The following is a 232,399-nucleotide window of genomic DNA, read 5'->3' as shown; positions in this document are numbered from 1 at the left end:
GTGGAAAAAATGCCAGAGACCTGGAAATAAAAAAAAAAAATAGCCTTGCAGCACGTCCTGCAAAAAGACAGACCTAAGCCGAAGAGGAGCTGAATGAATGGAGCTCGCTCAAACAGAAACTGCAAGTAGCCATTATTTGAGAGTATTGCTTCATGCAAAAGAAAAGGAGGATTTTCTCCACTGTCCTGCCAGGTAACTCCTCTCCAAGAGTTGCCAGGCAACCCTTGTTTTTATTGCCCTTAAATGTGGGTGAAAAATTACTAAGCAAAGCAATTCTGCCTCTGGTGTATCCAGCTCAACTCCGCTTGAGGTAAACAGCTAAAAAATTTGCCTCGTTTGACTGTGGTTAAGAGTGAGCTGAAATCTGGGCTTTGCTGCAGGAGTCAGACAAAAGCGGGCTGGAGGAACTAGCTGCGAGGATGCAGAACGTGGTTAAAAGCTGTGGGGAGCAGGGCAGTAAGAGCTGGAAAGATCACAGAATGGTTTGGGTTGGAAGGGAGCTTAAAGCCCACCCAGTGCCACCCCCTGCCCTGGGCAGGGACACCTCCCACCAGCCCAGGCTGCTCCAAGCCCCGTCCAACCTGGCCTTGAACCCCTCCAGGGATGGGGCAGCCACAGCTCTGGACAACCTGGGCCAGGGGCTCATCGCCCTCACAGCAAAGAATTTCTTCCTCAGATCTCATCTAAATCTCCCCTCTTCCAGTTTTAAACCATTCCTCCTCATCCCATGGCTCCCCTCCCTGCTCCAGAGTCCCTCCCCAGCTTTCCTGGAGCCCCTTTAGGGACTGGAAGGGGCTCCAAGGTCTCCCCGGAGCCTTCTCCTCTCCAGGCTGAACCCCCCCAGCTCTCTCAGCCTGTCCTCACAGCAGAGGGGCTCCAGCCCTTTGATCATCTCCGTGGCCCCCTCTGGCCCCGCTCCAACAGCTCTGTGTCCTTCTGCTGTTGGGGCCCCAGAGCCCTCACTTGTCAATCCATCCAACAATCATGTTTGATTTCTAGCACAGTGTAAAGTCCCTCGTGGGTGTCTCCAATATCTCAGGTCAGCAAAGCTGTGCCGTGATCAGGTCCATCTTGATGACATCCATCCTGATGCCATCCCTCCAGTGCTCCTGTGCCACCTGCGGCGTCCCCACCACCACTGCTCCCAGCACGGCCGCTGCGGCTTCACTCACGTGCCCAAAATTCCAGCTCTGCCCGGCAGCGGCAGCGCTCGTGTGTGCCGACAGCAAGGGCTGAATCAAACACCAGCAGGAAGAGGTGGCCTGAGCCGTCTTATGCCTGACAGGGATTTTTTGAAAATCCTCCAAAACCAACAAAATGCCGTTGGTAAGGCACAAAGGGAATTGCTCTGAAATTAACAGAGGGGAAGGAAGGTAACTGCTTACAGCACCTGGAGAAGAAGAGAGTGTTAGTGAGAAGGAGAGAGATTTCTAGGACGCAGCTTTATTTGGAAGAAAGGAGAAAAACACAGGTATCGGGATACAGGGCACCCTTGCCGCTGGCTCGGTGCCACATCTGATCTTTGCGCAAAGACGAGCTTTTCCCACTGGCTTTAGAGAGCCGTGGAACCTAATTCTGTGGGTCCACTTTAAATGCAGGGTGATGGATCCACGCGTTCGTTTTCACACGCGGCAGAGCAATAATCTGACATTTATTTGATTGGTTTGATGCCCTGGAACCCCGTGATTGATTTCCGTGGACGTGTGTGAGCACTAGCGGCTTCTGCGTGGCTGAATATCTGTTTGTTCCAGACCTCCATGCATGAAACCGGCCTCCTATCTGCAAGGCAGAGCTAAGCTCCAGTGAGCACCCACCACCCATCGCTGTCAGGGCAATCACCCCCCCGGGCAATGCTCCTTCCAAAACCACTGAAGCTGGAGAGGCTGGAGGGGTTGGAGGCCCTTCCCGAGGGTGCTGTTGTGGAGTAGCACTCATGGCCGATCCCTTCCTGAGTTCCTTTTGGTCTTTAGAGCACTTTTCCTTAGGAAAACAACACCATGGAGCTGTAAAGGATGCGATGTGGAAATGCTGAGAAGGATATTCACACTACCTGAGAACTTAGACACCAAAGCTGGGGAGTTCCCTCTCTCTCCTGCGCAGCAGCCGGGCAAAGGCAGGTATTCAAATTTCAATTAGACTTCTCCAAAGCCTGCGGTGGACGAGTCTGTCTCGCTCAGAACTGCAGAGGAATCGGCAGCGTGGACATGCTCCTGCTCCCTCGGCCGAGCTGAAGCCAACGTGACTTCAAAATGAATGTAGCTAACCCAGCCCCAAAGGACAGAGAATGATATTTACGTGGGGATAAGGCCGGGAGAGCCTAGTGAAAGGCAACGGCATTTTCAACGTCTCCTTAGCAATCCTCCGAGACCGGATACAAAGCATATTCAAAGCAGGAGAAATCTCTCCATGGTTTGCCTTACCTGTGGCTGCAGTGCGCTCTTTGGCATTACGAGACCGGCGATCGACCGCTGGCTTCCCTTGGTGAGCGTGAAGCGTGGCATCCCCGTGTCCACGCTCTCCCCTTCAACGTCCTTTTCTTTCAGGTGGCCTGAGGAAGGTGTTGCACAACGCAGCTTCTCCCGTTCCCGGCAGGGAAAGGGACAACATCCACCCAGTGTGAGTCCTTCCCCGGGGAATACGTGAAACCAGCCGTTCGTTGGCTGAGCGGTGGGTTTGGGCCACGTGATGGGAAAAGCGGCAGCTTAAACAAGAGCCGTCCATACCGACCCGCTCCGTCTCCTCTTCGTCACAAGGAAAGAAGATATTTATGGGCGCTCACCACAGCCCCGGTGTCCTGGTCTGAACGACACAGGATTCATTTCTCTTTTGGTGATTTTGCTTCACAGTAAGGTCTCATCTAACTCTAGGGAAAATTGCACTTTTAGAAGACTCCAGTGTCTGAACTGGGGAAAATATTTACTTTATAGCCACCTCTGGTGTGTGGGTTTCAAGGTCTCGGTGTTTTCGAGCTCACCAGGTGCGGGGACGAGGAGGGACGAGACCCGGGCACTGGACCCAAGCTGCCAACAGGGTTATTTCAGACCATGAACGTCACATTCCATAGAAATTAGAAAGTTTGCTGAGGAGTTCTCTCTCTTTATATGATGGCTGTGACCCTGAGAACTCCTTGCCCCGGTGCCGGAGCCCTGAGCCCTTCCCTTCCTCCCGCAGTGTCCCACATGGGCTGTCCCTGCGGGGAGTGCACGGCTTCTGCTGGGGGAATGGGCTGGGTGTGATCCCCGTGTATTTTATACTGGTATCGGGATCAATACTGGTTCTTTAGTGTTACTAATGTTAATTATTTAGTATTGCTGTGGCTTCTTCAAGCCATAACACCCACTAATACACAGCAACCCTGAGAAGCCGCAGCAAATTGGTTTGAGCCCAGTATGGAGACAACGGTCCTGGTCCCCAGCTGCTGTATAGGGGTCCCCCTGTCCCGGAGTGAATGGGGCTGGGATGATCTTCACAGGAAGGCCTGGCTGCTTGTCTGTAACTGCAGATGGGCAAGAAACTATCTGAAAAGCAAGGTGGCCGCTTCCCTTTCCGTGTGCGTCATCCGCCAGGTGGGGTGCCAGAACTGGTTGTTGTCCCCTGCCCTATGGCTCGCTGGCCTCAAGGCAAATCCTTTCACCTCTGCTCCCCAGCCAGGAAGCGGAGCCGGCTCCGCTTGTCACTTATGGATTTTCAGACCTATCAGGGAAAGAGGCAATTTACAATGGATGTTGCCCTTCTGGTTTGTTTGCCAAGTGCTGTGTGTGTTTACGATGCCATAAAAAGGCAATGGAACACACAATTAAACGCAACATGCTTTCTATTTAAAACTCCTGCAACAGGCAAACACTTTGTACCTGCTAAACCTTGGACTCAGTTTCCTGCTTCATATTAAAAATCTGCTGAAGTGTTTGGCTCAGCGAGAGCCCAGGACTTGGTACCTGCTGGAGGACGAGAGCAAGTTCTGCGTGTAGAGACGGGGTACGCCAGCGATAACCATCAGAGTCATGACTTTCTACACGAAGGTAACAACAAAAGCACTGGCCAAGAAGCCACGTCACTGGTCAGCTTTGCTCGCAATCGATTCTTTTTGTGGCCTGAGGCATGAGAAATGACTTCAAGTATCTTGTCATCACAGACTCATAGAATGTGTTGGGTTGGAAGGGACCTCTAAAGGCCATCTCGTCCCACCCCCCTGCAGTGAGCAGGGACATCTGTAACTAGATCAGGTTGCTCAGAGCCTCATCCAGCCTGGCCTTGAACGTCTCCAGGGATGGGGCCTCCCCCACCTCTCTGGGCAACCTGGGCCAGTGTCTCACCACCCTCAGTGTAAAGAACTTCTTCCTGATGTCTCATCTAAACCTGCCCTGCTCTAGTTTAAACCATTGCCCCTCGTCCTATGGCTCCGTGCCCTTGCAAACAGCCCCTCCCCAGCTTTCTTGTAGGCCCCCTTCAGGGACTGGAAGGGGCTCCAAGGTCTCCCCGGAGCCTTCCCTTCTCCAGGCTGAACCCCCCCAGCTCTCTCAGCCTGTCCTCACAGCAGAGGGGCTCCAGCCCTTGGATCATCTCTGTGGCCTCCTCTGGCCCCGCTCCAACAGGTCCATGTGCTCCTTGTGCTGAGGGCTCCAGAGCTGGACACAGTACTCCAATCTTCATCGCATCCTGGAAGTGTGACATGTGAATCTCAGCCCTTCTTTTGAGCTACGCAGCAGTAATAGACATTTTCAAATATTCAAATCCTGTACATTATTTGGAGCTACTGCAGTTGTTTAGAAATAAAGAGACCATGTTTAGAAATAAACCAACACAAGGGAATTGGGAAACACTCATCAGCTGTTCTGGGCTTCTCCACAGAATTTGAACAAATTACCAAATCTCTTCGTGGTTTAGTTTCCCAAGTCCAAGGGGAGAGGTGATTCTTGACCTATATCAGGATGAAAATAATGTTTTAAAAGCTTACTGATCTTTTAAAAAAAGGCAATAAAGAGCAATATTGCTAACAGATGTAATCAAAGCCTTCGTACCCATGTATATCAACTTCTGTGCATGACTGTGCAGATCAATAACAGCCTGGGAGAGCATGAATGAGCACGGCGGGTAAGAGGTGTGAGGAAGGCGAGAAAACCCGTAGTGAATTCCAGGAACAGGTCACCCACAACGCAGAATGAGTAGTAAAATAATGCTCGTAACAGCTGAAAGAGGCCGCCTGACCTGTGCTGCCGGCGCTGACATGGGGGGGGCCAGAAACGTGGATTCAGTTCCTGCCTCTGCTTCATTGCCCCGTTAGAGGACTTACATCTTTTCTCTGTTTTTCTACCCACTCCGAGATGTCGGGGGTAGCAATTTCACCCTTGTGCAGTTATGTCGGTCTGAACGGATGAGGATGACGGAGCCGGCAGGCGATGCCCGGCAGAGCTGCAGCCATAATGATGAGGAAGGGTCTGGTTTTCCCCTGAGGAAGTTTGAGAAATGGGGCATTTGGGTAACTGTACAGGAGCGAGTGAGGTTCTCATCTTTGTGAGAGAGGGAAGAACAGGTTCCTCTTCCCCTGCTGCAAACGGACTCATCTTCCCCTGCTGCAAAACCAATTGTTGGCTGAGCGTGGGGGGGGGACGGACGATGGAGGGAAAACTCGGGGAAACATCCCCCGCTGCTGAGGGCTGGCTGGGCGGCTCTCGGCACCCTCCCAGAGCCCAAAGCTCAGAGCCCAGAGCCAGACTCGCCCAAAGCCCGGACCACCCGCCTCCTCCGGGGGCTGCAGCCGCCCGTCCCCCCCCGCCCCGGGACCCGCCGTGGGGTGGCAGGAGCCGAAGCCCCGGGGGCTGCGGGAGGCGAAGGGCGGCCGGGAGGGAGCGGGGGAGGCTCCGGGCCGGGCCGGGCCGGGCGGGGCGGCGGGGGCGGGATCGGGGCGGCGGTGCCGGCTCCGCGCTGCGCAGGTTAAGAACGGCGGCGGGAGCAGAGAGAACCGAGCCGTGCCGAGCCGAGCCGAGCCGAGCCAGCATGGCCCAGCCGCGCTGCCGCTCCGTGCTCATCACCGGCTGCAGCCGGGGCATCGGGCTGGGGCTGGTGCGGGGGCTCGCAGCCGCCAACCCCTCCCCGGATTTCGTCTTTGCGACCTGCCGATACCCCGAGAAGGCGCAGGTAAACCGGGGAGGGGGAGCCGGGGCTCCCCGGGAGGGGATGCTGCCAGCCCGGCGGACCGCCGCGCCTCCCCCCGGCTCTGCCTGTGCTGGACCCCCCGGCGCCGGTTGGGCTGCGCTGCCGGAGCTCTCCCGGTGGAGCCTGGCTGGTGGTGCAGCCCCGAGGGCACGTCCCGGCAGTGCTGGCCCCGGGGCGGGGGGGTGGGCTAGCGGGGAGGGGAAGGGGAAGGCGGTTCTGGAAGCGCGGAACGGGTCGAGCATCCCTGCCGAGCGGGCGCCGGTGTCCGGCAGCGGGTGCCCGGGGCGGGAGCTGGGACTCGGCTCCGGGCCGGGGTCGGGTAGAGCCGGTGGTGTGGAAGTCTCCGGGGCTGGAGGCGGAATGAGAGCGGGACATGGCCATTGGGGTACTCCTGTGCGTTCCCAGAGGAGAAGAGCAGGGAGGCTGGACGGCTGCAGCATCTCAAGCTCTCCTGCCAGCCGCCTCCTCCAGCCCCCGAGTTTCTCACTGGATTTGCAGATGGAGATAAGTATCTCCTGGCTTTCTCCAGTTTTGCACAGACCCGGAGCCCTGCAGCAATATTCCATCCCCCAGAAACCTTCCCAGTGAAACCCCTTACAGCTTTCCTTGTCTCTTCTACGCGGTGTGTCTGTGTCCCCAGAAGGAGCTGTGTGTCTGTCTCTTCCCTTTCTCCGGTGGACTTGCAACAAGTGAGAAGGCCCAAATGAATGACGAATTACACGCTTCTCTTAGTGCCCTTCTTGGCTGGGCAGAGACCCTTTCAGCCAGCATTCCTGCTGCTGCAGCATAGCAGTAACGTGTTTGGACTCCTTCCCCATCCCTAGACTGTTATAAATGACTGTCAGACAAATTGAGGGCACTCCCTGACCATTTGGGAGGCAAATTGATAATGAGGGCTATCAGCCTGCTCACTTTGTGGCCACTGGTGTCTTCTGTTGCATCTCTCATCTGATCTTGACCCTCCTCAGTAAGGCAGATGCTGCAAGGGCAACGCAGCAACTCACACAGGTATCACCTTCTTCCTTTCCTAGGAAAACCCTGGTGTTCCAGAGCTGCGAGAATCTGAGTTCTCTGCTCTGTGACTGTCTCAAACCTCTGTGCATTGCTGCAGGCGTTCGGTAGGAGAATTGATACCAAAAGCTCTGCTTCTGCCTCTCCCCTATTTCAAGCACGGCACAAGGCTGCCTTAGCGAAAGGTAAATTCCCTGGCACATGCAGAGGTAAAATAGAGCTTATATGTCTCTTATACGTCTGTTACCTTACGGTGGATACTGCTTAGCTACACAAAAACTTTAAAAGATGGTGCTGGGGCTCCCCTTCAAGGACGGTGGTGGCTGGTCAGGGAACACCTTCGCTCGCACCACTCACTTCTCCAGTAGCGCTGTGCTGCCGTACGGGTGCTTACGGAACTGAAGGAAAAGGTCTTAATTTTGTGACAATCTCTCCAGCACAAAGACACATTTAGGATATTTCTGAACCGAATGGCTGAGAAATGGTCCGGCAGGACTGGAATCTGGTGCACAGCCTGCCTTTCAGAGCCACTGGTTCCTGCAGCTTCCTCCCCCACAGCCCCCCTTCTGCACGACATGAGCTCCCGAACAGGTATTCGCTGCCACTCTGTTCGCTTTTAACTCCTGTTACAAGGCCTGGCGTTTGTCCCAGACGTATTTCCTATTAGGGATTGCACAACAGTGTGGTGCTGTCGTGGTACGGGAAACCAGCAGAGACACATGACCTGTTGTTAGATAGAAATCTCTCTGCTTAGTTGTTTGTTCTGAAGCTGCTTTCGCCGGAGCTGAGGGAGGGTCTCTTTCTCACCAACCGGCCCTTGTGCTCAGCAGTGATTTCTCATTATGATGCTCTTAGATGATTTACTTTACATGGAGAAGCGAAATGGTTCCTTCAGTAAGAAGAACTTCCTAGGAAACATTACACGGGCATATCTTAACACAACTTGTGAGGTTTTTTGCACTGCCAATACTTCAAATTCTGGAGTGAAAAGGCTGGTAAACCTGCACAGGAAGATGAAATTGCCCTCAAATAGTGCAGTGTGCCTGGGGAGAGTCTGGGTCGCTCCTCGCTTGCCGCGGTAGGTGTCTGGACAGACTGCTGGCAGTGGTGTCTCATGTAGGCAGGAAGCTGGCCAAGAGCCGCATTCCAGTAACCCCGAGTGGTGATTCTGCAGGCCACATGGGGGGCATCCTGAGCCCTTTTTTTTTTTGCGGGGGGGGGGGGGGGGGGGGGGCAATATTTGTCCTTGGTGGATGAGGGTGGGTTTTTGTTCTTTGTAAGGACCTCTAGGCCATGTGCTGTGCTTTGGCAGAACATCAGTAGAAACCTCTGCGGCCAGCTGAAAGCATATTTCTAACAGATGGGTCTGAAAACCCCACAAGGAAGGGGAATCTTTGCTAAAGGTACTGTAGTAGTCTCACCAGTATCGTCTGTCCCATCTGCAAGGCAGAAAGTTGGCACAAAACCGTCTGACCTTCTGAGGTGTGTTTCCACCATGCCGCTGGTCCTTCTAGCTGGCGGAGGGCAAGCACAGACCTGCTTGAGCCTCTGGCAATGAGTCTGGGCACCACCGACAACCGACTGTCTCAAAGCCTGGATCCAACTTGGCAAGGTGGCTCGAGTGCGGTATGGTAAGGAAAGGCAAAGGTTTGGTGATTTTCTTTTCTTCTTTTTTCGTTTTTTTTTTTTTTTTTTTTCTTTCCCAGAGAGAAAACTTTGCCTTCACTGACTTGCCAGTCACATCTTGAAACCCCAGAGTTTGGGTTCCTGCACTGCAGACTTGTCCTAGTGCACGCGAAATGGGCTTTGCCCGTCTGAGACCCGTTTGTTGGCCGTGCGGACTGGGCTGTGAAGTTGAGCAACTTGCTCTTTCTCGGGCACACCTGAGCTCTCAGTGCTTGCTTTTTTTCTCATGACAGCGATTCTAGATGTCTAATTTTGTTTCTTCTCACTTTGCTTTGTGGTAAGCGACCATTTGAAAAAATCTCACTTAATATGAGTGTGCTGCACCCTCCCCCACCCCCTCCTGCCCCCGATTCCTCTCCTGGATTAGAGGATGAATTCGGAGAATGGCAACTTTGGACGCCTCTCTCAAATTCTGCTCTCATCTGGTTTGGTAGAGTAGCATTTTCCTGCTGTAGAATGCAGGGAGGGGGGATAAAAGGATGGCAAGAGGTTAAATGAGAAGCCTTTTAAAAATCATCTTGAGTTTTTCGAAAAAAAAGTGATTAAATAAGCTTAGCTACTGGCAAATCCGGCACCCATCTTGGGGACAATAGTCAGCAGCAACCCCCAGGCAGCAGACAGTTATCCAGAGCCTCTCTCGGCAGAGCGTATGCTGTTACACAGGCGACCGCGTGCTTTGGAGTCCTCCAAACAGTGGACAGCCAGCCCCTAAGGACCTGATTTTTAGAAAGAGATGCTGGAGAAGAGTCTGACTCTGCTTTCCTCTGCTTTACTACAGAAAGCAGCACGTCTCCTGTAACTTGCAAACCCTGGGATAATGCTGAACAGCTGCAAGCTTTTGCATGTGAGTCTGTGCTGGCAGAAGTTGTGATAACTTGAGTTCTTGTGCTGAAGAGCTCCTAGGTGGCCTCCACAGAACATTTGCCTAACAAATGGGCTTTAGATCACACGATAACATGCAGCAGGCCCGCAGGCGCATCTAGATAACCGCTGCCCCTCCTTGAAAAGTACCATACTAGACTCCCTCAGCCACACTTTGATTCTGATCTGCCTTTGCTTGGGCCGCTCCAGCACTGAGAGTGGAAGCAGCTACAAATCTCTTGCAAAATAATCCTGACATCCCGTCTTTGCACTCCAGATGGACAAAACCACAGTACAGTTATTATTAGGCAGCCTGCATGGGCTCTTAAGCCCGTCTCATAAACCTCCCCCCCCTCTTTCCTGCTTTTCTTTTTTGCTCTTTCTTCCCCCATCCCACTTCCCCATAAAAAGGAAAAAATGCTGACCCAAGGTCCAAGACAACCCCTAATGATGGCGTAGTCCCCCCTCTGGCCTGCTGAAGTGTGGAAGGAGGAGGTGGCTCTCTGGAGAAGCGAGGTAGCTGAAGGGATGCGGATGGACATGGTATAAATCTGTTCACGGTGCTTCCTGTCCCCAGCTTGGCTCTGCTGAGAGCCAAATGTGGGACCCCGGGACAGGAGCATCTCTTGTTCCCCCTGCTCGCCCCGTAAGCCCAAGCGTGTTCCCAGGTGAACAAGAAAACGTTCAGTTCCTCGCCGCTCACGAGTCCTCTGCTGGGCCTTGGAAAGCTTCCAGGGCTTAATGTGCTGTTTCCCTTCCTCTGAAGTAGGAGATAGCATTTCTAACAGTGCTGTGTCTGTTCCCTCCTCAGACACAGAGCTCTGGCTGAAGTGCTCCTGCACACTGTCTCTGTCAGCCTGGGGTTCTGTTTTCTCTTTGCTACATATTTTAGCCATGTGCTCCGCTATTGGGACGAGCAGCTGGGCAATCTCTGGAGCGGTGCTCTAGCCAGACATATGTGCTATATCAGGCAAGGGGGGCATTCTTGAAGTCTTTCTAATTTTGGGTTATTGCAGTGTTTGTTGTTGTTGTGTGGGGTTTGTTTTTTGGTTTTGGTTGTTTTTTTTTTTTTTTCTGGAAGCATTTTGCACTTCCTACAGCATTAAGGTCTGGCTCTTCTTGACTCAGCGAGGACTGTGGCTTTGGGGCAGTCCCTGCAGCAGCTTGGCACAAGCCATTACACAGTCGAACAGCAAGTTGGCTGCACGCTGTCACAGTGAATAGCCTGTCTCGGACAGACACGGGCAAATATGATACATCTTTGACTTCGTCCCAAGCACAAGCGGGACAATGTGAAAGGATACCCGAGTACGCTTTGCCTGACAAAGCCGCCTCCAGGCTGTTAGTTTGGCTTGATTGCTTCCAACTGGCCCCGTGTGGCCAGGTTCTTTCCAAGAGTTGTAACTGAAATGAATAATGCTTTCATAAAGGAGGCGAAGTAAATCTTGCTAAATGACAAGGACAACATAACATTCCCGGTTGAAATCTAGCAATAAATATCCTGTGTACTGATGAGTCTGTATCTGCAGCCTTGAGTGCCAGAGGATCTTGTTTAAATTGGAGTAGACTGACTCTTTGTTAATCGTAATTAAAATCAGCAAGCAGGAAACAACAGATGCTAATCGGAGCTTAAGTTTTCTTGGAATCCCTAAGAGTTGATTCCCAGGGGTAACGATTCAGGTGCAGAGCACTTCTGGTGCTACTATGCTAAACACAGCATTAGGGGTTGTGTTGTGGTTTTCTGTCGTTTTTGTTTGTCTTGTTTGTTTTTAAGTTGGCTATCACAGTGCAATGACTTAGCCTGGGATCTGTTGGCTGTACCGACCTTTCTTTAAATGAAACGGCGCAAACTGACATTAAAACACAAGCTGCAGCTCCAACAGCAGTGCCAACGCGCTCACTTATTCTTGTGTCCGCGCTGCCTTATGGGCTGCGCCGTCTCTCTTAGACCCTGCTCGAGACCCTGCCTTCCCAGGGACGTACCCTGTTTGTCCTGGGTGCAGTGCCTCTGCACTACCATGTTGGCATAAAAAAAAGTGAGCACAAGCCTGCTGCAAAAAAACCTTGCAGGTTTGGTTTTTCCATTTGGCTTTTTGGGGGAATTTTTTTTGTTTTGGTGGGGGTTTTTTTGTTTTGTCTGTAATGGGGGGAGAGCAAGGCGCTTGACAGACGACCACAATGAGTTTCAGGAAAGCTTATTCCTTCGGAGGGGAGAACATAACTAGTATACGCATGTATTGCGGTGATATTTTCAGAGTTCTCTGGACACAGGAGGCTTTTGATCTCTCTGATCAAAACGACCTGGGGTGGGGGAAGAGGAGAAGCAGCACACGTGGCTGGTGGCTCGAAATGGCCGCACCTGATTGCGCTGCCACCAACTTGTCTCAATACTCCCCTCCGCATGTTCCTTCTAGTCACAGTAAGGAAAAGAATAGGCTTTTCTCCAATTTTTAGGTTTCCTAACTGGATTTTTCAGCTTATGTTTATATCAGGTGGTGTAACATTCTTGAAGACCAAAGCTGTCTAAGTTAGCTTTATGCCTGGAAGCTGCTTCTGAGAAACTTAAACCACTGAAGTGGGAGTCACTTGTTAACCAAGTAATTAACTAAATGGAAAAACCATTGAATTTTAAACGTGATTTGCATGCAGCAATTGTAATTCCATGCTGTTTATGTTCTGGAGAACGCTTAACGCTACAGTGTTTGGAGTTCTTAATTGAACATATTGCTTACTCACTTCAGAAGCCTCTCAGTTGCTCTCACTATACAAAACATCCCTGGCCTTTCAGCAAAAGTTAGTAGCTTGTCTCTGTCAGAGAGTAAAGCAATCTGACTGTAAATAAATGAACAAACATCAAGAAGCCAGAGCACTTCTGGAGTTTATTATCAAGTAAACGATACTGTCAAACTGAGTCCTGTGGACAGTCCAAAGTCACATAATTATTGCAGGCCTTGACATGGCAGAACTATTTCATGCTCGACTATCAATAAACAAGATAGTGTGTTCTGGGCCTTTAATCTGTTGAAAACTGTCCCATCAAGCCCTATCCAAGGGAAGGAATGTCTTCTGGTTTTGTGCTTTTGACTCGTTCCCCTTCCTTCCCCCTCCCCTTAATAGCTTTAACTGCAGTTGTAGATTGTCCTCAGTGGGAAAACAAATTTTCTAAACAAGGCTGCAGAGAATCCTGCAGGGTATGAACTGAGATAAAAGATGTAACGCGTTATAGCTTGACAGAGGACATGGAGTCCCCAAGTGTCTCCAAGTGGCAAAAAAGTACTCTTTCAAAATCGGCCCTCCTGACCCTTATTCCCAAAGGGCTCCTAAAGAAAGGGATTTGCTTGAGCTGGAATGTTTGGCCAGGTTTGCTCAGTCTCCGAAACGTAGCTGGGAGTATGTAATCCATCTGGTACATTTGGCCATACTTCCCGCTTGGCTACATGGCACAGAAACCTAAGTATTCCAGCTGGGCCTATAAATCCAATTTGGACATGCTTTGTCCAGCAGCAACACCAGTATAGTACTAATTTTCTCCAAGAACACTATTCATTCCTCTACTGAGAGGTAGTAGACAGATGACTGAATTATAGCTATCTAGCAGAGAGAGAATTGTTCTCGTGGACAGTTGCTGTGTATGTAACTGATCTCGTGTGTGCTTTATCCTCAGTTACAAGAACTGAAGCTGATGAGAGTGCTGGGGAAAACAGAATTTCCACGGGAAATTCGCTAGGAAACTTTTTCTGCAAACAGTAATTCCAAATGGCTTTTCTTAAGCATTCCTGTTGCCCCGAGCTGATGTCTAGCACTAGCTGAGCTTCAGGAGAATAGCGTTTTTCTTACAGAAGTGGGGAATTGCTGGCTTGGAATGCAGTCTGAGCACCAGGTCTGCTGTGGAACCAGCAACAGTACCCACTTGATCGAAGACCTTTGGTTACACTGCAAACACACCCTTGAGTTGTACACTGAGAACTAACTCTGTAATCTAACGTGCTGGTATCTTGACTAAGCAGGTGAAGAGTCCAGTTTCTTGGAGTAATCGATCTTGCTCTCAGGAAAGCTGAGGAAAGCAAAGTAGTATCACTGCCTCAAACTGTTTAATGTGATAGCCATATATATATGTAAAAAAGATAACCCAAATAATTTCTTCTTCCTAGGAACTCCAGCAGCTTAGCAAGCAATACAGCAATATCAAGCTCCTCCAACTGGGTGAGTAAAGGGCTTATACAGAAGTATGTTTCTTAAGAAACTCCTCTCCTGGGTGATCAGTAGCTGTACATGACCTCCAGCAGCTGAAAACGATCACCCTCGTCTTAAGATAACAGTGGGACAACATAATCTATGTAAAGCCTTCTGGGCATTGTTATCTCTGTGTGCTACCTAAATGTCCCCATTCAGCCTAATGCCGCAGCTTTGGTTTATCGTGCAGTTGTACAGTGACAAATGAAATTTGAACCCCACATTTCACTGTTCACTGTAGCTATTCTTGGCTCCTCTGTGCAGATGTGGTCTGTGAAAACAGCATCAAGAAAGTAGTCAAGGAAGTGGAAGAAATTGTGGGAGACAAAGGTCTGAACTGCCTCATCAACAATGCTGGCATCAATGTGCTTGCTTCCTTGGAAGAAGTCACAGCAGAGACAATGCTCACCATTTATGAAACCAATACAGTTGCCCAGCTGATGGTCACCAAGGTAAGAACTGGGAGGACTGTGGTTCATCTATGGTACTATAAGAGGCTTCTCCACTAGTGAGCTGGACGCGTAACCAAAGCACTTGTCACCTTGGAACTGCACAGATGCAGGTCTGATATCAAACTGCATGCCTAGAGAGCAGCAAGAGATCCATTTTATCAAGGATCTTTCTCTTTATTTCAATCCATCTGGTATGAGGTCACTTGAGTGGACAGGTTGGATTAGGAGGTGGGCAGAAGAGACTGAAGGTCCTTGCTATTTACAGCTGGCTGTTATAGAAAGGTTTCCTATGGTCAGCTTGTCTGGGGAGCCATCACCATTCTGTGCTCGACTGCAATTCTTCATAGAGCAGAACCTGAGAGTCCAGCTTGCCTTGAATGTTCCAAGAGCAAGCTGACAAATTAAAACAAACTCTTGTTTTCACAGGCGTTTCTACCCCTTCTGAGGAAGGCAGCCCAGCTGAGCACAGGAATGGGCTGCCATAGAGCTGCTATTATCAATATGTCTTCTCTTGCTGCCTCCATGCAACTCGTCCAGGCAAATGAGATGTTCCTCAAGGTCTACCCCTACAGGATAGCAAAGGTTTGTAGGTTTCCCTGGGCTGTGCTCAGTGGGTTAGGGCAGGCCTGTTAGTTAAAGACCACTCTGAGCTTAAGACAATGATCTGAGGTGTGCGACGCTTCCTTGGATAGGATGACCAAGGAACTGTTCTTGCTCTTCATGTGGGTGGAAATGGGACCTGTGAAAACCGTACATCTGGAGCATGCACACTGACTTCTTAAGAACAGGCTCACAAGTGCGCCCTCACTACTCCGATATAGATCCATTTCAGAGGGACTTGGCTTTCGGGGAAGAACCGATGCCGTCAATTGTGTGCCCTATTAGCTGTGTTCCTCTCCAGGCCGAGCAAGATAGCAGGCATGAAACTCAACAAAAGGCGCGCTGACCTGTACATGGTAATGCTAGTTAGTGAGAGGTGGAGTTTTTCGTTTTGTCACATCCAGAGACTGAGTTTGTACGAATAGTCAGGATTAGGCATACAGTTTCTCCTACACCACCTACTCATAAGCTGTTAATATGCTTGTTTTCCCTGTTCAGAAGTAAAAAACCTGAATGTTTGTGTAGTGATTATGGCAGAAAAACAGAGTCCTTATGTCAATATTATTTTCCCCACAGCTCCTTAAGAGTTTCAAATCCTATTTTATCTTCCAGCATAACTTAGTTTCATCTTTGGGCACTAGGCTTATGGTGATAGAGCTTTCACAACGCTTCTCTTAACAGATATCTCTGAGAATGAAGCCCCCACTAAGTCTGGATAAGCTACTGTGATACTCTCACTGCCCTTTCATTTGTCAGATGGCAGCGTGGTGGAAGGAAGGTCCAATTAGCTTGGCTTATGGTCTTGCTCAAGGTTTGTAAAACTAGCACACTGATAGGTGGTTTCCACTCTTGTAGACTGCACTGAACATGATCACCAGGTGTCTTGCTGCAGACTTGAAATCAGATGGAATTCTCTGCATTTCTTTGCACCCAGGCTGGCTTCAGACAGACATGGGTGGAAACATGGTAAGAGACATATCTCTGAAAACATGAAAGTATGACTCCCCTGTTGTCCCAACTGTTAAAGGAGAAGCCTCTGCCTGACCATTCACACCCCATTCAAGGAGTTGGACCAGGGCCCTCTCACAATGGGCGACCCCCAGGAGCTGATGGGTGCCCCTTTCAGCTCCTCTCACACACGCTTACTCTCAGGTGTGCTCCCTCCTCCTTCAGGCTTGACCCGGGGTTTCCCACAGCAAGATTTTATAAAAGTAGATAATTTAATTGAAAGGTCCAGCAGTAGGGTCAGCCCGGGCTGGGTGCCTCCAGAGAGGGACACTAAACAAAGAAATCCCTGGGCAATTATACCCTTGTGATCTGTACGCCTGCCCCCCACGTGCCTTTCACGCATCTTTTATTCCAATGGTGATTTTTGGTGTGGGGTCTCCTAACGCCTTCTTGGATTCTCTCCCTGTGTCCAGGCTGGCTGTTGGCTGCTCTTATCTTGTTGATTTGCAGTCTCTGCTGAGAGTTGTTGCCTCCTTATCTTCTGGTTTATGCTTCTTGTGCACCTGCGCTCGCTGGCAGAACATGGGGAACTGAAAAGTCCCAGTCTTAGGAAAAACACTACCAAAACATCAGTGTGCTATCGACATTTTCCTCGTACTAAAAGACTAAACACAGCACTGTATCAGCTGCTAGGAAAATTATTAAGAAAATTAACTCTATTGTGGCCTAAAGGCTTCAGCAAATCTACCTACTCATGCCAAGTAAAGCTAGGCAAGCAGCATAAATCACACCATATTATAACCCTAAGTAATTTATTCTAATTGAAAAACGTACTTATTTAAGCTAAACAACTAATATCTCTCAACACCAGCCCTTGAGAAAGAACCCACTGTACAGTATACACTTCCATGTGCTGCAGAGGCACACTATGAAACGTGAAAATGCATCCCACTTGATTCTAGTAACTCCTTAAATGCATTTCATTCTCCTCTGTAGGATATTCCCCGTAATAATCTAAACTTGATTTGCTCTAGGCTCCCATGCAGGTGCAAGAGGCTATCCCAGGAATTCTCTCCGTTCTGGACCGTCTTGGTGAAAAAGAAAATGGTTCCTTCCTGGACTGGCAAGGGGAAACTCTGCCGTGGTAGAAGTGCAGAATATACTACAGAAACAGCATGCCACTTGCTATTTAACTTGTGCCACTAATGTCTGTGTCTCTAGGGTTTTCTTATACGCTAGTTGAAATAGCCAGTCTGATATGCAGCCTCTCTCTAGGTGTATTTGGAAGGTGGGGTGGCTGACTCTTTTACTAGGTATTGTTACTGCTCTGTTATAATGCTTCCTGCAAATACTACTGTGCTCTTAGTGATGGGGATCTCCTAGAACCATCTAAAAATAGATTAAAACCTGCAAGTTAAATCCAGGGGCTGGTTCCTCTTCGCTTCCAAAACCAAAGTGGGTCTCTCCCTCTCCGCAGAAGTAAATGATGTGACTTCAGAGTAAGGCTAGTGTAGGCTGTCAGCTTCCAGTGCGTTCAGTCTGCTGGAGACGTGTCTCTGGAAAAGGTTCTTCAGCTTCCTTCAGTCCTAACTGAGCCAAGGCTGAAATTGCCCAGCTCTAAATTATGTGAATTTGGTCCTTCTGTAGGTTCCTCAGCAAGCTCTGAGTGTCCCCAGGTTGACAACACACACCAGGCATTTGCTTTGTTCCCAGTGGATGACTAACATCCTAATATGGGGGCGGGTATGTTGTTTTGTAGGTACACTTCTAAAGTGTCTTCAATAAAGTCTTGTTTAAACAAATAGTCTGTTTACTAAACTACTTCAGTTAATTTCTCTGTATGTAGATTTCTCTTTGTAGGTTTCTCTTCCCTGACCGGAGGACTGTACTTCTACCTTGCAGGAAGAAACTCTAACCATCGCTGTCTCCTTGGGACTGGATGGGTTTAACATGGTGGGGTGTACCTAAAACTGAGGCAGACCCTTGTTCTGGTCTGAAATACTAAAAGCAGCTGGTGAAAAGATCTCTGTGTTCTGGCTGAGGTAGGGATAAAAGCAAGAAGTTCTTTGAAGTCTGGGTTTGGCTTCAACATCCCTCCCTTATGCCAGCTGATTAGGCACTTTCATGCTGTGCCAAGGCGGTGGGTTCCTGTACCAACTAAGGAAAGACAAACAACAGGCAGGTAAGTGGGAGAGACAGGCGTGGCGGTTCCTGGGCAGCAGCCGCTGTGGGACCTGCCCTTGGATGCAGCTGAGGGGGTGTAAGGCAGAGGTGTCCAGCTGCCTCCCGCCATCCCCACGCTGACAGGGATATAAAGTCTCTCCAACTGCTTGCCACGCCACGGTTCTGCCATCAGACCTGTTTTTAGTCATAGAATCATAGAATAGTTTGGGTTGGAAGGGACCTTAAAGACCACCCAGTGCCACCCCCTGCCCTGGGCAGAGACACCTCCCACCAGCCCAGGTTGCTCCAAGCCCCGGCCAACCTGGCCTTGAACCCCTCCAGGGATGGGGCAGCCACAGCTTCTCTGGGAAACCTGTTCCAGGGGCTCACCACCCTCACAGCAAAGAATTTCTTCCTCATATCCAATCTAAATCTCCCCTCCTTCAGTTTGAAACCGTTACCCCTTGTCCTATCATTACACTCCCTGATCCAGAGTCCCTCCCCATCCTTCCTGTAGGCCCCCTTTAGGAAGGGGCTCTAAGGTCTCCCTGGAGCCTTCTCCTCTCCAGGCTGAACCCCCCCAGCTCTCTCAGCCTGTCCTCACAGCAGAGATGCGCCAGCCCTCCCAGCATCTTTGTGGCCTCCTCTGGACCCATTCCAACAGGTCCATGTCCTTCCTGTGCTGAGGACTCCAGAGCTGGACGCAGTACTCCAGGTGGGGGTCTCAGCAGAGTAGAGGGGCAGAATCGCCTCCCTTGACCTGCTGGCCACGCTTCTTTTGATGCAGCCCAGGATGTGGTTGGCTTTTTGGGCTGCAAGTGCGCGTCGCCGGCTCATGTTGAGCTTCTTGTCCACCAGCACCCCCGAGTCCTTCTCCTCAGGGCTCCTATCAAGCCATTCTCTGCCCAATCTGTATTTGTGCCTGGGATTGCCATGAACCAGTTGCAGGACCTTGCACTTGGTCTGGTTGATCTTCATGGGTTTTGCATGGTCCCACCTCTCAAGCCTGTCCAGGTCCCTCTGGATGGCATCCCTTCCCTCCAGCATGTTGACCGTGCCGCACAGCTTGGTGTCGTCGGCAAACTTGCTGAGGGTGCACTCAATGACACTGTCCATGTCGCCGACAAAGATGTTAAACAGCATCGGTCCCAGTACTGACCCCTGAGGAACGCCACTTGTCACTGTTTTTAGTCACCACTGTTTTTAGTGACGTGGTGCTGTGGCTGAGCAGGGGAACAAGAAGCAGTGCTTTCCTGTCAGCTGAAAGCCGTTGACTCTCCATCTCAAAGCGCGACTGCAGTATCAGCGCACACCTGATAGGAAAGGGGCAGGCTCAGTTTGAACGAGTTCAACGATTTCGTTTGACTTGAATGTCAGGTGCTGGGTGGGGAAGGAGTGGACGTACCTTCTGCAGCCTGCTGTGAGCAGAGCTGATGGAAACAGTGCCTGCTCCGTGGTTCAGAGGGGTGGGAGTGGGAGAGAAGAGATGGGTGCCGGGAAGAGGATGGCCTGTTTGCAAAAGCTTTCCAAGTGCTTCCACGGGGTCACAGAATCATAGAGTGGTTTGGGTTGGAAGGGACCTTAAAGCCCACCCAGTGCCACCCCCTGCCCCGGGCAGGGACACCTCCCACCAGCCCAGGCTGCTCCAAGCCCCGTCCAACCTGGCCTTGAACCCCTCCAGGGATGGGGCAGCCACAGCTTCTCTGGGCAACCTGGGCCAGGGGCTCACCACCCTCAGCCTCCCTCGGGCGCAGGCTGCCACCGCCGACGCCCCCCCCACGCCGCGCTGCCCGCCAGAGCCCGAACGGCCGCCGAGGGACGGGCCCCCCCCGCCTCAGCCCGCTCGCGCCTCACGGCGGCAGCGCCGGCGGGCCCCACTAGGGGGCGCTGCCCCGCCCGGCGGCCGCCGGAAGTTGCGTAGCGGTGGCGGGCGGGGATGGTGAGTGATGGCGGTGGTGGGCTGAGGGGACGGGTTGGGGCTGAGGGTCTGGTGTCCCCGAGCGGGCTGTGCCTCGGGAGCGGGGCGGCGGCGGGGCTTGCTGGCCCGGGTGCGGAGAGGGAGGCTGCCCGCTGAGCGCGGGGCTGCGGGCCGGGCCGCCCCGCCTCAGGAGCGGCGCTTAGTTAGGCCGCGCGGCCGTGCCTCAGGGCCTGAGGGCAGCGGGCGCCTTTTTAGTGGTTCCTGCTGTGGGAGCAACGTCTTCGCACTGAGCTGGGCAGAGTTGTGCGGGGGGACGCGGGCTGAATTTACCTTATTTTTAAACCTGGGGCAGCCGAAGCTTTATTAATCACCCCCCGGCTGAGCTACAGCAGTGTCTGTGGGCCAGGCCCCTGCAGCAAAGTCCAACAGTGAGTCGGTGAAACGGGGAGGGGCTTAGAGTGTTTCAGCCCGTCGTTTGGGGCCTTTGGGTTAAACTTAAGAGTATTTTTTTTAAACAGCGTGTTTGCCTCATTGAATACATGTTCTTATTTTAACAGTCATTACTGGCTCTGACAGCGAACAACGTGAAACAATATGTTAATATCACAGGTGACTTCCCAGTTACTGAAGGCTTCACGAATTGCAGGTAAACAGATATTGTGTGACCTAGTTTTCTGTTGCGTTTTTGTTTTTTTTTTTTCCCTGGGGTAATTAGGCTGCCAGAAACTTCTTTGCCAACAAGCAGTGCAAGAGTGGTGAGCCTGTTGTTGATTCAGTGTTTGTTATTATGTCTCTGCTCTATTCTGTCAGTGTTGTGTAGCTCAGGTTTGACCTCTTTTAAGCTTAGGAGATTCCTTAGCAGCAGAAAGAATTAATACAGCAAACAGTTCCCTGCCATTTCAAATTGTACTTAAACAGTTGACACAGTAAAATATTGTATAATGTAATTTTAGCAGATGGTATTATGACAACATAATTAAATTCAAACTAAAAAAATACTTCCTTGCTTTTGTGACAGGAATATAATTTTTGTAAGCAGCTTCCTTTATTAGGTTATTCTGGCCACAGTTGTCTGGCGGTTTGAGAACCGGTCAGAGCTTTTAGTAAGATGCTGTTTCTGCCTCTTAAGTGAAATTCTTTTCTTCTCAAAGGCCGCCTTTTGCCAAGGTCAGTGTCTTCGTTTCTTTGCTGTCACTCTACATCTGCGCACTATAGCACACAGCCATCGAACAAGAGTGGAGCCCAGCCTCACCAGTGGTATGCTCTGGACCCTGAACTGGAAGAGATGCTGATCCCCAGAAAGCTTTCCATCAGCCCCTTAGAAAGCTGGCTGACAGTTAGGTACTCCCTTCCTAAAGCAGAAGTCCTTAATGCTCAGGAAGAAGTGGGCTATGAACCTCTCCAGCAATATGACTGTCCCCCGTCTGATGAGGGAGCTGATGTGGAGGAAGGAGAAGGAGTGCTTAACAACAAGTTTCAGTGTAAGAACGTTTTGAAGATTCGCAGAAGGAAAATGAATCGTCACAAGTTCAAAAAGCTGCTAAAGCGAAGAAAGTTTGTACGGAGGAGGATAAAAGAAGGCCGCAAGAAGAAACGTCAGGTAAGCTCAGAGTAGAGAGAACTTGTTGACATAAATGTGCCCGCTGCTCAAACTGGCCTCTGTTCAGGTATCGGGATGATTAGATGGAGTTGATTTGGGGAAAAATGTCAGCAGCTCAGAGAGCCTTAGTGAATTCAGTATTTACTGCTACAGCAGTTTTTCTGTTTTGTGTTTGACTTGTACATCTTCAGAAGCGGTAAGTTAGAATGTTTCTATGGTTGTAGACATAGTTACTTGGCGTAATTTTTCTTGTGTGGTGGTAACTTATATGTGGTTAAAGGAGAAGAATTTTACTGTTTGTGTGAAAGATTAATTCACGTGTCTGCGTTGTATCAGGGAGACTGGTTTAATCTTAATGTTTTTCCTTTAATTTTAATTTCTTTCATGTCTTGGCAACATCCTCAAGTGTTTCCTATTGTCTTTTTCTATGTAGAAGCCTTTTACTTCCTCTAATAGAAGAGGTGTGAGGGGAGACATGGGCCTTCATTCAAACTGTAGATGTTCTCATTCAGCACTGCCTTTCAGTAGTCTGTTAGGTTTGCTCTGATATAGTTTAGTTCGTTCTCTGGTATTTTCACCTTGCCTAGGTGCAAATTGGGGTTAATTGCAATTCCGTTTCTTCAGATTTGTAGGAAGCAGTGTTGAACACTTTATGATGTGGAAATCTTCTTAATTTTCTTATAGTTTTGTTTTCAGTCTTCTCGATTTTCCTCACACAGGACTTTTAAAATACTGCTACCAAGATCCTTGTGCATTTTAATATATTTTCTGCAGTAAGGCGAACTATTTTGACGCTTAGAACAAACTGTCTACTTAAAAGCATTTGTTTCCTTTGTGTGTGTTTTACCTAGATTCTCCTTGGGACACATGGGCAGTGGCTGAATACTTGAGTGTTGCTTCTGAGCTGTGTTACCATTTTTTCTTTTTGTTTTTCTATTGTAGGTGAAATTTGAGAAAGATTTGGAGCGCATCTGGAAAAGAGCTGGTTTGAAAAATCCTCCTGCAGGATGGCAAACGCCCAAGATATTTCTGAAAAGTTCAAAGCGATAAAAATACTCGTAATGAGTTTTAATGTGTAATTGTAATTAAAAGATATTTAAGTATGTGGATTACTTTTAACCTTTTTCTGAGCGTGATGAAATTAGGAGGAGGAGACTAAATCTTGGTGAGCAGTTTTCCAAGGGCAAACCTGACAGAAATATGCTTTTCCTCCTCAAAAGAATGCTGTGAGCCCTTGTATAGTGACTTGGTGCTATTGTGTACAGTCCTGTGCTGCTGCTGCCCCCAACCACGTGTCTGAGCAAAGGTGTCTTAGACTGCAGCTGAATTTCTGAAGTTGCCATTTAAGGTTAGACTGAACAATGTACTATAAGAACAGCTGGTTGTGGGAGATGGGATAAGCGAAAGTATAACTGTGTAAGATACAAGCATTTTGAAAAATTATTTTTGAAATTGTGTTCTTCTGCAGCCTTACTAGAAGGGCTGGTGTTGACTTAAGAATTACAGTGAAATAGGAATTGGATCAGAATTCCATAGAATATATCTAAAAAAGCTTTAATTTTCACTTATCTGAAGCCTCAGCGTGCCTGTGCCTTAGATGGGCATTGCATGAGCATCCTTAAAAGACATGCTTATTTTTTCTGTTCTGTTTTGTGCCAATAAAAAATTGTTCTTTTTTTCTACAATTGACCCCTGTCATACAGAACATACAGATACTGGTATCAGTGAAAATTCAGAGCTGATTATTGATTAACTACAAAAACTGTTTTGTGTCTGAGACGACCATATTGTAATCAGCTGATTTTACATGACTGAAGAGAGTCATGAAAGCTGTGAAAAGTATAGACGTTTATTGTAAACCCTGACAGAAGACTTTATATCTGCGTTCTGCTTTTGATTTTTCTGTTTGAGGCAGTTCACTTCTGTGTGATTTAGTTCTTCCCTGTCTATATTCCAGCAGATAAATGGGGTGGACTGACCTCTGAAAGAAAGGAAGGAAAAAATGAGCTCCATTAGGCTCGTCATTCTGCAGCATATGAGGAAGCTACCCTGAAAATGCATTCCCTTTTATTTGCTAGGAGCAGGATACTTGACTAAACTGAAAGGGAAGAAAAAAAAATGATCTGTGGAACTCATTGCTACAAGGTACAGTTGAATCTCGCTGCAGGAAGGACAGGTGACTTCTCGCACACAGTGAACATGTCTGAGGCTCTGTGTATGGCTATCTGCCCTTCTTGTCACTAGATGGCAGTAAATTGAAAGCCTCTGAAACTCCTTAGCCATTAATGTAGAAGCTAGCTGGAACTTTATGTTGGTATTTTAAAGAAAGGGTACACCCACATTTAAAAAATGATTAATCTTGCTAGAGAACTGTTGGCATTCTGGGACCTGTATTGAAGTCCTGTAGAAATGTGTGGTTAGCACATTTTTATAGTTCTTTTTTTCCAAACCATATGTTAACAGTAGGTAACTTTAATCAAAAAAATTAAAAAGATGTTCCGTCCTTTTTGTGCTTTAAATAGGCTGCAGTTGCTTTTAACCAAGACCAGTAGGACGCTTTGATTCAGCCTATTGTCAGGATTTCAGTGAAGATGAGGATGTCTAGCCGTGAGCCTTAGAAACTCACCAAACAAGAGAAGATGGAGTGTAGATTCTGGCTTACAGGTTTGTTAAATATGTAGAGTACATCTAGGCTTTCTAAAATATCAATACGCACTCCCTGCACAAAGATGCATAGATGAAAGGCTGGGGCCTGAAAGGATTAGCACCTTTGAAGTCAGGTCCGTGTCTTTTTTTTTTCTCTCCAGTCACACTTGTTTCAAGAGCCTTTATGCTGGCATTGTTGTCCATCAGTCCTGTGGCTTCTCTTACTGGCTCTTAGTCCAAGCTTGCTATTTTTCTGTCTAGGGAAAAATGGTAATCAGTTTGCAGGTTTCCAGGAGATAGTTGGCTGCTGAAGAGTTGGGATGCTTTTGGAATTACACGGAGCAAAAGACTTTTTAAAAGACAGCAGTAGCATGCCCTGCGTATTTATCAGTGCTGGACCTCTGAGTCCAGTTTTGACGTTTATTCTTTCTTAATTTTCTTTTTATCTGTTTTAATCCTATAACTTGCATCTTTGTTCTCTGTTGTAGTCTCCAAATCTACAAACTGCCCAAGGGTATACGTTTTTCTCCACTAAGGTTTAAGTTGGTCTTATCTCTCTCTACTTTGACTTAAAACCTGTCTTGCTCTTGGGGAGCATCACGATGGGGCTGTAGATCACAAACTTGTCCATTGTACTTAAGCCTGATGGGATCGTGCAGGCAAAGAACTTTGTATGCCATTTTCCTGCCTCAGCACTACCATCACCTTGCTTTCTAACTTGTTTTTACATTGGGATAGTAACTAGAAAAGACAATTATTGAAATAGTGGGAATTGCAAAGCATAAAAGTTCAGTACCTTGTGATGTTCCAGAACAAGTGAACTCTTGTAGTATGGCAATGATCCCTAATATAGGATACTTGTGTGCAAGTCTCCACGGAGTAAAGTAGCTTATTAAATGGTATGCTCTCCGAGCAGTAGTCCAGTCCTCCAAATCATGGTCTGCCAAGAGTAGTCATTACTTTTACATCTATTAGACGTAATTACACAGCTATGTATAGAAGTCTGGAACTACTGTGTAATTTACAAAAGTGTCTGTAAACCATCCATGGCAGTTACTGCCAGTCTTAGTCATATAAATGCTATATTTCTAGTTACTGAAGAACCTCAAAGCATGTATCAGGATTTGTATTTTCTTTGTGGTAGATACTGCAAAGACCGTCCGTCTTATGTGGCACTAATCAGATACTATATACCAGGGCTGCATCAACTTGCTTTAACTCTCTTGACCACAGGATGCAATTTTAAACTCTCACTTTGCTAAACAGGGAGAATCATATAGACAGAAGCTGCACCTATTTTTCTGTAGGGGGAGCACGAGTACATAATAGACTGTTCACAAAGCTTTATTATGAGTCGCTGTTCCTCTTCAAAATATGTGCGTACCAAGGTACTTGCACACTTAGTAAATGTATATGAGCATATGTAGCAGTGGTAACAAAAAACCAAAACAGGGCTGCAAACAGGAAAGGTTTGATTTTTCTAATTCTCAAAATATCTAAGAGTTGACGATTTCTTCATCATCTCCTTATTATTCTGCTGCTCTGAGAGAAAATTGTTGAAAGTCAGCAGGAGGTTGCTAGAGGAATTTGTGCTCTGTGTTACAGAGACTGGAGATATCCAGTGGGGATGGCGATTTTGTTAGAGATTTTTAGAAATAGCTGAAGCAGGAGATCTGTGATACTGATGGGGAGCAGAAAGTTCATTTCAATTGCCTTTTTATAAAGATAGCAGCCATACTGAGATGCCAGTCCTGTTTCAGTGCAAATGAGGAACCCAAGAAAGTTGGTCCCTTTAACAAGGATTGGACCCCAAATGAGTGGAAAGTAGAAGCATTTAAAGTGTGTGTTAATTGCATCAGCTTAGCAATTTGGCTTAACCTCTTCATGCACAAACAGCAGTTAACCATAGCATAGATGGTCTGGAGTCTGCGGAAGGGAATTTAGCTCTATAAGGCAGCTGGTTGCTCCAGTTCCCCACGGGAACAGGCTTCTTGGTAACTGTCTGCTGTGGTTTTGGCTCACTTCAGATTAATTCTATTCAACTTTTGAGTGTGTCATAGGGAAAGGGAAAGTCCGGCAGTCAATACAAGATGCTTCTTTCCTTTGGAAATCTTGTGCTTACCTACAAAGCATGTCAGATAGTCTGCTAGCTGTTAAAGCAGCCCTGAGGTCATGCAGACAATGAGTCTGAGCTCATGGATGCCTTCTCCATGCTGTCCTTGGCACAGACAGAAGGACAGTGTGCTGGCTCTCCAGGAAGGAGTCATGTGGAGAGGAAATGGAGTGGAATGTAATGATGGCTTCTCCAGTTCCTGCTCATGAGACCAGACCTGAAGCTGATTCAAACCAGGAGCTGCATAGGTTGTTTGGAGACATGCAAAAGGTTCAGGCATCCTTAAATCCTAAAGCCTGGGGAGCCTGGAAAAAAATTATGTTGGTATTACCCAGACAGTCAGATTTTGTTAGGCTGAGAGGAAACGGGTTCAAGTTATGTCAGGGGAGGTTTAGATTGGATATTAGGAAACATTTTTTCACTGAAAGGGTTATTAAACATTGGAATAGGCTGCCCAGGGAGGTGGTGGATTCACCATCCCTGGAGGTGTTTAAAAAAAGGGTAGATGGGGCACTTAGGGACATGGTTTAGAAGTGGCTTTTGTCAGGGTAGGTTAAAGGTTGGACTTGATGATCTTAAAGGTCCCTTCCAACCTCAGCAATTCTATGATTCTGTGATGGACTTGTCACCTTGAAAGGGTCCAGACTGAAGGAGTTTGTTCACAGTGTTTTCAACTATGATTTCCTGGGAGCAGGCACGTGTGGTTGAAGTGCTGAGGACAGCTGTGGGATGCTCAGTAAACCTGGCTGCACACAACTGCAGCAGCAAATATAAAGAGAGATATTCTTCATGTTACTGTTGTATCGGCTCCTGATAGTAGTGTGCCTAAGAACCTGGTTTTTTTGGAGTGTTTTTTTTTTTTGTGGTGGTGGTTTGGGGTTTTTTTTGTTGGGTTTTGGGTTTTTTTACATCAGAAAGAGAGGTCAGGGATGATGCCTTCTCCTTTGCTGCAGGAGGATTTCTCTGCATACTGTAACTCTGTCACCCAAGTTCTTTTTATGTCTGTATTGTGGGAAGTGTTCTTTCTTTCATCAGTAAGCTCAAGACCAGCCTTAGAAGGAGTACATGTTAGCCTAAGTCAGGGAATGTTTATGAGCATCTGGTGTACACAACACACCTTTCAGGGGGTTCATAGGACCTTGCTCTTTCTGCTACCTGACTATCATTGCCCAGTAATTCCTGAGCAGAAGCAATGTGTACCTTTACTCTGGTGAGGTAATACCCATATTAAATGGGACACTTTCGTATTAAAAACTGTCGAAATGTTACCTAGGATAAATTGGTGTATGTACATTGGCTTCAGTAGCTGTGACTTGGTCCTACTCAAAATACGAAGCCAGCTCTACTTCAGTGGGTGTGACCCCTAGTCCATGTATTCCAAAGTTAATAAACCATGCTTGTTTACACTAGCTGAAAATCTAGCTGAAGTGATCTTACTGATCTTGCAAACAGCACCTGTGGATAACTAAAATTACATCTTTTCTTTTCACCATTCATGCTGTTCTGCTGTTGCCAATTCTGTTCTGACTGTGAAAACATCCTGGTTTGGGCTCGCTTGGGCTGAGCCTGGTCAGTTACTCTCCAAAAATAACAGCACTCTGTACTTAACCTGGAGCGTTGCATTTTTGCAGAACTGAAATGGTTTTGAAAAGTGGGGTTTGCTTTTCCTACTGATTTTTAAATTTAAAAAGCAAAAAATCAGTACTGTAGCTCTTGTACATCTGAGCTGGCTTTAAGCAAACAGAGTGTGCTGGCTTTCCTGTGGAATTATCCATTCTTGCTTGCCTTTCCCTATAAGACAGAGGAGCAAAACTGAAGCAAGGACTTCTGTGAGTCAGAGAATTTAAGATGACCATCTGATATGTTGCTCTTGTATCAATTCACTGAAATAAGACTGAATTTTTTTTAGTCTTGCTCACTGCATGGACATTGATGCATCTTCCTTCTGTTATGCTAGTTACAAAACTTGTAACACCTGTAAAACTATGAGACTTGTCCCCTACTCTCAAATGTAGCTGAAGTTGGCTATTGCATTTCAAAATAATGGGAAGGAGGAGGAGGTTGAGTGGACAGTGGGATCCTATAACTGCATTTGCCTTGTTTCCTTACGAAATGTGGCTAAAATTTTGTTTAAAATAGAAAAATAGCATGAAATATTGGTCAAAAATGAGTTTTTTCACTTGTTCAATAAACAAGACTTGGTGCTGATCAGGCAGGTCATGTGCTGAGGGAATGTCATTGCCTTTGATATGTCTAGGTCTGGAGAAAACACACCTAGAGCCTCTCAGCAGTTGCAAGCACTTCAGGGTCCAACAACCACTTGCAAAGTGATTGCTGTTGAGGCAAGGATGTGGAATCCCAAGCAAGAAGTCATCACATCAGGTAAAAAAAAAAACCTAATAGCTTGGAATTTGTCAGGTTTATTTTGAGGAAATTAACAATTCATGGCAGGATGCTTCTGGGTGAGCTTTATCACCAGCCAGTGAGGAACTGGTTAAACTTGAAGAATAATCAGTCATAGAAGAACATGCCAAAGAAAGAAAACAGTAGAAGAAAGAGTTACAGTCAGCAATGTGACTATGTGTAAACAGCACCATGTTACTCACCAGCTCCATTCCCTGGGTGCTTTTGAGTCAGAGCCGTTTCCTCTACTGACAAAGGGTTTTTGCTGCCGTCAGCACTGAGGTGGCTAGTTCGTTATGGAACAGCCAGCTGGAGTCCGTTCAGCAGCAGAATCAGCAGGTACCTCCTGAAGGCAGAATCTGTGACTGGTCACTGAGGCTTAGCAGGCCCTGATGTGGCTTCCCTGACCATTGATATTGTTTCAGTTTACTGTCCAGAAGATGCTGCTGCATATGATCTTGCTTTTCCTAGGTCTGACTGGGCATCTGCTAGACAACTATCAGTGCCTAATTTTACTGTCTGTGTGATGTGGGAGAATGGCCTGTATTATTACTGGCATCCTGCCATCTGTGAGAACTTCTGCTGTAGGCCCATCGGAAGGTAGGCCAGAGATAAATGTGTCCTACTTTCTGATAACATCATCCATCCCTTGGGGAAGGGAAGAGGCTTGTAGCCCTCGGAAAGACAGGAAAGGCTTTCTCTCACAAGTTATTTATGCAAAAACCTGGGACTGTGAAAAGAAAGCGAGCGGAAAATAACAATCTTGGTATCTGTGCCTTGGGTACAGCACCTCCTTGAGTGATGGAATGGGGCTGGGGAGCGGAAAGGAGAGCAAATCAAAATACACATATGTAGCTTTCAGTGTAGGGACAGCTGCTTCTGGAGTAGGGCTGTTAGCTTAAAGTAACTTGAACATTTCCGCATTGTACTGATGGAGGAATACGCATTACCGCATTTGGTGTCATGGGCCTGCTCCCTACTTCAGAGGGAGAACTCTGAATGAGGTTTACTGGTTTTTTGGGTTGTAGGGGCTTTGTTTGTTGTTTTGTTTGGATTTGTTGTTTTTTTTTCTCCCCCGCTTCTTGAGATGGTTTCTGTTACCCAAGTGTATACAGGCTGTTGAGGGGGATGACAGGTTCCATGGCTCTGCAGAGCTCTACAAACTTGTGCTGTTCTGCACCGCTGTGAGGAGCTGGACTGGGAGGAAGCAGTACAAGGCATGGATACCATGAACTGAGCACTGGTACAAATCAGCTCCAGGCAAAGCTTTCTGCCCAGTGCCTGCCTGGGAATTAACTCAACATTCGTACCCAGGTTTCAGGTATGTGCTTGGAGAGAGGAATGAGATCTGCTCTGCTGAGCCAAGGGGGAAGTTGTCCTCTTCCATTCTAAAGGGCTATTGCAAAAAGCCTAAAACCAGCAAGGAGGAAGCCGGTTTGCTGTGTATTCTAGCCTGGAGTAGGTCAAAATCAGCTCAGACATCCTAATAAATTTGGCTGGATCCTACTGAGTGATCATTTCTTTCCCTTAATGCAGCTCATTGTCAGTGTGTCGCAGGGTCCTGTGCGCTGCACTGAAGGGGTGTGGTGTGTTTGATGTGAGAAGCTTTTTCCCTTTTGCCTTTGGCGTTCAAGAGACCTCTAGCAACAGTCTTAAAAAAAGCAAGCACAGTTTTCCCCTGCAAGTATCAGCCCTGTCATGAATAAAAAGGGAGCTCATGCAACGATGGAAGTTGTGACTTCTCCTACAGGGTAGAATTAAGTGCTTGTTGTGCTGGTTTCACAGTATCAGGTTAGGTTAGAAGGGGTGTGTGGAGCAGGGAATCCACGTTTATGTATATTCTTTCTTTCCTAAACCATTATATAGTGGATTTTTTTTTATGAAGCACCTGCCATGTTCTGCTCCAGAAGGGCACCTGATTTCTAGAGTCGAAGCAAGCAGCACAGCTAAAGTTACGGTTGCCCGAGTCCTCTTGGATTGATCTGGAGCAAATACACAATTCGCACAGACTACCCTTAAAAGTTGGCCAGGCTTCATGTTTGTGTACCTAAATTTAGCAGCAGGACTATATTTCAGTATGGAAAGCAACCTCCTTTCAGCCTAAGTACTTTTATTTTAAATTAAATGTCCTGCAAAACTGAGGTAAATAATAAAACTCTCTGGGAGGCAACCTTTGAGCACCCTTTTCAGAGCCAACCTATTAATTTTTCCACTCTTTCCCAGTCATTTCTGATCTCAAAATAAGATGATGTGCTTGGAATCCCACTGCTTAATTATTTTAGGCGGGTGCAACAGATGGGCTGCAATTAGTGTGAGGAATGGAGTTTCCTTTTAAAAGCTCATAGTACCAGAGCACTGTTCCCATGCACAGAGAGACCGAAAGATGTGGTTTGAGGCACAATGCTGATGGTCAGAAAGGGGACACAAAATGGCATCTCTCAGCTAAATGTGTCTGTTCCCTGGGTACTCTCAGAACTTTTTGGTTCTTCACAAAAATAAACAGTGCTGTGTGCTTGCGGCTTAAGCTTTTCCCATGTTCGAGAAACCTGACCTGCTGCTGCCTGTGTGTGAGGTTGCTGCAAAACTGCTGTGGAAGAGGCTCTCTGCTTAATGCTCTCCATTAGGACTGAATCAGTGTTATTACTGGGTCGTCTCTGCTTTTTATTTTGTTCTGGTATGGAAACTTGTCAGGTTACTTGTGAGAAAGACAAACAAATAGGGAATTAGGCAGTAACAATTATGGCGTCAAAGCCCGTTTAACTATATGTGAATCTTCCTTGTCCTCCTTCAGAGTGCTTTTAGGTTCAGACATGGATGGGCCGCAAAGATGATCCAAGGACTGGAGCTCCTCTGCTGTGAGGACAGGCTGAGAGAGTTGGGGTTGTTCAGCCTGGAGAAGAGAAGGCTCCAGGGAGATCTTCCAGCCCCTTCCAGTCCCTAAAGGGGCTGCAGGAAAGCTGGGGAAGGACTCTGGATCAGGGAGGGGAGCCATAGGACAAGGGGTAACGGTTTCAAACTGAAGGAGGGTAGATTTAGATTGGATATTAGGAAGAAGTTCTTTGCTGTGATGGTGGTGAGCCCCTGGCCCAGGTTGCCCAGAGAAGCTGTGGCTGCCCCATCCCTGGAGGGGTTCAAGGCCAGGTTGGACGGGGCTTGGAGCAACCTGGGCTGGTGGGAGGTGTGCCTGCCCAGGGCAGGGCGGTTGGAACCAGATGGTCCCTTCCAGCCCAAACCATTCTATGATTCTATGTTCTTCTTGTCTCTGTTAAAGGAGAGCAGAAGCACAGGGCTTCTTGGTGGTCTGTCTTGCAATCAGGGTCTGAAAGTGCTGTAACTTCTGTAACGCTGCCAGCTTGGTGTTGATGAGTTTTCCCACCATAAAGTTTTGGCAGTGCAGCCAGAGACCCTGCTAATATGCCATTCTGCCTGCAGTGAGAATGGAAGGAGTGAGATTCTGGTGGTGCTGTATCCCTGGTGTGGTCAGCCTGCTTAGGCATGCTCAGGGGGCATGTGAGCGAGTAGGAGTACTGGGGAGTTATGCAGGATTTCTGGACACTGTTCTTCAGTGGCCCTTGGTCCAGTTACTTCTCCCCTCTCTTCCTCAGAACCTGTCTTCCTTGTGTAGGATTAACAACGTCCATGTAACTACCTTGAGATCTGGAATGAAAAAGTGTGCAAAGTGCAGGCCCTTTCTTTAGAGGATTGATGCTGAACTGAAAGATGGGACGCAGGTCTGCCTGTCGGGTGTCTTTTTCCTGGAATTTAGAAAGTGGATGAGTAACATCCAGGGGGAATGTCACAGTTCGGAGCTGCTGCCTTCTCTCACATTTGTTAAGACAAACACACTGGCTGAGTAGACGCTCAAAGTGGTGATTTGATCCCTCAATCATTTCCTCCTGAATCTCGGTGCTGTTTACCATCTGCCAAGTTGGACCAGTACTAGGTCTCTGTCCCCTAGAGGGGACCCCAGTGGTTTCAGTGTGGATTTGAAAAAGCGAAGAACCACAGCTCCCATGAGAGTGAGTCAGTCCCATATCATAGGTTGGATACCCTTCTGTCTCACACACTTGATATTCAGAAATTAATTTGGGGGGATCATTTGTCTGCATAGATCTAGAAGTTTTGGGGGCACTCAGTTGCAAGTGGCAGCAAGTCAGGAGCCCTGAAAAAAATCCCCCTGCTTCCTAGCAACACACGGTTGCTGGCTGCTACTGTGAATCTTAGAGGAAGATTAACAGATGCGTATACATGAATAGAGCCAACCCCTGAAGTTATGATTGATAGTAACTCCAGTTCAGATTTGCCTATTTTTCCATCCCCTCAGGAACTTCATAGTTCATGTAGTGATTTTGAGCTCGTACCTGTTTTTTTTTCTTTTTTTCTTTAATTCTAAATTAATTTATTTTTTTTAATTTACTAGATCTTGGAATAGACTAGGAGATAAGTACTTGATATTTCATACAAAATAAAATTAAAAAAATAGAATTTCACTGTGGTCTCCTGAAGAGCAGCAGCAGGTAGTAATAGCTCTTGTTTGCCTTAGGGAATCAGAACGTTGGAAAAATCTGAGAGGCAAGAGGGATACAACAGGCCATTGTGAAGTTAAAAACCTGGGTTTTCCTTCTGAAAGACAGGAAAGAGATTTTGTCTTACTCTGCCCTTCAGTCTGCTTCCTTGTCAGTCTTAGGTGTGTAGTGAGTCTTCCCGCGGTGCCAAGGCTTCCTGGGCTCCCTGCGAGGACGGAGCAGCGTAGTCCAGGCAGTAAGGTTCTCCTAGGCTGACACACAGCTGATCTGGGCTGTATTCCGAATTCTGCCACTGCTCTGCTGTGTGAATTTGCGTGAGTCATTTCCTTTTGTGTTCCATGTCTCCCTCCTGCTCCTGTCTGTTTAGACTGCAGACTGTTCCTAGGAGAAGCCGCCTGTGCTGTATATAAAGCCTGCCTGTGTGGAGCAAGTAAACACAAGTGTGAGGCCACCAATAAAAAGACCCTTCGAAACATGAATGAGTGAGCAGGAAAAAAACCCGTATAATGTGTTTTTAGGTTATCTATTTTAAAGGACATTTTAATGTCTTTTAAACATTCATGTTTAAAAATGAAGAAACAATCATGGCAAACTACTTAATTTTAAGTCCTTTTTTTTCTTCAAGTAAAACGAAATTATTTTTATAGAGAACTGGTTTTCCGGATTTCCCTTTTTACATGCTTTTTTCTATGCCAAAGAGATTAAACTTAAGAGAAAACTGTAATTTACACCTGCTTTGCGGATGTCAGTGAGGTGTTTTTTTGTGTCTCTATTTCCATTCCTGATTTGCTTGCTGCTTGTTTGTGGGTTTTTTCCCATTTCTAATTTATTTGGTCAGGTTTTTTTAGGGTGAGGACTTTGATTCTGCACCTACCGTCTCTATCACAAAGGGATCCTGATAATGGTTGGCGCCTGTGGATATCATGAAATAAAATAATAATTCTGATATTTGATGTCTGAGAAAATGCTGGCTACGCATGTGGAATTCTGTTTCTGTGGCTAGCCCAGATATAAGATCACAGTCCATTATTACTGTCATCTAATGGAACTACTCCTTTAGCTTTGATAGGGGACTGTAGATTTAAACCCTGATTAAGACTTGTAAACTAAAATTGAGTTCAAAAGAAAGCAATAGAGGAGACAGAGGCTTGTACTCAAGTGTTCCCTTTATCAAGTACCCTCGACAAAGTCTTTGCCTGCTGAGATTGAGGAGGTTGTGCTTAAATTAAACACCGACTAAAAAACCCAAACCACCACCTCAGTGAGAACATTTATTGATCTGTTGGGATTTAACCACCTAAAACTTAGCCTAACTGCATCTGATTCACGTGATTGTTTGGAACAATGTGGAATTTGATGCTGACTCAAAATAACTGTTTTTACTATCAAAAATTATTTATTATTTACAGGGTTTTGACAGTGATTTTCACAGGTTATGAATGGCACGATACATTGTATGAATAGGCAAATCTATTTCAGAAAAACTATCTGGTGAAGCAGAGCTATGTGGGATCTACAGAAAAGACAAGGTGAAGAGAAGTAGACTCTGCATTCTCTTTTCTTTTAATGAAAAGGGTAAACAAATTTCACCATTATCTAAAGCTGTCAGTGGTAGAATTAATGATCTGATGGGTATTTGTGGAACACAAGATTTTATGAGGAAACTGACATAGGTCCATGGTAGTTAGTATAAGCTTGCTGATTTACACCTTCTAAGTATCTGCTTCTGATGATTTTTTGGGCACATAAATCTATTTGGCCTTTCTCCCCACACTGAACCCAGCTTTTAGGATTTCATGTTGTGGAAAAATTGCCAAAACACATTTTTTATCTTGGAAAAATAATCTTCAGGCTTCAGTCTGGAAAAAAAAAAATAATATCCGTGTTAGTTTCCTGGGCAATTTCTCTGTTTTTGTAACTGGTTTCTATTAATGGTTTTGAGATGAATCCCAGGAATCTGAAGTTGACTGCTTTCCAACAAAAGAGGGTGTTTAAATTTAGTGCCATCCAAAGATGCTAGATGACAGGAACCACTGAGCTGTAGAGATGCCTTACGGCAAAAGATGCAGACAGAACTCTCTGACCAGTTACGAGGACAGCAGTGCTGGAAGATCATATAAACACACACATGCGCACGTTAATTGATTCAGTAAGAGAGCAGTCTGCTTGGATGCTACGGTTTAACTCCTCATTTGTGCATATCTAAGTCTCTGCTAGGCAAGCTGCAAAGCTCAGTGCATTAAACAGAAGATCAGAAACCTCTTAAGATTCCATCTAACTAAATATTTTGCATACCTGGACATTCACATTAATTAATTTATGCTCCAATGCCTTTGGCACATAGGGACGTAGAGTTTTCCAGCTGGAGATCCAAGACAGGAAGAAGCTGAGGAATTGCATGCAAAGAACAGCCCCCAAATAACACTTGCTGTTCCTGGGCAACCCTCTCACTTTTCTTCAGGAGTGCTTGGGCATAGCATAGCTTAGACTATTGCAGAGGCTAACACTATGGGGTGGGTTTGTGGACTTCACCCTTCTCTTTGCTGGAAATGGCTTGTCGCAGGGGTGGTATTATCTGTTGCCATGATATTGTTTTATAGTACCTAGTATAAAGGGTGTCAGAGATCTGCCATTCTCATGCACTAGGCATGTGTATTTGCCTCAGCTGCTGTTTTGGTGACTGCATCACAGCCTGGTGATCAGAGTGAACTCCAATGAAACATAACAAAGCAGAAAAACATCTGTCCAGACCCTCAACTTGCCATTCTGATTATGCACTTCAGAGAAGGCAAATCAGGGGCTTTAGCATTTATGGCTAGGGAACAAACATTGTAATGTTGGGTCTGTAAGAGGTACGCGGCTTGTTACATCACTGGAATAATGACAGGCTTCACTTGACAGCCCTGTTATTGTGGTTGGGTTTCAGTTTTGTCCTTTTAGTTCACAGCTCTTGGTGCAAGTTGGATTATTTCAGGCTTGCTTATGGGATTCATTGCAGCTGAGAGATTTATTTTAATGAGTAAAGCTTTGCAACCAAATGAAGCCCTCCAGGAAACACATACCCTCTGGTAATTCACATGGTTCTGTGTTACACTGCTCTTTTCCGTCAGCAGGCAGCTCTGAAGGCTCCCCCTACCCACACCAGGCCTTTCTTAGAAAGGGGGAGTGAATATGGGTGTGTATTTATCCCTCTGAGTATTACAGGTTGATCACACTACTGGCATGATGAGGGTTATTTGAGCAATTTCCAGTAGAAGATAAATGGTGTCAGTGTATGTTAACCCTGAACTGCAGTACCCCTGCCTTTCTCGCTTTTGCTGTTTACACACAAAGCTCTATTTCTGCTTATGGTTTTGGTTTTGCAGGATCCTTGCTATCTTTGTCATGGTACCTGTCAATTAGCACTCTTTATTCCCAAGCTGTAGCATTCCCTACTACTTTTCAGTTCTAGGAATTATCCTTGCTCTGCTCATGGGTAGATATTTCCTCCTTTCCTTTGATCGTGGATCCTGTATTTAAAGAACATCTAAAGAAGTTGTTGTAATAAGCATAGCATGTTGACAAATCCTGTATATAAGGCCTTGTACTGTAATTTGTATCTTTGTGTCAACAGAGCATTAATCCTGTCATTCCTTTTTAATACATTGCATATATTTATAGCTGTGAAAATGGGGCAGAAGTGGCCATTTCCACTCCTCCTTCCCAGGGATAATGGTTCTCAAAATTGTGATAAAAGAATGGAGAGTACCTCTTGGCGTCAGACCTTCTTCCTGATCTGCTACTTGCTCAGATTCTCCAGGCTGGTGGTCTTCAATTCAGATTTATTGGGAGGTCTTTCAGTGCAGCCATGGAAAACAAAAATGTTAAAATGGAAGAGATGGTGCAGAGGAAACTTCCCTGGCTTGCCCATTATTGTTTCCGTCCACCTGAGTCACCAGCATTTGAAATATCTATTTCATATTCCCATATATTTCATATCTGAAATAGGGGTGACTCTGGAAACGTGGCAGCCTTTGTTCTCCCTGCTTGTCTTGCCTGTGATGAGGATGGCAGGTGCAGAGCTCCAGGAAGCAAACCCACTTGTGTTGGTGCTGGAAAGTTCCTTTGGGTGGATGAAATTGTTTTCTTTGGACAGGATTTGTGGTCAGGGTAGGCAGCTGTATATGCCGCAGTGGGCAGCCAAGGGACGCTGCTTGTTTTGAGAATCAATACCCAAAATACCTGTGGGGGTGAGGAAGGAGAAAGGCTAGGGAGCATTGCTCAGGCCAGCCTCCGTGGACAATCTAGTTAAAAATTCAGCTCCTCACCGGGCAAAGTGTTGACACAGCTGCCCTTGCAGCATCTCTTTGGACTAGCAAAGCTTTAGGATAGATGGGGCTGATAAGAGACTGTGCAGAATTAAAGAGTGAGAAGGCAAACATCTGTGATATAGCCTCCTGTGTCCCTTTTCTCCTCTCATTGTGAGCCCCAGAGAAGCTGTTGCTCTTTCCTTCCAGTGGGTGCTTTTCTTTAGGAGACTTCAGTGGGTTCAGCCTGAACTTGGCTTCTTTCAGTCAGGAAATAGCCAATTCATGAGAGCAGCAACCACAGCAATCTGCATCCATCCCAGAAGTCATGCAAGAAACAGCCAATAACCTCTGCAGTGCCAAAGCTAGGAGGCAGAAAGGTAGAAAAGCAACCTGGAATTGCAGCTTGGAAGGTTCTGCCTCTGGTTGAGAAACCAAAGGGAGGAAAGGGTGCTGTATTTGCTGTCTGCGCAATGGGAACGGCTTCTTGCCTCCCAGCCAAACGTTTTCCAGACTCTGCTCTGATGGTGCAGCTGAACAAAAGGCTGTCAGATTTGAGCCTTTCGTCTGGCTCCCTGGCCTGATGGGAGACAACAGGAAAGGCTCCTTCTTCCACTAGCCTTCTGTCTCAGCAACAGCCTGGAACCTCAGCTGCTGTAGATCAGCATTGTCTTTGTTGTTGATGTCTGAGAATCAGCAGGTTCTCAGTTTAGGGATGTGTCTTAGTAGGAGCCTTTGCTGCACGCAGGTGGTTATGGAATTGGGCTACTGCAAGTATCTGAGGCTTGCAAAGACAAGCCTATGTTTTTGCATTAGGGTTACGGTTGGACTGGACATGTGAACATACAGGCTATTGGCGTCGCTCAGCTGCTCAGTGTGGGAACTCGGACTGTGAGTGACTGTGTATCTAATTACCCACAAACTTCCTCACTTAATATAAATGACAGAGTTGAAGTTTGCAGTGAAATTTTGTGGGGTTCTTACCTGAAGATTATTGTAGAACTTTTCACTAGAAACAAACCAGCAGTTATCTGGATCTGTTTTGGACAGGGTGAAGACCTGCTGGAGTTAACAGTAGGCTTTTTTCATGGTCAAATTATTTAATAATAATAGCTCTGGTTTCCTGGAATTTCTTTGGAAGTGTCTGGTTCTGTCTGCTGCTGGAGATGGGATCCTGGACTAGCTGAAGTTCTGATCTGATTTAGTCTGCATGTTTCCAAAGTTTCCCTTGTTGCAGAGTATAATTATTTAGATGTTTGTTTAGGTTTTTGTTATAATGCCCTCTTTCCTGAAACACAGCACCCTCTGGGTAGAGGAAATCTGTCTTCCAGTATACTAGATGATACAGAAAAAAGTCAGAAGGAAAAATTCAAGTGGGGCAATTAAGTTTATCTCATGGAATGCCATGGGAAGGCTTGTATTTTTAAGCTCCTATGAGAGTCCCACATATATTTAGCTCTGTTCTACAGATGGACATTTAAGAATGATAAGTTTCAGTTGCCTTTCCTCAATATTTTCTACTTGATGATTAATTTGGTTGTATTGTTAAATCCAGTAAACACTGTTAAACATAAACAACAATAATCTAATAACAGAATACAAGCAAACAGAAAGCTTTACCATGTTTTATTTTTTAACACATACTAGCAGCAGCGACACTATTTCCTGACTTCATACTCATCTAATTTTTCTGCAAGTCTTGTATTAAGAGACTCTTGGCTAATTCAGTCACCTACACGGATTAGGCTGTTAGCCCTACACAAGGCCAGATTCAGATGGAGCCATATTCCAAGTCTAAAGCAACATTTACGCCTTTCATACCCATATCCGAAGGTGCTTTATGGAACAGGTTGTTGAATACTCTGACTCAGTGTCTTTTACCATCTTGTCTTGCTTGAAAGTAAAATAAATTTTTCCACTGGAAATGAATGACTTTTTTCAGAGCTCAGACTTGGACTGATGGGGAAGAAAAATGTCTTAACACCTACAGAGTCAGCAGAGGAGACAAACTTAAACCAGTTTAGGAGCTTTTCTAAATGGTTCAGCCAGCAGCCGATCAAGCTGTTCCCACTCCTTGTGAAGGTGCCTGCCCTCTTCAGGTTAGGCTGGTAGAATTTCAACAGTTTAAACAGTGGCACGAGGGCATGATTTCATTCCACCCTTGGTTAGTCCTGCCATTTTAAGGAGTCTGTCCCCTCTGCACGTCTGGCAGCATCTAAAGAAGTAATCCCCTAAACTGAAAAAATGATGACTGTCTCTGGTCTGCAGATGCAAACTAAGGCGATCTGAACTTTAACTGGTCTGTGAGTGTATGCACATAAAGGGTGTACGTAGGTTTTCTTTTGTGAGGCGGTGTTTGGAGTTTAAGAATTTACTGCTTCTTTCTCTGCTGTTTGTCATCGATTGTCTTCAGCGACTGACTGCATTAATCATTGTGGGACACAGTGAAGTGGGTTGTATAAACACAGTTAAATACATCAGTACTGGCTTTAGGAACTGGTTGATGTAATTTAACATGCTGTCAGGGCTGGTATTGTGAGTACACACAGGAGAAGAGCAGCAGTGTATCAGGTCTTTGGTGGTTAAGGTGACTGCAACGTGTATGCTGTTCGTCTCAGTGCCAGTCAAGCAACGACTGTAGCATAGTTCAGTTCTTGTAGGAAGGGCTGAAAGAAGTTCTAGATCTGACCCAGCTTTCTGTGTTCTGCCTTCTGTGATGGGGAAACCCGTTCCCCGTGTTGTGGTATTGTGGGGCTTTTAGACGTGTTGCACTCTAGGCTCTCTTGCCTGCACTGCCCTAAGCTCCCACGAATTCAGTCTTTGTCATTATTATCCTTTTGCTAAGATAGCTGCTGTTAAGTCCTTGCTTACAAATCACAGGACAGAGTAAATATTGTTTTCTAGGTTGTCTTCTGAGACTTGAGCATGAAGTAAAACCATATGAGGAGACAAAGATCAAAAAACCACTGAAGGCAACAGAATAAATCCAGTCTCAAGCAGACAGCTGGACGAGTGTCAAACAAAGGAAGGAACAGCTGGATCAAGTAAAGCACAAGGAAAATTAGTTCCATCCCTAGGGGGAGGGAGAAAAATTGTTTCACGAGCCCAGAGCTGTGTGGAACCAAGTTTACCCGATAAAACTTTTACATCAAAGTCAGGGGCAGATCAGAAGGTCCCAGAGGGAGGGGAAAGAGAAGAGTGGGTGTTTGTAGTAGCCGTGCAGAAAGCGTTAGGGAAAGAAAGGAGGTGGAGTGTGAATGTAGGGGGAGAGCAGAGTGGGGAGGTGGGGAATTAGAAGTTGTAGGTGGAGTAAATCTGCAGAATATGAGCTGCTGTCCACAGCTTTCTGGATGTAAATTGATGAGGTCATAGTGTTTTCCAGTTACAAAAAAAAAAAAAACCCACACCAAACCAAAGTTTAAAAAAAAAGTCTTCAACTTGTTTTTCAAGAGAGACGAAAACACGGAGAAGCTGAAGAAATGGAGCAACTAGCAAAACTCCTTCTGTGGCAGATTTTGCTTCAGCAAAGTAAGCTCCTAGCTGATCGGCATGATGTTACTTGTTTTTATTTCAGCTGCAGAGGACGGGGCTGGAGGTTAGCTAGAACATTTTGAACTGTTATCTTTGTAAGATTTTGTTCCGATTCCTAAGTTAGCTGTGTTTTCATCTGTGAGGGGAGGGTGTCATGGATTTCTCATGCTTTTTGGAGAGGAAAGGAGAGAGAATGGAGAAATGTTTTGAGGTTGTTTGAGCAGTATTCCATTCAGCATGTTTGTGCAATCTGTTTTGTCTTATCAGTTGCCTTGATCAGCAAATTCAAAACCAGTAAGTTTGAATTGAGTACAGTAAAGCTTATAGAGTTAGATTTACATGATCCAAGGTTATTTTATATTTTTGAAGAGGCAGAAACAGCTGGTACGTGTGTATGCATGTGTTCAGGATGGAGGAAAAAATTAAAGTGGTGGTGAGGTGTTTTTTTCTGTAAGCATAAAGACAGAGACATAGGAATTCACTTTTGAGTAAGGTGCAAAAAGGAATGAGGACAAGTCTGATGAGCTTACAATAACAGAATGGCTTGTACCTTTTCCTTAATCACAGTTTTCTGTAAGAGCTGAAAGCAGATTCAGGGTCCTGGGAACCTGAGCCCACGCTAAACTTAGAAAGCCCAGTAAGGCTTGGATGGCAGGGGAAGATGTGAAGATTAATTGCAAAACCCCAGCAAATCCACACTTGCAACACTTTGGGCTCTGAGAAAGGCACCTGTGAGCAAAGGACCAATTACAGTTCTAAGACCAGTATGGAGAGACTTCATTTAGGGTGCTGACGATAGGAAGTGAGGAGCACAAGCTTTTTGGGGACTGGTGACCCCCCTGCTCTTCACAGCCCTGTTAATGAAAGACTGTGGCTGGTCACCTCAGCCTCTCAAAACTCCTCAGTACGTAGATGGAGTGAGCTGAAGAGTTCTTAGTTTGGTCCCTAATTAATCTAGTTTCCATGTCACCACATCATTCCCAGTTTTGCAATACCTCAAGGCGAGGTTTAGGAATCAGCAACGTATGGGAACAGTCATAGGGACAGAAGGGTTAAAGTGGCTCAGAAAACTAGTCTGTGGGGGTGGCTTAAGCCTGGAGAAGCCACATATTGTATTTCAGAAGCACCAACCAGTCCAGCTACTCCCCAGTGTGGTTTAACATGTTGGCAGAGCTTGGGGAGCACCCAGGGCAGGAATAGCAGGTTGGGTTGCTATGGAGCAGTCAGGGGAACTGTGTAGAGGCAACAGTGTCCCACCTAAGGATGGATGATCTCTGACAGACTTTTTTCAGGTTTATTTTGGAGAGATAACTGTCTGTATGCCAGGCAGTCCTGATGTTTGAGTCCTGCTACGCCCGCACAAGTCAGGTTATAGCCCGATGAGTGAAGATGGGAAGGGGAGAAGGGAGGAAATCTGTGCTGTTCTGTATTTGCAGAGATGATCCCTTCTGGAGAGGAACCACACCCTCAAGTGTTAATGTCTTGCAGGGAGGAACGGCGCTGTGTTTGGAATGGCTCTACAAACTATTCTGTGGGCCCGCAGCCAATGTGAAGTACACAAAGCAGAGAAGGGTTTATAAAGCTGTGCTAATATCCAAACTGTCTGTGAGAAAGTCAGGGCAAATCTGTGAGGGATCCTGGTTGTGCAGTGGCCAAGATGGCGATTGGTTTTCTTGTACAGACAGAAGGCTTTTTCCTTTCTGCCGAAGCAGCACATTCTTGCTTTTTGCCAATTCACGGGCATGTTCCTACCTGCAGTGAGGTGTTGGAATTTTTGGAAGTAGATGGGTGGTTAAGGGCTCTCCAGTCCTGATGTCCTTTTTGAGAGCAAAAGACTGCTGTTGAGAAAGTCGTCCCAGGAAGCCTTTAAAAATAAACAAACATAGAGACTTAGATAAAAGCCCAGTTCAAAGCCTGGCTTGACTGTCAGTTGGCTTTTTAAGGGAAAGCTTTTTTTACTGAAAAGCTTAGTCTTGCAGTCCCAGGCCAGTAGGGGCGGGTGGTGAATGGAAGACGTCTAGGTGGAACTGTATTGCTCACTAGCTCCCTCCTTTGCCTCTTTGAGATGGGTCCAGATGTTATTCCTGGTCAGTGGATTTAAAAAAATGGCTACCAGAAGAAAGCTGAGCACATTTTGTGTAGCTGTCACCTTGACGTTTCTGCATCATAAAGCATTATGGCCTCTTAGACGCTGGGTCAGCTCCCTGAAGAGCCACTGCCATTCTCTAAAAGTATTTGGAAGCAGCTTCATAGCACAGGCTGCTGTTTTTGCAATAATTGGGTAATGGCTCTACAGAGACCATTAAATCCACTGCACAGACAATGGGATTTATGGGAGAAATAAGGAATCTGACACATACAGTTTTTTGTGAAGATCATGTCCTTTCTCTAGGGCTAGACCATCCCTCAGTGCTCCTAATGTAAAGGTGACGTCGCTACATTTTTCTAAAGAAAAAAGAGGCTGAGACAGACCAGGAGATGCTGGAGAAAGCGTGCAAAGGAATAATGAGCTGAGCTTACTCAGGCAAGCAAAGCGTCAACCTCACAGACTGTTGTTTCAACCCATGTGCCTGGTGGGTTATGACACTCATTTCTCCAGTGACTTCTTAGTTTGTTTTCGTTCCTGCCCACCACTACAGTCTGGACTTCAGTGATGCTTATTGCATTGTAAGGCGCTCTTCCAGGCAGCTTATCCTTGCTCTGCTGACATCAAGGGCCAGGCTCTTCCTGAGCTCAGCAGGAGCACTGCAGGTAGAGCTAGTGTCATGTCCTGTGGAGCATATATGCTGCTTGGCTACTACTTATGGTGTTTGCAGTTCCCTTTTCTGCTCTGGTAGTCTTTCATCCTCTAGCGTGAGACAGGAACTTAGTGGTTTCTTGAACACATGTATCTACCTGTGAAGCAGACCCTCTGCCAGCAGCTATCTCCAGGAGGAGACAAGTGGTGGTATTGTTCAGGCAAGACTCAAGGGACAGTTTTCTGTTTGAACTGCTCCAAGGACACTGCCTAGAGAGCTTCTGTAAGATGTCTTCCAGAGTCTGAGGCTTTTACTTCCAGTTTGCCTGCAATTTTTGTGGCTTAATTCTTTACTTGAAAAGTGGATGGGATTCAAGAAGTAAGAGCTGGCTCTGCCTTTTACAAGGGATTAGGAAATGGTTTTGCAGGCTGCTTTCCTCTTCCTATATTGTGGGACCAGCAGACTACCTCTAGGATCCTGCTGAGAGGCATGCTGACTCTGCACAGAACATGTTGGGGGACAGCATATAGATGTCTTTGTGTTGGTTTTTTTTGTGGTACATCACATAGAGAGAGGCAAAAGTGATTATCCATCACATGAAATTTGAAATTTTAAAATGAAAGCCACAGTGAGTTCTGTGTTGACAACTATTGAGGTATTTGGTTGTTTTGAAGCTCCAGGTCCTGGAGTCCTGTGATCACAAAAGTGTGACCTTTCACTTGGTGCATAAATACTCCTTGATTTTTACACTTGCAGATTGTGAAGTGTGACTCACCAAAATAACTGCTTCCAGTTTACCCCAATCCTGTAGTTCATAAGCTGTCAACTCTGCTGGGTTATGGATATATCTCTGCCTTTGTTCCGTAGCTGCCGTGTTACACAAACAATAACTTTAAAAAGCATGGCTGGGGGATATGTCTTGTTTGCTGTGCTTGTCTCACATAGCAGAGCTAGGTCTTAGAGCAGAGGGAAGAGACTGAAAAGAGAAAAAGGCTCATTCCTTCTTTAACTGCTGCTCTATGTCCAGGTTATTGAAGGTCAGTTGTTTTAAATTCCATTTTCTCCAGGCATACAAGAGATCAGAGACATTCCAGATTCCTTAGATTTCTAAGTGATCTCATTTACAGGCATCTCAAGTAAGTTTGAATCTTATCCATGACCTGATGTATGTGTGCAGATTTCCAGCATTGCTGGAGAATCAGAACAATCAGTTCTTCCTTCTTTGTCTTGTGCAGTTCCCACGTCTCCTGTAAAGACTTGTGCTTTCTTTCTCTTCTAGAACTTTGCTTGTTGGCTGCTATGCTGCTCTCTTTTTGATATTTCCACCTACCATGTTGTCTGAGACTATGAATGATGCCCTGCCTGGCGTCGGACCCAAAGCTTCTGTCCAGAATCTGTGTGTGTACACAGACCACCAGTGAAAATCCCTTTCTCTTCGACGTCTTGTCTCTGTGCTGAACTCCAACACACTATTCAACTGTGTCTTCACCTTGTATGGGTTTTGTTCTAGTGTATAATGTCATTGTAACCCTGAGCTGTTCAGCTTTGTGTGGCAACGCTCAGCAGGTCAAAATAGTAGTGTGGTAAAAAGCAGGCAAGGCATCAACAGACTCTTCCCTTGTCCCAGCAGGAAGCAACATCTGCTCACTGAGGGGCAGACCTAGAAAGACCCTGCAGTGTAGCTGCCAAGTAAGCGAGAGTGCTCCTGCCCTGCTTCTTAGGGAGCTGCTACCAGAAGCTTTAACAGTGGAGGGAAACAGAAGCTGTCAAAAGCTGCAAGGCATAAGGTTTTCTTACCTAAAAGCTGTTACATTACAGACAACTTCACTGCTTGCTTGTTTTACAGAGAGCTGCGTTTGGAAGCGTGCTGGAGAAATGCCTGTAGCTGGCTGACAGGGCTGCAGCAGCCAAGGCCCCTGTGGGTGGGAGAGAGGGACCTGGGTGGTCCTTACCATGCCAGTAGGGCCAGCTAAAAAGATAGAAAACTTGGGGTTAGTGCTGTTGTTGGTTTAGGGCTGCGACAGGCTGTTGAGCGGAGCATATTGGAAGGCTTAGATGGATACTTCTGTAATTTGCTAGATTTACGATGCTTGCATTTAGGTTCAATGTTTTTTACATTAACTTGCAAGAGGAAAGGAGAAAAGTGAATGCATTCCTCTTTCTGAGCCAGGAGAGGATGTTTCTGTAGCACCAAATCAATTTGCTGTTAATGAGCAGTAATGCAAGACTCTGGAAGTGCTGGCTGTGCAGACAGCCGGCCCATAGACAGCACTCCCCAGCACGCAAGCAGCCGTTCATGTTGTGATACTGCAGTGTTCCCTCGCCACAGAGCAAACTACAGCGGTTCAGACACGTGGGCGTTGCTTTGTCACACTGATACGAATGGATGCTGGTTGTCCTGTCATGAGTGAGACTGATCTCTCCTGGAGAAGGATGATTTGGTGATGTAAAAGGGCTTTGTATCATTCTTCTGTTGTCCTAAGATAAATCAAAGTCCTGGCTTCCAGAAGCAGAGGCTGGCAGGTTATTGTATTTTACCATCAAGCATTTGGCATTAGGAGAGACCATCACGTGATGGAATTATAATGTCTTGTGTATGTCTCTTTCTTATATCCAGAGCAGTACAAACTTTGTGCAAGATTTTTTTATTTTTTTTTTGGGATGCTGAGATTATAGATGTAGAAAAAATAACTTATATTTGGAGTGTCTTTGAACCGGCAGTTCAACAGATGGTGCTGCTCGTTTTTGTTTTCTGGTATCATTGCCCAGTGTTTTGTGATAGGAAGAGGAAAAGAAACAGAGTTTATTCTGAGCCCATGCACTGGGGGTGTGGTTAAAATAGCCCTAGTCTGGAGTTAATTTATTCTCTTTTGAAATGCATAAATTCCAGGGCTGAAAAAAAAAAAAATACAGCCTTTGTCTGGAGGACATTGTGCCTATGACATTAGCAGGACAAAACATCTAATGATCTTTCTGGAAGCCACTTGGGCTTGACTGGTTAGAGAGATGAATGATGTCATTGTGTTGGGAATCTGAATCGTCCTCTCAAAGCATGATGCCAGGAGACCTCCTAGACCCCTCCTACACAAAAAACAGGAGGGACTGGACCAGAGAAATACAGGAACAAAGGCACTAGTTCATTTCTTGCAAAGTTCTTTGGGCATAGATCTGAGTCACACGAGTTGGAGAGAGTTGTGGTTGCATCCAGAACATTGCAGTGTTAACTGTGCAGCCCAGGAATGCAAGCGGGAGAGACTGGGATCATGGTCTCAAAGCGGGGATGTGTTTGCCCAGCAGAGTGCTGACAACAGTGTGTGTCAGGAGTGTGAAGTGAAACAGCCAAATCACATCACTCCTCATTTGTCAGGTAGACTCAGCATCCTGCAGAGTTACAGAATTCCCTCAAGGCATTAATCCCACCATCAATTTTATCAGAGTGTGATTTGGAGTCTTAGTGATGAAAGTTATCTTTTGGCTCTCAATCTAGTGCATCAGCAGTGCGGGTCCGCTTCCCTCTGCTTGGGCAGCTCTGACCCCCAGCAAATGAGCCAAGGTCAGCTGTGTCCCCAAGTCTGCTCAGGCCTTTTCCTTCACAGAGAACGTTGACTGAGATGTGGGTGTCTGCTGGGAGAGGAGATGGAAATGAAACGGTCGCATTCTTTTCACAATGGTCGAACAGAAGGTCCCTTCCAACTTAAACTATTCTATGAACTGTTCTTGCCCTACTGTTTCTGCTGGTGCCTTGTTATGCAGGACCGATGTCAGATCCTAAGATATTATGGGTCCCTCCCTTCCCCATGCTTGCTCCTGCCTCCTTGGGTTCTTGTTTTTATCTTACACAACATTTTTAAATAGTCTCCTCTTGAGCAGAAGAGGCCTTTCAGACAGTTTTTGTGCGTGACGCATTGACAGATACCTTTGGTGTAACGTTTGAATAGCTCGGTGGAAAAAACCTCTGTGGCTGGTATGCACTGAAGACATGGGCTGTACGAAATTCAGTTGCAGGCTAAGCATATCCCACATGGCTCTTAAGCTTAAGTTTGTTGGTTAGGCACTGTCTTTTGCTGTAAGTGTACAACGTCTGCTGCAGCATGGACCAACCAAGGTCTGAGCCTCCGGGCTTAGCCACAATACACATGTTAAATAAGTATATTAACAGAGAAGGGAGGAATAGATGGAATAATAAGAGAGGAGGTGGCTGCTGACTATGAGTGTATTTGTAGTTTTTTCTTCCTTTAGTTGTCAGTAACATTTTTTTTTTTCTGCTTTGACAGGTTCTGTTTGTTTATATTCAGGTAAGTGACAACTTTGTAATCTACCTGTTTTTGTGATCGTGAGTAGAAATGAGACATACCCTGATTCCATGCAATGGGGGTTTTATCGCTAACTTCTGTAGGCATGAACCATGCATCCCGTGAACTAGTGTCTTTAAACTTTGGTTAAACTGGGGGCTAGGATTAGGAAGGGTTGGTAGGATGGGTCAAATCTACAATCCTGATAACAGACATCATAGACATTGCTTTACTGAATGAAATAAGTGTTTTTATGTGTCTTTCTGTTGTATTTCTCCGTGAGAGAGTTCTACGTTGGTCTTCAAAGTTACTTTCTTTTTGGGTGGAAGGTGTGCAGAGATTCTAGGAAAGGTCTAAGTCCCACTCTAATGTCTTCTTCACATGCTGTTAATCTGGTAACTCTGATTTTTGTTCTTCGCTCCTGGCTCTCAGTACCAGCTGATGCCTCAAACCCGGACAGCGTTGTAGTGTCGGTGTTAAATATCAGCGCTACCTTGGGGTCACAGGCTGTCCTCCCCTGCAAGAGTTACCGCATGGTGTGGACCCAGGATCGTCTGAACGACCGCCAGCGTGTAGTCCACTGGGATGTGTACAGCAAGTACTATGGAGATAACAAGATGGAGAGGCTGTGTGACATGTATTCAGCTGGAGATCAGCGTGTATACAGCTCCTACAACAAAGGGAGGATATTCATGCCCAAGAATGCATTTACAGATGGCAACTTCTCCTTGGTGATCAAAGGTACTAAACAGCATCTTATCTCCCTGTGCTATCTGCAGAATGGAGGATTCGTGACTAAATTAACTTTGTGGTTTTCAGTGAAAATGGCTATTTTACAGAGCATTTTCTATAAATACATAGAGGAATATCAGTCTAATGAGGTTCTCTGAAGCACTGGCAACAGTGTTTTATTTCCCTTTGAAACAGTCCCATTTTAAAAGAGAATTGGTAACAACTCATTGCCCGAAAGTCAGTTGGGCTTCTTGTGGACCTTTGATTATATTTCAGTTCCTGAACTATAAACCTAAGATTGTCATTCTTCATATGCCTGCTTTTAGCTAAACTTAAATCGGCTTTCTCTTTCCATCTATTAATACAAATACGTTCCACACAAAAGAAAACTGAATAAATTATTATATTAGGTGAGATGATTCTTCTCTGTTTAGCCCACCCTGGTGACAAGGATGGGTTAGAACTAAGTTATAGAAAGGCCCTCTTGCATCCATACAAGCATTTGGGAAATGGTATAAATGACAAAAGTAATCATTGTCTCAGCATAAAACATTCAACTTCTCTTCTTTTCCCTGTTGTACTAGATGTTGCAGAGAGTGATGAAGGCACGTATTCTTGTAATCTTCACCATCACTACTGCCACTTATACGAAACTGTGAAAATCCAACTAGATATCACCAAGAAAGGTAGGTGTGGCAGAGAGCTTGGTGTTCCTTTCTGCAAGGGACGTGGTCTGGCAACTGGAGTCCGGTGGCCACCAGGACTCCGTTGAATTCACGGTGGGGCTTGTACACTGATTGACGGTAGGCCTTGCATGCTGTTCTGCTGGTCTCAGAGAAGAGCAGTGTGGATGCAGGGTTTTGCCCATGTTTTCTCAGTTGCAGGTTCAGGGCATGGATGCCACAAGAGGTTTGGAAAGTATCAGGAGACAGTGGTGCTCACTATGCTATTTACTATCAGATTCCCTGAGTTTCAGAAATTTTATTCGCTGTGTGTATTTGTGAACCTCTCTGCTTTCTCGGCATGTGAGAAACAATGCATGGAGACCGTTAAGTTAAACGTTTACTCTAGGCAGCCCAATTATCTAACTGTCCTGTTACTGCTCCAGCAGTAACAACCCTAGTAACGATCCATCATCAGTCAGGTTAGCCACAAAATCTGCCTTGTACATTGACTGGTGAGCTTACCCTGAGAAGCCTGTAGTTAAAAAGCCTCCTCAAGTTACCACACCACAACTCCAGCTCTAAAAGCGAGCTTCTAAGGGCTGTTGGCAACTGCAGTGTGTGCCACCCACGCCACACGTGCATCACTACTGTGTCATTTAAATTGACCTTTGTATAATGCACAAGTGAAACTACTGGGGCTGATGCAATAGTAGAGAAGTGCATCTCTTCTGCTGCCTGTTCTCACGGCTTCTATGCAATAAAAACACCCAGGCAGGCCTGCGAGCTCCAGGCTGCTCATCTGTGTTTTGCTTTTTCTGTTATTCCTTTTCAAGAAAAAAAATACAAAACGGCGCTTCTTGAACTCCTCCAGTAATTAAGGCATTTGTGGGTAGAAAAGCATTTCCTGCTTGGGGAATTGGGATACAGTATACTGAAGATGAAATCTGTTGTTCTCATTCCATTCTTAGTCTGTAGAGAGAATATACTTCCTGCTTTCTGAGGCAAGAGATTAACTCTCCGTTATAAGGAAAAGAAAGTGGTCTTGCTTAACGCACTGACCTAGGGTGGGTAGAGATGCATTTCTTTACGAACTGCTAAAGTAAGTGTGAACAAGGCACACTACCCCTGTGGCACTTCAAGATCTTTATAGGGAATGTGTTACAGGATTGCAGGGTCTGAGAGCAATCTTAGGTGCGCTTTCATGTCCTTAAGCATAGCACTAGTATGTAAAGATGCATGTTCCAAGGTTGCACAACTTGTATTGTCTCCTCCACAGCCGAGGATGCAAACGAGTACTGGGATGGGGAAAAGCCTGTGATTGTTGCCCTAGAAGGCAGCACAGTGATGCTCCCCTGTGTGAACCATAACCACATCTGGACCGAACGGCACAGTGAAGAGGAGCAACAAGTGGTCCACTGGGACAGGCAGCCCCCAGGGGTTCCTCATGATCGGGCTGACCGCCTCATTGATCTGTACGCCTCTGGAGAGCGCCGTTCTTATGGACCTCTCTTCATTCGTCAGAAGATGAACATCACTAACACAGCCTTTGCCCTGGGTGACTTTTCCCTGCGGATTTCAGAGCTGGAAAGTGCAGATGAGGGCACTTACTCCTGCCACCTGCACCATCACTACTGTGGCCTGCATGAACGCAGGATCTACCAAGTCTTTGTGACAGAGCCAGTGAGAGAGAAGAAGGTGGTTAACCTTACAACTCATAACATTGCCCCAGCTGTAGGTAAGTAGCCTCTGGAAATGGCTTTCCTGATTAAGGAAGACATAAATATCTACAGTTGCACCTTTGAGCTCTAAAGAGCTCAGTAGGCCACGGGACAGGAATATAACATGTTATTCCCCATCATCACCTCAGGAGGCTTTTGCTCCAAATGCCAAAATGTCCTTGCCTTCTCTGTCCCCTGCAGTGGTCTGCAGGGATCACTTAGTGCCAGCAGGAGGGAGCACGGCCAACAGAACCCTGTGCCCTGCAGAAGTACCATAGACACCACTGAAGTGACGGTGCCACTTAGAGCAACACTGAGGTTTCCTCTATGAATGTTTCTCACATTTGAGCCAGGGGCTATTCTTGCACATGAAGGTCGGAAAAGTAGATGGGGTTTTGCCTCCCGTGCTGCTAGAATATGACTCTAGTGTACAGGCTTGGTTGTTTGAGCTATTTCCATTATATCGGTATACCTGGAGCTGCACGCTTAGCAATACTGGTGAGCATTCTGTTGAGCTGCTTTAACACTGTGCTGCACCAAAAATGGTGTGTCCCACCCATCGGGGTTAATTACCCTGCTTGCCGTGCTGTAGTGACATCATGTCCAGCTTCTGTTTTCTTTGCCCCAGGGAAAATTCTGCAGCCCATTCTGCTCTGCAACGCTGACATGCCCTAAGGCAAACAAGCTGTTTTTCTAATAGGCTTCCTCTCCTGATTGCTTTTATGGAACTAGAGAAGGTATGGGGTGGGGATTGATTCTGCTTTGCTGTTACAACATGCCACTAATCTCACCAGTGTAGATCATAAGCGTCACTCTCCCCTTTGTGCAGGGGTTTAGGCTGTGTAAGGTGCCAGACTGTGCAGAATCAAGCACCAGGAATTTTCCTCCACCCTTCAGCTTTTCCTTTTTTTTTTTTTTTTTTAAACCAATTTTCAAATTTTCCACTGCAGTGAGCTATCATCTGACAGCCTGTCCAAACTCAAAACCATCATACTTAGTTCAGGCAGAAAAACAAAGTTAAAATCCAAAGTTTAATTTTTTTTTAAGTCTTTTGGGTATAGTTCCTTATTAACATTTTAAAATATTCATTGTGGTTTAATATTTATTGGCTGCTTAATACAGAATTTTGACCTGCTTCATGCATTTTTAAATAGGTCTATTCTTCTTTAGCAATTGGCTTTTTCAAGTCACAGGAACCTAAACCTCCCCCCTGGGACTGAGGTTGGTGTCCAGAAAACCCAGGCAGTACTACAGAGAGGTGGCTGTTGGGGCTGAGCTGACTCGGAGGCCAGGACATACAAACATCAGTCTCCCTCCCATTGCCTTTTGCTGCCCTTGAGCCTTATCCAGATCGCATTGTGCAGATGGAAACTAGATCTTGTTTTCAGAGGTGCCCACCCAGGAATTTATTCCTCTCGCTCCTGCACGTTGTCCAAGTTGTTGCTGAATAGTTACTTACCTGCTCAGAAGTTAGACAGAACGTACAAGTAATTTAACCTGCTGGGGATGTCTTAGTTTGGCAGGAGTGCCCTCAGTGCCAGAGGAACTTGCCTTCCTGAGAAAAGCCATTTCCACTCTCAAAAAGAACAGCCTTAGAAGAGCTTTGTGCCCTTCGGGCAGTGAACACTCAGATGGTCTGAGAGCACCACGCACAAAAATGTGCTGAATCGATGGGAATGTGAAAGCAGCTGAGGCATCCGGAGTGCCTGTTTCAAACCCACTGCTGCTGAGGAGCCTGCTGGGACATGCCCTGTTTGTGTACAACAGGAAAGGCTGAGATACTGCCCCATCCCATGAAAAAACGTATAGAACTCTTCTGGGGATACAACATAAAGCCAAAATGAAACATCAGGAGATAACAAAAGCAAAGCAATGAGGTTTTTTCAGCAAGCAGCTATAGTTTCTGGCGTAGCTCCAAGGCCCGGAGCCATTTCCAGACAGGAAACTTCATCCTGTTTTGAATATAAGCACAAGCTCAATTCTGCTCTCAGTCTCAGCAGTGTAAATGTGGTGTATGTCTACTAACTCTGTGCATTTTGACTCTGCATTTGCTTTGGAGCATGTGATTGAAGAATGGAATCTGTTGTGTCTCATGCTTATTGCTAAACTATTCTCAGTGCTTTGCCAGCCTTGAAAAGAAAATGGGCCACGTACCCAGCATTTCTGAGCTCTCTTGGAAGAGCGCTCGCTGTTTTTCCCAGCAGAAGAATCTGACCCTTGACACTTTGGTAAAGCAATGTACGGGCACCTCTGTTCTAACTTTTTTTGCCCCCACCATTAAAACTTGTTTTTCAGTAGTTAAACCAGATCATGTGAGTAAATTAGAGGCAGATGGACATGCCATGTTGAGACATACTGAAAGATCAGCTCCTGGTTGCAGAATAAACCTTCAGCACCTCAGCTTAAATTCTGATGTGACACTAGGATGAGGAGGAGAGTCTGTATGACTTTGGTGATACTATTCTAGGTGCTGCCATTCATCTGCTGAGTGTGATTGAATCGACCATTACTCTGTGCCTCAGTTTTCCCAATTATAAAATGGAATATAGTCCACTGCTTTCCTGGTGATGCGCTTTGAAGTTCTCCAGTGATGCTTTATCAAAACACTAGTACGACAAGTATTTTTAGTATTGCTTGATTGAGTTAGCCAAGGAGACCCAAAGTTACTGAGTCTAACTCTGCTCCTATGCTATCTTGCAGTATTTGTGGGAAAGCAAAAAGCCAGGAATAGAATGCATTTATGTTTGCTGAATCCTGGCTCCACAGCGGCTCCAGTGACTACCATCTCATTATGGCAGCTGCTGAAGAAGCCCTTCATGACCTAGAGATTTGTTGAAGTAGAACTGTCACATAGACTGTTTGCAGCTTTGCAAGTTGGTTTTTTGGTTTGGTATTTTTTAACTTAGCAGCGGTGAAAAATACATGCTAGTTTTCAGCACTACAGCTAGCAAGCACACGGCATCTAGCAATGCCAGTAAAAAGCGGAGTGTTGCTGGAGTGGAGTGCTGGGCTACCAGAGCAGAGCGTATGCTAAAACGTCCCAATTTTCTAGGCCTGTTGTTAGCATTAGCAAATGATCATCTCCGCTTTCAAAGTGTTTATTTCAATCCACTGTCGTCTTATTTGATTTTATTGTTGGTGGGTTGGTGTTTTTAAATGCTGGAAACAAGCTACCTGACAAACTGGAACCGGTCGCTATGCCAGCAGTTCCAAAAATGTCAACATTTCTCTCATTAGAACACATCTGTTTGATGGTACTGTGGCTTTTGGGATGTTTTTCCCCCATATTTCCCCTTATTCTTCCTGAATAATTTACAGGGTTAAACTCCCAAGAGACTGGTTGGCCCAAAGACCATACTGGTTCTTGTCCGGTGCTTGATGAATGTTTCCTTCTGGGGGTAGAAAGTGTCACTTTTAGCTCTGTTTTGAAGAGAAAAGCCTCCCCCGGCACTGTGTGTCTCACGGGTTTGCTCTCTGTGCCTGGGCTGGATTTGTCCGTTCCTCTGACTATTGCAAGCACAGAAGTCGCTTCCTCTTTATATGTGTAAAACATTGACCTATTTATTTGAGATCGACAAAAATGTTCCACGTAAGAGTTTTGAGTTACCCTTCGCTGTGCTGTGGAACCGAAATGCTGCTGCACCCACAAATGGAATGGAATCTTGGCTTTTCTTTGTGGGTTTTTATTTTATTTATTTTATTGATTTTTTTTTTTTAACTTTATTTAAAAGGAAACTCATTCTTTGGCATTGAAAATTCCTCCCACTCTGTAAATTATAACCCTTGGCAGGGAGGGGCTGCTTCATACTTTCGCTGTCTGGAGCCGAAGCACCGTGGTGTGTGTGTTGTAGGGGACCCAGAGGAGGGTTGTGTTACCCTGCAGCAGGACTCGGGGCTGTCTAGTGTGGCTTCTGGCCGTGCTCCCCCTCTGCAGGCGCACACTGATAGCCAGGCAGCAGCGAGGGAGCGTGTGACAGTCACTGTTAATACTTCACGCACCTAGGAAGTGTAACGGTCTTGTGAAGAGCACATTTTCCATCTGACAGAGGTGCAGTATGTTGTAAATTCGCAGCCATTTGCCCTTTGCTTCATGCAGTTCAGAAGAGTTTCCCACTGAACGTGAGTTTTGGGTCCACATATAGGCCCATGTGTGACCATGCTTTGCTTTGGATGCCAATTACAGTTATCAGCCTGTTTCCTTTTTCTTTTCCATCAGATCCAAATGTTGTCAGGGGCCACAACGTAATAAATGTCATCATCCCTGAGAGCCGGGTGCACTTCTTCCAGCAGCTGGGCTACGTCCTGGCAACTCTGCTGCTCTTCATTGTCTTCCTCATCATCATTGTCCTCGTCACCCGCAAGCGCCGGCAGAGAGGTAAGTGCTAGAAAAGACCAGCTCTGTAGTGCCTGTCATGGTATTCCGTGACAGGAGAGCCGATTCTGCAAATAATTACTGCAAAGCACGATGCTGAAGGCAGTGATCCTCTCCTGGAAAACCAGCAACCTACGCAGTGGGGAGTCTTTGCAGGTGCTGATGCCAAGAGAGAGTCATTAGTGTGGTGTAAATATTTCCAGGCCTTGATTTCCTGAGTTGCTTTGTTGTAAAGGAGAAGAAAATTAGAACTGCTAGACACTTGCTTTTTACAAGTGGAATTTGTTTAGAGCAAAAGGCCCACGTGCATCCCTTAGACACTAAGATGTCGAAGTCCTTGCTGGACTCCCTGACTCTCTGTGTGTAATTAGATAAATAGGCACTGAGATCTTTTGGTGGATGCCACACAAAAAGCAAATACCAGGGAATGTCTGTCTTCTGCTGCGTTCTTTGCAGTATCACATTCATGCTTATTTACGTGTCAGGGGATTGGCACCAGCCACAAAATGGCTATCTCCACTTAACTCCACTTAAGTGGGGTTACTTTGCAGTTACAGAGGGAACGGACTCCTGCCCTGGCCTTTGAATGGAAAAGAGGAGCCTGAAATCCTCACTGCTTGCAGGGTGGGGTGAGACAGTAGTGTGGTTGGATACCTGGCGTGTGGGAGGCTGGTGGAAACCAGCATCTGTAGCATGCGATGGATGCAGGCCTAAGCAGTGAGCTGGGCATGGGCAAGGGCAGCACCGGCACACAAGAGATGACAGGTGTGGTTAATATTTTTGTAATAAATGGGACGTGGAAAGAAATGAAATATGGCAATTGCTGTAGTTTCTCCTGGCTGGTCATCCGTAGATCTGGGAAAACCACTGGAAGGCTGGTGGGTAAAGGAAAGGGAAGCTCCCTGTGGCAGTGGAACACACTGGAGGGGTTGTGAAAGTGATCGTTGTAAGCATTGCAATCAGGAGCACTGTAAATAAGTACTAGGTGTTATTGTTATCACTGTTGTCTGGGAGGGAGTGGTTGGACTGGGTACAACTGCTCATTCTGTTTCTTCTCCCTCTTTAGGTTATGAATACAACGTGAAAAAATATGGAGAGTGAGTATAATTACACAGGGTCTACTATCTGTGATTAGAATACATAACAATGAACTTAGGAGCCCCAGCCCTCAGCTGTCACTAAGTGCCTAAAGCAGCCGAGGATGTGGTTAGTACAAGTACAGCCACATAAAGCGTAGGCTGCTTGGTAGAGGTGATTCCTTGCTTTCCACCAATTCTTTTGCAGCTTTACACTCTAGTCATTATTAGTGTAATGTTCCCAGGAATATACACTTGAATAATGATTGGATATCAGGGAGCAACTTCCATGCTGCCAAAGTACGGAAGGAGAGAATGGTTTGTAGGGCTAATTTGCCAGTTGCATTTCCTCTCGTACTTTGGGAACCGATTCACAGATCATCTTTCTGGGAGATGTCATTAGGAGTTAGTGGTAAAGGGGTAGCGCACAGATCTACTGTAAACTCTACTGTGAGACTGGGGCCAAGATTGTGGAGCTGGGTTCCTTTGTGTTTTATTATATGTTATGAAAGTGGGAGAGATGGGGAAGTTCCAGTACAGATTGGCTCCCCATTGTCCTAAGCTCTGGACAAACACATGGTGGGGGAAAAAAGAGCCAGCTGGGCAGGGATCTCAAGGGGTTAATAGAAAAAATAGTAAAAGGGAGAGAGGAGAACTGGATTCACTAGTAAGCAGTATGACCTTCTGACATCTGTTTGGTAAGTTAGGGGCAAAGACAGGAAAAGTACCCGTGGACGATGGCTGCCAATGCTGTTGTCTGTCTGTCACGCTTTCTCCAGGGAAGCCTGGTAGAAACCGGAAAGGATTCTGTAAAAATCACCAGTACTTAATGGAGAATGAAATCTTCTATGGATTTTTTTCAACTTTTTTTCAGATATACAGCAAATAAACAAGATAAATTGTCTGAAGTAGTATTAGAAAAGCTATTGTGAAAAAGTGTGAAAGGAGCCAGTTACTAAAGGATATGACAATAACATTTTTCACTGTTATTCCTTTTTCAGGAAGGATGTGAATCTTAAAGAATTTACAGTCGACACAACAGATCTGACTCAATACAAAAGCGAAGACATCAGACTGGGTATGCATCAGCTTCAAACCAGCTTGAAACTTTTTTTTCTCTGTGCACCCCCAGTAAAGGTACAGCCTTTAGAAGAAGAAGCTGACAAACTTTAGGTCCCAAGCTACAGAATTGCTGTAAAGGCCCCAGTAAAGAAGAGGCAGATACAGAATCTGAAGTAAAGAACAAAAGAGTTGCAGAGGGTGGGTTACAAACCAGGACAGCAGCGAGTACAAATTCTTCTCTGTGTGTCTTAGGGGAGCTCCCCTGTGAGCAAATGCTTTGAATATCTGCAATAGTCACCTTCAGGTGAGCTTCGCATAGACGATCCAGAGCTTTTTGTTACATGCTGGAAGAATCTGTGGTGCCTATGAGGAGCAGGAAACTGAAATATGCATAACTGATTAGTGCCAGGGGCAAAAATTAAGTCATAGCAGCTTTCCTTTTCCTGCTGATTGGCTGAGTTACTCCGAGAGATCTGGAGATGCCAGGCCTAGAGTGCTTCAAGGAAGGACTGATCACATGTCTGCCTTGCCTGTAAAGTTTTGTTTTCTTTTAATGTTCTAATGGCTGTCTGAATTATATTCCTCCCTTACACAGATTACAAAAACAACATCCTGAAGGAGAAGGCCGAGCAAGCCAGAAGCTTCCCAGCAAAGCACATTGATTTAGACAAAGGTAATAATGAACTGGTTCACCCTAATTGGTGGCTGCAGGAACCTTCTGATGGGTTGAAGGAGGGAGGAGGGAAGAACGCAGTTTAGCAGTGAGCTGACCAAGCCACAGCCGAATGAGGAATGATAAACATCATGAGAAATGACAGCAGGAATGAGAAGCTAGTTCCCTTCCTAGCCTTTCATCAGGGAGCCACAAGATGCAAGTAGTGATTAGGCTTTTAAAAACTTTTGGCGTGGTACAAATAGAATATTTTTTTATTGGAAAAAGAATGCCTTGCAGGGCTGGAATAGTGCATTCTGTACTGTAACCTCAGAGGGAGATGTATCTCAAAAATGTCCTGGCATGAGTTTTGAGAAGAAAACACTGTGCAGAAGAGAATGGTTTGAGTTGAATTAATTTATGTGTAATGGGCAGTCACTTACTTCATCCAACAAAAGCAAACAACTCTCCCTCCCTAAGGGCTGAATCTCCTTTTGCTTATCCAGTATTAATCCGAGTATTATGCCTCAGTTTTTAGAGTCACACTTATGTCAGGCAGTGCTTGTAAGAAGTTGTTAGGTTCCAGGACTCCTCCCCTATGAATTTAGAATATAATAAATGTCACTGAAATGATATCAAGAAGGGAATGGTCTGGAGAGTCCATGAGTTGCCTTAGACCTGCTGTTCTTGACGGAGTTCTCATGATACTTTTGCCTACATTCTGCAGAGAGGGTCTGTGCAATAATTTATACGCAGTATATCTCACTGCGGGCTTTATGAAGAGGATATTGGGGACGTGGTTGACTGCAAATGGTCACTTGTCACTGTATAACTAAGTCCATGTTACAGTGTGCTGCTTTGGATGGTTTGAAATCTCTCTTCAGGTACTGACCTCCATTTCAATTTGCTTTCAGATTTCAGGAAGGAATATTGTAAATGAAGACGTTCCCAAGCTGCTGGCTGGACCAGAAGCTTCAATCAAAGATAGATAAATGGAAGAGAGATGCCTTTTCTTAATACCATGTCCCTCCAGTTACCATAGGTTTTTTTCACGTAGACTTTCTCCCCACTAAGCACAAGGGTATTTGCAAGTGCTTCTTGAAAGAGTTAGACCATCTGTCTTGTGTTCACTTATGGTGGGTTTGGGTCGCCTTTTCTTCTTCTGTTCTCCCAGTCCTCCATTCCCCTTTTCTTTCTTGGTATTATTGTTGGTTTTATGCATCAATGATTTTTATGAGCTGAATCAGCAGGCCTTTTGCTTTGATGTTACTGCTTTAAATAAACCAACCTGCATCACTAATCTTGAGCCATCATTATATCAGGCATTGTTCCATGTAGTGTATTCATCAGAAAAAATAATAGCAAAGCCTGATTGTGATCTCCAATAGGCTGGCGTAAATCAGGAGGAGCAGTACTGTCACATAGCACTTTACATATTCCAGGGGAAGTACAAAGAGTACACCCCTTCACAAATGACGATGGAAATACCTCATTTTATGAATGGGGAAATGTCAATATCCTCATTTTACAGGGAAAAGGGAGGCACACAAGTGACCAAGGGTAGGGTTGGGATCAGCTCCAAAGAGCTCTGGAAGCCTGACTCTGTATTTCTCGCTCTGAGCTTGTTTCTTGATTTGTTTTTGTTTCAGTGCAGACCAAATCAAATTTGGCATGAGCAGACACTTACAGATGAAGTTGATGGAGTTACAGTGCTGTAATACCAGTCTCAGTTAGATCAGAACCAGAAATATTATGGAAAGGGCTAAACTCCTTTGTGGAATCTGGAATGTGATTTTCCTGCAGTCCTTGGGTGGAACCAGGCCACACAGAGCTTGTGTGCACATCAAAACAAAGGTATGATTACAGCACAGGTAGAGAGATTGTTAAAAGGAATAGCTTCTCATGAGCAGACCGTGAGGAACAAGAGTGAGAACACACTCCACGGAAGAGCCTGTCAGGAATTTTCATGGGCCAGGATATCAGAGGGGGAACTGAGGAGCGAGATGAGTCCATTCTTGTGGATTTTGGCATAGCTTGGGGGAGCAGATACCTGCGATAGTGGGGCTGTAGGGAGTTCTACCTATCAACAGTGTGTCAGATGGGGATGTCCAAAAATTGAAAGCCAGTAATTCAGTGTTGTAATCCAAGAAAGTTAAAGCATCAGGAAGGCCGGAGAATATTAACAGTTCTACATAGCTCCTCTGACTACCTGGGATATCCTGTGGCACCATTACCAAACCAGGCACACCTGCGGTCCTTGGAGGACAGAAGAAAAAGTCTTGCCTGCTGTTGTGAGCATGATGACAGTGGCTTGTGTTCTTGTTGTGTAAGAGTGAAGGTGGCCAAGGATTGCCAGCCTGCTCTTTGGTGATCTGAGGAGAACGGCAGGGGGAGGGATTGCGGATGGGCTTGGTGACTGAATGGAACTGGGATAGGGGCTCCAGGATGTTGCGGATGGTGGAAATGTGAAGAGGAGCTTGTGTGAAACTACTGTGAGGGAGGATGTGAGGGTGATGGTGTGGTTTCAGTCTTGAAGTAGTGCTTTGCTTGTGACTGGATTTCTTGCTGGGGATGGAGAATTCTGAGGTCTTTGCAAGTGATGAAGTAGCTGTGGTCCAAGGAAAGCATCTCAGTCTACCAGCTAAACAATTGGGAATGTGACCTGCTGCCTAGTATGGTATGTGTCTTGGCTGTTGTTTTAGCCACCCTTGCCACTTATCTGGGATCGTGTTAGTGCCACCTAATAGGGCACAAGTTTGGTCAAACCAGAAAGAGCTGTTGTCATGGCTGGGTGAAGCTCCCCACTGCAGGAGCATGTGTACTGTAAGGGCCCAGTGCTGTTCTGAGAGCTATCCAACGCTATGGGCCTCCCTAGTGTAGGAATCAATGTCAAGTCCCATTCCTGCCCCGTTCTTTCCACCCCTACCCACCTACCAACAATGTGGTGGGTAAGGCCTCCTATGTACCAGAAGGAACTGTCTCCTCAGAAGGTAGGACGTCAGTACTTTGATGTACACCTCTTACAGGAGTGGAAAGTGGACCATGTCAATTTTTATAGGTATTGATACTTCTCTCTGTTAATGAGGACTATGTTAAATGTATTGGGCACCCTTATTTTTAATGCCTTCAAATATTAAAAATATTAATAATAGAATATAACAGTAGAGGTGGAGACGAGCCTTCTTAAGCTACAGCTGGGCACCTCCTTATCTTTTAGTTTGCTTAGCCTTCCCACTGCTCTCTGGACAGTTTTTGTGACTTGCGATTAACTTGCCTTTATCTTCACTTAAGATTCACCCCTACGAAAGTGCTGGGACTGGGCAGACCCGTGACTAGTGGAGAGAAGGGTCTGGGCTTGGGCCCAGGTCCCTCTTTGCCTGCCCTTCCCCCAGAGCAGACGGCCATTCTTAGGCTGCCTTTGGCTGGACCTGATTGAAACACAAGCCGCATTCCTGCAGGTGCATAATGCTGCGCTGGTTATTCCATCAGGGTGGCACAGTCTCAAGTAATTGTCATTAATGTCTTTCTCCCTCCCTTTCATGTCTGTGAGTCAAAGGTTGGAGATCTTTACTTGCCAGTTCAAATTGCTTAGCACAGCTCATATAGACACCAGCTCAAAGTGGGGTTACTCATAAACTCCAGAGGCATTTAAATATTTTATTTGACTTCTAGGCTGCAAAATAGCTTAAGGGGAAAAAATTTAATATGTTCTCTGAAACAAGCACTAGGAAGAGCTTTATGAGTTCCTCATCCTTGCTTTGATCAGCGGTTTAAATTTGGTAGTGGTCAGACATGCCAGTATAACCCTAGACTGATCAAGATGGGAGTCCAAGTTGAGATTATGGCCCTTTTTTCTTCAGGAGAGGCATGTGCTGTGTGATTGCACTGATGATCAGAACAGTGGTTTTCAAAAGCAGCCTGCCACATCCAGTGTGTAATTTAGTGTGTTAAAATTCTGGCTGAGAGAGATCCAGGCAAGACTGTGGGATAACCAGCTGTGTTTTCAAACCCTTGAAAAAAAGAGAGAGAGAATAATCGAACATTAAACTGAAGAGTTTTGTTTGTTTGTGTGTTTCTTAATATAGAGGAATTATCAAAGGTTACTTGCCCTTAAATACTGCTGAGAAGCTCTTTAGGTCCTTTTCACATGGACTTTGTATTCTGTCAGTCTTTGGCATTGGCATGAAGTCAACGTAGCTGATCTTGCACGTGAAAATCAGAAAACTCAACTTGGAATTAACCACTAGGCCAGGGGCAGGACCACTGCTTTCTGTTCCCACCCTGCCGTCAACTCAGCGCAACTCTAGGCAGGTTGGTTTTCACTCTCTCTCCCTCCTCTCAGCCTTTCTTTCCCTAATATGGGACAGTAACTTGCCTGTTGTGGAGAAACAGTTTTTTACTGTGTGTAGCACTTTGGTAAACATGCTTTGCCTGAGTTATTTGAAGTAGTGCTCTCGCTGTACTGATGGAACGCTGCATCTGATAGACTTCTTTACCTGTCACTTTGCAGGCTCTTGACAGGCTTTGCCTCAGTCTCCTTGGTTTCCCGAGACATACATTTTATGTTCAGTTACTTAACATAATAATAACCCCTAATATTTTTATAGCAATTATTTCTCAGTGAGTATTCTAGCTCAATGAGGGCAGAGAAATGAAGGTCTTTTTTAGGGTAATGTATGGAATGTAAGCCCTTGTTGTTGTGGAACAAGGAATAGGTGTATGGCAGTGACCTTAAAAGGGGTTAAAACTGAGACTAGAACTAGAGCCCCCTCTTTTCAGCTCTGCGCACACTCTGCTTCCTCTCCAGACTTGTTCCATAAAGCTTGGGTTTCTTTTCTTTGTTGTAACAGAATTAATTTCCATTATTATTGTTACTTAACTTTTACCATTTATCATTGTTGTGTAACTCTCCTAGCATTTAAGAAATAAAGGAGAATATAATGGAGTTTCAAGTTAAGGTTGATTTTATTTCTTGCTCTTTGGAGATGCTATCTAAGCTGTTAGCCAGCATTAGCTAATTCTTCCCAATGGCTGTGCAGTGTGTTTCATCTCAAAGCATCCTAAAGTGCTTGACAAAGTGCAGATTGGATGCAATAAGTTATTCCAGTGATTTCAATATGGTTTCCACATGGGACATCATCACTTGACTTGGTCATGGGGCCCACAGGCAAATTTTAGCTCTCCAAAAGGGTTGTATAATGAACAGAACTGTGGCTGTAGATGGGAGTTGAAACCATCTATCAGAGATGAAGGCTGGCAGCTCCTTCATATTTCATAATTCTGCAGGTCCAGAAGGGAAGATAACGTATCCTGCTGGAATAGTTAACTGCACCGTTTTATACTTTGCTCCCAGCCCAAATTCCTCTTTTCCTTGCAGAACTAACACCTTGCAAAGTTCCTGCTGCACATTCTGCTCTTGGAGGGCTTCCATTCACTGAGTAGTATCACAGCTGGCGTGGCAGAGTTCTTCCAGGGACACTGATGGAAACAGCTTGTATTGCTGCTTGGATGGACACTGCAGGGGGCAGGTGCAACAATTTGAAGGATCAAAGCAAAATATGAAACTAAAAAGTGGCAAAGAAGTGCATTTAGCAAACTAAGATTATTGACCAGCTCATCTAGTTCTGGTGAAAGTATTATCTTCTCTCTTACCTGGTTGGAAATTGTACTACAGCCAGTCTTCTGACATTTCATAGCACCTCTTCCCTGGGGTGAGTCATCCTGTGATGGCTGCTTGTGCCTTCTCAGATAACCAGAGGTAGAAAAGCCAAACCCAAACAGGTTAGAAGGGATGGGAGATGAAGACAGTGAGAAATGGATGGGGAGTAGTTCCTTCTCATTGGGCTCTGCCGTTGCTGAGAATGAATGGTGAATTCTTGAGCAGGTGAAGCCAGGGGCCATGTACAATAAAGATCTCATCCGAAGTACCTTTCTGGTACTGTTGTGGGACTTTCCTGGTCAGTCGCTGCTATAACCTGTAAGTGAGATTCTTCATGGTGAGAAGCCAAATAAGAACTGCTGAAAAAGAGATACTTTGGACAAAGTGAGATCATCCTGAAGCTGATGCCAGTCCCACTGGGAACATCTGACTCAACAGCATTTTTCTAAGATTTAAACTTACTTTTTCTTTTTTTTTCCCCCTTAAGTGCCACAGGCAAACTAGAGCATTATACCATAAAAAAAAAAAAAAGCAGCCTTCAAATTATACTCTTGGTGCTGGGAGGCAGAGATGCCACCATTCTGCTGGACTGAGGTGACACATGTTGGATTGGATTTCTGTATTTGTTCTTTGTTGGGGGAATATGGAGCTTGAGTGGAGTTTTTTTGAGGGCAATTGAGCTGCAATTATGCAATTATCTTGAAGAGTGAGGTCTTACTGCATAGCCTTACCTAGGGCTGGGAGTCGTTAATGCTTTAAGCCCGTTTCTTTCTGCTGGTGCCCTGGGTCTCTGCTGACAGAGCTGGTTATTTGTTGCTGGGGCATCTTGCTGCTTTTCTCTGTCTCTATAGGCAATGGGTCTGATTTTCCAGGAAAGCAGCTGGGGACAAGGAAAAGCTAATTTAGCAACCACAGAGCCTGCTTTACAGACCACTGAAATTAAATATTTTCATTGTCTTCAACTTGTCTGAAATGAAGTCCAGATTATCCCCATTTCCCTTCTGCCTCCCAGTCTGGGGAGAGTCTTGCCCGTGGAGAGGGAGTTGCTAGTCACTGACAGAACAAATTTCTGAGGGGAAGAAGAAACACTGGGGACCTGAGAGAAGTAGGATAAAGATCCGAATAGATGTTCCAAAGCAAAAAACTCCTCCTAGAGGTCAAGTTTTTAAACGTGTATGTGGCCCTCTGCAGATCAGCTGCTCTGAAGACAATTGCTGCAGGGAAATTTTTCAAGCGTGTCTCTCCCCTTTTTAAAAAGTGCTGCAGATGCTAAGAGGAGGTAGGAGAATCAGAAAATGGCTGAGAAAGAAAATAGATGATTGACTCATGATGAGTAGGAGCTGGGACTGACCCATTAAAGTCACTGATGAGGTGTGCATCACATAAAAGTGTTTGAAAATGCTTGAGACTGCCGAAAGTGTATGTGTGCAATAGTGACTGGTTCTCCATGATTGGCACCAAGACCAATCCAGAGAAAGTGTGGGAGTGCTGAGTTTTCATAGCCAGAGTACTGGTGTTCTAACCCACAGCGGTTTGTGTATGTGATTCAGCAACAAGGGAGGTCTTGCCTGGAAAGCATCACTTCTTCCCTTCGCAGACAGAGCTTTTTGCCCAGACACCAGTGTCTCACGAAAATTTCCCTCTGAAGACCCATCTACAGCAAACACGATAGAGAAAAAGGTACTTCCATCAAAACCAGCTTGATGTCACCCAGTGATTTGAAGTGCTCAACCTGTTGCCTTTTGCAATAACGTTTCACATCTTTTCAGGCTCATCTCCACTGTTTTGATTGTTGTGTTAAAGTCCAGTTGAGTTCCAAGACAGCAGTTAGCAGCATTTCTGCAGCAGGGGTAGGGAGGTTGGTGCCATTCTGTATGAGTATCTGATTTGCACTTGAGGTTTGCTGGGAGTCTTTGAAAGGACAGGAACATAGTTTGTCCCATGTGGTAATTCTTCCAGCACTACAGGATCACACTGTAACAGAACTGAGATGCATCAGGCTTTTGGTAGCAATAACTGAACAGTTATCAATAGACTCAAGTTAGATGAAAAAGACACTGAAATTGGAGGAGACACTCTTCATTCCGATGAATCCCAGAAGTTGTGTGCATCTGCTAACAACGTCGGTTAATGTTTTCCATTACATTTTTCTGATTTCTTTTTAGCAGTCCCTGTGGAGCACCCAGACGAATGTCATCCTCTAGTCTTTTCTTTTCCCCTCCCAGACGAAATATACAGCGCCTCGTTCCTACAGACCTGTAGGGCAATATCCCTCCAGTACACACATTCCTCAGTTTAAGAGGGGTTTTGGAAATGTCACTGAAAATCCCCTCTGTTATTTGTATTTGAATCCAGTGGCAATGGAAGGCCTGGGGAGATTTGCCCAGGAGGCTGGGGAGCAGATTGCTGGACTGCAGGTCTTTTGCCTCCCTCTAGTGTTTGATGTCTTTATTTTCTTGTAAACTGTCAGGACTGAGTGCTGCCATGACCTGACTGTGCCCAAGGTCCGCTGCACTGCACAGAGAGGAAGAATAAAAGGAAAAACAACTTGCAGCTCTTTTAGACCAGATCATGAGCAGTGTAACATGATTTGGGTTGCATCCTGCTGACATGTACCAGCTTGGGAGCCAGCCTACAGTGTCTTAATTTTAAGCACATCCAAACTGTGTGGTTGCAGTGATAATCTTTCTGCTTCTCTTTCTCTTTTGGGATCATTTCCATGCTTAGTTCTTATTCTGCATTGATGCTAATCTTGCCTGGGTGAATCAGTAGAATGAGATGGAGATGAAGAGTAGCTGCATAACTTGCCTTTTTGAATGTGCTGAAAGTCTGCACATAGTGCTCAGTGTGGGGAAACTTAGGATCTCGGAAGAGGAAGAATCGGTTGGCTGACAATTCCTGTGTGGTTCATTTAGACACCAGCTTCTGATACATCCCTTCAATGATAAAAGTCCAAAACCCATTTGTCCTTTTGTTTTTAAACAGTGATGATTTTGGAGAAAATGCTTGAGCAAAGGAACGTAAAGATTAGTCCTACTGATGCGACTCAACACTTCGGCAACACCGATTTGGTGTTTCTAGGTCACTACCATGATTCCACTCTGGAAGGTATCTATCTTCCCTGGCTAATAAGTGTCATCGCTTTAGTTTCTAATACCTCCGTGCTACTGGCCTCCTTGTAGGTACCATCAGTCCTGCAAGAGGCACAGATAGCTGGCAGGAAATGGTGGGAAGCTTGCAGTGATGCTGAGCACCTTGATCCTCCTGTGTTGCCAGAACAAATGAAAACAGAAGTCTTCGTTTCCCAGGGTTGTCTATCCAAGTGAAAGTACTCATAGTCAAACCTAGTTTCATTGACATGAGTGGCAAAACTGCCAGTGGCTGACTCTTGAGAAGAGATAATCCTCCAAGTGAAAGATGATTTTGTTCTTTTACAAATAAATTCTTGCAGGTGGATAAAAAATACCCATGGAATCTCAGAGCGGGTCCCGAGTCACAGCTTTGGTGAGTGTCAGAGTGCTCAGAGCTTTGGTTTTCTTTTTGTCATATCTCTTTAAACAAATACTTATTTGCTAAGCACCCAGGGTGTGATGAGCTTTTGGAATTCACTGAGACAAGCAACAACCATCACTATAATTCAAAGGATGGCTTTTTAAAAGGGCTTGCTTATTCTCTGTGTGGTAATGAAGTGCACCGCTATATAAATGAAGAAAAGGGTGAGCGGCTTTTATGCCTCGGGACACTCTCTGCTCCCTGCAGGGGTCAGCAAGACTATTTGCTCTGTCACGGAGAGCACAGCACTAATAGCAAGAGATTTTATGCCTTATATTTATTTTCCACTGAAGCGTTAAGGCCTGAACTCTGCGAGAAGCAAGATATTAGCCCTGATGGACCAGTGGTTTGCTAAGGTGGTGTATTCTGCATTCCTGTGTACGCTCTTTAATTGGATTAGCTTGTGGTTTGACTGTAACATGAAAGTGGGTTATCTCCTCTCTTCTGTGCTTTATGGGGACACAGAAAGCTTTTTGTGAGTCATAGATCCAGCCTTATCATGTCTCTTCCAAGGTAGTCATCTGACAATTATACAACTCATTGTATTTTCAGTTGTCAAAAGTGAAAGCAAAGCTAATAGAGCAAGAACAGAGCTCTTTGCAGGTTTAGTCTTTGTGTGGATACCACCTGGGTCTCTGAGGAATTCAGGAGGTCATTAAGTACGAACTGAAGAGACCAAAGGGTTGGATGTTAATATTTTGCCTGAGTTTCATGCTGGAAAAACTACATAAAGCTCAGTATCTCAGAAAATATAGCTTGTACTCGAGTTATCTTACAGTCCTGCCCGAGGAAGCCTTCCCCGTTGCTGCTCAGAGATCCTCGTGTGTGGTAGAATTGATGGATTCATGGCATACTTTCCATACCAAGAGTACTCTCAGGTGCTTGCTGAACCATAGCACGTGTTTGCGCACACATGCGGGACAGGAAGTTGAATGCACAGTTTTGCAGAAATCTTTAGTGCTTTATGCCTTACTCTATCGGAATTCTAAAATTGCAAGCGTGAGAAATGACTAACCATCTTGGAAAGTACTCTTCGAAGAGTACTAAGTTGGTCATTCTTGACTTAAGACAGCACCAAATCACTGGTTACGTGATGAAGAATAAGGCCATAGCTTTACTTTGCTGTTTATTTGACCTTGTTTGATGATCATCCAGGCATTCAAGTTTAGCAGTGATGGGTGGTATGAATGTCAGCAGGTGAGCAGATCGCTGGAGGTGGAGAACCCCCATGAATGTGATGTTTGTAATTGCTTCACTGTACCAGAAATGACAGCAGGTAGCTGATGGTGGTTTGGTTTCTCAATATTGTTAAATCTTGTTGAGTTGTGGATTAACCATGCCATTGCTAGAGAGGTACCCAGATCTGGCTCTGCGTAGTAGGATTTGGCTCTGGAAGTGGTATGTGGTAGTGTGCTGGTGGGATCTGGGAACTGGTAATGATTAAACTTTCAGAAAATGGAAAATAATAAACAGCAATAATGTTAACAGACCTTTTGGCAGCCTCTAACGCACTTGGCTCCTCTGTTTTCACGCCGGGAGAAAAATCATTCCAGTGCCACAGGTAATTCAGTCACTGAGCTGTAATTTACCCCTTCACAGAAAGCAGCTAAATATTCTGAGAAGTGAATGTCCTCTTTATTGGGAAGCAGAAAAGAGAGAATATCATTAGCTTGGGATTTTCTCGAAGAAGTATTTATTAATGAACAAAAGATTCCTTGAGACCCAAGCACACTGTTCTGAAATCTTCATTTTCTGGCTGTCATGTTTGGGGATTTCTAGAAAGAAAGGTGAACTCTTCCCAAATACATCACCTGCAAAACATGGCCCTCTAAAGATTTTTCTCTGGACTGCATGCTCCCAAACGTACCTCTCTCACCTGGCAGCATTGATCAGTGACTCTTGCTGTTCTGTGAAATCCGAGAGATGACAGGTCTAAAGCTTGCTCCGTGCCAGGCACCTCGGTGGGCTCTGTGCCCACTGAAGCAGCTATTCAAAGCAATTTCTTCTGAGCCACAAATGTGTCTCTGCTCTCTTATTAGCATAAGCTGCAGAGAAGCCACCTGCACTGTGGAAAATTTCATGATCTGCAGAGAATCCATGAGCTCATTGCTTAAACAGAACCCATCTCACAAAGGGCACCGGTCTGCTGGGGGAGGGGAGTCCGAATTCTTGAGATACCTGAAATACGGTGGTCTGTCTGCCATTATAATGCTGTAACGTTAGCCCTCTCTGTCTTTCATAATGCTCTGAGTAACGTTAGCCCTGCCTGTCTCTCCTGTAAATACATTAGAGACAATATATCTTGCATCTTGTAAAGACTGATGAGTTAGAATATAAAGCATTACTATATGTGTAGTAACGTACCTCCCTTTTCCTCCTGTCACGTGAATCTGGATACTGCCCACCTTTTTACAATGCCTGGGGGTCTGTACCTGGAAAGTGTTTACTAATTCCTAGAGGGGGAAAATAAGGAAAGAGCTGCCAGGGAACTGATAGTGTTTATATAACCCTTTGGGAATGTTCACTGGTGTGGTTTTGGCTGGGATGGGGTTGACTTTGGTGCTGGCAGCTGGTGCTGTGTTTGGGGTGGGAACAGTGGGACAGCGCGCTGCTGGCTGTGGTGGTTGCTGAGCTCTCAAGGGCTGTTCTGCTCCTCACACCGCCCCCCCAGCGATGGGCTGGGGGGCACAGGGAGCTCAGAGGGGACACGGCCGGGACAGCTGACCCCGACTGGGCAAAGGGATATTCCATGCCGTGGGACGTCATGCTCAGTGTATAGAGCTGGGGGAGAAGAAGGACCCTTCCTTCTGGAGGACGGTGGGAGTGATGGCATTTGTCTTCCCAAGTCACCGTTATGTGCAGTGGAGCCCTGCTTCCCTGGGGATGGCTGACCACCCGCCTGCCCATGGGGAGCAGGGAATGAATTCCTTGGTTTGCTTTGCTTGTGTGTGCAGCTTTTGCTCTACCTATTAAACTGTTGTTATGGTTTGAGGAACTCACAACAATTTATTGTCATTTTGACAATCATTCTGTCACCTGATGACTCCTCCCCACCCAGGAAAGGGAATCAGGAAAAAAACCCCCGAGGGCTGAAATATAAACAGATTTAATAGAGTAAGGCTAGATAATTAACATTAATAACACTAAATAACCAGTATTGATCCCGATACCTGAGGGTTAAAATTTAAACAGCTGGCAACCAGGACCACGAAGCCGCTTGGTCACTCTCCCCAGCCTGAGAATGGGGGAGAGAATTGGAAGAGCAAAAGTGAGGAAAGACTCATGGCTTGACATAAAGACAGTTGTCCTGGTTTGAGCAACACAGGATTAATTTCTCTTTCAGTAATTTTACTTTTTGGTAAGGTCTGTCTTCTGAGAACTCCTTGCCCCGGTGCCGGAGCCCTGAGCCCTTCCCTTCCTCCCGAAGCCGCAGCGCTCGCAGTGTCCCACATGGGCTGTCCCTGCTGGGAGCGCACGGCTTCTGCTGGGGGAATGGCCTGGGTGTGATCCCTGTGTATTTTATATTGGTATCGGGATCAATGTTGGTTGTTAGTGTTATTAATGTAATTGTTTTGTATTATTCTATTAAATCTGTTTACATTTTAACCCTCGGGCTTTCCTTGTCTTTTCCCCCATTCCCCTTCCTGGGTGGGGACGGGTCCTCGGGTGACAGGATAATTGTCTAAACGACAGTAAATTGTTGTGGGTTCTTCAAACCGTAACAATGTGAGAGGTGAATTTTATGGCAAGGGTGCGTGTGTGTGTGCTCAGCCCTTTGCGCTGTCTCTAGTCGGTCCCTGGGAAGGATGGTCGCTGTGGCGGGATGGTCCCTGGGGAAGGAGGATGGGAGACCAGCCCCGCTCCCCGCCGGCCGTGGTGCCGCCGTGCCGCCAGGGGGCGCCCTGCGGGATGGCGGCAGCCCGAGGGGGGCGGGGGGGAGTTGCCCCGGCGGCCCCGCGCCCCCGCCGGCAGCCCCCCCCCCGCGCTGCCCGACGGCCCCGGGGGGCTGAGCCCCGCGGCGGCTCCGCTGCCGAGCGCGGCGGGGGCGGGAGGTGGGGGGGGAGCGGCGGCGGGCCGGAGGATGCAGGCGGGGCGGGCGGCGGCGGCGGGCTGCCGTTCCCGGGTCGGGCAGCTAGAGAGCAGTGCAGGGAGCGAAATCCCGGCCGAGGAGCCCCTGCGCGGCGGCGGCCGGGCGCTGGGAGCTCCCTTCCTGTCGGGGGCGGCTCTGGGCCGGAGGCCGTGAGAGGAGCCGAGCGGCGGCGGAGGCCCGGGCCGGCTCCCTCCCTGCTGCTCCCCGCTGCCCCTCTCCCATGGCGGAGACTAAAATCATCTACCACATAGATGAGGAGGAGACCCCCTATCTGGTGAAGCTGCCCGTCCCGCCGGAAAAAGTCACTCTGGCCGATTTCAAAAATGTCCTCAGCAACCGGCCCGTCCACAGCTACAAGTTCTTCTTCAAGTCCATGGACCAGGATTTCGGGTGAGCGGCTCTGGGCCGGCGGGGGCCGCCCGTGCCGGGGCGAGGGGGGCGGTGTGTGGGGGGCGGCCGGGTCCCTGCCCCTCCTCTCCTCCCCGCGCCCCTTCCCGCTGACAGCCGAGGGGAGGGCTTTCAGCGGCCCCGAGCGGCAGACACCTGCTCGGCTGGCGGCGGGCTCCGCCGCAGCCCCCGGCCTGTCGCCGGGCCGGGCCGAGCCGCTGGGGCTTCGCCGCCCGGGTGCGGCCCTGCCCGCCGCGCACTGCGGCGCCCGCCCGGCGCTAGGCCCCGCCGGCAGCCGGGGGAAGCCGCCAGTGCCGCTAACATGGCGGCCCGGCCCGCCCCGGCGGCTGACAGCCCCGGCCGGACCCCGCCGGCGGGGCGAGGAGGCCTCTCGGGCCGCGTTTCAGTCAGTCCCCAGCCGGGCGGGCCCGGCGCCCTCGGCTGAGGCCGTGAGGGGGTGGCCGGCAGCCTGTCAGCCCGTCGGGGCCAGGCCCTGGGGGTCGTGGCAGGAGCGCTGCGCCGGGGAGGGGGATTTCTGAGGAGCCGAGGAGAGTTGGGGCTGCGGCGGTGCGGAAAGGTGAAGCTTTGTGGAAATGCAGAAACGCCGGTGGGGAAAATGGGGGTGGCTCTTCTGGGTCTGCCTTCGCGCGGCGGCGGGTGTCAAGGGGTGGGTGGTCGAAGGCCACTTCTTGGCCAAAAAGGCCACTTCTTGTCAGGGCCTCGCCACTGCTAATGCCTCCAGCTTGCTCGGGGAAGCCGAGGGCCGTGCTGCCGAACCACCTTTGTGATGGTGTTGGTCAGATTTCTGGCTGGAGCAAGGAGATATTTGACATCGTTCTCGTCTCCGCACACAAATGCGGGTTGCATGCCACCGGGCTTATTTACAGCCGTAATAAAATAAACCAATACAAACCCATTTGACAGTTTGCCAGACAGCAACTTTCGAAATATATTAAGCCTTTTGTAGCAAATCGCTTCTCTTTGTACTCACATCTGTCGCTGGCAAGACAATTTTACATATTTAAATGCCTTGCCAGTGAAGAGAGAGCAGGTTTCTGGAAACAAATGTGGACCTGACTCTAAAATAACGCCATGGTTGAGGTGCGAATTTTATGTTTGGTGAGATATATTATCCCAAGCGTCCTTTTACGTATTGTGTAGCCTCTTTTTTATCCATGAGACCTGAAGCCTTTAATGTTAATTGTGTTTTTATCCATGGTTTTAACATGGATATTGTTTGTTGACACATATTTCTTATGCGGCAAGTTGTTAGTATTGGCATGTTACTGTAGGAGTGTTCATGCATTGACTTCTTGTTTTTCTGGATTGTGAAAACATTTTTTCGGGAAACAACTATACAAACTGTTTGTTTTCAAAATAAGGTCTTTGAAATTGTCTGTTCATAAATTTTTCTCCTTCACCCTCAAGTGATGGGGACACGTGCCCTGCAGTTGTCGTATAAATTCAAGCTCTAAGTTTTTGTGGTGCAACCTCAATAAAGGATGGTGAGTTTTTTGAGCCAGTTTATACATTTATTTCCACTGCTATAGAAATTCAGTACTAGAAAACGTAAACTCTGCTGAGGCATGTTGAAGGTACTGGGACGATCTCTAACACATTTGGGCTGTTCTTGGTCTTTGACCAGGTAACAGTAACGTAAAGCCTACAGTGGATTCTCTTGTTAGTCTCGAAACTGGGGTGAAAACGGTCTGTTCTTGCATTGGAGATGGAAATGATGGTTGGAAGTGGTTGGAAATGGAGATGGTGGAAGATGAAAGGCTGCAAAGTGGATGATGAGGATTAGGACCTGTAAATTCTGTCTCTCTTATTTAAACACTAATCTCAAATATAACTATTGAATGCATTAGCGTCGCAATCCATTGTCTTGAGACAGCTAGAAGTATCGATGACTCTTGCAAACCAATAAGCTGTTGATCAGATTTTTGTTTGCTTTTGTTTTGTTTGATAACCAACATTTTTTCCTCTCTGAATCCTAAATGCCTGTGAAAAATAAGGAATTAGAAGAAAACCCATGAATCTTGGCTGTCTTAGCAAGTGTTAATAGTAAATATGGGATTTTTTTTCCTCATCTTCAAACTGATCTTTTTTAATTGTTGTTGCAAATAGGTAATTATAGATGCAGTTGCCACTAGCCATAAGAAAATCATGTATCTAATTTCTACCTTATGTGCCTGGGAATGTCGTCCGAAGAAATTCTTTTCTGTGTGTTCTGTAAGTGGTAATTAGGCTTAAACTACAGTAACATTTTGGTTTTAAGCATAGCATTCTACAGCTCCAGTCTTCTGCTCCTCCCGTTGCTGCTCGGTGGCCGTGCGGGGCTGTGCTTTGGCACGGTGACTGCCGCTTGGCAGGGCAGTTTGCGAATCCCAACGCGGACCGAAAAGTACTTCTTGTGTTAGGAAAGCAAATGTTTTCCCGGAGAAGCGGAGCCTCCTTGAGAAGCCAGTGATTGGGAACTGACTTCGCAATACCCTGCACATGTTGTTGTAATTAAGGCACAGCCTTTCCTGGATCCTGAAATAATATATTAAATAATTGTGTTCAGAAACAGTGGATGTGTTGAATTGTTTCCAACCGGGAAAGATAGAGTTGTTAAGGATTGGACTGGAACTCCATTGGGGATGTGGAGCCGTATCAAGCTGTGTTATAAAATTAAGTAGTTATGTGTTTTGTGTACCTGTGCTGAGGTACCAGCCTGCTTTCAGCTTTGCTTCTCGGAAGGTACAGGAGAAGACAGGTGTAGGAGTGGGGTTCTTCCTTCTGAACTTTGGTGGCAGTTTAATTTGCTATTCTGCCTTGCAGTCTTAATGTTACACTGTCAGTTAAGATGTGGAAAATAGGTACAATGTGGAACCTTCATCTTGATTTTCCTGGCAGTGTTACTTTGATGTAAAAGTACTTTTTCCTGTGCCATTTGGTTCTCAAGGCTGACTTCTGCGCTAATTCTTGATGGGTTGGACCTGTCCTTATTCCGAAAGCCCAGGCTTTCCTACCGACTCTATCTGTAGGTATGACGTTTTTAAGATGCAGGATGTCTAACTGTGTTCTGACTTTAAGACTCAACCCTTGGAAGTGCTTTGCAGCTTCTCTTTTTATTCTAGTCAGTGGGAAATTAAGCAGCGACATCACAGGATCAGACTCGTTAATGTGATAGTCCACCGGCAATGAGATTTAGAAAAGGTGATATTTGTGATATGTGTTTTATGGACAAGGAGCTCTGGCATCAGCTTGCTGAGTTGCTTACAGTGACTGATTCATTCCTCTCAGGGGAATAGCTCAGAGGTCACTTCTGATCACCAAAATTGTTGATTCTAAGGTTACAGCCACACACATCCTTACAGTAATGTATAATGCAGTTTTGTTGATTCTTTGATGATTGAAGAATGACGAATAATGAATATATCTAAAAATAAAGCTATAGTTTGTGATGCTTGGACTCTGTGTGCCAGATCCTATAAGAGGAATTCCTATCTGTCTGCTCTTAAATATTTGGTATTTCCAGAGCTTTTCTTGTAAAACACTATCACTAACTTCCAAAAATACAAAGTTATAAATGTGTATAATCCAGACTTTCGCATAAGTTACGTGTTTTAATTTTTCTATAGAAAAATCTACTTTGTGACTCCATGCTACTGTTTAATCTCTGGTCAATATAGGATACTCTGCTGTGACATGATTATAGCAGGAGAGATTCAGAGGAAGGACTGTACCGTCTTAAATATGTAGCCTGTACAAAAGCTGGTGCTGATAAATACACTCCTGCACTGTTCTGGCTTCTTTTGCTCTGCTCCATCAACGTGTGGCTGGGGCAGGAGCTGCTGAAAGTGTCTGTCAGTACTGCAGGGCAAGCCAGTCCTAGGCTCTGCAGCCTTCATCTGTCGAACGCCAGAGTACATCTCTTCTGCCATCCTTCTGGGTGAGGTTCAAGTCCTCATTCTTTCCATTGTGTGAACTAATACTCTTTTGATTATACTTCTTTAGGGAGTACTTTGAGGAGTGGCTTTTTAGGCATTCCTTTGGTATCAGCAAAAGAACTTCCTTTTAAACTGTACTTTTAGGTGCAGCTGTTTCTCGCACAGAAATTTATTTTCTTGATACTTGGCGTGTTGAAAAGTAGCAAGCAATTGTGATTTAAAGCAGTAGGAATCCAGTTTGGGATTATGAGCTGAATGGGGTGATTTTTGATAAAAGAGGAACATGAGAAGCACTGTTTTCTGTCTTTTCTCATGGAGGCAATGTACCATCTCTGTTTTCACTCTTGCCCTAAGAGGAGTCCTAACTGAGAAGCAAGAGTCCTAATTGACAAATGTCTGGCTACAGAGATGCAGAATAATTTCATAATTGGGAAAGCTTTTAGAGACAAGATATTAAAAAAAACACCCTCAAAATATTTGTCATGAGGACAAATGAAAGTAGGAGTTGCCTATTTATCAGTGAGGCTTAGGCACTTGATGCTTAAAGTGTCATTTGGACACTAGACATATATAATTTAAAAAAGAGAGCTGATTGGCATGTTATATTTGCAGAATTCTGTGCTCATTGAATGTTTCATAACTATGAAAGCTGTTGTAAAAACCCAGCAAGCAAAGGAACATTGAACAAAACCGTGGCTGCCTTATTTGTACCGGTTCTCTGGCACTCAGGTGCCACAGAGTTCTAGGCCCTGAGCTAGCCAAGCTCGAGAGAAGGTTTTTGGGCTGAGTTCTGTGCTTGGAAAACTGTTTCTGTGCTTATTCAGGCACAAGGCAGCGTACTGGATGAAAGCCCCTTGCAGATACGATTCTGCCTTTCAGGTGGACTCTGCTGTGCTGTGTAGTAGTAAGAGCATAGTTTTGGGTTGAATTTTTTTTTTTTTTGTAGTTATCGCAACAAAGATTTTAATGAGGTATTTTTGCAGGTGTTTTTAAGGAGATCCTCTCAAGACTAAAGAGCAACATGAAAGGATGCCTACCTCCATACTTGTTTGAAAACTGAACAAGCAGGTGACAGAGGCTGATATAGGTCAGTTACAGGTAGGAGTCTGTCTTTTTTGAAACAGAATAAAATGAAGGCAAGCGATTCATATTTGCATTAGAAAATACAGAGCTGGCAGAATAACGTGCAGAGGGGGCATGTGCTGAATTAACTGATCTCTGCAGCTCTGTGACAAGGATTGATACCCACAGAATGACTCTGTGTGGATCAGAACAAGGCAAGGGGATGTTGAAGTGACTACTATGATGAAAGCTCTGGCACATAGTTTAGCTGTATAAATGGAAATTTTCAGAAATACTACACAGACTGCAAGACCTAAATGCAGGCTGGATGTGAGGGTCTGGAGGGCAGTCAGAATTCAAGACAATGTCCGTGTTACTGACCTGAACGATGGGCAGGTAGATGAGCAGATAAGAAGAGGTGTGCCGTATAACTTTTGGCCTTGAAATAGAAGCAAGATTATCTTTATAAGCAGCCACGTAGAATCTCCCTCTGTATGTTGTTTTCTGACGCGCATCTCTGTCTCCTCCCTGTTTAGTCTCTTTTACCTTCAGTGTTGTTGAGAGAACAGGGTGTTTTTAGGAAGGGTGAATGAGTAAGGAAGTAGTTTCATGAGAGCAGAACTAATGAAAGGAGGTTTCCTGGAGATTTGTGCCCTTTTGAGTGTTAACCCTCTGTATTTTCTCCATTATCTCAGGCTGTTTCATCAGTTAGTAAATATTCAGAGATCTGAGATACAGTTAGACAGAGAAAAAGACTGCAGTTTACTTGGACAGAAGGTTAAAAAGGGTTGGGGCTTCCACTGGTGGTGCAGTCACATAATTTACCATATAGACCTTTGCAAATGCTTATGGCGTGGTTGCTGAAAATATCTTTTGGATAGCAAGCATGTTTGAACAGATGGAGAAACAAATTGGTTTCTTTTAAAGATTTTTTTATTTTTTTTTTAATCCCGTACCTTTTTTGGCAAAGGTTTGCCTGTCTGTAGGCTAGAAAGGAACAATTGCATAATAATCAAAGTTGTCTTCATGTCATACTGGGACAGCTGTTCCCTGGGATGTGAACAGGCACGGCTGACCCACAATATGAATGCAAGGCATGGTACCGCCCATGGCTAAGATTCATGACCCTCCTCTGCTGCTGCTGCCTGCTTTGCTTTGGGAGGCTATAGCAGGGAATGTGGCAGCACTGGAGCTCTGTTTGGGACTGATCCAAAGCCTGGTGAAGTCACCGAGAGTCTTTCTGTGAAATGCACTGAATTTTGAGCCATTTTCTAGCTTAACTATTCTGTCATGTGAACAATACTTGTTCGAATGTGTAACTTGTAGTGAGTGCAGTGGGAGGATAAAGCTTTTTAATAAAGGCTTTCCTCAAAAAACCCACAGATGGTTAAGTTGAGAAGATGCTTGGATTTTTATTAGTTCTTTGAGACGGCTAATAAAACTGGGTATGGTGACTCTGACTTTAGAGCTTAGCAGGTTGGTCATGGTTCTTTCCAGCTTTCATTGCACCCAGTATGGTCTGTTGCACACTTAAACACTGTACATGTTGCGGAAGGCTTGGTCTGCTGTTGGTGGAGGAACTCAGATGTGAAGGTCAAGTTTCAGCTTGATTCAATCAAATAAATCTGAAATCATGTTCTGAAAATAGGGATTACTGAGGCAGGTCCTTAGAGCTGAGTATCTGGATCAACAGCAACCACATAGAGGCCTTCAGGGGAAGGGGAATTCTCACGACAGGAAGGGAGATTTTGTTAATACCTGCAGAAAGTTGGAGTACTGTTCCCTAGTGGAAGAAAATGGATATTTGCATAGTTAAAGCACTGAACTGAGACTTTGGAAACAGAAAAAAAATGTATTCAGCCACAGATTTGGGCTTGGACTCAGCAAAGTACTTGGACACACTGAAGTGTAGTGCTGAATTGAGGCCTGTGTTAGCTCCTTGCCTAATGAGAATAGCCTTTATTTATTTAGCTTTTCCCCATTTTCTCTGCTGAAATTTATAAACTTGCTGCAGACCGTGCCTCTTACTGCTTATGTTTATACAGCATCTAGCACTGTGGTGCTTTTCTGTTTGCTGACATCAGAAAGCACTATTGTAGTACAAATAATAAAGATATGTATAAGAACACCAGCCTAACAGACCTCAAAGCTCGTACTCTGTAACCACACTAGGTTAGCTTACACATGTTTTGCCAAGCTGATTCTGATAGCTGTCTACAGTACAAGTCACTGCTTATTTTAACGTCCCAACTGTAATGTAATCTAAATATTTAAAACAACCACTTTTTTCTGCTGGAACTTGAGGACTGCTCTGCTCTGAGGGTGGAGTATGTTATATTTATTAAAAGCTAATGCTATGAAAACATGCTAAAGGGATACATCAGGTTTGGTCTGCTTCCTGTGGCTAGTGATCTGCAGTGGGACAAGTTAGAAAAACAAGTTTACTACTGTTCGTTTAATGAACATCTCCACATAGTGCATGCACAGTTTTGTTTTTCTTTTTTTCCAGTGCTCAGGTAGACTTGTTTTGGCTTAAGAATACACACACAGACTGTACAGCTGTTGGGTACATTAACAATCTCGGCAGGATTCAAGTTCAGCAACTTATCTATGGGCTTGCTGTATCTCTAATTAAAATTTGCCTGTGAAGCAGGTTGAATGAAATGGGATTTATATAATAATAATTTTTGAAAGATTATCGCTATTCTTGCCTGTCACAGAAGAGTCAACAGGCAACCAGGAGGACATCCAGATGTGCCAGGAGGAGATCCACATTCAGTGCTTTGAAACCAACCATAAATAGCAATGGAATAGATTAAAATTTTGAATTAAGGAATTAATTTACATGCAGTACTAAAGCCTGTAAAGATTTCTATGGTATATTTGAGATTAGTAGAGCAGGCTCCCTTCCCTTGGATTCTGCTTGCTTACCTTCAAGCACGAGTCTGGCATTTTCCAAAATAGCCTTGTTCATGCTTGCATTTCAGATTCCACTTGAACTGCAGCCTGATAGGTGTTAACCACGACTCAGTGCAACCTGGTCAATTATCGTGCTGATTAGGACTTTCAGAGAGTCATTCAGGAGCACCAACCATTTATTTCAACTGTTGTGCTACAGCGTTAGGTGGAAAGGTCGACAAGGTGGTGTTTAGAAAACACAGCGATTTTTCTCTATATGGCATCACTGCTAGAATTTTCTCCCTGTTCTTCTGGTCTTTATCTTCTTTAGGATTCATGACGTTTCAATTTGGATGTCTTGATAGTTAAAGTTACTTCCTTTCTCTCTTTTTTCCACAACAGTTGGGGTTCCCGTATATTTGGCTGATTAGATATGTTGTTGTTCTGCTTGACATGATCAACAGTAGATTTTCTGCCTTCATGTCTATGTGAAATTCCTTTAAATGGTGTGTTTTTTCCTTCTCTTTGGTTCTGACTAATTCTCTCTCTCTTTACTGTCATTCTTTTCTTGTAAATAGACATGGAGAAAAGGTATCCATCAATGTCTTTATGCAGCTGATATTTGTCTTGAGAATATACTAGACTTCAAGTAACTTGCAGTATATTGTAGTCTCCCCATTGCAATCTTAAGCGCCTTGTGATCGGTAGGGATCTGATTTGCCGTTAGAATTTCTGTGCAAGGGCCCAGTTTGTTACTGATTTTGTTGATTGAATAGCTAGCCCACTGTCTTGATTGCTTCTGGTGCCATTTTAACATCTCCAGGGTAAATGTGTAGTATGATTACTTGCAATTACAGCAGAGATGAGTTTACAGCCTCCTTGAAATAGGGCAGGTTGAAGTTTCTATTCCACCTTCTTTTGTGGAGGTGGAATAATAATTAATAATAATAATAAAAATAATAATAATAATTTAGGGATATCAGCTGGTGTTCGTGAAGAGGCAAGCCTTTTTTATTTTAAATTTACTTACAACTTCTACAACACAGAGGTGGATTTTTATTTTTTTTTTTTTCTGGCAAGCTAAAAAGGAGCAGCATTATCCTTGAAACTTTCAGCAGTGTTGGAGTCCAGTCCCATATAAAGTTGGTTGAGATCAAGTATCTTAAAGCCATTAAACCCTGATCCTCCTTTCTTAGCACGTATGTCCCTCTCAGCACGTGCCTCATGTTATGGGAGGGAAAATTCAATAGGATCAGCTGATCGTTCCAATTAATGATGCTGACTCAATACAACTCTTTAGATATGCATTATTGCAGTTTATTCTGTGTAGCTTTTTGGTTCCTTAAAATGCTGAGATTTCTGGATTTTATTTGGAAAGAAACCAAGAGAGAAGAAGCAAAGTGACAAGTATTAAACTTACAGAGTAAAGGCAATATCTAGAAGAGTTTTATTCCTGTTTTCAGTCTGTGTGGGAAGGGAGGATGGCTCAGTATTTTTGCGTGACTTGACCATCTGTTTTGCGAGTTCTGGAGGTAAAGTCAGCCTTTGTCCTTCCTGTGTCCACCAGGTGATCCTGAGGTGAGCAAGTAAGTTCTGAGTGTTTCTTTTGCTTTGATATCTGCACTGAGTGGAGCAGCGCTGAACACTACGTGCTGAAAAGCCCGAAGAGAACTCGAGAAAGCTCAAAAAAGGGGCAGTGTCCTTTCAGTGACTGGCTGCTACAGATAGACTTAATTTATCCTTTGTTCCTTGAAATCTCGCTTTGCTCTTGTGCTGACAGGACTCAGGCTGTTGTATAAGGAGCAAGCTGTGCTGTTGCTGATCCTTTGTTGGAATGTTTTGGATCGCTTGGCTGTGCTGGATAATGGAGATGAGGTGAATGGCCTCCGATAAAAATGGACATGGCACTGAATTGAGACAGATTGATATTACTTGGTCCTATAGTTATTTTTTGAAAAAGCTTGCTCCTGCCTCACGGTTACTCTCTATTTACTCCGTTGTTTGCATTCTTTTTGCATAAGGATTTCCCTGTAGTTTACTAAAGCTGAAGTCTGTAAACTACTTGATTGTACTGAGCAGAAATCTATTCTGATGCAGTTTAATGGCTAATTACTTACGATATCCAGGACTGCACCTTTTCTTTGTCTATGTTATTTATAAAGAAAACAGGTGCCTCATCTTTTGCTGAATGTTTACTTTATGTGCTCTAATTGTATTATTATATGGTGGTAATTAAGTCCTGCAAGGGACGCTTGTGCAATCTGCAAATAAATCCTCTTCTCTGGTAGTCTTGAGTAAATGTCACAGTGGCCTTCAGTAGCCAGTTATTTTGAAATCTCTCTACATGTAACCAATGAGAAAAACACGTGTAAATTCAGTTTAAGCGTAGCTACTTGTTAAGAAATTTGCAAGATGCAGTATATGCAACCCTGGTTCCAAAGGACGAACTGTTTTCAGACAAGATACACTGAGTAGGTGGATTGGGAAAGTTAAAAGGGGGAGTGAAGCATTCCTGACAATCTCTAATACCATTTTTACTGTTTGTTTAATCTCTGCTTGCTTTTATTCACTTGGTTGGGGTGCTGAATCTGGACAGATGATTAAACTCATCTGTTTTTCGTGTCTCAGCAAAATGTGTTGTTTTTTTCATAGTCATTTAGGGTAGGTCTAACCCTGCTTCCGATGAAATTACAGGAAAACCATTTCTGAAAATCTCACTGTTAGTGTTCAGAAATGCAGTCTTGCCTTGTTTATTCAAGAGTTCCAAGACAGGGCTTTTTGCCTTATTTTTCTACTGTTCAAAGATTTAGCAGTGAATGCAGGTTAAATTGGTCTGCATTGTTAGTTTAGCTGACAAAGCTAGTATTGCAGTTGGAAGCCTAATAGTAATTGAATCAAAATGTCTGTTTAAGAGCATGTTGCTGACAATAAAATGTAAGAAAGCTGTAAAAATGTCCTTTCTCAATAGAACACCACTTTGTCTGTCTTGGTCTTCAGTTCTCTAAGCATATACCTGCGTTGTCCAAAATAGTCTTGTGGAGACTGGCTTGAAGTGGTACCAGGTAAATACTCTTTGGAATTGTTGTGGTGTGGTCCTTTCCCTGATCCAGTGGACCATGTGAAAAAGCCGAACTGAAATAGAATCAGCCCTCTATTAGCGTGATTATAAGTGTAAGCCTTTACTTCTTCATGCTACAATGCCACAATACAGAGACTTACCTTAGGTTACCTTCAGATGTGCTGAAATCTTCTACGTGTATTAGATGTTGTCCCTCAATAGCCGGTTAAAGTATTTTGGAAGATACTTTCTCATCATGATTTTAATTGGCCTAAAAACCAATGTGTTAAAAAAGGCAAATTCATAAGAGGTATTCTCAAGGAAGCAGGATCCGTTGATAGTAACATCTGATTTATTTTTTTCACCCTCTGAGTTGATGGCAGCTCCCACTGTGTTCTGACCCTCTTTTACTTGGAGAGTATACAAAAAAGAAAATTCCTCTCCTTACACACCCTCCAAAAATTGGCAGATAGATGATCCTCTTCTGGAGGAAAAAATGAGGAGGTCGTGTGTGCTCTCCAGAAAACCTGCAAATCTAAGCGCTGCATCCAGCTATCTCCTGAGAAGATCCCTTTAGATATTAAATTTTGCTTCTTTTCCCAAATGTGATAATAACCTCGAGGCAAAAGATACCATTAGGACTGAAACTTGCATCCCTTTGTGGGTGGGTAACAGTCTTTTCTAGCAGAAATGCAGTGTCTTCTGAAAATGCATAAGCCATTTTTTAGTTACCCTGGTTCCTACAGGAAGAAAAGGCTATCTGTAACCATCTTTATTTTTGCAGGATGTTTTGGTCTGACTGCTTTGTCCTTTACTTGTGTGTTTGTGTGAGAACATAATATAGTGAAAATACACTCCTGTGCCAGCTGAAAAATACAGAATTTCCAGCCTCTTCCATCTCTACCTTATAAGCAGAGATCGTGGAGGTGAACTGGTTTCTTATCTTGGGGCTTTCTTTCAAGGGTATCTGGTACTTCAGGAAGCTGTTCGTTTTGCTGCTACTGCTTCATCTGTTGTTTGTCTTTTGGCCATAACAGAAATACTTGTGTGTTTTGGAGCCAGGTGGTCTTCATGGAGCTCTGAGTAAATGTCTCTGTGGCCAAATTAGGGGATGGGAGCGGGGGCTGTTTTTAAGGCCCTGTTGCAGTGGTATCCAAGCACCAGTTCCTACAGTGCATGGAAACTGGTGACACACAGAGCTTTTAAACCCTTATTTAGTCGAATGCTTGTTTAACTTAAATCTCAGAAGCAGATCCATTCATATGTAGTAATGTGCTTACACAGGTGTTCCTTACTGTTTGTCTTGTTCATAGTTCCCAATAGGGGCTTGACCCAAACTCCTTAATAATACCTAGGAATAGTTATTAGTTAATTCTGATGGGCTTTGGGACAGACTCTTCTGACTAACATATTTGTCCGGACTTTGTTGGGTACCAAAAGCTTCTTTGATGGAATTGCTTCCGTAGATTCTCTCTTGTGGGATTGCAAGTACTCCTGAAAACAGTTTGAGATGCTCCAAGCTCTACCACCCTAGAGTTTGGGTTTAAATACATACAGTATATGAATGACTCTACATTTGGAAGCTTGTCTTTGCAAGAAGAAAATGCCTGGTGGGAGAGGATGGAATGCTGAGAATGTATGTGTTTTAGGGAAGAATGGTTGCTCATGGCTAGTTCAACGCTGCTGGCTCTTTGGAGCTGAGTGTTAGAATCAATAAAGGTCAGCGAGCGGGGTCCTGAAAACGCTGCTTCAGAAGTATAGTCTTTCTGTTGTGCTGACTTCAGGGAAAAATACGTCTGTGCTTGAGCCAGCTTTGTCCTGTCAGCTCCACTAATGGGGATGGGTGAGTTTTTCCGGAGTGGGCATTGCTGTTGAGATAGTGAGCAGCGGGGATATGGTATGAGCACAAAGTTCTCTGGATCTTCTGTTGGCTTCAGCTCTCTTTTAGCATCAGAGCTAAGAGAAGATTTTAAGTGTGTGTCATATGTGCAGGAAAAGCTTTGATGCTTTTCTTTTTCCGTCTGATTATTGCTTGCCTTTTAGCAAAGAACCTGCCACTAGACTGTTCTGCCACTAGAATGCCATTTTCTAAAGTAATTAAGCACCAACTCAAGGTTTAATGAGCATGTTGGGGAAGGGAGAGGATGTCACTGGTGATTTTGCTGGTGCTGTTTTGGGGTCCCAGTTCTCAGGGAAGACTATTGGAGGCTACAGTTTCTGATGTAGCGTTTAATTGGTTGAGACAAGCTGCTGAGCAAATACAGAGGAATTTACAGTGCTTGAGGAAGGAATGATCTAAATAGTTGCTCAGTGATTCTGTTGTGGCTTATTTCCATGTGAAGTGTAAGTAACTGAGGGAATAACAATCATTTTTGGTTATTTCAGTGGCCTTGGTAAGCTAAAGTATGAAAATCATTTGGGAGGGTATTCAAAACATACAAAACGTGATATTCTCCATTCAATTACTGGAATGAGTGAAACACTTGAGGGTAATAAGAGAACCCCTTCACCTTATGCTGTTGACTTGCTATGAATCATTTGGTTATTGGATTTACTTTTACCTGTTTCATCATTTCTGAAGAAGAAAACATCTCCTTTTTGAAAAGTACTCTTTTTTTAGCAAGCAGGTGAAGTTTAGTGGCAGAGATTGTAGGTTGTTTGGTTGGACTTGATGATCTTAAGGGTCCTTTCCAACCATGAAGATCTGTGATTCTGTAAGGATCGACATTCTTGGCTTTGTTTGGCAAATAATATAATTGGCGAAGACCAAGATGCCTAATCAGTGTGAGAATTTCTGATTTGGATGAGTGTTATGCAGGCAGAGGGTGACTGTGATGCTGAAGGTGAATCAGCTAATTACTAATTGGAATGTGACTGATGGCTGACCTGATAGGGCTGGGATATGAGAGGTAGATAGTGAGGCTGCTCAAGTCTTACAAGGACGGCATCTTCACAACAACTTGCAGTCTCAGTTGGAATGACTGAGGTATGGAGTCCATCTACTGCTCTGGAAAGCTGCTAGGTTTGCACTATTCTGTTTTTTAAAGTTATCTCTGATTTTGGAAGGAGAAATGTCCTATTGAGGTTGTTCAGCAATTTGTGAGGAGCAGCCCTAAAAGGGAGCCTCCAGATTGGGATTTACTTATTTATTTTTAACCTGCCTTTGGAAGACGCTTAGTAAGTAAGTGTGCAAATACTATTTGTTAGCTGCTGTCTTGCTGTGGGGAACTGGGACAAGAGCTTGTGTTTTAACAACTGTTGGACTGTTAAAACCAAGCATTCATCACATAAACTTTAAGAGGAACAAATAGATTTGAAAATTGTCTCAAAATTAGAGTTTTGTTAGTTAAATCCTATCTGAAACCTGTGATATTTAAATGACTTGTCTCTGCCTTCCGTCTGGAACGTGAAGGGAATGACTGTGTGGGTTGAGGCACTGGTTTGGGATTTGAGGTCTGAGTTCAGTTTTCCCTCTTCCAGCTACTCTGTACTTGACCTTGAGTAAGTGATCTAGACCCTGATATTACAACCAGTTAAACTTGTGCCTGCCTTAATTTATGGATGTGAGTTGTGCCTTTGGAGGAGACTGTAAACATGTTAAAATGACATGCCTAGGAAACTTGTAAATAAGGGCTTTTATTTTGGGGATTCAATTCTGATTTGTGAAAACTCCTAAATCAGAGTAAAGCTCTAGCTTGCTACAGACTAGTGTAAATGCAGTTTGCACTTACAGATTATGGTGTAAACGCTTGGTATCTTATCAGATTTCTCTCTCCTTTTGTTTTGCTGAGTCGCAGAGAGGCTCCTTCTCCCCTCCCTGCCCGTTGCTTTTTGGCTGTCATTTTAGTAGAAGTTCTTTGCAGCCAGGTTCAGTCACTGTTCTGTTTGTACCCACGTAGTATTTTCTATTGAATTTACTATTGTGGTTGAATTCTTAAAATTATGTAAAAAAATAAAAATTATTTGCCAATGCAGAAAGAATGGAACTACTAAAAGAGTGGGTTTGCAAGGCTTTCTGGGGCTGCGTTTTAAATATGATTTTTTCCGGTTGTAATTTATGACATATTTTAGTTCTAGACACAAACTGAAAAAAGGTACAGTAAATGGAACAAAACTAACTGAGCCCAGAGACTTGCCTGGTAGAGAGATGAGGAGTGAGTAAGGATGCATGACAGACGTTTTCTGTATTTGAAAAGGAATATGCAAAAAAGTGTCTTGACACTAATTACATTTCGCTCTTTCTGAGGAAGAAAGTGCGCAGTGGTAGCAAGTCATGGCAAGATATGAGTGCTGCAGCAAACATGAATATTTAGGAATCTCTGGACCAACCGTGTTGTTTCTAACTAGAGGTGCCAGTTAAACTGTTGGATTTCTGATGTCATGGGGAAACATCCGGGAATATTTAGTCATTCAAGATTGTTGAGCAAGTGCAATGCTTGCAGACGTGCTTGACAAGTTCCTTATTTCAGTCTATGCAAAAATCCTCACTGGCGTCAGTGGTACTAGAAACTAATCCTGAAATGGTACAGAATGTGCCTTTCAAAGAGTTTTGAGTATTTGAAATAAAGGTAAACTAAGTAATGGCCGTGGAGCCTGGGTGAACGTGCAGCTGGGGCGTTGCTAAGAGCTCTTTGGTGTTTTCCTTGTTCGGGAATGGCTCTTGCACAGTGTGTCCTGATCAACTTTGAGTGAAGATAACAACAGTTTTCAATGCAGAGTGAATTTGTTTATTGTAATCAGTGCTGTTTCAGGTCTCCAGCGTGTAAGAATTCCCTACAGGGTAAATGGAAATCCGGTTCCTCGTGTGATATTAGCTAGATGCATCTGAAGTAGAGCGATCAAATAGTTAATGTCAAAAAGCCTGCCTCTTCTGTCTTTCGAATTGTCCCAGCAGGGGTTGCATTTCATGGTTGACATTAGCCATGCTGTTCCAGCTCCTGCTTCTTTCACATCCTGCTTTTCATCCCCCCTCCTTACTTATGTTTTTTTAATGCATCTCTTATTCAATGTGGTTAATAAGCAAATTTGTCATCTGCTTATTTTTGTCTTTGCTAGCACTCCCCCCACCCTCCCGTTCAGACCAAATTAACAGTAAGCCAGTGAATTGAAGATAATGCTACTGTGAATTATCCTTTGCTGCAGGGCAGCTCTGCATTTGTAGTGCCAAGCTGACTTTAGTTTGTGTGACTAAAACCAGGCAGTCCAAAAAGAACTGGGATTTTCATTCCTGACAGGAGGGGCTCATGGGTGTTGGAGGGTGGTGATGAACTTTAGGAGGCTTGTCCTTGACAGGTTCTTTTCGTGGGGACATCTTTGGCTGGTCTGTCTTGACCTTGTCCTGTGGGTTGCTGCATGAATTGCACTTGCTCTGTATATTTGTAAAAAGGCGTCAGAGACAAATACAGAGTGGTTACTTATGGTTTGAGGGATCCTTTGTGAAGATGGACGTCATGTTTTGCGAGGCAGAATGTAAGCTCCCAGTAAGAAAACAGTCCTTACTCTGAAGAACTTGCATTGCACCTAAGCAAAAAGAAACAAGCCTAAGGACAGGCAGCATTGGAGGGTTTTTTTTTGAGTGAGAGGATCATGGCACAGTAAAAAATGGGCCTAAAGTAAAACTTTTTGGTAAGAGAGAGGTTTGTTGCCCACCTTTGCGCATTCTGTATGCATGCAAATGATTTGTCCTTGGAAGGGGGGAAAAAAGGGAGTGAATATTCCTGTTATCCTAGTGGTATAACATGAGCTTTCTTTGGAAGAACCACTTCTGAGGTGGCCAGAGCATGTTCCATGAGCACTTACACATGTAGCACTCCTTCCAGCGAGGTTTTTTGTATTTGGATGATGCAATGTAAACCCTTCTGGATGGACAGTACCTGCGCTCTGGGTCCATGAAGTTCTGTGGAGGTCCATTCCTTCTGCAGAGGCCTTGACAGTGCCTGTATCTCATACTCACAAAGAGAAAGGGAGAGAGAAAGGTCGGTGTCTCTCTCTGTAATTATCGTGGTGACCCAGCTGTGATAGGTGTAAGCATGTAAAAAAAGTGGTTGGAGTAAACACTACTTTTTTCATCCAGTGGGTAAAGAAGTTGCATTGTGTTGATTTTTCCATTGATAACTATTGAGCACTAGTAAAGTTTTTCATCTGAGTGATGGCAGTCTAGAGAATCAAGACCAAAGTACAGACTAACGTGTTTAGGAGCAAGAGTGGGATTACTATATTGTACTAATTCTGGATAATATCCCAGTCATCTCTCTGGAACATTAAATGTTTTGCAGTCTGGCTAAGTATTGATGTACTAAACTGGAATACATCTCCTCACACACACAAAATAACAAAACGTCAGAAAGGGGAGAAATCCATTAAGGTGTAACAGATGTATTCTTTTTAAGGAAGCATCTTGCTTTTTTCTTTACATGAAATCAAAATGAAAGTAATAGAAAATGAGTGAGTAGAAATTATAATCACTGCCTGTGCCCAAGGTCTGGGACCGTGGCCTGGGATATACTGGATAAAAGAACAAATTCATGACATAATTATCTAGCCAAGCCTGGCAAGCTGACTAAAGGTTGCTTCCAGTGATTGCTTCTGAATGCAATTGGTTTTGACAACCTTGAGTCTGTCACTGTCATTCCAATAAAATGCGTTGCTTCAAATTAAGCAAAATAAGACCTTTCTTCTTTTTCATAGTCCTAGAAACTCTTGGGTCTTATTGTTCCTTTCTCCTTTTATCCTGAGGGCTTCTAGGAGCAATAGCAGTGGTGATTTGTCTCTGGATTCCAAGCTGACAAGAAGCTTTACAATTTGTCAGTTAGTAATTGGGGCACTGTGAACTCTCAGCAGCAGATTGAATATCATAATTAGAGCTCTATATGTTTGATTTCTTTGGAGTAATGTCGTACAGATCAGGAAGTGGCTTTATAACTCTGTACACAAATGGGACAATCTTGTCAACATTCATGACCTTAGGGAACCAGTAAGGTTGAGTGATGGTGGCTTTCGGGTGGGCTTCTAGGTTGGAAAATAATGCTGTGGATGTTGGATTGTGTGAGTGGTTGGTTCAGCTTCCAGTGCCTGGGAATTTAGTAGTAGAGAGACCATCACCATCCTTTGCCCCGTTGTTGGTAGCCTCAACAGACAGGCAAAGGTGGAGTCTGTCTCTGAAAGCACGTCTACTTGGTTTCTCCGGGGATTGAAGGATTGAAGCGTACTCTCTATACTTGCTTGTTGGATGAGTGGAAGGTTTCATTCTCCAGGATTAAGAGTCTGTTTAAACTTTGAGTTGGTAGTTTAGTTGATTCTCTTTTCTCCTTCTCCTTCCTCAAAAGTCTCCTCTCATTCACTCCTCTCTGCTGTTTTGTCCTCATAGAGCACCGCGTGTCACGTTGTCCTCAGCAGAGTCCATGCACCCGAGAAAGGATGTGCGAGGCAGACATGTGTCCAGTGCTGCACGTGTTGAATAAATGTGTTTCTGATTTTCAGTACTTAATTCTAAGAGTTTGCCTAAAATATTTTCCTTCTTAACAATTTCATATTATTCTTTAAGCCTGAGGCATTTAGGTATAAGTTATAGACACTTGTGAGATCAACTGCGCTGCTGGCATGTAATTGAAACCTTTACTCTATTAAAGGCACAGTACTAGCTGTTACCAACTGCTCATGGAAATCTAGCTCTTAAAAACTGCATTAGCTCTTAAAAACTTATTTTAAGTAGTCATAGAGCTACCTTGACTTTCCCTTGCCGAGCCTGCTGATTTCTCACATTCATATATTCTTGTTCCTTAAAATATTTTCTTTTTACTTACGGCAGCCAGGTAAAATAAATAAAAACAATAGGGACATGCACATCTGTCAGCTCATGAAATCTTAAAACATTTTTTTCTCTAAGGATAGTAAGTATAGATATTTAAATGCAAAACAAAAACAGCTCTTGAAAATGTATTACTCCTTTTGCTAATATGATTCATTCTCCTGAGCGTTAAGCGGTAAGTGAGATGTCAGATAGCATTCCAAAACGTGTTCTGTGGAGGCAGTGTACAAAAGCTGAACTTTTATTAAACCTGTGTTATCAAAAGAAGCTGTGTCTCTCGGGGTGGAGGCACAGTGCTACTGGAGAACAGTGTTTGCCAGGGCAAAGTAAAGTAACTATCGGGTTTGAGAATCTGACAGTACCTCCTTTTGTTGCTGTGTTTTCTTATGGACAGATTTCCTTTTGAAAACAGTGACTCAGGACATGGTCAGAAGGCAATAACTGTGTTAAAAAGTTATAACAGAGATACTGCCAAGGTGTCTTAAACTCTTAGACCTCTTTAAGATTCTGTGAAAGAGGTAGTTGCTTAACGTGTATTTCTGATTTCCCCACCGGACAGATTGAGTTTTAAAAGGATTTTTGGTGGCTTATTGGATACTGGGTTTAAAAGCAACAGCTAGACCTTTGCCTGTGGATAGGGTTCTTGGCATGTCTTTGGGCAAATTTGAACAACTAGTCTATGTTTCAGTGTTTAATTCCCACCTGCCCCCCCTTCTCATCCATGCTGTCTCCTTTTAATAGCTTCTTTTTCTCTCTTTAGACTCCAGGGATCACTAATTAAGAAATCAGCCTCTGGTTGGTTGGATAACCATTGGCAAGTGCCGCGGTTACAGTGCTGCTGGTCTTCCCCAGTCTCTGACTGCAAATGAGTAAAGATAGGAACACAGCTGTAATAGAAGAATGGACAGATTACAAAACCACTGGGATTGGGTCTCTTCTTATCTGTCTTCGCCAAACAGCAGGATATATGTCTCAATGAAATCAGAATTAGGAAACGACAAAGTGGAGTTTTACTCTTGAGAGATGCTATCAGTATCCTTCTGCAAAAAAAAAAAAAAAAAAGAATTTGGAAAGCTCAAGAAGCTATTCAGGATTTATGGTGTGGGTTGGTTGAGCTGGAGCTGTTCAGCTGCTCTTTACTGTGTTTACAGCAAAAGCAGCAACAAAATCAAACTTTACAGTTTACCTGTTCCGCTGTTATCGTCTGTTAATGTTGAGTCAATTGAAAAAGTCTGACCTGTGAAAAACTGCTTTGACTTCTGGATTGTAGTTCAGTTGAAATATATGATTTTGGTTCTCACTATGATGTGAATTCGGGCTCTTCTCATTAGTTTGAACTTGACATGGCAAACTGCTTTTGCTTCTCTAATAGGATTTGGAAGAAATCTTTTGCAGTGTCCCAAGCCAAGTATTGGGCAGCCTGATAGAAATACAGAGCCTGGCTGCATCTGTCTTTTCACTGAAGGTTGTTCCTGGTGCTCTGCCCGTTCTTTAGGCAGAGGGCAGAAATCCCAGCTCTGCAAGTGGGGCCAGTCCATGCCGTTTTGTAATTGGAGGCCCAATGGCTTATGAAGTTCCCGGGACAGGAAAATATTGAGTTTGATGAAAGATGGATGATGCAACTCTTAACGACTATAGTAATAGGGAGAACTTATAATTTCTTACCAATTTCAAACTCATCCTTCTTGGGGTGATGAATGTGTCCATCAAACATTCCCTAGCGATGCTGCATGTCGTTTCACAGGGCATGCAGCTAGTCAAAACGTATTCTAGACACCACTGGGGCATGGTGATGAAGCTGTGCTCTGCATCCAGAAGATGGGGCTTTCTGGTATTTATAAACCTAGTTCCCTAGGGAGTTTGGTTATACTGGCACATGCCCTATATTAGTAAAGTAGAAAGGTTGCCACTTATGTTGTTTGTGGCTCCATCTCTGGGAAATGTTTTCCACTGTCAAGATGGAGAAACCTTCTGCAAGGTTCAGGATGTTTCCTTTAAAAGACAGGGCTACCCAGAGTGGTAGTTGTCCATCTAACACCTGTGGGAGATTCAGATTTCCCTGTACTGCGTTCCACAGCCAGAGTAGATAATAACTCTGAGCTTTGTTAGATCCCTCAAGAGCTGCGTTGCCAGAGGAGTACCACAGCTTGCTGAACAGAACCAGAGGGACGTATGGATGCATATCTTCCACTCGGGACAAATGGATCGCTGAATCCAGAAGGAACCAACAGACTGTCAAAGCACACTTTGCAAATACTGTAGCAATCTTCTGGCTGGGGCTTGTAAAATCCAGACAATAAAGGCAAGAGGGGTGACTTGTCGCAAATTGAAAATGTGAATTTCCTCTGAATGGACATTGCTTGCAATTTTGTTTTCATGTTCAGTTCCTGGTGAAATGCCATGCACGTAAGAGTGACAGGCCCTTCAGAAGGCTGGCTGTGGCTAAGGTGATTACCTGGCACTTGGAAGACCTGAGTTCGGTTGTCAACCCTGCCACACAGTTTTCTGCCTCATCTTACCATCTGCTGGAAAAGATGCGATAAGTCTTTAATCTTGTGTTTTAGATGATGATTTTCCCTGGAGAAGGCTTATCTCGTTTTGTACAGTGCCGGGATAATGAGAGTTTGTTTTCCATTTCAGAGGGCTTTAAATGCTGCTTAAATAAATAAATAAATGTAATTGGGCCCTGTGTTCCCCCCCACCTCTTCCACACTAATACACTGGTAAATTAAGGCAGCGATTCTGTTGGATTCTGTACTTAGACCTACAAGTACTCATTTAGAAGTCAAATATCTCTGGGCTTGGGCAGGTTTGGAATGAAGGTTTGCATTTTGCTTGCTCTGCCTTTGCATATGGAAAAGGTTCAGTTCTCTCTGTGATGCATAAAACCTGAACACCTTTTGTCTGAACTGTTTCTCTCAGCAGCCTCTTGGGTTGCTGAAATGACTCTTAAAAGAGCAGGAGGTGGGGAACCAAAGAGGCAGAGCTGGGCAGGTAAAAACCATGTACCTCCTGTGAACAGGGGCCCCTCCCGGAACACTCTTTGTGCTTCACCAGCTGCTAGGTTATAGTTCCATAGCTGAGGAATTTGGAGGAGCATCATTTCTTGGTGCATGCATGTCTGTTCTTGGCAGGCCTGCTCCCTGTCTTTTGAAGGGTACCTTAGCTGAACGGCTCAGTGTTTTAGGCCTGTCTGATTTTTATTTTCCTTAAATGGATGGCCTTAAGAGCTGTTGGCAAATGCTTCTTGCTGTATTCATGAGGAGCAGGGAATTGGTGATCTGATGGGAAAGCCTGTGATGCGCCTGGCGAAATGGTGAAGTACAGCATTGTGAACTCTTTTCATGGCAGCTTTTTTTTTTTTTTGGTGGAAAATCTGTGTTCTTCAGTACTGCTGTACATTCTTGTAAGGATGCACTGAACAAGAATAGCTTGAAGAAATATTTCTTTATAAAGAACTCCAAAATCTGTATCAAGTACCAAAGAGAGTCCCTGAGCACCGCAGCTTTCTTCTTGCTTATAGATTTTCAGGAGTGTAGTAGGAAATGCAACAACCATCTCTCTCCCTTACCAGTGTCTTCCAGTTCTAAACTGAAGGGGCTACTCATGACATGCGGGAGGTTGGGTTATTGATGTTGATATGGACATGGTCTTTTACTGGAAGACTTCAGTTTTCTCAAAGCAACGCCTCTCTTAATTTGCTTTTACAAGGATATTCAATACATCAGTCCATGCAATTTGTGCTATCACTTTTTGTTATTTTTCTAAATGAAACAGTAGATATTTCTGTTGAATGCATTATAGTGTAGCTTGGAACAGCAGACTCGTGTCTAAACGTGAACTGGGGCTGGGGTTTGTGCTCACTATCAAGAACTTGCTTCACTTCTACACTGGAACACCTTTCTGATGGTGAAACCAACAATTTTTTACTTACCATGGTGAAAATATTTAAAGAGTGATCACCATCCCATATGGGCATGCATCCAAAGACTACCTGTTTCTTAATTTATATCTGACTTCTTGGGATTTTGTGACAAGCTGGAGATTTCTCTTTCAATGCCTAAACAAACTTGTAGGTCCAGTTATACTTTGAAGTTGAAGTGTGGGTGGAATTTATTCCTAGGTCTGGATGTAAAGAGGTCTGAACGCAGTTTTTCACTATGTTAGAAGTTTGTCTTGCAGTGTTGCTATCCCAGGGAGGTGTTAGAGGGCTGTATCTGGGCTTCCCCAACACCAGTACCATGTTGTTCCTCGTGGGAGACTAAACTTCGAAGAGGTGTAGACAAGGACAGCTCTATCTTGTGACCTGGATTCCAAAATACTTTGTCTACAGAGACTGTCCAGACCGTGTGTTGAACAGCTGAAACAGCCATGAAATGGATTCACATTGTACCCCTCCTGGGCTGCCTTTAAGACTCGATGAAGATTCTGGGAATCGTGTGTTAAATTGATGTCTCTATGATGCAGTACACTTCTTAAGCTTGTACAAAGAACTGACTAGTGAAGGTTTCCGGTGGCTTCCTGCAAAAGAAAAGGATACAGGATCTTTTGGGGTTTTCTGTGCAATTCTGTGGGAGAGCTGACATTTTGCATGTGCTTTGAAGATAAACAGAGATGGTAGTCTCCACCTTTGTGCCTCTGTTTTATACAGGTCTGGAGGCAACAGGCGCTATTGCATTCATTACAACAATTCTAACTTGTCGTGGGCTGTGAGATATACTTCTGGAAGCTGGAGCAGTGTAGACCAAAAAGACCTTATTAAAATAAACTAAATAATTTTCACCACATCAGTGACCAGAATTATGCCATTTAATTAAAATATGTCTAGACAAATAACCTAGGGGGAGAGAGATAAGTGTTAGAGGTTTCTGCATAGGGACCATGCTAAATAAATTTGTGAATAGCTGCTTTTCTCTGCCAAGTGTCTGGAGTCTTGGAGTACTGTAGCTGCTGATGGATAATGTGGTTGTTTCTCGTGTTGGCATTCTTCTCTTTGTTAGCAGTTATTTTCACCTGTCTGTAAATAATATTTCTGTGAGGTATTGATTAACAGCTGTGGCTATGTTTTTTTTGACCTAGCTTTATTATTATAATGAGGTACTTCTAAGAGAGCACAAAAGGAACATTTCACAGAGGAATAAGAATTGATTCTTATCTGGACGGCTCTCATGTAAGTTTAGCATTTCTCGTTTTGTGTTGTTTGGCAGCTGACACCGTATCTGTCCTGGTTGTGTGACACCTTTGTTGAAAATGAATTGAATAGTTGTAATAAGAGGTCTGGATTGCTACCATATCCAATGGTTACTTAGAATGGTAGAAATAAACTCACTTTACTTCAAGTTGACTAGGAAAAATGCTCTATTTTCTAAGGCCGCATGTTGAACTTGTTTCTTTCTTGTTTTTTATAGGTATGAGCCATGGGCTGTCTGCGTGCCATTTTGGATGCATGATAGCAAAGAGTGTATCTGTCTTAGTTTGAATCCTGTTAGTGTGGGAAGCCCTTGAAATAATTTGTGGCAGCACGGGCTTAAGTGTGGTCTGTCAGCCAGAGGAAGAACCGGAGTCCCTAGTGTAATCCATGGACTGTAATGAAGTTTGTGTAACTACATCACTGCTCTTGTCATTGCTTGAGCCAGCTGTGTTAAAACTAACTGGGATTTAGTACCTTGAAATGCTTCTTTGTCCGTGTCGATATCCAGCAGTTGAATTTCAGGCTTAGGCTGAGGCGTCCATGCTTCTGGCTGGAGGTCCAAGAATAGTGGCTGCGAAGTGATGCTTTTTGCATGTTGATGAATTAAAGTTATGTTATTCCAAAACATCCTTAGGGATGATGTGAGATCTTGGGCGTTCACGGAACTCTTAATGCTTGCCAAGTGACTTTGAAAGGACTGGATGCATAGCTAAAAGGACGTACTATTTGAGTCAGTTTGTGCTGAGGGAGGCTATATTACCAAAATCAGTGTTCCCTTTGCACAAAAATACAGATTTTCTTGGTGGTGTATGGTAGGTAGAGTGGCCAATCAATGCGGCTGGGGGCTGTTGACGATCAGCTAAAAGCATCATGAACCTTGCCTTTCAGAACTGGCTTGGAGAATGGCGCTTGGACTGCATGTTAGAAACCGCAACGTCTCAATGAATCGGTATGTGGCTCTCAGCGTGCGAGGTCATGACCTGACTTCAGCCTGCAGAGGCTTAGGTTTTCAACAGGCTGTGCCTCTGCCTTGACTTTGTGTGAATGTCATCCCGAAGTGCTATTTTGAGTGTCCTGCTCTGGAGTTTTGAAGATAATTGCACCCTGGGGAAAGCAAAATCAGAGCCAGCTGTTTCAAATGGGCATTCCACAACCAACTTGCTGCTGGCAGTAGCCTCTCTTTTACAGTGTTTTTCCTAGGTTGTTTTCAAGAACTATTTAATTTTATGGGGGCTTGTTAATATTTATTGTTTTGTAACTAACACATTGAACTGCGACTTGGAAATCTGGGTTCAGGTCATAATTATGCTGACCTGTCCCTTTGTATTGTGACTTCTTTGTCTTTACGGGAGAGGTGCTGATATGTGTCTGTCCCTTGGGACAGCTCCAAGAATGGATTCATTAACACCTGTGAGTTTGTAATGTAGTCACATAAATAATTTACGGAACAGTGTGGGGGTTAGGGGGAAAAGGGAAATAATAGAAAAGAGAGAAGACTGTTAGTGCGGTGAAAATGCTTTGCTTGTTATGGACAGTTTGGCCAGTTCTATTCCAAACCCTTTCTGAGGGAGTAGATGGTACTGATAAAAAAAAAAAAAAAAAAAGGTAAGGTCTTAGGAATCTAAAAGTCAACCATTTGCTTGGCTTCTCTGTGTGCATAATTAAGAGTAACCTTTTTTCTACTGGGTTTCATGGTTTAACACTAGCCAGCAATTAAGCACCACGCAGCCGCTCGCTCACTGCTCCTCCCCCCCGCATAGGGATGGGGAGGAGAATGGAAAAAAAGAAAAAAGTAAAACATTTTTTGAGATAAAGACAGTTTAATAGGGCAGCAAGGGAAGATAATAATAATAATAATAGAATATACAAAACAAATGATGCTTCTTGTGTGCCTCCTCGCAGAGCATGGGAAGCTGAAAAGTCCTTGACCTTAGTATAAGCACTACTTAGCAACAACTAGAACATCAGTGTGTTATCAATATTATTCTCATACTAAATCCAAACAACAGCAGTATACCAGCTACTAGGAAGAAAATTAACTCTATCCCGGACAAAACTGCACCCTAGGTTAGCTGATCATGGAGCGGAAGGTAACACTATGCACAATTGGGGCTATCAGTGCTAAAATCAAAATAGACTAATTTCTATAGATATCAACTTATAATGCCATACATGCTTGTATTTTAGTGTGGTTTTCGCACCTTGAGCGTCTGCACAACCACTGAAATATTGTTAACTAAGGAGTGGAGAAGCAATTTGTGTTCCCTCTATGCTATTGCTCTTTAACAGTCAGTCATAAATATTTTAAAATACTTAATTGGAAGCCATTTCTCATGGGTACTACAAAGTGCACTATATTTGGAGACCCTTTCAAGACAATGGGCAGAGGATCTGGCGAGGGTCTGGAGCCTAACACAAGTCAGGCCGTGCTGCACTTGACTTGAAATGGAAGGATGAGACAGATCTGGGCTGGGAGCCCAAGTACCAGTTGGTTCAAAACACGTGGAACCTTTTAGTATGAGTCACTGTGTCAGACTGTTGCACTTCGTAATGACTGATAGGCCTTTAAAAGTGCTTTGAGTGTGATGCAGATGGCTAAACTGGATTGCTGTAGATGAAAATTCCCCTGCTCACAGGCGAGGCAGCTGTAACGCACGTAATCTCTGCTTTCCTCCCTCCGTCACATGCTCCCGTTGTTCTTTTCGGATTCACGTGCCGGGATCTTGCTTAAGCAGAACTCTGGGTTTCTCTAACCAAGTAATGAGGCTTTCTGCTGCTCGAATGTCTGTATTAAATAGTCGTGAAGGAACTTTTAAACATGAAGATCTCATAATTTTCTTGTAGTAAGAGGGAGTGTAATAGGCCAAATGACCTCCTCAAGGTCATACAGGGGTTTGGTGCCAGAGTGGAGCCTAAACAAATTCAGTTGTCCTTGAGTCCCAACTCATTGCTATAAAAAATGAAGCTTTACGTTTGAAATGAAAGGCAGGTTCAGGCTGATTCTCTCCTAGGGAATACAGCAGTTCTTGCTTTGTTCATGCACTTAAGCTCAGGTCAGTATCTGGTATGGGACCTAAGTGCCAAAACTTTACGGTATCCTGCCGTTCTCCTGAAAGATGATAAATTATCCCTACTGTTCTAGAAGGCTGGCATGACAAACTGCGGGATGTGCCCCCAGGAATAGAAGTGAGTGGAGAAAACAGGGAAGAGGCAGTTATGTGGGCAAAAGCGTTTAGTGTGGTGATGAAGATCAGATGTGGCAGAGGATAACCGGTGTATAAACATAGGAATGCATTAACTGTTAATTGCAGACAGAATCGCTGAGACTGTTTAGATTTTTAAAAGTGTTAAGAATAACGTGAGTCAAAGAGTAGCATGTAATTACATGAATGAAGAAAAAGAGTGTTTCTTAACGCATTTGTCACCTATGCAGGAAGAGGCGACTTCCCTAACACCCATTGCACGCAGTTTCTGGCTAAAATTCCTACAGAATCTGTAAGAAGGAGCTGGTGTGTGTGGTGGAAGGCCAGGAGGTAAACCTCAACCTGGGGAGTGCTGTCACAAGAGCTGACTTTATAAATGGCTTCATGCAGAAGGGACGTTGAACTTGTGTAGCCGGGCCTCTGCAGATCATGCCGCTTTGTTAGGAGAGCTCTCGCGTGCATTGCAGCTAGGTATCTTTTTTTGAAGAGGATTTTGTTCCACGGTTGGGTGTGTCATTTATGTCATAATTGTGGGTAGCATGTTCATATTCATTTTTGACAGGTTTATGTGTGAGTTGGCGTACCAAAGTGCATATATGGAAAGGCAAAGCACTGTCAGTGTTTATGAATAACAACCTAAAAAGGAGAACGGTGGTTCCGCTCTGGCTCTGTGGTATTTTGAGGGGTGATTGGCGTGAGCTTTCCGCAGAGCAGCACTGTAGGGCTGCCTTGGAACTGGCAGCTCGTTCCCTGCTCGCCAGCTCAGTGGGGTGCAGGCAAGATCTGAGGCTTTCATGCATCACAAAAGGCTGCAGATCTTTTGTGTTGAGCAGAGCCCTTCTCTGCTGCACTGCGTTATGGTGTTTATTTGCTCGGCAAAAAGATTCCTCTTCTCCTCCCCTCTTTCTTATTTCCAGAATAAATATTATATCCTAGCCAAGCCTCACCTGTAAATTCAGTGGGTGGCTTTATTTTCATTAATTTCTCTGAGTTGGAAGGGTGGCTAAAGGCTCTCTGTGTTGTGACCTCAGCTACAAAAAGTCTAAAGTTTTAATTCTGCATTGAAGGTTCAAACTGAAATGTTAATCAGCTTCAGAAAGACTATTTTTGGAGCTGCTGCCTTGGATTCCAGTTGAGTCGTTGCATTTTGCCACGTGATCAGAAGGGTGAGAGGGTTTTTTTCTTTCTCTGCATGTCAGCTGTTTGCTACTGGGTTTGCTGTGTGCAGTCTGCACTTTAAACTGTCCTTAAAGCAACTGCATGTCTTTATTTTACTTAGGTTTTCCTAAAAATGGCTGTCTTCTGTCATTTACTTTTGTATTGTAGTCTGGTTTTCAGAGATGTTTATATTCTGCATGGAAGTTTGGCCCAGTATTGCCAGGCAAGATGCAGGGGGTAGTTCGAAAAGTCTGGATCTTCTTCAGAAAGGGCTTCTTCCTGGGGAGCTTTAAAAATATTTTTTCATGGCTGGTAAAGTCAGAAGAGTTTCTATGAAGCAGCTAGCTAGCGTCACTGGAGTGTAATACTGCTGCTGTCGGTCTGACTGCTAGTCCAATGCACAAATATCTCTCGAAATACATTAGAAGTTGGGAGCTTCCAAAGCAAAAGTTGCTTTTCAGTGAGCTTAGAATCTGCAAAAGCAATTAGGAGAATCTTACGAACAGCTTCCCTTAGTATTAATTCATTGTGGATGTGGATTTATAATTACTTACAATTTTACTAATTTAAACAGGTTTTTTGAAAACTTCATAAGTAGAATGAAGTTGCCCATAGAAGTTGTGGAACTTCCATCCTTGGAGATACTCAGAACTTGACTGGACATGGCCCAGAGCAACCTAATCCCACTGTGTGCTGGAGGTTGGACTAGGTGACCCCTGGATTTCTCTTCTCCTACGCGGTTCTGTGAATCAAAACTAACATCTACATAATCTCTTACCTGCCTTTTCTGGTGACAGGAGTCACTGAAGATATGTATAGAACAAATGAATTAATTACTTTGCTTTCTTTCTACGGATCTCCAAGCAAGTTATAAAAAATAACAAAAGAAGCTTCTCTCACCCTTTTCCCGTCAGTAAGGGACAATGAGAGAGTTAAGATTTGATTATGATCACAGTGACAAGATGGGAATAATCTGGTATATTGGGATGCACCATTTGGGGCATGGTATGCGTTAACCTAGAGTGAACGTGTAGGGGCCGCACCACTGTCTCGACCCTGTGTTTCCCATGTGTGTGGCCATGGAAGATTGGGACTGCAACTGGTGAATCAAGCAAAGGAGAATTTCCTTGCTAACCTCATTTTTTCTGAGTAGAAGGAAAAAATCATCTAGATAATTCTGGAGATTAAGTCTCTCACAGGCGTGCATGATGCAATCAAGATGCAAGTGTATGCAACACTATCAAACCCAGTGTTTAATATCCAGTTGCCTAAATGCTTATGAATCAGAGAGTCATTAGAGGTTTGTGGGGTTCACTTGGAATTCTTAATATGGAGTCAGCACATATTCGGAGGCAGCAAACTGCTTGGCAGAGGGATGGGAGTGAGGGTAAACCTAAACAATCCTTGGTTTTTGGGCTAGAGCCCTCTTTGCAGGAAAACAAGGAGTCAGGATGCTGGGAGGGTAACCAGGAGAGTGAACCTGTCATAGAAGCAGGTGAGGTATGAGAGGGTGAACAAGACTGGTTTTGGTAAATGCACCATACACCTATTTGCGCAGAATAGGGTGGTAGCAAAGTCAGAGGATCCAGACACAATTCCAGGAAGCGAGAGGAAGGAGGGGCTGTTACCAGCAGTGATTGTTTCATTTAGTAATTAATTCTTAAATCTCCTCTAAGTCAAATAAAGCAGAGGATGTGAGCTTCTGAGAACTATTCCCTCCTCCCCTTCCCCGCACATCCACACCCTTTTTTGCACATACTCTTTCTAAGTGAAGACTGTTGGTGTGAGATTTGATCATGGGGAGCTTGCTGGCAACGTAGAGCGGGTGCTTGGGGGTGTTCAAGGGTGTGGGGTCTCTTTCATGATCTGTCACTGATGTACTGTGTGATCTTGGGTGAGTTGTTCCCTGATGTTCTTCTTTTACCTTCCTTTTACCTGATAGATCTGTTTGAAGGATGAACTAAAGGATGTGATAACCTTGAGTAACCTGGTCTAATGGGAGGTGTCCCTGCCCCTGGCAGGGGCGTTAGAACTAGATGATCTTTGAGGTCCCTTCCAAATCTAACCATTCTATGATTCTATAATGTCTTGGGCACCAAGGTATCTGGAAGTGACTGGTTTGTTCTGTTACCGTTTGGTGTTTGTTGAGTGGTAGCGTTGTAAATGGCTCTATGGGTAGGTGTTTATTTGCTCTCTTTTCTCTGTCCCAGAGTGGCTTATAACCCGGGTTAAGCAGAAGATTGTGTGTGCTGCAATGGAGACTGCATGTGTTCCACCTTGCCGGCAATTCCAGGGGCACTGTGTTGCCAGGAGGCAGGATGGACCTAGGAAGCAAATACCCCCTCTTCTGAAGGGAAGCTTTAACTCTATGAGAGCAGGGCGTGTGTTTCTTGGTATCAGATGGTCTTTGTTCTTATCAAACAGTAAGTCCGTTAATGACTGTGTTTGAGAGCACTGGTGTCATATCTCCACAGTGGACCACATCCAATACCAATAGAATTTTCTTCACCTCAGTAGGAGGTCTCTGGCAGATCCTTCCTTGTCATGCTTGGCTTGGGTCTAGGTTGTGAACCCATTAGTTAGGACCTTAAGACCCTGGTCTTAAGCTGCTGTATATATTAGTTCTTTATGGACCGCGTGTGTTTCAAGAGCAGACAACAACATGGGCCTCCCTCGGCCCTTGCGTCTTAAGTTCTTGTAGAGCAAAAGACGTTGTCTTGAGTATGAAGTTATCCTCAGACTGAAGCATATGGCTGCAACCGTTCATATTCCTTTCTTGCCTTCTCTCCACTGCTTCCCCTTCCAGAGGATTGAAAGGAGCCGTGTCTTTACTACAAATAATGATTTGTAAAACAGTGATATTTGAAATTAGTGGCTGCTGCTGTCTTTGATGTTCTTGGCACTGTTGATTGCTACCCAAAGCAAGCTGGGAATTACAGTCTGTCATTCTCCTGCCTCATAGCTCAAGGCTATATTTAGTAGTTCAAGTTGCAACAGATCTGGAAGTCGTTCCCTTTAGCTGCAGCAGAAGCCTAATGCTGTGATAGAGCGTGTTGTTTTGTAAGTGGTGACTTCAGTGTGCCAGTTTTCCATCGCGAGGACAACGGAACCAGTCTGTGCAGTATTGCAGGGATATCCTGACTGCCACTCCGTGTGTTGAGTTCAGAAAGACCCCCAGGCCTTTGCTCTGGATTGAACCTCACAATCTGTATGTTTTTAGTGCTTGACTTTTGCCTAAGTCCTAGAGCCTGGTGAGAACTTCTGGATATAATTTCTGGGTTGCAGTAAGTGTCATTTCCTTATTGGAGGGGAAAAAAAATACTGTCATTGAAAACATGCAGCTGGCAAGATAAAATTACTGCAGCATCTTTATTTGCTGATCCTGCAGTTGCGTCTTTGCTGAGTGAGTGTTCTCTCCAGGACTTTATGAAAAGGAAAAGATCATGTTTGAATTCAAGTTAGTACACTGGGGCTGGAGATCCATGCAAATGTTGAAATCTTCTGTCTGCACGCAGAGTTTGCAGCTCCAGAATTACAGGTCTGAGAGCTTCATTGAATTGTCAGAGGTTTTTAAAGCACTGAGTATGAGTTGATTTCAATGGCGTTTACTCTTAATTGTCTCTTTAGAGTCTAGGTATAAATGACTAAAACCAATAATGAAACCACATGATCTTTTTCCTGGTGCCAAAAGGTGAAGGGAGGACAGATGCATTAGGAGTTAAATGAATATTTTAAAATGTTTTTCTTTCCAATAATAGGAAAGGGGTGAAGTCCACCTAATATTGTACTGCTAGCCATTAACAATGCAAATACATGTGGAGAAAGAAGAGAATGTTCTTTCCTTCTTTAAAAAAATGGATTAAAATGTGCAGATGCAGGTATTAGTGGTGGTGGTATTTAGTCCTGATTTTCCAAAAGTAAGATGGAAAGAAACTCTTTGTCCATTTGCTCTCTTCTCTTCTCCTTCCTGACCAATTTTTATCCCCGCCTCATAATACGACACTGTTTCATGCATAGTCAGTTACTTTGTGGCTATTGTGGTTTTTTTTACACAGCAACAAGAAACACCAAAACATAAATAAAGGAAAATGTGGTTGTGGAACCACAAATTTTTATTGAGTTTGACTAGACTTCAGGTTGGCTTTGTTAAAGCTTAGGGATTGTCAAACACAAATTGTCCCCGTTCCCCTGTGTAGGGACTTGAGGCCAGAAATCTATTTCTGTTACAAATCTACTGTTTGACTTGTTATAAACATCCCACCATATCTCTCCTCTGCCCGCATCAGACAGCCCCGACTCTGAAGAGCTTTCCCGGGTGTGTGTACAGGGCCTCGGTCAAAAGGTTCCCAGTTTTGGTTGGAGCCCTTAGGTAACAACAAGAATGTCTTGAGTATTGACATCAACATGCGGTAGTAAAGCCTTATATTTAAGAGCAAACCTGGTATTTTTTGCAGTTGAGTGACTTTCTATTAGTTAGCTCGGTTCCTTCAAGCTCTATATTAAAAAAAAAAAAAAAGGCAAAACACCCTTATGCTGGTAAAACAAATTCATGGAATAGAATCATGGAATATCTCAAGTTGGAAGGGACTCATAAGGATCATCGAGTCCAACTCCTGCTCCTCGCAGGTGTCACCCTGTCTGCTTCTCCTCTTTTCCTCCTGGAGGGTAAGTCTCTGGAAGATAAGGCAGTCTGGCATTGAGCTGAATTTTAAATTTAACCACCAATACTTTAAGTTTACGTTTTTACTGTAGTCTTCTTGAGTCACTAGAAATGATGAGGTAGAGTTTTTAGAGAGGCCACGCTATCTGTTCCAGGTTTGTCCACATTTAGTTTTTATGGCCACATAGTAAAACCTCATAAATGGTCATTGGCTAATATGTCTGTAGGCATGTTATCTATGTTTTATCTTTCTGTATAACTCTACAATCTTAATTTTGTCTCCTGTTTTAGAGACAGCTGATAAAATTTTATTTCTTCGTTTTTATGTCTGTGGCCCTCACTGTTCTTGCGTGAGTCCAGCAGCTGTTTCCCTGTTGCATCCTTAAATCTATCTTCTGTCATTTTAATTTTGCTGTGATTCAATTTACTAGTAACTTGTAGAAGTGCTGATTTTATTCTCCTTAATGATAAGGCTTTGCATTCCGGATTAAGCTTTTTATCAAGAAGGCTTCAGAATGGCTCCTAGTCAAGAAGGCTTCAGAATGGCCCCTAGCTGAATGCTCTCTTGGCGTTGCATCTGTTGGACAAGGAGAGGGCTCTGGGAGGGAACTTGGTGCCGCCTCTGTGGCACCTCTGGGCTTGACCATGGTGGCTCTTCCCCTGACAGGGCCTGGCCTCAGCCTTGCTGACCATCTTGAAACCATCCTGGAGCAAAAGGAGGGAGGCATAGGGAGCAAGAGAGATGTGCGGCTGGCAAGGGTGGGAAGAGAGCTTGAGTTAATGAAGAAGGTTGAGATGCTTGGCTAATGTACAGGGGATGAGGGTTCAACGTGAAGCTTGACCACAGCTCTTGCAGCGCCGTGGGGGGAAGGCACTGTGCTTTGGCCCTAAATCCAGTCTAGGAATTGAGGTAATAGTCCGTCCTTTGCCGACAGAGTGGCCTTAACTTGTGATCTGTGATCTCTGACACAGACACTGCACACAGACACAGTGGGATTTCAGTCACCATCAGATCTTTAAAAATTGTGGTGAGATGGAAGACACCGAAGTGGGGAAAAATGTTTGTAATTATTTTTGTGCCTACCAATTTGCGATGGTTGTCTGGAAAGGTACTATTCTACCCTTTATTTTTACTTGATTCCTTTGTTCTGATAGTCACACATTCTTCAAAAAGAAAACTTGCTGATACCAACATTTTAGTAAAAATCCGTATTTTTCCTGGACCGTTTAAGAAAACCACTGTCTCTTCTGATCCGGTGTAATTTCAACCCCTTGATTTTCTTCCTATTGTTTTTTGTCTTTTTGTTTTCCAGGGTGGTAAAGGAGGAGATCTCAGATGACAATGCAAAGCTACCTTGCTTCAATGGAAGAGTGGTGTCCTGGGTATGTTGGCTCGTGCACGCGTGTGTGGTGTGATACAGTGGGGCAGGAGCGGGGTTGGTACAAAGATCCTGATTTTTAGAAGTGTTTTGAATCTCAAATTACATGGAAGCCAAGGCTTAGTTTTTTATTATATCTGTAACATCCCTAAGTATCCCTAAGTAACATCCCCTGAAACTAAGTAATCTGTTTTAAAAATAAAAGTCCACAAAGGTGTGTGGGCCTGCAAAGGTGATTTAAACTAGAAACCTTTAATAGTAGTAGCATGTTCTGTCGTCTTTTCTTTCCCACTGTTATCTTTCTTCCTTGTATCCTAAGTATTACTGAATCTGATGAAGGGATCTGAAGTAATGCTGTAAAACCTTACAAAATAAGGCTACACTTTAAAAACATTTCCTTGCTTACCTTTTGTTGAAACCAATAAGAGCCAAACTGTAATCCTTGTTTTAAAAAAATAAAAATAAAAATTGTCCCGCAACATAAGGTTACATGTAAGAGGCAGCTTGCTGTCGGTAGGAGAGTGGAAGCACACTTTCGTCTGTGTTACACAGTCAGGTTCTGCCAAATCATTGAGTTTTAATACTGTCCCTAAATAGCTAAAAAAACTTCTTCAAAAACAGCTAAACGTGATATTGTAGGGGATTTTGGTTATGTTATTTTATTTTCAATGTATTGTGGTAGTGCCTGGAAGGTTTAAATGAGGTTTGAATCTCTGAGCTAAACATTGTGCATGCATTCAGTAAAAAGACACAAAAATTTATAGCCTTGGAAAAATAAGCAGGGCAGAGGAATTTGGGCTGCAAGTAATTTGTCCCGTTACAGAGGAAGTCAGCGGTCCTGCTGCTCATCCCAGCGATCCTGCTGCTCATCCCAGTGACTCTGCTGCTCAGCAAATCACATCCCCCTTATTCTTTCTCTTGTCTGTTTTTAATGTGTTAATTTCTCCAATATGCCATGATATTTGTTTGTCACCTAACTATAGTTATTAATTACTGTCTCCTAAACGTTACACAGCCCTTCGGGTTGCTTCCCATTGAATGAACAGCAGGAAACAATGTGGGCTGTTGCTGCAATAGCCAATCGCTTCTCCGCATGTTTCGATCTTTAGACACGTTATGATCTTCTTAACGCGGATGCAGTAAAAGTCTGTTGCTCTCTAGTGTGACTGTCTGCAAAATAGTTATTCCCACCTTCAGATTATGTTTGGGGCACAGATAAACACATGGATAAATTTGGTGTTTGGCCATTTCATGAACATATTTCTCCACCTGTGGATAGGAGGTTTACGGCTGTCAAGGTGGATTAAAGTGGTTGTGCACCTTTAGGCAGCAAAGAGGGCACTAGTATTTTAGATTTTAACACCAAAAAAAGCATTTGGAACAGTCTGCTGTTTTGATATCCTCTTTCAAACTGACCTTACAATCCTGGGTATTGGGAACATAATAGAGGACAAGAAGAACTGTATGTTTTTCCCAAAACTCAAGTTTGACTCGAGTACAGAGTGATGCTTTGTGAACACTTTGGCTTCAACAAGTGATGTGAGTAGGGTTAGAAATCATAGTGCTGTCGTATGAGAACTCCTCTGAAGTAACTAGAGACATTGGACAGCCTTTCAGCATTGGATATATGTTTGCAGTCTTCCTATTTCCAGTAGCATGAAGGTAAGTGAGAAAGTAGTAGTAGTAACATTATGTTTATAAGAGGTTTTTCCATCTGCACAGTTAGGACAACTGAGGCTACTTGGGATCCTCAGCTGGAATGAACTGCCATGTCTCCATCTCTTTCTTCAGGCCTGCGCAGATTTTAGGAGCTGAGGGTTTTGCTCACACGTTTACAACCAATACCCCTAAAATATTTCAGCATCCTGGTCACTGAAATTATACAGGATAAGAACATCTGTCTGAGCCTTGCATACAATCATGCTGGGTAGCTTAAAGTTTCTAAGCCTGGCTTCTTGTAGACAGGATTCCGTGTGCTTTCTCTATAAAATCAAATACAGTACTGATTGCATGCTGTTGCCTGCAGTAGACTGCATGTGCGCGTTCTATTATTGTGTAAGGAAAGCGCAATGTATATTTTGAACATCAGTTTGACTGGGAGATTGTTCTTAAGTAATAGTGCCTTGTGGTTCATCCCATCCAGCCCCTGCTGGATTCTAAGCAGCTGAAAACGTTGCTCATGTGAGGGCAGGGGCTGGCAGATGAATGAGCTCAGCTGTATTGTACAATGTTATCACTTCTTTCTGCTCTATTGATTGCTTTCAATTTTAAGGCACTCAGACTCTGGCAACTGTGTAGTCCCAACAGGTTCTTAGTATTAGGCAAGCAAAGTACACAGCTTTTTAATGCATGAACTTAACTTTAGTCCTCCTACACACTCAAATGTGTACAGAATATTAAGCACTTACTAGATTTTGTATTAAATTGAGGAGTTAAAAATGGGGAGAATGTTCTCCCTTAAGTCTGTTCTCTCTTAAAAGTTAGTTGTTTTGTCACTGGGAAATTCATTCAGAAGGAAAAGCTACTTTTTTTTTCTAGGACCCCCATACCTTGCTTTTGGCCTTTGTGCTCCAACCTTTTGACTCAGCAGCAATAGCTGACTAAGAACCAGTGTGACTTGTGACTTTCAAAGCTGTTCATAGAACTTGGCCAGGTATTTCCACCCAGCAGTGGGTGTGAGGCAGCTAGATACCTTGGTTTGAAAACCAGTGAGTGTTTCAAAGCAAAGTTGTGCTGATATAACTTTGGGCAGCAGGGAAAGAAATGAATGCAATAGGGATCCGTCTACTTGCCTCCACAAAGAAGGGCAGATCCCCACGTGTTGTGGTCCGTGGTGGGCTAAATTGATTGTCAAAAGAAACACTCATTCTCTGGAATAAAATCACTGGCATTAGAGAACAAAATTAATGTTTAAACAAACAAACAGCCGTGATCTTTGAGACCTGATGGCCCACCTAGAGCGCAGTGGGACACAGTGCAATGTTCTTTCTTAATGAGGTTGTTGGCTTATGTCCGTTCTTGCGCAGGAACTGAGCGTATGACAGTGATAACTTCTCCAAGTCCATGGCTGAACGTACGTGCTAACGGCCACTGGTGTGCTGTAAGGTCCTTTCTGTTTTGAGGGGCTGGAGATGGCTGAAGGGCTCAGTGCTGCTGAATGTGCTGCTTTTGGGATATGCTTGAGCTATGAAAGGCGGTGGTGCTGTTTTTGTCTTCAGTCCAAGGATTACTGTGAGCTATAGCAATGGTGTTCTGACAGTATGGGAATAGATTGTACGAAAAGGGATTTCATGTGTAATTAACAAGCTGAAGAGAGCATCCCGAAAGCTTCAGATAAAAAAAGGCTATGAAGATGTCATTTATGTTGCCATAGCTTGAGAGCGGCATCTGTTTTAAAAGCAAAGGAGAAATTAATAGTAGCTCTTATCAGGAGAGCAAATTAATCCTGAGAACCCCTTTCCTCCGTCTCAGTGTGTAACACTTTCACTGTATTTGCTCCTCAGCGTCATTCACTCCCTGTTTCTTCCCCTTTCTTCCAAGCTACTGAACCGATAAATATTAATTCAAACAACAGGCTGATATTCAGATTGCCTTCTGCATCCCTGAACTGGGTCTCCTCTTCCCAACACATTCAGGAGCGTGGAAGTGTTTGTTTTTATCTATGCGATCTAATTAAAGAATGTATCTTTTGCATTGGTGATTCAATACACTGATGATTCATTCTGAACTTGTACAGACTATTTGGGCCCTTCTGTGCAGCAAAATATGACTCAGGTTGTTCCAACAAGGGCCAGCGTTCTTGGAGTTTAAGCAAAAACAAACCCCCAACCCCAAAGTATTCCACATGAATAAGGATGTGGATTATTTCATTCCCCTTTACGTCCCAATTCTTTAACCTCTTCCTCCTTCCCTCTCCCAACCAAAAACCCAAGGGTGTTTTGATCTCAAGTTGAGAGCTGAATTATTTTCCCAGCTTCTTAAATAATATGAAATATGAAAATATATGCCTTTTCTGTTATCCTGCTGAAAATTGGGAGAATATAAATAACAGTAACATCAGAACAAGAATACACACACACGAGTTAAATGCTGTATTTTCATTCTGTGACTATTACTATTTTAATTTCAGAGAAACATTACCATTTCTGAAATGCATTTTAAGAATGAATTCAATTTATTGCGATTCCTATTCCAGTATAGGTTGCTGGCTGCTTTCCAAATGTAGAAGAATGCAGAATCCTTGCTCCAAGGATTTGTACCTTGTTTCAGATCTTCCCACCCATTCCTATTTTTTTATATTACAGTATTGCTTGAAGGCTGCAACCGAGATCAATGTCTCTGCTCCATTCTTTCTCCTTGTGCCGTGCACTGCACGTGTGCACAGTGGGAGACACGGTTGCTGATCCAGATGCCTCAATCTTGTATTTTCTTTGTGTGTCACAACTATTTGCTTTTTCCACATTATGGGTGGGAACTGAGACACAGACGTTTTTTATGTGAGTTTTTTCTTTCCCCTCAAGGTCATGTAGAAAGTCTTCTGCAATTGACAGCAGATATTTCATAGTCTGATAACTTGATCTTAAAATCTTCCTTTTTGCCAGTTTTTTAAGATGAGTGTACAGGCAAATCTAAGTTCAAGGTAGCTTTTTAAGTAATGTAACATTTTATTTTCTTGAACATTTAATGGGCGTCCTGGTGGAGAGCAAGGTGACTGTGAGCCAGCAAAGGTGGCCAGCAGCATCCTGGGCTGCAGCGGGAAGGCATTGCCAGCCGTTTGACAGAGGTGATTCTTCCCCTCTGGCCAGCCCTAGTGAGGGCACATCTCAAGTGCAGGATCCAGTTCTGCTTTTTCTGTAGCTTTTCTGGTACTTGCATCGTCCTCTTTAATGCTAAGACTATGGCAGTTTCTCATCTACCTTTAATAGACAATATAAAGACAAATTTGGCTTTTCCAAGCCAGAACACAATCCCTCCCCGTTTCTTATGTCTTTTCTTTAGGAGAAGATTGAGTTCAATTTGCCTTTTTTCCTTAGGTGAAATAACATTAGTTCGATGATAAATAGTCAAGTAGTTTTTTAGTTTTAATGCCAACCCAGGAACTTAATGCACAAGAATCCATTCCGTCTGAGTCAGCAGCCAAGTCTCTAATAGTGGGAATGGTGCTATCGCAAAGATCTAAAAGCAAAATGTGGGGCTTACATTAATGGTTTTAGAGAATTAGTGCTGTAGAGCCTTTTGTGAGCTCTATGCTAAGGCAGGCTCTTCACAGACTGCTGCTCAGCAGCAAACCGCATAATGCCTTATAAACCCTTATTTCAGCTGAGGCAGAGAGAGCACAGACTCTTGCAGGTAGTACGGATAGATACATCGCTTCAAAAGACTTAGACTTTTTCCTCCCATCCCACCCATCAGCTTGTTTCCAAATTTATATGCCTATCCCACCAGTTTGGATGCGTTTTGTATCTCTTTTCTCAGAGATTGTACAGCGCACCTTTTGTGGATGATGTTGACAAGGGCTTCTGTTCGCTCTGCTGAACAATCAGCTGGAACATCTGCGCCTGACCTGCATTAGGAATTGCAAATTACTTTTTCCACACTAACACCCATAAAATTGCAGTGCTTATCTGCCTCTATTTGCTGCTAATTACTGGAGGAGTTTTATGTAAATCTTACCGTAAGTTAATTGTTCACAGTTTTGAACCCTTTAATATCCTATTCACTGGAACTTAACAGATAATGGCATACATTTCAGGGCTAGCAAAGTTGGTCTTTACCTTTTGGAAAAACCATGTTTTGGGCAGGTCTGTTTCCTTTTCTGGTTTTTAACATGATGGGTCTGAGCTTTCTTTGTCTCCCGTGTTAGAAAATGTGCATCAGCTGGTAGCAGGCAGCTTGGGATTTTTTCACAAAACCAGCTGTGAGAGTTGTCGTCCTCACTGTAAATCACTGCGATGTATAAGTGAGTATTTCCCATCGAGACACACTTAAAATTGGAACATTAAGTGCCCACGATATAGCTCAGCTGTCTCTGCCCCCGCACCTCCTCTCTTGGCTGGTGCAGTGGCTACTTTGAAGTCTACAAGATGACTGGCATCTAGAAATTTGAGATTTTCATCTTTTTTAATAACATTTGAATCCTTCTATTTGTCATAGGTAGGAACTTTGATCTTGGGTGTCATATGCAGGACTGATTTCCATAAGGGAAAACGTTCAAGGGAGGATCTGCAAGTCTTTAGTTGTTACTTACTTTTGCTGCCCTGGGAACTCAATCTACAGCTCGATTAGTATTGAATTAGAATCACTGCTCCTAATTAACTATTTAAACCTCCTCATCATTCCTCCTATGTCCTGCTTGTTTTTCTCCTCAGCGTCTTAGATCTCCTTCTTTTGATTTCAGGGTGGGGTTTTTTTGTTGTTTTTTTTTTGTTTTTTTTTTTTTTTTTAAGGACTACAGAATTTGAGACAGAGGGCTACTACTTGGTAGATTCCTTTTCAGAGGTTGACCTTTAGGTTTTTCAACAATATAGAGACTAGCATTAATTGTATGGCAGAGTTCTTCATCGGGTAGTTATCACTGTAAATGGATTTACACAAACACATCTGCAGAAAATAGCTGATACGTGTGCCTGTTCTGCTAACACATACACACACGTATAAAACGTAGGATCCGATTTTTCTCAGGGGACAATTTGTTTTGAGTTCTTTGGGACTGCTTACCTGAGTGATATTATTCTTGCAGTTTTGGGTCTTTTTCAGGTTCAGGTCTTTATTGGGCAATTTGGAAAAATAGCTGGCACAGAAGAGAATACGTTACCTTCAGGCTTTTTTGCAAAAGCTTGAAATGTTCTTCTCTTCTCTTTGCACGGTGCGGCGACAGCCTCCCAGTGCAAGCTGGGAATGTGGAAAGAATTGGCTTGTGGCTGCTGTCAGACCGGAGCCAGCCGAGCGGCCGCTGCCAGCAGTTCGCACAAAGTCGGTTGGCTGTTATCTGTGTTTTTTAGGAAGGCTTTGCAACATCTGGGAACAATTCCCCGAGAGGCTGCAGGGAATGTGCACTGTTTCCCATTGGCTGGCGGTGATGTCATAGCCTTCTGTCACTCCTCTTTTTTTTCCTTCCCTGTTATCTGGGTGCCAGCAGATAATACTTGTCCTGTTTGTACGTAAGCTTTTTAGACACTTTATTTGCAATTACAATTAAAATTGTTGAGGAGAACCATTTAGTCTTCTACCATAGAAGGCAACGCAGGAGCTTCAGGATGTTAAATGATCTTCAGCAAAGTGCTTTGTTGCCTTTCGGCACGTGACTGAGGCAATGAATGAAAATCCACAGAAGCAGATTCTTGTTGATTTGTTGTGCATAAAGTGAGCTGATTTCAGGACCTATTTCTTCTCTTCACAGATGTTATATACCCTCATTCATCTGCTGATAGACTGAATTAACACCCAGGAGAAAATAGAACTGTGCATGAAATCTGACCCAAAGCGAAGAGGATAATAACACAATATTGTCATGTAGATCATCTTCTATCATGTTCAGAGCTTATAAAGAAGGGAGGTGGGACCACTGAAAACATTCCTAAGCTTTAAGGTACCTCAGCAAGTTATTAGGGAAGGATCTGAGTCCTAGTATAGGAGAATGAGATTCCTCTAAGAAAATTAATGACATTTCCTCTAAACTGGGGCTGGAGTGCTAGGATCTCTATGAGAAAGAGATGGGGAAAGAAGCAAACAGGTTAACACGAAGGATGGAGGACCAAAAAAGAATGATCTGAATGAGGAAGCTTCAAAGCTCTATGATCTTATAGTCTTCTCTTTGCTAAAGTGTAATGTTGGGTGGTTCTGGTCTGATATGCACAAGAATTCTCAAATTAGATTTAATCCAAGTTTGAACGACAGATGCCGTCTGTTTCTAACTGATCAGCACCAGGTGGAGGAAAGGCCTGTGAGGAAATCTTCCTTCCTAAGTCATGTGGCAGAAGGACTTGCTATTGTTTGCAGACACATGAGCACACTCAACCCAGGTCTCTGCGTTGTTCAGGTACCTGTTTTCAGCTGGGCTGAGGAATATGTAAGGTCTCAGATAAAGAGAGAGGCAGGGAATCCTGTGTTTAAAGTGAGCTTGCTGCAAAGCGTCAGTCAGTGAAACTGAAATTTGTTGCCCAGCTAGCCTGCTATACCGTGCCGTAAACAAACACCTGCTGTGCTTAACAGAATCTGGGGCTAACCTGCAAAACCATATTTCATGAAGATACGGTATCTTCTCTAAAATGCTAGAAGGTGGCTGATGATAAAATCGCAGATGGAATTGTCAATTTTATTTTGAAACCCAGTCTGCATCTTTCTGTCTCCGAACACTAAAGAAGGTCACCCTTTACCTGGCAGCCACAGTTTTCTTAAAGTTGTTCCTTTTGGCCTGTTACACCTTCTGATTTCCAGGCTATATCAGCTTGGTCCTGTATTCTCTGAGTGTCTATGGTTGGAGCAAACTCCAAACAAATGTACTGTAGTTTTCAGCAGGAAAAAAGGGGGAATCCTAATCTACCCAGCATAGACAATTCTTGTTACTAAAATAAACATCACGTTCCTGATAGGCTTTTGCAGGCCTTCTAGCAATGTGGAGTCCTGTTGCCTTTGACAGATTTCCTGGTGGAATAAAGGGCCTCATCAGTAAGTCCTTTTGTGCAATTGGTCCTTCGGGAGCAGCCTTCCTGTGGATAATGGGCCATGTCTCTGAAGCTTTGACTTGGGATTTGAGATGTCTGTGACTTTATAGGAAATAATTACTTTCAACTTGTAGATGAATGTGGCTGTTCTGAAGTCGCTGTCAAAATTACAAATGGCTCTTTTGAGGTATTTCTTTAGTTACTGTTATCAGTCCCTCACCTCTCCCTGAGCGGAGAGAAATACCAAGAGCTGCTTCTGCTGCTCTCAGTAACAGTGAGAATTTAAATATTGTAGTTTTCCTGCTGGTAGACTAATAAATATTTAGCCAGATGAGAGTATGAGGGCAGAGCGTACCAATGTTCGCTCTTTCCCCTTCCCAGGCTGGTTCTTGTTGGCTGGTATCTTCAGCCGTGAATGTTGAACAGTGGTTCCGTGAGCGGGCTGAGTGCCTGCATGAGTTTGTGACGATGTCTGCTGGGTGCTGAGCGCTATAAAAGGCAATCCTTGCCGTAATTAAGTGAAAAACATAAGCAAATGTGGTGTAGAGGAGAAAAAGGGAAATGGAGCTACAGAGAGGCGAATGGATTGATCCAATGCCTCACTGAAGACCAGTTGCTATAATGGGGAGGAAAGGAGGCTTTCATGACGCTGTGAGCATTCACTGGCCTAATATCACAGTTTGGCTCAGACTGGGGAGCTTAACTTGCGTTTGAGATCCTGTCCATCTTCCTACTGCTCTTCCATCACTTGAATTTGCTTACAACCTGCAGAATGAACTGGTGTGCTTGGCTTTTGTGCCCGTAATAGGGCTTCAGATGGGAAATCTCATTGCTGAAGCGAGCAGAATGGTCACAGACAGTGCACTGAATTCTTATTTCTGCAAACGAGTTCCAAGATAACCATTTCTTAGCAGGTGCCGGGCAATGCTGGGTGCCCTTCTCTAGCACAGAAGGAAAATTGTACTTTTTGTCAGCGTGAACAGGCTGCGTGGTCTGTTACCGCAGCGTAAAGTAGCAAACTTGCACAGTACGCTGCTGTTTGTGCTGTTGTGAATTGGAAGTGGCTGCGTGGGAATCGCTGGGGACGCCAGAAGAACATAAGAGCCTTTTCCAACATGCCAGGGTTGATAATCCTTTCTCCACTTCCTGGGAAAGATTTAGTAGCGAGTGTGATGGTAGGATCTCAGTTGAAAAAACAAACAGCATTCCGTGTGATGGGATGAACTGAATCGACAGTTGCAATTAGTTCCACGCTTCTTTATTAATTTCCTCCATGTGCACCACACAGAAGACATCCTCGTTTCCCATTGAGCCACCGTTCTTTGGGGTGTAACCCAGCAGCTGTTGTACAGCCCACAGGCACGCTCTCCGACAGCAAGCAGGACCAACATGGTGCAAGTAAAGGGATGGATTAAAATGCTGCTGCCAGGCAAAGCTGCAGGGAAAGCTTGACAGGTGAAATAGAATTATCAGGGCTGGCTTCTGGCCGGGAAGCCGGGGTTAATACCAGTTTTCTTGTGGAAGCACGGTGAGAAGTCTATAATGTGGCAGTCCAATAGTGCATTATCTTCTTCCCTCGAAGTGATATAATATTGGAGCATTTTATTCCTACCGTGCCTCGTCAAACAAAAGGACGCAATTACAGCTGATAGGATACTTAATGATTTACAGGGTGTCACTTGTTGTTGGAAGAAATGAGGAATTCCTAACCAGCACGGCAAAGCGAGGAGCAGCGATTCTGTGTGCCCACACATGTAGCCAAGGCAGTGACATGTGAATTCTGTCAACAAGCGTACGCCCCCACAGAATCCTTCCTTTTCTGCAGTCGCTGTCAAACCCTCATCGAATTGAAGGCATTTTGCGAGGTGCCTGCAAAGAGGCAGGGCTGCAAACTCGCTACGAAGCTCCATCTGAGTCCAGTATTCCATTGTGTTCGGTGTTCCGCTGCCTTTCTCATCCTTTTGATGTTTGGGAAAAACCAGCTTGACAGTGCAGTCTTAATAGTCTTGCTGCATGTGCCATCTTCTACTGCAGATTTTCTTTTCTAGCACAACAGTTTTTTCTGTTGCTGTTTTCTGGTGTTTTTATTAATTTGGTCTGCAGCCTTCTATTTATATTCTAGTGCTCTCGAAGACAGAGATCTGTAACTCAAGAATGAAAGCTTTGATGAAGGGCGAGTGCTCCATTTGTAACCAGACATAGATCCGGCCAGCCTGTGTCTTGTTTTAACAACGTAATTGCTTCAAGTTCTCTTGCGTAAATCTCTGAAGGCAGGTCCTCTTGCAGGAGCTCCCAGGTCCTGGTTATCATAAGACTGAGATCATGTTAGGCAACCTAGTTGAACTGTTACACTCTTTGGGTTTTTTATTTATTTATTATTATTCCTCAGGGGCAAAATTCACCCCAAAGGATGTGTCTGAATTACAGCAAGTGTACTTTGTGTGGAAATGCCTGAGCCAGGCTACGGGCAGAGCCGCATGGATCTCGACTTGGGAAGGTAAACGTGAGAAGTTCTGCGCTGGCCGCTGCGTTATCGTGGCTGTTGTGCCTATGATTTACTACTTGAAATCTGAAAGACCTTTATCAAGGATTAACAAGCCACTTGGGAACAGGAGATATTGCTACTATCTTCTCTTGAGTTCGAATACATCTTGAGTTTGCTATATCTGGCAGTGAGCTGATTCAAGTTTTAAGTGGTGTATTTCCTGAATGTAGCTGAAAGATTAGTCTGAGTAATTTCTGCAGCCCTCTTCCCTTTATAATGGTAATGGCATAGTCTGAGGCTGTTTGTGACTCTAATCCTGCTGAAGGTCAATGGGAAGCGGGTACCTGGTGCTTTATCCTTCAGGAAATCGCAGGCCAGGGGCGATATTCACAAAGGAGTTGTGTTGCTGCCATGGATTTTGCTTCTGCTCAGCAGCACCCCCAAACTGACCTGCAGCCTCAGTCAGTGCGGTGGGCTTGGCTTCTGCATTGCCAAGGCTTCTTCCTCCAGGAGCAGGGAAGCACTAAAGAACAAATATCCTGAAATATGGAAAGGATTTGTGGTGTTGGCCCATCTCTCTTTTCGCATCAAACTCATCTTTGAGACAGGTGTTGCCATCAGCAAAAAGGCTTAAAGAAGGAACGTGTTTTCCTGCTTGCAAATAACTGGGGCCAGGTGCTTTTTTACATAGCTTGATGCAATTTGGAATGTAAAGGGTGAGGGGATGTATGGATCTTCCCTACACCTTGTTTCTCTTTTTTTTTTTTTTTTTTTTTATTCTTTTCCTCTCTTTTTTATCCCTTGGTTTGATTTTGCTACTGAAAGCACTTGCACAGAGATTCCTCGGGGGATGAGCCAGGCTCAGAGACTTTCTTGCATCTCCATAATGCCAACATGCTTTCTAAACATCTCCCATTAACTTCCCCACCTGAAAGAAAGAAACCTTAATTATCAAGTTATTAGGAAAGCTCATGTTATTTTTCCCTTCAGTGTTTCCTCTGTTGCTCTTGCTTTGGTGATAAGAGACTTTGAATAATGCAGCTGACTCCGCGTGGTGCTGGAGAGCTGTTGTCTTCAGGCAGTTCCTTTTTGACAGCGTGTGTGTGTGTTTGCTTTCTCCTTTTCGTGGAATATGCTCTTAGGAATAACCATACGGCATCCTGAACACCAGTCCCCTCCTCTTCTGTTCCCTCTCCTTCTCCAGCCCCTTCTTTATCAGCTAGCATATATCTGATGATTGTGTTAAAATTAGTCCTTGATAAATTAACCGATTGTAGTTGGAATCTCTTACATAGGGCTAATTCTTCCACAGCGAAAAATAGAGGGAAGCTGAGACCTTCTTGCCTCTTAGTGAAAAGTAATAATCCTTGGGGATGGGGTTGTTCAGCCTGGAGAAGAGAAGGCTCCAGGGAGACCTTAGAGCCCCTTCCAGTCCCTAAAGGGGGCCAACAGGAAAGATGGGGAGGGACTCTGGATCAGGGAGGGGAGCCATAGGACAAGGGGTAACGGTTTCAAACTGAAGGAGGGTAGATTTAGATTGGATATTAGGAAGAAATTCTTTGCTGTGAGGGCGGTGAGCCCCTGGAACAGGTTTCCCAGAGAAGCTGTGGGTGCCCCATCCCTGGAGGGGTTCAAGGCCAGGTTGGACGGGGCTTGGAGCAACCTGGGCTGGTAGGAGGTGTGCCTGCCCAGGGCAGGGGGTTGGAATTAAATGATCTGTAAGGTCCCTTCCAACCCGAACCATTCTATGATTCTATATTCTTATTTGAGCATTTATTTAATTAAAGACTTTATATTGTTTAAAGAGAGTCAGCAAAGTGATTAGGTGTCTCAGGGGATTGGTAATAGGATATAAACCTTTTCACCTCTAGGTCACTAGGTCAAGTCTAACTGCTGTTGGTAGTGGCCAGCAAGTGGTGTATGCGCTCAGGGGGCTCTTGAACCATATGAATCATTTTTAGCTTCCTTTCTGGTTGAGTGGGGTTTTTTCCCCATTCTCGCGAAAATGTGCCTATAAATGATTGAGGATGTTGGTAGGAAATAGAAATAATACACTCTGGCATTAGTTGCTATATGCAGAATTTATACCCTGCCTTGTAACGGGACTGGAATCTATAATAATTCCCAAGTGCACCAGGCTGTATATAGATGCCTGGTGTTTGTAACAAGAAGATTGATTGTTGCAGCAGATCTTCAATTAACTATTTCCATGGGAGTGCTGGGTGCTCTGCAGCCTTGCCTTCTCCCCTGCTTGCCAGGCTGCCAGGCACCTTCACCTTCCGCAAACGTAAAGGTCAGTGTCAGAGGGGTTTTGGAGGCGATGGTGACAACAGTGTAGTTCTATAAAAGTTTTCAGGTCATTATGCATTATAGAAGAGTGCACGCTGCATATCCTGGTTCTCATGGCACGATTGGGAAATGGCTTTTCCTATCTGCAGCTCTGCCTTAAGGGAACATTAAGAGACAAAATGGGCACAAGAGACAAAAGTGTGATGAGCATCAGGAATTCGGCCCTCCTCCTAAAGTTTATGGCTGTTGAGATTTAGTGGATTTTGGTTTTAATTAGGACTTTTAACAGAGGCGGTGGCAACTCTTAGATCTGGCGATTGGTCCAGACAGACTGTGAATTTTCGTGGGTTTGGAGGGTCTTTGTGTAAGAAATTATCCCATAGTTGGAGGTGTCATACTATCAGGTTTCAGCTTTTGCTTTTTATTTTTGTCACAGCAAAACCAGACTGAGAGTGCAGTCTTGCAGCCTGCGTGCGTTTTGCAGGGAATGCTGATAACTCACCTGCTTTAGCCAACTCGGAGGATGCTGTAATGCCAAGTCACAAGGAAAAGTACACTCCCTGCCTCGTGTGCTTGTTTCTTCTGAGATGAGACAAATTTCGTGGTGCTTGCGGGAATTTTGTGCATAATCTAGTTGATGATGTTTTCATGTTGAGATGGAATGTAACCTGATTTTATGGGAGTTTGGCAGGAATCCATGCTGCTAGACTCTAAGCACTTCCTTTCCTCTAGTTTCCCTTAGAACTCACAGGATATTTAGCAAAGCAGGGACTGAACACCTTATGTCAGAGTGGAGAAACCTGTACAAGTGTTTGTAATTCTCTTCTTTCTGTTGACAGCTGGTCCTGGCTGAAAGCTCCCACTCTGACACAGGCTCCCAGTGCACCGAGAGCCACACGGACCTTCCGCCACCCATTGAGAGAACAGGCGGCATTGGAGACTCCCGGCCTCCCTCATTCCAGTAAGAGCAAGTTGTCTTTGTGGATTTATTTATTTTCTTAGAAAAAATGCAATTCCTTTCTGCTTCTTCCCCACATTTCTCCCTACTGCTGCAAACCAGCTATTTATTGTTATTGTTAGAAAAATAATACGCTTATTAGAACTGAGGAATTAGAAGGGGGACGGGAAGCAAAAAAAAACCCCTGTCATTGTTAAAATGAAATATATATCCTATGTATCTCATTTTGAAACCCACTGTGGAAGAGTTAAGTAGAGAGGTAGCCCAAAATGCTTTTCATAGTGTGCGGATGACAACCTTTTATTACTGTGTTATGTATAATTACGTAGTATGCAGGGCCAGCAGGACACTGCTATCAAGAGCAAAAATTTCCATAAGGAATAATGCCTGCTCCATGTGCATACAGAGACCAACAGCTTGAGCTGCAGATAGTCAGACTGGGAGTCATCTGATTTAATGGTAGCCTTGTTATTTCCTGTTCCGTGTGCAGAGCCAGTGTATATCCTCAGAATGGCTTCATTTTGAGGGAGGCCCTCTGAATTTCCACAAAGAGGATTTAAAGCAGGACCTGGTTCTAGCTGTGATCTTAGTATATGTTTAGAGAAGGAAACATGGTCTTGATTTGCCTGCTGTCATGTGTTTGCATTGCTTTCAGGGATATCTGTTGCCTGGAAGAGCCATTAGTGTCGTGCATGAGTCTTTTAGAAATAAATGCCTTCTAGAGAGGACAAGAAATCTTGGGAAATACTAACCCTGCCTGACGCTGTGTGTCTTGCAAGGGATTTACTGCCCTCGTGTGTTCATGAATTGCTTGATGTTGGCTGGGAGAGGCCTGTATGAGTGCAGTCACGTGGCCGGCAAATATAACTGGTTCTTTGTCTTCCTGACGTATACCTACGTGTAATAGCCGCAAGATCAAACTTTATTTAAAAAAATAATTGCATTGCAAGTTAGGCACAAGTCTGTGTTTGTGGAACTGCTTGCAGCTAATAATTGTATGTACTTGGATGAAATTGAAGCAGTGCTGGGCTGATGCACCTGCTGACTTCCATAGCATTCTAAAAATCTTGTCTGACGTGATGGTGTGTTGATGTTACAAAGCAAATGGGGGAATGCTCAAAGTGTCCTCAAAATGAAGTAAGTTACACAGGTCATGCTGAGTCAGGAGTAGCAACACGGGAGGTGGTGCTTTCTGGCTTCTGTTCTCATTCCTAGATAAACCACCTTCCTCCTTTCTCTCTCCCCCACCCCTTTTTTCTTTTTTCTTTTAAACTGCAGTAGAGAATCTGGCTTGTGGGGACATCTTCTGGACTAAAACTTGTTCTCCCTTCATGCCTTTTTTGTCTCTTCTCTTCACAATTGAGTGTCTTAACATTTTGCAGTGGTTTTTGCTGGTGTGTTTTATTTTTTCAATCCAGAAGAGATGACCTAAGTTTATTTCCATAACACAGGGGGCAGAGTGTCTCACTCAGGTATTCTGCATGAAGCCCTGAATTCTGTTTCGCTATTAGAATTTCATTTTAGAACACACCCATTCTAGGTTTAAAGCTTCCAAGTGATAAAGAATCCACCGTATTTTGAAATTATTTGTTTCTCTTGGATAAACTAAATAAGTTGAGCTGCTCAAGTCTTTCATTGTAAAGTATGGATTTTAGAACTTGAATCGTGGCTGTAGTTCTCTTCTGATTACTTACAATTCTCCAGCAATATTTGAAAATTTATGTTTCTTGGGATTTCGGTGTGGTGATTCTGCAATAGTGTGTTTAGTGCCATTTCTGCATACTGTCTCCTTACATAGTGTTTCCCTTGAAGAGATCAGTAGTGCAACCCTGTAACTTTCACAACTGTAAGTTCAGGATTGCTACATACTCACATATCACCTCCCCTTCTGTAAGTGGGACTTAACTTCTTGGTTCCTAAATCCCTGAGATTTTTTTTTAATGCCATTCAAAATACCAGAGACCTGTTACCTCTTGTCTTCCTTCTTCAGTGTTGAGTGGGGCCTTATTTATATATGAAGCCCCAACTGAGCTAGGTTTTGTATAATTGTACAAACAGAAATGTTGCTGGACAACGAAGAATACAAGAAATGGATGGAGCGGCCAGGTCAGCAGGCGATACAATCCAAGGGAATGAGATCCTTGTCAGAGGTGAAGTGGTAATCTCAACGGGCTGCCTGACAGCATTGATACGTTGCTTCATCACTGATTACCTCCAATGAAAATTTACTTTTTCCCCTCCCTGGTGAGGGTTCTGAACTTCATCTTGTATTTCATGCTCCATTCCTCCTGTTTAGTGGTTGCTAAATCCCCGTTCATCTGGATGGGTGAGGTTGCTCCTGGTTTGGTGGTGGAGGTGGAGTGAGTTGAGAATGGTGACCTCCGAGCTACCTTTCTTCCGCAGCTCTTGGGTATGCCCACTGAAAATTGAATTGCATTCAATTGTCTCAGCAACGAGAGAGGAAACAAGCCAGCCGTGAGGCTCCTTTTGCACCCTTTGTTGGGGTGTTAAACCACCTTTTGTAGGCGGGTTTAGCCGAGGAAGCGATTTAGTGGTGGAAATAGCAGCAGTAGGCAGTAGATGGTGCTGCTGAGATGGCTGAGGGCCTCGTCAGAGTGACCTTAGCAAACTGTCACCCTCTTTGCCTTTGCAGTTGTACTGGGCTGAAACGAGAAATGCAAACGTGCTTGTGACAGCACTTACGTACATACTTGCACTTTGGTAGCTTCATTAGGGCTTAAAATGTGCAGTCAAATGTCTTCTTGAATAACAGCCTCGATTTCCTAATTTGCGTGCTGGGCATGTCAGTACATTTCATTAATGCGCAGAAAGCGTGTGGGTGTGCAGAAGGCTTTTCAGCAGCTCTCTTAAATGTGACACTATCCAGATGTGCTTGCACATATACCACTTCTGGGGCCAGCTTCCCCAGAAGCCCATGGGACCACTCGGTTAGATCCTTGGTAGTTTAATTCCCTGTGTAAAACGTGTACTCTGGCTTCATGGAATTCTAGGAGAAAGACATTAATGACTCTGATGCTTTGCTGTGAGTGTAATGATGGCCATTATGCGCCCTGTGTGCATAAGTAGAATGTCAGGCATAAATAAGAGATGCAAAGGGCAGATGTGAATTGGGGCTCCTTTATAAATGGGTGGTATTTGTGGGACAGAGAGGAAGAACATAATCGGTAACTTCCGAAGGGAATTCTTTCAGAGCATTAGCCCACGTCAGCTCATGCGCTATTATATTTTCAGGAGCTTTAGATTTGTTTCCACAGTTAGTCCATTAAAATGAGCTATGGCCTTTGTCAGCACTCCAGGAGGCTTTTCTCATTTCCTTCCGTGTGGGCGCTTCAAGGTAGCTTATTAAATGTGAGAATAGCAGAGATACATAAACCAGGTTGAGTCTGAGGGGAAAACTAAAGAGCTAAGCTAGTTCTTGTTCAGCAGGGGGGGAAAGAGCATCTCCATCTCCCCCTTTGCTCCAGCCAACTCTGCTTTAACATGACTGATATTTTTTTTCCGCAGCAGAGGTCTTGAAACAGATGGTTGCAAATAAGCCGTCTTACATATTCAGTGCTCTGTATTACAGCCGCTGCTCTTGGTTCACCGACTCGACTTGTCTATTGGAATGAGAAGTGTAAGCCAGTCTGGTTTATATGCATTGAGAAATGGCCCTTCCTCAACGCTTGGAAGTTCAAGAGCGTGGAGCCGTTGTTGCTGTTTCCTTAGATTCCTCCCAGAAAGTGGCCCTAAACCATGGGGACAAATTCTCTGCTGCCTCTTTGAAACCTTTTGTTCTGGCTAATTGCAGTAGCAAGAAAGTGACTCTCAGTAGAGCCTCCCAAAAGCAGAGTGGAAGAAATCTGGCCACTGAGATCGTCATCAAGATCTTTCTGCTTTTTGCCTAAAGCTTGCTCATAATAGTCCTTCACTGGGACTTACTGGATTAATAATGTGCTGGCATATCTGGGCAGCTTTCAAACAGTTGAGAACAGGAGGAAAGGACCTGGGGTCTATTTGTACGTTTCACAGAGATGCACTTAATTATTTTGAGCTTTGCTGTGACTTGCAAGACTTCAACCTTCAAGGTCAGTGCTGTATATTAAAAGTAGCCACAGTGAGCTATGGCTTCTGCCCTTTGGCTCTCAGCGTGCTGCGTATCTAGCTCGGGTTATTGACAGGAAAACAAACCTGTTAAGGGCGAATGAGGAATTGAGCTGAAACACTGGGTTTGGTTTAAAAGAATATATTTGTATATTGAGGTATTGTAGAAAAGGCAACGCAATTCACAGGCTTGAGAATAAGACCCTGGTAGAAGAGCACGTCATCAACATGAGGAGCTCATACACACTTGTGTATATTTCTTGGATCTTTCATCTTCCGAGTGAGCATGGGAGGGTTTGAGAGATGCAGAGGAACTTGGAGTATTTTGGAGGCCGAGATGAGAGTATTCGGGTCAACAAGTTTTTCTTCTTCCAAAAAGCAGTGTTGTCTGTTTGTTCTTCTGCTGGGCAGGTGTGCTGCGAATTTGTGATACTGAAGCTCTCACGATGGGACTGTGCTGAAATCCAAATTCCTTTGCAAGTGCATTAGCAGCTAAAGCTGACTTGTAGTCAGTTGTCTTCTCAGCACGTGCTAAAATAATCCCTTTTCTTAGTGTCAGCAGGCATTTTTTCCTATGGAAATTTCATGCAACGGTCTTGTGGCAGCTTTTTCAGTGTCACGATGATACTGCTTGTGCAAGTAACGCTGTGTCTCAGGGCACGGCTATTGAACTGTCTTGTCATCCTACGGGTAGTTTTGGGGTGAGCAGAGCAGTTTGGGGGAGCTTGCCGTGCTGCAGCAAGGTTGCAGCTAACCCACAGAATAGTTTTCTGGCTTCTAAACCAACACACTTGATGACTGCAACTGCTTTTATCAAAAAGAATAAAAGAGATGACTCCACTGTTTCTTCCTATTTGTTCTCTAACAGCCCAAACGCTGCCAGCAGCCGGGACGGCCTGGACAATGAAACAGGAACAGAGTCGGTTATTAGCCACCGGCGAGACAGACATCGACGGAGAAATAGAGAAGGGCATGAGGATGGTGAGTCCTACTTCATTTTTCTCCTTTTTCATTCAGAAAGAACAATTTTTTCTGATAATCTTTCAGAGCAACAACTACTTATGCATGAATACTGCAGAAGAGAAGTGTGTCTGCATTCCTGCGTGCTTTCAGGGACTGTTATTATTTTAATGGAATAATTTGATGATTGCTTTGAAACTCTTTGAAGCTCAGCATTTTCTAAGAGGTCTGGACAACCTACAGTTAAGTGGCGGGGAGATTCTTTTTGGTGATATACAGAACTTTCTGTTGTATTAGAAGATGATTAGTTTGGAGAGGACTAACGACACACAATGCTGAGCTCCATGCTGTCGTGGAAGGGCTGCCTCCATTATTCAAGTTTATTCATTTAAAGGTAGAACACATTATCTGCATGGTGTGTTGGGTGTTTGCACTGTAGACCGTTTGAGACTCTCGGTATTTTAACATTGCAAGATCTGAGCCAAAATCCTCTGAAATAATTTCTGTTGATTTCTCTGGGCTTGGATCAGCGGTAGTGTTTTATGCTGGTATTAACTGCAGCACGTTGGCTCTGAAGATCTTTTTTTATGCATAAATACACCCAAAGTACACATATAAACTACAGAAGTTCATCTCTTGCCTCTAGTCTGTACATCAAAGTAAGCTTGTTTTTTTCATTTGTTGCCAGACCAGAATTTCCAGGCTTAATTAAGAATTAATAGGTGCCACCCATTGAGTTTAAAATGGTCCAGAATATGGAATACTTGGGCCCAAGAGATGCCATCACAGGCTTTGTTCACAGCTCCACCCACTAAAGTATTTGCCTCCAGTTAGAAAACCAGAAGTCATCTATATACTGTGGGTTAGAGGCAGGTGTCTTTCTGGTCATTGAACCCTTCCGACATGTAACCGACTCAGAGCGAATGGAAATTCCTTGGTGGCTGGAGCAGAGTTGTCTTTGCACGACCCTGACTGCAGATTCCTTTGGGAAATCACAGAAAGAGGCAGAATCTTCTAATCGTGTTGCGTCAAAAACTTCTTACAGGGGGAATGTTAAAAGGTGATTTCTAAGATTAGTTGAAACTAGCGCCAGTGCATGTTTTGCTATGGACATTTGTGGCAGAAGAGCTGGTTGTTGAATGGCTGGTGTGGGACCATAGCCCAGATCGCTCATACCGTGTTGTTCAAGCACAGGGGTTTCTGCCTTCTGGTGGTCTGAAACTGGTTCGTACTTTTCCCTTTAGATAGAAATGGGACAAGATTCCATCCTTCTCCTGTCAGCCTAAGCTGTGCTCAGGCAAGGACATGTTGCTCAGTAATGCAGACATCACCTGCTCTCAAAATAATTTAGGCCTCCTACCTGAAACAGGCTATATGTATGAGCAAGAGGGGAGTTTTGTTAACGTGTGTAAAGCTAGGATGACTTCTGTATCATTTTGGTCTCGTGAAGTATATTATTTGATGTCCATAGTGTTTCTGTGGTCATAATAATATTTTATTTAAAGAGCCACAGCCACCAGTGTGTTACTTTCATTTGAAGGCATGTCTCCGAAATGCGCAGTTCAGCATTATATCCTGAACTGAAGATTAAAAGAAGTGTCTTTTTCCTCCCGTATCCTGGAGAAGCCTTTTAAGGCCTCTCCATAACAGCGGTCACACATTAGCGGAGTTATTCTTTTCTTGAGTCTTCATGTTTTCTTTATCTGGAGCACAGCTGGATGTGAAATGGGGGAATGGTCATAGGAAAAGGGGGACAAGGGTGGAGAAGGGCAGCAAGGTTGTGAGACCTGGTCACAGCTATTTCAGGGGCAGAAGCTGTGTGCTCACTTGTCGTTATGAAATAGTGGTAAATCCTCCTTTCCCTGGAGAAAGAACGAAACGCAGTGAGAGTGTTTGATCTTGTCCTGTAGAGACTTGTTTAAATAATATCCAAATTACAGCTCTAGCCGTTCGCAGGGAAGCAGGATGAGGGCTCTTTGTTGGAGCACTCTGTTACTCAGAGGTTTGTCCCACAGGTATTACGATGCAGCGTAGCCAACACATAGGTAGGGTACTGCCAGCTCCCCCAGCTGCACAGTAACGTGTACCATGTCATGTTTCTTACTGTTTGAGCTCCTTATTGGTATAAAGTGAATGACAAAGAATTACCCACCCTGACAATAAGGTATCCCTGGATACTCTGCAAAGGAAAAGAAGCTCTCATTCCACAAGAACAGATGGACAGCGTATTATAGCCTTCGTTTCAAACAAGGTGAAGTGAGAAAAGGTGCTAATGAGCCATTTGGGAACTGCACAGGTGTAGACCATTGAGTTAAAACCTGTACAGGTCAAGCAAGCTTTCCTCCACTGTCCCCATTGCTGTGGAATTGAGTGGCTCAACAGAATGAGGTTCTTGTTCTGAGTTGGGAAAAGCCCAGGGCAGGGAAGAGAAGGGAAATAAAACAAAGATCTGTTGGGAATGTAGTTGAAGGGAAAATATCCCAAAGTAAATGTAAGTAGAAAAGCAGAATTCTAAGTGTGAGCTGGGCAGAGCTGTGCTCCTGTCAGCCTGGTGCTCAGGGACCAGTACCGTTTCCAGGGCACGACAGAAGCTTCCTTTGAAATTAGCCACTGGTTTTCATTTCAGTGCCCTCCGGCCCCCCACTGCACAGCTCCTTCAGGAGGAGATGAGAATTTCATCTTAATCTCCCAAATGATTTAAGTTTTGTCTTCTAGAAACATTAAAATAATACTCAGTAATGAGCTATGTAGGTACCATAAGTTGTAGGCAATGTTTTATTCCTTCTTATTAAGGGTTAGACCCGTGAATGTATCTTTGCTGCCCAGTCATTCTACGTAGCAGTGGAGTCCTTAAAGCGTAATCTCCCCCATCTTTCTTAAACCACAGTTTATAATTCATAAAAAGACCAGTTTAATGCCTTTCTCTCAATGTGTGTGTATATATATATATTTTTTTTTTTTTTTAAGGTATAATGATTATATTGTGGAGGCTACATATGCAGAGTGTTTTTTTGGTTTTTTTTTTTTTTTTTTTTTTTTAAGAGGCTTTCTATCCAAAGAGGGTTTTGGGGAATTAGGAAATACGTCTTTTCCTGATCACCTTTCACACTAATTAGTAGCAAATCTATCCCCGGCATTAGCTTCATATAAAATTAGTCTGAAAGAGTGGAGCTGTCAGTATGTCAGAGCTCCACTTTCTCTCTTAAAGCAACAAAAATCCTTGGTGCTTTGGGAAGTTGACAGAGTCCTATTAAGTGAAAGTGGAGTGAGGATCTTAATTAGAGAGGTGGGAGGTCTGCCTGGCACATGTTCCCGGGACCCCTTGCTGGCCAGAACAAAGCTCCCATCTCAGTTTCCCGACAACGAGTGGGAAAAGGGGACTGTGGAAGCTCTAATTAGGGAGGTGATTAAGGGACGAGTTTTCTTTGGCGCTGGAGAATGTTTTACAGCTACTGCGGGGTTTCTGACGAGTCTGCAGATGTCAAGTGTCGACACCAGTGTTTCAACACCACGTTTGCTGTGGGGCGAACTTAACTGTTGTGCAGCCAGCTGAAAAATGCCAGATAACGACCTGTTCTTTGAGAAGCTCTGAATACGGACACGCTTGTAGATCCCCACATGTTTGGGAAGAGGAGCTGGGGCAGATTTCCAGTCATCGCCGCAGTCTGTGTGTTCTTTGCCATAGTGCGTACCAAGGAATCGCAACAAAAAGGGCCGGGACTACAAAACAGTTGCGATGGGGACTTTAACAGCAGTAGCTGAAAATCCAGTTCATGGCAATTGTTGGTCTTTAAAGACTCTGTCACCTCTAAACAACTCCGAGATTGCTGGTGAGCCCCTAAAGTTCTGAAGTGACCAGCTGGCCATGACTGGGGTCCCACCAGCGTAGGACTGGGTGACGGTGAGAGCAGGAGCTCCGTTACGGGTTGTAATCCCATGTAGAAACCTTTCTTGGGTAGCTGAGAGGTTGAAGGGTTCCTGGTGAAGGGTTCCAAAGAACTTCAAACACAAGACGAATCGGGGTGTAGGGATACAGCACCCAGGTGGGTACAAGCACAGAGCAGGAGTGGACAGTGCTGTACTCGTCGTTCGGAGGCTCTGAGCCCTGCACGTGACTGCGAACTGCGCAGGTGGGCTCGCAGGTCCTCATTGAAAAAGCGATAACGTGTTTCCTGTTAATAATTGGTAAAGACTTTCTGCATTGGTGGGGACTGGAAGCTGTGTTGGTTTTTTCTCCTAACTGGGAGCCCGGCTGTGACTTCTTCTGACACACTCTCGCCTTTGTTCTCTGCGCTGGCACGGAACCCTCTTTACAGCTTCCTTGGGCAGATGCTGCTCTACTCTTTTCCGCTTTCAAGGCTTATTTGATTTAGTACTTTGATGTGCTTTTGTCCCTCAGGCAGGGCCTACTCTGCTCTTGATAAAAGTCAAGGAGGACATATTTTAACCTCCTAGGCTATGCTTTATTCTAACCTCTGTGACACACTGAAAGGCCTTTGTCAGACCGTCTTCATGAACTCTGTCGTCCTCTAATGAAGATCCAGGAGCAGGGGGTCAGCAGGGCAGAAAGTCCCTGGTTATTAGTGGGACGGGCACTGAACCAGAGCCCGAATGAGTCCTGGTTAGACTAAGGACTTGGATACCTGGGAGTATTTTATGAATAAAAGCCTTATAATCGTGGTTTGTGAAAGTACTCACTCAATTATAACAGTTCCTGCCCTCCAAACAACGTTGGTTAAATTAGAAAAACTTCAGGAAGGGAATTTTAATTGGGTAGAGAGATTACAAAACCTTTATGGATTTAAATGCACACCTTAATTACACAGGAAACCTTCCATGTGAATTCAAGGTTACCTGGTGCTGTTTGGGAGGTATAAAACGTTGTTAAAATCCAAGTGTATTTGCATACCAGTAAAGCCACTTTCATCTGTTGGGCCAGCATATAGGAGCTTTTCTATAAACAAAAGATCTGGTTCAAACAGGAAATATGTGAAGTTGAACCCATTTTTTTCTGTTTAAATTTTAACAGAGAAGATATAGCCGGAGAAAGGAAAGGGAAAAAGTGTAAACAGGAGGCGTTATTAGTTTAGTGAGCTCCTCTGATGTAGTATATAAACCAGGGGTATTTTACTTGGAATATGTAGAAATATGGATGTTGAGCTCAACTATCAGTGCCTCTGCAGATCTGCAAAATGAGACTAAAAGCCCTTCTCTTTACCTCACGTCTGCTCACCCATTCCCGTTCCAGCTGAATCCAGCTGTGCCCTGGCTTTTAGGGAAACAGTGAAGTGAACCTTTTACAGTGCTCAAAGAACAAGTCTCTCCCCTTATTTATTTATATTGAATGATGGGAGAAGGGCCATAAATTGAAGTTTTAATTTATGCAGGTAGGCCCACACATTACTAATCAGAAGCCTTTAAAAGATATCTTTTTGTAATAAATATATTTATTATAATAACCCAATAATAATAATATGTTTACATTTGATAACATAAGTCACTACAGAAAACTGAAGGGTTAAAGAGGAAAAAGGAGGGAAACTGCATTTAGATATGGGTTTTTCCTTTGTTGGGATCGTTCCTTTGCGTCTCCCTGGTGGGACCGAGTTTGGGTGCCTGGATGTGACATGCAGAAAAGAACATACGGACTGACACCCTGTTTCTAGAGGCAGAGATTTAAGGTCGTTTTCCAGTGCCTGCTGTAACTCTGTGTTAGCAGTGTTTTGGCCGGTGCTTTGGCTGTTTGGAATGGGCTTAAAGGTGCTGACGACTGATGGGGCGCTGAGATGGGAGGGCAGCGTCCCAAGTGCCGTCCTGCTGCAGGCAGCGAAACCATGGGTCAGACTGAGCCACGGCAGACAGACAAAGTATATACAATTACTGCCATCGTTCATCCATCTTGGCTTATCCCTGCCTTTCACTTTCTTCGTACCTAATGTACCTTTGTAACTTCGCTTGTGAAGAATCCAAACCCCATGTAAAATACTATATAAATCTGTGTCTTGCTTTCCGAAGCGGTGTGTGATGCCGGCTGCTGTAATCTGATTTCCCTGGCAGCGCTTTACACGCAAGAGATTTGCTTTCCTTCCCTATTAAAAGACAGGCACGGGAGGGGGCAAAGGTTTTGTTTGCTTATTTTTTCTGGTGGGTCTCCTGAACCTACAAGACAACCCTAAAACACATGCTCTGTGTTTTCTTTGTATACTGGAAACATGACACCCTGCAACTCCAGATCCCATGTCAGTAGGACTGTCCTTTTTATTTTGTTTGTTTTTAAGGACAGCCTTGCTTCCACTAGGGTAATTTGTCCCAAGTCATTCAAGCAGTAGATGCAGCTTGCCCACCCCCGAAGGCGTTCATTACTGGGGGAGGGTTTTTGCTTCTGGGAGCGGTTTCCAGTCTGGATGGAAGAACCCGAAGGTCGGTGTGTGCAGGCAGCTGAGGGAAGGCAGGAGCCGGCAGTTGCCGTCCACATGGCCTTCGCTGGCCCCAGCGGGCTCCTGTAGTGGCGGTGCGGGGGGACAAAGGAGGTGCCGTGAGTATCGCCCGTGGCAGGGGCCGGAGAGGGACCGCGCTGCCCTGAACAGCAGAGAACCAGTGACCGAGTCTGCCCAGCGGTGGGAGAAAGGGTTGAGAGGAGGGAAGGATCCGAGGGTTTTCCGTATGGCTGAAGGTGACCGTGGGCTGGGATACAGACCGCGGGAAAGAAGATTACTTGGACATCAGAGACTGTGAACTTTTCCAGGAGTGCAGGTACACTTTCAAAACGCTATTCTCTAGGAAGCATTAAAATTTCATCGAGAGATGTTAAAAAACACTTGATTCATTCATAGCCAAGTAGCCCGTACTGCTGGGACAGCCTCTGAGTCAGATGGCAAAACTGACCTGGATGAAGTTAGAGAACATTTAATTTTGAAGAGCTCAGGTCAAAATCTTGAACAAATATAAATCTGTTTTAAATTTAGCGTTAGAGTTGCCAATTTAGCATCTGCGGTAACACCGCACGAGAATGTTGCGACTATTGTAATGTTAAACCTCACTGCTGTTAATGACACTAAAAGCAAACATTAATTTATGCAAAGTATCCTCATCTTGCGTTTGTCCTAATTCTTTAGGATTGTGAGGAGCAACTGGCAAGAAGGGCTAATGAAAAACTCTCAGGGAAACGGGGAGTTGAAAAAGTTTGACAGTTGTAATATCGCTTGGAAGATTCATCTTTCTCAATGTCCTGCCTTAACAAATGAATGCCATATTGTATTTGGTTTGTGTTTGTCCTTAAGACCCAAAGAAGGCGAAATTATTTCTGAAATGTTTGAGTGGCTGAACCTTGAGAGCAGCTGAGCTATTGCAATCCTGAATTGCACAGAAGCTGCAAATGTTCACAGCTCCTGAAGTTTTTGTGCTTCTGTAAGAAGTTAATAATTCAGCCAACGCTGCTTCTGTGCTGCGGTATTGAAGTGCGCACTCGTGATGCCAGGGCTGTGGTTTGAGACAGTGTTTGAGGTACATGAAACAAAGTTCCATCAGCTGCAAGTCAAGCAGAGATTTCAGCAGAATGAACAGGAACCTCTGCTTTGATACCGAGGCGAGGTCTGGCCCCGATTCGAAGTGAAGACCTTAAAATGCAAATCTCGGCGAGTCTCAGCCAGAGGTGAGCACGTACGCAATGAGATCCAGCGTCTCTTTCTGTGGTCTCTTCTGTAGTGTGGCTGAGGTTTGCCACGTGCCAAACTGTGACTGATTTTGTGTGCCAAACTGTGACTGATTTTGTGAAACTCATCTGCGTTACCATTTTTAACGATAATGCCCAAATTTAGGCCTTTTGAACTTGCACAAAGTTGCTGCTTTAAGTGCTCAGTGTCCTAACAGAACGACCCGTCTCTAGAACAAGTAGAGTTGCTCCATCGTCGGCATTTACCTCAGATTAAAACAGAGAAACATTTTGCTCTTGGTAGTTAGTAGCAGAAGTATATGGAATTTAATGACGGGAAACACACATACACGTTTTTTATTCTTGAGTTGAAAAATTCCTTGGCTTCCGTCTCCAAAAAGAGAAATTTTATGAGGGACTGGAAAACCATGTATTTAGATCTGAGATATGTTTCTTTAATGCATTAAAATAAGAGATAATTTTCAAGAAACCCCAAATCAGGATAATCTCTAGTAGCCTGACTGTACTCTAAAAAGTTATTATGCAAATTGCACAGATCTGCTTATGTGTGGTTTATTGGGATAAAGAGGCTACATCATATTATAGGATCCCATTAAAAATGTGACTGTTAGAAGGATTTGGATTTTCAGAATCCGTGACTTGTACCCTGCAGATGTGATGACAAAGTGTTGGTGGAAATGGCAGAGTGGCAAATGGCAAATGATTTTTGTTCTATTTCCCCAGTCCTTCAAGATACACTGCTTACCAGATGCGCTGCCTCTTGGGCACAGGCTTCCTTGGGATTATGTCATGGAGGAAGAGCATGCAAAAATACATATATTTTTCATAACCTTTGAGTCTTCAGGAATGGAATTTTCCAGTGTCCCAGCAGGAGCCCTGAACTGGCTCTTTTTTTCTCTCCCAGTGCGCGTGAAAAAGAACTCCTTGCGGGAAGCTCCGTGTACACCTGGATGTGTTTGGTGGCCTTGGACAGAGTGATAGTCACAGCGCACGCTGGGGATTTCCTTAAGTGGGCACAGCCTGGGCAGGGAGATGGTCACTCCCGCGTTTTTAAAGTGTTTCGGTAGGAGCCAGCCACAGCAGGAGAGGCAACAGCAGCTCCGCTCACAGCCGCCTTCCCCTCTGAGACCCACTCCCCGTAGGAGATACTGTCACAAGTGGTGTCACCACCTGCTGAGGCCACTGGAACCGGTCAGATGCTATCCAGAAGCACAGCCCTGCGTGTATCGCTGTAGGTATTAACATTCATTTCAACTGAAGTTTCTGAGCAGTCGGAGCCCTTATTCTGTGCAGGGAAACTGAAGTACTCGGTATAAAAATGAGACGATGCGCGCTGGATCGAAAGGGTATGTCAAAGTCTGGGTGGTTATTACTGGGTTTGGGGAGTTGATGTCCATACTAAGGTATTGCAGCATCGATGAAACCCCCGGTTGGGTGCTCCTCAGTCTCTTTAATGTGGAGCCTGCCATGTGGGACCCATTGCTCTTGCATTTTCCTTGGGATTTATAGACTTTAGCACTGACTCTGGCCTTGATTTCTAGAGCACAAGCTCTGTTACCTTTGCACAGAAATGGCACCTTGCATCTCCATTGCCTGAGGCCCTCGGGACTGTTGTTGGTACTGTAGACTCCCAAGTGAATTTTACAGCACAGTTTGCAGCGTTCCAGCCACGCGAGTCCTCAGAGTTAATAGTGCATCCCTTCAGGGACAGCCGGGCGTTCAGACAAACCTCATACACAGCCCGTGGCGTTGTATCAAACCGCAATTTCTTTAGTTAACACAGAAAACGTACAGGCTGAGCGGAAAATACCTATGGATGCCATTTCCATGCCTTGGCTTCCTCTGTATTCCCGATTGTTCTCTTGATGCTGGAAAAATCCTTAGTAAGCACTAAGTATCACTTAGTCTTAAACTCTGTTATTTTGGTTGGAAAGCGAATGGGTGAAATTCAGTGTTTTCACTGCCAAACGCAGGTGATGTTGCAGTGCAACGGAGGTATGACAGAGGTGCTGCTATTGCTCTCAAAGGTGGAGTGCTAAAGAAAACCCTCTGATGGCGTGTTTTCACGCAGCGTGTTCAAGGCAGCCTTCAGCTGGTTAAAAATTCTGTCTGCTCTTAAAACTGTCCTCTGTGAAAATTCCCCCCCTGAGAACTAAAGAGCGTAGAGCCTTGGTGTGGGCCATTAATTCTTCATAACGGTTGTGAACTGATAAAGTTTATGTATGGGATAAATTGTTCACCTGCTAACGAATGAGGAAACTGTTTGTATTGGACATGGGATTAGCAATCCTATTCCATCTCATAGGAACATGTATTTTAGCTTCAAGTTTATCGTCTCTGAAACAGCAGCGGACGTCACTTTGGGGAAATTTCAACTGTAAGATGTTCTGGTTTCAGCTCCTGTCAATAATTATGTCAACTGCAAAATAATCCCGGTGTGTTATATTTGCCTGCTGTGCTGTAATCCTTCATATATCTTAGGCCAAGCAGGAGAGGAAGGGAATTTCTTCAAAGAAATGGTTATAAGAACAGTACAGTAGAGTCAGAAAGCGTGTATTTCAGCCCAGTGCTAAGCAGTTAGAGCTAGGTGACTGCTGAATTATTTTATTCTTTAGTGCCGCAAATATAAAGTTAAGTTTTGAAGGAAACTTGCTTAGAGATAGCATAAGGACAGTCTTTTAGGTTGCTAGCGGGAAGCAAATTCATATTTGGAATTGGGAAGTTTCTTACTAGTAGTGAGGAAACAACACAACTGCTGACCGCAGTGTCCGGTGGTTAGAGACGTGAAAAACAAATCAGCCGAGCTACGGACAGAGTTTTATCTATTGGAAGTATTAGGCAAGTGATTCTGAATTGCCAAGTCAGTAAAACAGCAGTCTGCTCACAGAGGTTTTTAAGGACAAAAATTTTCTGAATACACAACCCCCACTGGATGAGACGTGACACTTTGAAACATGTTCCGGTTTCACAGCAGCCCTCATTGCAGGGTTGTAATCTGTAGATATCTACCTTTGATGCTCCCTAATTGATGACATCCAGAATTCTCAGCAGAGAAGTGAATGCAGGATGGAGTTTCAGAGTGGAAAAGGTCCACAAGAATGAAAGCTTTTAGACCCCCCACTTGGAATGAAATGAAGAATCTGCATTGTCTAATAACGATGACCTGCCATGGGAGAGACGGGACTGGTGGTTTCTAGTGGGCACTCGAGACAACCTGCCTATTGATGACCAGAGGCGCCCTCCCTCCCTCCCCAGCTGCGTAAACAGACTCGTTTTGCAGAGAAAGATTACAAAATCCTGCTGGCAACTTTCTTTCTGGGCCGGATACTTATTAATAATCAAAGCCAAATGTAAATAAAGTATCTCCGATGAGACAAGCACGCTGCCCAAATTTGCTTCCTATTTATACCAGTTAAATGTGGATGAAATCCAGGTCATTGTTTTCTGTAATCTGCTACCCACCTGGTCGGAGCTGGGAAAGCTTCTTCTGAGAGGGGCTTGTTTTTAATATCAGGGCTCTGTTTAATGTCAGCTTCTCCAAATGAAATCAACATTATCACCCAACATCAATGTGATTTACTTTTATAAGTTGCAAGTGATGAATAGCAGAGGAAGGCAGGAAAAACAAGCACAGTAATAAAAAAAGAAGGGATTTTTCAAGTGGAGAAATGTCAGTTTTCTTCACGGCTGATGTTTTGACTTCCATCCCTTCTAGCTTTTGTACTGCTCCTCTATGAAAAATAGAAATTTAAAACTCAGAAGGGGCAAAGATAATAGATCTGTTGTAAATTGTGTGCCAGCGAATTAATATCTAAGATTTGCTGTGGCTTCCTATAGAAGTCGGAAAGGAAGCGCATCCATGGAAGCAAGACTATTGAGTAATCAGCATCCAGAATTTGCTCAGGACTGTGTTGAATTTGCATTTAGTGGGAGTCTCTGTCCATTATAACTCAGAATCATGAAGGCTCTGCCACAAACCGTTGTACGTGTGTCATCGCCTTTTCACTGTTGTTATTCCCTCCCCAGGACAACTGTGCAGAGCCTGTAAGGGTGACGGTGTCCCGTGTGTTTGGGTAGCCCAACATACTGATTTGTGGGGGATGATATTCTCGCAAGCCAACAACTGCTCCTGAAATTAGGCTTAAAGGTGAAGTGTGTTTAAAATGAGACAAGGCGTTCATGTGGTCAGCATATGGAAAGTTATTTGGCTGCTAGATAGTGCCGCCAACATCAGTTTTAGCTGTTCCAGTAGTGTTTCCAATGAATGCGTATTTGGGTTATACAAACTGTTGGAATAAGAGACTTTAATTTGCTCCATGGTTTCTGATGTTTCATTGTGTAGAAGCAAAAAGTAAATGGACAACGTGCCTGGACTTGGTTTTATAGTTCAGCTGAGGCTGAAGAGATTGAGTTGAATTTGTCCGATGCTGTGATTAGCACCCAGGTTTCCACATATAGTGAAATATTTTGAACTCTAGGCTGCACTATATAAAGACTTAAAAAACGAAGTTGTTGCCCAAGAAAAGGAGAAGTTTTAATTGTTCAAGTATGTAGTATTCTCCTTAGTGTTAAAAGAAAGAACTCTGACTGTCCAAAGCCTATTAATTTGCTGAGCAATTTGAAAAGAGGAGTGAAGACTAGTCAGTGCGGACTTCACAGCCAGGTATTTAGGGTGGTTCTTGGTTTTTCAAACCATGTTACTTGAATAGTTGGCAGGAGCTGCCAATTAACTTTCAATGGGTACAGTTGCACAGCATCAGGTATAATTCCTGCTGCAGACACTCCTTCATGAAGGGTTTCTGGTGTCTGTAATTGAAGAGCAGATCCCTTGGACCTGGGAGGGAATTGTGAGTTTGGAGAGTGTGTTTTAAAGTATCAGTCTGTCTTTGAGGTATGTTCTGTTTATTTCTTGACCAGGTGCCTTATCAGGCTGAGCCTTTCTTGTTTCAGGGAAAGGAACGTTCTTGGCAAAATAGAGCACTTGCAGATTGTGGGTCTTCTACTGAGAGGTCCCTGAGAGGAAGCAGGAGTTTGCTTTGGAGAGGAAAATTCATAAAATACCTCTAGAAAAAGTTGAATCACTGCTGCCTTCAAGTAATGGCATTCTTACTGAGGGGGTTATCTACAGCAATGTTTGTGTGTCTGAAAAGACTGGCACAGCTAGGGAGTAGTAAAAAATTGTTCTGAAGCATCTGAACACTGGCCCAGGTTGCCCAGAGAGGTGGGGGAGGCCCCACCCCTGGAGACATTCAAGGCCAGGCTGGATGAGGCTCTGAGCAACCTGATCTAGTTACAGATGTCCCTGCTGACTGCAGGGGGGTGGGACGAGATGGCCCTTAGAGGTCCCTTCGCACCCAACACAGTCTATGATTCTCTGCACGTGGAATGGTCAAGACAACGCGAGTTTGCTATGGCTGTGCTGCCCAGACAAGGTGCTGTAGGTTTGGGGACAGGAATGCGTAGCACAGGTCGAGGGAGAGGCGAGTTTATGGGTGAGATATTAACAGAATTCATAGAAGAATATTGTTTAACCTTTCTGTGCTGCGAGGCCTATCCATACCGAACTCAAATTGTGTTGTCTGCTGCTTTTCCAAGGTCTTTGTATGTATTGTCCTATTGACGTTGACTTCTCATGGCTGTTCTGACTGATGTTCTGGTACCATTATAGTACTTGTTCACGCCTGCTACGTCTGCCTCCATCCCTGTACGGCTTGCCATGCACTGAGCCACAGGCAAATTAAAAAGTTAGGAAAAAGGGAGGTAGGCAGGTGGCCAGCCAGGACAGGAGGCTTTCCAGCGGTTGAATGAAATTGGGTTCTGCAAAGAGCTTGGTTTTGGCATCAGGATTCTCCTGCAGAGCCATCTGCAGCTGTCAGCGTGAATGTCGTGCTGTTCACAGCGCCACTTCTTCCCTCCTCCTCTTCTTTGCCTAGTGATACTCCATTTATTTTGTTTACACAGTCCCTCGGATCAATGGCCATCCGAAACTGGACAGACACCGTGAGCACCCTCCTGGTTATGACAGCGCTTCCACCATGATGAGCAGTGAGCTGGAATCCAGCAGCTTCATTGACTCTGATGATGATGACAACACGAGCAGGTAGGGCATTGCATAGTCACTGAGCTGTTAAATACTGTTCACGTCTGTTTCCCAGCCACTCGACTGTATTTCTGGGCTTTCCTGAAACATGCCGACTGGTGAGATGAGAAGATTTTTCTCTTCTCTTTTCTTTTTTTCCCTTAAATTTTCCTTTCTTTTCTTTTTTTTTTTTTTTTTTTGCCTGCTACATATGGTTTGAGCACTGATAATTTGTGAGTAACATCATGTTGTGTATAATCACTGCTCTGAGAAACAAGCGAGGTTATTGGGGTCACTATCCAAACTGCCTGTAGCCACTGTTCCAGTTAAGAGAAAAATTCTGTTCCTCTTCTTTCCCTTTAACAGCAAGAAGAATGATCACATTTTAAGATCAAAGCAATGTGCAACTGTCTACCTATTTATAAAGTAATGTTGCGAATATTGTAATAAAACACCTTCAGCATAGATTCCTAATAAGGATGCACTTCCCTAAAGCTGAATTGTAAAGGAATTCCGATGTAATTGCACGCTCTGAGGCCTATGAGCAGTGCAGGGATTCATCAAAGTTAATGCTATTGCAAAGGCAGGCTGTGATGCTGTCTATTTATGACTTCTTAATTATTTTGTTCTTTTTATGCAGAGAGAATGGGAATTATTCCTTGATTTTTGAAAAAATGCTCTCCATTTCAAGGCATCCTTCTTAATCTCTAAAGATGTTTTTGTTGTTCCATAAAAGGTTTATAAACCAATACGTTTCTCTGATTCAAAATACCTGTTTTTAAAGATGTAAAATCAATCTAAACTAATATTCTTCACTTTCCTGGCTGTGGTGACAGCATTCTCTGAACGCTGTCTCTCGAGCTGCCGTTCCCCCAAACGAGCTATGAAAACCCATTACGGATTTCTATTCGGTGTCAGAGAACAGAAGATTCCAGCCCTCTGGTGGTTCATAGAGATCTGTACCCAAAACAAATAAGGTGCAGCGTGATATTCTTAAATTCTGGGTAGAATACTTACACGTTTGCTACGCTTACAAACAGATTATTAGCTTATTGAACTCAGTGGATGTCTTTGGTCTTGCAGTTAGTCACAGCTTAAAAACCGGTTGAAGAACAGCAGTTCCTTCAAATTCTGTTCAAAGGCTGGGTGTTTCCGAAGGGTTGAAAGGGTAACTAAACAAACACTTAAGATTTGGTCCTGAATTAGTTTCAAGAACTTATTTTGCAGTTACAATGGAGTTGCCAGCACCTGAAGATACAGAACATTAGCCTTCTGGATGCGTTGTTCTTCACCTGGATGTTCATGTGCATAAAGGGTTGGCAAGATCAGCAGTTACCCTGAATGTGCTCGAAGCCTTCCTAAAGCCTTTAGGGCTTCTAACCCTCCTTCCCTCCCTAAAAAATCAAGCCCACAAAACCAACAACAACCCTGCAGCTGATTTTTGTTTCTTGTAAATAAATTAATCATTTCCATGGCAGCAAGATATGCAGTAGGGCAGGATTAGCTCAGTCAGGGTGGCCACTGAAGCACATTATACTAGACCCAGCTAAATCTTTATTAATAAAATAAAGCTTCCTGCGTCTGACCTGAGAAGGAAGAGACTCTTGGAAGCTGCTGTGCAGGTCTTTTCCTTTCTAGGCTGGGGCAGAAGCTTTTGGCACGGAGAATAGCTGCCAGGCCAGCTAGTCAGGAAGAACGACTCAGTGGAATGCTCCAAGGTATGCTGTTGTGTTGGTGATGATGTTCTCCAGCAGATGAGAGATTGTGCTGGCAGGGAGAAGTTTTCTTCAGAGGCAAATACAGCCAAATAGAAAATGGAGCATGCTCCAGATCCGCTGGAGACAGTGGCCTGGGGAAAAAGGGGCTGAAGGGGGTAAGTTTGTTTAATAACAGCTGCTGAGCTCTGGGGTCAGAACCTGCATTGTAAAGGAGATTTGTACGTGGAGGAGGTCACTGAGAGAAGAAATCAGAAGGATATCACTGTCTTGGAAGTGAAGAGGTTGTAAGGTTGAGGATGCTTTTCTAACAGTGAGTGTTTGACATTGCTTTATTTTATTTTCAACTTGGAGCAGTGCGGCAGAGTTGATTAATTTCCAGTCCAAGGAAATTCTGTTGCACTCCGAGAGAAAGAATTATTTTTGTTCTTTCAGTGAATTAATTTATTCACAGCTATTACAGGATGGTACAGAACTCTTCAAGTAGTGTGAGTGCAATAATTTCTTTCCTTTGCTTTCAAAGTATGATATAATTGGACATTAGTGTTATTTGCAGGTAGTAGGTGGTATTTTGAGTGCAGATTGATGTAGGGAGCTCGTGGTGAGCTTTGCAGTAAGGGTCTTATTTCTGCCTTCTGTTAAGCAAATAAAGGTCTAGCAGATATGACATCCGTAGCTGTGGTATTATTGTCAGCAGCTTGCAATTAGTATTCCCAGTTTAATGTAACTAAATGCATTGCAAAAAAAAATTGCTTACTTTTATTTCTCGTTTAAGAAACGAACATTAGTTCTTTTTAAACTATATGGATAAGCTTTCTTTAACAAATTGTTACCTTTTTTCCCTTCCTTTGGGGAATGTAAATTGGACACATTATTATTATTTTTAAAAATCTCTTCTGTGGGATATTTAGCCATTCTGTTAGAAGCGCAGTCAGGGTTTTGGCCAGGAGGTAGTGCAGGAAATTGGTAGCTGTGATTCCAGATTTGTTTTTCATCTTTGCAGTTTATTTTTCCCAAAAGCTCAAATACACCATCTGGTTTTGCTCATCAAATTGTACTGTTCACTTTTACTGATTTCTGGGGATTCTTCAGAGATGATAAAATATTACTCCTCATTAGAGTACATTTGAGCTGCTGTTTAGCATCCAGATATTCCTAGAATACGAGATACGCCGCAGTTATAAATGATTCAGCAAGGATGCGTTAAGGCTATGGATTTAAAAGAAATTACAAGAAGAGATGATGAAGTGTACCGTAGCTACATGAAAAGAGATATAGGCTTGGCTCCTTTTTAAGAAATTGTGAAAATTTGAGAAAGACTGTGAAACCTGATGTTTACAAATAGGCTTTCACACAGTGCGGGGCTCTTGCCGAAATGATCCGTCTTGTCTTCTACTTACACGCGGGCTTCTTGAGGCAACTTCAGTTGTTGTCCAGCCTCCCCCGAGAAGGGATGAAAAAACTGAGTCGAGCAAGTTGTCCATTTATGGTTTCTCCAGTATAATAAGTAACATTTTCTGCTGTTTATCTGTACAGAAGCCAATGTATAAGCACACAAAAATGTTTCCGCGCTGCCTTCTGATCATCAGTTTTGTGCAGCTAATGTGAGAGGCTGCTTGAGCTCCAGTGCTTACTTCTCAGAAATATTATCTGTCCACTTGAACTAAACTTGAACTGGGGCTTTTCTGAGGAACTGATTTCCATTCTTCCAGTCTAATCTGAGTAGAGTTTAAAAAGTACCACAGAATAGAAGAACTTTGCTTCTCACATATTATCAGCTGGTAACAGAAGTTCAGAGATTTGCCAATAAACTCTGGTTTTGCTGGTTTAATTTAAAAGAAACATCCAAAATGCTCACTGCTTACAGAGGAATCTAAACTTTTGGTCATGTGTGACCAAATGAATTTTCCAAAGTAGTTTTGCCCCCCAAGTTGCCAAAGTAAATAGGGATGGCAAAAGTGAAGAAGGAACAAGATGCTGATTTTTAGCATAAGAGAATTGTTCGTGCCTTTGTCACCTCAGATGTGCTCCGTCTGCCTTTCTGCCATGTACTTAGACTTTTCTTCCTTTTTTCCAGTCCGTCTTTTTGGATTCATCCCTGATGTATCTGTCTAAAGATAGCAATGAAAGTATTTGCGTGTCCTGTACTGGATGGTAGATTAAAGTATCCCTTCTAAGGACTCGGGGTCAGAGAGCAATTCTGTTTTCTTGCTATACGCAGTGTTGGCAAAAAGTATATTTGTCAAGTCCAATCTTAGAAAATCAGACTAAAAGCTGGAAATAATTGATTTTTGTTTTTCTGAGCAAACACCATATTGGTGTGCACTGGAGCAGGAGGAAGAAATTGGCAGAGCCGGTCAACCTGGGCAGTTGGCAGATCCTACGTGCTGTCGGTGATCAGGAAAAACATTGACAGAGGAGGTATACTAACATAGATTGGAAGGTGCTTTTAAGTTACCTACTTCGTAGGCTGTAAAGTGCTGTGAAATAGCACCGTATTACTGCCAGGACTGCTTGAGACAAAGAAATTCAGTGAACTGTCTGCTGAAACACTACTGTTCCTATCCCTCGTTTCCGTAACTTGCTATCCAGATAAAATGCCCCTTTTCTGGAAAGTGGAAAAAGTTTCTGGAAACTTTGCTACTGAATTCCCATCGTGATCTCCTGCTGCAGGCAGGTGTGGCTTTCAGTGTAGTTTTTATCTCCATTTTCTTTCTCTGCTAGGTGAACGTTGCTGACTTAAAAGTGTTTTTTACAGTAAGCAATGTTCGCCGGAGGTATTACTCCTCTCAGTGACATAGTAATGGAAAAATGAATAAATGAAACGACATGTATGAATTTAATGAATTCTCTTTATCCACAATAACCATTAGAAGATGCTGTTCTAAAAAAAGTTGGTGACGGGCAGCGCTGCCTACTCCTTAAGTGACACACACTGGGGTAAAGCCATTAAATATGATATGGCCGTAGGTGAAATATGTGTGTAAACAATGAAAATGAATTGCCTGCATTTGTGTCAATCTTGGGCAGTGCTTTCAAAAAGACTAGGGAATGTTGAATGCGTCCAGTTTGGGGAGCTCTGCATCTGAGAGACCTCTTTATTTTTCCTGTTGCAAAGGTAAAGCCTCAGAAAACCAGGTGCTGTGAGCTGTTTCCACAGATCGAGAATTATCAAATTTTTGATCTCTTTTGAAAGTACCACCTCTCGGCTCTTTAAATGAACTTGCCTTGCTGGGAGGGGAAAAAGGAGTGTATGAGGTTAACATGCCTGAAATAGTTTTGTGAACTCAAAGAGAATGTTGAAGAGATTCACACCCTCTGAGCAGTTCCATCATCCCTAATATTCAGCTCGGTGTGCTTGACTAAAACACACCTACTTTGTGCACGATGGGTTTCTCCGCGTGGTGGGTTGTAATCCAGTGACAGCAAGCTCCTTTTTGAAGTTGCTGGTATCAAGTTTTGCTTGAGGTATTCCAGCATTCCTGCGTGTGGCTGGAACTTTGAAGACAGGGACATGGAGACTGGGGAAAAGACTGGTGCTGTTTCCTTTGTGACAGCGCCAGTTCAATTACTTGTGTAGGGTTGTTGTGATGGTGGTTTTTTTTTTTTTTTAAATCTTGGTTAACGATGGAGCATTACTTTTTCTTTTTCTTGCCATTCTTAACAATAAATAGAGGAGAGATGCCTCTGTGGTGTTACACTGATATCTCTGCAATCTAGGCTTTGTTCCAGGCTTCTGAAATTAATTTGGGCAAATCCATTTAAGTCTTTCTGTGTCTCAGCCCACTGTCTGTAAAATGAGAATAATTAATGATCCTAACTCTTAGGGGGATCTTAAGGATTTATATGCAGAACGTGGCACATTTAGGTTCTTACAAGTTTGAAGAGCCTGAAAAAAAACCCACAACAAAATAAACCCAGCAAAATATGTAAAGGTAAATCATATTGACTATTCCTCTGTCACTATTTGGTAGTAGCTATTATCTGTAACAGTCAAGGCCAGGCTGGATGAGGCTCTGAGCAGTCTGATCTAGTTGAAGATGTCCCTGCTTACTGCGGGGGTTTGGACTAGATGATCTTTAAAGGTCCCTTCCAACCCAACACATTGTATGATTCTGTTGCTACTTTATTTAATAGAATTCAAGCCCCAACGTTCAGTTCCTGTTAACAGGGTAGATAGCAGCAGAAGAAAATAAGAGCACCATGACGAGACTCACAACAATTAACACTAAGAGATTCCCCGGGTTGTCTGTTGTTCTCTCAGAGCAGAGATTAAATTGTTTAATGTACGGCTGTTCTTATAGCGTGCCTTTTTCCTTGATGGGCCTGGAGTCAGGACCACCTTTGAAGTAGTGGAAGATGGCTACTGCTCACCTTTGGGTGGTTAAATGGGGGCGATATGTGCCTGTTGAGGTGTGGCTTGCATTCAGTCTTGCTCCCAAAAGAAAACAAGGCAGTGAATGATACTCCCTAATCCGTGCTGGAGTTCGCTGGTATCTCCTCTGCGCTCCGAGGCAGAGGCTCCAGTACAGCACACTGGGACCGAGCAGCGATTCAGCAACAAGCGGAGCAGTGCGGTGTACACTTATGGTGTCCACGCGATTTACTCTCTCGGCATCTGTAGGAATCAGCCTATTTTTTTTGGCAGGGTGCAGAGAAACGCAAATGGCTCAGCTTTACAGAGTTGACATTTGCTCTCAATTTCCCTCAGGTTGAGTAGCTCCACTGAGCAGAGTACTTCATCCCGACTCATACGGAAGCATAAACGCAGGAGGAGGAAACAAAGGATGCGGCAGATTGACAGGGTAAGGTTGGCATCATCATTTTCCAAGGAGGTGAACCATGATTTTGAATGTAGCATGTGAATTAGGAAGGGATCCAGAACAGATCTGTGCCCTGTTGAATTCCCTGGAAAGGCTCCCTCTGGCTCCGGTCTACCCTGGACTAAATCTCTAACATTTGATGTTCTGCAGCACTGGGATCGACTCTTTTTCTCCTCTCCCTTTCTCCTTTTACTGTTCAGTGATCCCATTTCTTCTTGCCTCTTTGAAGACCAGCCCCTGCAGGAGAACCTCCGTGATGCTGCTGGCCGATGTGGGCAGCGGGGGTCTGCGGTGTCAGACATCTCATGTGTAAATTGCTGAGATTTGAGTTCTGCTGACAGGAGAAACCTACGTCTGTAGGAAATCACAATTTTTTCCCTCGTGCCCTTTTCTAGTCCTGTGGTAGCAGAATGAGGATGGTCCAAATGACTTACTTCTTGAAGTAATTGGGTTGTTCTCCTATAAATATCAGTCTTCACAGATTAAAGAATGAGTATGCACGCGTTTTATCACAAGAACTGGAGTAATGTTTTAGAAGATATTTGATAAGCACATTTGTATTTCATTTTGGGGGGAGGGAGTGTCTGTCTTCTCACTTCCTGAAGGATCATGTGCTGTTCGCTCCTCTCTTTAGGGAGGAGCCGTGGATGTAATAATTCACACTCCACTGGGCACTTTAGTATTTAAATGTCTGCCTGGCAGCCATGTAGTCAGGAAGCAGAAGTGCTTCAATGTGAAGTTCAGTTGAGAAACGGAATGTTTCTTGTATGTAGCAACTTGCTCTGTGTGTTTTGTAAACAAATCTTTGGAGAAAGGGCAGATTGTGTTCAGAAGTTTTTTCCCTTACAGATTCTAAATGAAGAATAGTTTTGTGGAGGCCACAATGGTTTCTGGATGGAAAGAATGGAAACCTATTAATCAGTTCCCATTGAATTGATCCTCAATAGTTGTTTTTATTCTCTTATTCTGAGCCATTTAAAACCTTGAGAATTTTCTGTTGTATTTTGCAGTCGTCTTCGTTCAGCAGCATCACCGATTCTACCATGTCCCTAAATATCATCACTGTCACACTCAACATGGGTAAGAGGATAAGCAATGTTTTCTTATGACGCATTTCAAGTGATACAGATGTATTTTTGTCATGGTGTAGTAGCCTTTTGGAGCCAGTAGAAAGTTCCTTGATTTGAAAGGATGCCAAGTGAACTAAAGGGAATGGCAGCCGAGAGCTGCTGCTCTGCTGCCTGTGCCGGGATTCCTGTAGGGAGCCGTTTGCACAGGCAGCTCAGTATGCTTCCCAAGAAGCCCGGGGAAGGAGCTGGAACTCCAGGATATGGAGTTCTGCTCTTATTTCTAGGAATGGTAAAGGGTCAGACATTGTTAGGAGCAAGAGTAGAAGGGCACTGGAGGTTTGCATTTCTGCTGCTCCCTTCATTTCGTTGTTTATCCAGCTAGAGAAGTGCAGGACTGCCAATTCAGCACCTTTCGGTAGCACCAAATTCTGACACGTGGAAAAAACATTGCCTAATGCTGATCGGGTGCCTAATTTCTAGGTGTAGACGTGTCTTCTCAATGTCGTTTCTCTTGCTGATTTTTTTGAATGTAACTTTTCAGTGTCCTGTATGAAAAAATAATGTCTTTAGCAGCATTTCCCTGCTGCCTTTCCCTGAAGGTGCCCGGCAGACATGCGCCAATAGGGTAACCTGAGATAATTGTAAGTCAAATGTGGCCCACGATGTGTTGAGAGAACTGATTTTTCAAGACTGGAGTAGCCTGGTGTTAGTTCTTCACTGTCATTCCAATCACTTTGTTTGCTTTTTTTCCTCCCCCTACCCTCCGCTTTCTATCTGTATAGAAAAGTATAACTTCCTGGGAATCAGCATTGTAGGACAGAGCAATGACCGGGGTGATGGTGGCATATACATTGGCTCGATTATGAAAGGAGGGGCTGTGGCAGCAGATGGCCGAATTGAACCAGGAGACATGCTTCTGCAGGTTGGTCCGTGTCCCACAATACGTGCTGCTGGCTTGTACATTGGTGGCTCGGCTCAGTCATCCCACCAGATCCATGGATTTAGCAATCAGTTAACAGAATTCATTCATACTCAGAGAAACGTGTCACAAAGACTGTTGTCACTTAAACCTTTAATTCTTGGCGAGCTCTGCTGGATAGTTGATGCGCTCTGAGAAACAATATTTCTGCAGCTGCTCAAAGGAGTGGAAACAGTTACAAGGCAAATTAATTTGGAAACAAAGAATTAAAATGTCTTTAACTTTGCTGTTGCAAAGCCTGACCTCTGCTTTTTGCAACGTTTCAGGTGAATGATGTCAATTTTGAGAACATGAGCAATGATGATGCAGTACGGGTTTTACGGGAAATAGTCTCCAAACCAGGGTGAGTATGTTACAGAATCTTGCTTCTTATCCTCCGTGTGCAGTTATTGGTATTGGGCAAACCTCGGGGAAATCAACATTTTGATCTCGGTAAGCGACCAGTGTGACTGCTGATCTCGACTCTCAGCTTCTCAGTGCAAATGATGAAGAGGTGAGACTGGTTCCAGTGGCCCAGCCAAAACCAACACAAACTAGGAGTTGCCTGGTTTCTGTAGCACTATTTGTTTATAGGATGAGCGTTCTAATATCTCACGAGCTGATCGTTCGACAGATTTCACCAGTAGTTCTCGTGATCTATGCAAAGCCAGAAACATTCTGATAGTGGTTCATACTGAAAATACTTTGACAAGCATCTCAAAAGCGTTCTCCGAATGTACTTGACAACTGGTGGGTAGGAATCAGTTCGTTTCAAAGGGTTCATTGTAGCAGTTACAGCTTCTGTAGGGAAAGTTAAGAATCACCCTTACTTGTTTTCTTTCTCCCTAGACCTATCAGCCTAACAGTAGCCAAATGCTGGGACCCTACTCCCAGGAGTTATTTCACCATCCCCAGAGGTGAGTACGTGTTTGTGCTCTTTGCTGGGGTCCTGTGGAGCCCTCGAGGTCTAGAATATTTTCAGCTATTCTGGCCTCTAACAGACTTCCATTCCCTATAAGTTCAGTAGGTTTAAGTTTGGTTGTATCGTTTGTTTAGTTTTTGTTTCGGGAGGCAGGGGTTTTGGATACTCTTTCTGAGACTCCAGTGCCCGCTGATTTCATGGGCGTTTTTCTTTTGATTCACATGGCTTTGGATCAAGCTCTTAACCTTTTGGTGTGTCTATCCTCATGATCTTAACCTTTCAATTGATAGAAAGTTTGGAGGATAACTGTACTTCAGTCTTAAAAAGCCTCATTTTCTCACATGTACATTTTTTACAAAGAGTTTAAACTGATTATTTTTGAACTTTGAATCAAACAACATTGTTTGATATATATAAAACCTCTTGAAAATGATCTAGGGTTAAAACTTCTGGCTTAATAAACCATTCCAGATATAAAAGTTCTGTGCTCATGTGACAAACACAGCTGCCTCCTACTGGTGAGTGCTCTGGTTATGATACTGAAACCAGCTTGTTACTGGTCCTTCCGAGAAGATGAGGATAGCGTTTTCCATTGAAACTAATGCGATAGACTCGTGCAGACTATGGGCGCTCACTCAGTGAAATCCTTTGGAAAACCAGCATAATCAAAAGAAAAGTCCCACAAATCACATATTTCCGATTTGCTACAGGGAGAGCTTGCGTATGAGTTTGTCCTTTGGCGAAGGTGTATGCGTTATTGTCTAAGGCAAACAGCGGAATATGCGTTGTAGGAATATGGTTGCAATAATGTGTGGGATATTTTGTGGAAATACCTAACATAGGCAGAACTCTTTGACATAATTTCTGGTTTTAAGGCGATGGAACAACAGCCACTGTAATTCAGAAGAAAAGAAATAATCCAGATTATGGGAAAAATTGAGTTTTATTACTTGCTGTGTGGCTCTTCTTAAGGTCTGAGTGTAATTTTCAGTCTTCCCTGACACCAGTCTTTACATGTTTTGTCTGTTTATTTTGCAAGACTGTTCCAGTCCAAAAAAGTTCTTTATGGCTGCTGAAAACGCTGTGAGGGGAATTGCATGATGCCTCATCTCTGCAACTGCAAAGCTCTAGAGTTCCTGCTCTGATTCACCTGCTTGAGGGGTTATTTTGGATCCAAGACCCTTAGCAGGAGGGAGAGATCTCCCCATCAGCTGGGGCAAAGCATTGGTAGTACTTCACCTCATAGCAAAAAGAGAATCTATCCCACTGTATAGAACAGTAGGGAAATATTATTACTGGACTGGTAGCTTCTTTCCCAAAAGTGGAAATGTTTCACTCCTGCAATTCCATGGACAGGAGTGTCATGGTTATATCCTATCAGGCTGGTGCGGCAATCGCTAGAGGAAACCAGCTCCTGCTGGCAGGGTGCTTTTTGTTCCCTCGTGCTGACACTATCTCAGTTGTACTATCAGAATGGCAAGAACTTGTGCACCCCCAAAAAAATCCCTCTTACTCTAGGTCTTAGGTGTTTACGGCAAATCTGATTCCATTTATCTTTTTTTCCCTTTCTGGTTGTTTTGCAGCTGAACCAGTGAGGCCAATCGACCCTGCAGCGTGGATCTCTCATACCACAGCCATGACGGGAGCGTACCCCCGTTACGGTATGAGCCCCTCCATGAGCATCACCACATCTACCAGCTCCTCACTAACAAGCTCAATTCCCGATTCGGAAAGTAAGTCACACTGCGGCCAGCACAGGGCAGGCGTCTTCTGCTCGGGGCCAGCAGTGCCGAGCTGTGCGCAAAACCGACCCCAGCCACAAGCACGATGAAAACGACAGACGCCACAGAACTCTTGAATGCTTTCTTAAATTTGTAATTCCTATGGGGAGCATAAAACCTTTTGCCAAAGGTCAAAAGTTAAGGCAGTGGTGTTTTGCCAGGGTTTCCATTCAGGAAGAGGTGGCTTCTGGTCCCTTTTAAAGTTACAAGACAAGGCAGGCCTCTAGATTTATCCCCTCAGATGAACGTCAGAGCTTCCTCCTTGGATTTGACTGTTTTTCAATAAATTTAAATTATGTACTTCAGATAGAAGTCACTGAATAATAATGTTAGTGTATCATTTAGGAAATCATCCACTGATGTTCACGTAGCCTTCTTTTGCACTTTTTTATACTTTCAGAATTTATTGAACAAGGAAAAAACAAATGTGATGTCCCATGTGAAATTATGGTTAGAGTTCAGCCTCCTTTCGTGGTTTGTCTGTCGGTGGCAGTCTCTAAGCAGTCACATCCCTGTAACCAAGTTGTCATGATTCCTTATCGTGGAAATTTTTTGTTTAAAGAATATAAAATCTTCCTTTCTTTTACTCTTCCCTGGCTTTTGGGTGTCAGCATGGGTTAAAAGCTAGCTTTTGGGTTGAAATGTGTGGCAGTAAGGCAAGAGGAGCACATGAGGAGCACGAGTCTCCCAGAACACTGTCTACTGAAGTCCTAGTGCAGGAAAGTGTCCGTATTTAGAACAGCACTTCTGTTTACTTGACATGAAAGTTTTGAGGTACTTTACACCTCAGGAGTATGGTTTGTTTCCTGTGATATTGATACGGAAGAATTTCTCTAGAGGTGCAACTCTTCTGTCAGATTTGTTCATCTGTAGCAAGGAGATTTACTGTATTTGCTTAAATATACATAGAAATCTTGAAGTGTCTTTAAAGCCCTGAGGAGAATATCTCGTTTGTGGAACAATGCTACCTCGGTATGCAGTCGTTGAAAGGCAGGTAAATACTTACATGTCTAACAAGGGATGCTTAAGTGTCTGCCAGATCCAGAGTCTAAATTTAGGACTGAGTAACTTTTTTTTCAATTTATAAGAATTTTCCAGAGAGAAAGGGAGGATATTGTTTAGAAACAGAAACAAACCAAAATGAACAAGAAAAACGACACTTTGAGGATTTTAAAGACCAATGTGGTGTTGGTGATTTGTCCAGGGAAGATTCTGTCACCGATGCGTGGCTGAAGTGTGAAAGTTGCATTTGCAGGGACCAGTTCAGTCCCATCAGGCTACCTGCGTGTCTGCCTCTCTGTCTTCTACCCTCGCTCAGATTTTGTAAGCGCAGAGTTCCTGGAATTACACCTCGCCTTGAACTGAAAGGGCAGTTATTGTTTTTGTAGGTGCAGTAGCCTCGTTAGATAGTAGGCAGCACCACTGGAGGGGAAATACATCTGCAGCAGACAGCAAGTGAACCACTCACCTGATGACTGCTTTATCCTGAGATGTGTTTTCAGCCTTACGGGTACTAAAGGTTGCTGGAATCCAATGTATCTGCTGATTGCTGTCAAACGAGAGTCTGTTTCTCTGCATTCCTCTTGAACTATTCATGTATCCTGTGCCTTGATATACAGTGATGTGATTGGGAAGTGTGGAACGCAGACGCCCTCTCAATCATACTTCTAAAATAAAGGTTATTTGGGAGCAGAACCACGTTTCCGGAGACAGCTTCTCATTTCTGTGCCAGTGACTCACAGTGTTTCCTTTCCTGAATGCGAGAACATGGGGAGTACCCTGTTCTCTATTGTGACCTTCTGCTTAACGCTCCTTCCTTCAGCTCCGTCCTGTCACCCCCAAACAGGGCAGGCAGCACCTCAGGGCCCTAGGGACAAAGAGGACCTGTCCTGTGACCCTCTTTGACAGGAATGACAGAATGGGAGAGGAACAGAGGAGGAGAGACTGCTCATGGACATCTCAAAGAACGAAGAGCTTCATGCAAAGTGGGGCACTCTGACTTTTCGTGTTCCGGTGCAAGGTTCTCTGTTTCAGTTCCTCTGAGGCTGCAGGCCCTGCTGTTTGAAGCAAATGTACCGTCTGTTGGCAGTACCTGGCTGTGGAAGTGGAAGCAGTGAATTAACGGAGTCGCCTTAGACAAGTCTGTTTCATGGTTCCTTGTTTTAAGGACTGTGACCGTCTGCTGGTTTACTCTGTTCATGGAGCAAGACCAGGATAATGTAAATGGACTGAATAACTGCTTTCCTTCTGACCACCATTCCTTTGCTCTCTAGCCTCTGGATCAAAGGTGAAGTTCTGATATCAGAAGCATTTGCACAGTCACCATCACATCGGTGCTAGTGATTAAAATAGCTGAGATTTTGGGGCCATAGAAATCACCACCGCACAGTAGGAGTTGTTCTGCGTTAGCTCTTTATTTTCTCAGGTGCATTTCTTCAAAAACAGGACTATGCAAACCAAGGCAGACTGAGGTGTTTCATAGTAATTATTGCTTTAAAAAGTCTCTAGTTCTCCAGCAGCGTTCTGGCTGATGCAGGAGAATAGTCTGTCACGGTGGCTTGTGAGTGTTGGACTCGCTGCCTCAGTCAGTGCAAACTCTGCTCCTCCTTTACTCTGCTAAAGGTAGATTTTTCCAGCTTCTGTTCTGCCACCGCAGGACCCCTTTCTGCAAAGCAGCACTGTCCCATTCCATGAGATTAACTTCAAGTGTTTCAATGTTTCCGGAAAAACTTGCTGTTTCAAAATGCAGCCTGTTGACGTGGTTGGAAAGTTTCTTTTTTCTCTTGCATGGAGTTTGGAGAATTTTGACTTGAGACTTCAAACTATTTCTGCTTAATAGTGTTCAGCCTGAGCTACGGCGTGATTTTCAGAGGCCTTTTTGTTTGGGCAAATGTGTACTTCCTTACTCAAAGAAGGAAACAAGCCAGTGGTGGTATCACGTGTGGTAGGACTTTGCTTTCCTGGAGCACACACCTCTTTTATTACCAGGATCTACTAAGGGGGGAAAAAAATGCCACTCAAAAGCAATAACCAAAGCCCTGAGAAAGAGCTTTGCAGTAGATGTGGTTCCCCAGAAAGGAGTTGCCATCTGTGCTCTTCCTCAGGCTTGCACATCCCTGTACAGGTGGTCAGGCCCACAGTTGACTGAGTTCAGATCAAAGTGGGTTCATTTTAGAGGTGTTTTAGAATTGTCATATTTGTAAAGAACTGCCAGACTTAGAAAATATTGATGATCGTTTGACCAGTGTTGTTCTTTAAATGCAGATCGCAGATCTCCAAGAAAATACAGTTTATTGCTCCCCACACACTTTACTTGAATATTGGTTTGTTGGTTTTTTTTTTCCCCAAACAAACACATTGCTTTTTGCCACTAACCAAACTAACGTAAAGCAAAAGCAAAATTTTAGTGTTTATTCAAACTTTGTAAGTATTGAAACCGCATGCATAGATGGTCTGGGATATTTTCATGCGTAATAGCAGTGCATGTATTGAAAGATGCATTTTCAGTTTTCATTGTTTCATGCTGGTTGTACCTTTTATGAAAATGTTGGGTTGCTGGAAAAGGACAAAATTGGTTCCCTTGTGCTTTTGAAAGGTGGGTGATGTGGGGAGCTGGGAGAAGGGAGGGGAGGAGGGTTTCTGAATTCCTGCTGGGAAGGTCTGAGCTACAAACACAGGACACGTGCTCGACGTGAATTTTCTAGGGCTGAGAAGATGGGAGCAGTCTCCAAAGAATGTGGTCTCTTATGTATAGACAGGATGATGGAGTTCTGCACAGAACACGAGAAGCCGGTAGGCTCTTGGACCCAGATTCACCCCACTGGGCTTTCGATATGAGATGCCACTTGCCTCTACGTGTGGTAGGAAGGAGTCGCTAAAGGAACTAGACTCCTCCAGGAGGAACCTCAGTTCTGCAGGGTGAATCTCAGCCCTATTGTTCTGGTTTTATTATAAAAAAATAATCAGGAAAGTGTGAAGCCTCTGGTGAGCCAGCTCTACCCCTAAGAGTGTGTGAGAGATGAATGGAGAGGCAATGGCTGCCGAGGCATTTGGGAATAGCGTTATTTTAAGTGTTCTGCAAGAAAGATGCAGGACAAAGTAATGCCTGGTTGAGTGACTCCTTAACTTGTAAGGCTGCCATCATTTGGGTTTTTTAAGGAAACCACTAGCCTTTATCCTGATGATGGAAGCTTGCTTTTCTAATTTCAGTTCTCTCCAATTATGCTGATGTCCAAATCTTAAAAAAAACAAAAAACAACAAACGACAAATGGACATTGACTGAGGCATGGTCGTCATCTTTGTCCATGCACATGGGTATTATTACTGACAGTTAAAGCAAAAGTTAAAGAACAAGCCAAAACCCTTTGTCCGACAGAGTTTTGCATACGGTGCACTGAACTGTTGGGTGGGTAGGGGCCGTTTGTGGCAAATTGAAATGAAAAGCAGTGGTCCTAGAACTCCTTGGGTTTCCTTTTCTGCAACTCTGGATGCAGCGTGGACTGAAAGAGCGCAGTGCTGATCTGTAGCTGGTTTGAGAAGTTGAGACACTCAGGGACTCAGCATCTCAGTGACTAAACTGGTTGCAGTGGGCAGGATCTCTAAAGACTTGGTCCGAACGCGATAACTTGTGCCATTGATGAAGGTGCATTTGGGAACCTTTGTGTCGTTTTTTGCATCTGTTGGTAAAGCTATCTTGAAACTTTTCATCCAACTTGGGAGTTGAGAAGTTCTTTTCGGACTCAGATCGTTTCAAAGAAGCATGTAACCTTTCTTTCTTTTAGAATTAGAAGAATCTCCCTTAACTGTGAAGAGTGACATGGCTACTATTGTCAAGGTTATGCAGCTCCCAGACTCAGGCCTTGAAATTCGGGACAGGATGTGGTTAAAAATTACCATCTCCAATGCAGTAATAGGTAAGCAGATCAAAGAAATGCTGGGGGGGGTGGGGGAACAGTGGCTTTTTGTAATTAGGCTGAAGAAGCTATCTTTATATGAACTTTTTTTCCCCCCCTGTCTATGACCTCTTTTATTCCCTTGACTTGGTATTTGTGAACAGCTCTTAAGTGTGACAGGAAATAACTAATAGCTCTTGTTTGAGCCTGGGCAGCCAAAAATGCTGCACGTTTCTCATGGCCACACACAGCTGGTCCTTAACCCTCACTTCTTGTATCTCTGGTTCTCCATGTAACTACGTGTGGCTCTAGCAATCTGCCCAAGTCCAGCAGAGCAGCCATCCTTGTAATTCCGGTTCCAGACAGCCACACAACCTTAACAGAGCATCTAATTACATTTAGAATTACCACAACTAGTCTACTTTTGATTCTGGCTGTCCTGTGACCTGAGCTGTGCTAACATTTAGTCAATCCAGGTTGTGGTTACCTTTTGCTGAGAAGGGGATTGGAACTCCCCCCAGGTCTTTTGACAATGTTGACACCTGCCTCTTGAGGAAGATGACCCCCCCGATCGCTTCTGTTCTGTACATCCCGTGTCATTTTTCATTACTGCAACTCAGAAGGGGTTGAACAGTGTAACTATAAAATTTTCTGCATGCGTATTTGGTGTCTCTGTTGATGTAGTGTCCAACTGGATGCAAAATAGTTCTTTTCTTTCTTTATTGATGTTTGCTGGTAACTAATGTAGCAGTTAAGCTGAGACGTGAAAATAACATTTTAAGCTCTTTGCATATTTGTGTTCGGTACCAGGCACAGTAGTACTAGTGGGCTGTGTGATAATGTGAAGATTAAAAAACCTAAGGAGGTCAGTTTTGCTCGGATGATATTTGTGTCTCCTCTTGTGTTCTCATTTTAGGAGCAGATGTGGTTGACTGGCTTTACACACACGTGGAAGGCTTCAAAGACCGACGGGAGGCTAGAAAATATGCCAGCAGCATGTTAAAACATGGCTACCTCAGGCACACTGTGAACAAAATCACCTTCTCGGAACAGTGCTATTATGTCTTTGGAGACCTCTGTGGCAGTAAGTTCCCCCCCTGCGAAGGGCAAAGCTGCGTGGGTGTTGTCTCCTCTGCGCTCGCGGGATGCGGAGAGCAGAGTCCTGTAGGATTTCACAAGCGGGTGTTTCGGAGCAGGCCCCTATTGGGAAGTTGCATGACAAGTGGTTGACACTCCTGTTAGACCAAGTAGTTGGAAGAGCAGGATGAACTCATCAAACAGGGCATTGCACCGAGGCTCAAGAAAGCAGGATTTATTTCTGCTGATGCCACAGAATTCCTGCTTGTCAGCCACACTCAGTTTCCGATCTGTAAAAGGGGGATGATTCCTCCTTGATTTACGGAAACGCTGCAAAGGTACCTTGGTGCTCAGCGGTGAATATTGATGCCTGCCCTACCGTGTGTGATATTTAGAGTGAACTCTGGAGGCTGAGTCCCTCTGATCCCTCACCGCAGTGGGGTGCTGTGTCAGCCATTATTAACACGCAGGAGTCAGCTGCGAGGTAAGAACACGGTCTTCACCTTTTCTCTCTTTTCCAGATATGGCTGCACTGAACCTTAACAACGGTTCTAGCGGAGCCTCGGATCAGGATACCCTTGCTCCACTTCCACATCCTGCTGCTCCCTGGCCATTAGGCCAAGGATACACGTATCAGTATCCTCTGCCCCCTCCGTGTTTTCCACCAGCATACCAAGACCCAGGCTTTAGCTATGGTAGTGGCAGTGCAGGGAGCCAGCAAAGCGAAGGTAAGATGGTTAATCTGGTATTTATTTCTACAGCCGTCATTAGCCCTAACCATTTGCTTGAGTTCCTTCGTACTGTCTGTGCTCCTGTCTTGTGATTTTTGTATGCTGCCTGCATGGATCGGGTGCGACCGCACGGAATCAAAACTGTTTGTGTATGTGACGGAGTGGGTTAGCCTTTCAGCTCTGTATTGAAACTGCCAGCCACGTTTTAACTGAGTCGAATAGAATAGAATAGAATAGAATAGAATAGAATAGAATAGAATAGAATAGAATAGAATAGAATAGAATAGAATAGAATAGAATAGAATAGAATAGAAGCTGTTCATAGTTATGCTTTAGTTCTGTACCCCGTGCAAAATACCAGTGGGGAACTAAAGCCAAGCTGTTTGTGGTGTCCATAGTGGCATGGGCATCTCTACTTTTCTTACCCAACAGCACCACATGGTAAACTACTGCTTAGATAACACTGATTCAGGCCATTAATGAAATCAGAACCTTAATGACTCAATTGTCCATCCTGTTAAAACAGATAAACTATTGCCCCCCTTCTTAGAGGTCAGAGCCATTGCCAACAGGGGGGCTGCAGTCGCCTGATGTTGCTAGAAATTAGATCGTTTCGTTGCTGATGGACCAGGGATTAGAACCAAGGTGCTCTTGGCTGTCACTTCAGTGCTCAGTCCAAAAGGAAAATCGCTCTCTTTGCTTGTGTGAGACAAGCGTGAGCGGCCAGCCAGATGGGTTACAGGGCTGAAACACTGCTCACAGGGAGGAGAGTCTCTTCTGTCATATACGATAGGGGGAAAAAAGATAATACTGCATGGATTAAAAACCTGACCTCCTCCTTTCCTGCCCTAGGATAATTTTGTGGTTCATTTTTAAACCTTAGTAAATAAAAACTATGTATTTTTTTCGCTGTACAGATTTTTTTAAAATTATTTTTTAAAATCACTTCCAGAGTGAGTTTTGCTTTTGGAAATGCTGCCAGTAAAGAAAGGGTGAGGATTCTCTGTGTTCTTAACGGCGAACATCCAGTAACTTGGATGGAAGTTCTTGCTGTTTACCACAGCCAGTTAGATTTTGCAAAATTGCACAGAAGAATTTCGTAACAGGAGCTTGCTCACACAATTTTAGCACTATTGCTTCCCACCTTACCTCAAAATAAGAAGTGTCTGTGAGGAAGCGCCCAGTGATATCCAGAGGTTTTAGAACTGCAAGCTGATTGTGCTGGGAAGAACATGACGGGTTTTTTTGGCAGCTGGTTCTGTGGGCAGTAGAATATTAGGTCTCTGCTGCTGGAATAGGAAAGGTATGGTATTTTATCCATGCGACCTGTGTTACTGGCTAAAGAGAGCCTTATGAAAGGCGCCAAAGTGTTAAATTTTGAAGGGTTTCAACGCTTTCCTTGTTCTTCTTTTGGAAACTACACTTTTGTGTTGTTTCTTGTTTTGTAACTGTTATTCCCTTGTTTTGTTCTGAGCAAGCGTTAGACTGAAGGATTCCTAGAGGAATGGCTGACTCTAGGGGATTGGTAAGCTTCAAATGCCTCCATAATAATAATGAATTCACAGCATGATCGTTTTAGACTCTTGTGACCCAAATGTTTAGCTGTATTTTTTCTTTTATTTTTTTATTTTTAATTGTCTTGGACGCTCAACCTGTCTCGATGCACAGTAGTCCAGTAGCGTGGCATTGGCGTATCAACCTGTCTGGCCCCTGCGTGCCTCTGCTGCAGCAGCAGCAGATGGGAGAGTCCTGTCACCAGTCCCTCGCTGCTCTTCATGAAAGAAAGAAAGAAAGAAATCCCAACTCCTAACTTATTAGTCTGATGTTATCCATATGGATTGGATTTATCTACCAGTGCCCTTCCACTGCTCATTTAGTGAAAGATGCTTGAGCACTGTCTCAGGCAGGTGTTGAGTAGTGGGACACAAGGCTGCGTTGCTCGCTCTCAATACAGAGTGTTAGAATTGGGTTTCTTCTGAAGTTTCTCTTTTATGCGTGATGTTAGATCATAACTGAATTCATCTGGTGAACAAGACCTCAGCTTTCGCTTGGGCTGCATGTCTCTAAGACAGGCCAGTCCCTAGCTGCCAAGAAGGTGACACTCTTGTTAGATTGCATTTAATCTCAAGGGTTAGAGGGACTTTCTGATCGATTGTTCTCTGACAGGATTTAAAGGCAGGTCAGGGAGAGAGTGAACCTCAGCACGGCCAGAGGAGAACCGCTATGCTGCTAATTATTCTTAGGAAGACTGCTATAATGGTAGATGGTTTCTCTATTTTCTTTCTGCCACGTAATCAGCTTGGAGTGCAGCTGCAGAAAGCCAGGTTCTTCTGAGACAAGTCTGCATTAACCACTTGACCTCGTAGAGTCTTGGCAGATGAGCTAGAGCTGCTAGTCCAGGTATACTCAAGTCTGGAGTAGCGACGTGATGGCAGTCTCAGTCCTACTGCCCATGGAAGACCTCTCAAGATGAGTAATACATGCTTTCAGGGCAGCTTGCTTTCTCCCCTGCCTGATCTTTACTCAGCCACAAGCTACGGAACTGGCAGTGGATTCTTGTGTATGGGGAGCTTGCATCGAGGAGTAATGACTTGGGTAAGGTTTGCAGGGTTTGGATGGGTGGCAGCAGAATGCATCATGAGATAAAGGCAGAGGTATATTTGCTGTGGAAGAGTTAAAATAAAATGTTAATTTTCTTCCACCGTGAAAAACGTGCCACGCTGGAGAGCTTGCAAAATGCTTCTTGGAGAGAATATCTACGTTGTTCTTTGGAGTAAAGGCTGTAACAGTCAACCTGCTAACAAGTAGTTTCTTTGCTCTTATTTGTCTTTACAAGATTGCTGTGAAACATTTGAAATGGCAGCTCAGGGAGCACCTTACCTCTTCAAAGGCTCACCTTAATGAATCTTTGTAGGAGTTGGTGGGGACAGCTCAACCCAAGTTAACGTCTCCATTTACGGATGTAAGAAAACTAAGGCACAAAGCAGGACGGTGTTTTTCCCAGAGCAGAGAAGAGCTGATAGGGGTTACCATCAGCAAATCCCACTTCAGAGTGCCAGGCTCAGAATACTAACCTCAAGTCCAGTGGTTTTTGTATTCTGTGTTTTCCATCTGTCCCCAGCTTTTCTTGCACTCTGCAGGGGAATGTCGCCTTTCCCCTGGACACCCCAGGTCGGTCTAGTTTTCCTGTCTCTAAACATCAGCTGGAGCAGACAGGAGGTGATGATCATCTGTAATTCAAGAAAGGAGCAGCTCAGAATCATTCTGCGTTTCCCGTTTCAGTGACCCCAGTGACTCAGTGGCTCATTCAGACTCAAAAGCTGGTCCCATGTTCCGCTGGCTGGGGACCCTTTTTGGGGAGAAGGTCTTGCACTAAGATGGCATGAACTTAATGAGAGATTCTCTGGGTTGGTTTGTTGTTTTTTTGAAAAGAATAATTAACTCGGAAATGTCTCCTGACATCATCCTAGCCTATCTCTCATGGTAACAGAGCATGACCTTCAGTTTTTGAAGTTTAGTGAAGCTTATATGTAGCAACAATTGAGCGTGCACACCAGCAGCAGTCCTTTGTTTTTCCAAGTTGATTTAGTGGCCTCTGCTGGGAACATCCTGCGTGTTACTGATTCATCGTAGAGCTGTTCAACAAATAACTGGGTTTTTAAGAATTCTCCAACAACAGAACATGGTAGCGATGAATTTAAGAATCTACCCACTGGAGCCAGCAAAAGGACATCTGTTAACCTCAGGCGATTTGGCCCTGGGTGCGAGTATGCCCAGCGTGCCCAAGGGTGATAGAGAAGGCAAATGAGTTTCTTTTTGAAAAGTTTTTGCCAGTAGAAGATAACAAAGACAGTTACAATTAGATTGAACCTCGTTTGCTTGAGTCAAACCCCAAATGCCTGCTTCTTCCTTCCATTCCTGTTCCTCCCCTCTCTCCAGTCAGTGGGGCTGCAGCGGAGCAGATGGCTTTCAGCCAGCAAAGGCTTTCAGCCAGTAGCTCCAGGCTAGCTGCAGCTTCCCCTGGGCAAGCTCTGAGGTGTCTACGTGTACCTGTGCATGGCACCACCTTGTCAGCTTTGTTCTACCGATTGTCATTGCTAAGTCCCATAAGCCACCAACGCACGTTCAGGCCTGGTTCTGTCATCACTGTTGCCATTGCGATGGTCGTACCCGGATCTGTGGGTTGTGGTAGGAGCTGACGTGGGAGACAGCAGCGGACGTGAGCTAATGCTGCTTTTCTCTGTGTCCTTTTTGCTGGGGGGGCTTTAGGAAGCAAAAGCAGCGGCTCGAACCGAAGCAACAGCGAGAACAGCAGGAGAGCTCTTGGCAGAGAGAAGGACCGTAAGTCGGCTGGCAGCGGCAGCGAGTCCGACCACACTGCCCGCAGCGGGGGTGGCACCAGTGTCCTGCGGCGGGAGAGGCCCGTCAGCCAGCTCAGCCACCGGAGTCACGTCTCTGCCACCCACAGCGAGAGAAGCCACCACAGCCATCATTCTTACGGGCCTCCAGGAGTCCCACCCCTCTACAATCTCCCCAAAATGGGCTCCAAAGTCTACGGGACGAGCGGACCCCCTGGAGGGCCCCCCGTGAGGGAACTGAGCTCTGTTCCTCCAGAGCTGACGGGGAGCCGGCAGTCCTTCCAGAAGGCCATGGGCAACCCTTGTGAATTCTTTGTCGACATCATGTGAGAGGAAGTGCCTTCAGACTCTGCTTGGGGAAGGGCCGGGGGCGGGGGGGGCGGGTAATGATTGTTTTGGGGGTGGGTGGGCAATTTGGTCATTGTCGAACACTTACTGGAAGAAACTTGGCTGTCTTGCATGTCACACCTTCCTGGTTTGCAATTGTGTTGCAGAAAAACCAAGAAAACAAAACAAAAAATACAAAAAAAACCCAAACCACCCCACAAAAACGAACAAAAAAAATCTCCTGGGATTGCTAAATATTAGCAAATTGATGGCATCTTTTCTTTATTTTTTTTCCCCCCTCTTGTTTTTGGTTGTGAATGCCTGGTGTATATTCACATCTTAATGCGCTTTGGTAATCGTGGCACCTACACAAGGCAATCGGTGTTATCTTTTTGGCTGATTCAAGGACTATCATTTCACACGACTTCTAAATTTCCAATGATGCATAGTAGCACTTTTTATTTTTCCCTGCTTTTTCTTTTACAAGTCAAAAATGACCGCTGGCTGGTATCTGTGATACTGCCTCGCGATGCTGGTTCTTGGATGGCACCAGTCAGCGCTCCGAGCAGCCGTGGCACCTGCAAGTGGACAGACAACATGCGCTCGGAAAGGAGCAGGCTCAAACCAATTCCTAGCAGAAAGCAAAGCTGTGGCCACCTTCTTCTCCTGACTAGGGAGTATAAATCAATCTTTCTTTCTTTTTTTTTTTTTTTTTTTTTTTTTTTTTTTAAAAAAAGATATTATTCTATCAAGGGAGTGGTGGAGTCTTGCTACTGTATGTGTTCATCGTGCAGAACTTGTAAAGTTATTTCATTTAGTCTCACGGTAGTGACTTTGTAGCTGCGGTCCGTTCCTGGGCATTTCAGTCACATCCCTGCTGACAGAGGTGTCTCTCTCTTCTGGTTATAATGCGCACTGGCTTACAGGTTTTAAAAGTTGTTTCCACAGAAATAGGACAATTGCTGCTATGCGATTCTGATAGTGTAGCTGCAGCTTTTCCCTTTTGAAGGGGATATTTATCCCGTTCTAGCAGAGGCGTAGGTAAGTCCTGGCTCCCACTGGGACGTGGCTAATCATTTTGATCACCTCTTTTTCCGTTCTTAGTTTCTGAGCAGTCTCTTTCTCTTTTTTTTTTTTTTTAAATAGAAACCTGGAGATGTCTAATCCCAATTGCCGTGTTACCCAAGGGAATGTGTTCTGAACACAGATGGGGGCTAGCTGTTAGCAGAGCGGTGAGAGGATGTTTTGAAAACAGCTCATAAATGGTACAATGAATGAATCTTTATACCCGACACAGAGCGAGGCCCGTGCTAAAGCTCCTGCTGGGGAGCTTTGACTTAAGCAACTGCTGTTGTATATCCCCAGGATTTCATTAGTGTGGATTTCTCGCTCTAAGGCTATGGACGCTTGATAAAGGATGTTCAGGAACCTTCACTTTTTTAAAGTATCTGAATCGAGGGCATGGGAAGAGCACACCCACACACTGTTTTGGTGGCTCATTTAATGGGAAACATGTGTTCAGCTGCAGTCACTTAGTGGCATTTCACCATGGGGCCATGCCTCGGTGAAATCCTCTTTTGTGAGATACCTGCTTCTAGCAGGTTTTAGGACAGGTGCTTTAAAATCAGTCTTTACTGTATATAAGCATTTTCTTCACTGGTAAGATGCTTCTTTTTGTTACGTTCCATGCTTTATGGGTAGTGTGAATATCCGATATGAATGTCAAAAAGAGAACGTGTCTTTCTCACTATATACGTGTAGCTTCACGTTCCTTTGTCACCCTGAAAAATTACTCTTCAAGCTGTCCCTTTTGTATGTTGCTCATTCTGATAGATTTTTTTCACCACTTCTGTTCTTACGACAGGTCTGTGTGCAAACACATCCCTTTTACAAAAGTCAGAGTAACGTTTTCAACTGTCTGTGTTAATTGGAGACGTAAGTCTCACTTTCAAAAGGGAGCTAGGCATGTAGGAAACACTGTGTCACCCAGGCTAGGTGCTCTAATTACTGGGCTTCTAAACGAGCTGAGTGGTTTTGGACAGTTTTCTTTAAAAAAAATCTCCTGAAAAGCTACATAACGTTTCTGAAAGCGGTGCTTTCGGTGTAATCCATCTGATGGGCTAGCGTAGATTGCAGAGTTGGCGATGGCTTCTTCAAAAGAACGGCACTACCTAAAGCTTGGCTGTGCAACGTTATCCTTACTTTTCCTTTCCTCCTCCCAGTAACACAGCAAAGATGCTAACTAAACTCTGTAAGCTGTTCCGAAAGATTGACATTTAAAGCGACGAAATAAATCAGGGTAAAATAATTCTGTAATTCTATGTCTCCAGGAGACACTGTTAAGAAGTCTGTGACTTTACTGACAATCACTAGTGGTTCTACTTTTAAATTAATTTTAACTTTTCTGGTCTCTTATATATTACAATTTTTCTGGCCCACTTTGTCTTAAGGCAGAACTTACAGGGCTGGAGGAAAAGAGGGTCATTTTAATAAGATATTCCCAAAAGGGATTGAAGCTGGGGGCTGAGCTTTCACCCACGGAAGAAACGTGTTTAATTTCCTTATGTCTTTTCAAGAGTTGCGGTTTACGCACCCGCTGGGGTTTTTTTTGTCGTCTTGTTATGCTGTTGGCAGAAACTCTTCTGTGTCTTGCTGGTCTTTGCTGCTACGTTGAAAGGACTGTGTTATATACTGGTGTGTTTGTGGGTATCGCTGGGCTGAGGCTGACGGTCCGTAACGTAGGCGAGGGAAAAGCTGCGGAAACGGGGCTGCTAAAATCCAGCCTGAACGCGCTTCCCCCGCAAACAGGCCTCCATTGCAGGCGAATGAGGAGTGCCCTGGACGTACTGAGAGATGTGCTGTGGGTTAGTACTGTAGAGCGTGTAGAACCTGCTATTTTCAAAGAGGAGAATGTAAATGACCCTTCTGTGAACAGTGCAATACGTAGTGGCCGCTGCGTCTAAAACAAAAGCTCGATTTCCCCGCCTCATAGTGTACAGCGGAGAGGCTGGTTGGAGTCAATGGAAAGTTAGGCCTGAAACATTGCTAGCTCTTCATTTTCACAAGTGACTGAAGACAGGAGATTTCCCAAATCCCATCCTTGGCGTTCAACGCATGTGCATGTGTCCTTGCAACACGGGGGCCCGGGGGCCCAGCTGTGCGAGTTTCTCCTCCCGAGTACAGCACTGCCTGCAGGAAGAAGTGCCGCCGATGCCAATAACGCTACGTACAGTAGGGAGAGCTGTGCCAGGTGGAAGGACGTGTGAAGGCTGGAGTCCTGCAGAACTGGCTGTTTCTCTCACCTGGGCATGAAATTTTTCCCTGATTTTAACATCAAATAACTGGCGCTGGCTGGGCTCTAGAACGCATGACCTGTGCCTCTAACTACAGGGAGAAGTTACGGGTTTGCTGTACAGGGCGTTGAAACAACCTGGTACCAGGAGCCTTAAATAGGTGACGTTTTTATTCTGGAAGTGAGACCCTCAACACCTGCCTGTGCTCTGCAGCTGAGCTTAATGTTCACGCATACCTGCCGACAGCTTTTAACAAGGACTAACAGGTATGGTTGGAAGATCGTAGAAAATGATGAGAAAGCAGTTTGGGATGGCGTCTCCTGTCCCAAGGAGGCATTATCTGTAAGGGGTAGTGTACCCACTCGGTATATTTTTGGCAAACAGTCTTAAAAGCACTGCTATTGTCTTTTACCTCCTGTTAATAAATCTACTTTTCAAAGGTAACAGTCCCCTGGACACTTTATCCAAAGGTCTATTGGATGGCAAGCAATGATGCACAGACATTGACTTTTGATATTATTTTTGTTCTATTCAAATGGGCGGTCCCATCTTGAGACTTGACAGCTCATGAGTTGATGTAATTGTTTTTGTTTTGCATTTAACTGGATTGTAATAAGATTGACTTAAAATTATTAATTCTAATCAGTGATTAGAAATACATGTAAAGAATTTTATGTACAGTAGAGGAACAAAGTTACATGATTTTAAATAATGAAAACCCAGACTATCACCTATTCTAGAATTGGTTCTACTCAAAGAGTGACCTCTTACTAGCATGGACTGCACTGTTCCTGTTAAATGTCTATTGCATAATTGAATTCTTTTTTGTAGATATTGTATTAAAACCCAAGTGTCTGTATAGTTAATATATAGCTGCTTATGTGTAAATGCTATTTTAAACACTAAAAAGCTTTTAATTTTATGTGATAACTGCAGTGTATGTCTTCAGTTCTTTATTCAAGAATGATGAAATATTGGTTGAATCTTACGCTTTCCCCCCCCCGTCCCCCTACCACGCTGAAGTTTTGTCCTCTCGACAGAAGATGCTTGTTCGGGAGCTAGTGATAGGCAGCTGGGAGTCCTGGGCTTTAATGGTACTTCAGAAGCGCTTACAGGTCAAAGCATGGCAGGAACCCTGTAAATGCTCCCCGCTAAACTGGGTCACAGCTGATTGAAGCGCAGAGACCTGACACTTCCACGCAGGTTAATGGCACCTGACTGGAAACACAAGACCCTGCCATTCATCAGAAGGGCTGTAGCTTTCAGCTAATGACTAATATATTGGTGCAGAAGTTGTGCTTTCCCCTTAAATTGCCCTGTCTCGTACTTATTGAGCTTCTCCCTCTCACAGCTTGGCAGGAGTAGGTATACAGGAAAGGCTGAAGAAAGTTTGTGGAATTAAAAGACAGCTGGAGGATACGTCCTGTTACAAAGACACGAGCTGGAACAAGTTTTCCTGCCTGCAGACCCAGGAGATGAATGGGCTGGTAGAAGCCATCAATGTAGTCAGCTGTTTCATGTGAATATTCCCCTTTTCTGGACTCTGCACACAAACTCCAGCAGAGGCAAGCTAGGATCGTTAGGACACCACTTTGCAGACTAACCGGTAAGCCTTAAACACCGTGTATTTGTCGTGCAACACAAAGACACCCAGGCTCAGTAAGGTCTGAGTGGTTCATGTACAAAGAACAACCACAGCTTGATGAGGCAAATTCCCTCGTTATAGCTGGTAGAGATCAAGCAGCACAGGGAGAGACAAAGTCATAGTTATTATGGAGCCACTGATTATAAATGGGGCAATTCTGCAGCAGATTTATATAAAAGCCTCTGAGAAAGTCTTGCAGAGTTTCACATATTCTCCCTTTCAAACCATATTTGTTTAAATAGGATGCCAAATGGTCTGACAGCATTTTTCCAGTTAGGTGAATATTAAATGATCAGAATTTTGGACATACTTTTGCAGCCTTTTACTGCAGGGCCTGATGGGCTCCAGCTGACCTCGTATGAATTGTCTGCAGGTGACTGGAACTGGCTGAAGAATTTAATCAGCTACTTTTCCCCTCCTCCCTCTTCCCCCACCCCTCTCCCTTTCCCCCTAAAAGAAAAGAAAAATCAGTTTGTTGTGGCTCTAGTTCGGCCAGAGCCAGAAAGAGAAGCAGTAGAGGTAAATTTGATTTTTTTCCTCCTCTATTTCTGGAATGATGATCAAAAGTTACTTAATGCTTCTCTGCTATGGAATCCCAGCACTGAAGTGAGGAGTACTGTGGAGATTCTCAGGTGCAACAATATGCTCACGAAGACTCGCTGCAGTCTCCGGGATCAAGGACTTCCAGTCTACAGGTCAGATTTTTGCTATCTTTAATCACACCAAGGAGTGCTTTTGTCAAATGTTTCACGTTTTTCTCAATTATGCCAGGAGAATTTTATATGCAAGTAGCCACAGAAATCTAGGACAGCTAGCTTTGCAGTGCATCAGTTTTTAAGAATGAAATATTCCCTGGTTTAGATTAATTTGCAAATCCTTTAATTGAGCTGAATTGATGAGTTAACTTCCAATACCACGTAGTGGATATATGGAAAAACTGTAAGTCTAAGGTGGGGGAATAAAAGAGCAGTATAGTTGTTTGTCAAAGTGGGTAGGAAAAAGAAAAGATCTTAGTGATGTGACTTGATATTTACTTGCTACTATCTGGTAGTAATGGGGTAATTTGCTAGTAATGTAGTTTTTCCATTTTTGCCTTTCATGGTGCATGACAAAAGCGAAGTCCCCATCAGCTGGAACAGCAGTCTGTCTCTAGCGCAAATTTTCGAGTTGCTGATTAGCAAGTAAAGACAGACCTAGGAGTGCTTCTGGAATGGCTTACACCATTCAAGGGGAGTTTGTCTTCACCTGCAAAGCTGCTCAGTCCATTGCTTGCTTTAAAGGTGGTCTCAGATAGTTGCCTACATTTAAGTTAAATGAGGTTTTGTTGTCGGCAGCGGTAGGAGCTGAGTTCAAGCCTTTTGCCCCAGTGATTCTAGAAGTAGCGCGTTTCTGAGTAGCTGCTCATCCACAGCATGTCGGGGTGAGCTGCTGTCTTAAATGGTGCCACCGTGGTCAGCTGGGAGTCATGTTTGGCCTCCAGCGGCCCAGCTGGCAGCAGCTGCTCATTCCCTAAGCATTAGGGTGGAGGTATGAAGTGAGCCTGAACTTGAGGCAGAAACTGGGAAGGTTGGGTAGGTTTGGGGAAAGTACTCCAGCAGTGTATGCGTGATGGTCTAGAGGGACTGTGGGTATGTTTTGTTGTCCCACACAGCTTGCCAGACACCATCAGTAACATCTGTACTGCAGAAAGTACCCGCTATGGACTATTACTGTGAATCTCTTCCCTGGCTTTAAGAAGCCTTTAGGCCCTAACTGAGATTCATGACCCTTTCAAGGCAAGAGAGATGCCCAGTGTTGGGTGGAAGGGCCAATTCCATCACTAGGAAATGTAAAGGTAGTTACAGAGAACGGTGATGGAAATAAGGGGTGTTTTCTTTTGTCTTTGTTCAGGCTTGATTCTAGTAATTCATAGAATGGTTTGGGTTGGAAGGGACCTTAAAGACCATCTAGTCCCAACCCCCTGCCCTGGGCAGGGACACCTCCCACCAGCCCAGGTTGCTCCAAGCCCCGTCCAACCTGGCCTCGAACCCCTCCAGGGATGGGGCAGCCACAGCTTCTCTGGGCAACCTGGGCCAGGGGCTCACCACCCTCAGAGTGAAGAATTTCTTCCCGATACCTAATGTAAATCCACCCTCTTCCAGTTTGAAGCCATCTGTGCAGAAAGCCCTGTCCAGAGGGTGTATCTGTGGCTGAAGGGCAGTGAGGGGAGTCCAGCTGATACAAGCTGGCAGACTGATGGTTAGAGATGATTTTTGCATACACAGAAACAGGCTCATGAAATTCTTGATATATAATACTCTCTAGTGTCAAAGTACTTGCAGGATTTATGGAGGGTTAAACCCATACGTTTCATTGAACATCCACACTCGGCACCAGGGGATCATCATCTGTTCGTTAACTTACGTGTAAACCTTCCTATTCATAATATAAACTGAATATCAACTGGTTGTAGTTAGCGAGCACAATTTTGTGAGGGAGCTACCCTGTGTTTTTCTTGCGTGAGTATTTCTTTGGCATACCTTCTGAAGCTATCACGATTACCTGCTCTTGGAAATCAGATGCTAAGTGGGGCAAACCCCAAGCCTTTCTGGGTGTGAGAATTCTCACGCTGTTTAGCGAACGGGGGCCATGCTACATGTACGAATACAGGCTAGAGGTACTTCTTATTCCTCAAAGTATTTGATTTATTTTGTCCCTTTTGCAGAATGTCTTACTGGGTAAGAAATGTTTCTCACTGGTGATCTTTGCATGGTTTTTTTTGAGATGGGAGGAACTTTTTGGTATGACTTTGGATAGCGTGATTTGCACACGCTTCATTTCCGTGTGTCTTGTCCTCGTTTCCATGTTCTTTGCAAACACATGTTAATGAAACACAAATGAGTGAATTGACATTTGAATGGTAATATACTCTCTCTATCTGCCTTTACATAACAGAATGGTTTCTACGGACTTTGTGACAAAGTAGTCAAGAAAATAGTAGTCAGAGACCCAGAGCTGTAGGATGTCATTGACTCCACTTTTAATAAAGCAAGTGCACAAACACACATAGATGTGAACAGACCGTGATTACAGGAGCTGTGTTTTCCAGTGTTGCTCGCTAGGAGAAGGTCTTTGTAGAGCATCCCGTGTAGGCAGGTACTCGGTATCATTAGTTAAGCACAAGGATTTCTCTTTGTGGTCTATAATCTCACACCTTTTCAGATGATTCCCTTCTGGTTTTCTAGTTATTATTTCTGTGCTGTTGAATATATTGGAAAGTCCCTATAAGGCCTGGGAAAGGATTCATGGATCTAACTCTGGAACGGTTATCTAGTTAATAAGAAGTGGGAATCAGCAGCAGTCTTTAAGGGAAAGCGGTCCAGGTGAGGCTTTTAGCTCAGCTTGCCAGACTTGAGAGATCCATAGGAATTATCGGTGCTGTAGGTTGCTTGCTTTTAACTGAACCTGCTTTTGGCTCCTGGTGGCTGCTGACACGGGTGGTTAGCTACGGAGAGGATGCATCCTACTCTGCTGGGGACATTTTGCTTTAGCTCATTGAGTAGAGCCCTCCAAAGTAAGCCTTTGGAACTTAAAAATTCTGGTCCCGGTGTTCAGCCTACTGGATAAGGCTGTATTTTATATGGTGATTGTGTCTGGGACTATAGCTTATGGAGACATCATAAACAGAATTATCTCAGTAAAATGCAGCCAGCGTCTATTGAGGAGCAGGTGACGAAGGATCTGGTTTATTGTCTGTTTATTGAGAGTCCTCCTCTGGCTCTTCTTTGATGGAATTCTGGAAATAATCTACTGTGTTCAGATCAGGCTTAAGCAAGATGATGTAGCATTTAGGCATATAGTAGGTTCCCAAGATACCCAGAGTGGTTGCCAAAATGGTACTAATCTGAGTAACAGACTTGAGGACTGTCTTCAGCGTGGCAAAAAGAGCAATGAAGAAGATCCAGATGATGAAATAGATTAGGATGGCAAATGTGATGCCCCTGGCGATATTGTATTTCTTCCCAGAGGTCCGTACCATGAAGGTGCACAGGAAGCAGACGAAGGCTATGCAGCTGTTGTAGCCGTGCATCAGGGCAAAGGCAAGCCAGGACTGCGTGGTACACACCAGCAGAACTTCGGTGGGCAGTGACTTGTAGTCAGGCTGCAGATGGTCAGGGCCCAAGTGAAGGTAGCAGACACAGAACGAGCACTCGGTGAGGAGGCACAGGGCAACGAGGAGCCAGGCCCTCCTCCGGGTCACCCAGTGCAAGAGGGTTGGGGCACAGTGAGGGAACTCTGTCACGAGGGTGATCTCAAGGGACTTGATGAAGAAGGTAGAGAAACAACCATTGAGGCAGAGGGCATAGACTATCTGCTGGGTCATACAAAGGGTGTTACTGGGCTTCCCTATATAGAGACAGGAGCTGAGACACAGCAGCGTGAGTGCGAACAAGGCAAAGAGGTTCAGTTTGCCTCCAGAAGCCTGCACAAGGGGAGTCTCGAGGCTCTTTAAAAAGAGCACTGCTGTCAGACAGGTCAGGGATATGGTGATGGACATCAACGTTAGCAAGGCAATGGTGAGCGGCTCATTCCAAAAGAGGTATTTCTCGCTGCGGTCATAACACCGTGTGCTCTGGACAGGGGACCACTGATGCTCTAGGCAGGGAGTGCAGGTGGTGCTGTCTGCAAAGCAGCAGTGAGATGTTGATGACCACCTTGCAGTAGAGTGCTGCTGCCCCGCTGCAGGCAGGCCTTGAGCAAGGGTCACAGTCCTGAATTAGACAGCTGGTTTGGGTGCTGCCTTGCCTGCTTCCCCCCCTCCCTTCCTAAGTGTAATGGATCTCCAAAGCTTGGGATAGTTCAATCTCATTTTCCCTCCGCTTGTCCACCCTCCCCCCAAAAGGATGCACGTATTTCTTGGCTCTGTTTCCCTTCCCCAGGAAGGATCACCAACTTCCAAAAGATCCCACAATTTCATCAAACCCCTTTCTCCTGCCTCTTGAGATAAAACACGTGCCTTCTCTTTGGGATCGACAGAGGAAGATCCCCCACTGAAGATCTGCAGAGCAAGACTGCGCAATGCACAGCAGAACAAAAGGGAGGAAAATATCCCCCGGGCAGTGCAGCAGGGCGGAAGAGCTCCCAACTGGTGTTACCAGCTCTGGGAACCTGTGTGACCTCAACTAGTGGTCAGGCATAACAGAGACAGTTAAAGCCATTACATTTCTCAGACCTCACCTTTAGCGCTCCAGAAGGTGTTTTCTGGACAATCCGTACAGTCATAGCAGCAGAGGTGGAATCCTTTTATTTGTTTGAATTGTCCTGGTTTACAATGTCTGAAGCACTCTGAGGTAGGCTCCTAGGGCAAAAGGAAGAATGAATGTCAGCCAGGCACCTTCAGGAGAAGCACCGTATCACCAAACATGCTGCAAGAAATTGGCTGTGCTGGGATCCAGCCTGTGTCTGAGTCCTAACCAGTGCTGGGAATACCTTTTTCTAGTTTTACGCAGTGGAGACGGATTACGCGTTTGCAGAGGAGCAAGAACTGGGTCCCACACAAATCTTGTAGGCTAATCGCTCCTTCGGAACAGTTCTGATGAAGCAGCAAAAAAAAATTTGCTTCATTTTGTGGTTGTTTATGTTTTTGCCCACCATCTTTACCTTTTGATCTGCAGTGTGAAACTGAATCTGAGACTTATCGATGTACAAGGAGTCTTCGTAGTCGCCAGCAGGCAGATAAGTAAGGGTGCCATTTTTCCAGGACCAGAATATAAGCTTGTAGCCGGTGTTTGTGCCATGGGTATGATCAAACTTGAAACTTTGGCCGTTCACCGTGAATGGGAAGGTGTTCATGAAGTGCAGCAGCTGAGGAGGAAAATGAGAATTGAGAGTAAGTATTGGTACAGTTTCTCGCTTGGAGGATGGTAATGCAGGACGCTAATTTTTGGCTGAAATCAGTTGTCTTTTCTGTGGGCTAAGGTTGCAGCTATCGGCCTTTTGGCTGTATTACCAGCTGCTCTCTTGTGCCAGGCCCAATTAACCCCAGAGAGGAGAAGGCAGCCCCAGCCGGCAGCAGAGGAGGTGCTGGTGTAGGGGTTGAGTGGCCGAAGGAATTGCTGAGGCTGTATCGCTCCCAGGGTAGGGCAGGAGCACAGTGCAATGTTCCCCCCTCCCTGCAAGCTGTGTGCAGCTCCGACACGTAGATCGGATAAAAAACTGCTGTTTGTCCCCCTGGCCTTTACTTACCTGCCAAGATTTGATGGATGCTTTGGGACACACGTGGTGGGTGCACCCCAGCGCCCTGTGCAGTGCGTGAGCCACGCTGTAGACTGCGATGTACACAGGTTGCATTTGGGAGTGTCTTAACACGGACGAGATGTTGCGCAGCGAGATGTGGTCGCACTCTTTGCAAAGCGTGTCCACCACGTCAGAGTTCATGAGGTGGTTGAATTCTCTAGACTCCTGGCAAAATTTATCCTGCTGAACATAGGTAAAGAGGTCGGCAACGTATTTCTGGAAGCCAGGGACTGAGTGTGCTTTCATAATAAATCCTAAGACTGTCCCGATGCTCTGAATATTTGGGGTGGTGGCAATTTTGTCAGACATTATCCAGGCTTCAGTGCCAATCCAGACTTTCTCTCTCAGTCCCATCCTGATGCTTTGTTCCAGCAGGGCCTGGGCTGGCTGGCTAAAGGCAAAAAGCACAATGATGTTGACTTTGGTGTTGTTAATTAACTTAATGGTATCTTCCAGTTGGTGTTGGGCTTTGGGGTCTGCAAGGTCTGTAGGAATTAGCCCCTCGAATGCAATGCAGATGCTGTGATTTGCAGCTATGCTTAAGAAGAGCCCCTGGGCTCCTCGGCCATATTCATCATCACTTCCAAGGGTGGCAATCCAGTTCCATCCAAACCTGTTCAGCAGCAGGACCACAGCTTCCACCAAGCTCTTATCACTGGCAACGGTACGGTAGAAGGATGGGTACAACTCCGTGTTGCTGAGCTGCTCACTGCTGGCTCCATAGCTGACCTGCAGATGAGAGGAGAAGAGAGGAAGCGAGGCAAAGTGAAGCTGAGGGAAGTGTTGACAGTCCAGATCACTCTCCACCTTCTTTGCTTAGTCTCAGTGCCCTAGATTTTCAAAAATGCTAGGTCAGGATAGTGGGAAAGAAGAACTTCTCTAAAGGAATTAGGTCCATTGTGGCTGCATTTACCAAGAGAACCGTAAGCTCACCCCTGTCACTTGCCTCCTGTAGCACCATCCCACGTGGCTGTCTCCACACTGCCATTTGTGCCCATCGTTGCAGCACCAGCCCTTATCATTAATGCCAATGATAACGAGCTACTTTCTACAACGGGTGACGTACCCACGATTCAGTAGCATCTTAGCTCAGGGCTAAATTTACCTGACCGTTACAGCTCTCGGTATTGTAGATGTATTTTCGTGGGATCCTCCCGGTTTACGCTGGGAGCTCTGTTTTTCCCATTTTACGTGGATCACAGAGCGGCCTGAGTTATCCCTCTTCTTTCTGGGAAGTTAGACACTGGAGTGTGTTCCAGGAGGGAAGTTTAATGACCTACCCAAGATCGCTCAGGAAATCTGTGGCAGAGGAAAGACTGGAATCTGCACTTTAAGAGTCCTGGTTCAAAGACCTAGATCACAGACAGCATTGTTGATCCAAACCCTTCCCACACCGAAAAGGGGAATTCTTTCTTTTGCAGAGAGTTTCTTTACCTGTGGGATCAAGAAGAAGCTGAACAGCTTGGCTGTTACCATGCAGAGGTCTGACTTGTGTGGTCCGATCACCGCGGTCACGCGGGGCTGGTAGTCGGTGTAGTTGCACAGCACTCCAATGCCCGTTGTGCCATTTTGGGTCAGAAACAGCAAACTGGGCTGCAAGGCCACCACCGGCTCAAAGCAGGTGTTGTGCATGTCATAGCCCAGCTTTACTCCCGGCAGAAGGGAAGTGGAGTTGTTGATCTGATCGATAGCAAACTTCATCCCAAGAGCCCATATTAGCCCGTCTACAAATAACCTGCAGTCAGAGGAGAGAGGGAATTGCACGGCCTGTCAGCGTTGCTGCAGAGTGATCAGCTTATTCCACGTTCTTTGACGTCTCAGCATCCTGCCTGTTGCCAAGCCAGGTGTACGTGGCACTGTCAGCAGCGCACCCCTGCACCTACCGCCTTTGAATTTCGTACTGTGGGTAGAGAGGCTCTGAGCACCTTTCAAATCTAATTAATCCTGTCTGTCGGCAAATATATCCTCTGTGCTTCAAAGGGGAAGAAACAGAGGTATAGAGAAACCGGTATGTTTAGCTGGGGGCGGATCAAGACTCAGATGACCTCCTGCTCTTGGCTTTGTGTAACTTCAGCCACGAAGCCAGTGGCTCCCAAAGCGCCGGGCATGCTCGTTTGGGAGACAAGTCCTCCTGGGATTTCCCCCCGCTGTACAGCTCAGTGCGCTGGGTTTATTCCCTGCCTAGCAGCCTGTGAAGATGGAAAGATTTTTTTGGACCATACTTCCCTGTGCTTTGTTGCTGCCGAAGCAGCAGGTAGGACACGAGCGTGTCTCTTCATTCTCCTCACAAAGAGCTGCCAGTAGCTTGTAGCGTGGTGGCGTGAACCCCTGTGGTGTGAGCAGGAAACACAGATCACACCCCGGCGAGCCCGGCCATTTCCTTTTTTCCTTTCCTGCTTTGCCTTGTGCCATGGTCCTGAGTGTCCTTTTATCTCAGGAAAGGCAATAGCACCATCTCAACCTGTGTCACCTGCCAGCAGAGCGCGGTGCCTGCTTCTCATCCCGTCTGGAAGCAAAAGCAACATTTACACCTCTGTGTACAGTGTTGGATTCAAAACCCTGAGGAAGCCAGCGCCACTAAAACCTTTCATCAAAGTGGGGTTGGTGCATCTGAAGTCTGACTGCGCAGAGGCATCAAGAAAACACAAAAACCTTTTCCATTTCAGGATCAGAAGTGGATGGTGCAGCTTAGAGCTAATCTTTGTTTCCATCACACTGTGGAGATGGAAACAGTACTCGCTGGAGTACTATGTCCAGCTCGAGCCCGCAGCACAAGGAGGACATGGACCTGTTGGAGCGGGGCCAGAGGAGGCCACGGAGATGATCCAAGGGCTGGAGCCCCTCTGCTGTGAGGACAGGCTGAGAGAGCTGGGGGGGTTCTGCCTGGAGAAGAGAAGGCTCCGGGGAGACCTTCCAGCCCCTTCCAGTCCCTGAAGGGGCCTACAAGAAAGCTGGGGAGGGGCTGTTTGCAAGGGCATGGAGCCATAGGACGAGGCCAATGGTTTAAACTAGAGCAGGGCAGGTTTAGGTTAGACATCAGGAAGAAGTTCTTTACACTGAGGGTGGTGAGACACTGGCCCAGGTTGCCCAGAGAGGTGGGGGAGGCCCCATCCCTGGAGACATTCAAGGCCAGGCTGGATGAGGCTCTGAGCAACCTGGTCTAGTTACAGATGTCCCTGCTCACTGCAGGGGGGTGGGACGAGATGGCCTTTAGAGGTCCCTTCCGACCCAACACATTGTATGATTCTCACCTTTAATATTCGCCTGTGAGCCCGTCAGTTGCTGTCAGGAGGGCTGCTTTCTTTTCCTTTCTTTTCCCAGCCCAAGCAACCCAACTTAACGAGCACTAATGAAGCTGATGTTCTTCTTACCTTTCACACCCCACTGACGTGGGCTCGGATCGTGTCGTCAGGTTTATGGTGTCCGTTCCAAAAGGGAACAAGCCTCCTATGATATAATCCCCAGGTCTTCTAAACTGAGCCGAGAGGCACGTGGGTCTGAGGGCTGCTGCGTAACCAAAGCTCAAGCACAGCAGCAGGTTGGGGACCATAATTGGTTTCTTTCTGGGGAAAATGTTTCAAAGAAATAATCTCCAAGCGAATGTGGGAGAGGGAACAGGGGCAGGAGATCCAGTCTCACCGGTTCCCGGGAAGTCTCTTTAAATAGAACTTGGAGAAATGAAAATAACGGGGAATGATTTGTTTAGCAAAACGCATTAAATGTGTGACTCTGTGCTTTGTGGGCAATAGTCAAATACGCAGCAATACCTGTGAGCCTGCTGGTTGCAAATCACAGGCCTAATCCTGGTTTTCTTTACTCAAGCAGAGTAAAAACGAGATTTTTAAATGAGCTTCAGAATATGTTGAGTTGCCTGAACTAAAAGGTGGTGCTAGGAGGCGTACACAGCAGTAACTTGTATTAATTTTATTTTTTTTTTTTTAATTCAAGGTTATCTCATCGTGGAGATAACCAAATCTCTGCCAGCGCATCGCGAGAAGACGGCTGGAGCAGGCCATTGCTAGGTCGCACAGTTGGTGAGCTAACACTCCGCTATGCTATTCTTAGGAAGTTGTTATGGGCTGATCTAAATTTTTCTCACTCTGAGTTATGAACGTTAACTTCAGTTTTAAAACTTTGGTTTAGGTCCAAGCTCCACAGCGTAGTAATTTAGGTTGCGCCATGGTTTGCATTTTTTTCTGTCGGGTTTGAATTTTAGAAAACAGGGTAGCTCTGAATTGGGAAGTTCTGTTTACTGCCTTTTATGGCCTTAGTATGTATTTATACTGTATCACAAAACCTGCCAAAGTGATATACCACTCTTGCTACAAGGCTAGAACATTCTTCCAGGTATGAAGAGGCACGGGTACGCTTTAGAAAGTTAAGTCTATGAGTACTTCAGGCAAACAACAGTTGTAGATTTCTATAGGTATGTTTATACTGACATCCTTTTAAGGATACCTTCCCCTTAATGAAACATTTAAGTGTTAGCTTTAACTATATAACTTCTTTTAAAAAGTTCTTAGTGCAAATTCAACTGCACAAAGAGTGTGGGGGGCAAAACCTGTCTGAATGGTGTAGAAGTCACACATGGGCAATTATTTCCTCCCATCCGTACTTCTGCGTGAAACCAAGTGGCGTAGGAGATTGTGATGGACTTTGGTGCTAAATATTCAAACTCCCTCTAGTGAAGCCGTATGTTGTTGCAGCTTTCAAATGCACCAGGCACTGCAAGGGAAGGTTTTACTCTTCTGAGTTTGGCCCCATGAGTGAGAGCTGACAGACTCTGAACTTGCCCGAAGCCAAGTGCAGGACCTTAGTTTTACTCACTGGTAACTAAGTGGGGCTGTTAAAAAGGTTCCCATCATTTGGAGACAGAGCAAGACACCGGGAAAATAAAATTATCATTAGGCCACACCTTGTTTAAATGAGAGCATGCAGACTGATGGAAAACGGTGTTTCACTTGAAGCCTACTTTGCACAAAATGATTGGTTATAAACTTACAGCACAGTGGGTTTTTTCCCTACAGGGAAAGTTTGATTCTTTAATGGCAAAAATCAAATTAATTTTCAACGTTAATGTTTATCTCATAAGAAGAATAGTTGAGAATGAACGTGATAAGGGAGAAAAAGTGATTTTCCCATGTGGTCAAACTCCCATTTCTGCATTAAACTCCCAAGAGATCTAAAATGTTTTTTCACTTCTTACACATTACTTGACATAGTTCAAGGTATTTAATACACTACACAGATGAAATACCAGCTATATCTGTATCGGACAGCAGAGGTATTCCGCAGCATGACGCTGCTCCTTTTTAATATATGGATTTATCCTATGGAACTATGGAATCACTGTAAGGTGGCGTCAGCAGAAAGGGAATTATATTTGTGTTCTCACAGCATAGCAACTAAAACTCCTTTTAGAGTGTGAAGAAAATTAACATTTCCTATCTTCAGGCAAAAGATACTGTTGACTGATGTGGCTGATCAGAACAGGAGCTCAGTGTGCAACTCCATCTGGGTGACTCCTGCCCGTTGGTTGCACGCCTGATCCCTGAGGAAACGAAACAGACTCTGCTAGTGAAGGACACGACATAATAATGGATAATGCAGTCATGTTCCTTCCAGCACCACAAAGAAAGCAAGCATTCCTATGAAGGATACTCTTCAGAAGCATTTTATTCACATAATTTAATGTCCAGTTTGTTTAATCTCCATGAGGTAATAGTGATTTCCTGAATCGTTCAGTGTTACATTAGGCCAAAATGCCTTCTATCTGAGATACATCAAAACATGTCCCAGCCTGTGGGGTTCTCCCTTCTCCCCCAAATATTCACGTCATCCTGAACTAACAATATAGTGTTTTTTCAGCTTTCAAAAAGCTAAGTAAACTCTTGTTTTACATACTTAGGTGTGTGCGTATATGTATACATACACACACTGGCTATTATATACAGTGATTTGCAATGGAAGCCGTAAGCCTCACAAAGTAGTGACGTACAGTACAAGTTCAGATTTCTCCCCAGAGAAGTCATTTTTGTAGGCATTTGACACATTCATTAAAAAAAAACCCAAACATAATCATGAGACCACAGGTAAGGTCCAGTCTCCAGCCGATATACGGTATTGTGCAGTACATACTAAAAGTTATTCCGCATCCCCAGATGCATAAAGCGTAGATTAATGGACAGGGGAAGCTGCACAGAAGGAAGGTCCTACTTAATGGATCCGAGCACAAAGGAAGAATGGTCTCTTACTGTAACACCACCCTTTCCTTTAATTCTCATGGACACAGAATTAGCAGCAATAATCAAATGAGTCTGTGACCACAAGGAAAAAAGCTTCCCTTCAGACACGCGTTACTCATGATTGTATTGTCATGGTTAAAGCATAACGGAGGGCAACCTTCCCTCAAAGGAACAGCTTGTAAACAAAAGTGGCAAAGTGAGCTTGCATGTCGTGTTAATGTGCTCAGACACCACATCTGAAAGTTGTGCTGTCACACGAGGTCCTGCCTATTGGTGTAAATCCACGGAAGCTGCTGAAGTTGCAGAGTTTGGCTTCAAAAAGAAAATAAAACCTCCCACTCCCAGTCTAGCTGGAGAGTTGAAGGTGAATCCAGGAAAAGAAATCCCTTTAGCACAGTACTACTGGGTTTTTTCTTACTGTAGAGCTGAGGCTCTACACACAGAGACAGATATATGTACATATAAAAAAAAAAAGGTGCAATTTTCTCTTATAAAGTGAATTTTTTCTTAGCTTTGCGACTTGGCAGCTCCGTGCTGGAAAAGGAAAGGGAGAGCGACCACGGACAGAGAACCGGACCCTCGTGCGTCTGTGAAAACATGCCCCGTTTCCCCCTTTCATCCAGCTTCTGTCAGAATGTGGCACGGCTCTTGGAACATCCCTCCCCTCAAGGAAGGTCAAGCAGCTTATGCTGGGCAAAGAGCTCCTGGGTGATGCCGTACACATCGCAGATATAGGGCAAGGCCTCACCCAGCATGGCCACAGCCTCCTCGGCCGTGCCCACGTTCATGATCTCCAGGAAGGCGTTGCGGGACGGCAGAGCGCAGAAGGCCACCGTGGCCGCCTTGCGAATCACCCAGGGGTGGTAGGCGGCAAGGGAAGCGTTGTAGGAGTCCGTGCAGATGACGGAGGTGCGGGAGTCCTCCTGGCCCGTCCTCAGCCCCTCCAGGAAGAGCTGCAGCCAGCGCAGGGCCCTGTGGAGACGCAGGACAGTGCGGCAGCCGGAGTCGGGCCGTCCCGATCGCTTCTGGAGATCCACCAGCCCGCTGGCCAGCTCGTACTCCACCATGGACTGCAGCGACACGTACTTTTCCCGCTGCTCGCCGCCGCAGTAGTTCTCCATGATCTGCACCTTGGCCACCGCGTCCTTGGAGACGAAGGAGAAGATGGCGCCCAGGCTGTGCAGGAACCTGAGGGGGGAACGGGGGTGAGACAGGCCGGCGTTAGCGGGCGCGGGCCGGGGGCGGCCGCCGCGGGCACTCACCGGATGAGCCCCCGCCATCCGCGGAGGTAGGGGCCCAGCAGCACCTCCCGCCGCTCCGTCACGCACGTCTGGAAGGCGGCGAGGACCTCCCGCAGGCTGAAGGCGCCCGCCGCCACCGCCATTACCGCCGCTGCCCCATCGGTCCCCGCCCGGCGGGGCGGACGCGCCTGCGCAGCGGCGGCCGAGAGCAGGCCCGGGACGGCGGGGCCGGGCGGGCCGCGGTGAGGGGGGGGGTGTCGGGCGGGCCTTGGGGAGGCCGCGGTGAGGGGGGGGGGGGTCGGGCGGGCCTTGGGGAGGCCGCGGGTGCCGCTGCGGGGGTGTCTGGGGGGTGTCGTCCCTGCGGGCCGTTGGGAGCGGCGGGGCCGGGAGCGGCGGCGCCTCGGGCAGGTTTTACCTCAGCAGGGCGGCGGGGTTGCGGCTGGCGATCGGTGTGCGGTGTGAATAAACTCCACGAGCCGGGAGCCCTTCCCTCTCCCCGGCCGCCTTTGCTGGGTCGTGGCGGTGGTGGGGATCGTGGAAGCCCGAGTTTCTAGTTGTTGTTAATCACCCACGCGTGGATCTGACCGGTGTTTTCTCGCTGTCTTCCCTCTAGGAAGAAGTTGGGGCTTTGCTTAAGTCTTCTGCCCGATGCTGAAAAAATAATTGAGATGGCAGCTGTAAAACGGGCTAAATCTTCTCGTGGTTTTGAGGACCCCGTTAGGCTGTTTCTGAAATAATTTGTCACGCAGTTTGAGCTTTAGAGTTTGTTAAAATGCCTGAAATAAAAGTCACTCCCTTGGGTAAGTCCAATTTAAAATCATCCTGAAATAGAAACGGGGAAAAACTTTGTAATTTAGAATTCCAAGTAATACGCGTTAGGCTGCTGGAGACATACCTGCCTTTCCGTGCCACAAAAACTGCTCACAGTGTTGTGCTGCAATACGTGTTACACCTGGTTGTTGTCAGCGTGTCACTGTCCTTTTGTCTTTCAAGCAAGTAAGACTCCGAAGGTCTGACAACTCTATTTTGATTACAGGATTCGTTAATACATACTGGTAAAGGCGTTGTAGTATTGGACAGTGTAGTCGGAGTATCAGTTCACTTAGCAGTGCTAAAGATTCGCAGGAAGCAAATTTTTGTTGTTTTTTGTTTTTTTTTTTTAATGGGTTGCACAGAAAGTTTTGAGGTGCGTTTCTGTACTGAGAGGGCAGAGGATATGCCAAGCAGAAGAACTGCTTTATCCTGATGGATAGTTTTCTGGCTTGGAATTGACTTCACTAGAGCTTAATGAAGGTCTGGGCTTTCACCGGGAGGCAGCGTGCCTGGGGAGGTGCAGAGCCCTCGGAACTCTTGAGTTCCGTGACAGACGTCTCTTATCCTTTCCAGATAAGAGATCATTTTGCTCTTACTTGAAACCGTGTAGCTGCGATTGCACAGCAGCGGGCAGAGAACAAATGTGCCCTGAACTGCTTATGGGTTTGGATGCAGCGCTGTATTTACTGCAGTTTTGCAACTGCAGCTGGAAGGCCCCCTCATAAACTCAGGGAATGGGGTAAAACAGTTCGTATTTACCTCCTTTCGGACAGATTTGCTGGCTTGGAAGAAAGGATATAGTCTTCCCCTGCATCAGAGAAGGGTTAGGCAGTTTGTGCAGACCTTTAAACGTTTCTCTTTTTAATTGATTGTAAGTATTCCCAGAGACGTCTTACTTGTCTGTCTTTGCTTCCATCCAGGAGCTGGCCAGGATGTGGGGCGCAGCTGTATCCTTGTGTCTATTGCCGGGAAAAACGTAATGCTTGACTGTGGGATGCACATGGGCTACAACGATGATGTGAGTATGGTGGAGAAGCCTGAACGTTGGGTAGAGATACCTGGCCTTTCCCAGCAGGGCTCCAGGTTCATTGATCCGCTCTGTTCCCTTTTGTTTGAACGTTGCCGGACCCATCTTACGTGATGCAGGAGTAATACTAGCTAGGTGTGATTATTGCGCGCATGTATCAACTGCTGCTGGAGCTGGATTATGGAAGAGAATGAACTGCTCTTGCCCCTTCGTGTCTTTGCAGAGACGCTTTCCTGACTTTTCTTACATCACTCAGAACGGAAGGCTGACTGACTTTCTCGACTGTGTGATCATCAGGTGAGGAATCTTCCTTCCTTGGCAGAGCTCGGATGGGAAACGGGAAAGCTTTGTGTACTGTCCCTAACAGCCCAAACGTGTTGTCAGTCCGTCATTCATGTTCTGGCTAGTCCCTCTACGCCACGCAGTGCTTTAAAAATCTGAAGCAAGATCTGAGAAGCTGGCAAGCTGATTTCCTGTGCGGCATCTCATTTATCCTTTATGTCTTTTTGCAGCCACTTTCACTTGGACCATTGTGGAGCTTTGCCGTATTTCAGTGAAATGGTGGGTTATGACGGGCCCATTTACATGACGCATCCTACCAAGGCCATCTGTCCCATCCTCCTGGAGGACTATAGGAAAATAACTGTAGACAAGAAAGGGGAAACAAACTTCTTTACTTCTCAAATGATTAAAGACTGTATGAAAAAAGTGGTTGCTGTGCATCTTCACCAGACAGTTCAGGTAAGCGATCGTTTCTGCCTACTCTGGGGTCTGACCCGCCGTATTGTTGTAGAAGGCAGAGCAATTTTAGTTGTTTGAAACGTGTGCGGTAATGCAGTGTTTGCCTCTTGGCGCAGGTGGATGAGGAGCTGGAGATCAAGGCGTACTATGCAGGCCATGTGCTAGGGGCGGCCATGTTCCAGATTAAGGTTGGATGCGAATCAGTTGTGTACACTGTGAGTATGCAAAAAACCATCCATAGATACCTACATCGCCTTTAAACGGCCCGTCTCGTTACCTTGAGAATGTTAATGCATTTCTCTTCTTCCATTAGGGTGATTATAACATGACGCCAGACAGACATTTAGGGTAAGTAGGAAACTGAGTCTCTATGAATTGTATATATTTCTGACGGGAAGATTTTAGCAGAGCGTCTGTTAATACTAGGGGCTTATCAGCATTGATTCTTTGTTAGGAGACCGGAACACGTAACGATGTCTTTGCTGGAAAGATAAATGCATTTTGAATTACAAGAATGAACAGATTTACATTGATTCTTCCAGATAGGCCTTAATGTAAATCTTCTATATACTCATATTAATCTGTTTTTAAGGCTACGTAATAATTGGGCTTAGATGTTTGAAATGTTTTATTGTCATGGTATCTTCTAAATGTATTTACTTTCTAGGAGAGCACCAATTGCAAGCTTTAACATTCATTTTATTTTTACTGGCATCTATAAGAGACTTATAATATTCATGCTATTTGGAATAATATTGTAAGGCATTTAAAACAAGTAAGAGACTGGAGAAGAATTGCTTTTCAAAACCTGTAGTCTTTATTCTGAGCTGGATTAATTTAAAGAAAGCATGGCCTGCAAAGAGAGGAGTCCTGATGCTGCCGCAGGCCTCCTCGGTGACTTTGGGCAAGCGGACGCACATCTGTGTACCTGTTTTCCTATCTGCAAATGGAGACAGTGATGTTCTCCACCCATCTTTGAGACCCACAGATCAGAAATGCCGGATACCGTCTCCTGATTGTTGTTTTGGGTTTGTTTTGTTTCTTTTTTTTTTTTTTTTTTTTAAATTCCTTTTGTTCTAGTGCTGCCTGGATTGATAAGTGTCGCCCGGATTTATTAATAAGTGAATCCACCTATGCGACAACTATCAGAGATTCCAAACGCTGCAGAGAAAGAGACTTCCTGAAGAAAGTTCATGAGACCGTAGAAAGAGGAGGGAAGGTATGGCGTTCTGATAACCTAAGTGATGTGGTTTTTTTCTCTGTGAGGCTCTTATTGGCTCCATGGTGCCCTGTAACTACTAATTAACTCAGGCACCTGTGTATGACCACTACATGAAACTGAAGGCATTTTTATATTCCTCCTTCTGTACTTTAAAAGACAGAATATTAAACACTTAAATTACACCAAGAAGAAAACCAAATTGATTTAATGAGACAGTAAAGGAAATGCTATGCTTACAGTCTGCAAATATGGAGGATAAAGGCAAAATTAACTTGATTTGCATCTTGTATAGTGAAGCATCCTCTCGTCCTGTAAATTAAGAAACTGAGACTGCTTTTAAACTTGATCAGGAAGGATTTCCAGTGTAGCCAGGTCTGTCTGCTCAGTGTGCTGTTCTGTGCGGCTCAGCACCATGCTGGCTGGTACCATAAAACCCCTCCAAGTGCGTGGCAGCATGTGCTCGCCGTGCAGCAAACGATGCTTCGGTACCTTGGTGGTGGCTGTCACTTGCCTGGCCGCTTTGCTTGGGTAAGCCCGCTCCAGTCCCGTGTGGTTTGATGTGAACAACTTCAGCTAGCACATGGACCACACGATGAGAGCATCGGAACTCGGCCGTTAGTTGTATCAGTCCATTATTGCTTTAGAATTTCAGGCAGTCTTTTCTGTTTCTTAGAGCTTAGCCCTTATCTTTGCTAATATAAAATTTGTTTTGAGATCCTTTTTCATTAACGCCCCATTTAGAGCACACCTAGGAAAAGACTTTATAAAAAGAGGCATTTTAACCCCTCAGAAAATGGAACTAGAAGTGGAAATTTGGAAGGCAGGAGCGTTTTACTGATTTCAGTGTAGCTGAGGATCTGGCTCTAGGTTCCTAGGACGTGGTTCATTTAACTCGATTAAATGGAAAGTTAGTCTGGCTGTTGGTTGTACGTGTAGAACTTGAACTGCGTTTTGGTTGAAAGTTAACAGTAGTTTATCTCTTGTGACTCAAGCCCTGTATTTTATTCATTCTTATTGTCTTAGCAGGGGCAAAACGTAGGCTTGCTTGTGGAAAAGGGGGTGAGTCTCTTGGTAATGGATGTGGTTTGCTAAACGGTTCCATTAAGAAGTAGACAATGGCTTTCCCTCTGAATCTGGAAAACAAAAAAGTGGTGGTAAACTCTTCGCTGCCAAGCGACAGCACCTAACTGAAGAAAACATTGGAAATTGAAACAGTTTTGTGTTCTTTCCTCCCGCATTGTCTTAATTTGGGAGGGGAGGGGGGTCCTAATTCCCCCAGCACAGAGAAAGTGACCAAGGACAGAAACGCTCGCTGTCCATTTCCACAAATAATGCCAGAACTGTTGCTGTCAACAACTTGTTATCATGTTGTCCAGCAGAGAACAGACCTGAATATATTCACAAGCACCGTGTCCTGCGAGAGGCTTTCCTCTGTACGTACAAACCGAAGGCTTAGCCGAGCGCACAGGTGCTGGGCAAATATCAGTGCCTTTCGTTCCAAAACTGCAGGAGAACACGTTCCTGTGGAAAGAAAGGTCAGCAAAAGAATATCAGAAAGTGAAAGGGAACTGAGGCACTCGTTCAGAAGTGGTCACGCTGCAGGGCCATTTACCTCCTGTTTCACAGACTGTAAATCATATCTCAATTGCAGGTTCTTATCCCAGTTTTTGCCCTTGGACGTGCCCAGGAACTTTGCATTTTATTGGAGACTTTCTGGTGAGTGCCGTCTCTTCTGTGCACGTTCCCCCTCCTTTCTGTCCTCCTCGAGTTGTGGGGCTGGCAGGCTTCTGTGAGACGTTGTGTCTGTTCAGTACAAGTGTTCTCATGAGCGCTCCCCTGCATGTCGGCCCACGCTACCCATTGCGGAATTACTTCTTTCCATGTATTTCCCAGCATTCTTGACTCTAAGCAATAAACTAACCATTTTGTTATCCAGAGTCATTTTCTACTGCACTCCACGCCTCTGTCCTTTAAAAAATTTGATTGCATCTTTGCCATGTTGTAAAACTGTTTTCCCGGGAGGGGGAGGAGCGGTGAATGATGTTAGTATTAAACTTACCTATAGGCATTGTGTGGAAATGGTTTTGATAATACCAAATGCTGCTGCTTTTACTGTTTCCCGTAGCAGAATGATTAATATTGGTAACGGAAGGAAGTTGTCTGTAGTGGGCGAGAAGGAGAATTGGACTAAAGCCTACTTAGTAATAAGTTAATGCATGGCGATGTAGCGTAATACTGATTTATAGGTCATTGAGAGTCGGATATGCAAAAAAAATCCTCTTTGGAGACTCCATAGGTTTATGGAGTTTAAGCATGGATAGCGGGGATCCTAATTTGGCCTTCACGAGTCTCTGGAACGCTTCTTTCTACAGGGAAAGAATGAACTTGAAGGCTCCAATTTATTTTTCCACGGGACTGACGGAGAAGGCCAATCATTATTACAAGCTCTTCATCACCTGGACTAATCAGAAAATTCGGAAAACATTTGTGCAGAGGAACATGTTTGAATTCAAACACATCAAAGCGTTTGATCGAGCCTTTGCAGACAATCCGGGGCCTATGGTAGGTGGCCGTTAAGCAGGTAATAGAGCGGACGTGCCGTGTGAGGGAGCTGGTTTTACACCACTGTGTTCCTGGCGAAGGCAAACAGGCAAAAACTCGCCATCCTCTGCCCACTTATAGCAGCATCCCGTCTGAAACCCTCTTGTGGCCAGGCCATTTGAATGCTTTTATCTGTGTAACTGAACGATCTATCTTTATTTCAGTAAAGGTAGAAATGCCCAGATAAAATAATTAAAAAAAAAAAAGATTGCATGTCCATATAATCTATACCTCTGGACCTGATTCAAACTGTAATTTTTACAGTATATTCTTTTGACTTAAGTCAGGAAACAGATGACGGCACCATCTCTTATCGCTGGTTTTATTTCTAACTGGTTTGTTAGGCTGAAAGAGGAATCTGTCGAGCATGTTAAGCAGCATTATAAAACCCTTCAAGGTTTTTATCAGACACTATGGATGCTCCTAAAAATATCCTAGAAGGGTACAGTGTACTTGAAAATTAGACAAGGTGGGAAAAATAAAGTAGCAAAAATCCCCATTAGAGCTTTGATGTAGTAAGCATGCTGTGATGTGTATTAGTGGATGCTCTCCACTGTTCTAAAATATTTATGTATTTTAAGTTGTCCTGGTTTGAGAAATGGGGAAAAAAACCCCTGTGTTTTGTGGTGATTCTTGGTACATCTTTGAATTCTAGGTTGTGTTTGCAACCCCTGGTATGCTTCATGCAGGACAGTCCCTTCAGATCTTCAGGAAATGGGCAGGGAATGAAAAGAATATGGTAAGAAATTCTGTTTCCTCGAGTGCTGTTTTAATGTGACAGTGGTGCTGACACGGGCATCAGAACAAAGGCGGCAGGAAAGCTTTTCCTGAGCATCCAGGGTTAAATGAGACGAGTCCTTTAGTGACCCAACCCAGGGCAGAGCCCTCTCAAGCTGTGATTTTTCTTTGCTGGGTGTGCCAGGGCGAGCAGAGGAGCTGCATGGCTGGGACAGCAGCTTGTGGGAGATTTTATTTTCAAAGTGGCTTTTGTTAATTTGAAGCTGCTTCAAAGACGTTCGTAGCTAGCGTTAATTCTTACTTAGCGGTGTGTACATTTCAGTAGTTTGCTTTCTAATTTCATTTTCCTGTGTGTTCTGGAGTTGGGTGTTGACAAGCTGCAGAACAAAGCGAGCAGCGTTCCAGTGAAGGATGGTGGTATGTGAGAGGGGAAGAACACAACTTTATATCGGCATTGTGTGTTTGTGGCTATTGTTATGTTAACGACAGCTGTGCTATGTATAGGCCACACACGGATCTTTCTGGTTTCCTTCTCAGGTCATCATGCCAGGCTACTGTGTGCAGGGAACTGTGGGCCATAAGATTCTGAGTGGGCAGCGCAAGCTGGAGATGGAAGGAAGACAAATAGTAAGTTTTCTTTTCAAGAAAGAGGATCACTGGGGGAAGTTCTTCAGGTGGTAGTTAGAGACCATGTACTTGTAACGGGAATCTGCCACACACAACATGGGAAATACCCAAGCAACATTTTCTTTGGGGTTGGAATAGGGTTTTTTCCCCCTTTATATTGGCAACAGTGTATATTTTTCTGCCATCAGACTTTGTCAGGGGCCTATCGGTAATCTTTAATAATGTTTAATAACTAGGCACCATTAGACAGGTGAAAATGATACATTTTTAGGCAGAGAGGGATATTTAAGGGATACTGTCCTTAAGTATTGGCTTGTTTTGGCAAATGTGCAACAGGTGTTGTGCTCTGAAATTGGGCAGTTTGATCCTGTAAGTTATTGAAAGCTTTTCTGTACAGCATTGTATTCCCTCTCTGCTGATAAGCAGCTCTGTCTCCAACTTCATTTTCCAATTTCCTTCTTTAAACTAAACACAGAGCAGTCTGTGTGTGGTGTGGAAGCTGTAGAGAACCAAAGCAGTTCCTGATTAACAAAACCTGTGCTTTCTGCTCCCCCCCAGCTGGAAGTAAAGATGCAGGTGGAGTACATGTCCTTCAGTGCCCACGCTGATGCCAAGGGAATAATGCAGCTGATTCGCCAGGCTGAGCCACGAAATGTTCTGCTGGTCCACGGTGAAGCAAAGAAGATGGAGTTTCTGAAGCAGAAAATAGAACAGGAATTTCGTACGTATAGTGTTGATATTTAGAGGGAATGGCAGTAGAAGGCAGGCATTGCAATTCGCATACTTAATCCACTGGCCGGAGTTAGGCATGGTGTCATTTACAGGACCAGTCACCCTGGGACTGCAGCATTCTTGCTTAACGTTAAGCCCACTTAATTTTAATGCCCATTTAGACCTGAAGTACAAGGTGCTTTGTTACGTTTGTATTGTTACGGTTCAGCACTTAGTGAGTTTTTATTTCTTTAGACTCCTAAAAGAAGCTGAGGCAGGCAGGGTACACCTGAAATTGTAAGTGAGCAATTTTGGTTGCTAACAGGGAATGAGCTCCAGAAAAAGATTAATTCCTTAGAAACAGCTACTCTTAAAAGGAGTGGAGAAAGCACAGACGTCGCATTGGCTGGTTACTTACTGTCTGCAGATTTCTGTGCAGTAATTTGTTGTTGACATCAGAGCGCAGGCAGTCCTGCTCTGGGGGTGCTGGCACCCTGCCTGGGGGCGAAAGCGGGGTGTGGGAGGGGAGGTGCTGCTGCAGCAGCGCTGACACCGGGCCTTTGCATTGCAGATGTCAGCTGTTACATGCCTGCAAACGGAGAGACCACAACGATATTCACCAACCCCAGCATTCCAGTGGACATATCCCTGGGACTCCTGAAGAGAGAAACAGCAATAGGTGACACATTTTTAACCAAGAATTTCATCTTTTGGGCGCTGCCGCTGTGTTGTCTAGGACTTATCTTGGGTGGGAACAGTGGTGCAGGGCCGTTTGTAGCAATGGTGACTTAGAGCAGTTCTTCCTGTAAAAGAACGGGTTTTATGAGCATTTAGTGGTTGAGAGGGCTTCCTGTGAAATGAAGGCTACTCTGCTGTTAATGTCCAGTCGATAATGTTTAAAAACAAACACACACACTCCACCATGTTTGCTACTCATTGCCCCTTCACTGTGAAAACAAAGTCCAGGTATGCTCTTACTAGCCAGGGCTGTCAAAACTGGAATTACTTTTATAAACCCCATTTAAGAAAAAGCTAAAACTTCTCAAATAGGAAGCGATGTGGGAAGAGAAGCACTTGGTGTGTATTACTAAGCTTGGTTTCTTATGTTTCTAGAGCACTAATGGTTTAAGCATCATGCGCGTTAACAGACAGAACAAAGATGTAAAATCTTAGTCTCTGAGCCTCAGCAGTGACTCGGAAATCAAATCTGTTAAGTCCTAGAGGAATCGTCTTGTGTGAAAAGTAAGTGCATGATGGTTAACCATGTTGTCTTTCTCTTCCATTGGCCTTTGTTTAGGTCTCTTACCAGATGCCAAGAAGCCAAAGCTAATGCATGGGACATTAATTATGAAGGATAACGTAAGTAAAAACAGTTCTTACGGTTGTCTTGTGTCCTCTGATAAAGTATGTTGTTATAATTCATAAGTGAGGTCTGGGTGAACCAAGGAGCTAAAGGTAAGCAGTCCTAGTTTCTTGGAAAGGGCCCAGTAACACCATACCTGTGGAGATCAATCCATAAGACAGACTCTTTAGCTTAGCCGTTGTCTTGACTGATGGTCTTCTCTAGTCCCACAACTTCAGAATTGGTATCTTGCTATTCCTGAGGGTGTTGCGGAAGTAGAATTTTTACTGGCCACTCTCATGAATGTTCATGGATGAAGTCACGGGAAACAGACACATTTGAAGAGCTGCTTCTGTCCAAAGTCTGTTTTCTACCTGGGCCCCTGCAGCTACAGCCATTCTGAGGTGGCTGTGGCTTCCGGCCTTGTGAAGCCAAGGTGTTTCCGACTCCCTGTGCCTGTAAAAATCAAGAGAATCAAGGAGGAGTGTGGTGTTGGTAGACCTCAGCTTGCTGGACAAGGCTGGAAAGGTGCCAAGGGAGTTGTTCTTACTCTGTAACACCATGTTTATTTAAACAAATAATTCCCCCGATAACAAGGTTAAACCAACTTCCATTAGGGGAGCAACTTTAATTTGGGGAAATAAAGAATGGGTATGATTATTTAGGCGGAGGTTTTGCCACCGTCTTACCTCTGTGCCAGGCTGTTTGTGCTTGTGACTGAAATGTGCTGAGACATTTCAGAGGTTGAAAAGGAACGATCTTACCTGCTGGGGTTTGCAGTGATGAACCACGCAGCTGATGCAAAGGAGGAATAAAACTTCAGAAAAAGCAAAGAAATAGCTTATAACGGATTTGTAATTTTCCTCTGCAGAGCTTCCGCCTGGTTTCTCCCGAGCAGGCTTTGAAGGAGCTGGGCCTTGCAGAGCATCAGTTGCGTTTCACCTGCCGCGTTCACATTCAGGATCCGCGGAAAGAACACGAGACAGTGCTCCGTGTATATAACCATCTCAAAGGGTAAGCGTTGGCTTTTTTGAGCTTATTCTTAGATGAAGCTTAAAAGCTCTTCCCTTCCTACAGGCAGCTGGTCCATTCTGCGAGCGGTGTTGTGCTCAGGTGAACAGGGTTCAGGCTGGAGCTACAGCTATTGTCAAAGCCAGAAATAAATTCTGTAGGAAATCCTACACGGTTAATAGAAGCACCAAAACAAGCAGGCTACGAATCGGCCCCATTCTCCCTTCCTTGGGCAGCGGGTGCTGGCTCAGAGACCCAGCTAAAAGTAGTAACAAAACGCTGGTGTTTGGGATTCAAAGATAGAGGGGGTGACCCACCCTTCAGCTTGTTCCATCCAAAATAAATCATCAAACTTGTCTCTTACCAGGGTCCTGAAAGATTATTCAGTGCAGCATCTCCCCGATGGTTCTATAACAGTGGAGTCCATTCTCATCCAAGCCACAGCACACTCAGAGGATCAAGGAACCAAAGTTCTGCTCGTTTCCTGGACTTACCAGGTAGGAAATGCTTGAAGACGCGCTTTTCATGCAACCCTGATCTTATCTTACCTCCTTTACAGTCCCAAACTGCCCTAGACAAAGTCACGACCTTTTCTTCCTTAAAAAAGCATACTTTCTCTGGCTGTATTTTTAAATGCTTTCTTTACAGCAAGGAAATGTCTTCTTGAGGGCAAAGCAACAAAAAAATTACATCAATGGTTCTTTATTCTTTGCTTTCAAGAAAAATGGTCCTTCTCCTCCAAAGAGAGACCTCAGGTCCAGACACCTGCTTTGGCAAATGGGAGTTTTATGCCGATACTTTGAAAGAAGACCCAGAAATGCATTTGTGCAAACAGGACTGGTTTCCTTTTTGAACACTGCTAACACTAGATTTTGATGGGCCCAAGAATTATTTCAGTCTATTTCTAGGTACCAGAGTTGAAACTTTATTGCCCCAAATGGGAAAGTCAAGTAGAAGATTGCTTTCATCCCGTTTTTCTCTCTAGGATGAAGAACTGGGCAGTTACCTCACGTCCCTTCTGAAAAAAGGACTGCCCCAGAGTACAGCGTGAGCCACAGAGCAGCAGGCGCAGTGCTGGTTCAGAGAGATTAGATTTTATTTTGTTTACATAGTCAATGTCTTTTTCTGCTTTTGTTTAATAAAGGAGTTACAGTGTTTGTCCAGTTGCTGCAGTGGCAGCGTACACTGCTCAGCAGTACCGGGATCTCCCCGTCGGCAGCCTGTCCGGGAGCCGTTACAGCCTGTTTTTCCAGTCCCGAGGAACAAGCTTTGAGTTGCTCACACAGTAAGGTAAAAGACACTCAGGATTCCTCCCCTCCCACAGCTCACTTCCCGTAAAACTTCAGCAGTGCAGAGCAAAACAAGGAGCTTTTAAAGCTTCACAATTAAAATGCAAAGTACGAGTAGAACAGCGGAAAAAGTGTAAAGCCCTGAAGGTGCTATTTACCCAGCAGCGTGAGTGCCCTGACTGCCCGCAGTGACGGCTCACCAGCCTGCAGGAAAGCTCTGCTCCTCCGTGGAGTCCCTAATAATTAAAAATTTTCCTTCCTCTGTCCAGAACATAAAAATTGTGCTTAGTGGGAAAGAACAGTCCCGCCAGTGCTGGGAAGTTTTTCTATAGCCTATAAATGGGACAAAAATAGCAGTATCTCATGAAAGATAAAAGATTAGTTTGTCCTAATACTCCCTCAGAGGCTCTCATCAGCTTCATTCTACAACGGCAAGGATCTGCACTTCTCTTACCAAGCCCAGTCAAGCAGAGGAACACAGGAATCGTTATTTTCAATATTTTAGAAAAGTTTGAGCAGGTTTTCTCACCACTATTTAAAGAGTTCCTCCAAGCTAAGAGCAAAATACAGGCAGGCAGAGAGGGCAGTGGCTGCCCCAGCGTTAGGAACAGGATACAGACTGCACGGAGCAATAACGCAAGTCAGGCCCATCCCAACAAGTGTAATACTGCACCCACACGAGCCCTCTGTTACAAAGCTTTAGCTCTATTAAAATTTCAGATCTGCTCTTGGTTTGCTTGCTGCGTACAGCTCCGATGGCTAAAGTGGTTCAGTGGTGGGGTTTAACTGATCAGTACAGCCCCCCAAATTCAAGACCCTCACTTACCATCATAATGCCTTTTTTTTTCCCCCCCACAAACCAAGACCTTAACATCCCCCTACGCCCACGCATCTTATTTTCCAAACCTCTTACCTCCTGTCCTTGACCAGAGAGCAGACTGTGGCATCGGCTGCCATCAGCAAACTGGCTGAATATGGGCAGAAGTTGCAACATCCGTTGTGGTGCGAAGAGAAGTTACACATCAGAGAGACACCATCATTTATCATCTCCCCCCCGCCTTCTGCCACAATAATCCCACACCTGCCTTGAAGCTCCCTGGCAGTTCTTGTTCCACATCCAATGGCCCAGCATAACCTTGGAACCCCGACCACCTGGTGCACGTGCCAGGTCGCAGCGGGACTTTGTGCACGTTTGAAAGTGGAAATACTGATGTAGCACGTTGCGACAGTCCAGCAAACCTTGGTCCATGTTAAACAAGCCTGTGACAATTTCCCTTCCATTCTCAGCAGCTTGCGTGCCTGCAGGCCAACAGCACCTGTCCCTCTCTGAAGTGTGGGGGTGGTGTGGGAAGGAACACAACAGCGAGATCTGTGTATCCGTTACCAAAAATCACATCCTCTTAAGTAAACCCTTGGCTTTGAAGGAGGTTTGTCAGCCAGGCCCGTGGTTTTCTGGTGACTCTGATAACCCACGAACGAGAAATTCTCGCCGAAGTCACATAGTTCACAGGGTGGAAAACAGGAGTTCTCAGAAGCGGCGTGGTGCTGTTAATACAAGAGAAGGGGTGAAACACGTCAGGCACATTTTGTGACATAAACACAGTGGCTGAAGAAAGCTTTGACATTTGACCAGGCCGGCACCATGTAAGGAGTTGTGCAACTCCTGCAGTAACCACGTGAGGAGAGGAGGTTGTTTTACGCACCACGCTGGGTTAACTGACTGATAAATACTTGCATCTGTTATCTTCTGGAACTGCATTAACAGATGTTCAGCCTGAATCCATAGGCAGGCGATGGTGGAAACCCTGCACTGAGCCCCTCCTCAGGATGCCAATCCCTCCATGCGCAGGGAGGGAGGAGAAGCCCTTATTTGGCTGTGGAATGTGGGCAGGGATCGGTTTGGGAGCCCAGCTGGCCACGGTGTGCCCCAGGGAGAAAACACAGGAGCCCTCCAAAATAGGGAAAAGCCAAGCAGGGCTGCCCACATCCACTCGCAGATTACTGTCAGTTAGGAGGCTGGTTTCCTTCAATTAACCCTTTCCTGGGCTGTACCGCTTTCCAGAGAAGGGCCCTGTGTTCTCCTACCAACCCCAGAATTAAACCAAAGGAGACCAAACCATGCTGTGTTCACGCACACTGGTGTGTCCCCACGTGTTGTCTAGCACTGTCAGAGAATACGGCTCCCCCAGGGACCACCCAAGTTGGCTAATAACAATAAATATCTGTTTGGTACTTCCCCCCGGTGTTGCCTTGATGTGACGACCACTGTAGGAAAGAACGGAAGGCTTCACGGGTTTGTTTTCAAAGCAACAGTCGGAAAGAGGAATATTGTACTTACTTGAAGTAGCTCAGTTGATCCCATCTCTGCGGGTTTTATTTCCGTGTCCCTCTTGTACTTTATAAACGTAGGAGGACTCCCCGAATTTCTGGTCGCAGATTGTGTACACAATTTTAGACCTGAATCTGAGCTTGAAGTTGCAGCGCCATCGCTTGCTGGAGGAGGTGAAGTAGTACAAGAGAGGGTTAAGGCAACAGTTGAAGCTCACCAGGGCTAAGGTGACCCTTCGCATTTTGTAGATGAGGTTGGTGAATGACTCATTCTGGATGACCTGGATTCTCATTAAAAAGTGGAGCAAGTGGGTGAGGTGATAGGGGAGAAAGCACAAAGTACAAATGAGCAAGATGATGTAGATAGTGGTCAGGGCCTTCCTCTTGCGAATGCTGTGCTTGATCTGGGAGATCCGCTTCACAATGAGAGGGTAGCTGATCAGAATGATGGAAAATGGGATCACAAACCCAAAAACTAAGGCCAGGATGTTGTACGGTGCCATGCGATAAGTCCAGCTACTCGTAGTAAAGTTCTCAAAACACGCTATTGTGTTCCTCGCGCCACTGTTGTGGAGGGGACCTCCAAGGATAAGTGGAACCATGACACTTAGGGCGACCACCCAAAGGACCGTGACCACCATCACGTAATGGATGACTTTGATCTGGATGTATGCGAAGGGGTGCAACACCGCGATGTAGCGATCCACACAAATGCAGGTGAAAAAGGCAATGCTTAGATAAATGTTGATGTAGTACAGAGTCCCAGTTACCCTACAAGCCATGTCACCAAAGATCCAATTGTTCCGATTCAGGTGATAATGAATTTTGAATGGCAACACACAAACAAACAAGGTGTCTACCAGAGCCAGATTAATCAGGTACACGTAGGACTGAGAGGTGTGCGTCACTCTGCAGGACAGCAGGTACAGAGCCAAGACGTTTTCTCCCAGTCCCAGCACAAAGACAATGCTGTAGATGACAGTAAACAAGGAATACTGGAAGTCTGCTTCCAAGCTGAATTCTGAACTGGCATTGGCAACTGTCTCATTGGAGCCTCCGTCACTCCAGGAAATACCTGCCATGATTTCTGCTGGAGGATACCTGGCACACGATAAACGTCTTAAGCCATCCCTTACCTCAGGAGGTTCTCGAGTTCTAGTTCATCTCAGGTGGGAAAGAGCTGAAGCTGCACAACTGAGCGATGTTACGGCTGGCGGAGGCTGTGGTTCAGAGGTCGGTGCTCAGGATGTTTAGATGGAAAGTGGTGTTGCTGTAAGGGAGAGTTAATCTTTTAAAACAAGGACATTTTAGGTTTACACAGTAGTCAGATTAGTTAGTGGCTCTAAAATCATCACAAGATGACAACACCGAATTAACAGAGGTAGTTTGTTGGGTACTTTCCAAAGGAAACTCTGAAATCACACTTCCTCCCAAGAGTTGTTTACCTAATGAAGTCAAAGGCACCCGACATGGTAACTGGAACATTAGAAAGGAAAAAAATGGTTTCACTTTAGGTAGGCAAGTATACATCGCTGCTTATGTGGGTCCTTCACTGCCAGCAGAGGGACTGTACGCACACACAGACACGCGGGAGAATCGATACACACCCAGGCATGGCTAAGCCATAGCTTTAAGCGGCGTAAGACTTAGAACAACCTTTATCTCAGAGTTTTGCCAGAGCAAGAGCCATCGAAAATCTCTCTTTTCTAGGTTCAAAGTAGAGTGTTGCAACTGGGGAAAGATACGGCAGAGGCTGTAGAATCCGGATGGCAAAGGGGACAGGTTATCTACTGCTTCTCACCAGACAAGCCCAGTAAGGATGTCTCTGACACTGTCAGGTCACAGCTCCAAAACAAACAAAAGGAATTTTTCCAAACAGCATGTACATTGTCCCCAGATTCTGTAGAAGCTGGACACAAGAGTTCCTTATGCTCAATGCTGAGTGACTGCCATGGGACGGCAAAACGCGTCTGGCTAAAGGACTCCCTGAAACTGATGCCACTCAGCCCCCTGGCAGTACGGCCCCAGGCCTCACCCAGGCACAGAAGCTGCTCACACCACGATACCACACTAATATCGGTTCCTTTCACAGAATCTTCATGGTTGGAAAGGACCTTTAAGATCATCGAGTCCAACCAAACAACCTACAGTCTCTGCCACTAGAGCATGCCCTGAAGTGCCACATCTAGACATTTCTTAAACACCTCTTTAAACACCTCTAGGGATGGTGACTCAACCCCCTCCCTGGGCAGCTGTTCCAGTGCCTGACCACTCTTTCAGTAAAGTCATTCTTCCTAATATCTAATCTAAACCTCCCCTGCCGCAACTTCAGACCATTTCCTCTGGTCCTGTCATTATTCACCCGGGAGAAGAGGCCAGCCCCCACACCTCTCTCCAACCTCCTTCCAGGTAGTTGTAGAGGGCAATGAGGTCTCCCCTCAGCTTCCTCTTCTCCGAGCTAAACATGCCCAGCTCCCTCAGCCTCTCCTCGTATGCCCTGGTCTCCAGAGCCCTCCCCAGCCTGGTCGCTCTCCTCTGGACATGCTCCAGCACTTCAATGTCCCTCTTGTACAGAGGGGCCCAGAACTGAGCACAGCACTCGAGGTGAGGCCTCACCAGTGCCGAGCACAGAGGCACTTTCAGCACCTTCAGCCTCACTGAATCCCCTAAATCCCTCCCCAGCTGAAACAGGATCCACTTTAAGTCTCACATTCTTAAGAGTGGCCAGTGGGCAACACCAACACCTCAGCTGCTGGTCAGTGAGAGGTGAAGGTTGTCACAGTGACACGTGTCCCACTAACGCTCATCGTCCATCAGGTAACATCAACCCATCTAAGCTCCAGCAGGAGTAAGGAATGGTGGCCGGGGGGAAATAATAAATCCCTGACATGGAGTATTTTACCAGTCAGTCTTCAACCCAGTTCCAACCTGTTACACAGACGCTGCAGGACCCTGCTACGTACATCAATCCGTTTGAAGTTATTTTAATTCCCTGTGAAAGGTAATAGAAGTGACAGTCTACGACTGAACAGATGCTTTCCACGTGTCTAGCCACTTCTGTCTCTTATAGTAATGTACCATTTACTTATCTACCATTTTAAACATATGGATTCTGATTAAATTCCAAATCCAGCTTTGCTTCCGCAGAGTTACTTTGTTGGGCTTTTGTTTGTTTGTTTGAGGGAGGTGTTACTTCTTCCAAACAACCAAAACGCACCACTGAACTTCTGTTTCTGTGCAAAGGTATTTGATTTATGCAACCACAGAAAAGCAGATAAAGTTTCCAGTGGATTTCGAGTTCATTAAGTTATTAGAAATGTTTTCATATAAAACCAAGCTTAAGTCTTTGAACTCCGGTCAAGCGTGAGGTTTTTCTCTACCTCTTTTTAGATTTAAAGCATCACCATCCAACAATCAGAGAACACAGATCTCCCCGTGTACTGGGTGTCCAAATTGAATCAGCTGAAAAGAATTAGTAATGCAACATAAAAAGGAAAAGAACGCTAAATAACCCTTTGTAATAAATAACAAATATTAATGACGGACCCCAAATAAATTATTCAGACAAGGACTTTGTATGGAAGTTTCTCTACTGATGGTAGATTTTATGATGCTAAGAGAGAGTGTTCTTTAATTAAACGTCTTTAGGTTATTTTTAACAGTTGCTCTGGGATTTAAAAAACAAAGCAAAACTCCCCAGCAGTCCTTTGTGCTACCTGCAGTTAGCCATGGGTCTGCTTCTACACCACTGCCTGGATGGCTGAACGCGGGTCGCCCACTTACTGGAGTTGATAACGAGCCCGAAAACGCAATAGGTTTTTATTGTAACCAGAAACTGGGAAACATTTGCAGAAACAGCAATAGCAGGTATTTTTGCACTGCGACTATTGAAAAAAAACCCAAACGCACCAAACTAAAAAACCCACGCTGCGATACCTGAGCCTGCAGTAGCAGATGCTTGATTAACACCTGAACAGCACTAGTAGTCGGTTTGGTTTTCTGCCCTGTAAAGACTCATAAAAAGTTCAGTCAGAAAGTTAACTCACCGGAGCTCAGACCATCATCTCCCGTGCAAAGGCTGCAGCTGAGTACACCGGCCTCTCCAAAGAGTCCCCACAGCGAGGAGGTCACTGCTAAGCTCTTCTGCATAGAGTTTTAACACCAGAGCAGGCTGCGCTGCAAGATGCCCTGCAGAGTCTCCCGCGTTGCTCTGCAGAAAGAAACCACAGGAAGCGAAGATGAAAAGCCGTCACTCGGATCCCAGACACAGCACTTGCCCCGCCAGCGAAGCGTTCCGCCCCCCCAGAACCGGGGGGAGAGCACAGCACCCAGCCGGCACAGCGCGTGCTTCGGTTCTCTCCATGCACCCACTGCGGGAGGGAGGCACAACGCTCCCACCCAAAGCCACCCGTGACCAGCTCAGCCCGCCCTGCCCTCCAGTCCCACCAGTCTGCAGAGCCAGAGCTGCCCCTCTGGAACCAGGTGCCAGTGCTTCGGTCTGAGACGCTCTGAAAGGGGCCTGCAGCCGCACTCTCACTTCCCCTCAAAGCAAGGAAGAGCAAGACATTGCTGCCATTCCCTTTCAGGCAAAACCGCTGTCTAAAACCATACGGGCACGTTAAAGTTTGGAACACAGATGGACAAGCCCCGCTGCTGGTGTGGATCTGACCTTACAGCATCCCCGCCTCTGGGTTCTCACCCAGCAAAGCTGTACCAGGAAAGCACAAACAGGTCCCACAGCAGCTTCAGCTCTCGTTTTCCATGGTAGAGACGCACGACTGCTCCAAAGCTCTGTCATCGTCTTTGGGAATTAGTCCTCAAGGGAATAAAGCAGCTGGCAGTCGGCACGCTCCACAGGAAGGGAGAGAGTAACCAGAAGTGTCTTGCCTCTCCTTCCCACACTGTCAAAAGCAGGTCTCTGACAAAACTACTGCCTGGAACCGAGTAGGGAAGAGATGTGTCACTTCTCACGAGGGGACACCTAGGAACGGGCTGTCCTCCTGTTCTGTATGAGGAGCACTCCCTAACTCAAACCCTACTGCCAAAGGCAAGGGTGGCCTTAAGAGAGGTCAAAAAGAACCGCTGCCTGCCCCTCTGTCGTCCTTGTGGCTCTCCACCGTGCAAACAGGGAGTGGAACCTCCACAGTCTCTCAAGGCGTTATTAAGATTCTTCCTTTATTTATCTGAAAACAATAGTCTATATCACTTTGAATTGCCACATAACAAAGAACATCCTCTTACCTGATCAAGCGGGCTGCCTGCTCTGACAAACTGGCTTTCTCTGTTATTCTTCTCCTCTCATGGACAAAGGGGAGATTATGGTGGTACCAGGAATCTCAGCTGCACGTTGCTTCCACTCCAGGAGTGTTTAAACCAGGTATTGCTGCTTCTGTGAACTTCCGAAGTCAAAATTCTCATCCTCTTTCCTGTAACCTAGCACTCTAACAGACATTTTATAACCAAAACAGACAGGGATTCTGATGTCATTCATGAGGAAAAAACCACAAGTTACCCAATGGGTATTTTATTGCTGGGGCAAGCAGGCAAAACCCGAGGTTAGAGTGGTTTAAAAAAAAAAAAAAACAGAAAAAAAATAAAGGGAAAGAAAAAAAGAGTTCTCTCTGCTCTGCACTATGATTCACGTGCCCTTCGATCACCGACAGACTCCAGCGCGACCTGCAGTGCCGCTGCACCAACAGCTATGGCAGAGCAGACGGCGGCAACAAGCAAATGAAGGCCCAGCAACAGCATGGCAGCCACCTCCTGCTGCAGAGCCTCCACCACCCAAAGCTTCATTTCATGTCACCACCGAAAGCGCTTCATTTCAAGCTGAGGCTGACTCCCTCGTACAGCTGCTCCTGTGCCACCAGGCCAGGCTGCGACCATGAAAACAGGTTGTAAGTGACCTCAAAGGAACTTTCCCCTGTAACACGCCACATCCAAAGTGCAACAGACATGACTTTGTACCAGGGAACAGGATCATGTAAACACCACTACAGTTCAGCAAGAGAGTGACTGCTGATGAGGAGAAGAAACAGCAAGTATTTTCAAAGGCTATTTCTGCAAGTCACCGCATCAAACAGTAACGGCTGTCCCTTGCAGTTCGCTGTACAAAGCCGGGGCTACAGAGGAGAGGGCAGAGAGGGAGTGTGCTACATTCTCCCCCGTGCTAAGCCTGTATCCCTCCCACACGCACCACAGAAGGAGAAAAAAATCCCAACAAACAACAAAACCAAAAACCCCAAGCCCCGCTCCTTCCTCCTCCTGTTTGAGACACACACACCAGAATTGCAGAAAAAAAGAAATAAACGCGGTTATCCGAACGCAGCATGGACTTGTTCTTCCTTTCCCCTTGGCAGTCTCAGAGGGCAAGAACAAACAATAGGCAGATGCCTACAGTCCCAGTCAATGATTTTTATTGAGACCAAGACCGTGTATTGCGTAAAGAGCACTTGGCAAACGTCCATCCCAAATCCACAACAGTCCTTTCAGACACGGCTGTATCTCACAGAGCTGCTATTCTCCTGGGGCAACTGTAGTGTCCAAATCTGAGAGGAAAAAAACCAAGAAAACACTGATGTAGGGAAAAAAGATGGCACTGAAACCACGTGAAAGCCCTCAGAACCTGTGCTCTTCATTTCCTGCCTGGGCTCCTTCCACACTGGCACAGAACCCTTAGAAAAAGCTCCACTGGAGAGGGCCCAGCCCAGGACGCAGCAGCTGCCTTCTCAAGGCCAGGCCAAGGGCTCAGAACTCCATTCGAGCTCCTTCCACTGCTCTTTGTTGCTTCCCCTTCCCTTCCATCTTCCTTAAGCCCCAGCGTGAGCGCTGCTGCTGCAGGAGACGGCACGCTCGAAGCCCACCCGGAGGAGGTCTGTGGTCTGGCGGAGACAAGGCAGCCTGGAGAAGGTCTGCAGTGTGGTGGACAGTCCTTTGTATCCACATTTCACGGGCACCGGATTAATCAGAGACAGATTAATCCTTGCAGCTTTAAATACCTGCTATCCCTAGCAGGGATGTCAAACTTCCATGACATCCATTTGCTATCTTCTGCAAATTTAGCCCTGTTCCCCTTTTTTTTTGTTTTTAAGCTAAAAAAATGAAATAGTTTAGATCAGATGCTGTTAAATTAAGAGAGCCACCATATAAGCAAAAGGCTCATCTGCTCTCTGTTCTCCAAACTGTACAATCCTCTCATGAACACCAAGAGAGAAGCGAGTGAACAGAAGGATCTGTGACGCCTAGATACCACAGCAGAGTTGGTCTTTATACATGATCAAGGGACAGAACAAGAATTTATGAAAATTTAAAGTATCATTCACGTGAGAACTCAAAGTCAGTGTCAACACAACTTCTCTTTTACTATCCTGAAAGTAAGAGGATATCTACCAGGAAAAAAAATTACACACTTTCTCCATAACTGCTGCAAACACCTCTACAGCCTGGGGCATTCACTACAACGTGGGTGTCAACGAACAAAGGCGTGAGCCGTAGGTCAGCCTGGGGGTGTTACTGCTCCCTTCAGTATCGGATCTGACTCCTACAAAACAAATGCCATTCTCTGCATTCACCTACCTGCTTCGTTATATTCCACTGATTTTAGAAAGAGTCCAGATGGTGGAGCCATGGCATTCGGTGGAAAAGCTCGTGAATCTTTTATCTCCAGTAACTCCTTTATATGATGAGGTGCTAGTTTTCCCTGGCCAACTGCAACTAGAGCCCCAACCATTCTTCGGACCTGGAAAAAACAGAGAAAACAGCTTAGGAAGTGCCCTTGTAAAACTGAAAGGGATTAGGAAGTTCTGTCTGGCGTCTGGCGCTATCGGCAGTGTTATGCTGTGTTAACAGCCCACAGTGACTACTGATGGCAAGTCAAGCTACAAACCTCATCAGAGAGTTCAGTGCCTGTCACTCAGGAAAGAATGATACCACCATGATTTCTTAATATAAGCCTGCTCCTGAATATTGGTACATCATGTCTAGATGCGGCGCTTCAGGGAATGCTCTAGTGGCAGAGATTGTAGGTTGTTTGGTTGGACTCGATGATCTTAAGGGTCCTTTCCAACCATGAAGATTCTGTGATCATTATTATTAAACCCATAGTTCCCAGAAAGCCTAGTTTCTAGCATTCCTCTACTGTTCCTAGTACTACCAGTTGTTCCCAGTGCCAGGCACTTTGCTCCAGCTGGGTGTTCAGAGGGAAGCAAGCATTTCCCCCCCACAAAAAATGTTTTGACCCTTGTTTTAAGTGCCACTGAAGTATCCCAAGTCACAGCCCAGACTCGCCCATCAGGATTCAAGCCAGTCCTGGCTGCCCCTCATATGCCTTTGGTATCACACGCCTCCAGGGAGCATCTCCAGTGCCCGCTTTATTTCTTCAGAAAGATCCTACTCCCTTTGTCACCGAGCACATCCCAGCAGTCCCAGTCACCCCACAGTCTGCGGAGGAAAGGTGTCCCTTCCCCTTTCAGCAGGGATTGTGTGGGCTGCCTAGGTTCTGCGTTGATTGCAGTGATGTGACAACACGCAGCAGCTGAGCTTCTCTGCAACGTGCAGTGGCACAGCATCTTCTAGTGACCAAAGCTGGTGGTGGGGGAGGGAAAAGAACTAGCAGAATTACCCTGCTTCCTTTAAGTCTTCCCTCCCTACAACTACAGGCCTTCATAAGAACGAGATGAGGAGCTGTAACACAATGATCTCCAGCTACACAGCACTGCCTTGGAGCAAGGCTTGGTCTTGTTCTCGTCACGTGTGGGAAGAAAGCTGAGCAGAGGATGGTTTCTCTTTCAGAAACAGCAGCAGCACCCACACATCCGTCTGTGGCAGGAAGCTCGTGGGCCTGCTGGGAGAGTTGAGCTCACAGGTTCTTCATACATAAGCAACACCGTTTCCAGGTGAGGCTTGCTTCTCTTTCAGAAAGCCAAAAAAGTAACAGGAAAAAAACCCCAAGTAGGACAGCCTGCCAGACAACATCCCCCAGTGCAGCAAACCGGTATTTCAAACACCTCTGCGTGTCACAACTTCCATTCCCTCCCTCCACACAAATCTCACACCACCGTGCTCACCTCCTGCGTAAACACCTCTCACGCTTCAGCATCCTCTCAGCTAAAAAACACCCTTTCCTTCTGTATCCCTAGAAGATACGCTGCTCCAGGAGGGCCGAGACATGGATCCGCCAATGCCACCTGCACACCAAATGCTAATTCCCTATGACCTATTACATCCTTCTGTGGTGGCTACATTTATCTCCACCCCTTCTTTGAGCTGAAGACATCCTTCCGAAGGCACAGAACTGACCACTTGTCTTCCTGGTACTTCTGATGTCAAGGCAGCCTCATGAAGCTGCTGTCGAGGAATAACTGACAAGTAAGGGCCCCTCAACTTGTGCCAAAAGCGCTCTCAGCAAGGCACTCCTAGAGAGACTTCTATCCAGAGATCAGTATACAGGCGGTTACCTACTTCTCGTGGGCATTGTGGAAGCTTGTGCACGAAACATCTAGGGATGGTTCACGGAAGCATCTTTTTCCCCTGGGGAAACTAAGGATGAAGCCAGAGAAGGTAAGAGCTCTCCTCCAGTCTCGAATTTTACAGGCAACAGCAGTACCAACCCATGTGGGGGAAACTGGCCGAGCAGACACTGTCCTGCCTGATTCACCTTCTCACACTGCTGCCAGAACACATCCCCGCTTGCGCAGAAGTGATCAGTCATTTGGCCTAAATAAACATTCATTCTATTAATGACCTTTCAAAGCACACCAAGCTCTCCAAAAACTTAAACGTAGTGCTGTAATGAAGCATCGGTCTAAGTTTCTGATCCATTAACATTTACAAAAGAATAATCCAAAGCCCACTAAGCAACCTGTTTATCACTGCTAATGAAAAAGGGCCAACAAGCCAAGATATATTTATCCAAAGGCAAGCACTGTCTCTCTCTGTGTGCTCTGATCTTAAACTGCACTGTAGGAGCCTGCCTTTAAGCAGATGGCACAGAGAAGCACAGATCCTTGATGTATGTTATTTTATCCATCCCTCACTAGAGGTCATTGTATGCTACGACTTTAGCTTTGATGTCTCCACGCTTGGAGTTAGCTAGTGTAAATGCAGACTAATGGTGTACATCTCTAATAGCCATGTGCTTGCTGCCTCCCCCTTTCTCCACGCTATTCAGCAAAAATATACACATAAAGTTTCTGGGGCTGTTTAACCCTTTTCTCTAATGATGTCAATACTTATACAGCTATACGAGGTGAGATCAAAGGTCCACCTAGTCTAGTCTCTTCTCTACGAGGGAGGGCAGAAGCAGATGCTCAGGTAGAAGAGTGCAAGTTCAGCGTGTCCAGCCTGTTCCTGCTTCACTCCAGCCTGCCAGCTCACTGTGCAGAGAGGGCATTAGGCTGAGCCGAGTATTATGGGTAACTGTTCTCTCTGCACAATGTCACTAAAGTAGCATTTCCGTTCTAATGCCCTAAATGGGTTACCGGCATTTTCTCCTTGTCACAAGACCATCTGATGAGGCAAATCCCTGCTGTATATCAAGCCCTTCTCAAGCATGTTGTTGTTCTTCCCTTGCTCATATCCAGACACCCACTGTCAGAAAGCTTACGGAGCACTGCTTGGCACAGGATAAAAACAAATTTGTTTTGTCAAAATGGAATAAAAAATAGCTGCTTGCTGTTCCCACAAAACACCCCCTCTCTCCTCCGAAAAACAAGCCCTCTCTTGCCTATTCCCTGTCTCCAGAGTGCGACCATGGCCAGGATAGGCAGAACGAGAACAGCCAACTCTTTCCTAATGAGGTGATCCATTAAGCTGTGGAGAGAGCTGTCTCCCCCGAGGACAGCAGCAAAATCCCCACTGGAGTTATTTCAAAGAAAACCCAGCAGAGACTAGACAGCATGGCAGAGGGAAAGATGCTGCAGTCATGCCTGCGTAGCTGAATCAGGTCTTCCCATCTCTCCTTTGTGCAACACTGAGAATTACTTCATGCTCCAAATCCAGAAAGTAAAATTCCAGGCAGTCTTTGCTGGGCCCAGTGCCATTCAGCAGAGCAAGAACATATGTCTGTTGGGTTTTACCACTCAGACTGCAAGGACAAAGATTGCGGAAAACCAAACTTTCCATCCTCCCACACGATTCTGTGACTTTGGACATTCATTTTAGACAAAAATTTAAGAGATTCTGGTTCTACCAGATAAAACAAAGAATAGAGAATGTCAGCTCTCTGATGCTAGGTCCCTGTGTGTGTCACACAGCTGTAACACCAGCTCTGCCACACTGCCAAACCAATCAATAATTACAGTGATGGCGACGCTTTGGTTCTTGGAGGCAAAGTGTGTGCCAAATACAGCACCAAACAGTACCTGTCGGTAAAGAAATGATCTGCTCCTGAACTTCAGCTCCCAGAACTCCAGCCCCCTAAAGAAAGGAGCAAAAAAAGCATTTAAAATCACATTTCAAACGGCTCTTCTACCCACAAGAGAAGTATAAATCACAGGTGAATGCGAGTAGAATGAGCAAGAAGCTGCACATCCCCCCATTAACCTGAAAAAGCATCATGAGCTTTTGAACACCAGACTGTTCATTTGCTACTCAGATGCGGACATTTTCTGGGGTGAAACAATTCCTGCCTGTTTTGTATTTACTGAATTTTATGGAGCTTGATCTTCCTGCTGCCTTACACCTAAGTATATAACCTTTCAAATAAAAGGGAAAGGGCAACACAAACCAAGGTGCAACTTAGCGTCTGTGTATAGCATTAGATATATATAAAACCATAAACACAGATATCATCTAATCATACATCAGATCTGCCAACAGAGCACAAAAATGAGCAGGTTTTCACTTCAGTACCTGCATCCCCAGAACTTCCACACTATCAAGAAATCCTAGAAGTCACTTTGATAAAAGCAACAATAAAATAACAATAAAAAAACCAAACAAACTCACTAACAGTTTATAAATGCTCCTTATCACCCATAGCCTTCCCACAGCAAAAAGAGACAAAGCTTACCTTGCATAATCCAGAAAAGCAAGTATTTACATGCAAACCCTCTCCTCTCCTCCCTTGCAATGAGCCCAGTAAGTGGGTGTCTAAGGGCTATGGAGACTTAAATCGGGTGTGAGAAAAGCACAGCTGTAACATATTTGTCTGGAGGACTCAGATGGACAGGCTGGGTTTGCTGGAAACGCCTGGGTATCCAGAAAGGGGCTACCCGTTCCCTGGGAGAGGGAACATCTCTTGTGAGCCATAGAAGAAAGGTGAGGCAAGGACAACGTGATTCCCAGGCCCACACTCCAGGGGAGGTTTAGACTGGATATTAGGAAAAATTTCTTCACCGAAAGGGTTATCAAGCATTGGAACAGGCTGCCCGGGGAAGCAGTGGGATCACCATCCCTGGAGGTATGTAAAAGCCAGGCAGACGTGGTGCTGAGGGACATGGGGTAGTGGTGGTTTTGGCAGAGTTAGGCTGACGGTTGGACTCGGTGATCTGAAAGGTCCCTTCCAACCTCGACGATTCTGTGATCAGGGCAGGGCTAGCAGGAAGAGAAACTGTGACACAGTCATTGCAGGGAGCAGCCACAAGCTGTTTTCTCACAGGATTTACAAAGTACTGCTTTTAGCCCTCCCTGTCGCATATGTTGACATATGCAAAGGCAGCTCCTGCCCCCGGATTCCTCTTTATGTCAGGAAATGACAAGGTTTCTATCACTTACGTACGGTCTGCTCTCCCCCCAGCTCGATGCATGTTGCATACAGACATGTGCACTGCTACACACATGTGCAAATACCCAGCACATCGAGGTCATAATTCAGCTCAGCTCTTTAGCAAAGCACAGGAGACAGTTTTTTCAAATTACACGCACCTTCTTTAGCCAGGATTCTCCTGTCTCACTTGTCCTGACAAGATATATTAAGCTACAAAAGATGGGTCAAGATAGGAAAAATCTTTTGTAGACTTTGAAAGAGAACAAGATATTTTTCTTTGAGGGAAACTTTGTTTTTACTGACAATCTCAGATAATTTTGCTTACCAGCAAAAACCCCTGCTGTCTTTTTCCGCTTGGCAGCAGAAGCCAGCACCTTGCAATGAATAATACATATTCAGGTAGAAAACAGGAGACAGAGCAATCACTCCCCAGGAATAAGCAATGGGGCTAAATCTCCGAACACATCCTTAGCATTCAAAAGCTTTTTGTCAGGATGGGGCACTAACTCCACTTCCACTGTTGCTGAGCAACTGAGTTTGATGGAAGGAATCATTTTAACAGCTAGCCTTTTAAACAGACAAGTGGTCAATTCATAAGATTGGTTTAAGTTCATAATGGAAGGAAAGAATGAGAAAGAAAAGCTGCATTATTTGAGTAAGAGACCATGGTTTATCATGCTACAGATTCCTCCCTCTGAAACAGAAAATAAACCTCCTCAGATTAGGCTAAAAAAAAATTAATAAAATCTATTTAGCTTTTACTGCTACCCCAGCCTTTTCATTGCAGAAACAGTTAATTCTGCTACTGCAGTGATGAAATAAGTACACGTGCACTGCAGGCATATTTGCCGTCTCATTCGCAGAACGGGCAAACAAACACCAGCTCCATGTCTGCAACTCTTCTCATAGGGAGAGTTTTACAGATTAAAAGTAACTAGGACACTGTAATTAAAAAACCCTGAACAAACAAACAACAAAAAGAGCCCAACAACCCCCAGCCTGTCACAAAGACCCAAAACCCACAACTTTTTTTCTCCAGCTCAGAAAACTCATGGTTGTGGCTATTACTAACAAAGTATTCTAAGAGAATTAAATGCTATTGTAACGCACTGAAAATGGGCTTCTCAAAGCCATCCCCTTCAGCCTAAACATTCATTAAATCAATTTATATTGACATATTATAAAAATGACTCACTATAAAACACAAGTTTGGCTGCATGTGTCACCAAAAGCAAAAATATTCAGCATCTAGCTTGATGCTTTTGAACCAGTTTTTAGGTTTCCTCTTTCTCGTGAGCTGGTTTTGGCCTCATGTGGGATGGGTTTATGCAGGAAGTTTTGCAAAGAATGGCAAATTCCCTTTTTCACGTTAAAATTGAAGACAAAAAAAGAACTGATCTGTATTAAATCTCAGAGATCAGTCAACTGACAATAGCAGGTCTGGATTTGGAAAGCAATGTGGTCCGTATGCACTCACAGGTGATTTCAACAAGACTGGTAATGGGTTTTTTTTTTCAGGTTATCTCAGGACTCTGCCACTCAAGACGCAACTCCTCATAAAGGACGAGATAATATTGTGGATGAAGCATTTCACTGTTACTTGTGTCCCTAAGCTTAACCACACTTGACAGAGGGAGGCCAAGCTCTCCGTTCAGCAACGGCAACCCAATAACAAGCAGCAGGAATGCAGCCACCTGACAGCACCCATTTTCCTCTCCAGCCCTCCGTCTCCCATGGGGATGCCGTTTCTTAGCTCCAAGAAGGTGGGAAGTAAGCATTTACATCTGGCACTGTGCGCCTGTGTCCTTGCTTTTATACAGCAGAGAGTGGCAGGGCCATACCCAACTGGGTGGCTCCTTATAATGTGGCTGTGTGCTGACAGGCACCAACGCTGAGCCGGAAAAGCAGGAATTGGAGAAGATGGGAGGAACTGAAAGACCAGGGTTACTCAGCGCATACAGATCTCTCTCTGTTTTTGCAGCTTCCTTTCAGTTTTTGTCTTACACTACTGCTGGCAAAATACACCGTTCTAAGACACAGTGAAAGAAACAGGGGGCTCTTTGCAAACTGCAGTGAGGCTCCAAAGCTTGGAGCATGGCACTTCTTGTTACAGACAGCTCAGCAGGTATTCAAATCTAATGGAGGGCCGGTGGGGAAAACTACAAGGAAAAGGGTTTTCTCCTAATCAGATAGCAGGAAAACACGGTTTGGAAACAGATAACAGCAAGGTTTGCTTTCAAGCTGAAACACAACATCCATGTATCTGTGAAAGAAGCAGCATGAAGGCTAATGCCATGTTCAGATGATAAATACCCATGACCTTTCTGGGAAAAAACTTCCCTTTCTGCTAGAGAGAGAATACATCAAGCCACTTAATTTCAATACTTGCAAGACCTGGTCCTGAAAGAACAATCATTTGCATATGTAACAACTGAGGAATATTGGACTTTCCTTCATCAACATCCCTTGGGAAGACAGGAGGAGTTACTGGTGTGAACTGAGTGGATCGGCACAGCTACAGCAGTGGGCTACGTGTCAGGTGGGTTTTTTTTCCTTCTATTTGCGGCCTTTAGGAAAAGCTAAGTCAGCAGCAAGGGAAAAAAAAAGTCCCATCCCCTTGCAGAGCTGGTCTTTAGCAACCAAAATGAGTGTAAATGCTGGAAGCACCTCATAGGAATTGCTCTGTGCTAGATTCCATACACCAGTTTATAATATCCTGCCTTTTAATGTACAAACAACCAGACCAGTTTCCTGCTTATCTTTTTCCCCCCGAGGACATTGGGGAGGAGAGGGAAAGAAATGTCCTTTCCAAGCTGTCACTAAACAGAGCCCCGCTGACACCATCACAGGACTGTGAGGGCAATGTGCAGCAAAACAGGAGGTCAGTTCTCAAAGCAGTGCTGGAAAGCAGCTCTTCAGAGAAAGCGAGCACTAGCTGAGCAGAGCAACTCCTCAGCTGAGCATCTGGGATCTCACCTGTGTTCATAGTGGTGGGACAGGAAACCAGAAGAGGGTCGGATGTCTACCTGGAGGATGGTTCTGATTGGAGACTGGAAAGGTGTTTCGGAGTTAAGTGAGCGAAAGGTGCTGAAGTCGTGGGTTCCCAGCAGGAACTGGGCTGCATCCTGCATGGCGGGCACATTCAGGTGGCTGAAATTAAACATGCAGAGCAAAAGGAAAGGCACATCAGGTGGGACCAAGTATGTTACATGGGCCAAAGTCCAATTAACTGATGAGAGGCTGAAACCTGGCACACAAATTTAACACTGCAGCATTGTGCAAGCACTTTTTGCAAGATGGAGTTTGTCTTGTGATGGCCCAAACCACAAGCCAAGATGCCAAGTGACCTGAGGTCTGAAGGTACTCAAAACCCCAGGCTAAATAAGGGGTTGGCAGGCACATGCTTTTACACAAACCATTATCCTGCTGTGCTTCTTATAACAGTTCAACTCAAATAACTCTATTCAAACTGCTGGCTAAGGTGTAGGGCAAGAGAATGAAAATCCTTTGCAATTACCTGGATCTTATAAAGTGAAAAAGATGCTGCCAGGTAAGAAAGTATCAAACACTACGATGGTTTTCCAAACAGCCAGAATATGAAATTAGGAAGTAGCAGGAGTGGAATGAGTGAGCAAACTGTCAGAGATGAAGCCAGTGTAAAGCCAAGGTGGAGATGCAGAAGGAAGGGTCAAAGGTAAAAATCAGAATGTCAGGTGTCATTCAGATTTCATTTGAAGTACCCAGGTCTCTTCAAAATAGTCTCAAGCAAAGGAACTGAGACAGATTTACTAATATATTTCTAATATATTTGCTGAACAGATGCTTATTTTTATACTATTTTTATAAATTTCTCCCAAGAAAGGCCTGAGCAGTATGCATGATCTATGGCTTAAATTCTTCAGATCTTAACAGCAGAGTCAAAATGTTTCTGAAGAAAACAAAGAAACAGCAACAAAAAAAAAAAATCAAGGGAGATTTTCCAATGTCATCACATTTTTTCACTGTGTTCAAGAAAAATTACTAGTATTCAACAGAACCCTGGTCACAGTGAGAAGTGCTGATGACACCTAGTTGGCAATTCAGACGCCTACAGAAGTTTAATGTGTATTATGTCTATTGTGTAATGTGTATTATACACCAGACGTGCTCAGTAGTGCCACACACTACGAGCTTCTCCACTACCGGGAGTCCAAACATCCCACTTTTTAGTAAGGCACCTCCCATTCAGAATTTCTAATATGCTCGCCCTATCCTTTATGTGGTATTGCCATTTGAGAAAATTAACTGCACTGTCTGGACTAAATTAAATGCTATTTCATAAAGCCCGAGATTAAGGCACTTTGTGCACATAACATCTAATTTTGCAATTTTGTATTTATTTTTCCCCTTCCACAGCCCACAGAAAAGAAAGTCAGCAATGTAATATTAGGACAGTGCCATCTTCATTCCTCTGCTAGGAACAGTTGAGATTACATTTTTTTCCATTACCCACAATTGTTATTCCAATAGTGGTGATGAAACGACCATAACTGGCTGCAAACCTGTTTTTCTATAGTGTGGTGGAAAACCAGTTTTCTTGAATGTATGTTTATCTCAGTACAAATTAAGCTAAAAGGACAATAACAAATTATCTTCTGGGTTTTGTTTGTTTTTTCCTCACCCACTGTTTATCATGTTGTTTTTTTAAATGGCACTGAATTTGTTTTTCCTTCCCTTGCATATACAGGCACTGATTTGTTATGACTCAGTGGCTACTCCAAGAACACAAGTGACTACTGAGCCAGATACACCGGTTTGTCATTGTAGGGTTGCTCAGAGTCACAACAGACACTCAGACCGGGAATGAGAGCACAGATTTACATGCAGTCTCTACCAGAAATACAACTAGGGGGGAAAAAAAAGAATTCTCAGCCTTCATTCTTGCCTGCCTCTAAGGTCACACCTAAAACTCCAAGATCTGCCGTGCAATGCATTTCTGCCTGTCTGCATCACATCAGCGCACTGTTCCTTCAGCCAGCTGTCCGAACGGGTTTGCTCTGTGAATTAGCAAGGTCATCTGAGGAAAAGCTCATCACTTCCATGAGGAGGGACACACAAAGTTGTTGATGGACTCTACCCAGAACCATTGAGTATTTCAGCATGTTTATCACCAGTACAACCATCAGTACAACTAAAAAGAGCTCTAAGTCTCGGGTCTCAATGAACATAACTCCGTTGCACTAATTTCGACAGTGCAATACGAATGGTGAATCTGGTCTCACATGTGGAAATTCTCCCCTGCCTGCTTCCCCCAAAAGCCAAGCCTTTCCAGAGTGTTGATGAGGTGTCTCCCCGGGGAGGTTTAATGGAACACACTTACCCTCCCACAGGAGCCCAGCAGAGATCCCTTTCGAACACTGGTATTTCAGAATGATGAGTGCAGCCCATCAACAGCCGATAAACGTAGGTTCTTGACAGTGCAGAGAAGCGCGCGTGGAAGCTACTGGCCACTCGGTAGGCATTCAAAATGCTGTTAGGACAGAAGAGAATGAGTGAGATGGAGAGAAATGTCATGCACTAATTCAAAAGCTTTTGCTTGGTCACTATATAGATTGGAACCGAAACATGCAATGGATTCTTTCAGAAACTGCACTTACAATAATTAAATATCATTCTCTCCTGACAGCCAATGACTAACCAGCGACTGAGGATTTGCACCTGCAGGCTGCCAAAGGCATCTGTCAACTAGGAGGCAGAAGAGCCTTGGCATCACCCCTGTCATCAAATACACAGTGGAGCTGACTTTGGGTCATCTATCAGCACGTTTTAGGGATGCTCACGCCATTACAAGAGGCTAAAACCGATCAGTCCTTCAGTTGAAAAATGGCAACTGATAGAATAGAACCATAAAATGGTTTGGGTTGGAAGGGATGTTTAAAGGCCATCTAGTCCAACCCCCTGCCATGGGCAGGGACATATTCAACTAGATCAGGTTGCTCAGAACCTGACCTGGAGTGTTTCCAGGGATGGGGCACCTACCACCTCTCTGGACAACCTGGGCCAGTGTCTCACCACCCTCATTGTAAAAAATTTCTTCCTTATATCTAGCCTAAATCTTCCCTCTTTTACTTTAAAGCCATTACCCCTTGTCCTATCACAACAGGCCCAGCTAAAAAGTTTGTCCCCATCTTTCCTGTAGGCTTCCTTTAAGTGCTGAAAGGCCACATCAGGTCTCCCTGGAGCCGTCTTTTCTCCAGGCTGAATGACCCCAACTCTCTCAGCCTGTCCTCATAGGAGAGGTGTTCCAGTATGTGTTCTTTGTTGCATAGTGAAACCAAACACCTCACCCAGCCCATCGAATTGTATTGCATCTGTCTGATGGCACACGTGTTCCTAGCCATGCTTAAGGTGAGAGGCAGCAACTTCCCACAGCAAGCTGACTCCCTCCACCTCCAGCTGAGGGGCACACCTTACGAACACTGTGCCCTTCCACTTTTGCAGAACCATGGTCCCAAACGCCAGCGGGAAGGACTCCTCCAACAACAGATACCTCTGTGCTCCCTCTCAAAGGCAGCTACGCAGCTCGCTGTAGCAGACGGAGATAGTTGAAACTAGGTCACTTCCCTCCCACCTCCCCCCCACAACCTCCAAGACAAATAGGACTTTGCTGCAGCAATGAAAATAAAGGTGTAATCCCACCATCACCTAGACTGAGTCTATCTGAAAACAGCAGAATGCTGCATGCGGACCTCCTGGGAACCCTCACATTTCACAGAAAATAGCTTTTGTACGTGTTCATGTCTACTTGTCTTCCGCTGACTCTGGGCAGTTAACTCAAGAAGCAGATTTCTAGGCAGCTGAACTCCCCTGATTTCTTCTACAAGCAACAGGGAGAATTTGCCTTGTTTCTCTAAGCCAATGCCACCTTTACCATTGAACACACACAGCTTGGTAGCCAGAAGGGAGGGTACGAAGGCTGTCAGAGAGGAAAACACCCTCCTCTCTGGCAATGGAGAAAACACAGCTTCCCCGTGTTTCTGCACCTCCCCCAAAGTGTTATCATTGATTTGAACACGTCAGCAGCAGTTTTTACTGGATTTCATTTTCTTTTATCCCAGAGTATTGGCTACTCACCATACTGCAGGGAACATACCGTGAAGAGTCACTCTTACACGGGCAGAATCTCTCTGCAGGTGTTACTTTAGAGGATACCTCTCCTTAGAAGGCAGGTTTTCTCCTAGTGCGTGCCTTTCTGTCTTTGGAGTTCAGCATAGAGAGCTGAAGGGATCCAGGGCAGCCAAAAAATGTGATACTATTTGGGACCAAGTAATAGACAAACCTATTTATTTACTTTAAAAAGGTTGGCGCTTCAGTGATTTTTGCCAGCTCAAGTGCTTCTGGCTCACATCCCTTGACTGCAAAGGCTCAGACCACAGAAGAAGAAATTAAAGCTGAGCCACAGGCCTCCACAAAGATTTGCAATAACAAGCCCAGGAGATTGCTCCACTGCTACGAACTCTCAGTAGAAATGCAAACTACATTCTCCAGGCCTGCAAAGGAGTTTGAACCTAGGACCTCCAGCCTCTTCTAAATACAATAATATAATTATTACAGTTATTTTCTTCTGTCTACATGCCTCCACAAACATTTAATTTATCTTGAGCTTCTCTTGTTAATGCTTATGTGATTTTTATTAAATAACTATCCTTTTACTCCCTCTGATAGAGTGATTCTTTCAGAAAAGCCTGTTTATGCTCACATGATTCTTCAGCGCAGGCATCATTTCCTGCCTCTCCTAGCAGATGCAATTACTGCTAGGCTCTTTCTAGCTAGGAATGTCTTTCCAGCATTTATTCCACCAGCCACATTTCAGGCCTTGTTAAGATCCCATTTTTTGAAAGACTGTTGCTAAATAAAGACTCGTGGCATGCTTTACCTTTTCGACAGAGTCTGAATTTCAGAGGAGGTTGAAGGAAAAAAAGCCCAAAGATACCTAACTAGAAACGGCAATGTATTAGACACAAAGCTGTCCTCCAGAAGTACATCCTCTTCTCCCCACTGACAGCAGAAACTAAATGCCAATTTGCAGGAGGTGAGATGGATCTCAGCTCTGTCTTGTCTCTCAGGCAGCTTTTACTGTGTGCTTACAAAGCTGAAACCTGAAGTAGAAGGTGTGAGTCTACTGTATTAACATCCCTACTTAAGGGACAGCAAAGTCCTCCTGAAGTTACCCCATCTATGAAATACACTCTGATCTTTGTGGATGAGACCTTTCAAATATGCTTTGCAAACCTGAAAGACAGATCGGTTGATAGAAGAGACCTATCATGCTACAAAAAAGGTTATTATTGCTGATGATACAGTCAGCCAGATTGGAATCTTGTTTCCCTTCCAAGCTCTATTGACAATAATGTGTTCTCACAAAGATTCCTCTCTCCATCACCCCCTGCTTGCAACCACATGAAAGTGCTGAGTTTTCTCTTCAGCATTAGGAGAGAATTCTTCTGGCAAAGTAATATTTACAGAGGGAGGGGATGGCTGCTGAATACTCTTAGACTCATACCCGTCACCAAGCTCCTTAATGGAAAGCAGCTGAACCATTTTTAAAAGGTTCAGCCCAAGAGAGGAAGAAGTAGAGCTGACTGCACCCTGATGAACTCCAGGTCTCTAACTGATCAGGATTGAACTGCATTCTATCAGAAGATACCACCTCCTGATACGTACCTGTCAGATCTTAGCGTGAGATAAAAAAAAAACCAAACAACTTTTCCCATCTGTGAGATCCCACTGCTGTCTTCTTTTGGAGATGCTCTCTAGATTAAAACTTTCTTCAGCAGCAACCCTGTTTGCTCTTGGACTGATCAGTCAAGGTATCACAAAGCCAGCTATAACTACTAGTACTGAAAGTGGCTACAACAGCAGATTTATCTCTCTAGAACAACTTATTCCATTAAAGCTAGACAACACAACTCACAAGTTACAAGCCAAAACTCAGGGGATAGAGATGAGATTCAGTAGCTGGTAACACATAGAACAGACTGATTATTGCAATGGTACCCTCTGGCTTCAAAAATCAGATAGTTTCAACGCCCAAACAACTGCTTTAGTCTTTTAAGGAAGGAAATTAAAGCTATGACCTATTTCATGTTCCCTGTTACTGATGGAACATCCAGGAAGGGTTTGACTTCCACGGTGTATAGATTCTGACCTAGTTTTCAGTCTGAGCAAAAATAACAAGCAAAATCTCACATAAGTCAAATTGTATTTCAGAATTTTATTTTTTTTTTAATTGACACAGCAGTCTGAAAAAAAATAATCTCCAGCCCCACCCCACAGCAGCTGCATTAGACTCTTTACACAAACATCAAAGAAGGTGAAAGCTGTCAAGGGACAGTAACTCACAAACGTTAAGCATGCAACTTCGCTAGCTTGAGAGAGATTTGCTTTGTGTTTGGCCTCTCACGGCAGAGGAATCTAGCTGCTACTTCAAGAGGCCAATGGAGGAACTGGATTTGTAAGTGCAAAACTGTCAGTCTTGCATTATCATGCTAATATTCAATCTCAAGTTTGGGATGCATGATCTGACTTGTTACCGGATGGCTGTCCGTGGGTTGTGTAGTAAAAGCAGTGAAATCAGCATTTGCTTTTCTTTCAGGTACCCACCATGAAACTTTTGCTTTCAGAGAAGACTCAACCAACTCTGCAAACTGTTAAAACATATTTTTGCAAATAAGGTGTGTGGGGAGAGAAATTTCCCTTACAGATTTCTGGGGACTGACAGTCATGCATTTTGAACGGCAGCCACAATCCAGATCAAGGCCGAGCAGCATTAACAGTCATTGCATGCTGCCCTTAGGCTGAGCTCACCCCCTCCAAGACGTCGGAAGAGGGTCTCATGGAGGGACTGCTAAGCTAACGTGGACAGCCAGAAGACTCTTAGGATCAAAGGGAAAAAGCGGTATGGCCTTATGCTGTTCCCAAAACTGTCTGAGGGCTGTCAAAGGAACTGTAAACATCCAGGGAAAAAGGCAAGTTAAAACAACAAAATAAACAGCCACTAACAGGAACTATGTGCCTCTAGTAACAAGGCACTCACCCTGCCTTCCTGCCCTCTTTCCTGAGCTCAGATTCCAAGGATTTTACTTCCTCTTCCCTTCACTCTCTGATGGCTCCCCTGGTGCTTGTTCCAAGGCGAAAGAATGCAGCTGGCGCTGAGACGGTTGCTGCAGCTTCTGCTCCAGTCTCTGACCGAGTTGTGAGCTCGCATATAAAAGGTCCCACTGTCTTTAAATAAATGCAGAGCATCACTGGCATACAACTCCAGAAATGCTGCAGAAAAAGGCTGCAAAACCCAATCCTGAGGCCATGAGAGCTACAGACACTAAACACTTCTTTGGCATAGGCCTACAGAAGGTACATAGGTGGGATCCCAGGCACAATGTACCTTGTTACAGCAGCAAATGTCAGGTCACCACTGTCTCACACACACTCATGACTATCAGCATAGGCTGGAATTTCTTCCCTGGAGTCAATATGCCCTCTAGACATGACATAGCAGTACTCTGAAGGAAGAGTCCCTCCACCTAATGACGCTCCTTGCGGCAACACAGCCTGTGGTGACGGAATGGCCACTGGAGCAAAAATTGACCCCTTCTGTTCATCTCTGCTTCACACTGAGTCAACGTAAGGTCTGGAGCAGGTTGTGTCAGGGACTGCTGAACAACACGGTACTTACATTACTTCAAGCAAGCTAGTGCTGGAACAACAAGCTAGTCACCCTGTGTTTCACACAATGTTAATGCAGATGTAGAGTATCTGCAACCTAGCTAGACTCTGCCCAGCACTACAGGTGTCACTGGCATGTGCAGGGCATGCTGGTCACTCTCTAGTCACATCTGTGGATTAGCTGCCTATTTCTACTGCCAAACAGAGGCAGGCAATCTGCTTTGTTGCTTCTAAAAACAGTGGCAAACACCTTAGAGAATCCGATCCTGGGGGCCTAGCTCCCCAGAGGTACTGAATGCCCACCACTGTAGTCAAAGCTAGAGAAGACTCTGCCACCTGGGATTGCTTTCCTCACGTTCCTTCCTCATCTTAAGGTTTGAATGTTGGCAATGTGCTCTGAAAAAGTCAAAACAGCTGATTGAACTGCACATCAACACCTTCTGCAGAGCATGGCACAGCTTCAACCAACTCATACTAACTCACTCTTCGCTTCATACAGCATGTGGAACATGCATGAAAGACCTCCTGGAAAAAAAGTAACACCATCATTCATCTCTCCCTCTCTCAGACCCCAAACTATTAGAGCACCTGCACATTTAGAGCTGGATTCACCGTTCCCCAAACCCTGCAGAACTAAGAACAGATGCAAGTATGATGTCAGTCCTCCAATCCCAGGACTTGCTATGTCAGCATTTGGGTCAGGCCCTGCTTCACAAAGAAGAGATTAGAAAATAAAGCAGAATGGATGAAGCGCGAACAGGGAGTGTACTTCATAGCAATGTTGCTGCTCTTACAACAATCCCTTCATTGGGTGGGGAGGGATGTGCTTTTTTGTCCCAGGCCCTTGCTCTGGCATGGGGAATTTGCCTCCATAATCTTCCTTTATGTTGACGGCACCAGAGGTCAGAAAGACTACAGTACAGTGAAACAGAGCAACCCAGACCTCTGAGTAATTACCAACTGGCATCTTCCATCAAAGTTCTTTTGCTCACCTAAATACCTCCTATAAATTACCCATCTTCTCGCACAAAACACTGAAGTACTCTGACACACTCTTCAGTAGGGAACCGTACAGAGATTCAAGTCGTGTTGTGCCAAATGCTGTATGGACAAAGACACTGAAGTTTTCAGTTTACGCAAATAAGATAAAATAACACAAGAAAGCATAGAGCGCAGTGAAGCAGCTGCTGGCAAATGGCACGTTGATTCTGTGACATAGCACAGATCTGGCTTTTAGTCTAAAAACCCCAGTGTTTCATTCAATTTACACTTTAACCATAAAAAAGCACCCATGTCTGGGGAAGAACACAGAAACTGTTTGACAGCTGCACAACAGCTTGGGAAAAAAAAGCAAAGAACATGAAATTCAATCCACCTTTTGAAAAATTCACAGGGTATAGTAATTACTTATGTAATTGATGCAAATTTCTAACAGAAACTGTTGGTTTAATGATCATTTTTTTCTGCCTTTGAGTGTGGGCATTTAGACCTAGGTCTCAAACAGAGTAAGCTCAGTCTGGAACTCTGCAAGAAGTAACAATTCTTACAAGAAGACAGACAAAAATAGGAAGAAGAAATGTCTGTTCTGCTCTCTGCAGATTGTTGTATCAAGTTCCTCACTACATTCATATGCAACTCTTCCTAGTCATTAACAGTTGGGTATAGTATGAAAAGGACTTTATCCATCCCATTGAGTAAAACATCAAGTCTTGCTACAAAAACATCAAACTGGAGTTTTTGATGTAACTTCTCTAAACCATGTCAAGTGGTAGCTTTGGTCTAGCAGGGAAGAAGAGCGGCTGATCACATGGGAAGGGAAGAATACATTATGCTGACACTAACAGCAATTTTGTTTCCTTGTTCTTCATCTGTTTGCGCAGACACAGGTGAGAGGCAACACTGCAGCCAATTTTTTGCTAAGTGCTAATTCAATAAATAAAGAAAATTAGGGAATTTGGGGAAATAAGCAGCACTGAAACTTAACATACTAATCTCCTGGCTCACGTGTGAAACTACAGTCATTGCAGTGAATTCAAAATTTATATGGTGACCCCAATCTCTCACAACTCTTGTTTTCATAGATGATCTCCTAACAACAACGATGTGGAATAAAAGTGATCTTTCATGTGCCAGGGGTCTGGTAGTAGCAGAAATACGGACATGCAAGGGAGTGGTTTGCTAACACATTAACAGGGGAAAATACACCTTGTGGGCCAAGATGGGAGATCACTACTGCATTTCCTCCTTTCTCCAACAAGGGCAAAATAAAGATTTTGACTTGTCACCAACTCACCGGATTGGCTCAGGCCTCAGGTGGTAATTAAGAGAGTAGATGAGCTGTTTCTCATTAAAAGCTGGCTTTCCTGGTGCCCTCTGGATGTCCAGGTGAGCAGAGTTGCAGAGTGCGTGGACGCCAGTATCTGTTCGGCTGGAGATGTAGAACTTGATGGGAACAATGGGTTTTAGGTTCTGTGCTGCCTTCTGAAAGCCAACATGAGATAGATTAATGAATATTGGACTCGCTTTGAGCTAGCTAGGAAAAAACATCCTCCTCCTTGCTAACCATGTGTCTCCTTACTGTTCACACAGAGAAGTAATTGACAGTCTTACAATGGTCTGCAAAGAAAGGGACAGAGACGAGCCTGTTTGGGGGACTTCTCCTAGCACCAGTGGCTTCTCAACTTTTGTCCTGAAATCACCTCAAACAGAACATCCAAAATGCCATGTGAGCTACCTTACACGGACAAAACAAAGTAAGAAATATTCACCTACCTATCCTTTGCTTTATATCATTGGGTAAGTGGGAATGAGGAGAGAGAATTATGCATTTAAACCCAGACACCACCCCTGCAATTTACTGCTAAGAACTGGAATCAGATTGCTTCAGCAGCTCTTAAAGAGCTGCAGAACCCAAGCCTTAAAGGGATGGAAAAAGCACACGGAGATGTCTGAATTACATCAGCCAAGACACCTGAAAGAGCTCAGGCTGCATCCTTTGCTTCCAGTGCAGGCCAGGACGGTGTAAAATACTGTGGCTTATTGCTACAGGCAGAAGTTCTTTTCCATCCACCATGGGAGCAGGGCTGCAGAGGGCAACGTGCTTCCACTAATTGCTGAAAGCAGAGGAGCAGCCAGGGGACCAGATGAGTAGTAGCTTAGCACTGATGTAATGCATTTATTACTCCCACTGAGAAATATAAATATAAACAGATCTAAGAATCAAGACATGGCTCTCATAAAACACACCAGTAGTTGAGGAGCTGACGCTGAGCTATCCCAGCAGGTACAAATAACCACAGGACAAACACACACCACCGGCAGTCACAAGATGGAATTTCCTTATATTGGCTGCTTCCACAGTTGCATTAATGCAGGAATGGCTAATCCTCAAGAGTACTGTTTTCTTCAGGAGCTAGTGCTGCCTTAATATTCAGGCAATGTCTCACTCGCGCTAAGACCTCTGCCATAGTAAAACTAAAGCAGAAAATTACAGACATAATTTATACCATCACAGAATTCAAGTTTTACAGTCACAGAGTTCAAGCTTTTTGGACCAAAAGGCCCCAAAATTACACTGCATCTGAAAAGTAGTTTAAAAATTAGTTAGCAAAGTGTATTGCATCAAGCTGAAACTTACTATTAACTCAAGGGGAAGGACAGTGATTGAGATCCTCTAGGTTCTGCATACGGATTTTGGCATGGATTTGCTGGAGAACCCACCTGTGGTTAGGATTGTTGTTTCCCTTTCCCAACTGTTCCTCTCCTCACAGCCGGCTTTTATCCCCACCTTGGTTCTGCCTTTCCATTCTACCCACTAATAAAGGGCTGGAGAAACAACTGGGTAAATTACTACAGTTCCTGCTGGGAAAGTAAATAAAACCCTCTAAATGAGTCATTAGCATAGTGTTTTCTAATCATGATGCACACACAAAAGAGAGAGAGAGCGCAAAAGAGATGCTAACAGAGTTGATTAGATGCTATACATTTAAGAGTCTGTCTAGACTGGCCTAAGTTTAGCTAAGCCAGGGTGGGTTTTGGTAAGGGACAAACACTGGTACGTCAGGAAGTTATCGGAATACCAAGGTTTCTAATGCAATGATAAAACCACAGTAGGTCTTACCTACAGTAAGGTGTTAAAGTAGGTTGCTGGAGCACTGCAAAATACAACTTTTTTTCTTTGCGAGGACAGGCCCTTAAACAGAAAATCCAATGTAATTTGTTACAGGGAATGAGTGAAGCATATCTGAAAGACTGAAAAACAATGAAAAAAAGGCAGAAAACCAGATCAATAACTAGAAATTTCCTTCTCTTTCCTACTTCCCCTCCTGAGTAGTGAACCCAGCAGTGGTCTTTATTAGATTTTAATTTGGTACCAACAGTCAATAAAGTTCGAACTGCTGAGTCACAAATACCTTCCAGACTCCTACTATTTGAGCAGACAGGATTCTGGGCTCTCAGAAACATACCATTAAAATGCACAGGGAGGCAAGGAAAAAACATAACCGAGCTGCAGGGGAAGGCCTGGGAAACAGAACAGAAATGACCCTAGCTTTTTCCTCTTCCTAATCCTTCTATTTGGGGTTCACATGTGGTTACAATTTACACTGAAAATCTTTATTTATCACCCTTATGTAGAGAGAAGCAGACAGAAATTAAATAGTTTTCTGCAGTAGACCTTGGCTTGTGCCTCAGCAATTTATCTTAAAGCAGAAGCTGCATTTTAAGAGCAAAGTTTCTGCAAAGGTATGTTCAGGTTTTGCAGGCTCCTCCTTTCCTCCACCTTCTTCTCCTCGTCCTTTCTCATCAGGCAAAAACCAGCCAGTGGGCACACTTTCAGGTGGCGGTAGAGGGAGAGAGAGAACAGGAGAGAGCACGGAAAACATCCTCCTTTCTTGTGCTGGGCTTGGAGAAATTTGGATGCAGCGCTCCTTGGATCCCACACTGCATCCCATTTCAATCACTGCATCTGAACAGAACACTGGATCTCTTCTCCTCTGCCAGCGGGAGTTGAGCCCTGTGGCAGAGCCAACAGGAGAGGAGGAGAGGATTGCAGACTCCAAGGCAAATCTGGTTATTTTGAATCCACAAAGGTGCAGGACTGAATGACCGGTCCAACAAATGGTATTTTCCCAGCTGCCTTTCTCCAGCACAATTTAACTTTCTCCCAGACACACCTCTCTAGAGAAATGACTGAAGGATATACGTGCTGGGCATCCAAGGAGGAATGTGACCACCATCAACAGCAAATCTCAGTTTGTGAAAGCTGAAAGCTTTGTTTGTGGATTCTTCCTCCAGCCTAACAGGCATGCAATTGATAATATATCATCAACTGCTGCCTCCAGTTTCAATTTTAACATTTCATTTAAATCCCATCCTAATTAATCTCCTTAAAGAGAATTTTTGAACTGCTGAACTTCTTTGTAGGCAATTCAGAAACGACCACTTCACCTATGCAACTGTCTCATATCTGTACCATCCAGATGTCCTTTGAGCCTATAGGCAGATGATGGTTTCTTCCTTTGGTTCATATATACTTTAATCCGTTAAAAAAGATGCATTATTTACATTTAGTCAGTGCTTGGATAGCAACCAGTTTTTCCTGCCCTTTCAGAACAAAAAAAAAAGACCCTAAAACAAGCAGGCCTTTCATCTGAGGAACTCAAAAGGCTTTACTGCTATTAATCCAGATCCTTACCCTGTTGATTATTATCTAAGGATTCCTATGGGGGAAACTGAGGCAGGCGTTAAGCACTTTACACACGGGCACCCAGCTAAAAAGCAGTAGAGAAGATACAGGAATAAAGGAGCTGGATTGTCCTCCCATGTGCTCAGAGTTCACAGGTCTCTGCTCCCTTCTTTAAGCCACAGAGCATGCAAATATCCTTCTCTTTAGCAGGTGTTACAAACACTGGAATCTTGGCTTGGCACCTGCTAGAGGCCTTTCATTGAGCCAGATCTTATCCATTTTCACTTAGTCTTTACTTCCCGAGTCACAGTCGTTCCAGACGATCATGTTTCTGGAGAAGCAATAAGCATCCCAGGGTGTCAGTTTATACCTCTAATACCCTGCATACCAGTCCTGCAGGGAAAAGTATTACTTGCATTTAGTGGGTCTGTTGTACTAACAGGTTTCATTCACTAAGCACTTCCATATTTTAAATCATGCTGAAATTTCCACCATTGTGTGCCAGAATGATATGGATCCACATTCCAAATTGCTATTATTACTCGCAGCTCTGTTCTCTCCTCACTCTGTACAAATGCTGGAGAGGCAAGATGGAGAACAGGCCCGTTAATGTATACCACCTATGGCGGGAGAGCAAAAGTTCATCCACTTCTCTCCCTGAAGTCTAAATAAAAAATCCTCAAGACTCAGCCATCTACCTCTACAGACCATCTGGGAACCACAAAAGGAACCTGTGAAAACAATTGTGGATGGGTGTGTTGAAAAGCAAGTGTGCATTAGGAATGTTTGGGAAAAATAAGCATCTATTTCACTTCCACAGCAGCTGTACCGCTTACTGGTTTCATCATGCATAATGGTGTTAGTGGCACAGACACAAGGGATTGCATTGCGTTACTGAGGATGCTGCACAATTTATAAGTTGCTGTGGTCTAATAAATAATATCGTGCAAGCTTCTGGTTGGAAGTCATCACACCCTCGCTGACTCAACAGGTGCTATGTCAACTGCAAGTAATTAAAAATCTAACTCATTTTTAGTAGAATAGATAAAAGTTGAAGTGAAAGCCAGGAAGAAACAGCTGAGAAAGTGGCTTCTGCTAAAAGAAAGGTTTTCCAAAGCAATTTCCTATGCCACTGAAATTATTATCCACACAGGGGTTGAAGATGACAGTTCTCTGGGTCTATTTTCTGTTCTCTCTTCCCTTTTTTATTTTTTTTTTGTGGGGGGGGCTGGACTCAGGTGGGGACATTGGTTGTCCCAAAGCTGCCTTGCATAGGAAGGAGTGTGTGTATGTTCTCTTTCTCTCCTCTCCTACTCCCCCTTTTCCTTTCACAAGGAATAATATCTGGCCTTAGCACAAGGCTGCCGGCCAAAGCAGAACTTCGTGTGGGGAAGATTAGTTTTGGGCAGGATTTACCAGCACAATGGGAAACAGCACACTCAGGAGATGGTTCAAACCAAACATGAAAGGGAACTTAATTCTGTACATCCTCACAGGCCTCGCATATGGTGCCTGTTAGCACAAGCAACAGCTACTCACTTTAGCAAAAAGTGCTACACAGCTCTTCCTTTACAGTGGGGACATTTGTAAGAAGTGGGACTAGAATGTGAAGTCCTGCATTTTCTAAGTTTCCACAAGGAACCAGAGGGAGCCAAGTCACAGGATTCAAACTTCCCAATCCGGGGAAGCAAGGTCTGGAATTTTGGTTTGGACCCATCACTAGCAAGCTGGGCTTCCAAGCGCTTCAAGACAAATATGTTGTCTCCAAGAAAGAAAGCAAGCGTTGCCTGCAAAGCTCACCCCCTCAAAGATATTTTAAAAGCTTTTTCAAATATCTACATCTGTCCCCGAACTAAAAGAAGTCTCCCTTTCCTTCAGACAGCCCCAGGGCTCCCTTACATAGCAGTACCGAGGACTACAAAAGCTTCCACGTCCTGTATGACAAAGGGTTATAGACAGGCCTTCTGCTCAGACCCAGTCCAGCAATTTTCCCTTATCACACAGAGGGCTGCAGTACATGCTCACACACCAGTCCATTACATTTTTAACGGCACAGTTGTCAAAACACAAGGTCTACACCTCACAGGTTATTTGCTTGTCCGTAACTGCAAACAAATGTCTGAACATATTTAGAATACAATAAGGATCTCATTACAGATTTAATTTTGCCCTTCCCTTCAGTTGCCTTCCTGGCTTTGGAAAGTTGTGAAGTTCAAGGCTGCACAGAAATGGAGGAAGATAAATTCCTACAGGCCCCAGAAGTTTTCTATTAAAGTTGCTTTAAGACTTCCCATGTGGTTCTAATAGACACAGCCCTGCTCAGCAGTGCCCAGCATCAATACCACCACATGAAAGCAAAGCACATATCCCAGAACTGGCCTGCAAAGTGCTGATACTATGAAAAGACAACACCAAATAAGTTTATCTTTTTCTTTTTTTCTTCTTCTTTTCTCCTTTAATCACCCATCCTACCCATTCGCCTATTAAAACAAAGTTACTCGGATAATGCAAAACAACTGCTGGGCTCACCCAAAGTCCGGCGCCTGGAGCTGAGACACTGGATGGTTCAGAGGATTAGATAAATGAGATAGAAAGTCCTTTGGGGCTCTTCTTTCAAGATTTGCACAATATTTATACACTTTCTCCACAATGGTCTCAGGCAAGAAGCCATACAAATACACCCTGAGAACTCTCATTCAAACCATAATTCATCACACTTTCCTCCTGCAGACCGCTCAGCAAGAGCATGCAAGAACCCTCATCCTCACTCAGTAAAGCAAGGCACAGAGTGGAAACGTGTTGGCCACGGTCATGGAGTGGCTGGGTGGGACAGTGAGTCTGCTCCTGGACCAGCTCCTCAACAACTCCACTCCTGCACAACACCAGGACTGTATGCAGCTAATGCAGGCAGAGTGCAGACTATCACAAATAAGCCTGGTGGGCACACCACCTTCAAACTGCTCCAGCTTGCGATCTCAGGTTAGACAGTCTGACCGAACCAAACAGAATAACAAAAAGGCATGATCTGACTTAAGCAATCAGTTCCAACCTCTTCAGCCATCTCCTATCTTCTAAATGGGCACAAGCGTCATTTCAAACTACACAGTGCTTCTAAGGCAAGAGAGGAAAATAATGCAGCTTCCTTTTGATTCCTGCCCTGCACAGGAAAATGGGATTCACCAGCACTGCCCAAACAAAGGCAGCTCAACAGCAGCTTGTAATTAAATTACCATTAGGTACACAAACATTCAGGTGTACTGAGCATTTCCCCTGTGCAAGTGACTTACTTTCTACTCGCTAGTGTAACAGTGCATCTTTGGCACTACTATTGCACACTCACTCCAAACCCAAACAGCACTTTGGTTCTTACATTCTGGGAAATCCCAGGCAGCAGCACCAGAACAACAGTGATCACAGGATCATACTTTTTTTCACCCCCATATTAGACGAACTCCAGAAGAATGAAAACGAAGCTTTTTTTCTTTTCCTTTGGAACAATGGATATCCTGTTGTGCTTTGTTCCATGTCTGAAAAGGTCTGTCAGAGACATCCTCTCCTGGGAGGACACAGCATCTAGTTTCTAAACCCATAAAGGACTTAGATAGGAACTGGAAGCAGGTAAGCTAAGCCTGCTCAGAACTGAGGCAGTTCTAAGAAAGAGCAGAGGCAAAGCTGTAAGAGCTAATGAAGCTCACAGGCTCAAGTACATCCAGGTGGGCCAGCACTTGAGCAGAGACTCTCAGAATCATAGTTCTGGACTCGGATGCCTCAATTTCAAGTCTCACTGAAGGGTTCACATCTTTTTCAGGATCAGGATCTTAACGGTTCTGACTTCACCCTGACCTATTTCTTCCACCTGTGTACTGCCGTCATTTCTAAGGCACTTTGACTATTTTGAATATTATAGTGTTTAGCACTATACAAGTGTCTTATTGTGTGTTAATTTAAAAATAATATTTATCCTTGATAATATCTGTAGCTCAACAATGTGACCCTAGAAGTTTCATTTTAATGACAATATGATTTGCGAGCACCTACCTGCAAATAATTCTGGACTCCAAGTATTGACTGATCATTCAAAGTCTCCATAACCCCACTGCAAAGCAAAACAAATACAATAGTTACTGACCCAAGGACTAGACACAGAGTCCACCAACACATCTAGAAGTTAATGGGGGACAGTCATCAAACTGTTTGCTATTGAGCGACCTGGATCTTTTTACGGAACTTGCAGGGACCAAACACTTTGATGAAGGGACAGGAAAACAGATGCAGCAGTTATTTGCAAGAAAGGAGGCTGGAAATAAAAATATTCCTTCAAATGTTACTCTCTGGACTAGCCCTTCGGATGGAGGCGGACGTGAAGGGGAGACAAGGCAGACAAATTACACTAGAAAATAATTTGCAGATAAAACGATTTCAGGGCCAGGAGTTGGTTGCCAGTTGCAGGTCTGTTTTCTGCAGGCCCTGTGGATATCATCAAGGGGCTCGAAGACCACAGAGACGGTGTGTGAAGAGCTTCCTTCTCTACTACAGAAGTCACAGCCATGCACAAAAGCTGCTGAAGTGCACAGAGATACATCCTGAGGCTAAACCCAACCTACCAGTAACTACTCGGAGTAATTTAGGTCAGTACTCACAGTGACACAGCCCACGTGTTGCAAAAGTAGTGTGGGTTTTGGCATATCATGGTATTATTCTGTAAAAACCTCATGAAGATAGGCACAATTCCATGAGTTGAGGCTGCGCAAGTTCTCCCACATACTTTTTTTTTTTTTTTTTAATGTAAACAAGCACAGCTATACATGTGGGATGTTTAAGGCCTGGGGAAACCCAAGCTCAGCTGCCCTCCTGCAGGACTTGGCCCACAGACCTTTCCACCTGCACCTCTCGGGCAGCGCAGGTACCCAAACCACCAAGCTCCAGCTGCCCAACAAACCACCACCGCTGCAGGAAACCCAGGCGCTCGCCTCCCCCCCACACACACAGCCCAAGATCACAATTCTGCCGCCTCCTCTGTCCTTTGATGTTTTCCTCTTTGCCCTTTTAATGCATTTCCTGCCCAAACCATCCCCTTCCTAACACACATAGCAGCAGCTCTCTGCGTGCTCTCACCTACTCAGCAAGGGATTTACCCCTCACCAAAACCACCCATCCTTTCCCCAACCTTCTCCCTGTCGCTCCCTCACGGCTGACCACCTCCCCCTCAGGGCCGCAGCAGTCGCTGGTTGACTTCCAACGCGCCTGGCTGAGGTAGCTGAGGCACCTACCTATATTTAGTGCCAAAGTACTGAAAGAACACTAGGTATCGGGTTGGGGGAGAAACCATCTTTCCTGCCTAAGGCCCTACGGCGGAGGGGCAGAGGGGCCCGGGGAGCAGCCGGGCGGCCTTCCCGCCCCTTCCCGCCGGCGGCCCGCCCAGCGCCGCCCGCTTCCGCCGCCGCCGCGCTGTGTGGGCCCCGGCCGGCTGAGGCGGTGCGGCGGGGTCGCTGTGGCGGGGCGCGGAGCTGGGCCCCGGCCCCGGCCCCGGCCCCGCTCGCCTCAGTGCCCGGGGCGGCGAGAGGAGGCGAACGGCAGCCGTTCAGCTGGGCGACCACGGTCCTGCCCGGGCACAGGCCGCCGGTTTGGCCCGGGAGAGCGGCCCCGGGACTCCGCGCCTCCCGTCTTCTGTCCCTGTCTGTGGTTTTCTGACTGACCGGAGGTGGCCCAGCCTGTGGTGGCGAGAGAGGAGATCCCTCTCGAATCCTGGGCTCTATCGTCTCGCCTGCTCTTTGGCTCTTGAGTTATACTACAGGCAGCCGTCTTGTGGCAAGTGGCCTTGCCTTAGCATTTGCCACTAGAAACTGCCCGAGCTGGACTTCTTGTTTGGGTGTTTTTTCTCAACTTCTAATGAGAATTGGTCCCTTGGGCTATTCCTAGCACAGTTCAGGGAGCTTCAGTTGCCTCCTGGGTCAGATACGCGTCTCAGAAAATTAAAAGAGTTAAAAGTGCCAGAGGAGGAGTGTAACTCCACAGAAAAATGTACAGTACTTCAAGGAGGCTTATAAGAAAGATGGGGACAGATTTTTTTAGCAGGGCCTGTTGCAACAGGACAAGGGGCAATGGCTTTAAACTAAAAGAGGGAAGATGTAGAGTAGATGTATGGAAGAAACGTTTTATGCTGAAGGTGGTGAGACACTGGCCCAGGTTGCCTGCAGAGGTGATGGATGCCCCATCCCTGGAAACGTTCCAGGTCGGGTTGGATGGGGCTTTTGAGCAACCTGATGTTGAAGATGAGTTGATGAAGATCAAACCTGAGCTGAAGATGTCCCTGCCCATGGCAAGGGGTTGGACTAGATGACCTTTAAAGGTCCCTTCCCACTCAAACCGTTCTCTGGGGCAAGAAGTTCAGAGGGCGAGGCCCAGGACACAGCAATGGCGTAGTGAGTGGCCTTTCGGGATTACGTGTGAGTTTGGGGTTGTCGACTTGAAGGCTCTGATGTTCCCGACCTACAGCGAATCTACCCCACGTGAAGCTGCTCTGCCAACAGCCATGGCAAAGTCCCCGCAAAAACCAGCCCAGGCGTTTTGGGCGAGCTCGCATTCATCCTGCCTATGAAAAGATGTGTGCAGCTACCACTTAGCAAGGGTAAATAACAGCTACAGCGACAAAAATAGGCTGAGAGAGTGATAATAAAGGCTGCAGATGTTCTTCCTGACTCTTCTGCATTTTAAAATCTTTGTTCATCATTCTAAAATACTGAACTGCAATATCCGTCTGTACAACCGCTAGCCTTAAACCAGTATAAACTCAACTGACTAACAAAACAGGGAGAGCAACAGAAAAATCCCTGGCCCTCTCATACAAATCTGAGATCTGTTTTGAATGGAAAAATCCAACCAGCTTTCAACTCACACAGTGGCATCCAGACTCTATTATAATGAAAGTGATGAATCTCAGCTTTAAAGAGGATGGTAATTGCTAATCCCTGAGCTTGTGCATACACGCGCAGGCAGAAACATCCACACACTTTCATCTATGCTGGAAGAACCAAAGAAAATAAAAATTGTATCAATTTGACCTTTATGAAACCACATAAAACAGAGGCCACAAGAGGTCACCTTGCCCCTTCTCCTGGACCAAGGTGATCGGCTGGGCTAACTCCTTTTCTGCGCTCCTCAGCACCCCCCAGCATGTGATAATTGTGTTAAATAAGTCAGACTTCTGCTCATGCAAAGATACTCTTGACTGTGGCTGACAACTCGAGCAGGTCTGGGAACTGAGATGGAAACGGGAGCCTGGCCTAGAGGTGATTCCGGCTGCAGTTTGTGAACATCTTATTTCACCTCGTTTCATCACGGTTCTGTCCATGGCTGAGGTAAGGCCTCAGCGTGACATTTTGTCGTGGATTCAGGTGCCCCTGGCCCTGCTGGTGTTCGTCTGACCCTTGGTTTTAGTTTAGGTCCATATTACACAGGGTGTATTTTCTTAAAACATGGAGATTTACACTTCAGGCCCTTCTCTCAGTTTTAAATTCATATAAAACTCCCAGTGAATGATGGCGGTTTATGCTGTTGTTCTGTCTGTGGTGCTTGGTGGGTGGAGGCTCAGAATGAAGCCCATTGTAATTAGCCTCATTTATCCATGCCACATTATATTGCTGTGTCCTGCAGCAAACGTGATCTGTTCAGCTGGACCCACAAGCCCCGACGTCTTCCTTCCTTGGGTGATTACATTGGCTTCAGAGGAGTTACGGCAGATTTACCGCATGGCGGATGGCAGCAGCAAATCCACTGTGTACAGAAAATTAAAAACTAGATTAAGCAGTAACA

At 44.8% G+C, this 232,399-nt stretch overlaps 9 protein-coding genes and 1 long non-coding RNA gene across 19 annotated transcripts; 6 read left to right on the top strand and 4 right to left on the bottom strand.

Annotated features, from left to right (window-relative positions):
- Positions 1-5,884: 5,884 nt before the first annotated feature.
- Positions 5,885-17,877, top strand: LOC134524298 (C-signal-like). 2 transcript variants are annotated; one of them, XM_063354174.1, is made up of 6 exons: positions 5,885-6,135; positions 13,863-13,914; positions 14,209-14,396; positions 14,823-14,978; positions 15,852-15,962; positions 16,979-17,868. In XM_063354174.1, the coding sequence occupies exons 1-6, from the start codon at positions 5,995-5,997 to the stop codon at positions 17,090-17,092; spliced, it is 762 nt and encodes a 253-aa protein (XP_063210244.1). In that variant the 5' UTR covers positions 5,885-5,994; the 3' UTR covers positions 17,093-17,868. The 2 variants fall into 2 exon arrangements, with proteins under 2 accessions (XP_063210244.1, XP_063210245.1); XM_063354175.1 differs by lacking the exon at positions 5,885-6,135 and adding an exon at positions 8,466-8,795 and having other exon boundaries at positions 16,979-17,877.
- Positions 17,878-19,994: 2,117 nt separating this feature from the next.
- AURKAIP1 (aurora kinase A interacting protein 1) lies at positions 19,995-22,744 on the top strand. 2 transcript variants are annotated; one of them, XM_063353745.1, is made up of 4 exons: positions 19,995-20,046; positions 20,583-20,671; positions 21,177-21,625; positions 22,568-22,744. In XM_063353745.1, exons 2-4 carry the CDS (start codon positions 20,620-20,622, stop codon positions 22,673-22,675), a joined length of 609 nt encoding a protein of 202 aa, XP_063209815.1. In that variant the 5' UTR covers positions 19,995-20,046; positions 20,583-20,619; the 3' UTR covers positions 22,676-22,744. The 2 variants fall into 2 exon arrangements, with proteins under 2 accessions (XP_063209815.1, XP_063209816.1); XM_063353746.1 differs by lacking the exon at positions 19,995-20,046 and adding an exon at positions 20,080-20,453.
- Positions 22,745-40,911: 18,167 nt separating this feature from the next.
- Positions 40,912-81,605, top strand: MXRA8 (matrix remodeling associated 8). Of its 2 annotated transcripts, XR_010073547.1 has the most exons (11): positions 40,912-41,127; positions 48,143-48,163; positions 48,593-48,901; positions 49,477-49,578; positions 50,834-51,292; positions 55,492-55,650; positions 56,714-56,744; positions 57,725-57,801; positions 58,381-58,458; positions 59,352-60,291; positions 81,588-81,605. XR_010073547.1 is itself a non-coding variant. In XM_063354208.1 (10 exons), exons 1-10 carry the CDS (start codon positions 41,079-41,081, stop codon positions 59,375-59,377), a joined length of 1,311 nt encoding a protein of 436 aa, XP_063210278.1. In that variant the 5' UTR covers positions 40,912-41,078; the 3' UTR covers positions 59,378-63,347. The 2 variants fall into 2 exon arrangements, 1 of the variants encoding a protein (XP_063210278.1); XM_063354208.1 differs by lacking the exon at positions 81,588-81,605 and having other exon boundaries at positions 59,352-63,347.
- On the top strand, positions 71,684-166,564 carry DVL1 (dishevelled segment polarity protein 1). Of its 4 annotated transcripts, none has more exons than XM_063354206.1 (16): positions 71,684-72,128; positions 106,411-106,480; positions 120,753-120,874; positions 125,844-125,956; positions 139,569-139,707; positions 146,113-146,206; positions 147,235-147,304; positions 148,077-148,216; positions 148,540-148,616; positions 149,102-149,169; positions 150,758-150,907; positions 155,738-155,869; positions 156,765-156,932; positions 157,447-157,653; positions 159,131-159,181; positions 161,926-162,059. In XM_063354206.1, exons 1-15 carry the CDS (start codon positions 71,959-71,961, stop codon positions 159,154-159,156), a joined length of 1,746 nt encoding a protein of 581 aa, XP_063210276.1. In that variant the 5' UTR covers positions 71,684-71,958; the 3' UTR covers positions 159,157-159,181; positions 161,926-162,059. The 4 variants fall into 4 exon arrangements, with proteins under 4 accessions (XP_063210276.1, XP_063210277.1, XP_063210275.1 ...); XM_063354207.1 differs by having other exon boundaries at positions 71,685-72,128; positions 159,135-159,181; positions 161,926-162,027; XM_063354205.1 differs by lacking the exon at positions 159,131-159,181 and having other exon boundaries at positions 71,685-72,128; positions 150,758-150,835; positions 161,926-166,564.
- Positions 166,565-166,960: 396 nt separating this feature from the next.
- LOC134524134 (uncharacterized) lies at positions 166,961-177,561 on the top strand. The gene is made up of 3 exons (XR_010073499.1): positions 166,961-167,240; positions 167,847-167,974; positions 177,504-177,561. It is a non-coding gene; the product is annotated as an uncharacterized LOC134524134 (long non-coding RNA).
- Positions 171,016-177,560, bottom strand: TAS1R3 (taste 1 receptor member 3). Its single transcript, XM_063353845.1, has 6 exons — positions 176,927-177,560; positions 174,990-175,290; positions 173,505-174,284; positions 172,920-173,123; positions 172,497-172,617; positions 171,016-171,941 (listed from the first exon to the last, which is right to left on the bottom strand). Exons 1-6 carry the CDS (start codon positions 177,103-177,105, stop codon positions 171,016-171,018), a joined length of 2,511 nt encoding a protein of 836 aa, XP_063209915.1. The 5' UTR covers positions 177,106-177,560.
- Positions 177,562-178,587: 1,026 nt separating the features above from the next.
- On the bottom strand, positions 178,588-181,193 carry CPTP (ceramide-1-phosphate transfer protein). Its single transcript, XM_063354090.1, has 2 exons — positions 181,063-181,193; positions 178,588-180,988 (listed from the first exon to the last, which is right to left on the bottom strand). Exons 1-2 carry the CDS (start codon positions 181,182-181,184, stop codon positions 180,466-180,468), a joined length of 645 nt encoding a protein of 214 aa, XP_063210160.1. The 5' UTR covers positions 181,185-181,193; the 3' UTR covers positions 178,588-180,465.
- INTS11 (integrator complex subunit 11) lies at positions 180,968-195,409 on the top strand. 4 transcript variants are annotated; one of them, XM_063354084.1, is made up of 19 exons: positions 181,164-181,283; positions 181,655-181,841; positions 182,775-182,872; positions 183,105-183,178; positions 183,394-183,622; positions 183,739-183,837; positions 183,936-183,970; positions 184,703-184,841; positions 186,496-186,560; positions 187,217-187,406; positions 188,101-188,184; positions 188,721-188,810; positions 189,369-189,531; positions 190,093-190,200; positions 190,819-190,880; positions 191,735-191,877; positions 192,242-192,371; positions 193,019-193,164; positions 194,094-195,409. In XM_063354084.1, the coding sequence occupies exons 2-18, from the start codon at positions 181,814-181,816 to the stop codon at positions 193,145-193,147; spliced, it is 1,866 nt and encodes a 621-aa protein (XP_063210154.1). In that variant the 5' UTR covers positions 181,164-181,283; positions 181,655-181,813; the 3' UTR covers positions 193,148-193,164; positions 194,094-195,409. The 4 variants fall into 4 exon arrangements, with proteins under 4 accessions (XP_063210155.1, XP_063210154.1, XP_063210153.1 ...); XM_063354085.1 differs by lacking the exons at positions 181,164-181,283; positions 194,094-195,409 and adding an exon at positions 180,968-181,088 and having other exon boundaries at positions 193,019-194,021; XM_063354083.1 differs by lacking the exon at positions 194,094-195,409 and having other exon boundaries at positions 193,019-194,021.
- Positions 194,572-201,085, bottom strand: LOC134524240 (lysophosphatidic acid receptor 6-like). The gene is made up of 4 exons (XM_063354087.1): positions 200,733-201,085; positions 199,538-199,701; positions 195,502-196,761; positions 194,572-194,708 (listed from the first exon to the last, which is right to left on the bottom strand). Exon 3 carries the CDS (start codon positions 196,571-196,573, stop codon positions 195,512-195,514), a length of 1,062 nt encoding a protein of 353 aa, XP_063210157.1. The 5' UTR covers positions 196,574-196,761; positions 199,538-199,701; positions 200,733-201,085; the 3' UTR covers positions 194,572-194,708; positions 195,502-195,511.
- Positions 201,086-201,240: 155 nt separating this feature from the next.
- Positions 201,241-230,012, bottom strand: PUSL1 (pseudouridine synthase like 1). Its single transcript, XM_063354089.1, has 8 exons — positions 229,858-230,012; positions 228,626-228,683; positions 221,195-221,382; positions 213,557-213,706; positions 211,174-211,347; positions 206,852-206,906; positions 203,067-203,229; positions 201,241-202,039 (listed from the first exon to the last, which is right to left on the bottom strand). The coding sequence occupies exons 1-8, from the start codon at positions 229,914-229,916 to the stop codon at positions 202,008-202,010; spliced, it is 879 nt and encodes a 292-aa protein (XP_063210159.1). The 5' UTR covers positions 229,917-230,012; the 3' UTR covers positions 201,241-202,007.
- Between the last annotated feature and the right edge of the window lie 2,387 nt (positions 230,013-232,399).

The sequence above is a fragment of the Chroicocephalus ridibundus genome, chromosome 16 (assembly GCF_963924245.1).
Source record: "Chroicocephalus ridibundus chromosome 16, bChrRid1.1, whole genome shotgun sequence".
Lineage (NCBI taxonomy): Eukaryota > Metazoa > Chordata > Aves > Charadriiformes > Laridae > Chroicocephalus > Chroicocephalus ridibundus.
This window is presented reverse-complemented; position numbering and strand designations above follow the sequence as displayed.

What these genes read in the sequence shown, in the direction of transcription:
- LOC134524240 (XM_063354087.1), bottom strand. Translation starts at nt 196,573, where the DNA reads ATGGCAGGTATTTCCTGGAGTGACGGAGGCTCCAATGAGACAGTTGCC.
- PUSL1 (XM_063354089.1), bottom strand. Translation starts at nt 229,916, where the DNA reads ATGGTTTCTCCCCCAACCCGATACCTAGTGTTCTTTCAGTACTTTGGC. An exon ending in TGCTGGGCTCCTGTGGGAGG is followed by an intron (nt 211,348 to 213,556) that starts GTAAGTGTGTTC and finishes GTTTAATTTCAG; the next exon opens with CCACCTGAATGTGCCCGCCA. An exon ending in AGTGGAATATAACGAAGCAG is followed by an intron (nt 202,040 to 203,066) that starts GTAGGTGAATGC and finishes TTTTCCTCTCAG; the next exon opens with ATTTGGACACTACAGTTGCC.
- LOC134524298 (XM_063354174.1), top strand. Translation starts at nt 5,995, where the DNA reads ATGGCCCAGCCGCGCTGCCGCTCCGTGCTCATCACCGGCTGCAGCCGG. An exon ending in TATCAAGCTCCTCCAACTGG is followed by an intron (nt 13,915 to 14,208) that starts GTGAGTAAAGGG and finishes TCCTCTGTGCAG; the next exon opens with ATGTGGTCTGTGAAAACAGC. An exon ending in CCCAGCTGATGGTCACCAAG is followed by an intron (nt 14,397 to 14,822) that starts GTAAGAACTGGG and finishes TTGTTTTCACAG; the next exon opens with GCGTTTCTACCCCTTCTGAG.
- CPTP (XM_063354090.1), bottom strand. Translation starts at nt 181,184, where the DNA reads ATGGCGGTGGCGGCGGGCGCCTTCAGCCTGCGGGAGGTCCTCGCCGCC. An exon ending in GGATGGCGGGGGCTCATCCG is followed by an intron (nt 180,989 to 181,062) that starts GTGAGTGCCCGC and finishes TTCCCCCCTCAG; the next exon opens with GTTCCTGCACAGCCTGGGCG.
- MXRA8 (XM_063354208.1), top strand. Translation starts at nt 41,079, where the DNA reads ATGGAGCAACTAGCAAAACTCCTTCTGTGGCAGATTTTGCTTCAGCAA. An exon ending in CCGCAAGCGCCGGCAGAGAG is followed by an intron (nt 55,651 to 56,713) that starts GTAAGTGCTAGA and finishes CTCCCTCTTTAG; the next exon opens with GTTATGAATACAACGTGAAA. An exon ending in AACGTGAAAAAATATGGAGA is followed by an intron (nt 56,745 to 57,724) that starts GTGAGTATAATT and finishes TTCCTTTTTCAG; the next exon opens with GAAGGATGTGAATCTTAAAG.
- AURKAIP1 (XM_063353745.1), top strand. Translation starts at nt 20,620, where the DNA reads ATGTTAATATCACAGGTGACTTCCCAGTTACTGAAGGCTTCACGAATT. An exon ending in GAAGGCTTCACGAATTGCAG is followed by an intron (nt 20,672 to 21,176) that starts GTAAACAGATAT and finishes TTCTTCTCAAAG; the next exon opens with GCCGCCTTTTGCCAAGGTCA. An exon ending in GCCGCAAGAAGAAACGTCAG is followed by an intron (nt 21,626 to 22,567) that starts GTAAGCTCAGAG and finishes TTTCTATTGTAG; the next exon opens with GTGAAATTTGAGAAAGATTT.
- INTS11 (XM_063354084.1), top strand. Translation starts at nt 181,814, where the DNA reads ATGCCTGAAATAAAAGTCACTCCCTTGG. An exon ending in GCGAATCAGTTGTGTACACT is followed by an intron (nt 183,838 to 183,935) that starts GTGAGTATGCAA and finishes TTCTTCCATTAG; the next exon opens with GGTGATTATAACATGACGCC. An exon ending in TCGTTTCCTGGACTTACCAG is followed by an intron (nt 192,372 to 193,018) that starts GTAGGAAATGCT and finishes TGTTTAATAAAG; the next exon opens with GAGTTACAGTGTTTGTCCAG.
- TAS1R3 (XM_063353845.1), bottom strand. Translation starts at nt 177,105, where the DNA reads ATGGTCCCCAACCTGCTGCTGTGCTTGAGCTTTGGTTACGCAGCAGCC. An exon ending in GCTTCTTCTTGATCCCACAG is followed by an intron (nt 174,285 to 174,989) that starts GTAAAGAAACTC and finishes TCTCATCTGCAG; the next exon opens with GTCAGCTATGGAGCCAGCAG. An exon ending in CACCTTCTGGAGCGCTAAAG is followed by an intron (nt 171,942 to 172,496) that starts GTGAGGTCTGAG and finishes GCTGCTTTGCAG; the next exon opens with ACAGCACCACCTGCACTCCC.
- DVL1 (XM_063354204.1), top strand. Translation starts at nt 71,959, where the DNA reads ATGGCGGAGACTAAAATCATCTACCACATAGATGAGGAGGAGACCCCC. An exon ending in CTCAATTCCCGATTCGGAAA is followed by an intron (nt 150,908 to 155,737) that starts GTAAGTCACACT and finishes TCTTTCTTTTAG; the next exon opens with AATTAGAAGAATCTCCCTTA. An exon ending in CTTTGGAGACCTCTGTGGCA is followed by an intron (nt 156,933 to 157,446) that starts GTAAGTTCCCCC and finishes TCTCTTTTCCAG; the next exon opens with ATATGGCTGCACTGAACCTT.